Below are 251,633 nucleotides of genomic sequence, written 5' to 3' on the forward strand. Positions count from 1 at the left end.
GAAGGAAGCCAGGACTCTGAGGTCCTCCTACGAGGTTCTTCTGCCAGTTCTCTCACTGCGAGAAGTGAAGTTTCAGGGCAGGCAGAGGGAGTTCTAGGTAATGGCGCCCTCACTTCCAGCGTCAAAGAGATAAAGAAGTAGAGAACTTTTAGAAGACATATGGAGGCAGCCTTATATTGGGAAGTTTTTAACATTTGACATTTTATAGATGTTGTTAGCTGCCCAGAGAGGCTGGTGAAACCTAGCCAGATGGTCGGGATATAAATATCAAAATTATTATTGTTATTATTATTTTTATTGCAAACCTGGCCAGCAATGCCCACCCCTCTCCCCTTGCCCGCCTCCTTCCCTGCAACTCCCTTTCCACCAGATCCCTTTGCAGGAGGAAGCTTCTCCCCCCCCCCCCTCCAGGCCCCCTTTAAGAAAACAGCTCCCTTCCCTCCCTTCTCTTCTCCCCGCCCGGATCTTGTGCAGGGCCGCCTCTCCCCGTCTGGGGGCTTCTCATCCTGGACCCCCTCGCAAAGCCCCTTCCCTCCTTCCCCGCCATTGGCTTTGCACTCACCCAAAATCCTGGGCAGCGGGGGCAGGAATGGGAGCCCCCGCGTGGGAGGCAGGCAGTGAGGGCGCTTAATTAGGAGGCTTGATTAGGAAGCAGCCCCCTCCTCCGCCTCCGCACAATGCAGCCCCGCTTCCCGCCTCCTTCCCTCCCTCCTTTCCAAGCCCCAATTTATCTCTGCTGGTGAAGCCGGAAGTGGAGGCAACTCAGAGGAGGAAGGAGAAGTTTGTTTCCACGCTCAGCCTCTTGTCTGTTATTCGATAATTGGGGGAAGCATATCCTTGTAGCACCCAACCAATGGGGAGACGAGGGAGGGAACCTGTGCATAGGGCAGTGTTTCCCAACCGGTGTTCCGTGGCACACTAGTGTGCCGTGAGATGTTGCCTGGTCTGCCGTGGGAGGGAGGCGGGCGAGTCGGGCGGCGAGAGGCGGGGCGGCGGCGGCGAGCACACACGGGGGGGCGAGCGAGCTCCCTCCCACATCCCATCGCCGCTCGCTTCGGCCGGCCTACTGGGCTGTCACAGGCGGAAGGCCTGCGCATGCGCGATGTTTTCGCGCCTTCGGGATTCCCTTCACGCCTTCCTCCTCCCGGGTCCTTGAGAGCACGGGAAGCGGCAGCGCGAGACCGGCGTTGAAACAAAAACGCAAAGTTCCATTCAGGGCTCCCCTTTTGCCTCGTCGTCTCACAGTTTGGAAGATAGCAGCTCTCCAAATTAATGGTCCTCTTTGAATAGGCGGGGCCTGAGCGTTCCACCAATTTAGGCCTCCTGCCGGGATGTGATATGGCTCCACCCTCCTCAAGGTGGTTCTGCTTAAAGTGTTTCTGACAAATGAGAGGTCAGATTACGCAAAGCTGCTTGCAAGTGATGAGTGGTGTGCAAGGCTGGCATACCTGGCAGATATATTTCATCATCTGAATGAACTGAACACACGAATGCAAGGCCGAAATGAAAACCTGCTTACAAGTACAGATAAAATAAATGGATTCCGTTCAAAGGTGCAACTCTGGCATCAACACGTGGAAAGTGGCAATCTTGAAATGTTCACACTCACCAAGCAATGGCAAGGTGTTCACACTGCTGCACTGTGTGAGATAATAGGTAAACATTTAAAAACTCTTGAGGGGAAGTTGTCATTTTATTTCTCTTCAGTCTCCACTGAATGCCTTGACTGGGTTAGGGACCCTTATAGCTCAGCATCAGTTGGTGGAAAGGACATGACTTTACAGGAGCAGGAGGAACTAACTGAACTGAGACAAAATCGTGGTTTCAAGCTAAGATTTGCTGATCTACCTTTGGACAGTTTTTGGTTGGAAACTGCCAAGGAGTTCCCCCTTCTGGCAAACAAAGCTATTTTGACATTGCTCCCATTTTCCACTACATATCTCTGTGAGTTGAGCTTTTCAAGCATGATTGCTATAAAAACTAAATACAGAGAGAGACTGAGAGCTGTTGACGAAGAGCTACGTGTGTGTCTTTCTTCGATTCCAGCCAGAATTACTTTATATATAGTCAATATAGGCACAGAGTTAATTTTTTAAACATTTTCTAATGGTGGTGTGCCTCGAGATTTTTTTCATGAAACAAGTGTGCCTTTGCCCAAAAAAGGTTGGGAAACACTGGCATAGGGAATAAAAGCTCATTCTTTGCCCCAGCTGGACTGTGCCTGCTTTGGCTCCCAGCTCTTGCAGGAATGTATTGTCCTCAACAAACTCTTTACTGCTTCACCAATTTTGTTCAGATGGTCTTTTAAAGAATGGCACTGTGGAGAGATACTTAGGATGGATTGTGTTTTGGCTTGTGTTATTTTGTTTATATTTATTAATTGAATAAAATTTATTTTAAAAAACCTGCAGAGGGGTTTCCCAAAACAAACAAAAAGAACACCACAGCAGTAAAATCAAGAAAAAATTACAACCCTGCTTTAAAACATACAAAAGCTAAAATATTAAAACAGATTAAAATTACTTCCACTTCCTAAGTATCTGGCTAAGGGACCCCTGACCATTGTGGCCGAATCTGGGGTTGCGGCGCTCATCTCGCTTTATTTTCCCAGGGAGCTGGCGTACAGCTTCCGGGTCATGTGCCCAGCATGACCAAGGCGCTTCTGGTGAACCAGAGCAGCGCACGGAAACACCGTTTACCTTCCCGTCGGAGCAGTACCTATTTATCTACTTGCACTTTGACGTGCTTTTCAGCAAGCCCTAGGCTCTGTGGTTTAATCCACAGCGCCACCCGTGTCCCTGGGTATGCTTGCCTAAACAAGAATGCTTTTAGCAGGTGCTTGAAAAGCGTCTAGCAAAGGCATGTGCTTTATTGCAATAGGCGGGGAGTTCCAAAGTGCAGGTGCTGCCACAGTAAACAATGCAGTGCAGATATTATGTGGAACCTGTAGTAGTGCTTGAAACTACTGAAGGGTAAATTTTATTTACTGTGATTTCACCATGCTCTGTATTATCTGAAAAGGAACATTTATTTAAAAAGCAGGACTGCACAGCAGCAGTCTATTCGCCTGCGAGGCTCATCATGATCCGTAGGACTTATTCCAAAGCCGACGGTGCATAAGATGGACTGCAATCCTATGCACCCCTTGCATCCAACTTGTACCTAAAAATCTGCACAAACCTGCACCAGAGAACTGTAGAGTTGGAAGGTGAGAGCTGTTTCATAGTTCTGCTGGATCTTTTAGAGGCATTTGACACCATCAGCCATAACATCCTTCTGGACCGTCTAGAGCGGGGGTCGGCAACCTGCGGCTCCAGAGCCGCATGTGGCTCTTTAAAGCCTTTGCTGCGGCTCCGGGGAGGAGGCGATGGGAGGAGGCGAGGAGCGGAGGCGAGGGGAGGAGGCGAGGAGCGGAGGCGAGGGGAGGAGGCGAGGGGAGGAAGCGAGGGGCGGAGGCGAGGGGAGGAGGCGAGGGGAGGAGGCGAGGAGTGGAGGCGAGGGGAGGAGGCGAGGGGAGGAGGCGAGGAGTGGAGGCGAGGAGTGGAGGCGAGGGGAGGAGGCGAGGGGAGGAGGCGAGGGGAGGAGGCGAGGGGTGGAGGCGAGGGGAGAAGGCGAGGGGAGGAGGCGAGGAGTGGAGGCGAGGAGTGGAGGCGAGGGGAGGGGAGGAGGCGAGGAGTGGAGGCGAGGGGAGGGGAGGAGGCGAGGGGAGGAGGCGAGGGGAGGAGGCGAGGGGAGGAGGCGAGGGGAGGAGGCGAGGGGTGGAGGCGAGGGGAGGAGGTGAGGAGTGGAGGCGAGGGGAGGAGGCGAGGGGAGGAGGCGAGGAGTGGAGGCGAGGGGAGGGGAGGAGGCGAGGAGTGGACGCGAGGGGAGGGGAGGAGGCGAGGAGTGGAGGCGAGGGGAGGGGAGGAGGCGAGGGGAGGAGGCGAGGGGAGGAGGCGAGGGGCGGAGGCGAGGGGAGGAGGCGAGGGGAGGAGGCGAGGGGAGGAGGCGAGGGGAGGAGGCGAGGGGAGGAGGCGAGGAGAGGAGGCGAGGCGAGGGGAGGAGGCGAGGGGAGGAGGCGGAGGAGTTAGTTGCCTGAAGCCCCTTTTTAAACTTAAGCAGGGGGAAGTTTGGTGAATTGTTCTTTCCTTGGGGAAAGCAGGCTGCATTGAAAGGGGCCGTATACACTGGTCACTGTTTTGAAGGGGAGTGAAGAACACACACTCAAAAAAAGGTAACTTGTTAATTTTATTTCTATGAGGAGGAGTAATTCTGAGGGGTCAAACAAATGAATAATAAAAAGGTATTTTTATAATGACGAATGCCTCATTATTAATTATTATTTACATCAGCCACTGATTATGATTTATGATACACTGGGGCCCTGATTAATTTTCTATGGCATTTTGGGGCATTGATTATTGGGCATAGCAAGTTGCGGTCGCGTGGAATTTGTGCTTTGTGACTGTTTGAGGTGGGGGTTTTTTCTTGGGAGGCTGGGCGGCGCGAAGAGAGGGATTATTTTTATAATGACGAGGATGACATTGGGCCCTCATTATTAATTATTATTTGCATCAGGCACTGATTATGATTTATGGTTTACTGGGGCCCTGGTTAATTTTCTGTGGCATTTTGTGGCATTGATTATTGGGCATAGCAAGTCGCGGTCGCGTGGAATTCCACGTGGAGTTAGTTGCCTGAAGCCCCTTTTTAGTTGCTTGAAGCCCCTTTTTAAACTTAAGCAGGGGAAAGTTTGGTGAAAGTTTGGTGAATTGCTGCCAAGGAGTGTGGTGGAGTCTCCTTCTTTGGAGGTCTTTAAGCAGAGGCTTGACAACCATATCTCAGGAGTGCTCTGATGGTGTTTCCTGCTTGGCAGGGGGTTGGACTCGATGGCCCTTGTGGTCTCTTCCAACTCTATGATTCTATGATTCTATAAATAGCTAACGCTTTCCTTGGGGAACGTTATGCAACAGCTTATTGCTGGTCTTTCCCGCCTTTGTAAGCAGGCTGCATTGAAAGGGGCCATATACACTGGTCACTGTTTTGAAGGGGAGTGAAGAACACACACTCAAAAAAAGGTAACTTGTTAATTTAATGTTTATTTCTATGAGGAGGAGTAATTCTGAGGGGTCAAACAAAGAAATAATAAAAAGTGTCAAAAAAGGTATTTTTATAATGACGAATGCCTCATTATTAATTATTATTTACATCAGGCACTGATTATGATTTATGGTACACTTTGGGGCATGTGTAATGGGTCTGAGTTACTCGTGCGTAAACTGCCGCCTCTCTAGGCTTAATTGCCTTTTAAAACCGTTCTGACTGCACAGCCCATCTCCGCGTAGCTGTCTCAGTCGCTAGCAGAATCCGTCTGTGGGCATTTCTTAAACCTCTTCCAGCATAGAAGCTGTCTGACTCCCAGTCGCCTCCTCCTCTCACTGCGCGGGAGTCTTCTGCGCAGGGAGGGCGTGGCTAGTGGAGGGTTCTACTCACTGATGTACAGAGAAGAATCCCGGAGCTCTCTCTCCGCTGCCCCCATCTGCCCCCCTTTATCCCTGGTGTTGCGCTGATTTCCTCCCCCCTCTACCAAGCTGCTTCTCCCCCTGGTGCTGGGTCCTTTGCCTGCAGAATCTGGGAGCCTCCCCTTCGCCTCTCACTCTGATGTCAGTTCCCTGACATCGGGCATAGCAAATTTTGCTATGGAGCCCTCTGATTTCTAATTACGTCCCTGTTTTGGACCCCCGGTAGGCCAGCCATGGATAAAGGCAAGAAAAGAAAAATTTCTGAAGAAAACAGAATGTTTAATGATACATGGACAGAATCATTTGCATTCTCTACTGACAAGACTGGTTTACCAGTATGCTTAATATGTGGTGAGAAATTTGCAAACAACAAAAAGTCAAATATTGCAAGACATTTCCAGAATAAACATGCAGCCTTTGCAGAAAAATATCCAGATGGAGATGAGAGACGAAAAGCCGTTGCAGAACTTATGAGGAAGGTTGATAGGAGCAAAAATAATTTCAAGAATTGGGTGAAGTCTGCAAATTCCACAACATATGCTAGTTTTGTAGCCGCTCAGGAAATAGTCAAGCATGGGAAGCCGTTCACAGATGGAGAGTATATAAAAGAAGCATTCCTTAAGGTTTCGGAACATCTATACATGGACTTCAAAAACAAGAATGAAATTGTGCAGATAATCAAAGACATGCCTCTGTCTGCGAAGACTGTTAAAGACAGAACCCTAAAAATGGCAGAAAACATTAGCAAACAACAAATTCAAGACATTAATTCAGCTGTGGCGTACTCCATCGCCTGTGATGAGTCCAAAGATAAAGGTGATATTGAACAAATAGCGCTGTTCTGCCGATATGTGAACTCTTCTGGGCCACAGGAAGAACTGATTGAGCTGATACCACTAAAAGACCAAACAAGGGGTGAGGATATCTGTAAGGCTGTCCTGGACTTTTTAAGTGCTAAAAAAATAAACACCAACCACCTGGTCTCAGTGGCTACTGATGGGGCACCGAGCATGAGAGGAGCACAGAAGGGCTTTGTGGCTCTACTGCAGAAGGCACTGGGTAGAACGCTGCTGTCATTTCATTGCATCCTGCACCAAGAGGCATTGTGTGCTCAAACATTTCCCCCCGAATGCACAAAAGTGATGGATGTGGTCATTCAGATTGTTAATAAGATAATGGCAAAGGGTTTAAACCACCGCCAGTTTCGTTTGCTATTGGATGAGGTGGAAAGCACATATTCGGACCTCCTGCTCCACAACAAGGTCCGGTGGTTGTCCAGAGGCGAGGTGCTAAAACGCTTTGTCACATGTTTGGAAGAAGTAAAAACCTTCCTGGCCAGCAAAGAGCTTACCTTTGCTGAGCTGGAACAGCCAGAGTGGCTGGAAAAATTACATTTTATGGTAGACATGACAGCCCATCTAAACACGCTAAATACAACCCTTCAGGGGAAAGGAGGCACAGCCCTGCACATGCTGGAGGAGGTTTTGGCATTCGAGCGCAAGTTGACAGTGTTTGTCAAAGATTTCCAGAGAGGTACACTGTCTCACTTTCCCTCTTTGAGAGAGTTCAAACAAAGTCATGATACGATAAATTTGGAATATTTCAAGTCTGCAATCACCGCAATGCAAAGCTCGTTTGGGAAACGATTCTGTGGGTTCAGAGAGGAAAAAAACACATTATCCTTCCCTGTCACTCCCCTGGCGATCGATCCATCCCTATTGAATATGACTGCATTTCCAGGTGTAAGTCAACCTGATCTTGAGCTGGAACTGGCCGATATAGCCGACAAAGATATATGGGTGTCCAAGTTCAAATGCTTGACCGCTACTCTTGAGGATGTTGCCCGTCAGAAGGCCATTCTGGCTCAGAATCATAAATGGAGTGATATTGAAAACCTTCCCAAACAGGACAAACTTGTATTCGAAACATGGAATGCCATCCCCAACACTTATATAAACATGAAAAAGTATGCATTTGGAGTCCTGTCGATCTTCGGTTCCACATATGTATGTGAGCAGGTCTTCTCCAACATCAACATGAACTATATTAAAAACAAACACCGATCACGCCTCACAGATGACAGCTTGCAAGCCTGTGTGAAAATGAAGGTGACGTCTTACAGCCCTGATGTGCAGACACTGAGCACTGAGGTTCAGGAGCAAAAGTCCCATTAACCTGGTTACCTGGTTGTAAATTAAATATTTTAATTAGCTATTTGTCCTTTTTTCTTGAGATTGACAGCTGACTGCACGATCCTGTATATACAGCATTAAGGCAAGAAACAATATATACAGTGTTATATTTGTTTTAAATGTTGCAATGTTTTTGCGGCTCCCAGTTGTTTTTTTTTTTTTGGAAACGGGTCCAAGTGGCTCTTTTTGTCTTAAAGGTTGCAGACCCCTGGTCTAGAGGGACTGGGAGCTAGAGGCACTGTTATACAGTGGTTCCGCTCCTTCCTCTTGGTCCGTGTTCAGAAAATGTTGTTGGGGGTTGAGTAGTGTTGGGGGATGAGTGTTCAGATCCCTGAGCTCTCACTTGTGGGGTGCCTCAGGGTTCCGTCCTCTCCCCATGCTTTTGGGCTGGGTGTTCATCAGTATGCGGAAACCCAGCTCTACCTCTCTTTCAAATCAGAACCAGTGAAGATCGTGAAGGTCCTGTGTGAGTGTCTAGAGGCGGTTGGAGGATAGATGGCAGCTAACATATTAAAGTTGAATGCTGACAAGGCAGGTGTCCTGTTTTGAGGGGACAGGAGGCAGGCAGGTGTGGAGGACTCCCTGGTTCTGAATGGGGTAACTGTACCCCTAAAGGACCAGGTGTGCAGCCTGGGAGTCATTTTGGACTTGCAGCTGTCAATGGAAGCGCAGGTCAATTCCGTGTCCAGGGCAGCTGTTTACGAGCTCCATCTGGTACGCAGGCTGAGACCCTATCTGCCCGCAGACTGTCTTGCCAGACTAGTGCATGCACCAGTTATCTCCCGCTTGCACTACTGCAATGCACTCTACGTGGGGCTACCTTTGAGGGTGATCTGGAAACAACAATTAATCCAGGATGTGGCAGCTAGACTGGTGATGGGGTGCAGCCGCCAAGACCACATTACACTGGTATTGAAAGACCAAGATAGGCTCCCATTGCATTTCTGAGCACAAATCAAAGCGTTGGTGCTGACCTTTAAGGCGCTAAACGGCCTCGATCCAGTATACCTGAAGTAGAGACTCCACCCCCATCGTTCTGCCTGGACATGGAGGTCCAGCACCAAGAGCCTTCTGGCAGGTCCCTCACTGTGAGAAGCAAAGTTACAGGGAACCAGATAGAGGGCCTTCTCAGTAGTGGTGCCCTCCCTGTGGAATAACTTCCCACCAGATGTCGAAGGAAAAAACAGCCACCAGACTTTAAAAAGACATCTGAAGGCTGCCCTGTTTAGGGAAGCTTTTAATATCTGAAAGACTATTGTATTTCAATATTTTGTTGGAAGCCACCCAGAGTGGCTGGGGAAATCCAGCCAGATGGGCGTGGTACAAATAAAAAAATATTATTGTTATTGAAAACCAACACAAATTATTTTCTGTACATCCAGAGACTTGACAATCATCTTACTTCCCAGGAAATCTGGGAAACCTAAGCGGAAAACTCCATACATTGATATGGTTTCCCACCTGTGTGAATTATCTTATGAATATTAAGGTCTCCACTCCCTCTGAAGCTTTTTCCACATTTCATAAATCTGGTTTTTCCCATTTGAGTTAGCAGAAGTTTCCTAAGGTTGCATATTGACTTAAGCTACTCCCCTTTGGGAGTTTGCCAGTGTAATGTAAGTTTATCCTCCCCGTTGAAGCTCGTCCCACATTCAATACGTTCCAATGGTTTCTCCCCCGTATAAGTTAGTTGGTGTATTCTAACACATGTGATAAGGCTACACAGGAAGGTATTGAGTAATAAAAGACTGGGCCATGAATTTATTTCATCAGACAAAGTTAAAAAAATAGGAGTAGTAATTTATGCAAAGGAGAGCCTATCACCGAAATTTATATTTAAAGATGACCAAGGAAGATTTGTTGCAATTGAAATTCAATCACAAGGAGAGAAATTTTTGATAGTAGGCATCTATGCACCAAACGAGGGGAAATCGGAATTTTTTAAGAAGTTACATGAGACTCTGATGGACCATATGGATTACAATATGATTTTGATGGGGGACATGGAGTGGTGACTACAAATATGGACAAGGCACAGAGACAGGTAGTTACTAAGGATGGTAGACTACCAAAAACTTGTTTTGACATGACTGACAATATGGATTTAGTTGACATTTGGAGAATGAAGAACCCCTTGGGAAAAGAGGGAACTTTCTTCTCTGAGGCCAAAATGACATGGACAAGAATTGACCAAATTTGGGTAACTAGAGGGCTGGCTCCGAAGACTAGAAAAGTGGAAATCTGCCCTAAAACTTGCTCCAACCACAATGCTGTGAAGATGGAAATGAAACTAACACCAATTGGTTCCTTTAGATGGAGGATGAATGACACTTTGTTTAGGAACGAAGATGTGACTAAGAAGGCCCAAAAAACTTTGAGAGACTACTCTGAGATAAATATGAACACCACTGTTGAAAAAGAGTAATCTGGGACGCAAGTAAAGCAGCTATGAGAGGATTTTTGATACAACAGAATGCAATTAAGAGAGCGCAAAATGAAAAAAAAGGTAAGATTTTGGAGAAAATAAAGGAAGGAGAGAAGAAACTGAGAGTGAAACCAAAGTCACAGGAGATTCTGAAAGAGATAAAGTTATATCAAGTACAATATATGAAAATGATGAACCAGGAAATAGAATGGAAAATTAAACAGATGAGACAAAAGACATTTGAATCGGTAAATAAATGCGGGAAACTGCTGGCTTGGCAAATGAAAAAAAGACAAAAACTCAATACCATTACGAATTTGGAAGTGGAGGGAAATAATATACAGAATCCAGTGGAGATCAGGAAGTCCTTTCAGAGGTACTTTAAAAAACTATATACACAGGAGACGCAGAAAGAAATGGACATTGATCGATTTTTGAAAATAAATGGACTACAAAAAAATCTCTCAAGAAAATAAGCTAATGTTGAATTACAAAATAACGGAGCAGGAGGTAGAAGGGGCCATTCAGAACATGCAATTAGGCAAATCTCCAGGGCCGGATGGTTTGACTTAAAGATATTATAGATCCTTGAAAGAATGGTTAGTACAACCTTTAAAGAAAGTTTGCAATGAAATATTGGAAGGGAAAAAGGCACCAGAGTTGTGGAAGGAAGCTTATATTACACTTATACCGAAAACAGAGTCTGAGAAGACACAGCTTAAGATCTACCGCCCCATATCTTTGCTCAATGTGGATTATAAAAATTTTGCAGATATCATGGCTAAAAGACTAAAAAAGGTTTTAGTAGAAGAAATACATAAAGATCAAGCGGGCTTTCTCCCGGGCAGGCACTTGTCTGACAATACGAGGAATATAATTAACATTTTAGAAAAATTACAAGTGAATATTAACACCAAAAGCAGTTTTGATATTTGTGGACGCGGAGAAAGCCTTTGACAATATTTCCTGGAGTTTTATGAAGAAGAATTTACAGGGGATGGGGGTTGGCCAAGGTTTTGGAAATGGTATAGGTGCAATCTATTCAGAACAAAAGGCTAAATTAATTGTCAACAATGTGGTGACGGAAGAATTTAAGATAGAGAAAGGAACATGACAAGGTTGCCCAATTTCTCCTTTGCTTTTTATATCGGTCCTGGAGGTCCTTTTAAATATGATTAGAAGGGATCCATTGGTTAAAGGTATAGAAGTCGGAGCTAAACAGTACAAATTGAAAGCATTTGCCAAAGATCTGGTATTGACATTACAGGAGCCAGAATCTAAAGTTCGAAAAGAGTATTGGAACTGATTCAAGAATTTGGTCAGGTAGCGGGATTTAAGTTGAATAAGATGAAAACTAAGGTTTTAGAGAAAAATCTAAGAGTGATTGAGAGAGAGAGGTTTCAGAAGGAGACAGGATTAACACTGGTTAAGAAAGTGAAATACCTAGGGGTTAATATGACTGCCAAGAATGTAAATTTATTTAAAGACAATTATGAAAAATGCTGGATGGAAGTGAAAAAGGATTTAGAAATATGATCAAATTTGAAGTTATCATTGCTAGGCCGAATTGCTGTGATAAAAATGAATGTATTGCCAAGGATGCTGTTTTTGTTTCAAACATTGCAAATTGTGGATAAAATGGATTGTTTCAAGAAGTGGCAGAGAGATATTTCTAGATTTGTCTGGCAGGGCAAGAAGCCTCGAATAAAATTTAAGATATTAACTGATGCTAAAGAAACAGGTGGATTTGCACTTCCGGGTTAGCGCCATCGGCAAATGGTGGAGTTCCTCCGACCGGAGGAATGGGCTCCATGGAAACTGGGTCTTCCCACTGCGGCGAAGGTGGGGACCCGCTAGAAACCCCAGGTGGAGAAGCCTGGGGACGTGGGGTTCGGCAGAGCACCAAGAGCGCCTCCCCTACTCGCGAGGAAATCCCCTTTTGGGGCTCTGGAGTGAAGTGGGGTGAGCAGCGCGGTGCAGCGGACCGATTGCTATTTTCACCGAGGGAAGCCGCACAGCCATCGCCGGAGAGCGCTGACTTTTTCCTGATGACATTTGGACTCTAAACAAGTACCCGTGAGTAAAAATGGAAGATTTGACTAAGGAAAAATCTTTGAATTAGGTAACGAAGCGGGAAGGTCTAAACAAGAAGTCCGCCTTCTGCTTTTTGTAAACAGACTGAAGCAAAGATACAAGCTAAATAGCCTGGAATTTGATCTTAAGATTTAAATTTCCTGCACCCATGACCACCAAAACCCTCTTGACAGCAGGAGGAAAGGGGGGGGGGAAGAACTTTGACCGTCTAACCCTGCAGAAAGAGAGTAAAGGAATATAAATTTCCAACGTCCCAAACCTGGGGACAGGACGTCAGGACAGTAATCTTTGAAGAAAACGGAATATTCTTGGACAGATAGAAATAAAAGAGAAACAAATTAACTTTAATGTTGCTCTCTGCTTTTTTGTATTGTAAGGAAACAAAGTACTAGAAAATTGAAAGTAAATTTTCCTTTGTTGGATACATTTTAAAGATGGACGTTAAATAGAAACTGTGTCCCCTAGAGGGAGCTTGTCAGTTTTTTTTGCTGCAGTCCACAGGGAGACATAACAGCTGTGAGAATCAGCGTGGGTCCAGATACTTGACCTTGAACAGAAATGAGCAGGGAGGAAATTCCACCTTCTGCCCTTGGCAAAGTGAATGCTTTGCTGCAGCAGCTGCATGAGGATATGAACTTGATGAATGAAAAGCTGGATTTTATGGCTGCTGTAGCCAGAAAGTATGAACTGACAGGAAAAGAAGCGAAAGAAACTTCACTACAACCAATTCAGGAAACTGACTCAAGGCAAGTCCAAGGGCAGTGGAAGATGGAAGAGGTTGCGATTGCACCTCAAAAGTTACAAAGGGAGAGATCTAAAGTCATCGAACTTGAAGAGTGTCTGCAAGTTTTTGGAGTTATGGAAATTCTTAGCTCTAGTGGGACTGTGAAACAAAATGATAAGTATCTCTGGAACAACTATTGCTTGGATTACAAAATCAGCATAGGGGAGTGGGACTGTGGGGAATGGAACAACCTGATGAAAGAAAATGGAGACTACGACTGCATGGAATTCCCCAGAGACCCACTCCCCAAGGAGAAAGGGAAGAAACTACGAAAGAATTCAACAAGGGACAAGGAAGTGTCTTATCATAAACAGGAACAAGAAAACCAGCAGAGGGGACATGGAAGTGACCTGAGAGCCTCAGACATCAGAACAACGGATTGATGGTTAAGACTTAAAGGGAAGAAAGGACTGACACAACCTGAAACCAGGAAGAAGGGACGACGGACAAAATTAGAAGAGAACCTCTTTTTATATATCTTTTTATTTCTGTGTAATATTAATGAAATAGCAGATTGTGCTGGAAAGGAACCAATTGGCTTTAGCAGAAAGGCTTGAAGGAGTTAAGTATAAATATGGTTTAAATTCTAATTTTTGAAGTCTATGGTCGTGAAGGCAAGATAAAGTTAAAGACAATAATGGTAAATTGAGACAGATTGCTAAGATAAATTATTTAAATAAAAATTGAGAAGTATGGGAAGAATTTGCTGAAATAATGAACAAATTAGAATACAAAAAGGGAGGTGTGAGGAGGTCTAAGACACAAGCTAATGAGATGATGCAATTTGAATCTATACCTTTTTTGTTTTTTCTGTTATCTCTTTTTTCTTCTTTTATGTTATTTTGTTGATGTTTTTATTTTTTTGTATTTTTGAAAATTTGAATAAATATTACTTTTAATAAAATAAAATAAAGAAAGAGGTGGATTTGCCCTGCCAGACCTTAAGCTTTATTATGAATCAGCCGCATTTTGTTGGCTGAGAGAATGGCTGCTTCTTGAAAACACTGACATTCTGGACTTAGAAGGTTTTAATAATGTATTTGGGTGGCATGCATATTTGTGGTATGATAAGGTCAAAGCACATAAAGCGTTTAAAAACCATATTGTTAGGAAAGCACTGTTTAATGTCTGGATAAGATATAAGGACTTGCCTGAAAACAAAACTCCAAGGTGGCTGTCACCAATGGAAGCGAAGGCTCAGAAAAAGCTCAATATGGAGGCCAAATGGCCGAAATATTGGGAAATTCTGGAACAAGAGGGAGATAGATTAAAACTGCAGAGTTTTGAAAAACTAAAAAACAAAGTGCGAGATTGGCTTCATTATTACCAAATAATGGAGGCTTACAATTTGGACAAGAAAATTAGCTTCCAGGTGGAAAAATCAAAATTGGAAACAGAACTGTTAGATCCCAAAATTAAGAACTTGTCAAGAATGTATAACTTGCTGTTGAAATGGAACCCTCAGGATGAAACGGTGAAATCTGCTATGATTAAATGGGCACAAGATGTTGGACACAACATTATGATGGCTGACTGGGAACAGTTATGGACCACAGGTATGAAATTTATGGCATGTAATGCCTTAAGAGAGAATTTAATGAAAATGATTTACAGGTGGTACATGACACCAGTCAAGCTTGCAAAAAATTATCATTTGCCCGATAATAATAATAATAATAATAATAATAATAATAATAATAATAATTTATTATTTGTACCCCGCCCATCTGGCTGGGTTTCCCCAGCCACTCTGGGCAGCTTCCAACAGAGATGAAAAATACACTAAAATGTCACATATTAAAAACTTCCCTGAACAGGGCTGCCTTCAGATGTCTTCTGAATGTCAGGTAGTTGTTTATCGCTTTGACATCTGATGGGAGGGCATTCCACAGGGCGGGCGCCACTACCGAGAAGGCCCTCTGCCTGGTTCCCTGTAACTTGGCCTCTCGCAGTGAGGGAACCGCCAGAAGGCCCTCGGAGCTGGACCTCAGTGTCCGGGCAGAACGATGGGGGAGGAGACGCTCCTTCAGATATACTGGACCGAGGCCATTTAGGGCTTTAAAGGTCAGCACCAACACTTTGAATTGTGCTCGGAAACGTACTGGGAGCCAATGTAGGTCTTTCAAGACCGGTGTTATATGGTCTCGGCGGCCGCTCCCAGTCACCAGTCTAGCTGCCGCATTCTGGATTAGTTGTAGTTTCCGGGTCACCTTCAAAGGTAGCCCCACGTAGAGCGCATTGCAGTAGTCCAAGCGGGAGATAACCAGAGCATGTACCACTCTGGCGAGACAGTCTGCAGGCAGAAAGGGTCTCAGCCTACGTACCAGATGGAGCTGGTAAACAGCTGCCCTGGATACAGATTTGACCTGTGCCTCCATGGACAACTGTGAGTCCAAAATGACTCCCAGGCTGCGCACCTGGTCCTTCAGGGGCACAGTTACCCCATTCAGGACCAGGGAATCCTCCACACCTGCCCGCCTCCTGTCCCCCAAAAACAGTACTTCTGTCTTGTCAGGATTCAACCTCAATCTGTTAGCCTCCATCCATCCTCCAACCGCCTCCAGACACTCACACAGGACCTTCACTGCCTTCACTGGTTCTGATTTAAAAGAGAGGTAGAGCTGGGTATCATCTGCATACTGATGAACACCCAGCCCAAACCTCCTGATGATCTCTCCCAGTGGCTGCATGTAAATGTTGAAAAGCATGGGGGAGAGGACAGAACCCTGGGGCACCCCATAAGTGAGAGCCCAGGGGTCTGAACACTCATCCCCCACCACCACTTTCTGAACACGGCCCAGGAGGAAGGAGCGGAACCACTGTATGACAGTGCCCCCAGCTCCCAGCCCCTCAAGACGGTCCAGAAGGATGTCATGGTCGATGGTATCAAACGCCGATGAGAGATCCAGCAGAACTAGGAAACAGCTCTCACCTTTGTCCCTAGCCCGCCGGAGGTCATCAACCAGTGCGACCAAGGCAGTTTCAGTCCCATGATGAGGCCTGAATCCCGACTGGAAGGGATCCAAATGGTCCACTTCTTCCAGGCGTGCCTGGAGTTGTTCAGCAACCACTCCCTCAATCACCTTGCCCAAGAATGGAAGGTTTGAGACTGGGCGATAATTGGCCATCATGGCCGCATCTAAAGATGGTTTTTTAAGAAGCGGTTTAATAACCGCCTCTTTCAGCGGGTCTGGGAAGGCTCCCTCACGGAGGGAAGCATTCACCACCCCACGAAGCCCATCGCCCAGTCCTTCCCGGCTAGCTTTTATAAGCCAGGATGGGCAAGGATCCAGGAGACAGGTGGTTGGCTTCACTCATCCAAGCAGCCTGTCCACATCCTCGGAGGTAACAGATTGGAATTGATCCCACACAACTTGACCAGACAGGACTCTAGCACTCTCCCGCCCCGGCCCTGCTCCCACGGTGGAGTCTACTTCTTCCCGAATCTGAGCGATTTTATCTGCAAAAAACTTTGCAAAATCATTGCAGGAGAACATGTGGCCCGTACTGGGCCCCGATGTTACAGGTGGTTCCGCTAAATTGTGAACCACCTGAAAGAGTCTCCTGCTGCTGTTTTCTGCAGATGCAATAGTGGCGGTGAAGAAAGTCTTCTTCGCCGTCGCTATCGCCACTTGGTAGGCTCGACGTTGAGCTCTAACCTGTGTCCGGTCAGATTCGGAATGAGTTATCCGCCACCGGCGCTCTAGCCGTCTCAACGATTGTTTCATTGCCCTCAGATCCGTGGAAAACCACGGGGCTCTCCGGGCTCCATTGTGGGAGTCATACAGCTAAGGCAGAGGCTTGTAAAAACTGCAGGGGCCCCCTGACATTCCTCTGGGCAATGATTACCTTATACGGAGAGGGGAGTGTCAAGCCTTGACCGGATGAGGTAACAGGAGACTTTGAAAAAACGGCCATGCGGCTGGGAGAACAAAGGAGATAATAAAAAGCTGCCGGAGGAGAAAGGCTGAAAGGACCAGCTCTCCAGCATTATGAAAATACTCGCTGCCTCATTGTGTCTTTTTTCTATGCTATGCTAAGCACCAATTGACTGGCTGGTTCCAACAAGTGGTGCCCTCTCTGAGGCTCAATTAAAAGAAGAGGAAAACTTAAAAGAAAGGAGGCTGACTGAAGAAAGCAGTTGAGACGGACTTCAAAGGCTAAAGAAAGGAAGCAGTGGGACGCTGACTTCAAACTTCAAAGGAAACCATAAGAGGCTTCTCGATCATCGACTCACCCCGCCCGGAAAGGGCTAATCAGCGCTGAATTCATCTACGGATCCCTGGTGAGTCGATCCCTATTATATTAATTTTAGAAATATGGGCAATTCCCTGTCATCTCCGCAACAGAAATTTTTAAAAGACTTACAATTTCTCCTGTCCTCCAACCAACTGGAAGTTCCTGAGGGTGATTTGATACAGCTCATTCTAGCCATTGATGAGCATTGTCCTTGGTTTCCAGCAGAGGGCACATGGGAGCTAACACAATGGGATAAGATTGGAGCACATTTTCATGGACATCCCAGTTTTGGTGTTCGAATTTTAAATGCTTGGTGTAAAATTCGTTATGCTATGGGCTCTCTATCACCAAAAAATATCTCCATGGCTACATTGCCAAAACAACCTTCAGCTTCATTAATTCAGCATGCTGCTCTGCCATGTGTTCCAGCACTTGTTTTGCCAGCAGCCCCAGACCCCAAACCTCCAGATTACAGTGCCTCACCAGAGGACCCAATCCTGCAAAAATACAGTGGTCTGGCTGGAAATGACCCTGCTCTTTCAGCAGCAGAACAAGCTACCCCTTTTCAACGTGCAGTACTTGCCTGTTCCTTATCACAGGATACCATGGCATTCCCTGTTATTGTGCCCCCTACTGGTGCTCCAGCAGGAACTCAAGCCCAGCACCAACCTTTTGACTTTAAAATCTTGAAAGAGCTTCAATTGTCAGTTAGGACAAATGGACTGCAAGCTCCATTTACACAAGCTCTTTTGGAAGCCACATTAGCCCAGCTATTGGTTCCAGATGACATCAAGCTTTTGGCACGTACGGTTTTACCCCCATCAGCAGGTGTATTGTTTGCCCATGAATGGGAAATCGCCTGTCGTGCTTATGCTCCTGCTTTACTGCAACAAGCAAGAAGGAATAATCCTAATCTTACCCTCGCAGATGTAATGGACGCTATGATGGGGCGTGGGCCCTTCGCTCAGGCCTCAGTACAAGCCACACTGCTGCAGATCTTATTAAGGGATACTGCTCTTGCTGCTCAACAAACAATGAGAAAAATCCCGGAACCCACCAGTGTTCAGTCTAGGTCAGGGGTCTGCAACCTTTAAGACAAAAAGAGCCACTTGGACCCGTTTCCGAAGAAAAAACAACAACTGGGAGCCGCAAAACCATTGCGACATTTAAAACAAATATAACACTGCATACATTGTTTCTTAGCCCAATGTTATCCTCGTCATTATAAAAATAACTTTTTTGACACTTTTTAATTATTTTTTGTTTGACCCCTCAGAATTACTCCTCCTCATAGAAATAAACGTTATATTAACAAGTTACCTTTTTTTGAGTGTGTGTTCTTCACTCCCCTTCAAAACAGTAGCTGCAAATTGCAAAGCAATAGCAGCAAATCAGCCAGCAACAAAGACATGCTATATACTGTATTTTTCGCTCCATAGGACGCACTTTTCCCCTCCAAAAATGAAGGGGAAATCTGTGTGCGTCCTATGGTGCGAATGCAGGCTTTCGCTGAAGCCTGGAGAGCGAGAGGCATCGGTGCGCACCGACCCCTCTCGCTCTCCAGGCTTCAGGAAGCTATCCGCAAGCCTTGCAAGCGCGGCGGGAGTTCCCACAGGCTCACAAGGCTTGCGGGCAGCAGCCTGCAGCCCCAGCGAGTGTCCGCAAGCCTTGCGCGCCTGGCGGGAGCTCCCGCCAGGCGCGCGAGGCTTGGGGCGGCAGCCTGTTGCCCGAAGCACAGGGAGCCCTCCGGAGGGCTCCCCGTGATTCAGGCGAGTGTCTGCAAGCCTTGCGCGCCCGGCAGGAGCTCCCGTCGGGCGCGCAAGGCTTGGGGCGGCAGCCTGTTGCCCGAAGCACAGGGAGCCCTCCGGAGGGCTCCCCGTGCTTCGGGCGAGTGTCTGCAAACCTTGCGCGCCCGGCAGGAGCTCCCGTCGGGCGCGCGAGGCTTGGGGCGGCAGCCTGCCGCCCGAAGCACAGGGAGCCCTCCGGAGGGCTCCCCGTGCTTCGGGCGAGTGTCTGCAAGCCTTGCGCGCCCGGCAGGAGCTCCCGTCGGGCGCGCGAGGCTTGGGGCGGCAGCCTGTTGCCCGAAGCACAGGGAGCCCTCTGGAGGGCTCCCCGTGCTTCGGGCGAGTGTCTGCAAGCCTTGCGCGCCCGGCAGGAGCTCCCGTCGGGCGCGCGAGGCTTGGGGCGGCAGCCTGTTGCCCGAAGCACAGGGAGCCCTCCGGAGGGCTCCCCGTGCTTCGGGCGAGTGTCTGCAAGCCTTGCGCGCCCGGCAGGAGCTCCCGTCGGGCGCGCGAGGCTTGGGGCGGCAGCCTGTTGCCCGAAGCACAGGGAGCCCTCCGGAGGGCTCCCCGTGCTTCGGGCGAGTGTCTGCATGCCTTGCGCGCCCGGCAGGAGCTCCCGTCGGGCGCGCGAGGCTTGGGGCGGCAGCCTGTTGCCCGAAGCACAGGGAGCCCTCCGGAGGGCTCCCCGTGCTTCGGGCGAGTGTCTGCAAGCCTTGCGCACCCTGCAGGAGCTCCCGCCGGGAGCTGCTGCTGCTGGGAGCCCCCACAACCCCCGAAAGAGGACTCGCTCCAGAGATCCTGGCGGCTCCCAACCCGGGGTCGCTTCACCGCGCGGGGCAACAATGAGTGAAAGGAGGCGCACTAAAAACAATGGCTCACGGGGAAGGCGGGCGCGTGCCGCTCGGCCCTTGGGGAGCCTTCCTGCTGCCGCTGCCCTGCGCCCAACTCGCGAGGAGAGTGGCGCTGCCTTCTGCTCTCCGCCGCCGCCTCACAGATGACAGCGACTGCACGGGAACAAAGGAAAATGCGCCTCCTCCCCTCGCCTCCACCCCGGAGCCGCGGCAAAGGCGTTAAAGAGCCGCATGCGGCTCCGGAGCCGCAGGTTGCCGACCCCTGGTCTAGGTGAGGTTCAATCAGACAAGAACCTAGAGAATCATATTTTTCCTTTATGGACAGGCTGATTACAGCAGTGAGTAGACAAATTGAAAATCCTGAAGCCAAACAAATAATTATCAAACAATTGGCCTTTGAAAATGCAAATGAGGATTGTAAGGTTGCGTTGCGCCCGATAATACACAATCCTACCACAGACACAGCAGCTATGCTTCGCATTTGTCAGTCTGTAGGTACAGCCACCCACAAGGTTCATCTGCTGGCGGCAGCGTTAAATAAAAACCAGCCTGTAGCCACCGATAAAACATGCTTTCAGTGTGGCAGACCAGGACACTTTAAGGCGCAATGTAGATCCATGCAACAGCCTAGGCGTCCTTCTACCAAATGTCCAATCTGCAAAAAAGGCTTTCATTGGGCCAATCAATGCAGATCGCTTCCTCAAAACCAGCAGCAGGGTCAGTACACTGCCCAAAATCAGCAAGGACAACAGCAGGGAAACCGGCAGCCGGGCCCACCCCGGGCCCAGACAAACCAATAGGGGACCCCCCGGAATCCAGAGAAACAGCACCAAGGCCCAGGTACACCCAGGACGTGGAATTCCATTTGCCTTTCTGCCCTTTAAAGACACATGTCCTCGCTGAAACAGGGTTGGACAATCATGCCACTTGTCTGGTATTGCCTTTATTATCTGCGCAAACAGTAGGAATTCATGCGGTGCCGATGCTAACACACGGACCATATGTGAATTTCCCTGAGATCACGCTATACGCAGATCGGCCATGCAGAATACAGTCAAATACCTCAGTGGCGAAGATTATCATTTCCCCCCCATCCGAACAACCACCCTTAATTGCAGCAGCCATGGGCATTACAGCCTCACGCCCTTCCTTGTCTCTGACAGTGGGAGGTCGACGCATTGAGGGAGTTCTGGACACAGGGGCGGATGTAACAGTTGTGGCTAAATCTGCTTGGCCATCCAGTTGGCCCACCTGTCCAGCCTCACAAGTTATTGGTGTGGGAGGTGAATCACAGGCACGGCGCAGTCTCCACCCAATACTCATTCAAAGCGATAGCGGGGTTCAGATCACCCTCTATCCGTTAATAATGGACATTCCAATCTCCTTATGGGGGCGCGATATTTTGGCTATTGCAGACACCAAATTGGAGTCAAATTTATTCTAAGGGCCGCCCCTGCACTCCCTCGCACGGCACTGCCGTTACGATGGATCACTACTACCCCAATATGGATACAACAGTGGCCTTTATCAAGAGAAAAATTAGCAGCGGCGGCCCAGCTTATTTCAGAACAATTGACCCTTGGCCACATTGAATTGTCCACATCTCCCTGGAACAGTCCAATTTTCGTTATTAAGAAAAAATCAGGAAAGTGGCGTCTTTTACAGGATATGAGGAGAATTAATCAACAAATACAGCCAATGGGAACGTTACAACCTGGCATGCCAAATCCAAATATGCTCCCACGAGAATATCAGTTGGCTGTGATTGATTTAAAGGACTGTTTTTTTTCTATCCCATTGGATCCAGCAGACAGGGAACGGTTTGCTTTTACATTGCCAGTATATAACAATTCGCAGCCCACCCAGCGATATCAGTGGGTTGTTCTGCCACAAGGCATGCGGAACTCCCCTACACTTTGCCAACATTTTGTGGATGAAGCATTGAAACCTTTCCGCATGCGCCACCTAGAGGTCATATGTTATCATTACACAGATGACATTTTGATCGCTGCTAAGGAACTCCCGCCCGGCATTCTTCAAGAACTTTCTGCCACGTTAGCAGAAGCGGGACTCTACGTAGCACCTGAAAAAATTCAATTGACGTTGCCCGCCACCTACTTGGGACATAAAGTCTCTGCACAAGCAGCACTGCCTATTGTTCCCCAACTGACTATCCCTTCAAACATGAAGCTTGTGCAATTGCAACAACTTCTTGGGCATCTGAATTGGGCTCGCTCTTTCCTTGCATTACCTACCAGCACATTATCACCATTGTTTTCAGCGCTCGCAGGACACAAGGATCCAGCAGATGTAATTCAGGTCACTTCGGCAATGATCACTGCATTACAAACCGTTAATCAGCACCTGCGATCTGTTCTCGTGGACAGGATCACAGAAGCCGCTGCACATGAGCTTCACCTGGCAGTTTTTGCTACAGCCTTATTGCCAACAGGGATCTTATATGCGCAGACGGACAAGAAGACTATCTGCATTATAGAATGGTTACATCTACCACATACCCCCCCAAAGAACATTTATTCAGTAATTGACTCCACTTCAGACATTGTCATAAAAGGCTGTTCTCGTGCCTTGGCCTTGAGCGGTTTTGATGTTGCTTCAATCTATTTGCCTTTTTCACAGACTGAACAGCAGCATTTATTGATCACTAATGCTGCCTTGCAAATCGCTTTGGCCGATTTTATAGGTGTCATCATCTTTAACCCTCCAAAGGATGAGCGTTTGACATTTCTAACACAGGTCACCTATGTTCTGGCTACCCCCTTGTCTCTCACACCTCTCCCCTCTGCATTGACCCTTTTCACAGATGGAACAAGAAATAGGGGGGTAGTGACATGGGAGGAGGAAGGAAAATGGAAATGTTTATTTACCCCGCCACAGTCTTCTGCTCAGCGAGCTGAGCTAGCGGCTGTGATTCTTGCCTTTCAATCCTTTCCTACTCAACCTTTCAATCTTATTGTGGATACTCAGTATGTGTATCGCATTTTTGCTGTCTTACCAATATCTTATATAACTCTTTCCTTGGATTCTGACTTGCTTTCTTTGTTTCTTGCCCTGCAGGCCTTGCTTCAGCACAGAGAGTTCCCTTATTATGTTGCACATCTTCGCTCCCACACGTCACACCCAGGGTATTTAGCAGAAGGCAATGCAAGGGCAGATTCAGCGTTGAGGGACATTTCTGCCTTTTCTCTCTTTTCTGACCCTGTATTATGTCATAACACCTTTCACCTCCCTGCGAAAACATTGGCAAAGCAGTTTTCTATTCCTTTGGCCCAAGCTAGGGATATTGTGTCCCAATGTGTTTCCTGTTCTAAATCTCAGCTGGCCGTTCCTTTTGATGCTGTCAATCCTAGGGGCACGTCTGCATTGGCGTGTTGGCAGATGGATGTCACACACACACCTGTGTTGGCTCCACTCTCCAAGGTTCACCTCACGGTGGACACCCACTCTGGATTCATATGGGCTACGCCCATGAGGGGGGAAACAGCTCGTCATGTGATCCAGCACACCATTCGCTGTTTCTCAGTCATGGGTAAACCTGCGCGCATCAAAACTGATAATGGTCCAGCATATATTTCTAAAACATTTTCGGAATTTTGTATGTTGTGGAATGTGAAATTAACTCATGGTATACCCTTTAACTCCACAGGGCAAGCGATAGTGGAAAGAGCGCACCTGACGTTCAAAACACTATTGCTTAAACAGCTTGGCGGCCGAAGTATACCAACAGCAGACATCCCTTCGGCAGTCCACCAGGTTCTTTTTGTCCTTAACCATCTTTTATATCCACATAATAGGACCCATACGCCCGCGGAATTGCATTTTAGGAAGGAGGAGGCACTCCCTCGCCCCTTGGTGGTGTACCGACGCTTGCCTGATCCCGCATGGCATGGACCTGTCCCGCTGATTACGTGGGGACGAGGATACGCGGCAGTGGACCTCAAGGACAAGCCTTTGTGGGTTCCAGCTCGATGCGTGCGGCCATGGCGAGCATCTTCAACCGCAGAAGCGCCTTCCTAACCATCTGCCTTGCCATCCTTTGCTGCACCGTTATACAAGGAAGAGAAGCATACGACCCAGTCCAGTTGAAACCACCATATTTCACCTTATCAGCTGGCAAGCCGCAGTCGTCAGAATCCTACTCTGGCTGGCAGCATCCACGGCTCAGCCACTCTCGAACTCTAAGAACAGCTTTGTTGAATAAGACTTTTAGGGGAGAAAATTATCATAAGATATGGAGGAATAATATTTTTGTGCAAGATATGATTAAGTTTACTAGTTTATTGCATGCTTCTAAATGTTGGTTATGTATGCACATGCCCCCTTTTGCCAGCCATTCAGGCATAATGCTTCATGGTGTGCCTGTCAATGGATCTTTTCGATTTACAAATATTATATCCCCTAAGCAAACTTTTTGGCCTCCAGTACAATTGACCCTCCATGAGCCTGCCCCCATTTGTTTTCAAATTAGAGAGGGGAAAGAATCATGGGGCATATATCCAAACTGTCAATATACATTGAAATTCATGTTTAATAGCTCTTGTTCTCTTACAGGAACATACAGTGACCAATCTCAGTGCTGTAGGAGTGACACGAGTGCATGGCTAAAAACTAGGAAAGAAACCTACCATGCAAATTGGAGTCTGAATTCTTCTATCCCTGGCTTAGCAAATGCCGCAGATGAGCAATTTCATATCAGTTCCTTATTTACTGAAGCCTTTAATTGGTCCCAACAGAGTAGTAATATCAGCTATTTACTCCAAAGAGAGTTATGGTTGCTTTGTGGCGAAAAAGCATACAAAGCCATTCCTCGAAACCTCACAGGCACATGTACCTTAGGTATCGTGGTTCCGTTGTTGTATAAGGTTGATAAGTTACCATCTTCTCTTAGACTAAGAAATCGTCGGGAGGTTAATTCACCCATAAATCAATACATCGGTACCCAGATCTCTCGGGCCTTGCTGCGCTCAGTGGGTGCAGCAATGAACTATAGGGACCTCCATCAGCTAGCAAATTGGACTGAGGGATTATTCAATGATACCATAAAAGCTTTGAAGGAACTCAACCAGGAGGTGTCCGCAATGAGAGAAGTGGTTTTACAGAATCGTTATACTTTAGATGTGATTTTAGCCTCAAAAGGAGGAGTTTGTGCACTTGTTCATTCTCATTGTTGTATGTTTATTCCTGATAATGTCAGCATATCTGCGACGATCGACCATATGGAAACTATGGTAGCCCACAATCCGTTTGCCCCCCCTCCTTCCGTTGATCCATGGGCATGGTTATATTCTTGGCTTCCGGATGGAAGTTGGCTTCGACATTTATTAATTTTAGTGATCATTATAGTAGTTATTTGCATTATTTTGTGTTGCTGTATTCAATGTATTCCTTCTTTAATCTCTATATGTACTGCATGGTTCTCCAGTCCGCGGCCCGCTTCCGGTTTCACAAGAGTTGCTTATCGCGCTCGTTATAATCGTGTTGGAACGGACATTTATGACTCTGATTAATAAAATAAAGAAAGAGGGCATGTGGGAGTCATACAGCTAAGGCAGAGGCTTGTAAAAACTGCAGGGGCCCCCTGACATTCCTCTGGGCAATGATTACCTTATACGGAGAGGGGAGTGTCAAGCCTTGACCGGATGAGGTAACAGGAGACTTTGAAAAAACGGCCATGCGGCTGGGAGAACAAAGGAGATAATAAAAAGCTGCCGGAGGAGAAAGGCTGAAAGGACCAGCTCTCCAGCATTATGAAAATACTCGCTGCCTCATTGTGTCTTTTTTCTATGCTATGCTAAGCACCAATTGACTGGCTGGTTCCAACACTCCATGCAATCGGAGAGGGCGCTTCGGAGCCAAACAGTCAATAGCCCTGGTTAACTCCACATTCCAGCGGGCCACCAGGGAATCGGCTGAAAGGCCATCAACATGGGATAAAGCATCCCCTACCACTCTCTGGAAACCATTTGGATCCATTAAGTGGCGGGGGCGGACCATCCGAATCGGTCCCACCTCCCTGCAGAGGTTGGAATAAATGTTGGAAATGTAAAGAGACGGAAGGTACATTCTTTCACCTTTGGTGGACATGCCCAAGGATTAAGACTTTCTGGGAGATGATCTATAATGAAATGAAAAAGGTATTTAAATATACCTTCCTGAAGAAACCAGAGGCCTTTCTCCTGGGCATGGTCGGCTAATTGGTGCCTAAGAAGGATAGAACTTTATGTATGCTATAACAGCAGCAAAAATACTTATTGCAAAGAACTAGAAGACACAAGATCTACCCACCCGGGAAGAATGGCAGACAAAGGTGATGGATTACATGGAACTGGCGGAAATGACTGGCAGAATCCGAGACCAGGGAGAAGAGTCGGTGGAAGAAGATTGGAAGAAATTTAAAGTTTACTTACAGAAACACTGTAAAATTAAGGAATGTTAGAAGGATGCTGGAATGAAGTTATGTGGTTTTAGCAGAAATGTTATAAAGGACTAAGTAAAAATGGATTTTTAATTGGTGAAAGAAGAGAATGTAAAATTGTTGTTGTTGTTTAGTCGTGTCCGACTCTTCGTGACCCCATGGACCAGAGAACGCCAGGCATCTCTGTCCTCCACTGCCTCCCGCAGTTTGGTCAAACTCATGCTGGTAGCCTCGAAAACACTATCCAACCATCCCGTCCTCTGTCGCCCCCTTCTCCTTGTGCCCTCCATCTTTCCCAACATCAGGGTCTTCTCCAGGGAGTCTTCTCTTCTCATGAGGTGGCCAAAGTACTGGAGCCTCAGCTTCACAATCTGTCCTTCCAGTGAGCACTCAGGGTTGATTTCCTTCAGTATGGAGAGGTTTGATTTTCTTGCAGTCCATGGGACTCTCAAGAGTCTCCTCCAGCACCATAATTCAAAAGCATCAATTCTTCGGCGTTCAGCCTTCTTTATGGTCCAGCTCTCACTTCCATACATCGCTACTGGGAAAACAATAGCTTTAACTATACGAACCTTTGTTGGCAAGGTGATGTCTCTACTTCTCAAGATGCTGTCTAGGCCTGTCTTTGCCCTTCTCCCAAGAAGCAGGCGTCTTTTAATTTCGTGGCTGCTGTCACCATCTACAGTGATCATTGAGCCCAAGAAAGTAAAATCTCTCACTACCTCCATTTCTTCCCCTTCTATTTGCCAGGAGGTGATGGGACCAGTGGCCATGATCTTCGTTTTTTTTGATGTTGAGCTTCAGCCCATATTTTGCACTCTCCTCTTTCACCCTCATTAAAAGGTTCTTTAATTCCTCCTCACTTTCTGCCATCAAGGTTGTGTCATCTGCATATCTGAGGTTGTTGATATTTCTTCCGGCAATCTTAATTCCGGCTAGAGATTCATCCAGCCCAGCCTTTCGCATGATGAATTCTGCATATAAGTTAAATAAGCAGGGAGACAAAATACAGCCTTGTCGTACTCCTTTCCCAATTTTGAACCAATCAGTTGTTCCATATCCAGCTCTAACTGTAGCTTCTTGTCCCACATAGAGATTTCTCAGGAGACAGATGAGGTGATCTGGCACTCCCATTTCTTTAAGAACTTGCCATAGTTTGCCGTGGTCGACACAGTCACAGGCTTTTGCATAGTCAATGAAGCAGAAGTAGATGTCTTTCTGGAACTCTCCAGCTTTCTCCATAATCCAGCGCATGTTTACAATTTGGTCTCTGGTTCCTCTGCCTCTTCTAAATCCAGCTTGCACTTCTGGGAGTTCTCAGTCCACATACTGCTTGAGCCTTCCTTGTAGAATTTTAAGCATAACCTTGCTAGCGTGTGAAATGAGTGCAATTGTGCGGTAGTTGGAGCATTCTTTGGCACTGCCCTTCTTTGGGATTGGGATGTAGACTGATCTTCTCCAATCTTCTGGCCACTGCTGAGTTTTCCAAACTTGCTGGCATATTGAGTGTAGCACCTTAACAGCATCATCTTTTAAAATTTTAAATAGTTCAGCTGGAATACCATCACTTCCACTGGCCTTGTTATTTGCAGTGCTTTCTAAGGCCCATTTGACTTCACTCTCCAGGATGTCTGGCTGAAGGTCAGCAACCACACTACCTGGGGTATACGGGACATCCATTTCTTTCTGGTATAATTCCTCTGTGTATTCTTGCCATCTCTTCTTGATGTCTTCTGCTTCTGTTAGGTCCTTTCCACTTTTGTCCTTTATTATGGAAATCTTTGTACGAAATGTTCCTTTCATATCTCCAATTTTCTTGAACAGATCTCTGGTTCTTCCCATTCTATTGCTTTCCTCTATTTCTTTGCATTGCTCGTTTAAGAAGGTCTTCTTGTCTCTCCTTGCTATTCTTTGGAAATCTGCATTCAATTTCCTGTATCTTTCACCATCTCCCTCGCATTTTGCTTGCCTTCTCTCCCCCACTATTTGTAAGGCCTCATTGGACAGCCACTTTGCTTTCTTGCATTTCCTTTTCATTGGGATGGTTTCCGTTGCTGCCTCCTGTATAATGTTATGAGCCTCCATTCATAGTTCTTCAGGCACTCTGTCCACCAAATCTAAATCCTTAAACCTGTTCCTCACTTCCACTGTGTATTCATAAGGGATTTGACTTAGATTGTATATTACCGGCCCAGTGGTTTTTCCTACTTTCTTCAGTTTAAGCTTGAATTTTGCTATAAGATGATGATGATCTGAGCCACAGTCAGCTCCAGGTCTTGTTTTTGCTGACTGTATAGAGCTTCTCCATCTTTGGCTGCAGAGAATATAATCAATCTGATTTCGATGCTGCCCATCTGGTGATGTCCATGTGTAGAGTCGTCTCTTGTGTTGTTGGAAAAGCGTGTTTGTGATGACCAGCTTGTTCTCTTGACAGAACTCTATTAGCCTTTGCCCTGCTTCGTTTTGATCTCCAAGGCCAAACTTGCCAGTTGTTCCTTTTATCTCTTGACTCCCTACTTTAGCATTCCAATCCCCTATGATGAGAAGAACATCCTTCTTTGGTGTCACTTCTATAAGGTGTTGTAAGTCTTCATAGAATTGGTCAATTTCAGTTTCTTCAGCACCAGTAGTTGGTACATAAACTTGGATTACTGTGATGTTAAAAGCTCTGCCTTGGATTCGTATCGAGATCATTCTATCATTTTTGAGATTGCATCCCACTACAGCCTTCGCCACTCTTTTGTTGACTATGAGGGCCACTCCATTTCTTTTACGGGTTTCTTGCCCACAGTAGTAGATATGATGGTCATCTGAACTGAATTCACCCATTCCTGTCCATTTTAGTTCACTGATGCCCAGGATGTCAATATTTATTCTTGCCATCTCATTTTTGACCACCTCCAACTTACCCAGGTTCATGGTTCTTACATTCCAGGTTCCTATGCAATATTTTGGACTTTCCTTTCGCTTCCAGGTATATCCTGGAAGAATGTAAAATTACAGTATATTAAGATAAATTATTAGGATAAAAACAAACATGGAAAGGATTTGCTGAAATATCTAACTGAACTAGAATACAAAAAAGGGAGGTGTGAGGAGGTCAAGGAAACAAGCAAATGAAAGATAAGTTATGGGAAGGTTTGATTTGTTTTTTAATTGTATTTTTCTGTTTTTTTTCTTTTTTCTTCTGTTTGTTTTTACTTGTTGTGATGTATTGTCTTGTTTTTTTGCTTAATTTGGTGTTTTCTCTTTTTTCCTTTTGTAACCTTTAAAACTTTAATAAATAATATTTTTTTAAAAATAGTTGGTATATTCTAAGTGCTCTCCAGCAGCTGAAGTTGGTGTCTTATAAGGTGTCGATATGGACTGAAGCTTTCCACATTCTTTCCACATTCAGTACATTTAAATGGTGTCTCCTGTGTGAGTTTTTTGGTGTTTTCTAAGGCTTCGATATTGACTGAAGCTCTTTCCACATTCAACACATTTAAATGGTTTCTCCCCCGTGTGAGTTCGTTGGTGTATTCTAAGTGCTCCGTTTTGACTGAAGCTCTTTCCACATTCAATACATTTAAATGGTTTTTCCCCTGTGTGAGTTCGTTGATGTCTTCTAAGGTATCTATTTTGACTGAAGCTGTTTCCACATTCAATACATTTAAATGGTTTCTCCCCCATGTGAGTTAGTTGGTGTATTCTAAGTGTTCCATTTCGACTGAAGCTCTTTCCACATTCAATACATTTAAATGGTTTCTCCCCCGTGTGAGTTCGTTGGTGTACTCTAAGGTATTCACTTACACTGAAGCTCATTCCACATTCAATACATTTAAATGGTTTCTCCCCCGTGTGAGTTCGTTGATGTCTTCTAAGGCTTCCAGTTACACTGAAGCTCATTCCACATTCAATACATTCAAATGGTGTCTCCCCTGTGTGAGTTCGTTGGTGTCTTCTAAGGGTTTCGTTTTGATTGAAACACTTTGCACATTCAATACATTCAAATGGTGTCTCCCCCGTGTGAGTTCGTTGGTGTCTTCTAAGGTTTCCAGTTAGACCGAAGCACTTTCCACATTCAATACATTTAAATGGTTTCTCCCCCGTGTGAGTTCGTTGGTGTCTTCTAAGGTGTTCACTTCTACTGAAGCTCTTTCCACATTCAATACATTTAAATGGTTTCTCCCCAATGTGAGTTCGTTGGTGCATTCTAAGTGTTCCATATCGACTGAAGATCTTTCCACATTCAATACATTCAAATGGTTTCTCCTCCGTGTGAGTTAGTTGGTGTATTCTAAGTGTTCCGTTTAGACTGAAGCACTTTCCACATTCAATGCATTTAAATGGTTTCTCCCCCGTGTGAGTTAGTTGGTGTCTTCTAAGTGTTTGACTTTCACTAAAGCTCTTTCCACATTCAATACATTCAAATGGTTTCTCCCCCGTGTGAGTTCGTTGGTGTATTCTAAGTGCTCCGTTTTGACTGAAGCTCTTTCCACATTCAATACATTGAAATGGTTTCTCCCCCGTGTGAGTTTTTTGGTGTTTTCTAAGTGCTCCACTTTCACTGAAACTCTTTCCACATTCAATGCATTTAAATGGTTTATCCCCTGTGTGAGTTCGTTGGTGTCTTCTAAGGTCTCCACTTCCACTGAAGCTCTTTCCACATTCAGTACATTCAAATGGTTTTCCCCCTGTGTGAGTTCCTTGATGTTTTCTAAGAGTTCTATTTTCCCTGAAGGTCTTTCGATAGTCAGTACATCTAAATGGTTTCTCCCCCGTGTGAGTTCGTTGGTGTCTTCTCAGTCTTCTACTGTGACTAAAGCACAACCCACACTCCAGGCATTTAAACTGTTTCTTTGTTCTTCCCAATGATTTCACAGATGACTCCATAGAATTCTGGCCATCATCTTCCTCACCTGTTTGGGGGGGGTGAGGAGAATCCTGTTAAGACTTTCAAGAAAGACAAGAAAGGAACTAAAAAACACGTCAATCCCAATATGCACCATTTCTTATTTTAACAGTCTCCATTCTCCACTGTCCTCTCTTACGTTCCAAACTTCTAGGAATGTAGATGAGATAATGGCAAGAATGAGACATGATCACTCCATTCACTTAATAAAATGCATTTATGTTATAATTTATGGTGGAACTGGCTTCTTAGACACATCTCTGTACAGTGGTACCTCGGGTTAAGTACTTAATTCGTTCTGGAGGTCCGTACTTAACCTGAAACTGTTCTTAAGCTGAAGCAGCACTTTAGCTAATGGGGCCTTCACCGCCGGATCACGATTTCTGTTCTCACCCTGAAGCAAAGTTCTTAACCTGAAGCATATGTAACCTGAAGCGTATGTAACCCGAGGTACCACAGTATTTCTCTTTTTCCAGGGAGGAAATGATCACAGGCTTGAATAGCAGTCTCTCCTATGACTAAGAAGTAAAACTTTTGTGTTACTATGCCACATGTAACTGTAAAAATATTGCAATATATTAGAACAGGCATCCCCAAACTTGGCCCTCCAGATCTTTTGGGACTACAATTCCCATCATCCCTGACCACTGATCCTGTTAGCTAGGGACGTTGGGAGTTGCAGTCCAAAAACATCTGGAGGGCCAAGTTTGGGGATGCCTGTATTAGAACATAAGAAGAGCCTGTTCGATTGGGCAAAGGCCCCCCTAGTCCAGCATCCTGTTCTCACAGTGGTCAACTAAATGCCTGTGGAAAACCAGCAAGCAGGATTTGAGTACAAGAGCCCCCTTCCTTCCTGTGCTTTTAGTCTAATCCTCTTTTTCAAGCTATCCAAGTTGTTGGCCATCACTCCTGTAGGATGGAAGTCCATAGAAGTCCATTTAGACTATTGCTCATATTTTGGGCAATAGAATAAAAGGTGTTTTAGCAGAAAAAATTCATCACAAGCAGGCCTGCTTTCTACCAGGACGTCAGATGTAGGAGAATATAAGGAATATAATTGATATTATTGAATATTTGAAAGTAAGAAATGAGAAAAAAGCGGCCTTAATGTTTATAGATGCTGAAAAGGCTTTTGATAATGTTTCATGGGCTTTTATGAAAAAGATAAAAGAAAAAATGAATTATGGGGAAGCATTTGGGAGAGGAATTGATGCAATTTATTTTTACCAACAGTCTATGCTGATTGTTAATAAGGTTATAACAGAAAAGTGTAAAATAACGAAGGGGACAAGACAAGGATACCCTATCACCATTATTATTTATTTTGGTATTAGAGGCCCTGGCGAGAGAGAAAAAGTGGAGAAATTAATTACAGGAATAACAGTAGAAAATAAAGCATATAAATTAAAAGCTTTTACAGTAATTGTAATTATAGTGGATCCCATAAATACTCCACCAAAAGTGGTAGAAAAGATACAGGACTTCGGGCAGGCCGGAGGCTTTAAACTAAACAAGAATAAGACTAGGTTTTTGGTAAAAAACACAATGGAGGAAGATCAAAAGGAATTACAACAGAAAACAGAGTTAGTTATACATAACGAAGTCAAATACTGAGGTATTTGACAGCTAAGAATATTAATATTTTTAAAGACAATTACAAGAATGAGTGGAAAGAAATAAAAAGAGCTTTAGAGATATGGGGAAGAATGAATTTATCATTTTGGGGAAGAATATCAGTAATAAAAATGAATGTATTGCTAAAAATGTTATTTTTATTCCAATCAGTCCAGGCAATAGGCAACGCAGGATGCTTTGAAAAATGGCAAGGTCAGGGAACTGCCATCAAAGCCAGAGGGAGAGGGAGGGCTCCAGAGGGATTCCGGAGAGTGTCCCAGGAGGGAGAGAGGCAGACCATCTTCTGGGGAAGGAAATCAGTGTAGCACCAGTGGAGAAGGGGGGCAGATGGGGGAATCGGCGAGGTGGCTCCATGACTCCTCGCCAGAGACCAGCGGGGAGAGCACGGGTCCTCTGCTGCCCACACCCTCCCTGCGCAGAAGGATTCCGCGCAGGGAGAGTAGGCGGAGACTAGGCGTCAAAGAGCTTCTTTCCTGGAAAAAGTTCAAGAAACGTCCACTGACGGAATCTGCCAGCGATTGAGACAGCCACGGGTGAGTGGCTGTCCGGACAGAAAGGGTTCACCCAGGTAACCCAGCCAAGCGTGGCGCCGATTTACGCACAAGCAACCCCTAGAACCATTACAGGCAAGAAGATATATCTAGGTTTATCTGACAAGGGACGAAATCAAGTATAAAAAATAAATTATTAACAGATCTAAGAGAGAGGAGGTTTCGTCCTGCCGGATTTGAAACTTTATTATGAAGCATCCTGTATCTGCTAGAACCGGGAATGGAAAACATACTGTATTTTAGATCTGGAAGGACACAAATAATGGATAGCATGCATATTTATGGTAGGAAAAAGCCAAGGTGTTTAGAGCTTTTCGGAATCATATAGTAAGAAAACCAATTTGTAGGGTATGGGAGAAGTATAAAAATTTGCTTGAGTAAAAAACACCTGGTGGCTTTCCCCCTTGGAAGTATTATCTCTGAAAAAAATTGAATATGAGAAGTTATCAGCCGACTTATAGAGAGCTGTTAACTGAAGTTGAAAACCAACTGAAATAAAAAGATTTTGAAGAGATAAGGGAAGCTTTAACTGAGTGGTTACAGTACCATCAACTAAACGATATCTTTAAGATAGACAAAAAGAAAGGTTTTAGTTAAGAGACATCACATTTCAAAAAGAACTCTTAGGAAGTAACATAAAAAGTTCTGTCTAAAATGTATAACTTGCTCCTAGAATGGTATACAAAGGATGAACATGTCAAATCAGTTATGACGGAATGGGAAAGGGACTTAGGACATAACATGCAAATGGCAGATTGGGAGAGGCTTTGGAAAAGAGATCTGAAGTTCACAGTTCCGTACAGTAAAAGCTATGGTTTTCTCAGTAGTGATGTATGGAAGTGAAAGCTGGACCATAAAGAAAGCTGATCACCGAAGAATTGATGCCTTTAAATTATGGTGCTGGAGGAGACTCTTGAGAGCCCCATGGACTGAAAGAAGATCAAACCTCTCCATTCTTAAGGAAATCAGCCCTGAGTGCTCACTGGAAGGACAGATCGTGAAGCTGAGGCTCCAATACTTTGGCCACCTCCTGAGAAGAGAAAACTCCCCGTGGTACCCCGTGTTACGTAAGCCTCTGGTATTTTTACGGGTTTCGCCGCTCGCACGCGTAGAAACACTCTATTGCGCCGCGTGCGTGTACAGAAGCGGTCCTCTGGTTTGCAAAAAACTCGAGATCTGTCTGGGGCTCCTTAAGGGATCCCGTTTGCAAATGGAGGTACCACTGTATGTAGTTTTGGAAAAATTAATATAAGGACCCATGAAAGGGATGGAGCGAAGTCATGTGACTCAGAGAATCTCATGAAATGATTAGAAAAATGTCTCTGATATATAAACTTGTATTTGTAAAAACCAATACAAATATTTCAAAAAAAAGGGAAGTCCATAGATTGACTATGCTTCTGTTGATTCATCATTTGCAAACCCAGAAATAGGTGCTCCTGTTTTTGAAGTTTGCCTTGGAAACCGAACGTGCTCCTGAGCTTCCATTTGTACTGTTGCGCAGTAACTTTAGGTGCCCCCCATCCTATTTAAGGCTTTTTTCATTCCGTTTTACCCTTGAGCAGCTAATTTAAGTTGTTTCGATCGTGATCAAGGCTTATTTCATCCCATTTGTTCCCTTGCACAGCTAATTTATGCTCCTCCCCCCCCATCAATATTAAAGCTGTTTCTGGTTGCAGTGTTCTGAGGTGACATTTGCTGCTTTAGTTTTTTCCTATTTTTTGTGTTTTTGTGGCTTTTGCATTTTTGACTGAGGCTTGTTTATTTGTTTTATGATTGATTTATAGATTGACTGTGGAAAGGGATAAAAGCCCCCCATTTAATCAATGACTATCATCAGTGCAGGTACAAAAAAAATTAATTTTATTTTTTTTCATCTACAATGCTGTCTTATTTATTTTATGGTACAGAACATTGATTATTGCTTTATTTTTATGGATCAATGGTCTTGTTTGATAGTAAAATTCATGTTACATTGCTGTTTTAGGGGTTGTTTTTAAAAGTCTGGAACGGATTAATGCATTACTTTCTATGGGAAAACACACCTTGGTTTAGGAACGCTTTGGTTTTGGAAGACTTCTGGAACAATTAAGTTTGAGAACCGAGGTACCACTGTAACTCCTAAGATTTAAAATCCTGGAGGAAGAAAATCTGCCCCCACTACTTGATGAAAGGGATTCAAGAAACAAAGAGCTGCTTTGGAGAAGGCCTCACAGCCCTTCCTTCTTCCTGTCAGGAACTTCCTTCCATTTGTCTCCTCTCCATCTTTTCCTCTTTCTCCCTCCACCATCCATCTATCCCTGTCCCCATCTCCTCTCCCCTGGAACTCACCAGATTTCTCCAAGGGTCCTGGGAGGGAATGCTCAGGGGTTGTGGGGAGGGATGCGGGAGATAGCCTGACCAGGTCAACCGTCCATCTTCCTCCTTCCATCCTGGCCAGGGTTGCAGGTTCAGTCTCAAGTTGCAGCTTCCTGGGAGGGAGGGAAGAAGACGCAGCCAAGGGAGTCTGAGAGACCCTGCAGGGATTCTCCTGCCCAAGACATTCTGCTGCCCCTGAAGAAGCCCCAACTGGACACCCCCTTCCCAAGATCCTCCACCCATTTTCAAACACCCTTGCAAATTCCTTTCACCTGCCTGTCCCGCCTCGCTTCCTAAGGCTGACATGGTATGCACATTAGTGGCCTGAGAGTAGATCCCTTGGAACTTAAGAGTTAATCAGCAAAGGATTGCTCTGAATACATGGGTGGCCCTTGCATGGAGAAGGAGGAAGCCCCTTGCATCTGGACCCCCTGGGAGAGGTGGGGGATCCGCCCACTCGTCCCTCTTCCCTCACTGCCTCCTCCTCTGTCCTCCTGCCCTGCAAACACCCTTTGCTCTTGTAGATCAGGGGAGAGAGGTGGCTGGTGGAAGGAGCCTTCAAACCCATCCCTTTCCTCCTCTGCTCCCCCTCCTGTCCTTTTGGGAAACAGGAGCTTTGGTCAGGAGTAAACAACTTAGACGGCAAGTTCACAAGATAAGCACTTTGGAGCACTGCTCCTTAAAGAGCACAGATTCCTTAAAGAGGGCATTTCTTGAAAAACCAAAGGCCAAACTGGAAAACCTCCGATGGCAGCCCAGTACAGTGGTACGTCAGGTTACATACGCTTCAGGTTACAGACTCCGCTAACCCAGAAATAGAGCTTCAGGTTAAGAACTTTACTTCAGGATGAGAACAGAAATCATGCTCCAGTGGTGCGGCAGCAGCAGGAGGCCCTGTTAGCTAAAGTGGTGCTTCAGGTTAAGAACAGTTTCAGCTTAAGTACGGACTAAGTACTTAAGGAATTAAGTACTTAACCTGAGGTACCACTGTACAGGGAAGTTTTTGATGTTTTAATGTTTTTATTTTGTTGGAAGCCGCCCAGAGTGGCTGAGGCAACACAGTCAGATAGACAGGGTGCAAGTAATGAATTAATAATAAAATAATAATAACAATATTCCATCCTAAGCATGTCCTGCTATACATTGCTGGTCAGAGACTCTGTCTCAACCTCCCCCTTGAACACAACAGGGCTTCCTATTTTTACTGCTGCTCTTTACATTGCTATACTGCCCTTCCTCCAAAGATCACAGGGCAGCTTACAAGAAAAACAACAACACAGTGATGCATAGCATTGTAAGAAATAAAAGCGACAACCCTCCCCCCCCAATGCAGTTGTGAAGTCCATAGATTTTTTAATGAGCCAAACCCCTGGGAGAAGAGCAATGCTTTCACTTGGTGCCTAAGGAAGGAAGGAAGCCGGACACTGAGGCTGGGGTATAAATATTAAAATTAATACTATTATTAAGGCGATCCTGGCCAGCAATGCCCACCCCTCTCCCCTCTCCCGCCTCCTTCCCTGCAACTCCCTTTGCACCAGATCCCTGCAGGAGGAAGCTTCTCCCCCCCCCCTTCAAGGCCCCCTTTAAGAGAACAGCTCCCTTCCCTCCCTTCTCTCCTCCCCGTCCCTGGGCTTCTCATCCTGGACCCCCTCGCAAAGCCCCTTCCCTCCTTTCCCGCCACTGGCTTTGCACTCACCCGAAATCCCAGGCAGCGGGGGCGGGAATGGGAGCCCCCGCGTGGGAGACAGGGAGTGAGGGCGCTTAATTAGGAGGCTTAATTAGGAAGAAGCCCCTCCTCCGCCTCCGCAGGATGAAGCCCCGCTTCCCGCCTCCCTCCCTCCCCTCCTTTCCAAGCCCCAATTTTATCTCTGCTGGTGAAGCCGGAAGTGGAGGCAACTCTGAGGAGGAAGGAGAGGTTTCTCTCCACGCTCAGCCTCTTGCCTGTTATTTGATAATCGGGGGAAGGAAAACCTTGCAGCACCCAACCAATGGGGAGACGAGGGAGGGAACGTGTGCATTGGGAATAAAAGCTCATTCTTCGCCCCAGCTGAACTGTGCCTGCTTTGGAGCCCCGCTTTTGCAAGAACGTATTGTCCTCAACAAACTCTTTACTGCTTCACCAATTTTGTTCAGATGGTATTTTAAAGAATGGCACTGTGGAGAGATACTTAGGATGGATTGTGTTTTGGCTTGTGTTATTTTGTTTATATTTATTAATTGAATAAAATTTATTTTAAAAAACCTGCAGAGGGGTTTCCCAAAACAAACAAAAAGAACACCACAGCAGTAAAATCAAGAAAAAATTACAACCCTGCTTTAAAACATACAAAAGCTAAAATATTAAAACAGATTAAAATTACTTCCACTTCCTAAGTATCTGGCTAAGGGACCCCTGACCATTGTGGCCGACTCTGGGGTTGCGGCGCTCATCTCGCTTTATTTTCCGAGGGAGCTGGCGTACAGCTTCCGGGTCATGTGCCCAGCATGACCAAGCCGCTTCTGGTGAACCAGAGCAGCGCACGGAAACACCGTTTACCTTCCCGCCGGAGCAGTACCTATTTATCTACTTGCACTTTGACGTGCTTTTCGGCAAGCCCTAGGCTCTGTGGTTAAACCACAGCGCCACCCATGTCCCTGGGTATGCTTGCCTAAACTAGAATGCTTTTAGCAGGTGCTTGAAAAGAGTCTAGCAAAGGCATGTGCTTTATTGCAATAGCCGGGGAGTTCCAAAGTGCAGGTGCTGCCACAGTAAACAATGCAGTGCAGTTATTATGTGGAACCTGTAGTAGTGCTTGAAACTACTGAAGGGTATATTTTATTTATTGTGATTTCACCATGCTCTGTATTATCTGAAAAGGAACATTTATTTAAAAAGCAGGACTGCACAGCAGCAGTCTATTCGCCTGCGATGCTCATCATGATCCGTAGGACTTATTCCGAAGCTGGCGGTGCATAAGATGGACTGCAATCCTATGCACCCCTTGCATCCAACTTGTACCTAAAAATCTGCACAAACCTGCACCAGAGAACTGTAGAGTTGGAAGGGACCCCTGAGGGTCATCTAGCCAAACCCCTGGGGCAATGCAGGAATCTCAATGAGACTATCCCTGACTGATGGCCAGCTGTCTTCTGTTTTTTTCTCAGCGAGGACACACAACAACTGAGACTGGAGGTGGGGGAAAAGATAAATTTTGACCAGGGAAAGACAATGGGGCAGATTTGTCAGGCACGAGCAGGCGCAGTTCGAAGACTTTACAGAGAGGAACCCCCCACAGAGAGGAACCCCACGTGCAGGTTTCCCTGCACATAATGTAACAGGCAGGGAGCCAGCTCAGATAGAGAGAAAGACTTTTGGGGGCCGGGGAGGACAAAAGAGTACCAAAGTCTTGGAATTTATTTTACGGTGGTACCTGGGGTTACATACGCTTCAGGTTACATACGCTTCAGGTTATAGACTCCGCTCACCCAGAAATAGTGCCTTGCACCATTTAAAATAACATGAGAAAAATAGAAAGATTTTTAAAAGAAAAAAAGGTGCAGAAGACCCTGACAGAAAAGAAAGAAAGGCTGAACACCCCTACAGAAATGGAAGAGATTAAAGAAGCCATAAAAGAGTTGAAAAAAGGGAAAGCTCCAGGACCAGATGGATTTACAGCAAGTTATTATAAAGAAATGAGATACATCCCGTCTACACTGCTGAGAGAAGTCATGAATAATATTCTTCAGGATAGAAAAATGCCGGAGACGTGGAAAGAAGCTTTTATTACACTAATACCAAAACAAGACTCTGATTTGACTCAAGTTAAAAATTACAGGCCTATCTCATTGCTAAATACAGACTACAAAATTTTTGCAAGTATCTTAGCGAAGAGGTTGAAAAAGATACTACAAGAAATTATTCATAAAGACCAGGCGGGTTTCCTTCCTGGCAGACAGATGAAAGATAATATAAGGAATATAATTAATTTGTTAGAATATCTGACAGCCAGGAATGAGAAACAAGCTGTGTTAATATTTGTGGATGCAGAAAAGGCATCCACAAAGAAAAAGATAATACTTCTTGGGACTTTATGTTTAAAAAATTAGAATATATGGAAGTGGGGAAATAATTCTTTAATGGAATAAAAGCGATATATACTGAACCAAGAGCAAAGCTTATTGTAAACAACATGACTACGGAAGAATTAAAAATATCAAAAGGTATGAGACAAGGATGCCCTCTCTCACCATTGTTATTCATAATGGTTCTGGAAATTTTCTTAAATTCAATAAGGAGAAATGAAGCAATAAAAGGTGTGTCAGTAGGCCGGAATGAGTATAAAGTAAAAGCCTTTGCTGATGATCTGGTAATAACAGTAAAGAACCGCTGGAAAGTGCAAAAGTAGTTTTGGAAGAAGTTGAACAATTTGGTCAAGTGGCAGGGTTTATATTAAATAATAAAAAAAACCAAAATACTTACAAAAAACATGGAGCAAGATATGATAGAAACAATGTAACAACAAAAAGTGGTGAAAAAAGTTAAATATTTGGGAATCTGGTTAACCCCCAAGAATATTGATTTGTTTCAGAATAACTATGAGCCAGTGTGGAAGGGAATAAAGAAAGATCTAGAGGTGTGGGGTTGAATGAAGTTATCTTTTTGGGGGAGAATTTCAACGATTAAGATGAGCATGCTGCCAAAGATGTTGTTTTTGTTTCAGACAATTCCAATAATCAAGGGGACAGTGATCTTTAAAGAATGGCAAAGAGCAATTTCAAGATATATCTGGCAGGGTAAGAAGCCAAGAATTCAGTTTAAGTTATTAACGGATGCGAAAGAAAGAGGAGGCTTCGTCCTGCCAGACTTGAAATTATATTATGAAGCTTCATGCCTCTGTTGGTTGAAGGAATGGATAAAGTTAAAAAATACTGATTTGCTAGATTTAGAAGGTTTTGATAACAGATTTGGCTGGCACACATATTTATGGTGTGAGAAGAAAAAAATCCATAAAGGTTTCGAAAATCACATCTTTAGAAGATCTCTCATAGAAATATGGGAGAGGTATAAAAGTTTATTAGAATCAAGAATTCCCCACTGGCTATCTCCGTTTGAAGTTATGAGTCTTAAGAAAGTCAATATGAGGGGGAACTGGATTACATATAAAGAATTGATAGTAAAAGAAGGAGGAAAATGGAAAATGAAACCTTATGAAGAAGTGAAGGAGCACGTATATGATTGTTTGCATTATTATCATGTTAATGAAATGTTTAAAAAGGATTTTAAAGAAAGAGGTTTTGATGAAAAAGAATCAAAATATCAAATGGAAATAATAAATAATGAGTACAAAATTTTATCTAAAATGTATAAAATGTTGCTGGAATGGTATACAAAAGATGAGGAAGTTAAATCGGTTATGATACACTGGGCCAGAGATTTGGGTCATAATATACAGTTCAATGACTGGATAAAATTATGGAATGAAACTATAAAATTTACGGCATGCACTGCGTTAAAGGAAAATGTTATGAAAATGGTTTATAGATTGTATATTACACCCATAAAATTGGCAAAAATGTATAAAACATGTAATAAGTGTTGGAAATGTAAAGAAAAAGAGGGAACATTTTACCATATGTGGTGGGATTGCAAGAAGGTGAAGGGTTTCTGGGAATTGATATATGAGTTGAAAAAGATGTTGAAATATACATTTGTTAAGAAACCGGAGGCTTTTCTTTTAGGAATAGTAGGAAATGAGATAAATAGAAAGGACTGTAAACTTTTCCAATACGCAGTAACTGCAGCGAGAATACTACTGGCCCAAAAATGGAAACAGGAACAACTACCGATGTTAGAAGAATGGAGAATGAAACTGATGGACTATGCAGAACTAGATAAACTAATGGGGAAGATCAGATATCTACGAGACCAAAAGTTCATCGAAGATTGGGGAAAATCTTTAGATTATTTGAAATGTATATGTGATGAGCAAACAACGCTAGTGGGATTTCAAGAAGCTCTGTGAATGTTTGAGGAATATTGTGTTGAAGAAAAATAAGAGGGTGAAGGTATATAAAATGCAATATAAAAATTAGGAAATGTGTAATTAAAAAATTGAATAATGGATGATTGTTAGAGAGGCTTAAGGAAGTCCAAAAGAGAAAATATGTGATAAATTTAGATTGGATATTATAAATGTATGTTGGAAAATTAATAAAAATTATTTATATAAAAAAAAGAAAAAGTGCCTCGGGTTAAGAACTTTGCTTCAGGATGAGAACAGAAATCGTGCTCCGGCGGTGCAGCAGCAGCAGCAGCAGGAGGCCCCATTAGCTAAAGTGGTGCTTCAGGTTAAGAACAGTTTCAGGTTAAGAATGGACCTCCGGAACGAATTAAGTACTTAACCCGAGGTACCACTGTATCCTCTTTGGGATGGTGGCGCTAGGGCTCTAGGACCACCCTCCCCAAAATATTTACTTGCCTTCAATGTATTGTTACCACTGTTATTTTATAGTACAGATAATTTTTAAATTAAGCACTTTCTCTAAAATTAAAACGGCAGAAGTAATCAGTAGCATAGATATCAAAGGAGAGGCAAGAGAATGGTCCCTAATAGATACAAGGGAGACACAGGTACACAAGCACACAGAAGTAAATAACCCAAGAGTGGCTTCATTGAGTTGTTAAGTGTTATGTTGTTAAGTGAAGCTAAATCCCCACTGCAGCCTTGACAGAGTAAATGAGGCACATTCATTTTATGTTACACAGATGAGATCATTTTAATGTGGTAGTCCCATCCTGAGAATTTCTGCGAAGGTTGGTGAAAAATTTCATTCCCAAAATTACTGCAATATTTTCTTCAGAAGACATTTCCCCTATATCACTGAAAGTGCATGCAAGCGCATGTGCGCACACACACATACATATATATCCCCATTTTTTGTGCACAATTTGAATTACTTGAAGGCCATTCTGAGAATCTGTATAAATACTTGGTCATTAAAAATAACATAAAACAAATGCCAACACACCATGAAAACTGTGCACAAAAGCACGGTTTTATAAACTTTGTCACCAGCCTTGGGGAGGGGGGGGGGGAATGTACAGTTTGCTGTGCTTAGCCTTGTAATGGGAGACTGAAAGGGCTTATTATTATTTTTTTAAAGTCTTATGTCTAGGAATATTTTTCTGCAAAAGCAACAGACTGGTTGTCAAAAGTGTGAACTTCATTAATTGACCCTATTTAAAGGAATTGGTCAGTTAGCCACAGAATTGCTTTTCTTTTCTTCTTCTTTTAATTACACAACTGCTTTGGGGGGGGTGGAAGTGTGGTCAAGCACACAGCACCCTGGAACTATTAACCAGCAGGCTACTTTGAGTGTCTGTCAGCAAAAGCAATAAATGCAATAATATTAGCAAAGCTTTAAAACCCTATAGGTGAGAAGGCAGGTCTGAGAAAATCACGGAGGGTCACTTGTGTAGATTGGCATGAAGCAAGCCATGTGAGCTAAATATTAACTGTGCATATTGCATTGATCAGATGCATCAATCAAAATAACCTCCTGCCCCCTCCTCCCCGCCCCCTTGCAGGAATCAAGATAATTCAAGGTTACGGCTTCTGTTTTTCCCTGGTTCTGCTCTGCTTCGCAGCAATCATGCATATTCAATATTGAGAAGCTTATGGCACCCACCACCACTCCCAAGCATACCCCGAGCCTCGGGGGATGTGGGGAGAGCTGCGCTCGTCCTCTCCCCTGCCTGCCTCCTCCAGCTCAGTGCGGGCGGCGCGGCAAATGTCACCCCCGTCAGGATGGCACCCGGGGCAGGCCAAACCCACCACACACCTTGGTACGCCACTGACCCCTGGATGCGCACTCCATTGTCTCTTGAGACATGTGGATATCAAACAAGGGTAGTTTGTATACATGCTCACACACCCCTCTGTATCCAGGCAAGAAAGAGGCGTTATCGGAGTTCAAGGCCAAATCCCAGCCAGGCAAGAGCACCCAAGAAGAGCACAAAGCGTGGCCTGAGGAGAGTTCAGGGGGCCAGATTGAGAGACCTGGAGGGCCACATATGTTTCCCCATCCCTGCTCTACATCACCCAGGATGAATAGTGCCTTTGGGGAGAAGTCAATTTGGCTCCATCTCTCCCAAATCCCTTTTTGTGACTCAAGTTGTGTGGCCTGGCAGGATTACAAAGCCTAACAGTATAGCAAGATTTCAATATATCCTTGTAGGTACCCATTCTCTCTTCTCTCTCTCCCTTGCCTTCCCATGCCTTTTTTAAAAAATGTGGCATTTGGTTCAACTCTGCTTTTCTTTGAAAACAAACCCGGGGGGGGGGGTGCCATTTTCCTGGAAATGGTGCGAGACAGGGAGCTGAAAATCAGCTGAATTGTACCTCTCAGGTGTAAAGATTTACCAATCCATACATGAGAATAAAACATTTTGGGAACACGGAACTTGCACGGATTACGAAATCCTGGACAGTGTGGCGGTGGAGTTGACCCTTTCAAGCAAGGCTAGATAGATGGGGATAGAGGTCAGAGATCTGACCTCAGCCTTGGCAATTGTTGAAATATCTGCTGGACCTTGATTAAAGGGATTTGTTGCTGTTGGCAGAAGCCTCGGCTTTATTTGGAACAAGCCTAAAAAGTGGATTTTTTTGGGGGGGGGGGTTGAGAGTTAGGATCATACGGCTAGTGATGCATTTGTGCTTTCAGTGGGGTTGGCTTCCAAGTTTATGCACTCTTGGGCCTGCAGCCAGATAATCTTGATTGGAATGGGTCTGGGAGTAATCAGCAGCTGGTTTTGACTCATATCAGCTCCCGGTGGCTTTCTGAGGTCCTAGTCAAGGGGACTCTCTGCCCATCACCGTGACCAGCTACTGGGGAGCTCATGGTGGTGTAGTGGTTAGAGTAGTGTCTCTCAAACTTGGGTGTCTGGCTGTTAAAAGGTAAAGGGATCCCTGACCATTAGGTCCAGTTGTGACCGACTCTGGGGTTGCGGCACTCATCTCGCTTTATTGGCCGAGGGAGCCAGCGTACAGCTTCCGGGTCATGTGGCCAGCATGACTAAGCCGCTTCTGGCGAACCAGAGCAGCGCACGGAAACGCTGTTTACCTTCCTGCTAGAGCGGTACCTATTTATCTACTTGCACTTTGACAAACCTAGACAGCATCTTAAAAAGCAGAGACATCACCTTGCCAACAAAGGTTGGTATAGTTAAAGCTATGGTTTTCCCAGTAGTGATGTATGGAAGTGAAAGCTGGACCATAAAGAAGGCTGATCGCCGAAGAATTGATGCTTTTGAATTATGGTGCTGGAGGAGACTCTAGAGAGTCCCATGGACTGCAAGAAGATCAAACCTCTCCATTCTGAAGGAAATCAGCCCTGAGTGCTCATGGGAAGGACAGATCCTGAAGCTGAGGCTCCAGCACTTTGGCCACCTCATGAGAAGAGAAGACTCCCTGCAAAAGACCCTGATGTTGGGAAAGATGGAGGGCACAAGGAGAAGCGGACGACAGAGGACGAGATGGTTGGACAGTGTTCTCAAAGCTACCAGCATGGGTTTGACCAAACTGCGGGAGGCAGTGGAAGACAGGAGTGCCTGGCGTCATCTGGTCCATGGGGTCACAAAGAGTCGGACACGACTAAACGACTACACAACAACAAAGAATTCTGACTTTTCTCATAATGAATTGCTTTCTCAGTGGAAACACTTCTTGCCAGTTATTATGATGGACCACTTCAGTTTCATCTTTCCCCCTCCTTTTGCCACCTCTCAACTTTGGAGAAGTGAAATGTTATCATTTGTCCACATGGTGGTGCTGTTGACTTTATCGGCTTTGTAAAGAATTATAGCCTGTCCTTGAAAAGCCTCATGATAAAATAAAATAGAAATGTCTTATGATCTTTGGTTAGTTGCTGATGGTTTGAACTTTGGCCTGAATCTTTCTCTCGTCCTCTCGTCCTCTTTTGCTTCTGCGGCCGTGAATATTTCTAGAAAGTTTCATGTATTCCTAACTGTCCCTTTCTTCTCATCTTATTTTAAATGGAATGAATCTGATTTTTTTCAATTTCTGCCTTCTTTGCAGGATCTGTTGGGAAGAGCAGTGTCATCTGCTCCACAGAATGTCTTTGTAATTGGTATGTTAAAAAGCAGATCACTTAATCAATTTTTTTAAAAGACAAAACTTTTTTTAAAAAAGAAAAATGTTGTTCATTTAACCAATGAGTGTGAGATGCAGAAAGACTCTCAACAACCCTGTGAGGTAGGCTGAGACGCGGTGAGTTGGCCAACAGCAAACCACGTAGCTGAGTGAGGATTCGGCATAATTTCACCACCATCCTCTCCATGATTCCAGTTCTTCTTTTCCCACAAGTTTCCTTTTCCTTTGTTGCTCTGATAAGTGTGTTGTGGGTGTCCATGTAACTGTCCCACTTTCCTCTGTCAGGAAAATCCTGTCAGAAACCTGCAGAGCAAATACACACAGGTCCTTTTCCAAATCAAACAGTGAATGCCAGGACAGCAGAGCCCGGATGGAGAGACGAGGAATGAGTGAACCTCTTTTTCTGTTTAAACAATGCAAGATGTTTTCTGACAAAGTTTTAATAAAGCGTGTTTGAACATTTGTACACCTTTTCCGTCCTCCCTGGGTGTGTAGGGGGGTGAGGAGGGTGTAAGAACAGGAAGAGAGCCTTACTGGACCAGCCAAAGTCTGGGGAACCTGAGGGCCACATTGCCTTATAAGCAAACTTTCATTTTTTAAAAAAATGATATTTAATGAAGTTTCAAATAATACAAAAAAGAAAAAAGAAAACGAAAAAAAAGAAAACCAGTCAACCTTAACAATCCTTTTTTTTCAATAACCTCTTTTCTGCAACTTCCCCTCACCTCCCCTTCTTGTATTCCTTATCCAAATATTTATTCAACAAGTTCTTGTTCTTAAATTTTTAACTCTAATTTGTTATTATGTCTAATTCAATTTATATATCAAATTTTAACTTGTATACATTAATCATTATGCTTAAAGACTTTTTCTAAGGTCGACCCTGTTTCCCTTGCACGAATTCCCCGTTTTTACACTAATAGCAATAAAAAAAAAGAAAAAGAAACAATAGAAAGAATCAAAAACATACTTGTAAACCCTTCGGATTTCCAGATCCCACCCTCCATTTCCCAGTTTCAATCCCCAAACCATTGTCCATTTGTCCTTATGCTATCAGCCTGGATTCCTCACATCAAAAGCCCTTAAACCTCTCTCAGTTCCTTTCTGCCGGTTTTTTTGAAAGTCCTTTGTAATAGCCACCGAGTCTTGGAAGGGCTCTATCCCAAAAATGTCCATGTTCCATCCGGCCGGGCCTCCAGATTTAAAGGTGGAGCTCAAAACTTGTTTCTTAATCCTTATAGGTCCAAATGTCCAAAAATCTTCAGCTCTCCACAAAGGGAGAACTTTCCATTCTTCCTTCTTCAGTTCAAACCAAATTTTCATCATCCAGTCCTCTTTTTCTTTTATATCCAAACTTTCAAGGGCCATATGCCAACAGAGGCAAAAGTGGGAGGAGCAACAAATGCTTACCTTTGGACAGTAGACAAGTTTCTGAACACACACGTTTCTGACGTCCATCTAAGGGCAAGCAAGAGGCATTGCCAGAATTCAAAGTTATAGTCCAGTTGCAATCATTCCTAACAACATGTGACGATTGTCTGGGATACCCAGTCAGGTAGGTGGCATATAAATAACAAAATTATTATTAATAATATGTTCACAGTAGGAGTTTTTGCCTGCCGCTCTTCCACTCATTGAAATTCTCTGATATCCCTGGCCCTGCTCAGAGTAGACCTGCTGCAAATAACATGCGCAGCTAACAGGCTCATTTATTTCAATGTTTATACTCTGTGAAGAGGTAGCATTGAATAACACATTTTTATTATCTTCCTTCATGGATCACTGCCTTGCCATGGCGAAGGGGCTTGGATAATTCAGAGAAGCTATGAACTATGCCGTGCAGGGCCACCCAAGATGGACAGGTCATAGTGGAGAGTTTTGACCAAACGTGATCCACCTGGAGCAGGAACCGGCAAGCCACTCCAGTATCCCTGCCAAGAAAACTCCACGGACAAAGACAACAGGCATATAAAAGTTATGACGCTGGAAGATGATCCCCTCAAGTCGGAAGGCGTCCAACATGCTACTGAGGAAGAGCAGACGACAAGTATAAGTAGATTCAGAGCTGATGAAGCGGCTGGGCCAAAGCCGAAAGGTCGCTCAGTTGTGGATATGCCTGGAAGCGAAAGGAAAGTCCAATGCTGTAAAGAAAAATATTGCATAGGAACCTGGAATGTAGGAACCATGAACCTGGGTAAGTTGGATGTGGTCAAAAATGAGATGGCAAGAATAAATATTGACATCCTGGGCATCAGTGAACTAAAATGGACGGTGTTATGTACTGAAGTCTCACCCTGGGCCAGCAGGGGAATACTGTAGATAGTTATGCAAATGAAGGATCGAAAGTGACGTTCAGTGATTGGATAGTTTGTATGCAAATGAAGGATCGAAAGTGAAGTTCAGTGATTGGATAGTTTTAGAAAGTTGCAACAGTTACATTGTTCTGGAGCTCTATATAAGCAGGCTGACTGAGCTCCTCAGTTCAGTTCTGTTCCAGCTTACAAATAAAGAGCTGCTTTGGAAGAATCGCTGTGTCGTCTGATATGTTCGCCCACAACTTAACACTGGCGATGAGGATGGGATCGATGGACATCAGAGCACAGCCAGATGCGGCCAGCCTCTGAACTGAGCTGAATCACTGAGCTGAATCACTGAGCGAAATCACTGAACAGAACCAATTCAGAGCTGACTGTTCTGGCTAGAGCACTGTGTTCCATCCATCGCCCTTCACGCCGGCATCGGAATCATGGCTTCACTTGTGCCTCTACCGCCGTTTGCGGCAGCCTCTGAATCATGGGACTCCTACCTCACTCGGTTTTACTGCTACCTCCAAGCCAACAAGCTGACAGCAGTATAAAAGGAACGGAAGCGGGGCCTATTCCTCAGCCTCTGTGGGCCTGAGGTGTTTGAGATGGCCCAAGCATTGGTTGCGCCTGAAGCAGTCCAGGCAACACCATGGGACATGATCCAAGAGAAGCTCTGCAACCACTACGCACCAAAGCCATCCAAGGTTGCTGCCCACCATGCGTTCTACCACCGGAACCAGGCAGAGGGGGAGTCAATCAACAACTACACCACCGCCCTCCGACAGGCTGCAATGCACTGCGAGTTCCAAGACTTAGACGATGCCCTGATGGATCAAATCGTCTGCAGGGTCCGGGACATCCATCTGCAACGGCGTCTCCTCGCCAAGCCAGACCTCACGCTGCAGAAAGCCATTGAGGAGGCTGTGGCCTCAGAAGCTGCTGAACGCTCCGCCCAGGAGATCCGCAAGGCCAGCAGCCCGCATCTTGCTAGGAAGCCAGTTCCAGTGCATCAAGAAGAGGCCAGCAGTGATGAGGCATCCTCCAGTGAAGACGATGACATGCACCAGACAAAGCGGGAGCACAGGAAGTTCCAACAGAAGTCCAAGGGCCAGCCAGAATGTGCCAGCTGTGGAGGCAACCATTCCCGTGCTAAGTGTCGATTCAGAGACGCCATCTGTCGGACGTGTTCCAGAAGGAGCCACATCGCTAAGGTCTGCCAATCAGCTTCGTCTGACACCCCCTCTTCACCGACTCGCAAGTCCAAGTCTTCACTCCAGTCCGCCAAGGAAAGCTGTTCCGCTCTCACCAACTGCCGCTGCCCGTCTGGAACCACAATTGGCCAAAACGACTCACCTATGCGACACAAGCTGAACGTCACGGTGCTCATTGAAGGAGCTCCATGTGACATGGAGATCGACACCGGGTCTGCCCTGCCCATCGTGTCTTGGAGCACCATCAAAAGACTGGTACCCAGAGTGTCCAAAAGGCAACTCGACTCTCACCGCGTACACCTGAGAGACTACCAGGGAAACAACATTCCCGTGGTAGGAGTTGGCCGGTTCCGGATAGCCTTCAAGGATTTTTCGGGCCTGCTCTGACTGGTGGTGGTCGAAGGACAGCGGCCAAGCCTCCTAGGGCTAGACTGGTTTGATGCCCTCGGCCTGGAAGTCACCGGCATCAACTGCATCTCTAACGCAGAGACTGAGGGTCTGGTCAAAGACTTTGCAGAGGTTTTTGACAGCACTTTGGGGCAATATACAGGTACGCCCATCTCCTTTAGCCTTGATCCACAAGTTGCCCCCATCAAGCTAAAGCCATGCCAGGTTCCCTTTGTTCTCAAGGCTAAGGTGGACGAACAACTGGACAAGCTGATTGCTCAAGGAGTTTTGGAGCCGGTTGACCACGCCAAGTGGGAAACCCCCATTGTCATGCCTGTCAAGCCAGACGGGTCGGTGAGAATCTGCGCTGACTACAAGTGCACGATCAACAAGGCACTTCAGCAGCACACTTACCCGGTTCCTGTTCAACACCTGCTGCATTCCTTGGGTGAGGGTAAGGTCTTTGCTAAGTTGGACCTTGCCCAAGCCTATCAACAACTGCCCGTCGATGATGCCACTGCTGAAGCCCAGACGATCGTCACCCACCGAGGGGCATTCCGTTGCCGCCGGTTGCAGTTCGGGGTGAGTGTGGCTCCTGGCATCTTCCAAAGCCTTATGGAGCATCTCCTGCAAGGGCTTCCGGGCGTGGTACCATATTTTGATGACGTCTTGGTGTCTGCAGACTCACACCAGCAGCTGTTTGAGCGCCTCTGTGCCGTGCTGACCAGGTTCCAGGAGACTGGGCTCAAGGTAAAGAGGGAGAAGTGCCAGATCGCCGTTCCACAGGTGGAGTTCCTGGGCTATCTTATCGACGCCTCTAGCCTTCACCCGACCACATCCAAGATCTGCGCTATCCAGCAGGCCCCCATCCCAAAGAACAAGACGGAGTTGCAGGCGTTCCTGGGACTACTGGACTTTTATAACATGTTCCTGCCTCACAAGGCCACGGTGGCTGAGCCTCTTCACCGACTCCTCAGCACAAAGACACCTTGGTCCTGGGGTCATAGGGAGATGGCCGCCTTCAATGCGGTCAAGGCTCTCCTTTCATCGGAGAGTGTGCTGGTACAGTACAGTGAAGCCAGGCCGCTGGTCCTTGCCTGCGACGCCTCACCTTTTGGCATTGGCTCTGTCCTTAGTCACCGTTTTCCAGACGGAAGAGAAGCACCGCTTGCCTACTTTTCCAGGACGCTATCTCCAGCGGAACGGAATTACAGCGAGCTCGACAAGGAGGCACTGGCACTTGTGGCTGAAGTGAAGAGGTTCCATGAATACCTCTACGGCAGGACTTTCGACCTCACCACCGACCACAAGCCGCTCCTGGGCCTCCTCGCCGGTGATCGACCAACTCCACCGGTCCTCTCGCCGCGCATGCTGCGATGGACTGTTTTCCTGGCTGCCTACCACTACCGGCTCGTCCATCGCCCGGGGAAATCAATGGGCCATGCCGACGCCCTCAGCCATTGCCCTCTTCCAGCATTTGTGGAAGACCCGGCTACTGCTTCATCGCTCCTCCTGATTGAGGATCACCTGGCAGCACCTGTATCGGCTGCCACTGTGGCCTCTGCATCTGCCCAGGATCGCACCATCAGCCGTGGGCTCAACTGGGTGTGGAAGGGGTGGCCACAAGGGCCTTTTGCATCAGAGTTCCAGCCCTTCGCAACCAGACAACATGAACTCTCAGCTCATCGCGGCTGTCTGCTGTGGGGAGACCGCGTTGTGATTCCCCAAAGACTCCGTCAATGCGTCCTGGAGGCTCTGCACGTTGGCCACCCGGAAATCGTCAAAATGAAGGCGTTGGCTCGGTGTTACGTCTGGTGGCCTAACATGGACGATGCCATCACTGCCTGGGTTTCCGCCTGTCAAGCGTGCCAAGAATCGAGGCCTGTGCCACCGACAGCTAAGGGACACACCTGGGAGACGCCCCTGGTCAAGGATGCACATTGATCTGGCCGGCCCCTTTCATGGCCGGACCTTTATGGTAGTGGTGGATGCCTATTCCAAATGGCTGGAGGTGGCCCTGATGCCCTCCACCACTACCAAAACCATCATCCGGGTGCTGCGAGGCCTCTTTGCGGCGCATGGGTGTCCTCATGTCCTTGTCTCCGACAACGGACCACAGTTCACGACAGTTCTTTTGGGAGTGGGCATCCGCCATACCCTAACGGCACCATTTCATGCATCCAGCAAGGGGCAAGCAGAAAGAATGGTGCGCTCGGCAAAAGAGGCACTGGTGCGCCTGGACTGGGAAGACTGGCATGAGCGGGTCGCCGAATACCTGTTTGTACAACACATCACCCCTCATGCAGCCACAGGGCGGAGTCCTGCTGGACTGCTTATGGGCCGCCGCCTCAGGTCCCCGCTTGACCGGCTGCACCCAGACTTTGCCGTGGTCGAACCCCCAGGCCTTGCCAACGTGCCACGGTCATTTGTCCCCAGAAACCAGGTCTTTGCCCGGAACTTTGTGGGGGACATTCCTTGGGTGCCAGCCACAGTAGTGGGAGTCACTGAACCTCGCTCGTACCAGGTGGCACTCGAAGATTGATGCTTGTGGCGCCGGCACATAGACCAGCTTAGGCGCAGGGTTGGGGACTTGGGCACTACCGTGGTGCCCCCAACTGCGCTTGTGGCTCAGGAACAGACACTTACAGATGGTGAGGCTCCACCTACACCTCTCTCACAAACTGCCGGCGTGGAGCCGAACCAAGCCGCTTCAGAGGGTCTGCCACACTTACCACAGACTCAGACCTCTGCCGTGCCTGACATTCCGCCAACTCCACTTGCGGAGGTTCCACCCACAGCAGCGGATCCAGGGGACTTGGTTTCAACGCCACCTAGGGTCGCACCAAAGCCTCAGCAAGAATTGTGTGGCCCCCCGGACTTTGCTACCAGTCCCCAGCGGTCTGGCAGAGTTTCCAAGCGCCCAACTTATTTAAAGGACTATGTTGTTGGACATGTATCACTGTTGGTCTAAGCATGTGAAATGTAACCGATATGCTTTTGTGCCTAATTGAACCGTTACATGTAGTGCTGTATATAAGGAAACGATTACAGTGGTGTCCCGCAAGACGAACGCCTCGCAAGACGGAAAACCCGCTAGATGAAAGGGTTTTCCGTTTTGGAGGCGCTTTGCAAAACGAATTTCCCTATGGGCTTGCTTCGCAAGACGAAATGTCTTGCGAGTTCCTGCAGGTTTTTCCCCCTTCCCCCCCCTTTTCCTAAGCCGCTAAGCCACTTATCAGCTGATCCGCTGATAAGCCGCTTATCAGCTGATCCGCTAAAAGGCGCTAAACCGCTAATAGCGCTAATCCGCTAAGCTGTCAATGGGCTTGCTTTGCTAGGCGAAAAAACCGCTATACGAAGAGCCTCACGGAACGGATTAATTTTGTCTTGAGAGGCACCACAGTATGATTGTAACTAATGCCTTATCTCAGTGGGGAGGGGTGTTATGTACTGAAGTCTCACCCTGGGCCAGCAGGGGGATACTGTAGATAGTTACGCAAATGAAGGATTGAAAGTGACGTTCAGTGATTGGATAGTTTGTATGCAAATGAAGGATCAAAAGTGACGTTTAGTGATTGGATAGTTTTAGAAAGTTGCAACAGTTACATTGTCCTGGAGCTCTATATAAGCTGGCTGACTGAGCTCCTCAGTTCAGTTCTGCTCCAGCTTACAAATAAAGAGCTGCTTTGGAAGAATCGCTGTGTCGTCTGATATGTTCACCCACAACTTAACAGACGGGAATGCGCAAATTCAGTTCGGATGACCATCATATTTACTACTGTGGGCAAGAATCCCGTAAAAGAAATGGATTGGCCCTCATAGTCAACAAAAGAGTGGCGAGAGCTGTGCTGGGATGCAATCTCAAAAATGATAGAATGATCTCAATACGAATCCGACCAGACCTTTTAACATCACAGTAATCCAGGTTTATGCACCAACTACCGGTGCTGAAGAAAGTGAAATTGACCAATTTGACCAACTGTCAAAACTGTCATCTTGAAAGGGTGGTGGCTTTAGGCTTTCTCTGAATGACAGAGAATGTGACAACAAAAGGATGTGATAATGGCTCTTCAAGAGTTGCATAGCCTGAAGGAGCCTGGAGGCTGAAATGTAGGCTGTTGGGGGGGCTGGGTTGGACTTTTAGACTTATCTTTTATTTCTAAGATGCTGAGCCTGCGCTGGACAGCACCAGATATTGTATGGCTATTTTTGGATGTATCATTTGATGATTTTGTTTTGTTTTGAAGAGTTCTGCAAGTAAAAGTTTGAAGAAAAAAAAAAAAAGAAATTGACCAATTCTATGAAGACTTACAACACCTTCTAGAAATGACACTAAAGAAGGATATTCTTCTCATTATATTGGACTGGAATGCTAAACTAGGGAGTCAAGAGATAAAAGGAACAACTGGCAGGTTTGGCCTTGGAGTTCAAAACGAAGCAGGGAAAAGGCTAATAGAGTTCTGCCAAGAGAACAAGCTGGTCATCGCAAACACTCTTTTCCAACAACACAAGAGACGACTCTACACGTGGACATCACCAGATGGGCAGTACCGAAATCAGATTGATTATATTCTCTGCAGCCAAAGATGGAGAAGCTCTATACAGTCAGCAAAAACAAGACCTGGAGCTGACTGTGGCTCAGATCATCATCTTCTTATAGCAAAATTCAAGCTTAAACTGAAGAAAGTAGGAAAAACCACTGGGCCGGTAAGATACAATCTAAATCAAATCCCTTATGAATACACAGTGGAAGTGAGGAACAGGTTTAAGGATTTAGATTTGGTGGACAGAGTGCCTGAAGAACTATGGGTGGAGGCTCGTAACATTATACAGGAGGCAGCAACGAAAACCATCCCATTGAAAAGGAAATGCAAGAAAGCAAAGTGGCTGTCCAACAAGGCCTTACAAATAGTGGGGGAGAGAAGGCAAGCAAAATGCGAGGAAGATAGTGAAGGATACAGGAAACTGAATACAGATTTCAAAAAAATAGCAAGGAGAGACAAGAAGGCCTTCTTAAACGAGCAATGCAAAGAAATAGAGGAAAACAATAGAATGGGAAAAACCAGAGAGCTGTTCAAGAAAATTTGGAGATATGAAAAAAACATTTCGTACAAAGATTACCATAATAAAGGACAAAAGTGGTAAGGACCTAACAGAAGCAGAAGACATCAAGAAGAGGTGGCAAGAATACACAGAGGAATTATACCAGAAAGATATGGATGTCTCGTACACCCCAGGTAGTGTTGTTGCTGACCTTGAGCCAGACATCCTGGAGAGTGAAGTCAAATGGGCCTTAGAAAGCACTGCAAATAACAAAGCCAGTGGAAGTGATGATATTCCAGCTGAACTATTTAAGATTTAAAAGATGATGCTGTTAAGGTGCTACACTTAATATGCCAGCAAGTTTGGAAAACTCAGCAGCGGCCAGAGGATTGGAGAAGATCAGTCTATATCCCAATCTCAAAGAAGGGCAATACCAATTCATCTCGAGAGAGAACGGAGTGTACCTCCAGGGGTGAAGTCAAACCACTGTGTTATCAGCACCAAAGTGACCTCCCTAGGGCTCAAGACTGGGCAGCAGGCATGGAGGTCATGGGCTGCCCAGATGACAATACCCATCAGCTGCCCTCACCTGGTTAAGCTGGCCAATCGAAGCCATTTCCCGGAGTGTGGCCACTGTTGCATGCTAACAGCTTCTAGTAGCCACAGGTGAGAGAGCTGAGTGCAGGGTGGGGGTCAAAGGTGGGCAAACTACCCCAGAATGATGTGTCTCCCTTAACACCCCATATGCCCCACAAGTATTTTAACAGATAACAGATGTTTTGAGGTCAGTGTGCCGTCCCCCACTCCCACATTAAGCCCCCACACCAAGCGTCAGGGTGTGAAAAAGCCACACTCCTGCCTGGCATTTTCCATACTTAGAGCCATGAATCAGAGCGATAAGTGGTGTTTCTGAAGAGATAACCCTCTGTTCCCCTGGCCAAGGGCAATGGCTGGAGGCCCTTGCGAAACTGCCAGGTGCCCAAAATGCCAGAAAGGCATTTGTTTTCTTTGACGAATGGCTGTCTGTGCTGAAGATAATGAATCGCTTCATCATTTTTATCTGCTTTTTTTTTGGTTGTTCTGAAAGAGAAATTGCATCATTTATCTGATCACGATAACTCGAGAACAAATTGGTCAATCTGTACAGTACAAGTTTGGGAACGTACAGCACCGAGGAAGATCTGATTAGATTGAGCTGATATGGCAGGAAAGATAAGAAGGGAAGTCCAGGAGAGTGTGGGTAGTGGGCAGATCAGCTGGTAAAGCCCGAGACTCTCAATCTCAGGGTTGTCGGTTTGAGCCCCATGTTGGGCAAAAGATTCTTGCATGGCAGGAGGTTGGACTAGATGGTCCTTGTTATGTACTGAAGTTCTCACCCTGGGCCAGCAGGGGGATACTGTAGATAGTTATGCAAATGAAGGATCGAAAGTGACGTTCAGTGATTGGATAGTTTTAGAAAGTTGTTATAGGAACAAGGTACTGGAGCTCTATATAAGCAGGTTGACTGAGGCCTTCAGTTCAGTTCTGTTCCAGCTTACAAATAAAGAGCTGCTTTGGAGAAATCGCTGTGTCGTCTGCTATGTCAACCCACAACTTAACAGTCCTCGTGGTCCCTTCTACAATTCTGTGATGGTGCACAATCTGGAGTGGCACTTGTTAGGAGCAAGCATAGGAAGCAGCCTTATATGGAGTCAGACCCTGGGTCCACCTAGTTCACTGAGTGGCATCAGCTCTCCAGGATTTCTTTTTATATATAGAGAGAGATATTTATTAGATTTTCCAATTTAGTACAAAAAACAAAAATACAAAAATACACAATCAAAAAAAGGAAAAACAAATCAAAACAAAACAGATATAGTTTCCAGAACTTATTTCTGTTACCTTGTTTCTCAAACTTCCTCTCACCTCCCCCCTTTGTATTCCAGTTCAAATCTTAATTCAGCAAATCCTTATTATAACTTATTTATAACTTATTTTAGCTTATTACTCCACTTTTACTTTCCAGCTGGTAACCACTTAATTTCTGTCCAACAACATTCTCACATTCATTAAATTTGCAATATTTCTGCAAATAGTCTTTAAATTTCCTCCAATCTTCTTCCGCCGACTCTTTTCCCTGGTCTCGGATTCTGCCGGTCATTTCTGCCAGTCCCATATAGTCAATCATCTTCATCTGCCATTCTTCCAGAGTGGGTAGATCTTGTGTCTTCCAATGTTTCACAATCAGTATTCTTGCTGCTGTTGTTGCATACATAAAAAAGGTTCTGTCCTTCTTTGGCACCAATTGGCCGACCATGCCCAGGAGAAAGGCCTCTGGTTTCAGCTCTCCAGGATTTCAGACGGGGAGTCCAACCCTGCCTGGAGAAAATGGTAATGGTTTCAACCCTGATGGTTGAAAATGAGATCTTCTGCATGCAAAGCAGCTGCTCTGCTGCTGAGCGATGTCCTTTCTCCAGGATTTACAACCCCAGTGCAAAGCTTTGGGGTCGTTCTCCACCTCCAGTTGTTGTTGTTGTTGCTGCTGCTGTTTTATTTTATTTTGAATTTAAATACCAGATCTCAGGGCAGTTCACAGAATAAAATCAAGATATAAAACCACAAAATACATAATCAATATAAATGCAGCAACCCAATGTTGTTGTTGTTTAGTTGTTTAGTCGTGTCCGACTCTTCATGACCCCCTGGACCAGAGCACACCAGGCTCTCCTGTCTTCCACTGCCTCCGGCAGCCTGGTCAAACTCATGCTGGTAGCTTCGAGAACACTATCCAACCATCTCGTCCTCTGTCGTCCCCTTCTCCTTGTGCCCTCCATCTTTCCCAACATCAGGGTCTTTTCCAGGGAGTCTTCTCTTCTCATGAGGTGGCCAATACCCCAGCAACCCAATACCCCCGCCCCACAAAAAACCCACACAACACATTTTAAAAGGGCATAGGATAGAAATTGGATCAACCAAGGGCCTGGTTAAAAAGGAATGTTTTTGCCTGGCACCTAAAGGTGTATAATGGAGTCGCCAGGTGAACTCTCAAGGAGGAGGCACACGAAGGAGGGCCTCAGAAGATGATCTCAGGGTCTGGTAGGTTCATATGGAGAGAGGTGGTCCTTGAGGTACGGCGGTCCTGAGCCATTTAAGGCTTTATAGGTCAAAACCAGCACTTTGAATTCGGTTTTATTTTGTCAAGCTACAAAATGCTTTTAAACAACCCGCAACCAAAAAACAACAACCCCCGTCCCCATTTCTCTTATAAAAAGGCCACAAAAGAATATTCCTGCGGGGAAAACACAGTTACGATTCCCTGCACACAGGACCAAAATTATGTACATCACAACTCCCACTAAGTTACACAACCACTCTCCTTGACTGCGTTTTCTCCTTGGCCCAAAACAGAGGGAGGATACTACTTGTGCATCTGTGCCACCCATGGACAGCAGAAGTTTCTCCTTGGTGGGTTTGAAGCCTGGGGGTGGAGAGTGTTGTTCTGGGAGGTGCTTGGCTTTGCTCTTCCTGCCTGCCCCACCTCCAGCCATGAATGTTCCTGGCTATATATGCACCAGGATGGGGGCCCCTGCACCCATTTAAAAATGCTAACTGCTGCGCTCCTCGTTCTCCTCCTGCTGGTTCTAGCCTTGTTGACAAAGCAGCATGGGGGGTTCAGCTTTCCGAAGAACTCGGGGGGGCTGCCCGGGCCTCGGGCCTTGCCCTTCGTTGGCAATCTCCTCCACCTGTTCCATCCTGACCTTCCCATCCACTTCCATGACTTGGCTCGGCAATATGGCTCCATCTTCCGCCTTCGCCTTGGCAGCAAAGGTAAACCAGAGCAAAAACTTGTTCACCAAGGCATTGGGTAGCTTAGTCACAATTTTACATTGTCTTGCCGTTTTATTGTCTTCGGGCTCCGCCACGTTTGTTTGTTCCCTGAGTCTGAGAGGTTTTCCTTTCGTCCCAGGGGAAAAACACCCACACACACCGCTGTTTACTGCTGAATCAGAACAAACTTTGGTTGGGTTTTCTGCAAATTGGCATTTGTTCTGATTCAGCGGTAAACAGTGGGTTTGCTCAGGGAAAGTGGTGAGACAAACCTCTGCCTATCAATCACAAGACAAAAGGAAGTGTGAATGGTTCTTACTGTAGTTTGGGGTGTTTTTTTTGGGGGGGGGGGTATTTTTGCCTGCATTTTCATTTTTAGAAGAGGACTCCCCTCCCCGCTTCTATGGTTGCTAATTCTCTCTTTATAAAATTCACCAGCTAAAATGTTTATTTGTATATACAAATGAAGATTTTGCGCATAAAAGGACATTACAGTTGCTTAAAATAGCAGTTTTTAAAATATATGTTTGTACAATCGTTTGTTTGTTAGTATTTCAGTTATTGCCTTGCTTCTGCATTTTAACTTTTTAGAATATCACATTTGTTTGCCCACTTTTACGGTTGTCAATTCTCTCTTTATAAAATTTACTAGCCAAAGTGCTTATTTATATGCACAAATGAAGATCTTTTGCACAAAAGGATATTGCAATGATTCGAAATAGTAATTCTTTTTAAAAAAAAAAATGCAATATTTTTTCTGTTAGTATTTGGTTATTTTCTTGCTTCTGCATTTTAACTTTTTAGAAGAACATGTTTCTTTTTCTACTTGTCACTGTTGCCTTTGATATATATATTAAATAGCCAATACATTTATACATGGCCATAAATGACAAAATTACACACAAAATTACACAGTATTATTATTACAATAATACTAAAGTGTTAATTTTTTAAAAAGAAAAAGTAATAGTAATTAGAACAAACATAAAAACTTGATTGGCATTTGTTAAAATTCAGCAGTGAACAGTGAGTTTTCCTGGGAAAAATGGCAGGACAAAAGGCGGGGGGGGGGGACACCTCTTAGATGTCTGGAAATCACAGAATGAATGGAAGAAGCATAAGTGTTCTTTAGTGTAACAGGGTCTTTTGAAGTGCATTATTTTGGCTTCTTCATTCTTGTTTTGCATGCCACCTTTTGAATAATACAGAGAAGTGGCTTTTCAATTATTAAATTCTACAAAAATGAGGAACTATCCAATATTAGACTTTATTAATTTCCAAAGCTCTGCTTGAAGTGTGACCAGTGTTGCATACTACCCATAAATGTTTGCATCAGGGTCCTTTTTCTGAGCAGAAAAAGCTAATTCTTCCTCCCCCATTTCCCTGATATACACAGCAAGCCCCCATAAACCACTGCTCATCTGTCTGGGTTTCCCCAGCTACTCTGGGTGGCTCCCAACAGAATAATAATAATAATAATAATGATGATGATGATAATAATAAAGTGATAAAATATCAAACATTTCAAACTTCCCTTTAGTGGTTGGCAGTGCCTGTCCTGGGATTCCGGATAAGGAATCTTCTCAGCTCTGCCTAAAAATGCCAGGGATTGAACTTGGAATCTTCTGCACACAAAAGAGATACTCTAGATCCCTCCTCTGGTTCACAGCTTCCTAATTACCCTGAACAGTAATTAAATAAAAGAAGCTGCTTAGCCTTGTTGTTGTTGTTTAGTCATTTAGTCGTGTCCGACTATTCGTGACCCCATGGACCAGAGCACACCAGGCACTCTTGTCTTCCACTGCCTCCCGCAGTTTGGTCAGACTCATGTTTGTAGCTTCAAGAACACTGTCCAACCATCTTGTCCTCTGTCGTCCCCTTCTCCTTGTGCCCTCCATCTTTCCCAACATCAGGGTCTTTTCCAGGGAGTCTTCTCTTCTCATGAGGTGGCCAAAGTATTGGAGCCTCAGCTTCACGATCTGTCCTTCCAGTGAGCACTCAGGACTGATTTCCTTCAGAATCCATAGGTTAGATCTTCTTGCAGTCCATGGGACTCTCAAGAGTCTCCTCCAGCACCATAATTCAAAAGCATCCATTCTTCGGCGATCAGCCTTCTTTATGGTCCGGCTCTCACTTCCATACATCACTACTGGGAAAACCATGGCTTTAACTATACGGACCTTTGTTGGTAAGGTGATGTCTCTGCTTTTTAAGACGCTGTCTAGGTTTGCCATCGCCTTTCTCCCAAGGAGCAGGCGTCTTTTAATTTCGTGACTGCTGTCACCATCTGCAGTGATCATGGAGCCCAAGAATTAGCCTAGAATTTGTTATATACAAATATACAGTAATTATTTAAAATTCAGTGTCACATAAAAAAGTAAAAAAAAAATACATCCTTTAAAAAAAATGTTAAGAAAACTGAACCATCTAAGGGTATATAATCAATACCCATGTCTGAGATTCCTAGTTCTCCTTTAAGTCACCAGACCACAAAATAACAAAGAGCCTTGTGGCACCATAAAGGACTGATTTATTATAGCATAAACTTTCCTGGATGTCTGTCTGCTTCGGCTGGTGAATCTGATGACAGACAGCTGCATCTTACGTAGTGGGTCTGAGTCAACAAAAGGTTATGGTGTCATGGATGTGTAAAGTCCTTTAATGTGTCACAAAACCCTCTTCCTTGTTTTTTTAACCACATGCCCTTCAGAATCCAGCTGCCCCTCTGCAGTTATTTAAGGTGCCTGGGTACGCTTCTCCATTCCATAGCACGGCTGTTGATTTCAGTGATCCCAAATTGCTCCGATAATTCCCTATTTAGATCTCAGCCTTCCCATGTGCTGGCAAATAAAATCACGGCCACTGTTTAAGCAGGTATAATTCCTGCGCTTGCATGTTTGTTTGGAAATGGGTGCTGTTTTTTAAAACTAAAATAAAATATTAGCCTCATTAGCATAGCGTGAGAGATGCATCTTCTGACAGGCTAAATGATCTTGGTGGCAAATTAAGTAATAATTCCTTGTTCTGTTTCGCTTTGAACTTTGGTGGAACTGTCCATTCTGCCTTAACAGTGGCTTCCCGCGGTTTCAGGCGAGGTGGGATCCTTTTATGAGAAGAGAAGGCAGGGATTTGATTTTTTGATCTACCACTTGCCTAGCCTAGTTTTTCAGTGGCTCTGCCGGTTGGGAATGCGGATCAGGCGCTAGATCCGGGACGGGAAACTCCTTCCCTCCAAACGTTACAGGACTCCCACTCCCATCACCCCCTGTCCATTGGCTGTTCAGGTGGGGACTGATGGGAAATGGAGTCCAACAAGAACGTGTCTGCGCTAGAGAAAGCGGGAGGGGTCTCCCCGGAGTTAAATCTGATGACACAAGAAAAACATAAGGGCATCCCATGCCCTGAACTGGCCAATGCACCAACATTCATTGGATTCTAGTCGCGGTTAAGTTTTGATCATCATCAGCCCAGTGGAATAGGGAGTCAAGTTTACACAGGAGGGGAAAAAACAAGCAGACTTCTGATAGTTACTGAAAAGAATCGCTTGGTTTCTTCATATGTAAAGTTTAAAAGTATTACTAAATGATCTGAAATGGAATTAGGAATGATCTAAGATGCCTGGGGTCCCTTTAAAATGTATATAAAAAATGGAAATTTCTGATAGAGACTGTATACTGATGTATATTCATGGGCAAGTGGGGTCTTGAACCCTGGTCCCCGGGTCCTTGTCTGCAACTGCCACACCAAGACCAAAGCAGAAACCTTCCCCACACTCCCCTTTTCCCTTCTATGAAGAAACCCTTTCTGGGACCCCACATTTAAATTCTTCCCTGGTCTCCTTGCTGGCCCTAGTAGGACCAACTTGGCCAGTTAGCCCTGGGGATCATTTGATGTCTACTAACTGGGTCCCCCCCAAAAAATGACCCCTGAATTTTATTGATATTGATGCTGCATTTTATGTTGTATTTTATGCTGTTTTATTCTGTTTTTAAGTCACATTTTAATCAATGTTTTATATTTGCTGTTAGCCACCCTGAGCCCAGTTTTTAAACTGGGAAGGGTGGGGTATAAAATAATTTTTTAAAAAATTATTATTATATAAGCAGCTTTTGAATTTCTTTTTCTTAGACATGGTGGTTCTGAATAGTACAGATCTGATTCGGGAGGCGCTGCTGCGGAAATGGTCTGATTTTGCAGGACGGCCTCATGGATTTGTTGGTAATTGTAACCTGGTTGAATGGGAAGATATACACATAGCCCTGGTTGAAACGTAACAACCAGCCATGACTGCTTAAGCAAACACGAATCAATCCTTGGTTCATTAGCCTAGTTTGCTCACTAACCACAGTCAGAAAAGAACTTAGTCTCCTCAGCTGGAGATAATGAGAAACTACAGTTTATTCAAAATTGCAAGCTTGTCTTGTATGGATAAGGGCAGAGGGAGAGATTTGGGCTCATGCTTGCAACAGCAAGCCATAGTTTATTGTTACATCTGAACCTGACCATAGAGTCAAGGAAGGCCTGGACTAGAGCAACACAAAGCCCTCACTTCCTGTTCCCATGTGAAAGCAGAATCGTGACAAACATTGGCAAGGAAATCCCTCTACCGTACCCCCTCATGCACCTTCCTGGAGCCAGTTTTAGGTGCCTAGTAGTGATGGCAAATCAAAATGGCTGCCTTCACTTGGAAACAGGAAGTGCCAATCAAACTGTGTTTTGACTGGGAAGCTTTGTGTAAACTGTGGGCCTTCAGGTTGACCCTAATGGCCTTGTTCTACATAGTGGTTACATTATGTTGATTCTCCCACAATCAAACACTTTTCATAGCAAATACCACTGAGGTAATTTTCTTTCATGCCTACCATGGCAGTGACTCCATTTCTGAATATGTGTTCTTCCTTCTCCCTGAATTGTTTTTTCCCAACAGGCAGAGCAATTCCTCCCCTTTCTCTGGCACTATTTTGCCACCCTCCTTGCGTATTTTTGCCTGGGTGAATGAAAACATTTTAATATTACAGGTAGTTGTAAAATAGGGAGCTGGGAGAGAGGATCAGCAGCAGGAGAAGCAGCTCAGGGCCCGATTCCAAATAGGGGTGAAAACAGGATCTATATTCCATTCTGTCTTGTTCTTTGCTGCATGTAGACCTGTTTCCCTTCCGCTGCAGCTTGTCTTCTGCCAAAACCAAAATGTTAGTTTCTGTTTCTCACTGAGCAGCTGCTTGGAGTCACAGGACTCTGTTTACATTCCAGAGACCTTCCAGTCTCATGGGAAGGGAGATGGGGTGTGACGTTAGTGGTTTCCTGTTTCCTTTGTTCAGTTGCTCTCTGCTTTCGTAGACAGAGGATGTATATTTCTTTGCTGTCTGCGTAGTAAGAAATAAAGCATAGCATGTAGCCCAAACCTCTCGTCTCTTCCCTGTGCTGGGAACTCTGCTGAATAGAATGTGCCTTGGAGCCTCATCAAAGGCTTGAGGTCGTTATACGTCGGGAGGCAATTCGAAGGCTCGGCCGAAGGAAGATGAGACTTTATCAGCTTGGCCGAGCGGAGATTCCAAAAATGTATACAGTTCATCATTGACATTACATTGTTCCACCCCAATCATTTCAGTGCACAGGCAATGGAAATCGGGAGGGGAAACAAATAAATTCTGTATCATTTGCAGACTGTAAGCAACAACAGCAAATCCTGGCTTAATTGATTTCCCTTCTGGCAATGGGGCCAATGAATTGCGGTTTCCATCGCAATTTGCTGGTGTGTGATTGCATTCCGCCCCACCCCCCGGGAAAGAGCAGCAGTCTGGAAGCATTCCTTCTCTCCCTCCTACTTCTCGCCCTGCAGCAGACCTTGTTTCGTTGGGAGGCAAGGACATCTCCTTGGGCAACTATACGCCGACCTGGCGCCTGCAGAGAAAAATGGCCCACTTAGCTTTCCAGCGCTGCCTGCGAGGAAACATGGAGCAGATTGTCCAGAGCCAGGCTCGTCAGCTCTGCAAGGTGAGATGCTGCAAACGGCACCGACTGATCAGGATGGGCGGCTTGTCCATCTTGTGAAGCCGTCTCTCCGGGGCCAGGACTTCCGCTTGTGCAACATAACTTCGCCTCCCCTTTAAAAAAAACAAAAAAATGTGGAACCTCTAGCCTGGGCAATATAACCCAGAACCATGTTGTTTTACTTTATGTCAGGGGCATAGCTGTCAACCATCCCTTATTCGGCGGGAAACTCCCTTATCCCAGCGCCGTCTCCCGCTGCTGTCCCTTATGGATGATGTCCCTTAAATTTCCCGGGTTTCAAAGGAAGCAGCTCCTCTCCCTCCCTCCCTGCCGGCCAGTGAGGAGGGAGGCTCCAGCTGTGTTGCTTGGCTGTGTTGCTCATCCAATAAGGAGTCTAAGAACGACTGGGGCGTGGAGCTTGCATGCCTTGTGCCAATCAAATCCGCCGCGTTGCCTGGGGACTCGCCTTTGCTCAGCGCTTGCCAGCAGAGAAGTGACAGTGGTTTTCCTTGCTGCATCCCCTTTGCCGCGTTGCTGCGCTGTGGGAACCACCGCTTGAGGCTTCGTTTGGCTGCTGGCTGGGCTTTCTGCCTTTGGCTCGGAGGGGCTCATAAGTTAAACATACCTGTGCTCGGAATTGGATGGATGCGTCATCGATGGCCTACTCACCCTTGCTGAGGAAAAGGTCTGTCTGGAGCGGGGGCACATGGTGGGGGAAAAGGAAAGGAACTGGTTGAGTACAATGGCGGGCGGCGATCTCGTGGGGGGGGGCTTTTGGATTTGTTTTGGAGGCTCCTTCGATTGACTGTTATGGGGGAAAGGAAAGGAGCTGGTTGACTAAAATCCCTTATTTTGGCTGCTGATCCCTTATTTTCAAATCTGTAAGTTGACAGCTATGGTCAGGGGTAGGGAACCTTTTTCAGACTGAGGGTAGCACTGCGGGTCACATGCCATTGGTGGGCGGAGCCAGCGGCAAACATGGGCGGAGCAACAGAGACGAACTTTGTATGGTCGGCTGAGCTTCAGCCATCCAAAAGTCAGGGGTTTCTGGGTGCACCTCCAGGCAAGCGAAAAGCATCATCACTCTCTAAGGAGAGGGGAGAGTCCTGAGCAGGGGTCAGCAAACCTTTTCAGCAGGGGGCCGGTCCACTGTCCCTCCAGCCTTGTGGGGGACTGGACTATAAGCCACCCCCCACGACTCTCCCCTCCATTCTCCACAGCACCGGACGAGCCCCGGTGGCTGCTTACCTGTGTATTGCGAGCGGCAGGGGCTGGTGGCGGCGGAGGGACAATGAGCGGCGCATGAAAGGGCTCCGGAGAGGGGCTGCTTAAAATGGCGGCCTCTGAAGCGCTGCTGCTGCTGGCACCAACAAAGCCCAATCCCCTTCCTTCTCTAGGCAGGGCGGGGAGAAGCCAGGAGGAGGGAAGGAGGAGGTGCCTGCAGCAACTTCTGGTCTATTTTACCATTTCTGCATATTCCATTCTTCCTTTACTGGGACTTCTGCTTCTTTCCATTTTGGGGCAAGTAGCATTCTTGCTGCTGTATTAGCATACATAAATAAGTTTCTATACAGTTTAGGTAGTTCTGTCCCTATAACTCCCCAGAGAAAAGTTTCTTTTTAAAAAATAAAATAAAATAAAAGTTACTTTGAACATCCTTTTCAATTCATTATATATCATTTCCCAGAAAGCTTTAAACTTACTACAAGACCACCACATATGATAAAAAGAACCTTCTTTCTCTTTACATTTACAATGCTTGTTTGATGTAGAGATATCCATTTTTGCCAGTTTACTTTGTGTTAGATACCAACGATATGTCATTTTTGTATAATTTTCTCATAAACCATAACATGCTGTAAATTTTATAACCAAATTCCACAATCATTCTCATGTTTCCATGTCTATATAATGACCAATATCTATCGCCCAGACGATGCTACATGTTCTAAGGGAAGCCTTTTCCTCTTCTGGTTTTGTCAGGCTTTCCATGGTTATGGGGGCAAACCTGTGGACTTGGCTCAGGACTTCTCCCTGCAAGCCTGTGGGATCATCTGCAGAGTCTTGTTCGGCCCTTTGGTGAGTAGGAACGGAGAAATTTGTCCACTTCAGTCCCCCTCCCAGTTGTCAGTGTTTGTACTATAAAGCGATCTAAACCACAGAGCCTAGGGCTTGCCGATCACAAGGTTGGCAGTCCGAATCCCTGCGACAAGGTGAGTTCCCGTTGCTCAGTCCCTGCTCCTGCCCACCTAGCAGCTCACTAGGCCACAGTAACTCCCCCCTCTCTCCTTTCTTGGAGGTTTCTTTTTTATAATTATTATTATTATTAAACATTTCAACATAACAATTTATCAAAAACATATCAACCTCATTTCCGCCCCATAAATTTCCCACCCCCGTCCCTGAAAAGAACCCACCGCCCCACCCCCTCCCGGACTCCCCTCAGCTCCTCTCTCTGGTTTTTGATCACATGTTACTCTCTGCCTATTCTAAAATTGTAATGACCCTTAATTTATCTGTCTATACGTTACCAATAGGTACGCGGGTGGCGCTGTGGGTTAAACCACAGAGCCTAGGACTTGCCGATCAGAAGGTTGGCGGTTCAAATCCCTGTGACGGGGTGAGTTCCCGTTGCTTGGTCCCTGCTCCTGCCAACCTAGCAGTTCGAAAGCACAAAGTGCAAGTAGATAAATAGGTACTGCTCCGGCACGAAGGTAAATGGCGTTTCTGTGCGCTGCTCTGGTTCGCCAGAAGCGGCTTAGTCATGCTGGCCACATGACCCGGAAGCTGTATGCCGGCTCCCTCGGCCAACAAAGCTAGATGAGCGCCACAACCCCAGAGTCGTCCGTGACTGGACCTAATGGTCAGGGGTCCCTTTACCTTTTATACTACATTTTTTTAGATTTGCCTTTAAACCTATTTATCTTTTCATACACAGTTTTTACTAATGTATGTACACAGTTTTACACAAGCAGTTTCGTCTAGAAGAAGAAGAAGAAGAAGAGTTTGGATTTGATATCCCACCTTTCACTCCCTTTAAGGAGTCTCAAAGCGGCTCACATTCTCCTTTCCCTTCCTCCCCGACAACAAACACTCTGTGAGGTGAGTGGGGCTGAGAGACTTCACAGAAGTGTGACTGGCCCAAGGCCACCCAGCAGCTGCATGTGGAGGAGCGGAGACGCGAACCCGGTTCACCAGATTTCGAGACTGCCACTCTTAACCACTACACCACACTGGCTCTCATTTGATGCTAGCAACTTTTGCACACTCCCCCCATATTTGTATTTCTGCCAATCTTGTGTTGTCGAAGAACAGCCTCACAAAATTCGGGCAGGTGCATACTTTGAAAGAAGGCTGTGTTTTGGGTCACATATTGCTTCAGAAAGTGTGAGTTTGACAGATTTGCCGGAAATGAATTGACTCTCCCAGCAACCCTCCTGCCATTTGTCTTTGTCTCCAGCCTGACTCTGCACTTTCTTCCAATTAAGGACAATTTCACCATTGAGAAACTGCATGACTGCATCTACAAGATAATGGAAAAGTGGGGTGCAACCTCTGTCCAGGTGGTGGATGCCTTGCCCTTCCTCAAGGTACAGGGGCAGCAATGAGCTGGCTAACTGGGGGGGGGGGACACCACCGCCACCTAAACTTGCCTCAATTTCACTTTCTTAAAGAGCATCTCCACCCCATCATTCTGCCCGAATACTAAGGTCCAGCTCTGAGGGCTTTCTGGTGGTTCCTTCACTGCAAGAAGTGAGGTTACAGGGAACCAGGCAGAGGGCCTTCTCGGTAGTGGCGCCCGCCCTATGGAACGTTGATATGTACTGAGTTGAATAGGATTCAGAATGCAGCAGTCTGGTTGGTCCTAGAACAATAGGGTCCAGAATGCAGCTGTCTGACTAGTCCACAGGAGCCACCCAATCCAGCTCCAGTTGGAAGTGAATCCGCAACCTGATTGGCCTACAGGTAAATCCCGGAATTAGCCAATCATGTGGGGCCCGTTGTGCAAATAATGTATATAAAGCAGACATTCTGGGGGAACTTCCAATCCTCCTCACCACTATGAGCTGAATAAAGAGCATGAAATCCCTTCTCAACTCCGAGTATATTTCAAACGCCCTCTCATCAGGTGTCAAGGAAATAGACAACTATCCGACTTTTAGAAGACATCTGAAGGCAGCCCTGTTTAGGGGAGTGTTTGATGTTTTATTGTGTTTTTAATATTCTGTTGGGAGCTGTCCAGAGTGGCTGGGAAAACCAAGCCAGATGGGCAGGGTATAAACAAACATTATTATTATTATTATTATTATTATTATTATTATTATTATTAAAGCAAGTTTATTGACTGGTTCTAGTCAAAGCGCTTTGCTGCACATCTCGAGCAAGCAGGCTGCTTTGGACTTTACTATGCTGAGATAGTCTGGTTCTCTGCAAAAGTGGGAGAAATAATCGGGTGGGTCTCTGGGTGTTTTGTGCTGAAAATCAGCTACCTTCTGCTTCCCTGACACCCTAGGTCTTCCCCAATGCCAATTTGCGCCACCTGTTCTCCTGCATCAAAAGCCGGGATGCCTTGGTCCAGCACGTGATGAAGAAACACCAGGTGAGGATATGGATGGTGAGCAGGTTGGGATCTTCTTGTGGGGATCTGCAGCAGGAGACCGGGACACTCATTGGCCCTTGATGCAGCAATGTGGAGAAGCAGCACTTCAAGGTACTATGGAAGATGACATCATGCGTTTGTTGGGTAGAAATCCAACTGGTGCAGTGGTGCTCAAGGAAGGCCTTTTTAAAAAATAAAATAAAATTCAAAGATCTTTATTGAAACTTAACATATATACATAATAACCAAAATTCCCAATGATTCCCTCACATGAAATATAATATCTACATTACAACAGTTGCATAATTATACACTTAATTATAAATCCCATCACCCACCCCTCCACAGCAATTTGACTTCTGTATATTTCTTTCTACATTTTTCTTCTTGCATTCTATAATAAATTATTTTTGTTAAATTTTGATTCCCCCCCCTTTGTTTGTTTTGTTATTGCTTACATTTTTTATCCTAAGCCTATTAACATGTCATTTTTAGAACAATATTTTGACATATAATCTTCGAAATACTTCCACTCCATTCTTAACTTTTGATTTGATTGATATCTTATAAAGTAAAGGTAAAGGTACCCCTGCCCGTACGGGCCAGTCTTGACAGACTCTGGGGTTGTGTGCCCATCTCACTTAAGAGGCCAGGGGCCAGCGCTGTCCGGAGACACTTCCGGGTCACGTGGCCAGCGTGACATCGCTGCTCTGGCGAGCCAGAGCCACACACGGAAACGCCGTTTACCTTCCCGCTGGTAAGCGGTCCCTATTTATCTACTTGCACCCGGAGGTGCTTTCGAACTGCTAGGTTGGCAGGCGCTGGGACCGAGCAGCGGGAGCGCACCCCGCCGCAGGGATTCGAACAGCCGACCTTTCGATCGGCAAGTCCTAGGCGCTGAGGCTTTAACCCACAGCGCCACCTGCGTCAATTGAAGTTAATTTTGCCAATTCTATATACTCATTTAATTTACAAATCCACTCTTCCTTTGTTGGTATGTCCTGAGATTTCCATTTAGTAGCAATCACTACCCTGGCAGCTGTTGTTGCATATAAAAAGATTGTTTTTTTCGTATGTGGTATGTCTTTGCCCACCAACCCTAACAGATAAGCTTCAGGATTTTTTCATCAAGGTTTTTTTTTTAGCATTTTCTTAAGTTCCTCATGTATTATTCCCTAAAACTTCTTTATTTCTCAAGGAAGCCCTCTTGATTCAGTGGATGCTTCTGCTAATGGAAGGGGAGTGGCAAGTTAGGGGTTTGTTTTGCCAGTTTCCCTCTCCCACCTGCAGCCCCCCTGAAAATTAACTCCAGAGAGCCGAGGGACCCTCCAAAACAGGGTGGACAATGGTGCAGAGGACTATTTGTTCATTTATTTGTTTATTACTTTTATATACTACCTTTATCTTCCTCTTTTTTTTTTTTTTTGCTATTTCAACAACTGATTTATTTGAAGACTTTCTGTAAACATATAAATGCTAACGTGTTCTGTTGATTTAAGCATTTGCTTTTCTTTTAATAGATTTTTATTAAGATTTTAAATATTACAAAGAGAGAAATAGAAAAATAGAAAAATTTCAATTTAAACAAAAAAACAAAACAAAAAAGCAAAACTATACATAAAAACAAACATCACAGAAAACAAAAGAAAAAAACACACGAAAAAAACCCACAAATCAAACCTTTACATAACTTTCTTTCCTTTGCTTATTTCCTTGACCTCCTCACACCTCCCTTTTTTGTATTCTACTTCAGTTAGATATTTCAGCAAATCCTTTCCAGCTTTGTTTTTATCCTAATAATTTATCTTAATATACTGTAATTTTACATTCTCTTCTTTCACCAATTAACAATCCATTTTTACTTAATCCTATATCATTTCTGCTAAAACCACATTACTTCATTCCAACATCCTTCTAACATTCCTTAATTTTACAATGTTTCTGTAGATAAACTTTAAATTTCTTCCAATCTTCTTCCACCAACTCTTCACCTTGGTCTCGGATTCTGCCAGTCATTTCCGCCAGTTCCATATAGTCCATCACCTTCATCTGCCATTCTTCCCGGGTGGGTAGATCTTGTGTCTTCCAATACTTTGCAATAAGTATTCTTGCTGCTGTTGTGGCATACATAAAGAATGTTCTGTCCTTCTTTAACACCAATTGGCCGACCATGCCCAGGAGAAAGGCCTCTGGTTTCTTCAGGAAGGTATATTTAAATACCTTTTTCATTTCATTATAGATCATCTCCCAGAAAGTCTCTTTACATTTCCAACATTTATTATCGGGCAAATGATAAATTTTTGGAAGCTTGACTGGTGTCATGTACCACCTTATACTACCTTTATCTTCCAAGGAGTTCAAGGTGGGCCACATGGTTCCCCAGTTCCCACCACAACACTGTGAGGTAGGCTAGGCTAGGAGATCGAGACAGGCCCAAAGTCACCCAATGAGCTTCATGTCTGAGTGGGGAAGGGTGAATTGTCAAGATCCGTCCATTAGTAAAGGACTGGGGGGTGGGGACTTGTGGCCTTCCAGAGCTGCATTTGATTCCCATCACATCAACTGTTACCTGGCCTGACTGGGACCGACTGGAGTTGAAGTCCAACGTTACATGAAAAAGGCCGCAAGTTGTCCATTCCTGTGTCAGTGAATGCCTCTGTTGAATGAGAAGGTTTGAAATTCCTCCAGAATGTTCATAGCGAGGGAAACAAATACAAGTAGGCCATTCCACAGATGGGGAGCCACCACCGAGAAGGCCCTGTCCACATGAACAGACAAAACGGTAGGGCGATTTCAGTGATGGGGCGTGGGGTGGGCTTTTCATGACAGCTGGAGGTGAAGATTAGATTCAGTCAGGGCTCTTAGATTCCCTTGGGGAGGAGTGGGCGACGTCTTGGTTAAGCAGAAACTGAAGAGGTCATAGCATTGGGGTCTCTTTTTATTTTGGGAGAGCTGAAGAATATTAGAAGAGGCCTGGTGGAACAGGCCAGTGGCCCACCTAGTCCAGCACCCCTGTTCTCATGGTGGCCTGAGGAAAACTGGCAAGCAGGACTGAAGCACAAGAACACTCTCCCCTTGTGGTTTCCAGCAACTGATACTTGGAAGCATTGCTGCCTTGAAGTTCTTCCTTGCTTGGGCACTAAGCCACTTCTGCTCTCTCTCTCTCTCTCTCTCTCTCTCTCAGGAGCCCCACAGCACCTCAGGACAGGACATGGTGGACCACATGCTGCATTTCCAGCATGACCATGAGGCCAGTGAGTGCAAGGGGACGGGCCTTGTGCCGGAACACGTCCACATGGCCATTGTTGACATGCTATTCGGAGGCACTGAGACCACAGCAACCTTACTCAGCTGGGCTGTGGCCTTTCTGGTGCATCGCCCACAGGTAGGATGCAGCGGGTGTGTGTGTGGGGGGGGCATCCCAGGCTTGGTGGTTCGCTAGGCCGAAGTAGCTCCCCCCCCCCCTCCTTGCTTGGAGGTTTCTTTTTTTATAATTTTATAAACCACAGAGCCTAGGACTTGCCGATCAGAAAGTCGGCGGTTCGAATCCCCGTGACAGGGTGAGCTCCCGTTGCTCGGTCCCTGCTCCTGCCAACCTAGCAGTTTGAAAGCACATCAAAGTGCAAGTAGATAAATAGGTACCACTCCGGCAGGAAGGTAAACGGCGTTTCCATGCACTGCTCTGGTTCGCCAGAAGCGGCTTAGTCATGCTGGCCACATGTCTGTAGACAAATGCTGGCTCCCTCGGTCAATAAAGCAAGATGAGCTCCGCAACCCCAGAGTCGGTCGCAACTGGACCTAATGGTCGGGGTCCCTTTACCTTTACCTTTTATGTTACCAATAATAAATTTGTGTCTGTTTATTCAAAACTTGCCAAGGAGATCACTTCATTTTGTTGTTTCTTTAAGTACCCGTATTTTTTGCACCATAACACACACTTTTTTCCTCCTAGAAAGTAAGGGGAAATGTCTGTGTGTGTTATGGAGCGAATGCCTACGGGTGGCGGGGGGATCTGCTGCAGTCGTGAGCAGAGGATCCATGGTTCCCCTTCCTTCCCTCCTCCGTGGCTTGCTTTGAAACAGCAAAGCGGGAGAAGAGCCACTGAGTGGGGAGGAGAGAGAGACAGAGAGCCTGCTTGCTTTAAAGGAGCAAAGTGGGAGAGGAGAGGAGCCTTCTCCTCTTATACCCCTCTTCTGCATTATTAGCAGCATCCCTCTCCACACACCCCACGTGTGTTTCTTCTCCCCTTAAACCCCTCTTCTGCATTATTAGCAGCATCCTTCTCCACACACTCCATTAGTGCTCCTTGTCCCTTGAGTGCTTTTCCTTCCCTCCCCACTTAAAACGTGGTTACAAAGCACGGATCCACATGGATCCTCAGGATTTTTGCACTAGGTCACCCCAAATTCACCATCAGATCACATAGCATGCCCATGGCTACATCTTGCACCAAAAAAATCACGCACCCACTGTTGCCTGGGGCCGCAGTGGTGCAAAAACGTGGTTACAAAGCATGGATCCACATGGATCCTCAGGATTTTTGCATTGGGCTACTCCAAACTCACTGTCAGATCACATGTCTGTGGCCAAGGCATGAACCACAAAAATCATACATCCACTGTTTCGTTTAGAATATTTTTTTTCTTGTTTTCCTCCTCTAAAAACTACATGTGTGTTATGGTCGGGTGTTATAGAGCGAAAAATATGGTACTTTGTAAAAGGTTCCCATTCTTCTTTAAAATCACAGTCGTCCTTGTCATGTAATTTATGCGTCAGTTTTGCCAGTTCCACATAGTCCATCAATTTCCCTTGCCACTGCTCTTTTGTCGGGATTTCTTCTTTCTTGGGGGTTTCTGAGCAGAGGTTGGATGGCCATCTATCATGGGAGTTAGACTAGATGACGCTTAGGGTCTTTTCCAACTCTACAATGCTGTTATTCAGCCTGTGTTTGTGCAGGGTGGGGTAGGGAGGCTTTCTGTGCCTAAGGGTTGCGTCCCCTCGTGTCAGCATGGGTCTATAGCAAACTACAGTGGTGCCTCGCAAGACGAAAATAATCCATTCCGCGAGTCTCTTCGTCTTGCGGTTTTTTCGTCTTGCGAAGCAAGCCCATTAGCGGCTTAGCGGCTTAGCGCTATTAGCAGCTTAGGGGCTTAGCGGATCAGCTGATAAGCGGCTTAGCGGATCAGCTGATAAGCGGCTTAGCAGATCAGTTGTTAAATGGCTTAGCGGATCAGCTGATAAGCGGCTTAGAAAAAGGGGGGGAGGAAAAAACCCCCGCAGGAACTCGCAAGACATTTTCGTCTTGCGAAGCAAGCCCATAGGAAATTCGTTTTGCGAAGCACCTCCAAAACGGAAAACCCTTTCGTCTAGCGGGTTTTCCATCTTGCGAGGCATTCGTCTTGCGGGGCACCACTGTACAGCGATCCTAAATCTGCCAGAATGTTTTCTCCACACCCCGATTTGTTCTTATCTCTGCCACTCCAGATCCAGGAGCGAATCCATGAAGAGCTCATGGCCGCGGTGGGAACAAGCCGTGACCCCACCTATAGTGACCGGGAGCACCTGCCCTTCTTGAACGCCACCATCTTGGAGACCTTGCGCTTGCGCCCCTCGGCAGCCCTGGCTTTGCCCCACATGACCATCCGGGATACAAGGTACCCAGGTGTCTGCAAGGCCTATCCTAGCATTCTTCATGTGTAGAAGGGAACCACGGGGGCTGCGCTGCTGGATCACCTCCGACAGTGCGCTCCCCGGATAGCCACACGTTGGTGTTGATACCTGTAGGTTCTCATGTGCGAACATCCACGCGGCTGATAGATATCCATGCCAGTGCAGTGGACCTCTGAGCTAGTGCCATACAGAGGGTGTCAAGAAGGGGTTAACAGCACAGCTCTTGCTCCCACTTTTATGCTGCTGCTGCTGCTGCTGCTGTTGATTTGATTAGTGAATTGCTTCCTATGAGCATAAGATGTGGATGTTTAAAAACGTGTTCCCAAACAGATGTAGATACGTGGAGAACTGAGTTGGAGATATGGGAAGCCAAATGTTATGGCTTGGTCTCTCCCACAAACGCAAGCAACTCTGCCTGTTGATTATTTCAGATTTATTGCTAAAACAACAAACTAGGACAGAACTCCTCTACTCATCGTCCTCCCCAGAAGATGGAGTTGCCCGGACTGAGCTCCTCCCCCTTCCCCAGCCTCGAAAACCATGGCGAGGCTTCTGATTGGCTGCAGGAGCTTCCTGCACTCAATCAGAAGCTGTGTCAGATGCTCGGCTTCCAAAAAACGTTTGCAAACCGGAACACTCACTTCCGGGTTTGCAGCATTTGGGAGCCGATTTGTTCGGGAGCCAAGCCGTTCAACTACCAAGGTACCACTGTATATATATAAAACACCTGCAGTGCAGCATCAGCGCTCCATCTAATCCGACTTCCTACAACTGCCAAAAGGACACCCTCGAGGAGCTCAGAAGCATGGTATAAAGGAAAAGATCTTTCCCTGCTGTTCCTTAGCAGCAGTAAATTGGATTGGGAAGCATAGGGAACTCATAGATCCCATGCACCCCGACAGGAAATGATGCTTGGTCAGTGCCACACGGGATGTTGGGGAGAGCCAGCAGTGTAGTTTCCCCATGGCTCCCTTCTTAGGCCTGTTAAGGCCGATGCTTACAAGGCTTTTCCTGTTTCTAGTGAGGCCTTGCTACCATTGACACCAATGCGGGAGGGATTTTTTGAACCCAGACCTGATGTAAGAGAGAAGAGAAAGGAGAAGTGGGGTGGATTTCAGAGGCTCAGAGGAATTTGCGCTATGCACTGTACCAGAAATACTGTATTTTTCGCTCTATAAGACGCACCAGACCACAAGACGCACCTAGTTTTTGCAGGAGGAAAACAAGAAAAAAATATTCTCAATCTCAGAAGCCAGAACAGCAAGAGGGATCGCTGCGCAGTGAAAGCAGCAATCCCTCTTGCTGTTCTGGCTTCTGGTATAGCTGCGCAGCCTGCATTCACTCCATAAGACGCACACACATTTCCCCTTACTTTTTAGGAGGGGAAAAGTGAGTCTTATAGAGCAAAAAAAAAGGTATTGAATTCTTATGGGGGTCACATTCCCGTGTTTGTCACAGCCTGAGGCAAAACGGGGTTGAAGCTATTAATATATCTTTTTTTACCTATTTGTAGTACTTTCTAGGCACATTGTTACAGCCCCCTCCATCCTCCATCAGTGTTTGAGGACATATGCCAGGCATGCAAAAACATCCTTCAGAGCAGGGCAGGTGAACGGTTGAGGTGGGTGGCTGAAAGGGAACTGCAGCCCCAGGGAGACTTCCGGGGACCAGACAAGAGATACATTTGTCCCCCAGGCCTCAGGTTCACCACCCAACCATTCTCTGCTCTGTGTGCTCCCCGGCTGTGTGCTCAGGATGGGAGTCTTTGTGTTTGCAACAGATGCCAAGGCTGTCTCTGAGAAGATGGTCAGGGCAGAGAGGAGAGGAAGCTGAGACCTTGCTGCCTGTGAGATGGCAGATGTTAACTCATTTTTTTGTATTCTCTCCACTCCAAGCTTGTCTGGTTTTTCCATTCCCAAGGGGACAACAGTCATCACTAATCTCTATGGGGCCCATCATGATGAGAGCAAGTGGCACCGCCCCCTGGAGTTCAGACCAGGTATTGCACACTGTGTGTGTGTGTGTGTGTGTGTGTGTGTGTGTGTGTGTGTGTGAGAGAGAGAGAGAGAGAGAGAGAGAGAGATCTGTGTGTCACAATGAGAAAGCAAGGGCTCACCTGCACTTTCATCGGACACATATTTTGATTGAACTGCATACCGATTAATTGCTAGGAGTGAACATCGGTATAAGGCAGCTTCCTATGTTCCCAATAAATTTAATTAAAGGTAAAGGTAAAGGGACACCTGACCATTAGGTCCAGCCGTGGCTGACTCTGGGGTTGCGGCGCTCATCTCGCTTTATTGGCCGAGGGAGCCAGCGTTTGTCCACAGACAGCTTCCGGGTCATGTGGCCAGCATGACTAAGCCGCTTCTGGCGAACCAGAGCAGCGCACGGAAACGCCGTTTACCTTCCCGCTGGAGCGGTACCTATTTATCTACTTGCACTAGGTTGGCAGGAGCAAGGACCGAGCAATGGGAGCTCTCCCCAGAGTCCTAGGCTCTGTGGTTTAACCCACAGCACCACCCGCGTCCCTTTAATTACTTTTGCTTTAAATAGAGATAATTCAGGAGAACGTGAACCGGAATGAGTTGAGGGGAATTGAGCATAAATGAATGGGAAACCAATGGTGTTTGGGCAGGGTGCAGATCAATGGAAGAAGTTATCTGGGGTGATCTGGGCGAAAACATTCCATGTAAATTCCATGCAAATAGTGCCCTGGGTACCTGTGCCCTGAATCTTTTGCTTCGGTGGGTGGGCAACTCTCTTCCTGACACAAGCTTTCTCTTCTTGCCTAGAGAGGTTCCTGGAGGAGGACCCCTCGGGGGAGGCCCAGAGGCAACTCATCCCATTCGGTTGTGGGGCACGGGTCTGCCTGGGGGAGACTCTCGGGCGCATGGAGGCTTTCCACGTCCTTGCACACACCCTGCGGGATTTCCAGATATTGCCCCCATCGCCTGGACACCTCCCTGACCTCAGGGGGTCCTATCGGTTTATTGTGCATTGCAAGCCCTTCAGGGTGAGGCTGGTTCCCTGGGCAGCGGCGTCTGATCTTGCAAAATGAGGCCTCCGCTGGCAGTCAGGACGACACTCAGGGTCCCTTCCGACTCTGCAGTTCTACGATGCTGTTATCTTGGGACAGTCGCCGACTCTCAATTGAGTCGTTGTGAGGATAATATAGAAGGGGGGAACGGGAGAACTATTTTATGCCACTTTGAGCTCCTTGGGAGATATACTCTAGCTATTTGTAGATAGATGTAATAAACGTTAATCAATTTAACCTTAGTGTACATTAGACTGGCTTTTTGTGATTTTTATAAAAGATTTTCTTTTGCTACAAAACGAATGGGGAAAAGTACATATTTTGTCTTCACGAAGAGTCTTTTTCACAGTTTTTTTAGGGTCTTTTTCACGGTTCAGTTACATGTAGGGAGAGATACTTGAGTCATGGGCATCTTGCGATTGGGGGAAAAGAGAGGGGAGGGAGAGTGTGGTACTTTAGTTCTGTTTCAGTGTGTTAGTGTAGGGGTTTGTGTCAGCATCACATGATAGATCCTGTGTATCACACAATAAATATTGCTGCAAACATTTCTGAGATCATGGTCTTTCTAAGGAGTGGCTTTCTAATGAGGTTTGTTAATTGTTCTACTTTAAATGTTCTGAGGATCCTATGGCTTTTAAAATGTGTTTTTTGGGAGTGGGGGTTATTGCCCTCTTTTAATTTTGATTATATATCTTGTGGTTTTATATTTTGATTTTATTCTGTGAACCGCCCTGAGAGCTCTGGGTATAGGGCGGTATGTACTGTAAATTCAATAAATAATTATAATTACACACACACACACACACACACACACACACACACACTATCCTGAACTTTTAGATCACCCAGGTCATTGGGTCTTATGTTTTAAAACAGGGGTGAGGACACATTTAGCCCTCAATATATTGCTTGACCCCAACTCCCAACATCCCTGGTGACGGGGTCATGGTGACTAGGAGCCAGTGAGAGTTGTAGCCTAATGACATCTGGATGGCACCAGGTTGGCAAAAGCCTGGGAGGCCAGGGTTCGAATCCCGACTCAGCCATGAAGCTCACTAGGTGACTCTGGTCCAGTCCACTGCCTCTCAGCCTAGCCTACCTCACAGGGTTGTTGCAAGGCTAAAACGGGGAGGTGGCAAACCACCTTGAGCTCCTTGAAGAAAAAGGGTGGAGTGTAAATTAAATAAATAATGCTTCTCCTTATCATGGCCACCCACTCATTCACACCCACTTTCCCTCCAGCCCATAGAGGAAAGCAAGTACCGTATTTTTTGCTCCATAAGACACACTTTTTTCTTCCTAAAAAGTAAGGGGAAATGTCTGTGCGTCTTATGGAGTGAATGCATGGTACCTTGGAGTCGAATTGCCAAGGGGCAAAAAGCTCTTTTTTCTGAAAGAGGGAAGTGGGTGTTGAAACAAAGCCACTGATCGTTTGCCGATCGGGGAGAGAGATAAGGGACGCTAGAGATAAAGGAGGCTGCCTGGGAGGGGGGAGGTAAAGACAGCAAACTTGTACAGGGGGAAAGCAGAAAGACTAAAGCAATAAGGAGAGAAATTTGAAGAAAAGGAGGAGCAAAAAACTGCTCCAGCTAAGGAAAAGACCCTAAGGCAAACAAGAGGGAAGGGAGTGTTGAAAGGAAAAAGCTGATCGGTGGGACTGGAAGAGAGGTAAGGGACGCTAGCGGAGGCTGCCTGGAAGGGGGAGGTAAAAGCCCATGGATCCTCAGGATTTTTACATTGGTTCACCCCAAATTCACCATCAGATCACATAGCATGTCCATGGCTACAGCCTGCACCAAAAAAGTCACGCACCCACTGTTGTGTGGGGCCGCAATGGCGCAAAAAAGCACGGATCCACATGGATCCTCAGGATTTTTGCATTGGGTCACCCCAAATTCACCATCACATGTCTGTGGCCACAGCATGAACCACAAAAATCATACATCCACTGTTTTGTTCAGAATCTTTTTTCCCCCTTGTTTTCCTCCTCTAAAAACTAGGTGTGTCTTATGGTCAGGTGAGTCTTATGGAGCCAAAAATATGGTAGGCTGTAATGAAGGTCTGCCCTCTGTCCGATGCTGCTTGGCTCTGCCCCATCCTCCACTCCCTAAGATTCAAGAGACCCATATTCAGTTCTCAAAATCAGTTCTCAAAAAGCTGAGCCAAGAACAGCCCTGCAGGATCAGGCCAATGGCCTAACTTGACCATCAACACAGTGATCAACCAGATGCGTATGGGAAGGTGCCCGAAGCAGAAACTAAGCACAACAGCCCTATTCTCTCCCCACTTGCGATTCCTTGCAGTTTGTATTCACTGAGCCAAACACCCCTTTCGTGAATAAACCACCAGCAAAAGAAAGACGCGATTCCTTCTCTATCCTTTTTTCCAAAATTTATTTTTTATTTTAAACGTTTTTCTCACAAGGATCTAAAAAATAACATCCCCCCCACCAAGCGCTTTGTATAGAGAAACTTTACCCTGATGCACCCCCCCCAAAGTACCACTGTACAGCCTGCCCCTCCCACCCCGTGCAAAGATCCTGCCCCACCTCAGGTCAGCGACAGCTTCTGCCCAGGAGCAATGCGCTTGCACTGCCCTCACAGGGGAGAAAAGCAAACCCTGTTCCCCCCAAAGTGCTGAGGACACGTGCTGCGATCCAGGGGCCTTGAGAGAAGCACCAACTGCATGTGGGATTCTGTTTGCACCGTCTTTTATTCAGGGCTCTTGCTGGAGCCACCCAGGACAGCAATCGGAAGGTGCTGAGTGCACAAGGTGCGTGCCGGGCTCCTGACACTTGTGGAGAAACGACAGCAAGAAATCAAGATCCTGCCAGGGAGATTGGAAACACCTTGTTTCTTGCCACCCTACTTCTCTCTCTCTCTCTCCACCTGCCTTTCATTTTTCCAGGCTTTGGATAAGACTTGAGTTCCCATCTTGGCCCAGTGCTAGAGCATCTGATTGGTTGTGCAAAAGGTCCCAGCCCACTCCAATGGCCTCTCCCGGAAGAGTTGGGAGAGATCCTGCCTGAAACGCTGCCAGTAGCTTGATGGACCAATGTTCTGGCTCTGTATAAAACAGCTTCCTAGGTTCCTTATAACTAAGATGGGCTCTCTAGCTTCTGCCTTCTGGAGCAGGAGAGGCTGAGTTGTGATCTGAGGCCAGTGTTCAAATGGCAGGAGCCTTTTGTGAAGAACTCGCCTACCATTTTTAGAAGGCCACAGCGGAGGCACAATTTGGCTAAATGTGTTTATGTGTGCACCTGCATGTGAAATCAGGCAGCATGGCTTACAGATTTCAAATTCCCCACTACCTTTCCTTATGCAATCAAAGCGATGCTCTGGTTTGCTTAGAACTGTTGCGCATCTAGCTTTTTAAACAAGGGCTATTTGCTGTTTTGCTCTTCTTAGCTTCAACGCATTCATTGTTTAAAATAAGAAATCAGTTTGAGAACCGTTTTCCATCTGTCACTTCCTTCAGCACCTATCAACAGATTCTTTCATCCAGGGCCCTCCAGAAGTTTTGTTGGACTACAACTCCCATCATGCTGGCTGGGGCTCATGGGAGTTGGAGTCCGACAACATCTGAAGGGCCGAGGGTTCTCCAGCAGCCTTAAGTCAACCCATCAGGTCATTTTTCTGGTGCCATTCCACACCTGGAGTGCTGTTTACATTTTTTTTTAAAAAAAGAAACCATTTTCCCTGTATCCAGAGGAATAAGTTCAAGGAATGCACATGCATATTCTGCTTTTGAATGAGACCTGGTAACGTTCAATGGCACAGAGGAAGAGGCTGGAAGCAGAAATACAGAGCTCCCTCTCCCACTACCAAAAAAACTGTAGCCTGTTTGCCTTCAGGTAAGGCTGTTCCTTTTATTCCGTTTTGTGCAGTTTATGCTTCTCATCCATTAGAGGAGGCATGGCCAACTTGGATTGAATCTGGCCCTTAAAGAAATTACATTTCCCGCTCCCCACCACTGGCCTGAATACATTTCCCCTCAAGGTGTGGTGGAAAATCCGGTCACAATTTCACCTGTATGGTAAAAGAGCTTCAATTTGCAAGACACCAGATATTTCCCACTTCACAGCTGCAGCTCTGTCTCTCCTCTCTCTCTCTCACACACAAACAATTTGGTAGGTCAGGCTACGCCAACAGCTGTGAAGCCCATGGCGATAACAACACTTATTATTTGTAAAGCGCTCTGCTAGATGACTGCAACACTGGCCTCCTTCTCACTGAGCTTTCAAACCTGTGTCTGGGCTGTACCAATTCAGACAGCAGGTAGGGGTTCCCACGGCAGACCGTTTCAAATTTCTTCCTGCATGTAGAAAACTAACGTGGCAGGAGCCTTCTCTCTCACATGCTAGTTTTTTACTTGCAGGGTTGAAATAGATAAGAGAATCCAGCCATTTGCACCCTCACCTGCAGCCTGAAGTGGTACATTCCGGACCCCAGGTGGAAGTGGGCCAGTCTTCCCTTACAAAGACAGACAGTAAAACCACCATTGCTTGCCAGCTTAAATCAATCTTACTGTTATCAATTTGCATCTCTTCCAGTTTTCATCTCGGGGGTCTTTTCAGCCCACGTCATTCAGCTCTCTTTTCGTTCTGTGATCTCTTAAGCTGCCAGCTCATTCCAGTTCACCTCTTCTTCTCTTTCTGTCTCTTCTTTGCAACGGCAAGTTGTTTGGGGAGGGGGAACACGAGAGAGGCAATAGCTTTTGCGTGGATGGGGGGGGGGGCAGCTGGCTTCAGTTTATAAGATTCCCAGGAGGGGTAAGAGAAATTCCAAAAATAAAAAGTGCTTTTAATGTTAACCTGCTTTCAGCGACTGTGTTTATGAGTTTACCTCCTTTCTGGAAAGGATTTGGGGGAGAGGGAGGAGGAGAACTGGGGGGGGGGGAGCTGAAGAAGGGGAAGCCTGACTGGAGACAGATGTGTGGGAGCAGGAAGCCAGACAGGATAGGGCTAAGGGTCAGCAACTACTAGATCGTGGGCCAAAACCCATCCCTTAAGAGGAGAAAATGGCTTCTGTGGCAACAGTCCATGTTGGGGATTGGGACGCTGGCCAATCTGCCCTTGTTATCAGCGACTCTCCAGGAAAAATCTACTTGCTGACCAGGCAACAGCTATCCTGCAACATGCTCCAAAACTAAACCATTCCATCCCCTTAACTCTGCCCCTTCCACTATCATGTGCGTCGCATCCCTCTCATCTTGTGGCTGGTCAGCAGGAGATGGGGGAGGAAACGAATACTACAAGGTGCTTTTGAAAAATTTGTCCATTTCCTTTGTTTTGCTCCTTCCTTTTTCTCAGGGGAATTTGCGGCAGGGTGCGAGGTATCTCCCATTGCAGAGGGGTGGTTGCTGCTGCTGTTTCTCTTTCCTCCTCCTCTGTCCTCCCCCTGAGTCAGTCCTGCAGCCTCCTTCCCTTTGCTCACACCCGACGCAGAGGCCGGAAGCCGCGGGGTCTCAGTTTCATCTCTGTGAAAGGGATGGAAAACTCGAAGCCTTTCCAGTTAAACCAGTTGATGCCCTTGGATGAGACAGAGAGAAAGAAAGAAAGAAGGTAAGCGAGAAGCAAGGAGATGCCAGTGACCCACCTAGTCCAGCATCCTGTTCTCACAGTGGCCAACCAGAGGCCTGTGGGAAACCAGCAATCAGGATTCGAACACAAGAGCCCTCTCCTTTCCTGTGGTTTCCAGTGACTGCTACAGTCATACATCGGGTTAAAGTTCCTTCAGGGTGTGCGTTTTCGGGTTGCGCTCCATGGCAACCCGGAAGTAACGGAATGCGTTACTTCTGAGTTTCGTCGCTCACGCATGCGCAGATGCTCAAAATGATGTCACACACATGCGCAGAAGTGGCGAATCACGACCCGCGCATGCACAGACATGCAGGCGCGGGTTGCGTTCGCTTCAGGATGCAAACGTGGCTCCGGAACGGATCCCGTTCGCATCTAGAGGTACCACTGTATTCAGATGTATTACTGCTTCCAATTGTGGAGGTACAGCATTGCCATTGTGACCAGCAGCCATCGATAGCCCTCTCCTCCACAAATTCCTCTAATCCTCTTTTAAAGCCATCCAAGTTGGCGGCCATCCCTGCCCCCATGGAGAAGCGACTTCCATAGTTTAATTGTGTGCAGTCTGAAAAAGTGCTGTCTTGGAGAACTGGATCTCCATGGACATTGGACAGTTCAGGCAGAAAAGAGGAACAGGAACTGCCGATGTTTGTTTGTGTCCGAAACGGAAATCAAACCAGCTGATACACGACTGGTATTCGCTGTAATTGTAGCTTTCCAAATGATACCGAATTGATTGCGGGTTTTTCTCACCCACCTCATTGCTTTGCCCTGAAATAAATGGGGTGGAATAAATAAATAAATGGAGTGGAAAAGAAGAAGGATAAGGAACTTAACTCAGAAGTGAGGATCTTGTGGCTCTCCTGGCATTGCCAGACTCTCACTCTCATCCCCTCTGACCGTTAGCCATGCTAGTTAGGGCTGATGAGGGCTGGAGTCCAGTGACGCCTGGAGGGCCACAGGGTCCTCATCCTTGTTATGTGGATGAAATTGATTATTACAGGGCCAGATCAAAATGATCAGACAACAGCAAAGGTTGCTAGGTTTATCGAGGGTGCAATGAGATTAAGGGCCACTATCTGAACGATAATCTTGGTAATTTGATTGCCCTTTTTACCCATTTTATTTGTATATACTTATGTTGCCATGGCCATTGGCTAATGCGAATAAAGTTTATCTATCTAATTATTACAGGGATGGGGAGCCTGTGACCCCCAGATGATGTTGGACTACAACTTCCATCAGCCCCAGCCAGCATGGCCAATGGCCACCAGTTTTGGGAGTTTTAGTCCAACATCATCTGAAGAATCCTAATCGATGTCCTGGAGGGCTTGTTTGCCACTAAAAGAACAAGGATATATGACTGCATGGACCATTGTTCTCATCCAGCAAAGTGCTTTTAACTTTCTCATCATATATATTTATGTATTTAAAGGTCCTGGACCTTTGAACATCTGCACAGGGGGTAGAAACTGAACAGGCGAGCAAGTGATGCTCTCCCCATCACGGCAATAGGAAAGGGACACCGGCCTGTCACTCATAATTTGCAAGCACTTTGTGTTTGAAAGGTGCAGCTGCCCTTCACTCCCCCTCGCCCCATTGCAGTACCTGGTGGTCGCGGTTGTTCGCGTAGAGCCCATTGAGGTTGGCGTAGTGGCAGTTGCGGTACCACCATGCGCCGCGGTAAGAGACAGCGCAGGGGATGATTACTCGATTGGGGTCGCGGTCCTTGGTGGAGAAGACGCTGCCCGAGTGGTAGGTGAAAGCATCACCTGCGGAAATGGGAAGAAGAAGAAGAAGAAGAGTTTGGATCTGATATCCCACTTTATCACTACCCTAAGGAGTCTCAAGGTGGCTAACATGCTCCTTTCCCTTCCTCCCCCACAACAAACACTCTGTGAGGTGAGTGAGGTTGAGAGACTTCAGAGAAGTGTGACTAGCCAAGGTCACCCAGCAGCTGCATGTGGAGGAGCAGGGAAGCGAACCTGGTTCACCAGATTACAAGTCCACCGCTCTTAACCACACCACCACACTGGAAAGGAGGAGAGCGGGTTTGAAATGGAGCACAAATCTTCCTCGAGCCTGCGCTCAGCCTTGAATCCTTAGACCCCCCTTCTCAAACCTGCCTTGAGGTTCCCCCACTCAAAAGAATAATATAATATGAGTAAATGGGTATGTATTGCTATGTATTTGCGGGCGACAGTTGCAAAATCTAAGGAGAGGGAGAAGGCTTGTAAAAACAGACACCTTTATCTATGCAGGAAGATTCAGGGTAGGCAAAAGAAAGTCCTTCTCCACGCAGTGCATTGTTAAACTATGGAACTCACTCCCACATGAGGCAGTGATGGCTGGCTTTAAAAAGAGGATTATACACGTGTATGGAGGGAAAGGCTATCAATGGCTATTAGCCACCACAGTTAAGTTCTGCTTCCACTGTCAGAGACAGCATGCTTCTGAATAATAGCTTCTGGTTTGTTTTGTTTTGAACTTTCTCACGTTCACAGAATCATAAAACGATAGAATTGTAGAGTTGGAAGGGACCCCGAGGGTCATCTAGTCCAACCCCCTGTGATGCAGGAATCTCAGCTAAAGCATCCATGACAGATGGCCGTCCAACCTCTGCTTAAAAACCTTCAGTGAAGGAGAGTCCACAGTCTCCCAAGGGAGAACTGTCAGACAGCTCTTACTGTTCCTCTGAGTCAAGTTGCCCTGCAGACATCCTAAGCGCTCCCTCTGAAACCAAACTGCCTTTCAACATCCTCTTCTTGCGAGCTCTCTGATTGGATCCCACCCGACAATGGTGATGGTCTGGAAGCCCCAGCCCCAGCCCCCCTCACCAGCAGTGCCGCTGTAACTGCCCAGGTGCAGGCGATAATGATCAGCAGGGGGATCCACGCGGAAATTCTGGTAGGTTGCATAGACAGACTCGTTCCCGGCCCGCAGATCCACGCGCAGCTCGTAGTCCCCTGATGTCGTCAGCTGGTGCAGAGCATCGTTCCCTGGAGAGCAAGGCAGAGAGCAGGATGAGCCCTGTTTCCCTCGCGCGCCCTGGTTCCCATCCTCCTGCAACATGGCTGTCACTTTAGGCTGCGTGTTTTGTTTTCTTTGGAGAAGAGGCTTCTGGTGACTTTGGAGAAAAAGAGAGCCAGTGCGATCAGACTGCTGCAAGGGTGGGGGACCTTTTTAGCCTGAGGGCCGAATTTTCCCCCTGTGCAACCTTCCAAGGGCCAGTAGCAAAAGCAGGAGGAAGAACGGATGTAAAGTTTACCTTTGTGCATAAGGCTACTCGCTCTACACAAATTAACGCAACCCTCTCTATCCTGCATCCAGGCAAGCAACAGGTATCATGGGGGCGCTCTACGTGGGGCTACCTTTGAAGGTGACCCAGAAACGACAACTAATCCAGAATGTGGAAGCTGGACTGGTGACTGGGAGTGGCCGCCGAGACCTACACTGGCTCCCAGTACGTTTCCGGGCACAATTCAAAGTGTTGATGATGACCTTTAAAGCCCTAAACAGCCTTGGCCCAGTATACCTGAAGGAGCGTCTCCACTCCCATCATTCAGCCCTCTGGTGGTTCCCTCACTGCAAGAAGTGAAGTTACAGGGAACCAGGCAGAGGGCCTTCTCGGTAGTGGCGCCCGCCCTGTGGAACACCCTCATACCAATCAAGGAGATAAACAACTACCTGACTTTCAGAAGACATCTGAAGGCAACCCTGTAATGTTTGATTTTTTTCTTGTGTTTTTAATATTCTGTTGGGAGCCGCCCAGAGTGGTTGGGGAAACCCAGCCAGATGGGCGGGGTATAAATCATCATCACCACCATCAGAATCCAAGTACAAATTCCAGCCAGGCAAAGACACCCAAGGGGAGTGTTGAGCAATGCCATTGAGGAGTGTGGCCTGGGGAGCATCCCAAGAGCCAGGTAAACAGGCCTGGAGGGTCACCTTTGACCTCTGCCCCTGACATATGGCTTATGTTTGAGAGGCCTCGTTTTAATCCCAGCATGGCTGGGGAAAGCCTTTCTTGTGCCATGTGCTTTTTTGCCTCCGTTCCTAGTTTGTAAAAGGACAGTGGCAACAAACCTGCCACAGCATCCTTTTGTGCAGATGGAGGAATTAAAGGGCAGCTAAGCGATGTACACACCTAGCCAGAACTCCCGGGTGAGGTTGCCAAAGCCGGTGGCATATTCCTGCCAGTTGCGCCAGAAATTGGTCTCGCCGTTCATCCGACGTTGGAAGACCTAAAGAGAAGGAGGAAGAGCAAAATGGCACGGTGGGGTGTATGTGTGTGAGAGAGTTTTGTGCATGCAAATAAACTTCTGGTGTGTTTATGTCTGCTGTGCATAAACAAATAAAATTTGCATCAAAGCGGCCCCATGTCAGCGCCAGCTACAGCTGAATTTCTGGATAATGCAAATTAATGCCCCTCAATATGCTCCTGAACATCATAACTGCATAAATGAAGAAACCCCACAGGGATGGGGAAATCTGTTTTGAGCTGACACCACCTTTGAATGTTTCTACCCATAATTCCATTCCTCGGCTACCCTCCTTAATACTTACTATCCAGCCTCCTCCGTCAGTCTCCATGTCGCAGTACACCTGCAAGGGGCGGTCCTGGTTGCCCCCAAGATAAATTGTCCTCACTCTCGAGGGTCCCGGCCCATTCTGGCTCTCCTCTGCACAATCCCGAGGGAAGGGGTATCTCAGGGGTCCTGCCGAGGAAAGAAAAGATGACTCTGCCAATGTCTATCCTATATACTAATTGCAAGCTCATTCTCTGTTTGCTGATCCTTATGTAGCTATCCATATGGAAAGGCTATGGGGAACCCCAAAGATACAAAACTAAAACCGAAACAAGGGAAAATAAGGTGCTCCAAACCATCCCAATGAAGACAAGATTGACAGAATGCTGGTTTACTGTTGAAAGGAGGGTGAGCAGAAAACCTTGGGGCGGGGCATGCTGGAATGGAGTACCTGGAAGAGAGCATGGCCAGCTGGCTCAAATCCCAAAGAGTATTCCACACTGCAACATTTTGTCACAGTTCCCACTTCAGTATAAAGGAAGATAACCTCCATTTTCAGGAGCAGCTGTTGGGGACTGATTTCCATTATTGTGCCCTGTTTATGAGCTTCCCAAAGGCACCTGCTACCAGACTAATGTTTGGGGCAGTGGTGGGGGTGGGTGGAGGGAAAGAACTAGATCAGATGAATGACATAACTCAATATTAAGTGAGCCGAATTGTCTCAGAAACAGTGGAGGCTGGTCCATTGGTGAGAATGGGGCACTGTCCCACCAACCTCAGCCAACCCCCTCCTGCTGTCCTCCTTACTTACAATCATTGCAGAAGGAGGAACTGACCATCTCAATGTTGCCCTTGTAAAATTCAGCAGGGAGGAGGATGGGGACAAAACTGGAATGAGCTGGCTCACTCTGTCCTTGGCTCTCTGGCTCCACCTACTGTTGGCCTCCTCTGCCTTCTGCCCTGCCAGCCCCAATGGCTGTAAGTCACCATTGCTCAGAAGGGATTGTTCTGAGAAAAACTGTCAGACACCAATGCCTACAAATGGCATAGAGACTTTTGGGGGCCAATTTTCACTTAGCGTTTAAATCTTCCTGTTTCATAGCATAAAGTGTTGGGCGTGTGGTCCCAAGATGCAGAATCGCGAGAGGGCAGGCTCTTGTTCTAGAAAACAGAAGCAGTTCCCCCTCTTCCTCCTCGAGGTGCGTGTTCACACAAACAGAGATGAGTCTGGAGTTAATGACTTGTGAGTCTCATTCTTACATGTGAATGTCATCACTGCAGAATGAAAAACTGGGGTTGGGAGAGGCACGCGTAACGCAAACGGGTGTTCTCTCTCTCGTGCAGGTTTTGCGAAGCTGTCAAAGCCTTGTGTGCCTAAACACAAATGTGTTGACCCTCGGACGCCCCAGGCAGAGCAATTACCGGTGGTGAAGGACGTGGCGGTTGGGGCTGTAGGAGTGCCTCTTCTCAGTGCTTGGACTTGAACCTGGTACCGACCGGAAGGAATCAGGTCTTGGAGTTCATATGAGGTGACAGAAGCGTCCACGGTGATCTCCTGTGGAGCAGACAATGAGGGGCAGTGAAAAGCCAAACCAATAACATGCTGTGGAGCTTACATGGTTAACCCCAAAACAAAAAAATTCCTTCCAGTAGCACCTTAAAGACCAACTAAGTCAGTTCTTGGTATGAGCTTTCGTGTGCATGCACACTTCTTCAGATACCTGAAGTATCTGAAGAAGTGTGCATGCACACGAAAGCTCATACCAAGAACTGACTTAGTTGGTCTTTAAGGTGCTACTGGAAGGAATTTTTTTGTTTTGACTATGGCAGACCAACACGGCTACCTATCTGTAAATGGTTAACCCCAAAACTCTTCCCCTATAGTAGAGTGCTCTCAGCCCTACTATCAGAAAGGTGAATCAGCCAATGAGTCTGACACTTCATTTATTCTCAGGGAGGGATTGTTCAGGGCCTACATATAGGGACCCCTGACCACTAGGTCCAGTCGTGACCGACTTTGGGGTTGCAGCGCTCATCTCACTTTATTGGCCGAGGGAGCTGGTGTACAGCTTCCGGGTCATGTGGCCAGCATGACTAAACCGCTTCTGGCGAACCAGAGCAGCACACGGAAACGCCGTTTACCTTTCTGCCGGAACAGTACCTATTTATCTACTTGCCCTTTGACGTGCTTTCGAACTGCTAGGTTGGCAGGAGCAGGGACTGAGCAATGGGAGCTCACTCAGTCGCGGGGATTTGAACCGCCAACCTTCTGATCAGCAAGTCTTAGGCTCTGTGGTTTAGACTGTTTAATCCCAATGGACTCTGCTTTGTAGGTTTCGACTTGAAAACAAACCATGTGCTGTAGTGCCATCCCTGGATATTCTCACTTCTCAGGGAACTGGGGAGTGCATAACCAGGACAATACTAGACAGTTGGGTACCTTTGATTGTCCAGACGGGGTTTCATAGGTTAGCAGATATCCACCAGGAGGGGCACGGGGTGGCAGCCAAGTGAGACGAGCACTGCGGGAAGAGATTTCACTAGCCTGCAGATCCCGGGGTCCATCTGCCCCTGGAAAATGGAGAGGAATAAAGGTTTAAGAAAAACCAGAGCAGTCAAGTTATCTACCTGGCACAGGGAAGATTCCTGCCCCTCTCAATGCAACATGTACCCTCTCAGCAGCGTAAACCAGAGGGACCCAAGAAGGGAGTGAAGGGATGGATAGCTCAGCTGGCAGAGCACGAGGCTCTTAATCTCAGGGTCAAGTGTTTGAGCCCCATGTTGGACGAAAGATTTCTGCATTGCAGGGGGTTGGACTAGATGACCCTCAAGGTACCTCCCAACTTTGCAATTCTATGATTCTATGTAAACTTGACTAAGGAGGACAAAATGAGAGCCCTGCAAGATCCAGGTCAAAGGCCCATCTAGCTGTTCTCACAGCTGCCAGCCAGATCCTTATAGGAAGCCTGAAAACAGGACTTTCCTCCCTTGTGATTCTCAGCAACTAGTCTTCAGAGGCATATACTGCCTCTGACAGGGGAGGCAGAAGAGACTTAGGACATGGTTCCCTCCCAATCTATTTCAGGCCCTCCAGTCTCCGTTGGCTGGCTTTCCTGCCCTTTGTGAGTCTCGGAGTGTCTCTATCGCTTCCCCGGCCCCATCTGCATACCGGTGGTGAACGTGGCGCTGGCGGGAGAACTGCGGTTCCCTCCTTTCTCCCCATACACGCTGGCCCGATATTCCGTGTCCAAGTGCAGCCCCGACAACTGCAACTCAGCCCGGTTCCCTGGCACTGACTCGGAGGCCCTTGCACCTGGGAGAGAAAGAGAAGAGACGGGTTATTAAGAATGGGCCCTGCTGCAAGTAGAGATGGGTGGATCTGTCGGCTTCAGGTTTCTTCGGTTCAACCTTTTTTGCATTCACAGCTTCAGGTCTCCACGCTGCCACATCACCTGCAATCTTTATTTTTTTGAAAAGGTAACATGCTCATGGAAATTCACGAGCATTTTAGTGTGAATTACACACGTCTGTAAGCAATTTTGCTCCTTAATTTTGCTCTGGGCCACTTTCCACCTCTGTTCCCGAGCCACTAGTTTGTGTCTGACTCCACCTGTGGGACTTTGAAGTCCTACTAACAACAACAATGCAGATCGCAGAAGTCCAAGGCTTACACACCTTTTCCTCTTGTCTTGTGGCCATGTCTGCCTTTTGTGGCAACAAGTATAATGCAATGAATTACACTCTCAGTCTCCCTGCTGCCTCCAAAATGGAATAAGGGCCTTGACCACCTGCAAATCACCCCACCCCTGCCCAAATCCCCAACTCTCACCACCGGCAGGCCCGTAGGTGACAATGTAGTTGTTCATCTCAGCCACAGCAGGTTGCCAGGTAAGCACAGCTGACGAATCGGTGACGTCGATGGCACGCAAGTTGGAAGGGCCATCCGGAACTGTGAGGAGGAGAGAGGAGGATGCTGAAGGAGGTGTTATGTACTGAGTTGAATAGGATCCAAACTGCAGCAGTCTGATTGGTCCTAGAACAATAGGATCCAAAAGGCAGCAGTCTGATTGGTCCTAGAACAATAGGATTCAGAATGCAGCAGTCTGATTAGTCCTAGAACAATGCAGCAGTATGATTGGTTGGCAGAAACCACCCAATCATGCTCCAGATTGAAGTGAATCCACAACCTGATTGGCTTAGAGTAGAATTCCGGAATCAGCCAATCATGTGCAGCCCATTGTGTAAATAATGTATATAAAGCAGATACTTTGAGGGGACATTCACTCATTTCCTCCTCACCACTATGAGCTGAATAAAGAGCATGAAATCACTTTGCGACTCTGAGTATATTTCACTGGCGACGAAGGTGGGATCCCGCTGAGCTGACTGCCACACACAGCACCGCAGCACCGCCACCTGCCGCACCGCTGCCTCGCACCGTGTATCCAGGCTTCAGCTCCGGGACACAAGGAACTCAGAATGGCAACCAACAGCAGCTTCTCGCCGTTCAACCCAGCATCTGGAGACTGGGAAGCGTATGCCTCCCGTTTCACCTTCCTCCTAGAAGCCAAAGGGGTCACCGATGACGAAGACGCCAAGAAGAGGGCAATATTCTTCAGCGTCTGCGGAGAGGAGACATTTGAAATCGCCAGGGCTCTCCTTGCGCCTGAAGACGTTGCTACTGTTCCATACAAAACAATAATGGAACAGCTGAAGGGGCACTTTTCGCCACAGCCCTCAGTGGTGGCTCGTCGAAATGCCTTCTACACAAAGCGGCAAGCCCCTGGGGAAACCATAACTGGGTTTGTGACCTCTCTCCGCCAAGCCGCCCGGTTCTGCAACTTCTCAGAGCTGGAGAACATGCTTCGGGACCGCCTCGTCGGAGGCCTGAGGGATGAGAAGCTGCAACGACGCCTCTACGCTAAGAAGAACCTAACGTTCCAGGTCGCTCTGGAGGAGGCCCTGGCAACGGAAGCTGCTGAGAGGTCGACGCAAGAGGCACGGCCAAGCCAGCCGTCCCAACCAAGGGTCCACCACGAAGACCTCACCGACGACACAGGATCTGACAGGGAGGAGGTGCACCGAGTACAGCAGCACACTCAAGCAGCCCACATACCACAACTGCCTCGACGAGAAGGAGGGAACTGCGCAAGCTGTGGAGAAAGTCACGAGAGGAGGACCTGCCGTTTCCGCAACGCAGAGTGCAGGCAGTGCAGAAAATCGGGACACATCGCCCGGGTGTGTCGGGCTCGGCCCACCCGGCGCCAGGCATCAGATGACCAATCCAAGAACCCCAGGTCCCGGGGTCCAACGCACCAAGGCAACTCGACGGAGCTCACGGACTTCCAGGTATACCAGTTGCCCCACCCCAACGTAGAGAAAATTTATGTAGAGGTACAGATAGAGGGGGCCCCATGCCGCATGGAGCTTGACACGGGTTCAACTCTATCCATAATCTCGGCAAAGACTTTAAGGAAACTGTGTCCTACTGGGGGTCCCAAACTCAGGCCGGCCCCATTCACCCTCCGGGACTTCCAGAAACGTAAGGTCCTCACAATGGGGGTGGGGACCTTCAGGGTGCAATACCGAGGGCGGATGCGGCAACTGGACTTGCTTGTGGTCAAGGGCCCCTACATTAGCTTACTGGGATTGGCATGGTTTGGACCACTGGGGCTAGCTGTCACCGGGGTGAACCACACTAGCTTACAAGTGGACGTGGATGCCATATGCAAGGAATTTCTGGGGGTTTTCGATGGGAAATTGGGACAGTATACGGGCCCCCCCATTGCGCTACAGCTTGACCCCGCAGTACAACCAGTCAGGCTCAAGGTCCGCCGGGTCCCGTTCGCCCTGAAACCCCATATAGACGAGGAATTGGACCGGCTCATGGAGCAAGGAGTGCTGGAACAGGTGCCTAATGCCCCCTGGGAAACCCCAATTGTCACACCCGTCAAGCCTAATGGTTCAGTCCACATCTGCACAGACTACAAATGTACCATAAACAAGGCCCTCACGGCCCATGCATACCCAGTGCCAGTGGTCAGCCATGTCCTTGCCACCCTGGCTGGGTCGAAAATTTTTGGCAAGCTGGACTTGGCCCAAGCATATCAACAGCTGCCAGTAGATGAGGCCACAGCAGAGGCACAGACGATTGTGACGCACAGAGGAGCATTCAGGGTAAAGCGGCTGCAATTCGGTGTCAGCGTGGCACCAGGCATATTCCAGAATCTAATGGACTCTCTCCTTAAAGGGATTCCTGGCGTCACCCCCTTCTTCGATGATGTGTTGATTGCCAGGCCCACACCAGAGGAGTTTGAGGACCGCCTCCGCACCGTTCTGCACCGCTTCCAGACAGCGGGTCTCAAGGTGAAGCGGGAAAAATGTCTACTAGGAGTGCCCCAGGTGGACTTTCTGGGATTTATGGTGGACGCAGAAGGGGTCCACCCGACGGGGGACAAGGTACGGGCCATTTGTGATGCCCCAGCGCCCAAGAACAAGACTGAACTTCAGGCCTTCTTGGGACTATTGAACTTTTACCATTCCTTCCTTCCCCACAAGGCGGCGGTAGCGGAGCCCCTACACAGACTCCTGGACAAGCGGGCCCCTTGGGTTTGGGGCCAGCGCCAGGAGGCCGCATTCCAGGCAGTCAAGGACTTGCTTGTCTCAAACTCGGTCTTGGCACACTTCGACGAGAGGCTGCCGGTGGTGCTAGCATGTGACGCCTCACCCTATGGCATTGGCGCTGTCCTGGGACACCAACTCCCAGATGGAAGAGAGGTACCGGTGGCATACTTTTCCCAGACACTCAACGCAACCGAGCAGAACTACTCACAAATTGACAAGGAGGGTCTGGCAATCGTGAAGGGAGTAAAAAAAATTCCATGATTTCTTGTACGGGAGGCCCTTCACCGTGGTGACTGATCACAAGCCGTTGCTTGGCTTGTTTGCCCCCAAAAAGCAGACCCCCCAAGTGCTGTCTCCTCGCGTCCTCAGGTGGTCAATTTTCCTTGCCGGCTACCAGTATGCACTGATTCACCGCCCTGGGAAGGCGATGGGCCATGCGGACGCCCTCAGCAGGCTACCACTACCGGAAACAGGCCCTGACCCAGCACCTGCACAAGAGGTCATGAGCCTGGAGCTGCTTCCCGACCGCCCCATTCAGGCACAAGAAGTTGCACACCATTCCAAGAAAGATAGGGTCATCTCCCGGGTCCTGGACTGGGTGTGGAGGGGATGGCCCAGCAGCAGCCCCGGGCCAGAATTCGCCGGCTACACAACCCGCAAACATGAACTGTCGGCCCACAAGGGGTGCCTGTTATGGGGAAGCAGGGTTGTTGTTCCCCAGCCCCTCCGCAAAAGGGTCCTCACAGCCCTACACGAGACACACCCAGGGGTAGTAAGAATGAAAGCCCTTGCCAGGAGTTATGTGTGGTGGCCGGGGATCGACGGAGAGATAGAGGCCTGGGTCAAACACTGCCAGGCCTGCCAAGAATCCCGCCCAGATCCCCCAAGGGCTCCAGTCCAGTCCTGGGAGTCCGCCCGAGCACCATGGTCACGCCTGCATGTGGACTTCGCTGGCCCCTTTCAGGGGAAAACATTCTTCATAGTGGTGGACTCCTACACCAAATGGCTGGAAGTCGCACTGGTACCGTCCACTTCTACATCCGCAGCCATCCGGGTACTACGCAGGCTGTTTGCAACCCACGGGCTCCCTGACACTCTCGTCTCAGACAACGGGACTGCATTTACGTCAGGAGAATTCCAAACCTTCACAGCGCAGAACGCCATCCGCCACATCCGTTCGGCGCCATTCCACCCTGCCACCAATGGCCAAGCAGAACGCATGGTGCGGACCACCAAGGACACCCTTCGCCGCATGACGCAATGGGATTGGGAGTACCGCCTTGCCACATTCCTCCTAGCACAGCACAGCACCCCCAGCTCAACGACTGGCCGGAGCCCCGCTGAACTACTAATGGGTCGGGGCCTTGCAATCAGATTGGACCGCCTTCACCCCGATAGAGCTCAGGATGAGGTAGTGGTGGGGGAAGGCAGGAACCCCCGGACCTTCGAGGCCCAGAACCCAGTGTACGCAAAGGGTACCCACCACAGTCACCAGGGTCACTGGCCCCGTGTCATATGAGGTGCTAACAGATGGGGGGCAATGCTGGCGCCGCCACTGCGACCAGATACGGCGACGATTCCCGGGAGAAAACCAGGAGGAGGAGGACAGGTCAGAGGAGTCCCAAGGAAACAGTGGGGCAGTGAGGCCCATAGAGCAGCAGGGGCCAGCAGGAGAGGCAGAATCAGTAAATACAGAGAGGACCCGCGAGGCCGAAAGGACACCGGAACCAGAACCACGACTGAACGAGCCGGTTGCGTCAGACCAAACAGCCCCATCACAGCCAGCATCCTTGGAACACGAGCCAGAACCTGAAGCCCGGACCAGGGAACACCCCAGGCCGCAACGCACACGTAGGCCGCCAGCGTACCTTGAGGACTATGAATGCGACCTCCCGGGCAGGACTGGAACTTAGAGGGGAGGGGTGTTATGTACTGAGTTGAATAGGATCCAAACTGCAGCAGTCTGATTGGTCCTAGAACAATAGGATCCAAAAGGCAGCAGTCTGATTGGTCCTAGAACAATAGGATTCAGAATGCAGCAGTCTGATTGGTCCTAGAACAATGCAGCAGTATGATTGGTTGGCAGAAACCACCCAATCATGCTCCAGATTGAAGTGAATCCACAACCTGATTGGCTTAGAGTAGAATTCCGGAATTAGCCAATCATGTGCAGCCCATTGTGTAAATAATGTATATAAAGCAGATACTTTGAGGGGACATTCACTCATTTCCTCCTCACCACTATGAGCTGAATAAAGAGCATGAAATCACTTTGCGACTCTGAGTATATTTCAAGGTACAAGCTCCAGCAGAACCGGTTGAAAGTGTGGGCATGTAAGAATCAGGTGCAGTCAAACACAACACTGCTAGAGTAGGCATGAAGGTTGTCTCAGTCCTCCAGCCATAACTTCCTGCTTTGCAGGACTGAGACGAAACTTCCTATGTGTAACTTGAGATGGGTGTGGCCTCTCCTGAAGTAGAAAGAACCCGAAGCACAGGCTGGCGACCATCTTGTCTCTTCTTGCCTCTATCGATGCCATCTTAACAACAGCACTACTAAGATGCACCCTTGGCTCCAGGCCAAGAGAAGAAAAGGGGGCTATCTCCCATAAGGAGATAGTCACCACATTTAAACTATGTTCTAACCTTTTAAGTCTGCCTTCTGGGAACCTTTGTGTGAACAGATGATTACTTGTGAGTAACGCTTTATGCTTTATACTTTACAGAAGACTGCATAGCGTCTTATTTTAGGAGAGATTAAACGGGGAAAATACCAGGAAATATTTACAGAGACTCTAATGAGTCTGAGCAAGCTATCTGCTGTGCATGTGTTTAAAAAAGGGGAATGTTAACTCTGCTGATTTTGTTGAACTTGTAAGGACAAGTTGGGATAGGATATCTTAGACAATATATCCTCCCCCGCATCCCTAAACATTCCCACAGAAAGGACCCTAGGAAGAAGGTATGGGAGAGAACACCCTTCTCCCCCCCAGACACACTGCTGTGCCCCGGTTTGATGCGCAAATGGTCTGACTTGGTACAAGGTGGCTTCTTAAAAGTGGATTCCTGGCCTTGGAAGAGACCGGAAGTGGTTGAGAGTTGTTGCTGTTTCTATCATGCAATATTATATTTCAAATGGATCACTAAGTTATTCATTTTTGTAGTCATGCTTTTCACTATGACTTATTTGTGTTGGATCTGATTGGTTGTCAGGTGTGTAATGTGCTTAATGTGAGGCTTCCCCTGGAAACTGCAGCTGTTGCAGAATGCAGCAGCAAGGCTGCTGACTAGGACATCTCATTGATGCCATAGAACTCCTCTGCTGAAGGAGCAGCACTGGCTGCCAATATGCCACGGAATGCAGTTCAAGGTTTTGCTTTTAGCACCTAAAGCCCTGAATGACTTGGAACCACCTCGCCCCATATATCCCTGTCTGGCAACTGTGTGCCTGTGATGGGCCCTGCTGGGAGGAGCTTCATATGCCCCAGAAGTGCACTTAGTTTGTACTAGGAACTGGGCTTTTATTGTGGCCACTCCAGCACTCTGGAATCAGTTACAAGCTGAAATTAGACAGGCATATAGCATCTTGTCATTCAAGTGACTGCTGGAGATGTTTTTGTTTAAGAAGGCTTTCCTAGAAATGTAACTAGGTCTGCTTACGGAATATTGCCAATGGTATAACTACAGAAATGGTTTTATCGCTTTTAGGTTGCTTTTAGAGATTGCATCTCTTGCATTTTATCATTTTGTTCTTTGTACGTTGCTTTGACAGTTTCTGGGTGTGAAGTGGCTTATAAATTTGTAAAAGGAGGAAACGAATAAAATTATGGGGTGTTGCAGCTTTCGCCCACTGACGTACCTGTGGTGACATAACCCACCAACGGCTCGCTTTCTTCGAACCCACGAACAGACATCACAGTGACCTCATAGCTGGCCCCAGGGGTCAGGCCCTCAATGGTTGTTCGGAGCTTTGATCCATCCACAGAGATGCTCCTTGGCTCTCCTGCAACAGAATTAGCAGGTCTCAAATCTCCTCAGAACTGCAGGACACCAGGATGTCAAAGGCTTGTCTTAGGAGGCGGCACATTGTTCTTCAACTGGTCAGGACTGCGGTGTCACAGGCTGACTTAAGCTGTTGTCTGGGCTCCAAGAGTAGGATTGCTGCTAGGGATGCGCAGATCTGCCCGGTCAATCCTCTCAGTTTCTGACTTTTCCAAACCTTAATAGTTTAGTCTCCACATGTCAACATAGGTTTGTGGATGATTATTATTGAGTTCCCCATGAAAATCCATCAGTATTTTAGTAAAGTATATACACATTTTTGTGTGCAATGTTGCCTGAATTGCAACACAATTCCCCCTAATGTAATGCATTTTTGAGGATATCGAAGATATCTAGGAAGCCAGTAATGCCACCCTGTTTAAAGGTAAAGCTAAAAGTAAAGGACCCCTGGACGGTTAAGTCCACTCAAAGGTGACTATGGGGTTGTGGCGCTCATCTCACTTTCAGGCCGAGGGAGCCAGCATTTGTCCACAGACAGCTTTCCGGGTCATGTGACCAGCATGACTAAACAGCTTCTGGTGCAATGGGACACCGCGACGGAAACCAGAGAACACGAAAACGCCATTTACCTTCCAGGCACAGCAGTACCTAATTATCTACTTGCACTGGTGCGCTTTTGAACTGCTGGGTTGGCGGGAGCTGGGACAGAGCAACGGGAGCTCACTCCGTTGTGGGGATTCGAACCACCAACCTTCCAATCGGCAAGCCCAAGAGGCTCAGTGGTTTAGACCACAGCGCCCCTCGCTACCCCGTCTACCCCACGGGAGACAGGATACAAGTCCTCACCTCCATCTGAGGGCTGGAAGGAAACTTTATAACCATCAACACGAGATGACGGTGACCTCCAGTTCGCCACCACGGAGGTCTCGCGGATGTCATTGAAGAGCAGGTCCCGGGGGCTATCCAGCTCTGGAAAGAGAAAGAGAAAAGGGAACAGATTGTTTTGTTGCATGCATGAGAGCTCGGAGCTGCATTGTTGGAGCTCCTAATGTCATGTTCTTCCTTTAAAAAAAGTTTGGAGTGGGAGAGAGGAGATGGATTTGGATTTCTGCTGCTGCAGCAGCACCACAGGGGACGCAGGGCTGGATCCGCCACCACTGCTCTCCCCATGGAGTGGCCCTGAGCCCAATAGCCTGCGTTTTTGGAGACTAAAATTACGCAGGGGGTTCCAGTTGCATGACTCCAACATAACGCATCGTTTGGCCCTTGGCATCCAAAACAATACCCACGCTTTGGCACCTGCCTCTCTGTTGCTCGCTCTCCCCCCCACACTTGAAATCCTCCTCCCTTTCTCCTGGGATTAACTGTGGCCAGTTTGGCTGACCGCAAAGGAAACAGAGAAACGCCAAAGATTAATTCCTCGGGTCTCACAAAGGAAACCACAGCTGGACGCCAGCCGAACCCTGCGAGCGAAGCCAGGGCTGCAGCTGTTGGGGTTGTTTCTCACTGCCTCAAAAAAGATCAGCTCGGACCCTTCGAGATAACCGCTTCTGCACTGGTACAGTTTGGTGGTTGCAGCTGGCTGTGTTGTGTGTGTGATGGAAATCCTTACTTTTTTAAAATGCCTTATTGAACAAAAGAAGTAAAAATAATTCTACGTTTGTAGAGCAAATGAGGGACAAGTTGGTTTTCTAAAAATCCCTCTCATTTTTGCTGCTTCATACGTGGGTAGAAGAATGAGGGCATTTCAGCACTGCAAGAAAATGGGTTAAAATGAGGGGCGGAAGAGGGTTTAGCAGTGGTGATGCAAATGTTTCCTTGTAGCCACCATGCTCCCCCCCCCCCCCGTAGCCCCTTGGGACAAATGCTACATCATCATGTAGAGTTGCTAACAGATTATGGGGGGGGGGCAGTGAATGGTGGCTGCTGGAAACAGCTTGCATTGCCACTTTTACCAGGGCCAACATGTCTCGCTTGCGAAACTGGCAGCAGCGGTGAATACGGCTTTCTTTCCATCTCCTAACTTCATGCCAAAAGCTCTCAGCCTTTATCCTTTATTCTCCCGTGAAACCAATCTCATAGGCTCTCTGCCTCCTCAGTCTTCCCCATTTCTTCATTCCATTTCTGCCTAGCAACATCAGGCCTCTTGTGGGTCCAGCAGGACATGGTGTGGGTTTCCCTCCCCCCCCCCCACTTAACTGGCCTTCTGCTTTTCTCACATGAGCTGCATCAACAAATCTGTTCAGTAGCTAGAGACCGTTTCTTACAACAAACATTCCATGACACCATGGAATCTCAGCCAATAGCTGTGGGGCAAGGCTCACAAGTAAATGGCAGCCAGTTTTCCTAGCTGTAACATGGAATGTGGATTTGGATTTCCCTCGGATTGCCCATGCATGCATGCAAGCGTAATTCAGCCAACAGACTTCAGGAGATTTAAGATTTTTTCCTCCTGCTTTTCTGGGTAGCGAAGTGGCACGTGTGGCCTTCTTACCTGTCCCACTTGTCGTTGCTACTGTGTTGATGCTGGCCGCTTCTGACCCGTCCTGGATGCCATAGACGGTAAGGCTGTACTCGGTGTTGGGCGAAAGGCCCCGAAACACGACAGAGCGTTCATCCCCGGTCACGTTGATTTTCTTGGTCGGTGTGGGACTCATTTCACTATCCGGAACAGAGATCTTGCGCTGGACCGAAAAGAAATCAAACTCTCCCTCGGGAGCTTCCCATGTGAGCTGCAGCGTAGTGGGTGTCACCTCAGAGACAACCAGGTTTTCAAGGAAGGCCCGTTTGCTGGCCTCTGGGAAAGCTATGGGATAAAGAATAGAGATGAGTGAACAGGCAACAAAATGACAGATGAAGTTCAGATTAAGTATACAGTGATGAACATCACACCCCAAAATCATCACCATCACAGAATTGAACTGGGGGTGACTAATCAGAAAAGAGATATTGGGGTTTTAGTGGGCAGCTGAATGACTATATGATCTCAGGATGTGGCAAGACTGAAAATGGTGAATTCCATGGTGGGGCTTGTTAGGAAGGGGGCCAATTTGGTTTGGAAGACCCCTCACCCTCTGTGGCCCTTAAAACTAGAACCAGAGCTGGATTAACAATTAAGCAAAGTAAGCACATGCTTAGGGCATCAAGGGGAGGGGGAGGGCCCCAAAGTTATTTTCCATTGCTGGATTTTTAACATTAATGGTCACAAAATGTTCATTTTCTGGCAGTTCCCTCATTGCGAGAAGTGAGGTTACAGGGAACCAGACAGAGGGCCTTCTCAGTAGTGGCGCCCGACCTGTGAAACACCCTCCCTTCAGCTATCCTATCTTTAAAAGACATCTGAAGGCAGCCCTGTTTAGGGAAGTTTTTAATGCTGTATTTTTTTTAACACTCAATTGGGAGCTGCCCAGAGTGGCTGGGGAAACTCAGCCAGATGGGTGGGGTATAAATAAATTATTATTATTATTATTATTATTATTATTATTATTATTATTATTATTATTTTCTCAGCTGAAATATATTAAAAATCCCTGCAGAACAACTATGCAGCAAGGCATGCTGGGTGTCTTATCTCTGCTAAGTACAGAAGCAGATATGTAAGACTAGTTTTGAGGATCTGATCAAAGACCGCCATGAGAAAAAGTAGGAGAACTTTTTTCAAATATAAAGTGGAAGTATTCAAAAATAAATATCGTTTTCCATCTTACTGTAGGTTACATTTCATTTCGAAAACGGAAAAAAAATATTTTACGGTTTATTCTTGTCCGTATTTTGAATTAGATATATATAGGGCCACCAAAATCTTTTAAGTGCTTAGGGCCTCTAAAGGTCTTAATCCGGCCCCCAACTGGAACTCACTGGAACATCCAGCGAAGCTGACTGTTGAAATATTAAGGACAGAAAAGAAGGAAAGCACTTGCTGGAAGACACAGGAGGGGAGAGACATCTTGTTCTCAAGTCCTGTTTGCAGGCTTCCTACACGCACGTGGTGGCCACTGTGAGAACAGGGTGCTGGACTATCGGCCCGATCCTGCGGAGATTCTTATCTTATGTACTCTTCAGAATGCACACTTTTAACTAGATGGGATAAGGGCAGGGTTCAAACTGCTGGTGCCACGTGTCTAAGTTGTTCCTCGGCCTTGCCTGTGGCTGATCCTCCAGCTGTGCCTCTTGCCCCCGGCTCCATCCTTCTTCTCTGCAGCAGGACCGGCCTTGACAAAGAGACGTCAGCGCCACAAGGCCCTTGCCTCATTTTTCAGACATGCTCGCATGCTGCACACGCCAGCACATTCCCCCTACCCTTTGCGTAAACACCGAACGTAAGTGTCGGCCTCTGTCAGCTCATTAGTAAGTGGCCTGACTTGTACCATTAATCTCTCCACACATTTCTGCGTTCTGCCTGCGTCCTGCTCCTTTGATGAGCACGGGCTGTTGCTCCGAGCCAGTTCTCGTGTTTTTTTAAGCCAAGGAAACGGAGCTGGATCTAAACTCGGATCTCCTCACTCTGCTGACTGAGCACACTTACAGCGAGGCTGGCTGGCCTAGAGGGGCAGGGAGTGGAAGAGGTCCCAGCAGGAAAATCTCTTCCCTCTCTGGGCTTGGAGAATTTTTGGGAAAGGCTCATAAGGCAGCGGTAGAGCAGATGCTTGCATGTAGAAGGTGATTCTTTGGGGGACAATTGCCTCACCCCCTTTACGTCCAGGAGAGGCCCTCTAAGAGAACCTGCTGTTTTCAGTTTCACCCAGTTTCTCATTCTTCCAAAGTTCGGTTCTCCACAATTCCATATTGGGTTCAGATTTGTTTTTGTTTCTTTAAAATATTATCCATTATAATCCATGAGCATTTTGGTGTGAATTTATCCTTATACAGTAGGCACATTTTTGCATGCAGTTTCACCTAAGATGCACACTTTTACAAAGCAATTTCCACTAATACAACACATTTTTTGCATGTTATTTTAACCAATACAGTGGTACCTTGGGTTAAGTACTTAATTTGTTCCGGAGCTCTGTTCTTGACCTGAAACTGTTCTTAACCTGAAGACCACTTTAGCTAATGGGGCCTCCTGCTGCCACTGTGCCGCCGGAGCACAATTTCTGTTCTCATCCTGAAGCAAAGTTCTTAACCCGAGGTACTATTTCTGGGTTAGCGGAGTCTATAACCTGAAGCATATGTAACCTGAAGCATATGTAACCCGAGGTAGCACTGTATATGCATTTTGCATGCTATTTTCACCAATATATCAGTTTTTATGCACACTTCACCCTAGTATATGCATTTTTGAACACACTGCTTGGCTGGAGAAGCTTGGCTGAGGGATGAGACTTGGAGTCCAATGACATCTGGAAAGCCCCAAGTTCGCTATCTCTAGCTTAATGGATCCTCCATGTTCAGAGGCACTATGCCTCTGAATATCAGTCACTGGGGAGAAAGAGCAAGATTGCCTTCATGCCCTGCTTGTAGACATCCCTGAGGCATCTGGTTTGCCACTGTGGGAAACAGGATGGTACTTTAGTCTGATCCAACAGAGCACTTCTTTTGTTCTAAGAAGAAGTGGTGAGATGGGAAGGACAAAAGAAGAGAGGCTATGGAGTAGAGGAAAAGGATACAAATATGAGAGTGACAGGAAGAAAGACCTATAGGTGGTTCTGGAAAGGAAGATGCAATGACACAGCAGCAATTCAGACCATTGTCATGGACTGGTTAGACCCAAAGAAATAGTGGGAGAAACCAGCTGAGGAACCCTCAAGAGAAGAAAGCTCAGGGTGGTGGTGGGACCAATGAGTGGTCAGAGGGAGAAAAGGAAGCAGACTCGGAGGAGGCAGTGTCAGAAGCTGAAGAGGCAACAGGACTTAGTGAGCAGCGAGAGTCTGTGCCAGAGAGAAGTCCAGAATCAGAATCAGACCCAGAAGCAGGAGAGTAGGGAGGCCAAGAGGCAGAGATGAGTCAGGCTGGGGAAGAATCCAGGGGGTCTTCCCCTCCTGCTGCGGAAAGCTCCCTTCCCCGCTGGTCTCCCAGGACCAGGTGAGACATGAAGCAGGAGGAGCAAAGGCAGACACACCAGTGGAGTCTCAGATTGCTTGGGAAGGATCTGGGCAAGGAGAAGATTTAGGCAGCTGTGGGAAGGCAGGGACCTTCAGACTCTGCAAGTATATCACAGGGGCAAGACCTACTGAAGAAGTATTGAAGAGTGCTCATTAGGTACTCCTAAACAGAACCTGTTTCTTTTAATAAAGAGTTCACTTTCTCTGTGTGGTTTATTGCTGGCTCACTTCTAGCACCCATGTTACCTGTGACAGCATCTATAGAGATGGGCCCGTGCCGCTTCCTGCCAGAGATGCCATAGAGGTTGAACTTGTATCTGTGGGAAGTGGTCAGGTCCTTGATGACGACTGTGCGGGAATCTGCATCGACGGGTACTGCCTGGAGCTTTCCTTCAGTGTCCTTGTACTGGATGAGGAAAGAGTCAAATTTCCCAGCAGAGATGGTCCACGAGAGGCGGACAGTGTCCTGAGTAACCTCGGAAATGGAAATATCGCCCAGTGTGGGCTGGACCTCTGTTTTCACCATTGGAGCTAGAACAAATAAGAAGAGCAGCAAAAATGAATGTGAATCATCTTGTTCTATTTACGTAAGGCGGACGCTAGCCCCCAATTTATTTATTTCACAGCATCTATGTAATGTTTGATTTTTACTTTGGATCCCAAACTTGGACGTTTTGGCTCCTGAATGCTGCAAACCCGGAAGTGAGTGTTCCGTTTTGCGAACGTTCTTTGGAAACCGGATGTCCAACAGGGCTTCCGTGGCTTCCGATTGGCTGCAGGAGCTTCCTGCAGCCAATCAGAAGCTGTGCTTTGGTTTCCGAACATTTTGGAAGTTGAACGGACTTCCAGAACAGGTTCCGTTCGACTTTCAAGGTACGACTGTAATAAAACCACCACTAAGCAGTTTACAAAAAAATAAATAAACTAAAACATTAAGATTATCAATATAAGATAGTTTAAAATGCATTTAAAAACATTAAAAAGTGAATTCTAATAAACAGTAAGCAAAATGATAAAAACACATGCCAGCATTCCATATGCTGGATCGGTATGCCTAAGCAAAATGTTTACATGTTTCAGCCAAGTGCTGAAAAGGGTGCAGTGAAAGTGCCTGCCTGATGTCTAAAGACAGGAAGTTCCAAAGTTTAGGTGCTGCCAAAGTAAAAATCAATTTATTACAAGTATGGAATAAATATCATGTTCTGCAGCTATGGAGTAAGGCAACGGCACAAGTAGATTCAGCCCCAATATAGCCCTGTTTTTCAAACAAGATAGCAGAGTTGGAGTAAAGTATGGGAAATTATAAAAACTGCAGGTAAGATGTGCAATATAAGAACAACTTTGCAGATCTGCTCATCATCCATAACTGGTACAGAGGTGAGAACTGCAGGATACAAAATATACACAGTCAAGAGAAATCTATACTATATTTATATAGCTATACTGTAGATATGCATAGGCACTGGGAATGCAGGAGTGAAAGAGTCTCAAAGGAGGGTAAAATAAAATGAATAAAACCAGGGGGGATGAAAGAGGGGGTGTTATACCCTCCCCAGGAATTCTGGGTCCCTGACCTGTGACTGCTTCAGTGGAAATGGGTCCAAGACGCTTCCGTCCAGAGATGCCAAATAGGTTGAACTTATATTTACGGGAGGGCACCAAGCCGGAGACTATGACATCGCGGGAGTCTTTGCCCACAGGCAGTGCCTGAGCCTTGCCCTCTGCATCTCGGTACTGAATGATGAAAGAGTCAAAATCCCCGGACTGGACACTCCAAGACAGACGGACAGTGGTGCTGGTGATGTCAGAGGCTGAGAGCTCCCCCAGACTGGGCTTGGGAGGGGCTGGCTGTTCTGAAGCGGCTGGGGATAGGAAAGAGAGAGGCAGAAGATTGAACCAACGAGGCTTTGATAAAAGCCTTAATTTCACTTCCACGTTATCTTTTATCTAAAAAGGAACAGCCATGTTAATCTGCAGTGGCAAAAATTCCAGGCACTCATACCTGGTCCATTGGGAAAACTCCAGAAGAATCAGTAACATAAATACATTTCGCAGGTCACAATCCATACCATATATTTAAAATGCATCTAAGGTCTCCCCACGCCCACAAAATCCTGGGTTAAATGGTGTCATTAACCAGCAGAACCACTACTCAGTTTCCTTTAAAAGCAATGCAGGAACATTGCAGAGTTAATTTATACATCAGGCACCAGGGGGAGTAGTGTCCTTGTTATGCAGAAGTGTATATAAGGTAATCAAGCAGTGATCCTGGGGCTTAGAATACAACAGAATACAACAGCTATAGCGGGGCTGCTATACGTCCAGAATTTCTCGGACATAGCCGAACTTTTGTGTCTGGATTTTTCACTTTTTGAAATATGGCAACCCTAAGGTATAGTATAAAAGGGACACAGGTGGTGCTGTGGTCTAAACCACAGAGCCTAGGGCTTGCCAATAAGAAGGTCAGCAGTTTGAATCCCTGCAACGGGGTGAGCTCCCGTTGCTCGGTCCCAGCTCCTGCCAACCTAGCAGTTTGAAAGCTCATCAAAGTGCAAGTAGATAAATAGGTACTGCTCTGGCGGGAAGGTAAATGGCGTTTCCGTGCGCTGCTCTGGTCCACCAGAAGGGGGTTAGTCATGCTGGCCACATGACCCGGAAGCTGTACGCCGGCTCCCTTGGCCAATAAAGCAAGATGAGCGCTGCAACCCCAGTTGTCCACAACTGGACCGAACGGTCAGGAGTCCCTTTACCTTTTTAAGGTATAGTATATGTGAAATGCTGAATAAACGTTCTGCAAAGGACTGGAGCTCATTGCTAGAGAAGCTACCATGCATGCAGGTCAGGTTCAATCCGCCATATCTACCTATTTATCTACTTGCACTGGCATGCTTTCAAACTGCTAGGTTGGCAGGAGCTCACCCCGTCGCAGGGATTCAAACCACCGACCTTCTGATCAGCAAGCCCAAGAGGCTCAGTGGTCTCAGTGGTTTATAGCACAGCGCCATCCGCATCCCTTTGCAGGGAAGAGAGTTCAACTAGGATAAGTGGGGGTGGACAGCCTAGGGAAGAACCTCTCTCTGACCCAGAAGGCACATTGCATGACTTGTCTTAAAACCTTGTGCCTCAGTTTACCCTTTGTCTAAGCATCCTAACACATAAAGGTAAGGCAGTTTAGTTAGGTCATTTAAAAAAAATAAATCCTCCAACATTTCAAAGATAAAAATGATGCATTTGTAAACACATGCACACCCATTCTCATATGAGAATATGAGAAATGAGGGGGAAGGGGGAAGGAAAATCAAAGGTCATTTTTATATGTGAAATGTAAAAGGATTTTTTTTTAAATATAAAAAATGACTGTTTGGCCAGGAAGTGAGGAGTGGGCAGCTGAATTTCCAGAGGTCGGGAAACAGAGCTCTGGGAATGGCAGAAATAAAAATTTAAAACATGGACTGAGAAAATAACAGCAATGGTATAGGGTTAAATTAAGGGGGTCCTTTTCTGTCAGTGCATGCTGAGGAAAGGCATGATGTCTGTTGGGAAGTGCAACAGCAGGAGTTAATTTTGTTAGGGTTGAAGTCAACTAGCCAAGAGGGGAGGTCATGTGGGGGGGGGGTGTTGCTTAGCAACCAAGCACAGTGGCATGATCCTCACTGAGGTAGCGCATGCTCTTACTGATATGTATTTCTGAGGGAGTTTTCTTCTGTATGTTTGGTTGAATGTCTCTGTGTTGTGTGCAAGGCTAGAAAGACAAAGCTTTGCTGTACTTTTCTCATCAAATGACACACTCTTTTCATTCCTTTTTCCTCAGTAAAGCGTTATCAAGACTTTTCTCTCTGGGCTCCGACTGCGTTATTGAAGTAACTTTGCCAACAATGCCATAGTAGACGGGTCTACTGTTATTATGTCTTTCCCAGTGGCAAGCTGAAATCCAAAACAGAAAAGCACCAGCAAAGCCCACAGCTCTCAAGACGTGCTAATGGGGAGAGGGGAGAGCGATTTGTGTGTGAGAGAGACCTAGAATGAAAAGAGAAATGAGAGAAATGGTTGCTAGGTGGCCACTGAACCACCAGGGCTGACCTGTGGTGGCCTCTGTAGAGATGGGCCCGAGACGTTTGCGGCCCGAGACGCCGTAGAGGTTGAACCTGTATTTGTGGGAGGGGACCAGATCATGAAGCCGCAGCGAGCGCATGCCACCATCCACGGGCAAAGCGTGGGGATTGCCATCCGCATCCCGGTACTGGATGATAAAAGAGTCGAAATTCCCAGTCTCCACGGTCCAGGAGAGGAGGACTGATTCTGGGGTGATGTCATGGGCTGACAATTCTCCAAACTTCAGCTGAGTGAGGGCCCCAGGCTGGGTGCCTGGAACAGAGACATGAGATAGGAGATGCCGGATTAAAAATATTTTAACAGTGAAGATGCAGAGAGCAGCTACTGGTAAATTTTGTCATTTAACACAGATATAAAGAACAAAGAAGCAGCTAAAAGAAACTGAAAAGAGAGGTTACAGTTATTATATAGCACAGCAGCCTTCAATCTTTTCAGACCTGGAACTCACACATGCACTTGAGGACCAATTCTTAATATTCTTTTGCTACATGGCGGTAGTGCTGCTATTGCAACCTACTTTGGATTAGGCTTCAGCCTGAAAGTGGGCCCTGACCCGCGCGTTGAAGGCCAGTGACAAAGCACATCTGTTTGTCAATGTTTGTTTTCCCCCCAAAAAACAAAGCCACATGTTTCAACTGACTTCAGTTTGGTAACAGCGTAATGGTAATGAAGTCCATCCCAAACATTGCTGCTGGCATGACTCACCTTAGGGTGGACTGTGACCCAGCTGTGAGACCCGAATTGTTACTTTGCCATTATGAGCTTTTTTCTTTTTTAAAAAAGAAGGCTATTGGGTGCCTGTGCGTGATTTGGTTGAAACTTGAAGAAGGCCAGAGGTCTTTAAAGCCCTCTGCAATTCTCCTCGTAATTTGAGCAGCGGCAGTTATTGTTCAAACAAGGAGATATTCCCACATTGGTACTTGGCCTCCAATACTCACTGCCATGAATTGGGACATACTGGGAAGTGATGGAACAGGCCCAAATATGGTAACATGAACAGGGAAAGCAGTTCAGGGATCCGTATTTCTTCATAGAGAAGCCTTGGAGGGTTAACATCCCCTCAAGCGCCATCAGGGCCTCTCAGGAGGACAACACTCTGAGGAGTTAGGTCTTTCTCAGAGTGCCCCCCACCCAGCCCTAGGGGCTGAGGCACTTGACCAAGGAGGGAGGGAAAACAGGAGATTGGGGGATCAAGCTGTGGCCAGTCCCCAAAAGTCAAGCAAGACGGGCAGGAGAAAGGAGCAGGAACATTTTCTCTCAGTAATGCTAAGAAACCAGGGAAAATAACCTGCAGAGCTGGGAAGAGCCGGTAGCCAATCAAGGGCACCTGCAGGAATGTTTCTAGTGGCAGGAGGGTGGGGAAAGTTAGGAGGGGAGCAGGCTTGCTTCTCACACACAAAATGAGAAAACTAGGATTTTGCCTCATGTCTCAAATGCTAGTAGAACTCTCTCTCTCTTTAATGAAATGTGGGAATCTGGGGATTATGGTCTATTAGGGTCTAAGAGCACAGTGAGGACGCGAGGAGCCTGCATGAGGGAGATTCTTTATAGCACAGACTGAGGCCTAATAGCCTCTGAGGTAATGGGCGCTATACAGATGACCAGTGCTTTTTCCTGGGGGAGGGGGATGCAGGGGGATGCATACCCCTAAACATTTTGTGAATCTAAGTTTGGCCTCATTGAGGGGCAGTATTTCAATATGAGTAGGAAAATGAGAGTACCCCTAAACATTTTTTTTAAAGAAAGAAAGCACTGAAGATGACTCTCCATTTGCATGAGGGTTACGTTCTGGGGATAGCACATAAAGCCAAAATTGCATTTAGTCAAAGTGCATGGGCAGGTGAGATTGCCAAAGTCCCCCCCCCCCCCGACGCCTTAATTTTTTTTTTTTAAAAAAATTGCCAAGCGCATAAAGCTGAATGTGTACAAGTAAAATGTGTGCACATTGCGAGTTACTCAGGCCATGGGGGCAAGGCAGGGCTCACTGAAAAGAAATTATCTCCACACCGCAAACCGGCACGTGTCAGGGACAAGGGTTTGGGCCTAGCTGACGTATTAGTTTTCTACATGGAGGAATCGAATCTTGAGGGAGTTTTCCATCCTGCGAGTCTCCCACTCATATACCCCATTGCGGACTCAGGTGGGGCAGCTGGAGCAAAGCCAAGGCCTTTGGTCTAAACGGGCGTTTGTTGCTGTGCCCCCTGGGAGAGCGTGCCTAGCCGGTTCCTGACAGGCTGGTGCTTGGAGTGCACCTCGTGGCAAATGGCACCAACAAGAACAGGCAGTATTTCCTCTTCCCTCTTCACTTTAAACAGCTCTCTGAGTGAACGGGGTCTGAAAAAGAGACTGAGTGAGCGCACTTAGGACTGCCAGGCTGTGGAGCAAGGAGAACCCGGTTCAGGTCCCTGATCACCAGGCTGATCCCTTATCTTTCAGCCTAGCCCACCTTGGAAGGATAAAGCAAGGAAGGAGGAACTGTGCAGACCATCTAGAGCTGCTTGGAGGAAGGCTGGGATATAAATACAGTTAACAGTACAGTACAGGGATTTAGCAGGAAAGAATAGTTTGTTGAGCTGAAGTCACAATTCATGTGAGAGGCAGGTTTCTTTCTTTTTTGAATTATGTTTCTCATAATGCAGCTGCCACCAGTCCGCTAAGGAAAGAAAGTGTGTGTTGTGTGTGTGTGTCGAGAACCATAGCTTCCAAACCAAGAACCCCTGCCCCCCCCCCAGCAAAGGTGCCATCTGACCTGTGACAGCATCTGTGGAAATGGGACCGAGACGCTTGTGTCCGTAAATGCCATAAAGGTTGAACTTATATCGGTGAGAAGGAGCCAGGTTGGGGACGGTGACGTCACGGGAATCACCGTTTAGGGGCAGCACCTGGGGCTTGCCCTCTCTGTCTTTGTACTGGACAAGGAAAGAGTCGAAGTTGCCCGCAGGGACGCTCCAAGAGAGGCTGACGGAGTCGCTGGTGGTCTTGGACACAGAGAGATCTCCGAGCCTGGGCTGAGTTTCCTCGCTTGGTGCTGGTTCTGGGGCTAGAGGAGGAAAGAAGGGTGCGGAGCAGAAAACGAAGAGGTTCTTGTCACAAGCTGAAAACTTAAAGTGCTGTTAATTTTTTTAAAAAACAAGAATTGTCAAGATATCTCAACCGGGAGAAACACAATGGAGAATGTCAACCTGCTGGACTGAAATCAGGAGAGGAAGCTGGTGAGTGGAGATGGATTTGAACCATAATTTTTTTTGGGGGGGTAAGGTGATTGGTGCCCCCTTTAATAACTGTGCATTGGACCAAATACTGTATTTTTCCGTGTATAAGACTATATTTTCCCCTATTTTTTCAAGTTTAAAATTGGGGGTTGTGTTATACACAGGGGCATGTTATACACGGAAAAAATATGGTAATTCCAAAGGTATGCTTGGGTTCCATATAAACTTATCAGTGCTTCTTCGGTTTGGGCCCCATCCAGACACCCCTTTTTATTGCACATTCACGATTTGCTCTCTTGATGTGGATGTGAGCAATCAGAGCTTTCAACACTTCTTGTGCCTGCAAAAGTTTTTGGAGATACCACACTGACTCATTTCTGATCAGTGCATATCCTGCTAAATATCCTAGCTTTAAAATGTTCTGGTTTATTTTTCAAAATCTCCTTGAGAGTTTCAACAATAGAGCATGTCAACCTGCTGCAAAATGTTGCACCTAGACTGTTGATGGGCGCATAACTTTGGTACTCAAGAGCTTCCACTGGCTGCACATATGCCACCAAGCCAGGTTTAATGTTCTTGCATTAATTTACAATTTCCTTAACATCTTTGTTCCATGATACCACAGGGACTACTTAATCCCCTATATTCCTGCCCAATCACTGAAGCCTTTGGGTGAGTCACCGTTAGAGGTCCCCCGCAGCTCAGATCAAGGCTCATATCCACCAGGAGCTGTGCATTATGTATTATGGGCTCAAAATCAGTGGAACCCCCTTCCACTTGATGTCAAGCAAACCCTCTTGAACTTCCAGTGCCTGCTGAAGGGGTTTTTTTAATGGACTTCTCATTTTGTAGTTTTAACTCATTTTTATTGAGTGCCGAGGGCCTTCTGGCAGTTCCCTCACTGCGAGAAACCAAGTTACAGGGAACCAGGCAGAGGGCCTTCTTGGTAGAGGCACCCACCCTGTGGAACACCCTAACATTAAATGTCAAAGAGAAGACATCTGAAGGCAGCCCTGTTTAGGGAAACTTTTAATGTTTAACAGACCACTGTATTTTAATACTTTGTTGGAAGCTGCCCAGAGTGGCTGGGGAAACCCAGCCAGATGGGTGGGGTATAAATAATAAATTATTATTATTATTATTATTATTATTATTATTATTATTATTATTATTATTACACCAATTTTCTTGCATAGTTAATTATAATTAGCGGTATATAAATTGTCTGCATGAATGAATGAATGAAAATAGAAACCCTGGAGACCCTTCTCTGAAGACTGTTGTTTTGAAAACCACAGCCTTAGACCAAGGTGCCCTTCTGACCTCTTTGCTACACTTCAAACCTGGGAAAAAGTTTCCTTTCCTGCACCTGTTAGGGATGCAGGGGCCCTGTCATTTAAAACACCAACAACTCATAGAGGGGGAGCTTTTATGAATACAGTGTCGATGTGGCCAAAGTCAAAGGCATCCAGGGAGCTACGAACAAGCCTCTGCTGACCTGTGACAGCATCAGTCGAGACAGGCCCAAGGCGCTTAGAGCCAGAGACTCCGAAGATGTTGAATTTGTATCTCTGCGACGGCATGAGGTTGTAGAGGTGGAGGGAGCGCATGGTGCCGTCCACAGGTAACACCTGCAGCTTCCCTGCAGCATCCTTGTACTGGATGAGGAAAGAGTCAAAGCTACCTTCCTGGATGTTCCAGGAGAGCAGAAGAGAGTCTGGGGTGACCTCAGAGACTGTGGCGTCTCCAAGGCTGGGCTGAACTCTTTGGCCTGCGGCTTCTTCGGGCTTCTTTTCCTCCTCACCTAGCGGAGTTGTTTCTGGAGCTATAAGAAGACAGAGGAAGATGGTGGAGGAAGTTGGGATACAGCTTCTAGGAAGGAAAACGACCTTGAGGTTGGGATGGTTTTTTTGGTGGAGGCCTCTACCTTTAGCTCCCCTCATGCTTGAGACACAATGAGCAGAGAAGAGAAATTTCCACATGCACAATTCATGCAAATCGTGCCTACCATATGCATCTATTTTTATATGAGGTCACCCATGTTTTGTCCTGTACGATATCCCACTGGGAGTGACAGAACATCATCAAGTGCCATTGCTTCTGTGCCCATCCAAAACCACATTATGAAATTTTCATGCATTCTGTGGATCCGAACCCTATCAGGAGAGGGGAATGAGCAGATGATGAGGAAAGAAAGAAAGACGTGCAGTGATCCGTCCACAGATGGTTTCAGAAACTATCAGTTGACCTAGAACCTATTAAAGAGGAAAAGTTGAGTTAAGGAATAGGGAGGGTGAAATCATTAGTACTCCCCAGCACCCCAATTTCTCCAGGAGTTGCTGCTGACCTGCTGTCACAGCATTGGCAGAGTTGGGTCCAAAACGCTGGTTTCCATAGATGCCATAGAGATTGAACCTGTATTTGTGAGAGGGGGCCAGGTTGGAGACAATGACCTCGCGGGAACCCCCTCCTACAGGAAGTGCCTGGGGTCTTCCCTCTGCGTCCTTGTACTGGACAGAGAAAGAATCAAAGTTTCCTTCGGGGACGCTCCATGAAAGACGGGCAGCATTACTGGTGACCTCCGAGACCGATAGCTGTCCCAGGCGAGGTTCCACCTTTCCTTCCACCGCTTGCACGTCAGGATCTGTGGCTAGAGTTAAAATGAAGAAGGTGAGGGAGAGAATGCTGCTGGGGTATCTTCGCCAGGGATGTTTCTCGCCTTCTACAGGTCTCTCCAGCTTTAGGAAGAGGAGAGGCGGGAAAGCATGCTAGCACAATAGACAGGGAAATTTGGGAAACTGTGACATGCAGTTGGAAACTTCCCACATCTACATGCAAGCTGCCAGGAATTTCTAGGGCTAGATATGGCGTGTCTGTATGCTGCACAGTGAAGAAGAAGAAGACTTTGGGTTTGATATCCCGCTTTATGACTACCCGAAGGAGTCTCAAAGCGGCCAACATTCTCCTTTCCCTTCCTCCCCAACAACAAAAACTCTTTGAGGTGAGTGGGGGTGAGAGACTTCAAAGAAGTGTGACTAGCCCAAGGTCACCTAGCAGCTGCAAGTGGAGGAGCGGAGACGCGAATCTGGTTCACCAGATTACTAGTCTACCGCTCTTAACCACTACACCACACTGGCTCTTGATAGTGATCTATCAAGGCTTCATGCTAGTGTGTTCATTGCAAAATGAAGTTGTCAAGGCTTGACCAACGGCACCAGAGTGGGGTGAGAGAGGAGCCAGACATCAGAGGGGCAAGCCAGAAATGGTGGTGTCTGGTGTCTGTTGGGTTTGGTGGTGTGTAAGGCAAGAGGCCAACAGTAGGTGGAGCCAGAGGCAATGACAAGCCAAGCCAACGAATTCTAGATTTGTTCTGATCTGCCCTGTGAGACAAGAGCAATGCAACAGCTCAGGAGGAGGAGCAAGCTGACAGCTTGTGCCATCGTGTGGGGTGGTTGTAATAAGGCAGACAGGTGGGGGTAGCTGAGGACAGGCGGAGTCCAGTGGGGCAGTGGCTTTTTTGCCCTATAAGGGGAGGAACAAGCAGGAAGGAAAGAAAGACAGCAGGACAGGCACTGATCCTCCCTGAGGGTTTTAGGGACCTAATAAAATGTAATAATGTAGAAAAGATCAGTTAGAGTGAGGAGGTGAAATCATTAGTACACAGCCCCCTCAATTTCTCCCGGAGGTGCTGCTGACCTGTCATCTCAGCAGTGGCAGATATGGGTCCCAAACGCTGGTTTCCAGAGATACCATAGAGATTGAACTTGTATTTGTGAGAGGGGACCAGGTTGGAGACAATGACCTCACGGGAGCCCCCTCTTACAGGAAGCGCCTGTGGCTTTCCCTCTGCGTCTCTGTACTGGACAGAGAAAGAATCAAAGCTTCCTTCGGAGACACTCCATGAGAGACGGGCAGCATTGCTGGTGACCTCCGAGACCGAGAGCTGGCCCAAGCGGGGTTCCCTTCCGGTAGAGTCCTCTGCATCCACCTCGTCTCTCTTTAGCTGTGTTGCTGTGAGAATTAAAACAGAAATGGCAAGTGAGGGACCGATGCTGGGATAACATTGTAGTGGGCATTGGCCTTCAGATATTCTACCAGAGGAAGTGTATATTCGAACCGCCGACCTTCTGATTGGCAAGCCCTAGGCTCTGTGGTTTAACCCACAGCGCCACCCGCGTCCCTTTACCCTTTAAAAAGAAATAAATACATTTCAGAGGGACAGAGGCTGCCTCAGAACAAGCACTTTTAAATTTCTGTACTTTTCTGAGATTTTAAAAGATTTTTGCTTTAAAATCCATACAGGAATGGGGTGGGATGGACTCAATCCTGCTCCCATTCAGAACTGTGATGGACCAGACATTAATGGGCCCATCCATCCCCAATGAGACTGCTGGCCCTCTTGTGATTAGAATGGTATAATTATAGCTGCAATGTGCTGCATCTTGTATGCTTGGATATGGTATTGATTCAATTGTTTTGTTTTAAAGTGTGTTTTTAATTTGTTCATCGCCCACAGAAAGAATGCTGCGGCATGGGACCATAAATTAGGATTTCATGCCACAGTATACTTTCTGTGCTCAATGAACAAATTTAAAACACAATTTATACTTTAAAACACACAGTATACTTTCTTTGCCACCATCTTGCCAGACAGAATGCCTGATGCAAGGAAAGATGGACTTTCCTGCCGGTTCGTTTTCTGAAAAAGAGATCTGCAACCAAAGCAGTAAGAAAGGGAAAGCGGAGGGAGGAAACAGAGGACTGGAGAAAACAGCTGTCTTGAAATTACAGAGAGAATGGCATCCATTTTTAGATCCTCTGCTGACCTGTGACAACAATGACTGAGATTGGGCCAAAGCGCCTCCGTCCAGACAAGCCAAAGAGGTTGAACTTATATCTGTAGGAAGGCACCAAGTAGTAAATCACAACAGAGTTGGTCTCCTTATCTACAGGCAGTGCCTGTGGTTTATTGTCAGCATCCTTGTACTGGACCAGGAAGGAGTCAAAGATCCCAGAGGGGACATCCCAAGAGAGGCGGACAGAGTCGCTGGTGACGTCAGAAGCAGAGAGTTGCCCAAAGTCAGACCCTGGAGGTGGCGTTCCTCTTTCCCCCCTCTCTGTCACCGGTGTCAATGGAGCTGTAAAAAAAAAAGTCAACAGTAGATGTTGGTGGAGCACCCTTCCCTTGATCAACAAACTTCTGGCTGTGAGGTGTGCAAAATTGTACAGTAGATTGCACTTCTGGAAGAGGAAAATACTTAGACAGGCATAGTTTTAGTGATCCTGGTTGCAGGGTTTTTTAATTACTTGGAATACTATGTGAGGCTCTGGTCACCTCAAAAAGAGCATTGTAAAGCGAGGGATGGAGCAAATTCATTTCTTTTAAAAGTATATAACATCCTCATGAAAATTCATTGCATCTTACTGCAGAATTCTCTTCATATACACATTTTTGCAAGTGCAATTTCCCCTAACACAATGCAATTATTGTGTGACATTTTCACCACACAATATGTGAAATTTTATCCACACTTTACTCCTGTATATGCATTATTGTACACACTGCTTGGCTTTAAAATCCATAGGTAAAGGTAAAGGGACCCTGACCATTAGGTCCAGTCGTGACCGACTCTGGGGTTGTGGGCTCATCTCGCTTTATTGGCTGAGGGAGCTGGCGTACAGCTTCCGGGTCATGGGGCCAGCATGACGAAGCCGCTTCTGGTGAACCAGAGCAGTGCACGGAAACGCCGTTTACCTTCCCGCCGGAGCGGTACCTATTTATCTACTTGCACTTTGACATGCTTTAGAACTTCTAGGTTGGCAGGAGCAGGGACAGAGCAACAGGAGCTCACCCTGTCATCGGGATTCGAACCACCGACCTTCTGATCGGCAAGTACTAGGCTCTGTGGTTTAACCCACAGCGCCACCCGCGTCCCTCTTTAAAATCCATAGAAGTGTGAATTTTGAGGGTTGGCTATGTTTTGGCTTGCATGTTGTTTTGGGAAATGTGATTTTGGTAGTTTCACTTCAGAATGCAAACTGAATGGACTTTCTCCCCAATCCCATATCTAAAGGAAAACAGTGTAAATCCTCCAGCAGAGGAGTGAACAGCCAATTCACTTTGGTCACATCCACGGCATACATTTAAAACACTTGCTAGACCACTTTAGCAGTCATGGAGAATCCTGCGGACTTTGTTTGTTAAGAGTGCTGACCTCGCAGAGCTAGAGTCCCCAGCACCCTTAAACTACAGTTCCCAGGGTGATAGTGCTTGAAGTGTATGCTGTGGATGTGACTTTTCTCTCTAGGAGTTGGGCAAGGGCCTTGTGTGTGCACTGCTGACCTGTGGAGGCATCAGTGGATACGGGGCCAAGCCGCTCGCCACCAGAGAGTCCATAAAGGTCAAATCGGTATCGCTGGGAAGGAGACAGGTTAGAGACTGTGACCTCACGGGAACCACCGTCCACAGGCATGGTCTGCAGCTCGTCCTCTCCATCTTCGTACTGAACAAGGAAGGAGTCAAAATTCCCAGTTGGGACACTCCAGGAAAGACGGATTGAATTGCTGTTAGCTTCTGAGACTGAGAGCTGCCCCAAGCTAGGCTCACTCTCTCCATCATCTTCGTCTTCTTCTCCCTCCTTGTTGTCCTCCTCAGCTTCAGCTAGAACAAAAAATGGGGAGTGGGAACAGGGGTAAAGGTCCCGCCATTGTGAGAAATGAACCACCAGGATCATTTTGCTATCAAGTACAGGGAGGAAAGCATGAACAGACTAACACATCCTGATGGGAGAAAAATCCTGCAAGGTAACAGAAAGGCAAATATCGCAGCGAATGTGCATTTGTGGCAGAGTTCCTTCAACACAGCTGCTTATAATGCCGTTCATTATAGGAGGGAGGAAATGGGAAATTAGGGAATAAGAAAAAGGAGAGAACGAGTTTCAGGCTGCGTGCACACTCCAATTTACTCTGCCTCTAGAGCACTCCTCCTGCTGGTTTGGGTAGAGAGATACACATGAAGCGAGCCTTGATCCATATCTATCCTGTATCTTTCCTGTCATTGCTTAGGAAATACAGGTACTGCATTTCCCCCCAAGCCAGCTTTGATCCATACTGAGAAATAGAACAGCACAGCTTCATTGTAAATCAGTAATTGTGTGCACAACCATAGTCCAATAGTTTGCCTGTATACCCTTCCCCTTTGTATTTTAAAATAAACCCTTTTTTGGCAAAAATAAATAAATCAGAAAGCATTGCCTCCTCACAATGACAGCAGACTCTTTAAGAGACATCCATGAAACTTCTGTGGATCAGGAATTGGTTGAGTAGCAGGAGGTAAAGGTAAAGGGACCCCTGACCATTAGGTCCAGTCGTGACCGACTCTGGGGTTGCGGCGCTCATCTCGCTCTATAGGCCGAGGGAGCCAGCGTTTGTCCCCAGACAGCTTCCGGGTCATGTGACCACCATGACTAAGCCGCTTCTGGCGAACCAGAGCAGTGCACGGAAATGCCGTTTACCTTCCCACCGGAGTGGTACCTATTTATCTACTTGCACTTTGATGTGCTTTCGAACTGCTAGGTTGGCAGGAGCAGGGACCAAGCAATGGGAGCTCACCCTGTCGTGGGGATTCGAACAGCTGACCTTCTGATCAGCAGGTCCTAGGCTCTGTGGTTTAACCCACAGCGCCACCCGGGTCCCCTAGAATTGTTCAGAGAGCTTCAAACAAAAAGAGATTGGGAAGAGCTCCAAAAGGACCTCTCCAAACTGAATGAACGGGCAGTAAAGTGGCAAGAGCAATTTAGCGTAAGCCAGTATAAAGTACTGGATGTCAGGGCAAAAAAATAATAAAATCTTGATTTCACATATACACTCGTGGGGACTGAACTGGCATTGACAGGCCAGGAACGAGACCTTGGGAACGTAGTGGAAAGCTTGATGAAGATGTCGACCCCGTGTGTGGCAGCTGTGGGAAAAGGCAAATTGTGAATGGAAGCGGGATGATGCAGACACAGCTTAGAAGGCGAGAGGATGTCACTGAGAGAATTTGTGTCCTCCTTTCTGCCCCTAAAACAGGAAAAGAGAGAGAATACTTCTGCTGACCTGTGGTGGCTTCAGAGGAAATAGGGCCCAGGCGCCTGCGGCCAACGACCCCGTAGAGATTGAACTTGTATCTGTGGGAAGGAACCAGGTTGGGGACAGTGACCTCGCGAGCAACTCCCTCCACGGTCAGCGCCTGGGGTTTGCCCTCTGCATCCTTGTACTGGATCAGGAAGGAGTCGAAGTCCCCAGTGGGGACAGTCCAGGAGAGAAGAGCGGAATTGCTGGTGACCTCTGAGACAGAGAGCTCTTCTAGGCTGGGCTTCGCTGGGCCTTCGCCAGACACTGCAGCTGCTGAGGCCAAGAGATTAAAAACAAACAGGAATTAAATCTGTGTTCAGCTAGTACAGTGGTACCTCAGGTTAAGAGCTTAATTCTTTCTGGAGGTCCGTTCTTAACCTGAAACTGTTCTTAACCTGAAGCACCACTTTAGCTAATGGGGCCTCCCGCTGCCACCGCGCAATTTCTGTTCTCATCCTGAAGCAAAGTTCTTAACTTGAGGTCCTATTTCTGAGTTAGTGGAGTCTGTAACCTGAAGCGTCTGTAACCTGAAAGGTCTGTAACCCGAGGTACCACTGTACTCTGGGTTCAGAGGCAAATAAATTAGGCTCGAAGCTAAGAGTGCCGAGTTCAAATTCCATCACCGCCAGGGATTTTCATAATTGACATGTAAGCAACACAGCTGAGGCTGCAAGTCTGAGACAGGGCAGGTGCGATCTAGGGCCTTAAACTGCTTTAGGAGTCACTCCCTCCTCTTGAGGAACTTAGCTTCACAAATTCGCCTCCACAGGAGGAAAAACAGTTAACATCCCCTTGTTAACTTCCTGCTCAAAATCTCACACATAGAATGAAACTCCACCCAAACTGCTTTTTCAGGGCCAGCACCAGGAGTCAGGGCAAACTCCATCGGCTGACACCCCTACCTCCTGTCAGCAGCACTGGTCTGCTTTGCCCCCTCCTTTCCCCAGTGATGCCAAGCTCATCTAGCAGCAGGTAGGCCAGGGTTGCCCAGTAGTAGTGGGGCCAGCCAAAGTAGGGTGAGGCCTGGTTGACCGGACTCACCGGCAGAGGGACCACTGAAATTTTCCCATGATGCAATGATAATGCATTGCAGGCATTGCCTTGAGGGAAATTTAAATGACAGCTGTGCTGGTGAGTGTAGTTCAGCATCATGCAAAAATACAAATAAAATCAAAGGCCGCCCCCCAAGTGACCCAGTTTCTGCTACCTTGGCAGAACCCTCTAGGCTTCCGATATTTACCTCATTATTGCCTGTATTAGCACCAGGCCTGGTAAATTTTCATTTTGAAAAGAGATCATCAAGTCTTTTTTATATGGCTCTGCATATACATTTTTGTCTGAAATATGCGAAATAGCTTAATATAGCCAGACACATGCCAAGGGAGGGACAGACTTGATACTTTCAGTTTCTCTCTGTTTCCCATTTCCCCTAATTTTTGGTTTCCCAAACTTCTGCCTCAGTTTCTAATGATTTTTTAAAAGTCTGTGTGAGAATTTGCCTGCATTTTAGTGTGCCCACTTCCTAATGCACATACAGGCAACACCCAATTTTTGCAGGGGTTGCGTTCTAGGTCATTATGCATGATGGTGGTGCATGTATATGCCCACCCTAGTCCCCTCCCCCTTTCCCTGCCATTTCCAGGCTCTCAGCAATGCACATGTGCATGGTTGTGTGTGCTTTGAATGCGTGCAAAATGGTTGCTGCCGGTATTAAATTTGTATGAAATTTTGCCTAATATACACATTTTAATGTATATTTCAGCCAACATAACTACATTTCCGTACGTTATTATCTTGAGCATAGGCATTTTTATTCCCAATTCCCCCAAATCTGCACATGTTTGTGTGCACATTATTTGGTTGTCTTGGTTTCATACACACTGCAACATTTGCAAGAGTGCAAATTTTGAAGATTAGTTGTGTTTCGCTTTGCGTGTCATTTCGGGAAATGCAAATTAAGTAGCTTTTCATGTGAACTGAACCAAATTTACACCACCACTCCCAATGCCCTATTCATGCCAAAGAGCCATGTGCTGACCTGTGACTGTGTCGGCAGAGACAGGGCCAAGGCGTTTGCGCCCTACAATCCCGTAGAGGTTGAACTTGTATCGTCGGGCAGGAGACAGGCCAGAGATGGTAGTCTCATAGGTGCCTCCATCCAAGGGCAGCTGCTGGGGTTTGCCTTCAGCATCCTTGTACTGGACTAAGAAGGAGTCAAATCTCCCGGCTAGAACAGTCCAGGAGAGGCGGGCAGACTCACTGGTGACATTAGAGACAGAGAGTTCTCCTAAGGTTGGTGCAGCCAGCAATTCTGCAACTGGAGAAGAGAACAGAGAAAGAGAGAACAAAAATGAATAATTGGTAAGCACCAACTTGGCTCCTGCGATCAACTTATTTATCATTCAATAGGTGGTTCTTCAGGTAGTGGCATGTAAGATAGGCAGGAATCAAAAGAATAGAAGATCCCTGCTGGATCCGGCCAGTGGCCCATTCTAGCCCAGAATCCTGTTCCCACAGTGGCCAACCAGATGTCTATGGGAAACCAGCAAGCAAGAGTGCTCTTGCCACCAGCAATTTCCACCCAATGATATTCAGGGTCATATACTGCCTTCAACAGTGAACATCAGGGTTAGTGTATTGTCTAAAATAATACAGCAGTACCTTGGATTACATACGCTTCAGGTTACATATGCTTCAGGTTACAGACTCCGCTAACCCAGAAATAGTACATCGGGTTAAGCACTTTGCTTCAGGATGAGAACAGAAATTGTGTGGTGGCAGCGCGGCAGCAGCGGGAGACCCCATTAGCTAAAGTGGTGCTTCAGGTTAAGAAAAGTTTCAAGTTGAGAACGGACCTCCGGAACGAATTAAATACGTAACTAGAGGTACCACTGTACAGCGATAGTGCTGACTTAATGTCAATAATTCTATGGCATGGGAGCTGCCACACTGAAAGGCTGACTCCCTGCAAATGCAGAATGAACATTATTATTATTATTATTTATTAAATTTGTATACCGCCCCTCATCTGAAGATCACAACAGAAAAAGTACAAAACGGGAACATAAAATACATAATGAAACAAACCAATAATTGCCCCTCCCACAAACACATTTAAAAAGCCTTAGAAGTTAATCAGACAAATGCCTTGTTGAAGAGGAATGTTTTCACGTAGTGCCTAAAGATATGTAATGATGGCGCCAGGGGAGCCTCCCTGGGGAGGGCATTCCACAAACGGGGAGCCTCCAAAGTAATAATAATTTATTATTTATACCCCACCCATCTGTCTGGGTCTCCCCAGCCACCCTGGGCAGCTTCCAACAAAGTATTAAAATACAGTGGTCTGTTAAACATTAAAAGCTTCCCTAAACAGGGCTGCCTTCAGATGTCTTCTAAAAGTCTGGTAGTTGTTCTTCTCTTTGACATCTGGTGGGGATGTCAAAGAGAAGAACAACTACCAGTAAGGACCCGTAGTCGTGTTGCCACCCTCTGGACTCCTCATGTAGGAGGCACACAAAGAAGGGATGATGGTCACAGGGTCCAGGTTGGTTTGGACAGTCCCACATGGGCTCAGCCACTATCTTTGCGTGAATTGACACAGAAAATAGATCCTGGAAAAGGGCCCCAGCTCATCAAGTGAAGCTGACCTGTGGTGGCGTCTGTGGAGATGGGGCCGTGGCGCTTGCGGCCAGTGAGTCCGTAAAGGTTGAACTTGTATCTGCGGGAAGGAACCAGATTGGGGACGATGGTCTCGCGTAAGGCTCCTTCCACTGGGATTGCCTGAGGTTTGCCCTCAGCGTCCTTGTATTGGATCAGAAAAGAGTCAAAGTTCCCCATGGGGACAGTCCAGGAGAGACGGATGGAATCAGTGCTGATATCCAAGGCTGAGAGCTCTCCCAAGCTGGGCTGAGGAGCTGGCGTTGTTGGTAGTACAGCTGAAAAATGGAGAAACAGAGAAAGTTCATCTTAAGGGATGGGGGAAGCAAGAGGTAAGAGAAGCAGAAGGCTCTCAGGAGCAGGGAGATCCCCAGGCTGGGAGCAATTGAGGGCTCCTTTGTCATGTGACAAAGACACATGAGAGCAGAAGCAGCAAAGCAGGCCTGGAAGTGCACGGACTGCACAGTCATTTGGGTCTACTAAAGTTATTCAGGCCTAACTGCTAACTGTTGAGTCATTCTGACATGTGACTGAGTAGCCAGTTTCTCTTTTGTGTTCTCTGTAAGATGTCAGTGAGAGTCTGTCTGCTTTAGCTGTGAGCAGAGTCAGTATATAATCTCAGTCAAACTGTTTAGAACCATGTTGTTTATGAAGAAGTTTATTTTAAAATCAGTAAAGCTTTTATTCTTTAAAACTCTGCATTATTAGTTTACGCTGCGCATCATCCTTCGGAGGTGACATTGAGGATACAGACAGTAGCAGAGAAAATTATCAACTGTCCTGAGCTGGTTCTCAGGAATAGAGCAGTCTGCCTTATATACTGAGTCAGGTCACAGAGAAAAAATTCATTTGACCTACCAAGGTGGTTCTCAGGAAAATAAGAAGCTACCTTATGCTGAGTTGGACAATTGGTCCATCTAGCTCAGTAGTATCCAGACTGTCTGCTAGCAGCTCTCCAGGGTATCAGGCAAGAAATCTTTCCCAGCCCTACCTAGAGATGTTGGGACTGAATCTGGGACCTTCTGCATGCAGAGCTGTGGCCTAAGCTGTGGCCTCTTGACCATGTGTTATGGCTGGCAGAAGGTCTTTAGAACCTTGCTGACCTGTGACTGTGTCAGTAGAAACTGGACCCAGACGCTTGCGACCAGAGACTCCGTAAAGATTGAACTTGTATCTTCGGGAAGGCACAAGGCTGGAGATGGTGACCTCACGGGAGCCTCCGTCCACTGGGAGGGCCTGAGGCTTCCCCTCCGCATCCTTGTACTGGACCAGGAAGGAGTCGAAGCTCCCAGTGGGGACAGTCCAGGAGAGACGGACAGAGTCGGTGGTGACGTCCGAGACTGAGAGCTCTCCCAAGCTGGGCTGAGGAGCAGGCGTTGTTGGTAGTGGGGCTGCGAAACAGAGGAGGAAGAAATGAGAATGTACATCTTAACGGATGCGGGAAGGAAGAGATGAGACAGAGGCAGATGGTTCTTTTAATGAACTCTGTGATATCTGGCTGACCTTGAGATGGGTGCTTCACCTCCAGGCCTGGTGCTTTTACTTTAAGCAAGCAAGCAAATAAACAAACCTCCATGTGACACTTTCCAATTTGCGGCAAGTGTTTTCTCCTAAAGCTGATCCCAAAGGGCCCCCTACTTTTGGAACATGGGAAGGTAGCTGATACTGAGTCAGGCCATTGCTCCATCTAGTATTGTCTAATCCTGGGTTTCCCAAATTTGGGTCTCCAGCTGTTGTTGGACTACAGCTCCCATCATCCCTGTCTTGCAGGACCAGTGGTCAGGGATGATGGGAATTATACTCCGAAAAAGAGCTGGAAACCCTAATCTACAGTGACTTGGTAGCAGCTGCTCTTCCATTGAGCTAGGTCCCTTTCCATACTAGCCTCTTCTGAAAGGGACAGCAGTTCTGAAGGCTTTGGGCAAACTAAATCCTAAAATAAATTGAAATGAAGTGGGGACTTGCCAAAATAGGAATTTGCACATGGCTGCGTTATTAATTCTTTTCAAAATCGTTAAAAGCTTTGCCAACATTTTTAACCATGTGGTGTATCTTTTTGCTCCATTCTGCTCTGGTTCGCCAGAAGCGGCTTAGTCATGCTGGCCACATGACCCAGAAGCTGTACCCCGGCCAGTAAAGCGAGATGAGCGCCACAACCCCAGAGTCGTCTTTACCTTTACTTAGAGTAGACCCATTGATATTAACAGAACAAAGTTAGTTGTGTCCATTAATGCTCCTGGGTTTATTCTGAGTAGAAAGGAACTGGATACAACCACATGAAGATACAGAAGTGGTTTGGAAGTTTATCACATCTTAAAATCCAGTTCCTCGAGCCAAGATGGAAATGTGAGCCTGGAGAGAATGCTGCCACGTTTGTCTAGGACAAATACCTCCCCAAACCTGGTGGTCTCCAGACTGGGGGGAGGCTGTCTTAAAGAAGGATGGTTGCTGACCTGTCTCTGCTTCGGTGGAGATGGGGCCCAGACGCTTTCGGCCCAAGACACCATAGAGGTTGATCTGGTATCTGTGGGACGGGGCCAAGTCGTGGAGGTGGAGAGAGCGGAGGCGCCCGTCAACAGGGAGAACCTGGGGTTTGCCCTGAGCGTCTTGGTATTGGATGATGAAAGAGTCAAAGTCCCCGGCCTCCACAATCCAGGAGACATCAAGGGAATTTGGCATGGCATTACCAGCTGTTAGCTCTCCGAGCTTGAGTGCTGGAGTGGGCTTCACCATCAGTTGATCTGGAACAGAGAGTAGAATAAGGAGTCAGTGGCCACCATGAGAGAGAGAGAGAGAGAGAGAGAGAGAGAGAGAGAGAGATGCTTCTTCCAACTTATCACCTATGCCAGAGGGTGTTGTGTTCTGGCCAGCACTGGCATCACCACCTGGCATCATTGCCAGCGCGCTTACAGGCTCAGCTGCTGACTGCGTGTCCGGACACCCTTAATTTTCACCCCCTTTCCTCCCGGCACTCTCTTTTTTAAAAAAACATAATTTTTACTGAGTTTTCCAAAATTACATTTCGCATAAATTACTTAAACTTCCTAACTACCATGTTACTCAAACTGAGTATCGACCTCCTTCTCTCCTTCTTTCTGACTCCCCCCCCTTTTTTTTTGGTCAGATCATTCGCATTTCTGTAACCACTTCTTTACTAAATATTATCTTTATCATTCACCCTCTTATATGTAAATTAGCTCCTTAATTTCACATTACAAAACATTTCATGTTAAAGCTGCAAACATTTTCAAATATTTACAATTTTCTTTCAAATAAATTGTAAATTTGCTCCAGTCCTTAAGAAACAATTCATCGCGCTGGTTTCTTGTCTTTCCCGTCAACTTTGCCAATTCAATATATTTATCTGCCAATCTTTATCTGCCAATCTTCAAGGGAGGGGAGTTCTTGCTGCTTCCATCTTTGGGCCATCAACATTCTTGCAGCCGTTGTGGCATACATAAGCAAATTTACATCTTTTTTTTTTTTTAAATTTCCTCATTAATTAACCCCAAAAAGAAGGCCTCTGGTTTTTTACCAAAATTATAACCTCCCGGCACTCTCAACACTGCCTGGCAAATGGATCTAGCCACTATTTTAATCTCCCACAATGCGCTCAAGCAAGCATTGCTTTGGGGTTTCATGGAAAACGTCAGTGGTGGCTAAAGCTGCATATTCCTGCATTGCAGGAATAGACGATCCTCAGTGTCCCTTCCAGTGGGATGATTCCATGATTCTATATGACAATTGAAATGAATAATTCGCTCTGACATGGGGGGGAAACGCACTTCCGGGGCACAGTGGCAACTTCGTTTGTATATATATACATGCACCCTCGGTCTGCGTTGCAGATGGAGACGCAGCGATGCCCCTGCTCCTGAGACAGAATGGAAATAAACTGCTTCCCCTGTGAAAGAATTATGGTTGCTGTGACCTCAGCTGACCTGTGACCGCACTAGTGGAAATGGGGCCAATCCGCTTGCGACCAGAGATCCCATAAAGATTGAACTTGTATCTACGGGAAGGCAGGAGGCTAGAAACGGTGACCTCGCGAGAACCTCCGTCCACCGGAAGGGCCTGAGGCCTCCCCTCCGCATCCTTGTATTGGACCAGGAAGGAGTCAAAGATCCCAGTGGGGACAGTCCAGGAGAGGCGGAGAGAATCACTAGAAACATCAACGGCTGAGAGCTCCCCTAGGGTGGGTTGTGGTGGTGGTGTCACTGCCGAGGCTAAAACACAGAGGGAGAGAAAAAGGCGGTGAAGAGTGAAGTACTACTTAACAGTCGGAAACTCTTCTGCTCCTGTAAAAATTAAGTCATGATTAGAAGAATGCAAAAGGTCTCCCAGTGTGCTCCCTCTAAGCCTTAGGGCCTAAGGCATAGAACAGACAGAAGAGCTATATCAAAATGGAAGATGAGATTAACTCGCCCGTTGTTTTCCCCCAACAGCAAGGCTAAAAAGCAGGCACTCATGGGTGCTGGAGAATGCCAACTGGATCAGAAACAGGTGCAGAAATAACCTGTTTTCAGATTCACTAGTTGCCAGGACGAGATTAAGATAACGCAAATGCAAGTGGGCAGTTCTTGACAGCATAATTCAAAGCTGCAAATAACTATCACCACTGGTGACTGGCGCCCAAATGATGCATAAAAGCTATGGTCGTGGTGATCTGTATGCACTGGTAACCTCAAGTCGAAACAAAATTTAAAAATTCCTTCCAGTAGCACCTTAAAAAGGGACCCCTGACCATTAGGTCCAGTTGTGACCCACTCTGGGGTTCCGGTGCTCATCTCGCTTTATTGGCCAAGGGAGCCGGCGTACAGCTTCTAGGTCATGTGGCCAACATGACTAAGCCGCTTCTGGCGAACCAGAGCAGCGCACGGAAACACCGTTTACCTTCCCGTCGGAGCGGTACCTATTTATCCACTTTCACTTTGATGTGCTTTTGAACTGCTAGGTTGGCAGGAGCAGGGACCGAGCAACGGGAGCTCACCCCGTTGCAGGGATTTGAACGGCCGACCTTCGGATCGGCAAGCCCTAGGCTCTGTGGTTTAACCCACAGTGCCACCCACCTTAGAGACCAACTAAGTTTGTTATTGGGCTACCTACCTGTAACCTGTAACCTCAAGATTAGACTTTTGCAATGCGCTCTGTGTGGGGCTACCCTGGTGCCTGGTCCAGTGCAAAATGCTGTGGCTACACTGTTGGCAGGGACAGACTGTTGTCATTGCATAAATCTAGTGCTTAAAAGCTTGCATGGGCTGCCCATATGTTAGAGAGCCAAGTCCAGGGGTCATGTATTAGTTCACAAGGCCCTTAACAACTTGGGTCCAGGATTGTTGAAGGACCGACTGATCCCTTATATCCCTGTCTGATCACCGAGATCATATTTAATGAAGCAAGAAAAACTGACACCAATTTTCCATGCGAGTACCCTTGCTACCTCAAATCTTCTACATTCTATCTCCCCACCCATTAAAATTGCCATAAATGTAGTGCAAACAGGGCTGGGAAAGGGATTCACGAGGGAGAGGGAAAAGGAGCTTTCACCTCAGTGCTAAGATAAATGTAAAAAGTAAGCATCTGCTTGTGGCCAGGCTATCACTCGAGCAGAGAGGGTTTTCTCTCCTCCCACCACCCAAGAAGGGCCCTTCAGCTGCAGAGCTCAAAAGATATGCCTGAAAGACAACAGAAATTCATAGGCTGGGGTGCATCTTCTTCCGATGTGCCCTGAGGAAGAAAGGAGAAAAGTGTGTCTGGGGTGGGGGGAGGGGAAAGACCAAAGCCCAGTTGGCCAGTTCATCCACTGCTGACCTGTGACAGCCTCCACTGGCAGGGGGCCATAGCGCTTGCCACGGTAAAGTCCGTAGAGGTTAAACGTGTATCTGTGGGAGGGCTCCAGGTTGGGCACAGTGAGTGAGCGGGAAGCCCCATCCACGGGCAACGCCTGCGGCCTCCCATCTGCATCTTCGTACTCCACTAGAAAGGAGTCAAAATTCCCAGTTGGGACAGTCCAGGAGAGACGGGCCGAGTCACTGGTGATGTCAGAAACTGACAGCTGGTCTAGGCTGAGCTGAACGACGGTGACCTTTTCTGTGGTGGCCCCTGGTGGCGTTCCTACAGCAGCTAAAACAGAGAGAAAGTGTAACCCCATAGCGGTGGGACAAGACGTAGGGCAGCAGTGGGGGACGTTATCAGCCTGAGGGATGCATTCCCTTCTGGTCCACCTCCAAAAGTCCCCAGGCCAATGGTGGGTGTATAGGTAAAGGTAAAGAGACCCCTGACCATTAGGTCCAGTCGTGGCCGACTCTTGGTTTGTGGCGCTCATCTCATTTTATTGGCCGAGGGAGCTGGCGTACAGCTTCTGGGTCATGTGGCCAGCATGACTAAGCTGCTTCTGGCAAACCAGAGCAGTGCACAGAAACGCCATTTACCTTCCCGCCAGAGCGGTACCTATTTATCTACTTGCACTTTGACGTGCTTTTGAACTGCTAGGTGGGCAGGATCAGGGACCAAGCAACGGGAGCTCACCCCGTCATGGGGATTTGAACCTCCGACCTTCTGATTGGCAAGTGGTTTAACCCACAGCGCCACCCAGGTAAAAGGAGGTGGAGCCATGAATGTCAATATTGCCTTTGCAAATTGGTTTCTCCCAATTTCTGTTTTTTCTAGTTTTGGGTTCAGCTTCATGGGCTTAGCCACGATTTTTTTTGGAGGGGGGCAGCAGACTTTATTAGGGTGGCAGAACCAATGTGATTGATCATTTCTTCTATTGTTTTACATGATCGGAAGGGGCGGCAGCTGCCCCCTCTGGCTATGCCCATGTTCAGCTTGTTGCATTTCTGCAGCAATTTTAAATTTACTTTGGGGTTTTGGGGGGATTTTTAAAAATAAGGCACTATGAAAATTCAGCTGCAGATATCTTACACCATGGGAGACTAGGGCCTTTAAGAGTCATGCTTTTCCTGCTAAAAGAAACATGGGATTTCTGGTTTGTTAAAGGAGATGAGAATTGTTAGGAGACTTTTAGCAAACTATAGTATATGTAGGTCCCATTGCCATCTCAAATTTCCTGCAATCCTTTTACCTGGGCCCTTTTAAACTTGCCATAAATGGAGGGCATATGGGCTGAGTCATTGGTGATGTCAAGGAGAGGGAGAAGGACTTTCAGCTCAATTTTAAGATAAATGGAAAAAGTAAGTATCTGCTTGTGGGCCAGGCTATCATGTGAGCAGAGAGGTTTCTCTCTCCTCCCACCACCCAAAAAAGGCCCTTCAGGTGTAGAGCAGAAACGGTATGCCTGAAAGAGAAGAGAAATTCACAGGCTGGGGTGCATCTTCTTCCAATGCTTCCGATGTGCCCTGAGGAAGAAAGGAGAAAAGCGTGTCCGGGGCAGGGGGAGGGGAAAGACCAGAGCCCACTCGGCCAGTTCATTCACTGCTGACCTGTGACAGCCTCCACTGGCAGGGGGCCATAGCGTTTGCCGCGGTAAAGTCCGTAGAGGTTAAACGTGTATCTGTGGGAGGGCTCCAGGTTGGGTACAGTGAGTGTGCGGGAAGCTCCATCCACGGGCAATGCCTGTGGCCTCCCATCTGCATCTTCGTACTCCACTAGAAAGGAGTCAAAATTCCCAGTTGGGACGGTCCAGGAGAGACGGGCCGAGTCACTGGTGATGTCAGAAACAGACAGTTGGTCTAGGCTGAGCTGAACGACGGTGACCTTTTCTGTGGTGGCCCCTGGTGGCGTTCCTACAGCAGCTAAAACAGAGAAAAAGTGTAACCCCATAGCAGTGGGACAAGATATAGGGCAGCGGTGGGGGACTCTGTTACCAGCCTGAGGATGCATTCCCTTCAGGTCAACCTCCGAAAGTCCCCAGGCCAATGGTGGGTGTGGCTAGAGGCAAAAGGGTGTGGAGCAATGGATGTCAATGTTGCCTTTGTAAAGTAGGCTATTTTCTGCATACAGTCAGATATGTCTCTTTATCCCCCACCCGAGCAAGCAAGAGCAATATCAAGGACACATTCCAAGTCAGTAATAATAATAATAATAATAATAATAATAATAATAATAATAATAATATTTGTACCCCGCCCATCTGGCTGGGTTTCCCCAGCCACTCTGGGCGGCTTCCATAGAAACCAAAAAACACTAAAATATCACACATTAAAAACTTCCCTGAACAGGGCTGCCTTAAGATGACTTCTGAATGTCAGGTAGTTGTTTATCACTTTGAAGTCAGGCCAAAAGACTTGGGTGCAAAGCAAGGCTTGTGAGGGTTGTGTTCAGTGTTCAGTGGATCATTCCAAGGGCCAGACTGAGATGCCTAGAAGGCTACTTATGGCTCCCAGGCCAAATGAGGTCCCCTAACGCATAGTGAGCTAAGCTATATGTGAAAAGGGCACTGCATGCTGGTAGGCATGGACAAAGCAGTCAGCCTCGGTTTCTCACAATTTCTCAATTTTCTAGTTTTGGGTTCACATTCATGCTCATAGCCAGGATGTTTGTTGGGGGGGCCAAGACTTTTATTAGGGGGGCAGAAGCGATGTGATTGGTCAATATTTCTATTGTTTTACTTGATCTGGGGGGCAGCTGCCCCCCCTTCTCTACGCCTATGTTCAGATTGTTGCTTTGGGTTTTCCAGATTTTTAAAAAGAAGACGCTATGAAAATTTAGCTGCAGATATCTTACACCATGGGAGACAGAGGCCCTTTAAGAGCCATGGCTTCCCTGCTAAAAGAATCCTAGGATCTCTGGTTCGTTAAGGGAGATGAGAGTTGTAAGGAGACCCTTAGCAAACCAGACTTTGAAACCTAGAAAGTCTCATAGCAATCTCAAATTTTCTGCAATCCTTTAACCTGGGCCCCTTCAAACTTGCCATAAGCGGAGGGGAAATGGGCTGAGTCACTGGTGATGTCAAACAGAGTTGTGAAAGTGGTTCGCGATGGAGAGGGAGAAGGAATTTCAGCTCAATTTTAAGATAAATGTAAAAAGTAAGTATCTGCCTGTGGGCCAGGCTATCACGTGAGCAGAGAGGTTTCTCTCTCCTCCCACCACCCAAGAAAGGCCCTTCAGGTGTAGAGCTCAAAAAGTATGCCTGAAAGAGAAAAGAAATTCATAGGCTGGGGTGCATCTTCTTCCGATGCTGCAAATGCGCCCTGAGGAAGAAAGGAGAAAAGCGTGTCCGGGGCAGGGGGAGGGGAAAGACCAAAGCCCAGTTGGCCAGTTCATCCACTGCTAACCTGTGACAGCCTCCACTGGCAGGGGGCCATAGCGCTTGCCACGGTAAAGTCCATAGAGGTTAAACGTGTATCTGTGGGAGGGCTCCAGGTTGGGCACAGTGAGTGTGCGGGAAGCCCCATCCACGGGCAACGCCTGCGGCCTCCCATCTGCATCTTCGTACTCCACTAGGAAGGAGTCAAAATTCCCAGTTGGGACAGTCCAGGAGAGACGGGCCGAATCACTGGTGATGTCAGAAACTGACAGCTGGTCTAGGCTGAGCTGAACGACAGTGACCTTTTCTGTGGTGGCCCCTGGTGGCGTTCCTACAGCAGCTAAAACAGAGAAAAAGTGTAACCCCATAGCAGTGGGACGAGACATAGGGCATGGGTGGGGGACACTTTTACCAGCCTGAGGATGCATTCCCTTCAGGTCAACCTCCGAAAGTCCCCAGGCCAATGGTGGGTGTGGCTAGAGGTAAAAGGGGGTGGAGCCATGAATGTCAATGTTGTCTTTGTAAAGTAGGTTGTTTTCTGCATGCACTCAGACATGTCTATCACCCAAGCCAGCAAGCAAGCAAGCAAGCAAGTGCACTATCAAGAGTCCAAGGACACAATCCAAGTCAGGCCAAAAGACTAAAGCAAGACTTGTGAGGGGTGTGTCCAGCAGATTAAGATGCCTGGAGGGCCGCATATGGCTCCCAGCCAAATGAGGTTTCCTAACCCATAGAAAGCTAAATTATGTGTGAAAGGGGCAATGCATGCTGGTAGGCATGGACAAAGCAGTCATTTCTGGTTCTTCCCGGTTTCTCCTTTTTCTAGTTTCAGGTTTAGCTTGTGGCATTTCTGCCACAGTTTCAACTTTATCTTATTTCTAAAAAGAAAATAAGGCACAATGAAAATTCAGCTACAAATATGTTACACCGTTGGCGACTGAGGCCCAGTGTTAGAGTCATGGCTTCCCTGCTAAAGGAATCCTGGGATTTGTAGTTTGTTAACGGAGTTTAGAGTTGCTAGGAGAAATTTAACAAGCTAGATTTTCCTGGTCCACAGTTCTCCAGCAATTGTGGCCGGGATGAAGAACCCAATGCCTTCCAGATGTTGTTGGACTACAACTCCTATCATCCCAGGCCATCAACCATGCTAGCTGGGCCTGATGGGACCTGGGGTCCAAAAACATATGGAGGGTTATAGGATCTCCATCACTAGTCAGACAAAATCTCCGATCACCTGCTCCATCTTCCTTTTTTAAACGGAGTGGAGGTGTCCAATATTAAACCTGGGACCGTTTACATGCAAAATTGTGGAGCGACATGGTGCTTATATTTAAGGAAGCAAGACTATGCAAGTCCCCATGCCACCTCATATTTTCTACAATCCGTCTCCACAGGCCCCTTCAAACCTGCCATAAATGTAGTGCAAATGGGGCTAGGAAAGTGGTTCGCGACGGAAGGGGAGAAGGAACTTTCAGCTCAATGTTATGATGAATGTAAAAAGTAAGTATCTGCCTGTGGACTGGGATGGCACTTGAGCAGAGAGGTTTCTCTCTCCTCCCACCACCCAAGAAAGGCCCTTCAGGTGTAAAGCTCAAAAGGTATGCCTGAAAGAGAACAGAAATTCATAGGCTGGGGTGCATCTTCTTCCGATGCTGCAGATGCGCCCTGAGGAAGAATGGAGAAAAGTGTGTCCGGGGTGGGGGGAGGGGAAGGCCCACAGCCAGTTGGCCAGTTCATCCATTGCTGACCTGTAACAGCCTCCACTGGCAGGGGGCCATAGCGCTTGCCGCGGTAAAGTCCGTAGAGGTTAAACGTGTATCTGTGGGAGGGCTCCAGGTTGGGCACAGTGAGTGTGCGGGAAGCCCCATCCACGGGCAACGCCTGCGGCCTCCCATCTGCATCTTCGTACTCCACTAGAAAGGAGTCAAAATTCCCAGCTGGGACGGTCCAGGAGAGACGGGCCGAGTCACTGGTGATGTCAGAAACGGACAGCTGGTCCAGGCTGAGCTGAACGACGGTGTCCTTTTCTGTGGTGGCCTTTGGTGGCGTTCCTACAGCAGCTAAAACAGAGAGAAAGTGTAACCCCATAGCGGTGGGACAAGATAGAGGGGAGGGGTGGGGGACCCTGTTACCAGCCTGAGGGATGCATTCCCTTCTGGTCTACCTCCAAAAGTCCCCAGGCCAATGGTGGGTGTTGCTAGAGGCAAAAGGGGGTGGAGCAATGGATGTCAATGTTGCCTTTGTAAAGTAGGCTGTTTTCTGCATGCACTCAGACATGTCTCTCTATCCCCCACCCAAGCAAGCCAGAGCAATATCAGAGTCCAAGGACACATTCCAAGTCAGGCCAAAAGACTTGGGTGCAAAGCAAGGCTTGTGAGGGGTGTGTCCTAAGGGGAGGGTGTGTGTCCAGCAGACAGTTCCAAGGGTCAGACTGAGATGCCTGGAAGGCCGCATATGGCTCCCAGATCAAATGAGAATCCCCAACCCTGAGTGAGAGCTAAACTACTACTACTACTATTAAAATTTGTATACTGCACTTCACCCGTAGATCTCAGGGCAGTTCACAACATAAAAAATACAACGTTCCCCCAGCACACACATTTTTGGATGTATTGCTTGGCTGGAGAACTGCATTGTGAACCCTGGAGAAGTACAAATCTCGAAGAATGGTTGTGTTTGGGTCTGCTTGTTGCTTTGGAAAGTGTGAATTGGGGAGATTTACTGAGAAGTGCAAAATAATTCAATTTGGTCCCCCATCAATTTGGGTGCTTCTTCTCTCTGCTACACTGACTATGTAACTGTATCTTTGAGGGATGTGCAGAAAGGCACAGATGGATCAGCAGGGGTGGAAAAGAGAAGAGTAAAAGACAAATAGGAAAGAGAAGGAACAGATAGAAGAGGCTTGTGTCAACATAGCTACTGTAAAATCAGGGAGAAAGCAATAAGTTTGACTGTTAGGTGGCCACTTCTGACACCGCTGCTGCTTCCTGAGGAAAGAAGGAAATTAATAAGGAGGGTGGGAATTCTGAAACACCTCCAGGCAAGGAGGCACACGAAGAAGGGCCTCAGACGATGGTCACAGGGTCCAGGTTGGTTTGGACAGTCCCACATGGGCTCAGCCACTAGCTTTGCATGAAATGACACAGAAAATAGATCCCGGAAAAGGGCCCCAGCTCATCAAGTGAAGCTGACCTGTGGTGGCATCTGTGGAGATGGGGCCGTGGCGCTTGCGGCCAGTGAGTCCGTAAAGGTTGAACTTGTATCTGCGGGAAGGAACCAGATTAGGGACGATGGTCTCGCGGAAGGCTCCCTCCACTGGGATTGCCTGAGGTTTGCCCTTGGCATCCTTGTACTGGATCAGGAAAGAGTCAAAGTTCCCCGTGGGGACAGTCCAGGAGAGACGGATGGAATCGCTGGTGGCATCAGAAGCAGAGAGCTCCCCCAGGCTGGGAGGAGTTGACTGTTCCTGTGATGATGCTGGAGGAACAGAAAGAAGTAGATGGTGCTGAACAAATGCTCTCCTAGGTGGGCAGTTTAGAAGATAAACGAACTGAGGAGGGCGCATATTATGGAAGTTTATAAGAAGGTGGAGGAGAACTGCATTACAAGATTTAGGAGAAACACAGATTTCAAAAGACGAATGTGTTTCAGTTTGTGTATTGGTTTGGAAAAAGTGAATTGGGTGGATTTACCAATAAATGCAAAATGTTTCAGTCTTCTCCCCAATCCCTACTCAGAACATACAACGATTGCTCCTCTCACCCACCCACTGATTGAGTAACTGTATCCTGAGAGGAGTCCCTTGGAACCAAGGCCTATGAAATCAATGGGAAAGCAATAAATGTGAGTGTTCGGCAGCCACTTCTGACACTGCTGATGCCCTCTGAGAAAACAAGAAAACTAAAACACATCCAGCCCAAATGACTCTTGCTGCTGACCTGTGGTGGCATCTGTGGAGATGGGGCCGAGGCGTTTGCGGCCAGTGAGTCCGTAAAGGTTGAACTTGTATCTGCGGGAAGGAACCAGATTGGGGACAACGGTCTCACGGAAAGCTCCCTCCACTGGAATCGCCTGAGGTTTGCCCTCAGCGTCCTTGTACTGGATCAGAAAAGAGTCAAAGCTCCCCGTGGGGACAGTCCAGGAGAGACGGACGGAATTGCTGGTGGCATCAGAAGCAGAGAGCTCCCCCAGGCTGGGAGCAATTGAAGGTTCCTTTGGAAGTGATGCTGGGGAAACAGATGGTAGTAGAGAGAAAAATCATTTGACCTACCAGGGTGGTTCTCAGGAACATAAGAAGCTAGCTTATACTGAGTTGGACCATTGGTCCATCTAGTTCAGTAGTATCCAGACTGACTGCTAGCAGCTCTCCAGGGTTTGAGGCAAGAAACATCTCCTAGCCCTATCTGGAGATGTCAGGGACTGAATCTGGGACCTTCTGATACAGAGCAGCAGATATACCTCTAAGCTATACCCATGGCCATGTATTATGACTGGCAAAAGGTCTTTAGAACCTCCCCTTGCTGACCTGTGACTGTGTCAGTAGAAACTGGACCCAGACGCTTGCGACCAGAGACTCCGTAAAGATTGAACTTGTATCTTCGGGAAGGCACAAGGCTGGAGACGGTGACCTCACGGGAAGCTCCGTCCACTGGGAGGGCCTGAGGCTTCCCCTCCGCATCCTTGTACTGGACCAGGAAGGAGTCGAAGCTCCCAGTGGGGACAGTCCAGGAGAGACGGACAGAGTCGGTGGTGACGTCCGAGACTGAGAGCTCTCCCAAGCTGGGCTGAGGAGCAGGCGTTGTTGGTAGTGGGGCTGCGAAACAGGAGGAAGAGATGAGAATGTACATCTTAACGGATGCGGGAAGGAAGAGATGAGACAGAGGCAGAAGGCCCTCCTTATGAGCTCTGTGACAGCTGGCTGACCTAGAGATGGGTGTTTCATCTCCAGGTCATGCGTAAACCATGTGACATCCGTCAAATTTAATTAAAAGGCCCTTGGAGAGAAACATCAAAAACAATGACAATAGCTGAAAGAACAAAACTGAAAAAAGTTTTAGCTACTTTGACTTCCACATCTACCAAACCATGCAAATATCCTCCAAAGCATCCCAAGATCTATAACCTTCTGGAGATACTGTGTTTTCCATTCTAAAGATCCCCTACACCTTCGCAGAACCACAGTTCCCATGGCTCCTTAGTAGCACTGCAATTTGCATGGCTCATTAGCAGAACGACAGTTCCTGTGTTTCCTTAGTAATGGCTGTGAAATAAGCTCGCTGCTCGTTTTATTTTGCCATGGGCAGACATGCACTGTGAAAAAAATCGCAGAACGAATCCTCTGCTCTCGTAGCACCACAGAACGAGATGGCGTTCCAAAGTTTTAGGATTCAGATTGTGGCTCCATCATTTTCTGATCTTGCCAGCCCAAAAGGAGAAACAGGACGAAAGCTCTGCCAGTTAGAAAAGACATATACAGTGGTACCTCGGGTTAAGTACTTAATTCATTCCGGTGGTCCGTTCTTAACCTGAAACTGTTCTTAACCCGAAGCACCACTTTAGCTAATGGAGCCTCCCGCTGTTGCCAAGCCACCAGAGCACAATTTCTGTTCTCATCCTGAAGCAAAGTTCTTAACCTGAAGCACTATTTCTGGGTTAGTGGAGTCTGTAACCTGAAGTGCATGTAACCTGAAGCGTATGTAACCCGAGGTACCACTGTACGTGTACTGAATGCTTGTGCTAACCTGTGGTGGCATCAGCTGAGACAGGTCCAAGACGCTGGGGCCCAGAGATTCCATAGAGGAAGAATCTGTATCTTTGGGAAGGAACCAAATTAGGAACAACGGCCTCGCGGGAATGTTGGTCTACGGTCAGGGCTTGGTCATTGCCCTCGGGGTCCTTGTACTGGAGAAAGAAGGAGTCAAAGCTGCCAGTGGGGACACTCCATGTGAGACGGACAGAGTTGCTGGTGGCATCCGAGACTAAGAGGTCACCAAGGACAGGTTCTGGCTCAGGCTCAGCTACAGGCTGTTCATCCCGTGATGCTGTTATGGGGAAGCAAGACGAATTATAATAAAAGGCAGCAGCAGCAGCCCTCAATAGGCCTAAAGACCCACACATAATGTTTCTAAGCCTGCACTCTCATTCCTGCTTTCCTGGTCATGGTGGGAAAAGCAGCTGAATATGTAGGACTGAGCTATAAAATGCACCTTGAATGTCAGCCCTTGTTCTGGGTGTTTATTTTCGTTTTGCCTGTTGAAAAGACCACAGGAGTGCTTATGTGGATAGGTGGCACCCATCCTTTCATATAATCCAAGGTGACTGGTTTTTAAAAGAGCACTTTCAGCACACAAAACTTTTGCAGGGCTTCAGAGAAGGTGAAAGCATGTTACAGCACAATCCTAAATGAGTCTTACTCAGAATTCAAGGGGGCTTACACCCAGATGAGTGGGGTAACAGCCACACCTGTCCTCTCATTGTCTAGATGCAAAGACAGATTGAATTCTGTGTACAGTTGCATCCTGGGTGAAGCAAAAATGAAACACTACGCCCTGGAAAAGGAAATGGGTTAGAGTGGGGGAAAGACGCCACTTTCTGCAAACACAATACTATAGTTCATGGCAGGCCTTCTGCTGACCTGTGATGACATCTGTTGTGGCTGGGCCGAGACGTTTGCGACTGGAGATGCCGTAGAGATTGAACCTGTATTTGCGGGAAGGAGCCAGGCTAGGGATGGTGACTTCGCGGGAGTCCCCCTCCATGGGCAGCACTTGGGGTCTGCCCTCAGCATCCTTGTACTGGACCAGGAAGGAATCAAATCTCCCAGAGGGGACACTCCAGGAGAGGCGAACAGAACTGCTGGTGATATCTGAGGCGGAGAGTTCTCCCAGGCCGGGTGGAGCTGTCACTTCTCTCTCTGGCTTCTTTTCTGGGGCTGGGACTTTGCCTAGAGAGCAAAGAATATATTTTTTAGAGGGAGTGCTGGGACTGATGGATCTGTGAGTGTCGATTTTTCTGAGTTTCTCGTTTTTCCAGGTTTTAGTTCAGTTCTCCATATTTCCACATCAACTTGCAAAACCCCCCAGCATTTTTGTGCATTTCCCCCCTAATATTCACATTGTTGCATGCAATTTTGCACAAGACATACATCAGAGACATTTTGGTAGCAATAAACTAACAAGTCTAATAAATAACAACAACAACAATAACAACAACTTTTAAAGCAATCTCCTCAAAGTGATTTCCATATAAGAAAATTAAAAACAGTTAAATACACAAATACAGCAAATAAATTTAAAAGAAGGCAAAAATCCTAACAGGACGTGGTTTAGACCAGGCATGTCCAACAGGTAGATCATGATCTACTGGTAGATCACTGGTAGATCATTGGCTTCCCGCAAAGAAGCTGAACAACTGTGACTCCCGTAAAAGTAGCTCAACATTTTACCTCCTCCCTGAAAAAAACTCAACAATTTTGACCCGAACCCCCAAAAAGGGGGTAGATCACTGCCAGTTTTTAACTCTGTGAGTATATCGCAGTCTCTTGGGAGTTGGCCAACCCTGGTATAGACCATTTATCCACCTAGGAAAGGCTGTCGGAACAAAGATGTTGTTTAATGTCTTCAGTTGCTTAATGTCTTCAGTTGTTTATGGAAAATGTTGATGGGGCACCTGTCGTATCTCAGCAGTAATGCTATTCCACTGAAAAAGGGCAGCTGCACTAGAAGCCCTGCTCCGAGTTACTGAGTTCTTGTTGAGATAAATTGCAAGCAATATCCCCTTGAATCATAGAATTATAGAGTTGGAGGTGACCACTAGGATCACCTAGTCCAACCCCCTGCGCTGCAGAAATCTTTTGCCCAACATGGGGCTCAGATCCACGACCCTGAAATTAAGCATCTCGTGCTCTACCAACTGAGCTATCTCACAGGGCTAAATCAATGCATTTTATATGTTATTCCCATCTTTGTTCATACTTGGCCTAGTATACAATTTTTTTGGACACATGATTCAGAGAACAGTGTCACAAAATTCAGAGAAGTGCATATTTTGAAAGATAGTTGTGCTTCAGTTTGTATATATAAGTCAGAATTAGTTGCGTAAAATGTGACGTGAACCATATTTCTCTCTCCTCCCCGCCCCCATCCATGTTCTGAGCTGTGCTATTTTTTATAAAGCCACTCCTGAATTTAGGAGGGGGGGTGTTGCGGGTTCACGACCCTGCCCACACTCTCGCGGGGCTGGCGTCAGCCCCGCGGGATCAGGGGATTCCCATTACTATTCATCTCCTGCAGCGTGAGCCAATCGGCTGGCGGCAGGGGCGGGCCGACCTGGGGCACTTAAGGTCGGGGAAGCCCCTGGCTCGCCCCTTTCCCTCCTCTACAGCAGCTGCGGTAACCCCTCGGGGAGCGCCTAGGGATATGCATCTCGGGGGTTCCCCCTGCTGGTGTTTAACCCTTCCCGGTTAGACCGGATAGTCTGTTAGGGCCAATGCCTAAGCCAATACCGCTCTTACCTATAATCAATAAAGTTGTGGCCATTTTTCGCCCATTAACCTAAATTTCTGGTGTCCGGTGTCTTTATTTACTCCATCTGTGGGAGGGGGCGGGAATAGCCACGCAATGGTTTATACATTATGTATTTGTGGATATTTATTTTGTGTGTTAATAGAAGTGTAGTAAAGACCAAACAGAGGATGAGCAGAGCTATGCTGAAAGATAACCAGTGCAGTAAAGAGGCTGGTTTGTCAGGGCGGGACTAGGAAGAACTGGGCCAGAGCTGTAGAGAAATAGTGTTTAAAGCAAAATTTTGTGAAGTTTGCCGACTTATTCCAGAAGAAGCAACTCTGGGAAATTGTACATGATAGGAACATTATCTTATCTCCTCAGCAAATTTTCCTTATGCTTGGCAGAAAAATCCAATGATATAAGAAAGCAGAACCTCATACCCCAAACCCAATCCTTTCACATGAATCAGGCCCTCCAAGTGTCCCTATTTCCCAGAGACAGTCCTGGGGCTACAAAAGCTGTCCTGGTGACTGATTTGATCCAGGAATGTCCCGCTTTCCCTTAGGATGCCCCTATTTTCATCAGAATAATGTTGGAGGGTATGGTAGGATGACCGTGTTTCCCTTGGAAATGTTGGAGGGTATGGAGCTATCTGAAGGCAGCTCTCCATACAGAGGTTTGCTTAATGTTTAATTATGTTTTCATATATGTTGGAAGCTACCTGGTATGACTGGGCCAACCCAGTGAGATGGGCGGGGTATAAATAGTAAAATTGTTGTTATGGAATAGGACACCCCTATTTTCATTTGAAAAATGTTGGAGGGCATGATGAATTTTGTGAGGAGGAAACTGTCTTTAGAGTTTAGATATAAACAGAAAGTTGGAGAGCTGAGCTCAGATGATGATGATGATGATGAAGATGATGAAAATTTATTATTTATATGCCGCAGCCACTTTGGGGCGGCTTCCAACAAATTAAAAATATTAAGCACAGTAAAAAACCAAACATTAAAAACTTCCCTATACAAGGCTGCCTTCAGATGTCTTCTAAAAGTCAGATAGTATTTCCTTGACATCTGACACTCCCAGGGCCACAAGTGTTGGATTCAGACCAGAGGCCTGGCCTGAAAGGGGTTACTGTTGCCTCAGTGTAATAACTTTGAGTCATAAAAATTCCATTCCTGCCTTTTGGTCAGAGCTTCTTCACAGATACAGCTGTATTCTGCTGTCCACACCCTTGGGCCTAGAAGAGGTACTTTGTCCTCAGCTTACTTTTTCTTTGGCCAAACCATTTTGCCAACTCATCAGCGCCATGTTTACTTGGGAGTAAATCCCACGGAACTCAGTAGGGCTTACTATAGATTAGGCATACATGGGACATGGACAATTTCTCTCTGATTCCTCCCTCCTCCTGGATATTTTTTTTTTAAAGCAACACCATGATGGGATAGTTTTTCAACCTTTGGGCCTGCTTTCAAGTAAAACATCTCTGGGCTTTTACAAGACATTTCTATCTGGAAAAGGAAACAAAGAAATCTAAATGCAACTAAAGTCTCCCTGTGCATTCCAGGTTCAAAACCAGGACTGACTGGAACAGTTTGACTTTGTGTTTTTAACACGCCTGGCTTCTATCACTGTCCTTTTGCAGGAGGCGTACGATTAACACAGCACCTATTGACTAAAATAAGCTTCTTGAGGAAAATGATCCACCCACCCTGTAGAAATGTGTACTGGTTCTATAAGACTGAGTGGCAGCAGAGGAAGCCATTTTGATGGTGGCAGCCATTTTGAATTTCCTGGAATCCAGTAAGCACTCCAGAGCAGGGAATGAAATAGAAATGAAATGGCATTCTCTCTCTCTCTCTCAACGGTTGGATATTCCAGGAGGAAGTGTTTCCTTCCACAGGGCAGATTTGAACAGTCGCATTTGCTACCACAGGGTGTAGCAGTGGCAGCCAACCTGGACGGCTTTAAAGAGGGGATTAGACAGGTTCATGGAAAACAAAAATATCAGGACCTATTTGTAATACTGGCTATATGCTGTCTCTAAAATCAAAAGTGGTACATCTCTGAATGCATAGGTGTCAACCCCCTGGGTGCCTGATCACCCACAAAATTCCTTATGAATTTGGCTGGGCACCCACAAATTTCAGTGCCAGGGCCATGCATGCTGCATAGCACCCATGGCCTGATCCAGCAGACAGGCTCTTACATTCTTAATTCTGTGCTGAGTACCACATATTGAGTGTCTGTGTTTCTGCAGAATTACAGACCTGGATAAAGTTAGGAAGGCCTAGAAATTACATGAGCATTTCGGCCCACACTGGAAGAATGGCAGATGCAACTGATGGACTATATGGAACTGGCAGAGATGACTGGCAGAATCCGAGACCTCGGAGAGGAACTGGTGGAGGAGGATTGGAAGAAATTTAAGGACTATTTACAAAAACATTGTAAATTATATGAATGTTAAGAAAGATGTAAGATTCGTAATAATATGGCTCCAATAAATTAGTTATAAGGAATATAAGTATAAATGTAACGGAAGGATAAGACAAATTTTGGATAAATAATATCCTAGAATTAAGATTTAAAGATTAAGAGTGATTTAAATTCTAAAATTTGAGACTCAATATTGGACAATTACATAATATAAATTGAACTAAGTAAATAATTTGCTAGAAAAATTTATGTGTTCAGAGTGCAGGAACAAGAGTTGTGAGGAAGTCCAAAGATGAGAATGAAATGTGGTTATTGAAAAAGAATATGTTTTTATGTACGTTGTTTATTGTTTAAAAATTTAATAAAAATTATTATAAAAAAAAGAAATTACATGAGCATTTCAGAAGCAGCAGAGATTCCAGCAGATTAGGCTGCCTTGAATTAACGTTTGCACATTTTACAAATCTGAGACAGGGCGGAATTCAGGCTCCGAATATTACTTCTGAAAATTTAGAAATGTTCATGCTATCTTTTTTTGACTTCTGACTGTGAAGTTCAGTTTATAAAACTGAAGTATTGTCAATTACTTTGTAGATAATAATATGCCAATTCAAATGCACTTTTAAAAGAAAGAAAAACAGATGGATCCAACAGTCTGCATAACTGGGAGCGTTGGAATACATAATTTGTGGAAGAGAGAAATTTCAGCGCAACAATTTATAATGTAATCATCATTAATCTGATGAAACAAAATTGGCAAGGCATGGTTATAATTGTTGGAAAATCTGCCTCATTTGTTTTTGCGCAGAAATAACATTGCCTCTGGTGAGTATCTGGCTTTGACTTTTCTTTTTTAAAAGGTATATAAGCAAATGGGACCTGCCATGAAATGTGGTGTGGAGTGTCCCGGCATGGATTATTCTGCAAGGGGCATGGTTAGCTGGTCAGCCAGGCAGCCAGCCATCTGTCTACTCCCCTTCTGGAATAATCCATTCCCTTCCCCTTCCTACACAGTTTTCTATTTAACCCCTGCCCAATAGTTAGCATTCTATGGATTGTATCCAACTAAATTTTACTCAGAGTAGACTCACTGATATCAATAAACCTAGATTAGTTATGTTCCTTAACTTCAATGGTTCAACTCTTGAGTATAATTAGCATTAGCTACAACCAAAACTGTTCTCGTTGGGCTGTTTTGGAGTTCCTCCATATGTCCCCCCCCCCACACTACTAACTTTTTGTGGGGTTACTTCTGCAAACCTTGCCATGTCCCTCTTTTGCATGGACGGCACTGTTTTGGCTGCAAAAGCAACGGCACTGTTACCTGAAGGGGAGGGTATTGCTTATTTAATTTATAAATTTCACACCCTGGTGTTCCCCCTGAAGGAGTCCAGGATAGCGACGGCGACTTATTTTTGCAAGCCAATTTGATTTAGGATTTGCTCAGCATTCCCCCACCCCGACCCCAAACTCATTTCAACTCTAAAAATCAAGAAGTATGCCAACCAACATTCTGGAGAGACATCGCTCACCTGTAACCATCTCTGTAGAAACAGGGCCATGTCTCTTGCGGCCTACGAGTCCATAAAGGCTGAACTTGTACTTCCGGGAAGGCGCTAGGTCATAGATGGTGACTTCCTGGGATCCTCCATCCACGGGCAGACTCTTCGGCTTGCCCTCAGCATCTTTATACTGGATCAAAAAGGAGTCAAAGGTCCCCGTGGGGACGTCCCAGGACAGGCGGGCAGAGTTCTCTTTGACGTCTGAGACGGAGAGCTGCCCCAGAGTGGGCTTCTCCAGGGCTGGTGCCGGGGCTGAAAAACGAACAAGAGGAGGAGAGGATGGTGGCTGCCGAACACTTAAGAAGGAAAGAAGTAAGCAGGTGGGAGAAAATATAATTATCCTAATCCCCAAGTATTTTTATTTTATTTTACCAAGCCTACTCAGAAGAAGTCTATTTTATTTCTTCAGTTTTTAATTCTTGCTGGGTTTTAATACTATTTCATGATCTGTGTTCTTACACAACCAAGTCTAGTGCCACCTAATGACCAAACTGTATAATGACACTATCCATGAGCCCAGGGGACAGTGGACTGTGAGCAACTTGGCTACAGTCCAGTCCCTCCTCTGGACTGAATAAGTTTATTTCACGGTAGGTTATCAGTTGCATTCATTAATTCATTGATTTCCAGATTTCTACACCACTATATTTTCAGAAAACTACCCAAGTGGTGTCTATAGGAGCCAGTGATGGCCGCCAGCTTGAATGGTTTTAAAAGAGGATTAGACAAATTCATGGAGGCAAGGCAATAATACTAATGATAATAATAATGATAATTATTATTATTTATACCCTGCCCATCTGGCTGGGTTTCCCCAGCCACTCTGGGAGGCTATCAATGGCTATCAACAGCTGTTAGCCACGATGGCTGTGCTCTGCCTCTGAATGTGAGTTACTGGAAATCAAAGGTAGGCAGAGTGCTGTTGTGCTCATATCTCACTTGCAAGCTTCCCACAGGCATCCGGTTGGCCACTATGAGAAGAGGATGGATGCTGGACTTGATGGGCCTTTGGTCTGATTCAGCAGGTTCATCTTATGTTCTTCAGTATACAGATATAGAACAGAATATACAACTGAAGCACTAATAATGAGAACTGAAAACTATAGAAATAAAACAGATCAAGGCTGCATGGAAACAAGGAAGAAACATGCTGTCAGGGAACTGCCATCGGAGCCAGAGGCGGAGGGAAGGCTCCAGAGCGATGCCGGAGAGGGTCCCAGCAGGGAGAGAGGCAGCCCATCTGCTGGGGAAGGAAATCAGCGTAACACCAGGGGTGAAGGGGGGCAGATGGGGGAATCAGAGAAAAGGCTCCAGGACTCTTCACCGGAGACCAGTGGGGAGAGCACGGGTACTCCGCTGCCCACACCCTCCCTGCGCAGAAGACTTCCGCGCAGGGAGAGTAGGAGGAGACTTGGCGTCAAAGAACTTCTTTGCTGGAAGAAGTTTAAGAAACACCCATTGATGGATCCTGCCAGCGACTGAGACAGCCACGAGTGCAAGGCTGTCCAGAGAGAAAGGGTTCAACCAGGCAACCTAGCCAGGAGTGGCGGCAACTTACGCACGAGCAACCCCCTTAGAACCATTACACATGCTAAGAGGAAGGAACGCTTGGCAAATCCACACTGTGATCAACTCCCGCCCAGGAACCAATATCCCCACTGTGGAAGGATGTATGGATCCAGAATTGGCCTCCACAGTCACTTACGGACTCATTGTTAAAACTGTGTTTATGGAAGACAATCTTACTCGGCTACGAGTGATCGAAGAAGAAGAAGAAGAAGAAGAGTGACTAGTGGGGTGCCACAGGGTTCTGTCTTGGGCCCCGTCTTATTCAACATCTTTATCAACGACTTGGATGATGGACTCAAGGGCATCCTGATCAAATTTGCAGATGACACCAAACTGGGAGGGGTGGCTAACACCCCAGAGGACAGGATCACACTTCAAAACGACCTTGACAGATTAGAGAACTGGGCCAAAACAAACAAGATGACTTTTAATAGGGAGAAATGTAAAGTATTGCACTTGGGCAAAAAAAATGAGAGGCACAAATACAAGATGGGTGACACCTGGCTTGAGAGCAGTACATGTGAAAAGGATCTAGGAGTCTTGGTTGACCACAAACTTGACATGAGCCAACAGTGTGACGCGGCAGCTAAAAAAGACAATACAATTCTGGGCTGCATCAATAGGAGTATTGCATCTAGATCAAGGGAAGTAATAGTGCCACTGTATTCTGCTCTGGTCAGACCTCACCTGGAGTACTGTGTCCAGTTCTGGGCACCACAGTTCAAGAAGGACACTGACAAACTGGAACGTGTCCAGAGGAGGGCAACCAAAATGGTCAAAGGCCTGGAAACAATGCCTTATGAAGAACGGCTAAGGGAGCTGGGCATGTTTAGCCTGGAGAAGAGGAGGTTAAGGGGTGATATGATAGCCATGTTCAAATATATAAAAGGATGTCACATAGATGAGGGAGAAATGTTGTTTTCTGCTGCTCCAGAGAAGCGGACACGGAGCAATGGTTCCAAACTACAAGAAAAAAGATTCCACCTAAATATTAGGAAGAACTTCCTGACAGTAAGAGCTGTTCGACAGTGGAATTTGCTGCCAAGGAGTGTGGTGGAGTCTCCTTCTTTGGAGGTCTTTGAGGCTTGACAACCATATGTCAGGAGTGCTCTAATGGTGTTTCCTGCTTGGCAGGGGGTTGGACTTGATGGCCCTTGTGGTCTCTTCCAACTCTATGATTCTAAGAAGAAATATTGAAAGCACATCATGTCCCCCCAAGAAGCCTGGGAAATGTATAAGGCTGTTGGGAATTATAGCTCTGTGAGGGGTATACTATAGTTCCCAGAATACTGGGGGTGTGGAGATGTGCTTTAAAAGTAGGGTGTGTGTGCAGCCTAATTTGGGAAGGAGTTGGGAGGAAAGGGAGGTTAGCAATATAACACTGAAAGAACACAGGCACGTTGGGGCTTGATTCACTTTGATGGGAAGAGGATTCCAGGAAACTGGTGCCGCAATGCTAAAAGCAGGTGCTCAAGTCACAGCACACCACTGCAAGGGTGATCCCAGGGCAGTTTCCATCATATTAAAAAAATACAAAACCAAAATACAGTATGTAAAATGTAACTAATTACTGCAGCAATATAGAGGCTAATCAGCATGGCAACTCTTGCTAGGTAACCCTCTAAAATGGTTGTGGGAACCACCTTCCCTTATGCCTTAGGATTCAGTGTTGCCCGACCCCCATCCCACACCCAGCAAGCAGCTCATTATAAATAACCGCCAACATCTCAGAATCCTGCAAAGTGGAATGGAAAAAAATTGGTGTTTATCACACCAGAACGGAGAAGCGGGCTGCTGAACCCCAAAATATGTGTCTGGAAGAAATATGGGAGTTAGTGAGTTAGAAAACTTCTGGGTTTGTTTCAGAAATATTATAAGAGGTGTTATGCAGTCGTCTTTGTGCAGGTTCTGAAACAAAGTAAAGGAGGCCTAGAAAAAAGAAAGGTGATCAAATATAGCTGAGTAAATGAGGGTTGTGGCTCATGCCTAGAGCATCTCTTCTAAATGGAGAAGGTCCTTGGTTCGCTCCCTTGCATGGCTGGGATTGTCCACTGAAACCCTGGCCAGCTCTTGCAAGTCAGTGTAGGCAATACTGAGCTACCATGATCTGACTCTGCATATGGCAGCGTCCTCAATTCGGGGAGCCCAGAGTGATGTACCTGTGGATGTCTTTGTAGTTAGAGGAGGATTGTAGCTCCCATCAGGTTTCTCCCCACTTAACTCCAGTTCGTACTCCGTTCTGGGGGTCAAACCCATCACGGTGACGCTTCTCTCTGTCCCCGGTACTCTGATTTCCCCTGGTGGGGCACTGGATTTGGGGTCCCTGTACTGAAGGGAAAAGCTGCGGAAGGAACTGGGTGGGGCCGACCAAGTCACACGGAGACTGTCCGGAGAGACGTCTGTCACAGTCAGGTCCCGCAGTGGCACTTCAGGGCTTTTTGTGGTGAGTCTAGGGAAAGTTTGGGTCTTGGCAGCAGAAGGAGATCCTGGAGCTGAAGAAAGAGAGATGTCGGGTGAGAAAATTGCAACCTCCTCCCCAGCTTTACTCCAACTAGCATACCTCCCCGTTCCCTGGGCATGGAATAAGGAGTGAAAGGCATATTGACTACTGTAGTGTACTCAATGACAGTGGGCTGCCCTTGAAGGCTATGTGATGGCTTTAGCTAGCAAAGAATGTGGCAGTCCATATACTTAGGGCATGGGTCACTGATAGCACATCTAAAGAGGGCTCCAGGCCCTGTGCTATTTATTTATTTTATTTAACAAAATGTATATACCGCTTTAGGTTTTTTTGTAGGGCTGTGCGTTTTTTGTTTTCTTTTTTTGCAATGAGTGAGAGTATTTACACTAAACTCACCCTCCACTTTCACCCTAGACCTAATTTGCCAAGAAAATTTGAATGAGGATAAATTTTATTAAGAATTACATGCCCAAACATAACTTTGTTTTAATTCTAATCAAGAATGCTGATTTTAGGGGAGAGCAGGGGCCAGTTCAGTGGAGAAGTATGCTAGCCAAACCTGTATCAGAGCTGACCCTGTCAAGAAGAGGGGGTGAGAAAAGGGTTGTATCCCACAAAATCATCCCTTTAGCACAAGGACTTCCATCTGTGCAATGGGACTCCCTGTCCCTCCCCACTGGGGGCAAATGAGGCAAATAAGTCCCGTTACATGGGCAGAAGTCGTTGTGGTACTGGATAGAACCACAATCATTTCCTCTATGGCCTCTTCACCCAGTCAGAGAGAGCACCTGCTTGAAAAAAACCGCACGCGCACACCCCACTCAAATATCCCAGTTAATTTCAAGGTGAGCACATAGAGATGCTGAGCAGTGGATGGTGGGAACAGCAGCTACGTGAACTGGTTTTATGGGTGCGTGGTGGAAGCCAACATTGCTGCAAAAGAAAGTGTGTGATTGAGGGAGAAATCTTTCAGCCGCACAGAAGCAACATGAAGGCAACAGCTCGGGACCACTGCTTTGCCTGGAGGAAGAATAAAGCAGTTAAACACAAAGGTCTCCAGAGACACTTTTGACCAAGGTCAGCACGTGACTATGGCTGGGAAAAGGGTGCACAATGGAAGATAAATAAATCACGTGACAGAGAAGAAGTAGTGCCAAAACAACATTTCGCAGAAACATAAAGTTCAGCGGAATTTCAAAATTCAGAAGGTGAAAAATTGTGAAGTTTATTTTTTTGGGGGGTGGGGTGTCCCCTCTTTTATTTTAACTCTTTGGGTCTTCCTAATAAATGTTCAAGGCATAACCTTAAACTAAATACTTAAAACTAGATACAATAACCTGCCAGTGTGAGGTTGTGTTTAGAGCACTGGTGATCTAGAGATGGTTGCTATATTTCAGTCTAACCTACCTAGCAGGGTTTTAGAGAGGATAAAAGGGGAGGTTTGGACAAAGCTGGTGTTTTAGACAGAAAACCAGAATAAAAATGCAATGAAATACTTAAATTAAATCCTTCTCAGTTACCCTGTTTTCCTCATTTATATTTAGTATCATCCTTGACTGGGATCATCATAAACATTTTTATCAAGAAGTCTATAAATACTCCTTTGTTTGCAAGCAAATTCATAGGACAAGGGGTGCCCCTCAAGGCCTTGCTGGACTACACCTTGAATCATCCCGCTGACCAGTGGCCATGCTGGTTGGGGCTCATGGGAGTTGGAGTCCAACCACAACTGTTTTTTGTTTGTTTTGTTTTTGGGTTTAGATCCCCTACAAAGGCTATCGTAGTTTGGTTCACAGACATTCAGACGATCTTGTGGCAACACAGACAAGGAGCAAAGGCAAACACAGTGACTGCGAGAAGCAGTGTGTAGCACAAAAAAACAGACTGGACAAAATTCCGGGAGCTGCAAGTGATTGCGTTATTTGGCTTCAGGAAGAAGGAGATAATTAGCTGGTGGACACTGTGACATTGGCGTGAAGAACGATACGAGTGAGGAAGTCAAGAAAGCTTTTGATTAGGAAAAAGAGAAAACAATTAGCCGGCCGCTGTCTGAATGACTTTCTGGAGCAGGGGTGGGGAACCTCAGGCCTGTGAGCAGAATGCGGCCCTCTACCCTCCTCAATCCGGCCCTCAGAACTTTCCCCAGGCCACAACCTTTGTCAGTCACGCTCCACCCTCTCTTCAAGTCTTTTCAACTAGCTGGAAGAGGTCCTTGAAATGTAATACAATGCCTCTCGCTCGTTTGGTCTGAGAATGGAGACTTAAAAAAAAAAAAAAAGGTTCCCCACTCCTGTTCTGGAGAATACGAAAGCAACACATGTCTGGACGGCACACAGATTCAGTTTGGTGGCAACACGGACGAGGCATGTGATTGTATGATTACAGGCAAGAAGGATAAAGTGAACCACCCTGGGAGACGGACGTCCTACCCATCCTGGTACCTGTGGCGGTTATAAAGGAGTATGACTTAGAGGAACGTCCTTTCAGCACCCCATGGATTTCCACATGGTAGGTTGTGCCAGGATCCAATCCGGTGATAACTGCTCTGGAGGAATCTCCAGGCACCACCAGCTCCCCTACTTCTCCAGTCCCCGTATTGCGGTAGAGGATGACCACGTTGTCAGAGACCCCTCTCACGCTGTCCAGAGACACCTCAATGCTGCCCGAGGAGCTGCCTACTACCGCTGGCTTGGGATGGTCTGAGTGGGAGTAACTGCCTCTCGCAGTTGGGGATTCTGTCTTCTGAAGCAGATCGTCAGTCTCTCTATCAAGCCGGTCCTTGAAACTCTCTATGACCTCCTCTGGCTTCCGGAGAATTAGATAGATGTATATGTCCCTGGCCACACTCTGTATGGTCCGGTTGCCATGGAGAGGGAAGTTTATGGCGCGGAGGTAGCTCTCCAAACGCTCGAGGAGGGTCCCGTTGTACGGGGAGAGCTTGGTCGAGATGTTCTCTGTCATTTTCTTCATGAAAAGCTCCTTAGCTTTGGCGACGTTGGAAGGGCTGCGGCCTGGCTGCGGCCTGTTGCCCGGCTGACCGGCTCCAGGCCCAGAGGAGGAAGAGTCAGGCCTTCGGTGGGAAGAAGAGGGGAGTGGTGTGGAGTACTGGCGGATTGGCTGGCTCGGAGCTGGTGCTGGTGGGATCAAAAATTGAGGCAGTTACAGCAAAGGAGGGGATGAAAGTGAGCTGTGGAGATGGGATGCATGGGAAGTGGTAAATCAATTGCAGAGGTAGATCCCCAATTGTTTAGAAAATCCCTGGTTTCCCACCCATCCACCCCTTCTGAAGCAGCCTGCAGTGGAGTTGGCACCCCACAGAAGAGACATGCGCACTGCTGACCCCTTCTTGGGAACCTTCCTTCAAGGTCTCACATCAGCTGCAATAAAAGCGAGGTAGTTAGTTTGAGCTCTCCCCAGAAATCACCCTTGTAGCCCTTTCTGTTCGTTGGATCTTCAGAGACCTGTGAGCTGTAAAGAGAAGGGAAGAACAAAGGGCTGTGGGAGAGAAAGGGACGCCATCTTCTGACCACTGCAGCTGTCGAAAGGAAATAATGAGATGGTAATGACAGATGGTAATAATACTTGGATAGAAAAGACGTGGGGAAAAGATTATGGTGAAAGATGAGAGGCGCCGAATGTGGGCAGTTTCATATTCATCTTGCAGTTACCCTTCAGCACGCCGTTTCCTACTGGGATGCTGTCTCCAGGACACCCTCCACACCCCGATTACCCTTAAAGAGTCCACCTTCTCACTGCCATCATTGCTCGCTGTGGCTGTCCTCCTTGCTCACTGTTCTTGCCACCTGCCTGCCTGTGAGGTTGAGACCCAATGAGCAAGCAGGCAGTGGCAGCCTTTGCCCCCCAGGGATGGCTGTTGGGACTGGTGCCCTTTGGGTCTAGTGGGTGGAAGGCAGGGAAGCCCAACAGTAGGCGGAGCCATAGCCAATGACAGGCAAGAGCCAGAGCCAATGGCAGGTGGAGCCAACTAGTCCTAGTTTTGCCTTCCTGTTGAGCTGAGTTTTTCAAGGGGCATTGCTGGGCTTAAAGGAGAAGGAAGGTGACAGCCAGGGCTTACCCCCTGGACTGGTTTTAAGAAAGAAGGTGGGCAGTTGGGGACTGGCTGAGGGCAGAATGAGGTTAGTGGGGTGGTGCCTCAGTTGTCTTCCACTGCTGAGCCTCCTTTTCACCACCATTGTTGTCTAGGCTGGAGACAGATGAACATGCAGGCCTTCTCCATGTGGTGTTCTCCTCCAATTGCTGCTGTCCTGCACTTTCTCCCCCCTAAAGTCAGAAAATCCAAATAGGAGAGCTGCATTGATCGCTTTGAAAATCCAAATAGGAGAGCTGCATTGATCGCATAGGGAATCTCCAAATTTAGGGAGGAGAAAATGGGGGACAGCAGAAGTTGGAGGAGAACGATGTGGGGGATTCAAAGGAGACACAAGAGGTTCACAATCCACATTAAGCTAAGGTATGAGCAGGTCCCTAGTCCTAGCAAGGAGTTAGGAAGTAACAATGGAGAATCGCTGGGCCTAGCCATACATTTGTTGAGTTTTGTTATGACCATTTCTTCCATTTCACCATGAGGTTTTAGTCCTTTATCAAAATTGGGAGAACTGTAGATTTCGAAAGATAGCTGAGTTTCAGTTCATGCACTTATTTCAGAAAGCTGAGAACGTCAGCTTCACATTTTAATGCAAGCCTGCCTCCTTTGCTCATCCTGAGCCATCCTTCTCCCTTAATCTCTTGCCACGTGGCATAACCTGTGGCCCCATAAGCTCACCTGCTGGCCTCACAAGTGGATTGATTTGCATGTTAGGGAAGCAGATGGCATGGACTATGAAACTCAGTCCTGTTTCCCTACCAGTTTTGTACTAGAGGTATCTGTGGCAGAGATCAGGCACTTAGTGTTGGCATCCCGTTAGGTTGAAGAACTGAAAGCAGGAATGGGAGTTGGTCAATCGGAAGAGCGCTGTGGCGTTTGCCTCCTAGGTGGGTCATAAGGAAAGGGTTAAAATGAGTGTGATGTGATTGGCCAGTGGAAACTGATAGGAAGAGTTAGAGTGGATGTTTTTGGAAGTCAGTTGAGAGTTGGGAGTTGGAGAAGGAAGAGGGAGGATAAGTCTGTGGGTTGGTTGAGTTGTGTGGTGAGAGAGTGAGAGGAACTGTTAGGTGGAGTCAGATAGATAGATTGTTGGGATAATCAGTTTGAAGTTGTTAGGAAACCTTAAACGTGTTCATGCTTATAAAAATAAACCTGATTATTAGTTAATGTTAACAACTGTCTGGACTCCGTGTGTACCTGAGGGAAACGGGTTGGTGGCAGCAAAGAGGCAATCAAAGTGGTGGCACAGGTATCAATAGACCGTCAAACGTCCGGGGACCCTGTGTGATCACCACAAGCACTCTGCTTCCCTTTGCCTTTGCTGTGTTCTGGATCACAAACTGTTTCGGAAAGTGTGGATTAGGTAGGTCCCCAGCTGAGACAAGGGGCAACCCTAGCTCCCAGCTGTAACCCCCGGGGCCCTACCAGTTGTGCTGACGATGATACTGGTGGCTCGGCTGTTCTCGCCGCTCTGGCGGGCGAACATGGTGATGCGGTATCGGGTGCTGCTCTCCAGCTCGTCCAGGGTGACGCTTTCAGGCGCTGCAGGCAGTTCCACACGCTTCACGGCCTGGGCGGGCCGAGAGGCAACCAGAGGCACGTAGCTCAGGATGTAGCCGTCAGGGCGAGAGGCTGGCGGTTCCCACTCCAAGGTCATGGAGTTTTCTGTCACCTGCGACGACTGCAGGCCACGCGGAGGAGCTACTCCTGGGAGGGGGAGAGATGTACATAGCACACAAGGCACTGAAATGAGACAGGAGGGCACTTAGAGGCAGCAGGAGCTTGTGCGGAATGAAAGTAGCAGGGAGGGAGCGGAGGCAGAGCGCTTTAAAACTGAGGACTAGAACCTTGATTTGTTGGCACAGGGTGTAACAGGAAGTGCAGGTGTTTAGTCTTATTCCAGTCTTAAAACTGGACAGCGTAATGCTGGTGGTCAACAGAAGAGGTTTAAAGACTGTCTCAAGGCAAATCTAAAAAAGCAGTATAAACACCAACAATTGAGAAACACCGGCCTGTGAGTGCTCCAATTGGAGAACAGCCTTTACCAAAAGTGTCATGGATTTGAAGACACTCAAACTCAGGACGAAAGGGGGAAACATGCTAAGAGGAAGACATATTTGGCAAACCCTCACCGTGATCGACTCCCACCCGGAAACCACTGTCCTCATTGTGGAAGGAAGTGTGGATCCAGAATTGGCCTCCACAGTCACTAACGGTCTCACTAGTAAATCCGTGTTCATGGAAGACAATCTTACTCGGCTACGAGTGATCGCCAGAGAAGAAGAAGTGCAGTTAAGGATATGATATGCAGGGGAAGGTGGTATAAGAATGTAAGAGAAGCTCTGCAGCTGGCATCATGCTCTGGCATCATGTTCTCGCAGTGCCAAAAGGAATCCTGAAACAGAACCAGCGCTTCTCTTGACACTGGAGATTCCCAGCAGCTGCTATTCGGGAGGCATGTTGGCTGTGACAGTGGAAGCAGGACATAGCCATTGCTGTTAGCATCCACAGAGGCCATTTTAGGATAGCGTGACCAGTTTGGCTGCACTGGGCACCACGCTGCAGGGGGCGCCACGGCAATGCTGCAAAATGGAGCATGAGAGGCAGCAGGGGAGAATTTGGACGCCACACAGGGCACCGCTGAAATGTGACAGCCCAAAGACCGCCACCGGTAGCCACTTGGAGCCTTTACCCTCCATGAATTAGACTGCATTCGCACACCAGTGCATCCTGTTTCCAAACATTCCACTATGTGCTAATTTCTGCAGCTTAGCTTTGTTGTAGCTTAGCTTTCACACAATGAAAAGGCCACTTCCAGAAGTGTAGAAGAATGTTGTGGGTGATTTTGGGTGTCCCTGCCTCTCTGCCTATGGATAAAAGGGGAAGAGGGAGAACTGGAGGATAGGTGGGTTATAAGGTGGTGCGGTGCATTTGGTCAGTGCCTCTGGCTGTTAACCGGAAGGTTGCTGGTTTGAGCCCACCCTGGGAAGGCTGCGGGCAAAAAGAGTTGGGCTAGGTGACCCTCAAGATCCCTTCCAACTACAGTTCTATGATTCTATGATCATTGTTATCACTGCCCCACAGAGAGTAATTTAGACTGGAGATGCGCACTCCTAAAGCTGAACTGGGAACAGGCTGCAAGGGTGGAGATGGACAAAAGAGAGAATAATAATAATAATAATAATAATAATAATAATAATAATAATTTATTATTTATATCCCACCCATTTGGCTGAGTTTCCCCAGCCACTCTGGGCAGCTCCCAATCAAGTGTTAAAAAGAGAAACACGTTGCTCCAGGCTACATACGTGTACGCACGGTCTGGGTGACGGGGGGTCCGTAGCGCTGCCCCTTTTCTGCCCGGACAGTGACAGTGTATTCCTCTCCCGGCGTCAGCCCTCTGCGTTCGAAGCCTGTCTCCGTGCCAGACAGACGTACTGATTCACCTGCCTGCTGATCCCGCTGTACATCAGAGGAGAAAGGCGCTGAGTAACTTTTTGGCACCAGAAGGAAACACCCAAAAATGCACCGCTGGGCAGTGCCCAGTTGTGTTGATACACACATGCAGCCCGGTCTGATTAAAGCTTTCTGAGTTGGCTGCCACTGCCACATCGAGCGGTAGCGAATGTCATATTTCAACCACACACAGTGTGAAGAAGTCCTTTCTGTCGCTCTTGAATCTCTCACAACCTGGGTTCACTGGATGACGTTCTAGTGTTAAGAGAGACCTCAACACCAGCCCAAGATATTATGCTGCTTGAGACAAAATGGTGCGCCCCTAGCCCACTAACAGAAACCAGCCGGAGGGGCAACTGGATCTTACTTTAGCACGAATCATAGGGCAACACCCTCCACCACAACTGAGGGCAGCAAGCTAGCTGAGTTGCCACAGTGCGAGCTGCATAGCGCAACCAGCTCTGCCCTCCAACATCTCACTGGCGCCCCCCTCAGCATCTGCCTCATGAAGTGGCTGTCTCACTCTAGCTAATGTTAGGGCCGGTCCTGATATACCTCTATTCCCTCTCCCCCCCATACACCATTCACAATTTTTCTAGCCAAATGAATGAAGCCCCCTGCTCAAAGACCCACCCTTACAATCTCCCCCTGTAGCCTCATTGGAGTTCACCGATTGTGTCTGCGTTGCTCCGGGACAGGAAGAAGGAAGTCAAATGACACCGAGGTTGGTTCAAAGAAAGAGTTTATTCTGCTCTCCTGATAGCAGAAGGCACTTGCGTGGTGAGTCCACAGCAAGTCCAAAGAAATGAGAAGTTTCATGCAGTATATATATCCTCCAGGCACCCTCTCCCTCCTTCCTCCAACCACGTCAGCCTATGTACGCAGGTTGACATCACATATGTTCTTGCTCTGGTATTCTTAACCATAAAAGGGTATTCCTTCCTGTACTTCTGACCATAAAAGGATCTTCCTCTTCCTACTCTTATCTTGGAGGAAGAGGTCATCATCTCCGAGAATATGCTCTGGCATTGTTCCCGGACTTAGGACCGTGCGTCTTTTGTGGTCAGGACATAAGATAAGGCACAGAGTGTCATCCCTGTTCCACTAGAACAGCCAAGGTCATCCTTGCCGTCACAAACTGATAAAGGAGAGGGCTCTGAGCACTTGTTTATACATTGACTCAGAGCGCAAGTTAATGGATTTTAGCTAAGGAAAAATAGGGATTTTGGTGCAGTTTCAAACTGCCTGCACAGTCAGTTTTGGGTTTGGTAAACCCATTCCTTCACCCCCTTCCCTGCTTTCTGTGGAAGCACATTGTCCCAAAGAGTGGTTACTTACTGTGGGCTTCACGTGAATTTCATACGCATCCACAGATACTTCCGGGCGGTTCCACTCCAAGCGGAAGGACGTCTCATCTCGATTTTTCACATGGATGCCAATGGATGGAATCTCTGTTCAGGTCAAGAGCAAGAGGAGGGTGGTGGAGAGGCAGAAAGAGTTGAAAACCAAATTTATTTCCAGCCTTCTTTTAACACTCACCCTCCCCAGTGTGTCCCCCAAAAGCGCATTGATCTGAACCTCAGCAAGATAAAAGCCCTGATGCCTAGGGTGGCTAGAACTTGCATACCATTTGCATATGCAATTATACAGTATATTTATATATGCAAATTTAGGAGGGGGAAATAATAAAAATGGAAATACAATACATCACACCACAGCAGGAAAGACTGTGATCAGGTGACCAGAGTGCCTGACTATGATAATTAAGATGATTTTATTCATGAATTACATTCCCCTCAAGGTGATTTATGTACACGCGATTAAAAAACATTGTTTTAAAAACAAAACAACAAAAACCTCAAGACAGATTTAAAAACCAATATAAAATTTATAACAACAACAACAATAATAATAATTGCTTGTGCTTCACCCTAATATCCCAGGGCGGGTCACAGCAATTTAAAATGAAACATTAAAAGCAGATTTTTTTTTAAAAAAATGAATGTAAATGTAATGATTTTTTTTTAAATGTATAATTATTAAAAAATTGCAATCACCAAAAATAGAGTGGATGAACACCTAAACAAAATAAAAAGAGCACTAAATCAGAGACCTTTTCATACCGGATGTAAAAGCTTGTTCGGTATGCTGCCTACTATTGATGAACAAGATAACTATTCCGTTATGAAAAACAAAGGCTTCCTCTCACTTACATGGTTGGCAAGCATCAGGGTTTGACCTGAAGTGCCTGAGGAACTTGCAAAATAGCCTGAGGGCAAGAGAAGCTAACCCAACACCCTGAGCTACTTGGCCACAGCGATTTCGTCTTGAGGTGTTTCCTACCTACCTATGGAACAGTCTTCTCCTGAATAACCATCATGGCAGAGGCACACTCCGTTCTGGCACTCCCCACGGCCGCTGCAGTCCTCCGGACATGCCAGTTGCCCGCAGTCCGGCCCGGTATACCCCTTGTGGCAGGCGCACACGGCTCCTTTCAGGCAGCGGCCTCTCTGGTTGCAGTCGTTGGGACAGGCCTTGGTTCCACAGGCTGGGCCCGTGAAGCCGGGCTCACAGACGCACCGCCCATTGTGGCACTCTCCTCGCCGGTTGCAGTTGCTGGGGCAGGCCCGGCTCCCACAGTCGGGCCCGGAGTAGCCAGGGTCGCACACGCACTGCCCATCCACACATCGGCCACGACCTTGGCAGTCCTGCGGGCAGGCCGGGTCGGCACAGGAAGGTCCAGAGTAGCCAGTGAAGCAGGCACAGCGCCCATCCACACAGCGCCCTTGGTCATTGCAGTCGTCTGGGCAGGAAGGTGGCTCCTCGCAGCGGGCACCGGAGTAGCCGGGGCGGCACTGGCAGCGCCCATTCGTGCACTTGCCACGCTGGGGGCCACCACAGCCACCTGGGCAGGTTGGCTCGGCACAGGTGGGGCCACTCCAGCCTGCCTCGCATTCGCACAGGCAGCGGGAGAGGTCAAAGGAACCATGGTTCGAGCATAAGGTGCGGGTGTCTGTCTGGCCTAGGTGAGGGGCGAGAGAAAGTAGGGAAGGGAAGAAGGGGGTCAGGGATTGAAAGCCAGGCCACACCTAACCATCTTGTGGGTTTATTTATTTGCACGTACAGTCATACCTTGGTTCACAAATGGAATCTGTTCCAGAAGTCTGTTTGACTTCCGTAAATGTTCGAAACCAAGGCGTGACTTCCGATTGGCTGCAGGAGATTTCTGCACTCAATCAGAAGCGACGTAAGCTGCATCGGACGTTCGGGTTCCAAAGAACGTTTGCAGACCGGAACACTTATTTCCGGGTTTGCAGCATTCGGGAGCCAAAATGTTCGAGTCATAAGGCGTTCGAGAACCAAGGTACGACTGTATTGCCTATATATCACGCCTGTCAGGGCGAGCCATCAGTGAATCACACTGTGCAAGTTGCAGTTAACTCTTTATTAGCAAGAACACGATAGAAACAGGAGGGTCAGTCCTAATGAGCACAGCAGCTCATCTCCAGTAGGCCTTGCCCCTACGAAGCAGTTGCTAAGACTGAAGGTTCCCGCCTCCTCACAGCTGCCCAAGTCCCATCATCTCCAGGGTTTTTCCCCAAGCAATCAGAGACTGCGCTTCTGTGAAGCCAACCTCTCCTCTGCCCTTTTCATGCCTCTTCTGGTTCTGGAAGACCAGAGGGGAGGAGAGCTTGTCGCAGCAGGAGTGGGAGACACCTGTGACTCTTTACCAGCCTGACTCATCTATGCTTCTTGACCTCCCTCCTGCTTCAACTTCTGCCTCTCATTCTAGACATTGCCACAGAGTCTCCCAGCTCACCAAACCCTGCTACATCCTCAGCTTCTGACACCTCCTCCTCCCAGTCTTCTCCCTCTGACCGCTCATCAGTATCCCACCACTACTCCCCAGGCTCTGAGTCTTCTTTCCTTGGAAGAAACTGTAGTGGCATACAGGGTTCTCTCCCACCCGCATTTCATCCTCACAAGAACCCTGTGAGGTAGGTTTCCTTGTGCCCCAGGGAGGTCACTTCAGTGCTGCATACCCTCTCCAAGGCCTTACCTGTACTAGCCTGGGAACTGCTGGTCGCAGGGCAGCAGCCTCCCCCAGCCTGGCAGGTGTCCCGCAGTGAACGCACTTCGTTCTCTAGTGCCTGCAGCCGTCTCAGGAGGTCCTGGGTGTCCTCGGTGCCAGGTGGGCACCCACAGGACTGCTGGGGCAGGTTGATGCGGTGTGTGAAGACCACATGCTCCTGGTCTGGCCCTTCCAGCGTGTGCTCGTACAGGCCCCCTCCTCTGGAGGAGCCAGGAGGGCCCAGCGCCTCTTGGGGTGCAGAGGAGGCTCCCTCATCCTCGGTGCCATCTCCCTTCAGCTTTATTGTGTAGATATGAGAGAAAACGGTAGCGTTGGAGGGGATGACCCGGTGGGGCACATGCGCCTCCCAAGAGCTCCCCAGCCAGAAGAGGAACAGAAGGAAGGGCATGGGTCTTGGTTGTCTCCCCATGCTCTAGACCTGTGAGGGAAATGGCAACAAAAACAGATGGATGGATGAGGGCCGACAAAATGGACCTGAAGGTGCATTCGGTTGTGTGGAATATTGCATCTGTTTTCCTATTACTATGGAAGTATACTTCTGTCCTATTTTCTAATATTCCTTTCACACTCAGAGAGCTAGCCAGCAATAAATCACAGAGAGTATGTGATGCTAACTCTTTGTTAGGAGAAACAAGGCCTGCTCACGGTTGCCTGGCCTAATGAGCACAGCAATTCTTCTCAGCAGTTTTTGTCCCTATGAGGCAGCCGTGGAGGCTGAAGATCTCCTCCTTCCCACAGTTCCATAAGTCTGTTCCTCCCAGGTCTATACCAAGCAATCTGAGACTATGCCAGCACACTTGTCTCTGCTCCTCCCTCTTCATATATCTTTTGGTCTTGGGAGACCAGGGGAGAGGGGAGCTGGTCACAGCAGGAGGGGGAGACGCCCTGGCTTCTTCACTAGCCTGACTCATCTCTGCCTCTTGGCCTCCCTCCTCTCTTGCTTCTGCCTCTGCTTCCAGACTTCTCTCTGCCACAGACTCTTCCTGCTCGCTAAGTCCTGTTGTCTCTTCAGTTTCCAATACCTCCTTCCAGTCTTCTCCCTTTGACCATTCATCGTTGTCCCACCACCACTCCCCAGGCTCTGAGCCTTCTTCCCTTGGGGGTTCCCCAGCTGGTTCCTCCCACCATTCCCCTGTGTCCAGCCATTCCATGACACACGCCAGGACCTGTCATGTTATGCAACTGTGGCTCTTCAACCAGTATGCCAGCACAGAATCACAGAACTGTAGAGTTGGATGGGACCCCAAGGGTCAGCTAGGCCAGCCCACTGGAATACAGGAATCACAGCTCAAGAATTTCAGACAGGTGCCACCAACCTCTGTTGAGAAACCTCTGGTGGAAGAGAGTCTACCACCACATTTAGCATGTTGTGCAGAATTTCATTCACACCAGTGGGTGTCACGTGACACAGCCACTAACATCACTGGACAGTGTTGCTACTCCTCCACTCTTTCTGCACATGTCTGATTTTGCTCCTCCATGACTCCTCAATAAAAACAGCAGGAAAGCTCCATCTGGTACGCAGGCTGAGACCCTACCTGCCCGCAGACTGTCTTGCCAGAGTAGTGCATGCTCTAGTTATCTCCCGCTTGGACTACTGCAATGCGCTCTACGTGGGCCTACCTTTGAAGGTGACCCGGAAACTACAACTAATCCAGAATGCAGCAGCTAGACTGGTGACTGGGCATCTGATGAGTTCAACTGTTCCCTACAAAGGTTGATGCCATAATTTTTTTTCTACCGCCACTGTTTCTGGGAATAGCAGGTAGGCAGAGAGCTGTTGGCTCATGTCCATCTTGTGTCTGGTTGGCTATGGTGAGAACAGGACGCTGTACTTGATTTAGGGGTGCCAACTTTAATAAAGCATTTTGGGGCCCAGGTAAGGTCTCCCCTAATATGGGCACACCCATACCATTTGAATGGCAATGCCCATCAACATTGGGGGGGGGGCTCCTAATTTTATTGGAGGGCACAAGGGGACCTCGGCCCCTAGAGGTTGGCTCCTATGACTAGATGGGCTGAGAGAGAGTGGCTTGCTTAAGACCACCTGATCCGTTTATAAGTGAGGTGAAATTTGAACCATGGACCTCCTCATTCACTGCTCAACCTCTTGGCTGCCCGCTACACCCATCAGCTTTCATGTAATAGCCAAGAGGGGATGGTGCTTTTGGCCAAAGCTACGTTAGAAAAACATAATTGTCCGACAATGGGTTACCCACAGTTCAAAATATGTGTTTGTTTAAGGTTCATTCTTTATTGGCTAGTCTTCAGCCAAAGCTCTCAGGGTGGCTTAGGAAGATTAAAAACAAAATTAAGTCAGCAAACAGCAGAGTTGATAGAAGCTCCAACCTTGAAACATTCGGCATAAAATGTTCCTTGGTAGCCACAGTGTGTGAAAGGGAAATGGGTGCGCAATGAATGATGCATGACTGCTTAGTAGGGGAAAGGATGGAGCTCAGGGGTAGGCCATCTGATCTGCATGCAGAAGGTCCCATCTCTAGGCAGGGCTGGGTTTACCGCCTGAAACCCTGGAGACCCATTGCCAGTCAATGTAGACAATTCTGAGCTAGATGGACCAGTGGCTCTGACTCCGTACAAGGCAGTTTCCTGTGTTCCTGTGCCATAACTCTTCCTCTCTGAGCACTTATTCAGACTTCCGCTTATCTCAGTGCTTTCCCCAGAGGAAAATCACTCTTTAGTGGTCCGTCGGAATAAATGGTGATGCAGGTTTTCTCCCTAGAGGCATTTGCTCCAGTTTAGCACTAAAGAGCAGGTTTTCCCTGGGAAGGGAGAGGGGAAAGGGGAAAGCTGATGGGATCCAAGTCTAGTAAGTGCGAAAACCTCCCATGCTTTCTAAAGGAACAGGACAAGTGGAAGTGAGGACAAGCCCTCAATTTCAATCACAGGGCAGCTACATCCAAGCCAGGTTCGAACCCACAGAGCGTTGAACGCACCATGTATTTAAGCTCTCGTCCACCTGCTGATTCTTGTAACCTGTCGCTCGCCTTATGCCAATCTGATTTACACATCAAAGCCTTGGGCAGAACTGGAGTTGTGAATTTGATGAATTTTCATGGATGAATTGCTGGGGAAATGTGGAAAAAAGATTGGAAAAAATGAGGGATTGGGGGAAACGGCATTTGACTGATTTATCCACCCCTAAATATAAAGGTAAAGGTAAAGGGGCTCCTGACCATTAGGTCCAGTTGCGGACAACTCTGGGGTTGCGGCGCTCATCTCGCTTTACTGGCTGTACAGCTTCTGGGTCATGTGGCCAACACGACTAAGCTGCTTCTGGCAAACTAGAGCAGCACACGGAAACGCCATTTACCTTCCCGCTGGAGTGGTACCTATTTATCTACTTGCACTTTGATGTGCTCTCAAACTGCTAGGTTGGTAGGAGCAGGGAACAAGCAATGGAAGCTCATTCCATCGTGGGAATTCGAACCTCCGACCTTTTGATCAGCAAGTCCTAGGCTCTGTGGTTTAACCCATAGCGCCACCCGCATCCCTTACCCCTAAATATAACCCCACTTAATTAAAAGGAGGGAGGATATCCAGAAGACAAAATTAAAGTTTGTTTTTTTTAAGGGGAAAGTGATTAACCAGGAACAACCAGCCAGCCAACAGCAGCTGTTCCTAGTAAATAAAAACAACTGTGAAGTTCAGGAAAATTCATGTCTGTTGACGCGTGTTAAAACCTCTCTCTCTCTTACACACACACACACACACACACACACACACACACATAGACACAGAAGCTGTTCCTTGATGCAACCTCGGTTGGAGAAACCCACTGAAAGGGGTGGTTTTCTCGCCTGTTCCTGCAGCAGCACAACCACTGGATTAAAAAACCAGCTAAGGAATTGTCAGGCACAATGCGGATATCTCCAATTGCATTGATGTGGACAGCAGGAATGCAAAACAGAGGCATGACAGGGATCCCATAGCGCTGGCCAAAGCCAAGCAGTTGGGAAGCAGGAACAGCAGTGCACAGCAGGGGGCGGGGGGGGAGGGGACGGAAGGACAAGCCATGGAGTGCTGTGAAATGCAAGCAGAGACGTGGCCAGGAGTCAGATATGGTGGAGGAAGCTGGCAGGGTAGAAGGGGAGAAACGGATTAGATAAGAGTGGGCCAGGACAGACAGAGGGAGCTCAATCTTATCCTTAAAGCTTCCTTGTGACAACAGTCTGCAGCACAGCCGTGGATTGACCTGCCTCCAGAGGTTGTGGGATTTCCTTACTTGTAGCCGCCTGGGCCTCAAACTCCTGGATCCAACACTGTTCCCCCCCCCAAAAAAATACTTTTTATTTCTTTTTCATAGCAACAACAAATAAAACAAATACTTTTACATTCAAAAATTTGTATGTCTTCTTATTTACCCTGCGCCTTATTGCGCCCAGACTTCCTTCCATCCCTTCAATGGTTTTCATCTTTTCTTACAGTTTCTTATTTACACTCCATCCACATTACAAGATTTACATTAATCCTGCTACAGTTTTTAAATTCTTACAATTACTCCGTATATATTCAAGAAATTTACTCCAATCCTTTTCAAATTTTGCTTCTTTTTGGTTCTGGATCTTATAAGTCAATTTCACCAATTCTATGTATTCAAACATTTGAATACATTCTTGTGGGGGAGGAAGGGAAAGGAGAATGTGAGCCGCTTTGAGACTCCTGAAGGGGAGTGAAAGGCGGGATATCAAATCCAAACTCTTCAATAAGCTATAAGAGATTACATGTCTCATTGTGCATGTCTGGATAGGCTTGCCTGAACAGAAATGTTTAACCAGGCGCTAAAAAGAGTTCAGCAAAGGAAACTGCCTGGTGTCAATAAGCAGAGAGTTCCAAAGTGTAGGTTTATAGAGGAAAAGATGTATTTCTTACCAATGCGGAACAAGTGTTATGTGGCACCACAGACTGAAGTGGTCAAGGGGGCTTATAAGGGGTAAGACCATCTCGCACATAAACTGGTCCCAAGCTATTAAGGAATTTTAACACTAACACCTTGCACTTGGCCCAGCATCAAATTGGCAGCCAGCGCAGATGTCTAAGCAGAGGTGCAACATGCTGACAGGGTCTCGCTCCGGTCAGCAATCACGATGCAGTAGCTGCAGCTTCCAGATCAAGCTCAAGCAAAGCCCCACATAGAGTGCAAAGCAGTCACTTAATCTTGAAGTCACCAAGGGCAATGAAGTCCTGCGCCGAAGAAGTTCTTTCTTAGCCTGGCCTTTGACACCTGCGATACCTATTTTTAGGACCCACCTGCTTCCCCCCTCAAAAGTACCCTTTTAACATCCACAAGGCAGCAAACAAAAAACAAAACAAAACAAAACAAAGCTTCCTGTCAGGGAAGAAGAAGATGAAGAAAGTTTAACCAATAGAGTTTCTGCCTGCCATGCAGCTGGTCTAGGAAATGGAGGGGGGAATGGTGGCGAGAGACCCTATCCTGAATTGACCTTATTCTATAATGGGGAATTAACATTTCCCCTCTCCCTTTGGGTCAGCGCACTGCTGGAATCCATGGGAGTTAACAAACATCTGAGCTCCTGCACCAGCTTTATTATTATTCCAGCTGTTGGCCTGAAGTGCTGCAATTTTCCAATAAACTTTCCTGGACTTCCCTTCGTTCCCTCCAGGGGCTGCTCCGTTACTTATTGGGAGTAAATAAAACGCCTGTTCTCCTCTCATGCTACAATATGAATAGCCTCTTACAGAAGGACTCAGCAGGAGAGAAGCACCAGGCGCCTCGCCTTCCAAATTTCCCTTCCCTCCATTTGCAAACTCTCTAGAACGCCACCGTCGCCAAATCTGAGAGGATTCGGTAGTCCCGGCCTGCCCCTCTCCCCTCAGCCCCCAGCCGCCTCTTTGACGGAGAGAGGTTTCAAACGATTGGTATTGATGCTCCTTCCGATAAATCAGACCCACACATTCCCCCCCGCACATAACCGCCACGTGCTGGGTGGGGGCAGGAGTGTCGTGCTGATTCATCGGCCCGGTATTTCCCGCCACAAGCCAATTCTGTCGCCTAACCATACGTCCAGCCTGAAGGGGGATTAAGTAGGATTCTGAATTGGGACAGAACAGACCTCGATGCCAAGGGACCTCTTTACAGGATACAGTTCCTCAAGCAGAGAAGTGAGCCAGGGTGGGGCGGGGAAGCACTCTGTGCGCGCTCTGAGAAAGGAAGGGGTAGAAACTTCCGTTCGGTGCACAACTTATCTGCAAACCTGCCTACTTCACACTTTTCAAAAGAACAGGAGCACCAAAGCGAAGGCATCCCTTGAAACTAGCACTTCTCGCTATTTTGCACCGCCGTTCTCTAATCAAATGGGACGTGGGTGGCACTGTGGGTTAAACCACAAAGCCTAGGGCTTGCCCATCAGAAGGTTGGCGGTTCAAATCCCCGCGACAGGGTGAGCTTCCATTGCTCGGTCCCTGCTCCTGCCAACCTAGCAGTTCGAAAGCACGTCAAAATGGAAGTAGATAAATAGGTACTGCTCCAGCGGCAAGGTAAATGGCGTTTCTGTGCGCTGCTCTGGTCCGCCAGAAGGGGGTTAGTCATGCTGGCCACATGACCCGGAAGCTGTACGCCGGCTCCCTCGGCCAATAAAGCGAGATGAGCGCCGCAACCCCAGAGTAGGGCACGACTGGACCTAATGGTCAGGGGTCCCTTTACCTTTACCTTTCTCTAACGAAGCAATATCCAATAATGCATTATATTAAAGGATATTGCTTTGCAATAGAAAATGTGTGTATGGAACAAAATGAATTTTTACTAAGACTTTAAAAACACACACACAAACGGATGTGGAGAACTGAACCGAAAAGATTGGGGAAAATACGAAGCTGAAAGAAACCGAAATTGTCAGGTTTCTCCATCGCTAGCAGGGGTGGGACACTCTTTTATGCTCGTTGACGCCTTTTATTTTTAGTTTGCACCCTGCTTGTCTAATCGCCAGCACTAAGAGCATTTTAATGGTCTTTTGCAGCAGCCTCATAAACGGAAATTTAGGGAGGGAGGTTTTTCTTGGCGTGGAAATCAGGGCTGGGGGCTGGGAGAGTTGTGACCTGCTACATATCTATACGTCAGTCCAGCTATTCAAGGCACTGGAGCAGGGTGTGTGTGTGTGTGTGTGTGTGTGTGCGTGTGTGTGTGCGTGTGCGTGTGGAGAGGTCTCATCCCTCCATCAATGATCCCAAATCACTGGAAGATATGTATAACTTCAAAAGAGTTAGAAACCTCTCTTGCTTTAAAATGAAGCAAAACAGCCTCTGTGACGGGAGCTTGGATGGTCACCACACAAGGTGCAGGGACTCGCAGAGAAACAGCCAGAACATACCTATGGGTAGCTTAATATGTTCAAAGAGTTTTAATTATGGTTACCAGATTTTTTTCAATGAATCCAGGAACACTTTTTTTAAATCTAAGTAGCAACAGGGAGTCAGTAGTGGGGATGGTGAGGCAAAAGACCCTGGGCCCAAGCAAACATGCATAGTGTATAAAGGTGCAAAGCCCTTCTTTCACACCCTGTGAAACACAAATGTGCAGTTTTTTAAAAACCGGGCAATGGCTGCCTGCACGTGGCTCCTGAACCTCCCCTGATTTGTCAAAACAAAGGGGTAAGGGGACAGGAGATCGAAGGAGGCTCGGGAGTCATGGGTGGGCAGCGCGACGTTGCCCAGTTTTTAAAAAACTCTGCACATTTATGTTTCACAGGGTGCAAAAGAAGGGCTTTGCACTTTGCCTGGCAGAGAAACCACTCGCCTTGTGCTCCTCCTGGGCAACGCCCACCTGCCCGCAACTCCCAAGCCTCCCCCATCAGTCAAAACAAAGGGGAAGGGGGAAGGAGATCTGTACCGATGGATGTCCCCGGTTCCCCTTTGGCAGTGGCAGCGGCAGTCAGCAGCCTGGAGCCAGCCAGAGCCAACTGCGCTACCAGGCTGGCTCCAGGCTGCTGAGGCTGTTGCTGCTACATTTCCCGGGGACAGATTTGCAAATCTGGGGACAGAATTTGTCTGGGGACAGATTTGCAAATCCGGGGTCTGTCCCCAGGAACCGGGGACGCCTGGTAACCCTAGTTTTAATTACATTGCAGTTACTAGGAATTATGGGTATTTTCTGTCTCCACCGCCAGAGGCATCATATGCCTCTGAATAGCAGTTGTTGGGATCCACAAACACAGAGATAGTACTGCTGTGCTGTGGTCCTGCTTGTGAGCTTCCCAAAGGCATCTGAGTTGGCCAGTGGGAAGTAGATGAGCCATTTTACCCACCAAGAAGGGCTCTTGTTATGTCTTTGTGGCTATCATCCCATCAGGGTCTTCATAAATTCCTAAGTTATCTGTGCAGGGCGTGTGAAGCAGAGTGTTTCTTTTGACTGTCCAGAATCTCCTGCTGATCCATTTCACTGGATGACCCCGGATTCTGATAATATCGGAGTGGGGCGGAAAGAATCTCCAGAGCCACTTTCACAAAATTTTATAACCCTCTGACTTATCTATTTTTTAAAAAAAAAAACTGGGAGGGGGGAGCCTACCAATGAAAAGGCTGATTTAAAGCTCTTTTAAAATAATTCTGGCAATTGTGGCTGTTAACGGTGCAGGGAACTGCAGCTCTGGGAGGGGTGGCCTGGAAGTGGTGTGCGCCCAAGGGCCACGTAGAGAAACCACAAGGGCCGAATCAATGGTTGCCTGCTACCGATCTACTGTAAAGTTGTCTGTCCTGGCTCACAGCTGCTCTTCAGCTTCTCACCCAACAACCCTTTATCTCAGTCACTTTCAGTTGAAGATAATGTCGGAATAATAATAATAATAATAATAATAATAATAATAATAATAATAATAATAATTTATTATTTATACCCTGCCCACCTGGCTGGATTCCACAGCCACTCTGGGCGGCTTCCAACCAAATATTAAAATATTAAAATACCATAATACATCAAACATTAAAAGCTTCCCTAAACAGGGCTGCCTTCAGATGTTTGGTAGTTGTTGTTCTCTTTGGCATCTGGTGGGAGGGCGTTCCACAGGGCGGGTGCCACCACCGAGAAGGCCCTCTGCCTGGTTCCCTGTAACTTTCAGATATTTCAGAGATGAAGCCAGGCCAAAACTTTGCTGTGGAAGAGCAGTCTAGAACAGCATTCACTTGCCTTAGTTGGGCGCAGCGCCACCTATAATAAGAATAGTGGTATTACAGTTAAGTCTATACCTCACAGGGACCTTCCGCCTGCATGGGAGAGTCGTGAGTGGAGGTGTCAAGGGTTGGCTTGGTCGGGACCCTTCGGGAACCCAGGGCACCCACTGGCAAGAGTCGCTGGGACCTTCTCCTCTTCCTCACCACTGCAACAGTGTGCCTCCTGCCTCTCCCTCTGGCCCAGAGGGGATGGCCAAGCAAGCGACTACAGTGGTGCATTGAGCGAGGAATCGTCACAGTCTCTTTGCTCAATGGCTGCCTCACAAATAAGCAGGGAATGATGGCGTAGGAGCAGCAACAGTTGGCAACAATGACAGTGGAGGGTGGGTCAGGGAGAAAGGACTTTAGGCTGAGGCGCGGGGGGGGTGCCCCCCAGACCTTTCTATGTGGCCCTTGGGAACCTCTCCAGCCACAACCCTCTCTGCCCCTGCTCTGCTCCTTCCTTGGGTGTACAGTGTTACCTCAGGTTAAGTACTTAATTCGTTCCGGAGGTCCGTACTTAACCTGAAACTGTTCTTAACCTGAAGCACCACTTTAGCTAATGGGGCCTCCTGCTGCCGCCGCACTGCCAGAACACGATTTCTGTTCTCATCCTGAAGCAAAGTTCTTAACCTGAAGCACTATTTCTGGGTTAGCGGAGTCTGTAACCTGAAGCATATGTAACCTGAAGCGTAAGTAACCTGAGGTACCACTGTATATGCCTTGCTGGAACCTGTTGATCTCTGATCACGCTTTGTGCTTGACTGAATGGAGGGTGCCTTTTCCTCCCCCAAAAGCTAGAGGAGTTGGGCGACTAGAACTGGGGAGGAGCCCTGGGTTCGAATCCTCAGGGGGAAAGCAGGATGAAGGAAAGAAAACATAGGCTTCGTCAGAGAGCTGTGGCCCCTTTGTTAAACGCATGAGGAGGAGAAGGTAAATTACAGACCTTTCCTCGTTTGAGCTGTGCGGTAGCAGTTGGCTGGATTAGCCACAGGGGGAGACGTACCTTGACGTTTTAAGTGGTCTGCACACACAATGCGCTGGAATGCAACCTGTCTGTATTCCAAACCGCTCTGACCGCACTTAAAAAGCCAGGCATGTCTTCATCCTGAGGGAGCGAGCGTGCAAACCATAAAACTCTGGTTCAAATCTTATCTCCGTCAAGGGCACCCTGTGTGGCCTGAAGGAAACCGCAATTATATAGTTCAGTATTTCTGAAGTAAACTGCCAACCGCTCCACACACACACACACACCCCGTCCTCAGATTCTTTCAACTTACCTCATAGAGCATTTGCTGCAACTCCTGGGTTCCTGAGTTACTACAGCATTACAACATGCACATCTGGGGTTGTGAATGGGTGGCGGTGGGGATGAGGCTTCTCCATCCAGGAGGAGCTGAGCCCATGTGGTGGCCATGTGGCGTGGGTCTCTTGGGGAGCGCTTCTGGGTTTAATTAACCTGTTTATTGCCTGTAACCTGCTGCGGCACGCAAACAGAGACCATAACCACAGCCGCTCTGAGACACTAATTCGTGTGGTAATGTTTTGACACCTCCTGCTTTAAAAAGGGGGAATCAAAAAGCCCAGAAGGAGTGTGAGACCCTTTTAAATGTGTTGGGGAAGGGAGGGCATTACAGTGGTACATCTTTTTACGAACTTAATTCGTTCTTAACCTGAAACCATTCTTAACCTGAGGCACCACTTTAGCTAATGGGGCCTCCCGCTGCCGCCGCACGATTTCTATTCTCATCCTGAAGCAAAGTTCCTAACCCGAGGTACTATTTCTGGGTTAGCGGAGTCTGTAACCTGAAGCGTATGTAACCTGAAGCGTATGTAACCTGAGGTACCACAGTATTGGGTTGTCTTTGTTCTTATTTTTATTGTGTGTTTTGTGTTTTTTATATATTGCAATCTTATGTTGTGAACAGTCCTGAGGTCTACAGGTATAGGGTGCTATACAAATTTAACAAATAATGAAATAATGAATAATAATTCCCAACCCGGTTCAGGAAACTGAGCTGTTGCTGTAACATGGTGCCTATTTATATTATTATTAATTAAATTACTATAGCGCCCTTCATATGATACGAAAACACAAAAGTGCATAACATAGTGATGAGCAAAAACAATGGAACTTACGTTTTTTTAATCTGAGGGTCCAGCTTTTATCTTAACAACACTCCAGCTTTCTGTCAGATATAAGGGAAGGGTCGCAGCTCAGAGGTGCTAGAACATCTGCTTTGAAAGCAGAATTATTATTATTATTATTATTATTATTATTATTATTATTATTATTATTATGCAGAAGGCCTCAGGTTAATATCTGGCATCTTCTCTGACAGCTCAGTTGGTAGCGCATGAGACTCTTAACATCAGGGACATGGATTCGAGTCCTACATTGGGCAAAAGATTAGTGCACTGCAAGGGGTTGGGCCAGATGACCCTTGGGGTCCCTTCTAACTCTATAATTCTCTGATTCCAGGTAAGACTGCCTGAAACTCTGGAGAGTTGCAGCCAGTCAGTGTTGACAATGCTCTAGGTTCAATATAAGGCAGAGTCCTATGTTCCTATATTGACTTATCACAGGTACACCGTGTAGCGGTTGGGAGTGACAATACATGCAAAGCACATCCATAAGTTCATGCTGCTTCCCAAACCATAAAATAAAGTAAAATGAAATCTGGTGCCTGAAGGCCCCCTTGGCCAGCTGTGGCTGTGTAGGTTGCTCCAACCTCTGAGTTAGCACCCTGAGAGAGGGCCTCACCTGTGTGCTCCATTTCAGCTGGACGGCATGTGCGGAATCCATTCCTCTGCAGTTCACTATCCTCACCATACACCCCCCCCCAAAAAACCCCCCACACACCCCTGTCTCATATTTGCACAAACAAAACTTGACCTTTGAGCAAGAGGGAGAAAATCCCAGGTCCAAATTAAATAACCGCCGTCTTAATCCTCCTATAAGCAGTCCTTTGGCCCGGGAAACAGAGATCTCTTAATGAAAAGAGGACTGTAAACAGCCAACCCTAATGACATCCTTCAGATCAGTGCAAACACAGTTCTGGGTCCCTTAATCCCAGCTGAAATTTAGGACCACCACCCCTCCTCCTCCTCTACCTCGCCGCCAGAAAAACTCAGCCCGAGGCCTGAGAACCCCTCTGTCCGTCCAAGAGACGTTAAGTGTCTGTCAGAGGGGCCAGCTTGGCTTCCACATGTTTGCAAACCGACTCGTATCCTACAGCAAGAACCCAGCTTGATGTATTACAAAGGGGGCTTTCAAACCATTCCCAGGGAACGGGGGAGACTGGTGCATGAGGTCAAATGGGGCACTGCCCCACCAACCTCGATCTGCGTCCAGGCAGCCCACATCTGCCTGCCTGCCTGCTTACAACCAGCGGGGGGGGGGGGGGCAATGGCTGTCAGCCTCCTCTCCCTTAGTCTCAGTCTTGCCCTTGCAGAACTCAGAAGGGAAGACAAAACCAGAATGAGTTGTGGTGCAGTGGTTAGAAGAAGAAGAAGAAAAAGAGTTTGGATTTGATATCTTGCTTTATCACTACCCTCAGGAGTCTCAAAGCGGCTAACAATCTCCTTTTCCCTTCCTCCCCCACAACAAACACTCTGTGAGGTGAGTGAGGCTGAGAGACTTCAGAGAAGTGTGACTAGCCCAAGGTCACCCAGCAGCTGCATGTGGAGGAGCGGGGAAGCGAACCCGGTTCACTAGATTATGAGTCCACCACTCTTAACCACTACACCACACTGGCTCTCTAACCACACTGGTTAGAGTGTCAGACTACGCCCTGGGAGACCAGGGTTCAAATCCTCACTCAGACACAGGACCTTGGGCCACTCATTGCCTCTCGGCCTAGCCTACCCCACCAGGTTGTTGTGGGGATTAAATGAGGAAGAGGGGAGCCATGTATGGCCCCTTGAGCTCCTGGAAGGATAAAAGTGGGGTAAAAACGCAATAAACTCATACATGTGGGCAACCCCCCATTTGCGTGAGGGCTACATTCCGAGGCACCCCATGTTTAAGCGGAATTGTCTATACAGTGGTACCTTGGGTTACATACGCTTCAGGTTGTGCTTTTTCGGGTTACGGACACACCAAAACCCGGAAGTACCAGAATGAGTTACTTCTGGGTTTCGGAGGTTGCACATGCGCACAAGCGCTAAATCGCACTTTGCGCATGCGCAGAAGCACTAAATTGCAACCCGCACGTGCGCAGACGCAGCACTGCGGGTTGCGAACGTGCCTCCCGCACGGATCACGTTCGCAACCCGAGCGTCCACTGTATTGGGAACACCATTGAGAAAGCCTGCAAACACCTTCTGAACCTATGAAAACCCTTAAAAAAACCCAGCAGCATTTACCAGACTCCCTCCAAATTGCCTTGCTCAAACTGCAACTCTCCGCAGACTGCAAAGGTCGGTGAAAAGTCTCCTGGGATTGCACATGAAAAAGCCTTGTGGCATTGCTAGGTTCTGCTTTGTGCCATTTTCACGTTATTTTGGGGGCATTTTTGCCCCTCTAAGTGCCACTTACGGGTTCTGGTGTTGCATGTAAATGGGGAGTTGCCTGTTATTGACTCTGCCTGTCATGGGCTCTGGCTCCGCCTAGCCCTGTTTCTGGCTCCGCCTCCCTGCCTTGTTCCCTTCCAGACACAGGGGGCATAACAGATCACAGATAAGAGCAGGCAAGATTCTGCAAGACAGCCAGTCCTGGAATTGTTTCTCTTCCCTTGCTATGGGCAGCCACAAGGGTGTGTGTGTGTGTGATGGAGGGATCCTCTCTCAGTTCATCCAATGGGATAACGAGGCCCAAGCAGACTCAGTGTCCACCACAAGCTGATTCTGCATGCACCCCCCAGAAGACTGCATGAAACTGCCCTACGCTGAACGGTTTTATCTCTCTCAGCATTGTCTGTGCTGATTTGCAGTGGCTTCTGAGCAGGTTGACCCACGTCACCCCAAAAGCAGAACTGCATCACCAAAGAAATACAGTGGTACCTCGGGTTACAGACCCTTCAGGTTACAGATGCTTCAGGTTACAGACTCTGCTAACCCAGAAATAATACCTCGGGTTAAGAACTTTGCTTCAGGATGAGAACAGAAATTGTGTGGCGGCGGCACAGTGGCAGCGGGAGGCCCCATTAGCTAAAGTGGTACCTCAGGTTAAGAACAGTTTCAGGTTAAGAACGGACCTCTGGGACAAATTAAGTTCTTAACCCGAGGTACTACTGCAGTCCCCGCAACCTCTCAGCCCACAAGCAGAGCGGCAAACTTTGACAAGCCATTTGATTTGAGACCGACAGCCACATTCCCTTCGAGGAAACTCTTGAGGGCCACATGCCAGGGGTAAGAGGGGGCCTGAAGCAAAAGTGGGCAGAGGAACAAACACAGATTTGACCTCTGTACATCCAGGCTAGTTTCTACAGACACACTCTATCCTCCCTCCAGGCAGGGAAGAGGCATGCTCAGAGATCAAGGGCATTTTCCAGTCAGGCAAAAAACTTTCCAGGAGGGTGTAAGTCATATAATCATAAGAGTTGGACGGGACCACAAGGGTCGTCTAGTCCAACCCCCTGCAATGCAGGAATCTTTTGCCCCAAGTAGGGCTTGAACCCACGACCCTGAGATTAAGAGTCTCATGTCCTACCAAGTGAGCTATCCCAGGAAGCAAGGCAATTGAGGGGCGTGGCCAAGGGTGTTAAGTTTTGGGTGAACATATCAGACTACACAGCGATTCTTCAAACAGCTCTTGTTTATTCACAGGCAAGAACAGAACTGAACTGAAGGATTCAGCCAGCCTGCTTATATAGAGCTCCCGTACAACGCAACTGTAACCACTTTCTGTAACTATCCAATCACTGAACGTCACTTTCAATCCCCTGTTTGCATATGTGGACCTGAGTGAAAACTACAGTATCTCCCTGCTGGCCCAGGGTGAGAACTTCAGTACATAACAAAAGGGAGGGGTGTGTGGTCCGTGGGTAGTTCCAAGGGAGAGGCTTGGAAGGCAGTGTTTGCCCCCTGGGTGTAGGGATCCTCACCCCTCTGATATACTCCTAAAGATGCTTAATGCTCTGAGTGCCATTCCTTATGAAGCCAAATCAGCACCCTCCAGCACATGCAGGGGAATTCACAAAGACTGTTCCAAAATTATTTCGTTGAAACCCCTACAGTGGCATCTCGCCACCACACAAATAGAGCAGCCCAGCGAGGACTGAGAACGCTCAGTGGGCACAGAATGCTAACTCGCTGTTGGTGTGCCAGAAACATAAATACAGTGGTACCTCGGGTTAAGTACTTAATTCGTTCTGGAGGTCCGTTCTTAACCTGAAACTGTTCTTAACCTGAGGTACCAGTTTAGCTAATGGGGCCTCCTGCTGCCGCCACGCCGCTGGAGCACAATTTCTGTTCTCATCCTCAAGCAAAGTTCTTAACCTGAAGCACTATTTCTGGGTTAGCGGAGTCTAACCTGAAGCGTATATAACCTGAAGCGTATGTAGCCTGAAGCGTATGTAACCCGAGGTATACCACTGTAGGGGGAAGTGAATGGAGTGTCTGGAAAGCAGACATGGCTGGCTTGATGGCAGGAGTGCCCCCACGCTGCAACGTTTTGTTGCAGAGCCCACCTGTCCATTCTAGTGACCATCTGTGAGATCCTGCTGTGTGCAGGGCTTCCTTCGACTTATTCCTTATTTGTTGTTTTGCTTTGCTTTAATCAACCCCCCACAGACCAGCTGCCGGCCCAGGCAGTGGAAAAGCAGCCGGGAAAATGTGAGTCAGCCAGGCCAGCTGCCATCTCTTGCCCTGCCCGACAGGCCCCTTTCACGTGTTTTCCTGGCAGGGGGGGGGCTTGTTGCCAGGAAGAGAGAAGCATGTGTGTACGAGGTCCGGAGCTTTTGTGCGAAGGCGTTGCGGGCGGAGCTATCGGGGTGGGTCCCCATTGCTGAGGCCACACGAACCTGCTACAGAGACTTTTTCCAGGGTGGTCAAAGGTTCCAAATGCACATATTCTGGTTCATTAAAATATAGTGAACAGTATGAGGAAAACAAAAAAAATTCCTTCCAGTAGCACCTTAAAGACCAACTAAGTTGGTTCTTGGTATGAGCTTTCGTGTGCATGCACACTTCTTCAGTATCTGGAAGGAATTTTTTTTGTTTTGACTATGGCAGACCAACACGGCTACCTATCTGTAACTGGAAGTATGAGGAAAGGAGGTGAGAGATAGAGAGAAGCTATCCTACCCCTCTCTTATAAAACCAGGACCCTGGCAGTAGGTCAAGCCAAGTGAAATTAACTAGCACTTTTTCACAGGACGCATTGCAAAACTCAGGCAAGCTGCTGCCACGAGATGCAGTGACACAACCTCTCAAGAAGAGCCTGGCTTGCTGGATCAGGCCAGAGGCTGATGGAGTCCAGCACCCTGTTCTCACAGTGGCCAACCAGATGCCTCTTCTGGGAAAGAGCCCACAAGCAAGAAATGAGCACAAGAGCACAGCTCTCCCCCTTTGCGATTTCAAGAAACCAGGAAGCGCCGTTTCTGATCCTGGAGGTAATACATGCAGCCATCCTGATTGGCAGCCCATTGACATGGCCTCAATATCCACCATCAGCTGTAAAGTTCCTTAAAGCTAGTTAAAGGCTGCCAGCTCACAGAGAGCTTTTTAAAGCATCACTATCAATATGGCTGATCGCCGAATAATTGATGCTTTTGAATTCTGGTGCTGGAGGAGACTCTTGAGAGTCCCATGGACTGCAAGAAGATCAAACCTATCCATTCTTAAGGAAATCAGCCCTGAGTGCTGACTGGAAGGACAGGTCGTGAAGCTGAGGCTCCAATACTTTGGCCACCTCATGAGAAGAGAAGACTCCCTGGAAAAGACCCTGATGTTGGGAAAGATGGAGGGCACAAGGAGAAGGGGACGACAGAGGATGAGATGGTTGGACAGTGTTCTCAAAGCTACAAACATGAGTTTGTCCAAACTGCGGGAGGCAGTGGAAGACAGAAGTGCCTGCCATGCTCTGGTCCAGGGGGTCACGAAGAGTCGGACACAACTAAACATCAACAACAAATCAATATGGCCAATAAGATGCACAACAAACACCAAAATCGCAAACACAAATAAGCAACACCCACCAACACAATGAATTGATGAATTCCACGGTGATCACTCTCTGCTTTTGTAAGATGTTTATGTCACTGCATTTATTTCTGTTCACTTGCTATAATATGCTTTAAAAACAAATTTCTGTGTTAACATGGCAAGCCTGCCTTAATACTTGCCTTGCATGATTTTTTGAGAACATAAGAAGATCCCACAAGATCAGACCAATGGCCCACCTGGTCCAGCCTCCTTTTCTCCCAGTGGCGAACCAGATGCCTGTGAAAAACCTGCAAGCAGGATTCAAGCGCAAGAACCCTCTCCCCTCCTGTGGTTTCCAGCAGAGTCGGAAGGGACCCTGAGGATCATCTAGTCCAACCCCCTGCAATGCAGGAATCTTAACTGAAGCATCCATGGCAGATGGCCATCCAACCTCTGCTTTAAAACCCCCAAGGAAGGAGAGTTCACTACCTCCCGAGGGAGACCACCTGCCTCGCCCCACCCTATGGCCCTAGGAGTCCTCATAAGGGAGCTGTTCCTGGAGGAAGAACTGTGAGGGGAGAGACTTCATCAGGCAAGGCCTCCTTCCACCTGCCTTGCTCTGCCCTCTGCTTCTCAATGTGTATTGTATTGTTTTATGTACTGTGGCTTACCGTTTTATTGATTATAGTTTAGATATTATTGTAACTGTTGAGTGGATTTCTGTTTAACTTTAAATGTTGATATTATTATTTTATACTATTCTAATTGATTGTTGAATGTTACTTTTTAGATGTAGGCGGCCTATTTTAAAGTTATGTTTTATTATCACATTTTTGTATTGCATTTGTTATAAAATGTACATTTTTTGTTTCTTCAGCTTGTAAACCGCCTTGAGTATTGTAAGATAGAAAGGCGGTAATCAAATTAAAAATGATGATGATGACGACCGTTCCACTGTCAAACTGCTCTCTAACCATCAAAAAGTTATTCCTGATGTTTAGCCGGAATCTCCTTTATTGCAACTTGAATCTGTTGGTTCAGGTCCTACCCTCCAGAGCAGGAGAAAACAAGTTTCCTCCACCTTCCATGTGACAGCCTTTGAGATATTCAAAGGTGGCTATCAAATCTCCTCTCAATCTCCTCTTTTCCAGGCTAAACAGACCCAACTCCTTCAACCATTCCTCATCAGGCTTGGTTTCCTGATCTAATCATAGAACCATAGACTCATACACTTGGAAGGGACCCTGAGGATCATCCACTCCAACCCCCTGCGATGCGGGAATTACGCAGCTGTCCCATATGGGGATCGAACCTGCAACCTTGGCATTATCAGCACTATGTGCCTATCACATGCATGGCCCAGAGGTGCTCTGTTAATCTTGTGTGGAATGGGGGTAAGGACTGGATTTATTTATTTATTTTAGGACAAAGGCAACAACCCCTAGGCTTGAAACCTCCCTCCCTCCCTTGTTAAAGAAATATAACTACAACTGGACAATAAAGGGCCTCACATCGGTGTAATTCTGCAATGCATTGGGGTACATTACAGTCTGCCTGCTTCAGCAAGTGCTGGATGGGCTCCCAGCTCTGCCTCTATCAGCATCCAGCTCCATCCTCTCTGAGCTGTTTACTGTGTGTTAAATTCTTTTGCGAACAGACAAGGTCCCCACCCAAAGCCAGCGCTCACGGAGGGGAAAGCGTCAAGAACGGAGGAGAAGATCCAGACCCTTTACATGCCATGGGGATGTTGTTATTATTATTGTTGTTGTTGTTGTTAAATCATTTCTCACCAACCCTTCACCAACAAGTCACAGAGCAGGTTGCAACAATTCGAAATTTAGGATTAACAAGAAATCAAGACAGAGTACAATCACAGGAAGAGGGTGGACCTCGAAAACACATATCTCAGGTGTCAAAAGGACATGGTTAAAGTGGTGCAGTCGCTGGCTTTGGGAAAGCTCAGTCGGGAGTCGGGACACCTGAAACTGAGATAAGGCGGGTGAGATGCACGGCTGGGCAAATCTGGTTCCTCACCATTTTAGTGCAAATTTCTCTCAATAGACACAGCTTTGCCCAGTATGCAATTTCTCTTTTTGCAAAGCAATTCTCTATTGCATTTCTGTGCGTCATTTTCAACAATACGTGCATTTCGAGGCATAATTTAAGGCACCCAGCACCTGCCATTTTGAACACTTTGCTTGCCTTGCAAAATTCAGAGAAGTGGGAATTTCAAAGGGTGGCTGTGTTTCGTTTCTCTTATTGTGTCAGAAAGTGCACAATTGGTCTGTTTGCGATTATTGATTCTTGCATTGGATTAGATGACCCTCAGAGTCCCTTCCACCTCTACATTTCTATGATTCTATTACTAATCTCCCCCCATCCATAGTGAGAAAGTCATCACCAGAGTTCAGGATTTGGATTCTAGGCAGCAAGTCCATTTCAGTCCATTTCATATATATATATGGGATGCGGGTGGCACTGTGGGTTAAACCACAGAGCCTAGGACTTGCCGATCAGAAGGTTGGTGGTTGGAATCCCGGCCATGGGGTGAGCTCCCGTTGCTTGGTCCCTGCTCCTGCCAACCTAGCAGTTCGAAACCACATCAGAGTGCAAGTAGATAAATAGGTACCGCTCCGACGGGAAGGTAAATGGTGTTTCCGTGCGCTGCTCTGGTTTACCAGAAGCGGCTTAGTCATGCTGGCCTTATGACCCGGAAGCTGTATGCCGGCTCCCGCAGCCAGTAAAGTGAGATGAGCGCTGCAACCCCAGAGTCAGCCATGACTGGACCTAATGGTCAGGGGTCCCTTTACACACAAACACACACAAACATATCTCCATACCAAGCCTTATTACAAAAGTAATATAAACCTCCTCCCCAGCAGCAGTATTTCAGGATTAAGATTACATTTCTTTAAAATTCAATGCATTCTACGAATAACGTTAAGCATCTTCTATGTAACAGAATATGCTAATTTATCCTTTACAGCACTTTCAAACAACAAATGACTCCCCTAATCAGAGCCACATTTCATTTTCCTTAATCCGTCTAACCCATTGATCCTGTTTTCCCTTAAAAAGACCAAACCATTTTTTATTGTAGTTGGAACCATTCTAACGAATTCCTGGCTATTTATACTGGCTGAGTTCATGATCACCGCCTCCCCAGGTTTAGACAACATCTTCTTGACATCAAATAAAAACCCACTTCGCTTTCTAGATTCAAACCAACAGAGGTTGCAAGGAATCAGGCACCAACTTGCAAGGGAGCCGAACACAGCGGCAGAGCAGAGCCGAACACAGCGGCAGAGCAGCTTCAGTAGTCGGCAGCCCCTCCTTAACCTGCCGCTGCCACCGGGGGGGGGGGGTCTTCTTCCCCATTCCTTCCCTTCTGTGGCAGGACAAAGAGGAGCCCAGCTCTGTGCTTGGCCTCCTTTGAATATTGCGGGGGCCCAACCTTCTCCCCAAAATTAGTGGGGGGCCCAAAAGGAACCGGTCCCTACAAGATGACACCCCTGCAAGGAATAAAGCTGAGGGTTATAGCAATGGCGAACATTGGACAATTCCAGTTGCACCCTATGCAACACCAAAATTAAGCCCCCCAGCTCCCCACATCTTGCCTTCCATTGTCCGTCACAGTTGTGATGCCCTGTGGTCGTGCTCCCCTAAATCTGCCTCTAGTTGTAGCCAATGCTAGTCTACATGTTGCAATTAATGAGTTAAACAGATTAAAGGTAAAGGGAACCCTGACCATTAGGTCCAGTTGTGCCCGACTCTGGGGATGCGGTGCTCATCTCGCTTTATTGGCCGAGGGAGCCGGCGAACCAGAGCAGCACATGGAAACGCCGTTTACCTTCCCGCCGGAGCGGTACCTATTTATCTACTTGCACTTTGACGTGCTTTCAAACTGCTAGGTGGGCAGGAGCAGGAATCGAGCAACGGGAGCTCACCCCGTCGCGGGGATTCGAACCACAGACCTTCTGAGCGGCAAGTCCTAGGCTCTGTGCTTTAACCCACAGCGCCACCCGCATCCCACTGTTAAACAGATTAGGTATGAATTAAACAGGCTCACTGCAATTAACAAACCCCAGTTAGCCATATATCCATTAATTTCAATGGGTCTACTTTGAGAGCAGCTAGCTAGGGCCCAGCTTCTAGTCTGAGGGATCATTCACACTTCCATTTGCCCCACCGCTTCCCTCCGGGGAAACCACAGTTTAGCGCCTAATCAGAACAAACAGCAATTGGGTTTTCTGCAAACAGACAGAAATTGGGTTTTCTGCAAACAGATGGGTTGCTGGGGGTGGGGGGAAGGCAGCAGGGCAAAGGCAAACCTGCTTGGGCCCATACCTAGAGAGCACAGGACAAGCAGAAAACCACTTGGACCCATGCTTTCTGTGCAAGCAGAAAAGGAACCAACCAAGATGGGCCTGTGTGCCTTTAAAACATTGGATCAAAGTGTGGATTTTAATGTGTGGCTTTTCCCAGCATGGACCTGCAGGCGATGAGGCTTCCCTCTGTTTATGTCACAAGAGGAAGGCATCACTGAAGCTTTGGCAGAAAAGGGGGGTAATAAATTCAATAACTGGTGATATAGTGGGAGTCTGGATCCCTCCCTGCTATGGGAGCAGTAACTCCATCTTGGTACCGGCCGAACTAATACTCACACACAGACTTACACAACGCCCCCCCGGATCTCCTGACTCTTCTCTCCCCCCACAACCATCCATCAGTGAAAAGCCCGTTCCAGATCCGATTCACATCAACAAGACCTGCAAAGAACAAAGGCGAGGGAGCCTCTGCGCTTTAAGAGCCTCATCAAAGAGAACGTTCCCACATGTGGCCTCTTCCTGCAGGCGATGGGAGAAGCTGGATCTGGCAGACTTCTCTCTGTTTACGTCGCCCTGGACACGCGCCGCTTCCTGGAGGTCAGAGCAGCCTGACAACGCAGCCCATTTGCCCGGGGGGGGGGGCTGTCCCTCTCTGAAGGCCTTCCAACAAGGGCCAGTGACCTCTTGCGGGTGCCCAGAGGTGCCTGGCGAGATAAAAGGACGCTGGACTCGGATGGGCCTGATCCGTCAGGCTCTTTGGACGTTCAGTGCTGAGGAAAGGGCACTCTGTAGATGCCCAGGGGGACTCTTTACATCATTTCGCCACTAGCACATGTGGCTGAAACCTAGCTCTGAAAAGAAACATGTTTCACCCTGATTCAAAATGAACCCCAAATGCTGAGGGTGAAAGGACCTCTCCATCTCTGCTTCCACCTTCCCTCCTTCAAGGCTCTCTCTCTCTCTCTCTCTCTCTCTCTCTCTCTCTCTCTCTCTCTCTGACTGCCAGCTGGGCTCCATGCACAGCAGTCCGTGGAGAGAAAGGCTCTTTCAGGGCCCATTTCCTTGGGAAGTGAAGAGGTCGGAACTGTGCCCTGAACCAATGGCCAACACACAAGAGCCTTCTGTCCTCTCCTCCTCCAAACAGATGCTGTGCTTCTTTCCCTCCTTCCTGGCTCACAGGCAAGACTCTTCCACACGGACCCCGTATGTGTCTCAGGAGGTTCCAGGTACACATGATCCTCAATTTTATTCTTTTTTTCTAATCTCAAATTCAGTTCTTCATATTCTACTTCAGTTGCCATTTTTTTAAAGTCCTCATGAAAATTCATCAGCAGATCAGTGCCGATTTCCCTTCACATATGCTTCTGTGCAATTTTGCTTACTACACACTTTGCTTACTACACACTTGACTTTCTGCAGAGCCATTTCCCCTACCACAACACAAATCTGTATGTTATTTTCACAAACATGCGTTTTGATGCACACCTAACCCCAGTATATGCATTATATTTTTTAGGTGCACTTGACTGGACTGCATTGCCAATTTTGTAGCAGTGCAAATTTCGCTGTGCCGCCGAAGCACGATTTCTGTTCTCATCCTGAAGCAAAGTTCTTAACCCGAGGTACTATTTCTGGGTTAGCGGAGTCTGAAACCTGAAGTGTATGTGTGGCGATCACACAGGGCCCCCGGACGTTTCACAGTCTATTGACCCTGTGCCACCACTGCGGTTGCTTTCTTCGCTACCACCACCCCGCTTCTCACGGGGACACATGGAGGCCAGACAGTTGTTAACAAATAATCAAGTTTATTTTTAAATAAAATCAAGTTTTTATTTTTAAATGCAAGTTTTATTTTGCATATGGTTGCAGTTTATTTTTCTCTTGTCAGTTTCCTAAACTTAGTTCCTAACAACTCCAAACTGATTATTCCAACTAACTATCTGCCTCAACCTAACAATTCCTCTCACTCTCTCACAATACAGCTCAACCAACCCACTGCCTATCCCACCCTCTCCCTTCTCCAACACCCAAGCCTCAACTCCCAACTGACAAACCTCAACCCCCAACTCCCAAACCTCAACTGACTTTCAAAACCTCCCACTCTATCTTTTACTCCCCCCTTGCATTCTCACTGGCCAATCACATCACACCCATTTTAACCCTTTCCTTGACGCATCCTAGGAGGCAAACGCCACAGTATGTAACCTGAAGCATATGTAACCCAAGGTACCACTGTACAGGGCTCTTTTGCTACCCCTTCTCCAGGCACTAGCACCCTCTTTTTCTATTTTTAATGCTTTCTGGAATGTTCCAGGTTGTGAATTAAAAGGACAATGTATTTGGTTGAAAAACAAGACAGTCTAGGCTAGGGGACAGAGGCACCATCTTTTTGAGAGGATTAGGGGGCCCGTGCGCAACGCCGCACAGTGTCATTACATCTTGTGCACAACACTGCGAGTCATCATGATGTCATGTGTGTGACATAATACAATGCCCTGACATCGCATGTGCGATGCCACAAGGAGCCAGGGGGCGGTGCTGATCACCCCCTGAATACTGAGGGGGCTTGACCCCCTCAAAAATACTTGGGAGTGGGCCAAAACTGCCCTGGCTCCTAGGGAGTTGGCACACCTGCTAGGGGAAGAACCTGAAAGATTTTTCCATCTATGACACTATAAAAACAGGGGGTTTTGCTTTGCAGTTGTAATTTAAATCTAAAACTTATTTTCTCTGTAGAGTCATACCTCGGGTTACAGCTGCTACAGGTTACTTCCGGGTTTTGGCAGTAGGGCATGCGCAGAAGCGCTAAATCGTGCTTTGCGCATGTGCAGAAGCACCGAATCGCAATCTGCGCGTGCGCAGAAGCGCCACTGCGGGTTGCGAATGTAGCGGGTTGCGAACGTGATTCCCACACTGATCACGTGCGCAACCTGAGCATCCACTGTATCCCGAACCTTCCTCGATGTCATGAAATGGCTGGATGCAGAGGAGGGGTGGAAGGCACCAAGTAGGGAACCCCAAGGAAAGAAGGGTCAGAGCCTAGGGAGTGGTGGTGCGACAACAGAGAGTGGTCAGAGGGAGAAGACTGGGAAGAAGAGGGTCGGAAGCTGAAGAGGCAACAGGGTTTAGTGAGCAGGAAGAGGCTATGGCAGAGGGCAGTCCAGAATCAAAAGCAGGAGAGGAGGCTGGAGAGAAGGGAGACCAAGAGGCAGAGATGAGGCAGGCTGCTGAAGAAGCCCAGGGACCTCCCCTCTGGTCTCCCAGAACCAGAAAAGGAATGAAGAGGGAGGAGCAGCAACACATCTACAGAGTCTCAGATTGCTTGGGAAAGATCTGGGGAGGAGGAGAATTAAGGAGCTGTGGGAAGGTGGGGATCTTCAGCTTCCGCAACTGCCGCATTGGGACAAGACCTACTGGGAAGAGTTGCTGCGCTCTCTCGGCCAGGCCTCCTGTGCTGTTTGTTCCTTTAAATAAGGAGTTAAATTCACTGACCCTGTGTGAGGTATTACTGACTTGCTCCAGTCTCCCACCCCTGACACTTACAGAGGAATTATCCAATACAGTCAAACCTCGGTTTCTGTTTTGGAACGTTTCGGCTCCCAAACACCGGAAACCCGGAAGTAAGTGTTCCTGTTTTTGAACATTTTTTGGAAGCCGAACGTCCGACGCGGCTTCCACTTGAGTGCAGGAAGTTCCTGCAGCCAATCAGAAGCCGCGCCTCGGTTGTCGAACATTTCGGAAGCTGAACGAGTTTCTGGAACTGTTATGTACTGAGTTGAATAGGATCCAAAGTGCAGCAGTCTGATTGGTCCTAGAACAATAGGATTCAGAATGCAGCATTCTGATTGGTCCTAGAACAATAGGATTCAGAATGCAGCATTCTGATTGGTCCTAGAACAATAGGATTCAGAATGCAGCAGTCTGATTGGTCCTAGAACAATAGGATTCAGAATGCAGCAGTCTGATTGGTCCACAGGAGCCACCCAATCCAGACAACCAAAGTTTGACTGTATTCCTGTTTTATTCTCATAACAGCCCGCTCAGTAGTGAGATTCCAAGAATCGCTCAGTAAAGCTCTCTTTTCCTAGAAGGTACACAGGAAGCTGCCTTATTCCAAGTCAGAACTATTGTTCCATCTACCTCAGTATTGTACACACTGACCGGCAGCAGCTCTCCAGGGTTTCAAACAGGGAGCCTTTCACCAGCGGTTCCTAGAGATGCTATTGGAGGCAGGCAGAACCTGGTACTTTCTGCATGAAATGGAGATGCTCTAACCATTTTGCTGCGGCCTGCCCTCTCAGCGTAGCAGCAGCCTTTAGCAGGGTAATGTAAGACAGCTGCCGCAGAAGCGACACGTCATTAAAGCCTCCCAGAAGGCACTTAAAGCGATTTTTCAGATCAGCTGTGAAAATGTCCCGAAGCCTCAGTTCAAAGCAATGGATGCTTAGGGTGGCTTTTCAGTCGCTCCATTCATTTCTTTGTAAAACCAGCAGTACTAAAGGCATGCTGATGCAAGCGGGAAAGAAATCTGGGGATACAATCAACGTACAGAGGAGGGTCAGTACTATATCTGACAACTACCTGACATTTAGAAGACATCTGAAGGCAGCCCTGTTCAGGGAAGTGACATTTTAATGTATTTTTAATCTTTGTTGGAAGCCGCCCAGAGTGGCTGGGGAAACCCAGCCAGATGGGTGGAGTGCAAATAAATAAATAAATAAATAAATAAATAAATAAATAAAAATAAAAATAAAAATAATAATAATAATAATAATAGAACAGAACTCTAGCCCAATGGTTGCCATTAATTTGATTTTGAACTGATTTTAAAATGAATTAATTTTATAATGTTGTGTTACTTTTATTATTGTTAGCCACTCTGAGCCCGGCTGGGGAGGGCGGGTTATAAATAAAAAAATGATGTTGATGATGATGATGCTGATGATGACGGGAGCCACCCAGAGTGGCTGGGGAAACCCAGCCAGATGGGCAGGGTATAAATTATTATTATTATTATTATTATTATTATTATTATTATTATTATTATTATTATTATCTTAATAAGTGAACCAGGATGCACCTTTCCTTTGAAACCGGCTCATCTCCAAATTTTGCAGTGCCGGTTTCCAGCCAGTAATTAGTAATGTGTACAAAAATGCATGAATACCAAGGTAATGCATGGGCGAGGATGTGTATATGAGTGAAAACAACATACCAAGATGCATTGTATTTGGTGAAATTAGTTTGTGCAAATGTTATATAGAATTAGACCAAATTGCAGAGGGGGGGAAAGGAGAAAATTGCACTATCATGAAGCCTTTTTAAACTAACGAATAAATCACAAACTGATGTGGAAATGTGGAGAGATGAACTTAACACTGGAAAAATTAGAAACTGAAACAAACTAAAACTGACAAACATCCTGGTCAGACACTCCCCGGCACTGCCATTTCCAGCAATCCCATGAAGGTGGGGGCCTAGAGATCATTGCCAAGGGCACCCCCAGAACCCACTTCTCTTGCCTACATTTGGAGCTATGGAGTGTAAGAATGTAGAGAATTGTAGAAAGAGGGCACCTGAGCATGCACAAAAGTCATTTTCTTCACTACAGAGTGGAAACAATAGGCAGCAAGATGCATGCTGGGACCAAAAGGGAAAAGGCCTTCAGAGGAGAGGGAGCGGTTGTAGGGTGGGCCTGAGCAAAGGAAACGCTTGTGTTTAGAATAGGAAACAAGAACCACCCATGATCCTTGTCTGGTAGCATGTTCTCCTCCATATCAAAAGCAAAGGCTTCTGGACTTCACATAGGAATTTGCAGTCATGCTGTCACACACACACACACACACACACACACACACACACGTCTTGTCATCTACTTTAAAACATAAACCCCAAAGTCTCATTGAGCTAAATGAGCCTTAGTTCTGAGCAGACATGCCTAGGATGGAGCTATTTCACACTCTGCATGTGCTCAGAGGCGCTCTCCTTTCCCCAGCATTCTGCTCCTTTGACTTCAGCTGAATGAGGATGGAATTATTCAGCAGGAAAGAAACATACTCTGCCCATGCTTATTCACAACCTCCTGGCCCCGAAACAACAATCCAGGAGGATAACGCAAACACCACCACAACTGCAACTCCTGGCTCCACTTAAGCTCTGTTTGAACCCTTCTCATCTTAGCTGACTGTGTTCCTTGGAGTTTCCCGTTTGGAGATAAACTGGCGGGCACACACCCCTCTTTAATCATGGCACTTCCTTTTGCATATCTTCTATTTATGTTAGAACCTTTCTTGGCCGCTTTTCTGGGCAAGGCTTGGCAGCATCTGCGTCTCATTCTGTGCAAGGTTATCAGCTACCCATGACAAATCATGCACACACACACACACGGCTCCTCTGCCGAGCGCCACTCCAGCTCAGCCTTGCTTTTGCAACGGTCTCTGTTTGCGCCCCGGGCAAGCTGATGGAGACCAGGAGAGGTCTCCCAGTCCATGAGCTGCCGAGCTGCCTCCATGTTCCTCCTCCAAAAATATAGCCACAGGCTGGATCTTTCTCCTGAGACTTCACAGAGCAGGGCTGAAACCAGATATTTTGGTACCTGGCGCGAACCGCAAAACGGCACCCTTCACTTCCTCACTAAGGAAGAAGGGGTGAGTGAAGATCTACACCAGTAACTAGCAGGGAAGAAAAATTTACCTCAGGATTTGCTGCCGCCTGAGGCAGTCGCTTCACCTTGTCTCATGGGTGGGCCGGCCATGTTAGGGAAGTACGTGAGGAAGTTGGCACCTCTCTGGCAGTTCCGCAGCTTGCCTCTATTTGAGGTAGTTTGGCCTGGGAGGCAGAGTCTGGTCGGGTGAGGTGCGTGGCAGAGCAGGGATTCGAACCCTGGTCTTCCAGTTCATAGTCCAACACTACAGCGTGGTGTAGTGGTTAAGAGCAGTGGACTCGTAATCTGGGGAACCGGGTTCGCTTCCCTGCTCCTCCACATGCAGCTGCTTGTCTCTCAGCCCCACTTGTTGTGGGGGAGGAAGGGAAAGGAGAATATTAGCCGCTTTGAGACTCCTTAAAAAAGGTAAAGGGACCCCTGACCATTAGGTCCAGTCGTGACCGACTCTGGGGTTGCGGCGCTCATCTCGCTTTATTGGCCGAGGGAGCCAGCGTCTAGCTTCTGGGTCATGTGGCCAGCATGACTAAGCCGCTTCTGGTGAACCAGAGCAGCGCATGGAAACGCTGTTTACCTTCCCGCCAGAGCGGTACCTATTTATCTACTTGCACTTTGGCATGCTTTCGAACTGCTAGGTTGGCAGGAGCAGGTTGGCAGGAGCAACGGGAGCTCATCCCGTCACAGGGATTCGAACTGCCGACCTTCTGATCAGCAAGTCATAGGCTCTGTGGTTTAACCCACACCGCCACCCGCATCCCCTTGAGACTCCTTAGGGTAGTGATAAAACGGGATATCAAATCCAAACTCTTCTTCTTCTCTAGCCACTACACCACAAGCCACACCCCACTCTAGTCCTGGAATGTGCCCTTGAACTTCTTGCCTGGTGGGAGAGGTGCAATGTGGTTTGTCTGTGTGGAAACCCCTGACCTTTGCACGGCTAGGACGTCTTCTGCACAGCAGCAAAACAGTTGCATCCGTTGCCCTGCCCACTTCTGAATCTGGCTCCGCCCACCCACAGCATGGGCCCACTCCACGCCTGAAGGTTTTCTGCGATGGGCCAAGGAAGCTTCCCTGCCCTTGCTTTGCACGGGATCATCGGGTCGGAATGCGTCTCCTGGGCTTCTCCTGCAGGTCCTGGAACAACAGGAATCCTGCCTCAAAGAGCTTCGTAATCTTCTTTAAAAGAAACAAGGAAAGGGCAAAGGAGAAGCCTGGCTCAGCCCTCCCTCCCCACCGATGGCTCACGGTAATGGGAAAGAACCTCATTACTGCAATAACTTGGACACGGCTTAACTGGGAATAAGCATAGTTGAATCCGCTGGAGCTTACTTCTGTGTAAACATTGGGTCCAGGCCATCACTCTGCCTCAGGGAGCAAGTCCGTCAAAGCCAAGCCAACTTCTATCTCTCCAAACAGCTTTTAAAGCGTGTAAGGATGAGCTCTGCCGGGGCAATGGCCCCTCCAGTCCAGCGTCCTGTTCTCACAGTGGCCACCTAGATCACAGAATCATAGAATGGCAGAGGTGGAAGGGACCCTGGGGGTCATCTAGTCCAACCCCCTGCAATGCAGGAATCTCAGCTAAAGCATCCAGGACAGATGGCCGTCCAACCTCTGCTTATAAACCTCTATGGTAGGAGAGTCCACCACCTCCCGAGGGAGACCGTTCCACTGTCAAACAGATGCCTATGGGGAACCTGAGGGCAGCTGAACTCTCCTCTCCTGTGGCTTCCAGAAGCTGGTCTTCAGAAGCCTCTGACCATCCGAGCAAAGCCACCCTGGCTAGTAGCCATCAAGAGTCTTCTCCTCCTCCATTATGTTAACCCAATTCTCTTTTAGAGTCCTCCACATTGGTGGCCTCCTGCAAGGGACAAATATGGAGGGCTGCACAGGTTCCCCCATCACAAGTCCCTATCCTAGTGCCTGACTGAACCAGTCAGGCCACACTGAAGATGACGCAACTTTCAAACCCTGGCAGCACAGGAAAGACAAAATCTGAAAAGTATCTTCCAGCGAAGAGTCAAACAGCAACGATTCATTCGTTCACCTGCGCTGTAATTTGGCCATAATTACAGCTTGCCCTTCAACATGATTCAGGAGCAAGTGGAATGATTCAAACCTAGGACAGAGTCTAAGAGACTAAAGCTGGATGAAGTTCTGCCCATTGATGACTCCCGTTAAAGGGTTCCACCCCCTGCCCCCCCCAAATGCACACTTTATGTACCAGACAATAAACACATCACATATTGTGTAGATCCCAATAGTGATGTATGGAAGTGAGAGTTGGACCATAAAGAAGGCTGATCGCCAAAGAATTGATGCTTTTGAATTATGGTGCTGGAGGAGACTCTTGAGAGTCCCATGGACTGCAAGAAGATCAAACCTCTCCATTCTGAAGGAAATCAGCCCTGAGTGCTCACTGGAAGGACAGATCCTGAAGCTGAGGCTCCAATACTTTGGCCACCTCATGAGAAGAGAAGACTCCCTGGAAAAGACCCTGATGTTGGGAAAGATGGAGGGCACAAGGAGAAGGGGACGACAGAGGACAAGATGGTTGGACAGTGTTCTCAAAGCTACCAGCATGAGTTTGACCAAACTGCGGGAGGCAGTGGAAGACAGGAGTGCCTGGCGTGCTCTGGTCCATGGGGTCACAAAGAGTCGGACACGACTAAACGACTAAACAACAACAACAACATTGTGTGGATCTCGCATAAGCAACATGGATTCAGGTGAATCAGTGACACAGTAGAAAGCAGGGGTGGCAAATCTGTACCGCTGTCCCCCCAAGATGTTGCTGGGACAAAGCCTCCTGCCACCCCTGATCCTTGGTCATGCTGGCTGTTGGTTCTGATGGGAGATGCAGTCCAGCAACATCTGGGGTGGACTTACATCCTTTGCATGCTTCTGAATACCAGTTGCTGGAAACCGCAGGAAGGGAGACTAGAGTAACGTTGTGCTCAATTCCTGCCATTGGGCATCCCATGAATATCTGTGAGAACAGCCACTGTGAGAACAGGGGGCTAGACTGAAGGTGCTGCTGGCCTGATCCAGCAGGACTATTCTTATGCTCTCAAGCACATGAAGGCCTTCAGTGAGTAACAGAATTCCTAACACAATACCCTAAACAGGGTTCCTTCAATTCTAGATTCAGGTAGGTAGCCGTGTTGGTCTGACGCAGTTGAAATAATAATAATAATAATAATAATAATAATAATAATAATAATAATAATACATTGTCTAGTAGCACCTTACAGACCAGCTAAGTTTGTTCTGGTATAAGCTTTCATGTGCATGCACACTTCTCCAGTGTTCCTTCAAGTACATCTTCACTTAGTTAGAAAATACTGCTTTTCCTGGGAGCTTTTCACAAATTATTTAAAAAGACAACAAAATGAGCTGGACTCCTTGGCAGGTTTTGAATAAACATACACAAATTTATTGAGGGTTAACTTAGTAGACAGATAATATAAAGATGTGTACAATTTTACAATATGCAGAAGTTAATATAGGTTGAGAAATCAGAGCGAGGAGCTGAGGGAAGTCTTAGGGCGGAGGGCGGGGGGAAATAATGAAGATGATTTGCTTTGATAATTTGCTATGTTGGAATTGTTAATAAAAAATTTATAAAGAAAAAACTGCTTTTCTGCAAACAAAACCAGGTTAATGGTAAGAGCTGTTTGACAGTGGAACGGAGCGGACTCTCTTGGAGGTTTTTAAACAGAGGTCGAAGGTCAGGGGTTATTTAGCTGTGGTTCCGACAATGTGGCAGGTTGGATTAAATGACTCTTTGGGTCCCTTCAGACTCTACAGTTCTATGATTCTAATGTCTTCTCTTGAGAACCTCTCCTCTCAGATGTTAATTCCCTTTGCCAGTTTTGGGACATCTGTGCTATCATCTACTGCTGCTGTGACTTTTTGCTATGACAGTTTTACATAGGAACGCAGGAAGCGGCCTTATGGAGAGTCAGACCTCTCTGATCTATCTAAGGAAAGGCCCTGCTGGCTGAAACTCAATAAATAATCTGCCTGTCTGTTCAGAAACTGAGTTAGATGAACGACTTGACTTGGAATAAGGCTGCTCCCTATGTTTCTGTCCTCCAAAGGTTAGGTTGAGCGATTTGCTCAGAGCCATCCAGTGAGCATCAAATGCCCCACCCCTTCGTCTCAGTTTCTCCCTCAGAAGCGATTAGGGTGGAGACAGAACTAGAATGAGCTGGCTCTGCCTCTCATTGGCTCTGGCACCACCTGCTGTCGGCCTCCCTGCCTTCCACCCTATCAGTCCCAATTGCTACCAGCCGCCACCATGTGGAAAAGAACTGAATTGCTGGATCGGACCAAAGGTATGACAACACAGAGGGAAGAAGGGCCCCAAGGGCACATCAAAATCTCCCAGAGCCTGCATTTCAGCAGTGGGAAGGGACGGAGGGAAAAGCAGATGGAGCAGAGGATGTCACTCTTTGGCTATATATCAACAACACAAAAGCCAGAGGGTTCTACAAACACAGGCAACACCTCTCCATCCTGCGGGGGGAAATCTGCAGCCAAAATGACAATTTATGTTTACTGTACAAGTGTATAAAGGGGTTAAGGCTCACAGAGAGCTGAATTGCCAGAGAGGATATCTCTGTGGTATCATATCCCTTAGGCAAATGATTTTTATCCTTACTATTTCCTCCTCGCCTCTATCGTCCTCTTTCTTCATTTACCTGCTGATGGAAATCAATGTGTCATTGTGCAAACACCATCTTAGTACTTTTAGTATGTAGAAAGCAACCTGTAAGTATCACTGCTGGCCTCGTATTCTTCACAGTGCTGAATCCTGGCAAGACTTACATATGAGTAAACATATTTTCTTGTGCTAACTGCGCAGTCTGTCATCTGATTATTTTTGTAGCAGGGAAAGAGGGTGAATCCCAAACGGCAGGGGCATATTTAAGTATATTTAAGGCTAAGCAGCCTACTTTCAAGTCTGTTTTTATTCCTTTAATATTTTAACTCAGAGCAGCTAAAGCTCTAAACCTCACTCACGTGAGACTGAAGGGATAAATTAAGTTTACTATATCCTCTCCTACTTGCCAAAATCCATCCATTTTCCCCCTCTCCAGGCAAGCAAGAGGCATGATTGCGAGTCAAGGGCATGTCTTGTCTAAGCAAAAGCACTCAAGGAGAAGAGTCCGTGAAGGCTCTGGCCTGGGGAGAGCCATAGCCTTCCCCTGGGCCTTGAGGTCCCCTTCTCCTGGTATAGCAGCACATCCTGCTCTACACCATCACCTTATCAGAGTGTCCCTGGACTCCTGGCTGGAGTGATGTGAACAAGGCTCCACTGCAGTGGCGTAGCGTGGGGGGTGCAGGGGGGGCCGGCCGCACTGGGCGCAACATCTGGGGGTTAGGGTTAGGGGCGCAAATCCACGGGTTAGGGGGCGCAAAGCCACGGGTTAGTGGGCACAAATTACTTGCCTTGCCCCGGGTGCTGACAACCCACGCTACGCCACTGCTCCACTGGAAGGCTGCAGCAGTATCAAAATGGTAGGAGGCATGTGGAACAGTGGAGGATAGTCCATTAAGGCGAAGGGGGCATTGGCCCACCAGCCTCATTCTGCCTTCTTTCTTACAACCAGCCTCCCCCTTAGTCTTCCCCAGAGCGGGTGGGGCAACCCACCCAGATGAGAGGACTATAAATAATAAGATTGTTGTTGTTAGCATTTGTATCAGTGTTGCCCTTGAAGAACTCAGCAGGGAGGAGCAAGGGGGCAAGACTACCATTGGTTGCCTCTGCTTGCTGTTGGTTCCGGCTCCCTCTACTGTTGAGCTCCCTTCTTTTCACCCTACCAGCCCAAATGAACGCCAACCATTGCAGATGTCAAAGCACAGTAGGAGTTTGCTATAGTTAGGGAGCCCATGCTGAAGGCAGGCCAGGCCACTGCCTTGCTGAAGCTAAGGAGGTCTGGTCAGTGCATGGATGGGCAACCTCTTGAGAACCATGCAAAAGCCCCCTTGGGCAGGCAGGCTAGAGATATAAGGAGATAAATGGAATCAGTAAAGGATCGTCCAGTCCTCTTCCAGTTTTCTGGCTAGGACTGCTTCATGTGTGCATTTCTCAGCCTGCATTTCTCCCATGAGCTGGTAGACAGTCCACCACTTGATGGAATTGACTTTAAAGGTAAGGGGACCACTGACCATTAGGTCCAGTCGTGGCCGACTCTGGGGTTGCGGCGCTCATCTCGCTTTACTTGCTGAGTGAGCCAGCATACAGCTTCTGGGTCATGTGGCCCACATGACTAAGCCGCTTCTGGTGAACCAGAGCAGTGCACGGAAATGCCGTTTACCTTCCTGCTGGAGCAGTACCTATTTATCTACTTGCATTTTGACATGCTTTCGAACTGCTAGGTTGGCAGGAGCAGAGAACAAGCAAGGGGAGCTCACCCCGTTGCAGGGATTCAAACCACCGACCTTCTGATCGGCAAGTCCTAGGCTCTGTGGTTTAACCCACAGCGCCACCTGCGTCCCTGGAATTGACTTTTAAAAACCCTAAAAAGCCTGCAACCACATCGTTTTGTGCCATAAATCTAGCATCAAGTTCTCTGATGAGGTAGATCTGTTTCCAGTCTCCCCACACAACTGGTTCAAACAACAATAAACAGGTTTTTGACTGAACTTTGGAAAGAATGTCCTGACAACGTAAGGCATTCAACTCTGGAACAGAGATGGACTTGGAAGGAGACAAAGACTCTCCTTCTTTCAGATAACCTTGGTGCCAAACTACCAGTAGATTTATTGCATCAGCAGGAGAGTTGGACTAGATGATATTTGGGTGGTGTCCAACTGAATCCTACTCAAAGTAGACCCAATGAAATAATGAATTAGTTGTGCCCATTAAAATAAATGAGTTTACTAGCATTGGATAGAGACCTATGATTCCATCTAACTAGGCATCATTTAACTTTTTCGTCAATATCTTCCTTTCCCCGACATCTTCTTCCTTCTCTTCCTCTCTTAACTTTTATGTCCTCTTAGGTGATTGTATAAATATACCCCCCCCCCACTCTCAGTCTACCCAGTTCTGTGCCCCAAACAATAGTTTGCTCTTAGGGACACCAGATGCAAAAGAGGACAGGATTCCTGCATCTTTAATAGTGGCATACCTGCTGAGTTTCCCTCTTAAAGGAGCAGGAGCCCCATCCTCTTCTGAATCTTTTATCTCAGCCTTTATCCGTCACCCAACTTGCTATCTATGCTTCAGTACATCCAGTTACCTCTGCCCCTTCCCATTGCTTTCGCCCTCCTCTTAAATGCCTGCAACACAGGGTCACATTCCATGAGATGGGTGAGCTGGAGCTTGGACCACAAAGGCCACATCTGTGAGTCTTTAAGGTGCCACAAGACTTGCTGCAACGGACTAAGATGTCTACTGCTCTGGAAAATTACCCTTCCTTGAAACTGATAGGAATGTAGAATAATGGCCTTCTACATTGGTCCATCTAAGCCACACTGATAGGAAGTGGATCACCAGGGTTTCAAACAGGGAGACTTTCCTAGACCTCCCTGAAGATGGCGGGAGTTGAGCCTGGGATCTTCTGCATGTTAGGCAGATGCTCTAACCACTGAGCTAAGGTCCTTTCCCCAAAGACTAGGAACACGAGAAGCTGCCTTATGTTGTTGGACCACTGGCCCATCTAACTCAGTATTGCGTACATTGACTGGCAGCAGCTGTCCAGGGTTTCAGATAGGAGACAGCCCCAATGTCTACAAACACACACACAAGCATCTGATATCTAGGGCAGACTTCAGACTTGTCAGAGCTGGCTTCTCTCACTAGTAGGAATGGGAGAGAAATCTGATTGACTTCATGTCAAAAGGTAGAGGTACCTAATCCACGCTTTCCAAGACAAAACCTAACCATCCTTCAGAATTCACACTTCTCCGAACTTTGCAGTGCAGTCTTGCCAGCCAATAAATGTGTACATAAATACACGTGCTGGGGTAAAGCGTGCATAAAACTGCATATAACTGTGAAAATAACATACCAAAATGAAGAACGTTTGGGGGAAATTGCTTGCAAAGAACATTCTGCTTAAAAAAGGTGTATCACTGGGAGAAATGCTGCTGAATTTTCCTGAGGACTTGCTATAAAAATATTAATAGTAGCAAACTGTGGTGGAAATATGGAGAACTGAACTTCTAATTGGAAAAATATAAAATTACAGAAATTAAATGGACAGATTCACACACACACCCTACTCACTTGAAGCCCAAGATTCAGCCTTTGCCCTCCAGGTGCCCCAGCCAGCATATGCTTTGGATTATAGTGCTTTTGGACTACAACTCCCATCACTGGCTGGGGCTGATGGGAGTTGTAGTCCAAAACATCTGGAGGGCACCAGGCGGGCGAAGGCTGCCCAAGATCTATCCAGAAGAGCCAGCTGTAAAGGACATAGTGTGAAAGAACTGTGCGCCTCTGAGCACATGGTTAACCTGTGAATTAATGCTCGGTGCCGGAACTGAACTGAGTGCACACAAAAGTACACTTTGGGTTACCATTCTTCTCCATTCATCACCCCAACAAAGGCAGGAAAATTGGCTTTCTTGTTGCTGCCATTGTTGAACAGCTGGCAGTCAACCCCACTTGCCAATCTACTGCGAAATCCACACAGAGACCTACAGGCTACCCCAGTAGGTTTTGAATTCCACGTGGCTCTCTCTTCGCTGAAAGAGCTGTCCTTTGACAGTTTTCTGAAAACGGTCTCATAAGCTGCCTGACTAGAGCGGAGGAATTATAGCTTTAGAGATAAGACAGATTCCTGGAAACGTTCTCACAAGCTTCCCGGTGACACCAGAGGAATTATAGCTTCATAGATAAGACGCAACCATTCATTATCCTTTCATCCCTCTAGAGCATCATTCCGTTCATTCACACTTTGTGATACTTCTTCAATGGCTATGCTCAGCCGATGTACTTTTTATTTTCGTCAATGAATTCACATTTTCTTCAAAATGCCATCATGACTTTAGTAAGCACAATACTTTATTATTTAAAAAGCCACCTGTCTGTGCTCTATAGATTGCCACTAGATCTTGAGAGATTGAAACTCATGCGTGAAACAGCACTACTTTCTCTTCATCTCTCCCTGCCTTCATCCACCCTTAATCTCTCTTCCGTTCCATCTATCCATCCATCTCTCCCTCTCTCTCTCCCATCTCACTCCCATTAATCTGCTCCGAATTACTGTTTGGAAACATTTATGTAGGCTAGCGAACATCTGTCTATCAGCATCAAACTTTCTTACCTGCTCCCTTCTCTCTCCAGCCTGTCAGTCTCTTGTTACCATGACATGTCCTTAAAAACTCAACTTTCCCATCAGCAAAACAACGCTTTCCTTTATCACTGGAGCTGCTCGGGGATCCTATCAGGAAAGCCCAAATATTTTTTCAAAACTCAGATGCTCTGCAGGGCATCTTTAGCACACACCACCACTTCCCCCAGGACTTTCCCTGCTTCAGCTGCCCCACAGGGAATCCCCTCCTTACTTGCAAAAAGTTTGATGCTCGGGCTGCAAAGAGCTCCACTCGTCTGCTGCCTCTCTCTGCTTCGCTCCCTCTCTCTGCGCGACTCTTTCTCCTGCCCTGGAGAGAGAGAGAGAGAGGAGGCGAATGTGTTGGCCTTTGGATTTCCTGGCTCAGTACAGCACTGGGGTGTGAGCGAGCATATGTGCATCACTCACTCACACACACACACTCACACACAAACACACACATAGACTCATTCACTCCTTTGCTTCTCCTTGGTTTGGAATCGGAGGCAGTCAGACACAAAACGCCATGAGATCATAATGGGACTCTCTGATAACCATCTTGGCACAGAGATTCGGATCACTCCATAGTCCTCCTGTTCCAACACACTTGTTCATATCTATGTTAAAATTTCTCCCTCCCGCACAAACATCTCTTTTCACTGTGCCGCCCTCTTTCTCCCTGTGTGATATGTGGCCTCCATCCATTGAACCTTTCCCCTGGAACCATCTCTGTCTGTCTGTCTGTCTGTCTGTTTCTCTCTCTCAATGTCTCTCTCCTTGTTGTGGCTCCACACACCATAAACTAAAAGCTGCTTCACACGCAAGAACTCTCTCCTACAGAGCTGTTGCTTCCATGTAAAAGGAGATCCCCTGTGCAGACTGTCACGCAACTGGCATGATCTACGAATGTAAGGACCAGGCCAGCAACTCACCTAGTCAGGCAACCTGTTCTCACACTGGCCAAGTGGATGCTTCGATGGGAAACCGTGCAAGTAGGACTTGTGCTGCTTTTCCAACTTGTGACCTCCAACAGCGACTGGTATCCAGCAGTGGAGACAGGGCATAGCCATCTTGGCTGGAAGCCACTGATAGTCTTATCCTCTGTGAATTTGTCTAGCAGACACTTACACCCCTTACAGCCTTCTAAAGTTGGTGACTTGGCAGTGAATTCTTGTGGCAGTGAATTCCGCAGATTCACTGCTCCACAAAACACAGCTTCCCATTCCATGCATACACAATTAAATAGATGTAGGCGCATGCTCCTTGAATTTATTAATAATCAGATCTTTGTGGTTTCTTCAGCTGAAAAAAAGACTCCCAGGGTGTTCTCAGACGGTCATTATTTGGGGTTGGGTTTCAGTCACATACTGGCATTCAGGTTGCTTAATTATAGTTGATTTAAAGATCTTGCTCAACAACCCTGCTGCCCTGGCAGACTTTTATAATAGGGAAAGTGATGGGGGGGGGGTGAACTACAAAGTGTGGTTTAACACTTGCGTAGTGGGTGGTGGGTTTTTATCCTCCTAGCTTTGAAGTACAGCATTAGCATTAGCATTAGCATTAGCATTAGCATTAGCATTAGCATTAGCATTAGCATTAGCATTAATACAGCGGGTGGTGCTGCGGTCTAAACTACAGAGCCTAGGGCTTGCCGATCAGAAGGTCGGCGGTTCAAATCCCCGCAACGGAGTGAGCTCCCATTGCTCAGTCCCAGCTCCTGCCAACCTAGCAGTTCGAAAGCATGTCAAAGTGCAAGTAGATAAATAGGTACCGCTCCGGCGGGAAGGTAAACGGCATTTCCATGTGCTGCTCTGGTTCGCCAGAAGTGGCTTAGTCATGCTGGCCACATGACCCAGAAGCTATACACTGGCTCCCTTGGCCAGTAAAGCGAGATGAGCGCAGCAACCCCAGAGTCGTCTGCGACTGGACCTAACGGTCAGGGGTCCCGTTACCTTTATTAGTCTCTATGCGATCAAAAATGTTTGCAGGATCCACTTTCAGAAAGAGGCACCATCCGTGTTATGTTGCCAGCATCTATCTGTTCTAGACAATTCCTTCCTACGTAGGTGCTGTGAACCCCAAAGACCTGGAAAATCATTTTTTGTTTGTTCAATCTCCATTTTAAAGCCATTGAAACAACTACATGTAAAGGCTAAAGCACTTTCCCGTTTTTATCATATGCGTTGGTCCTGTAGTAAGGTTAAAGCTTACTGGGAAATGATATATAATGAATTGAAAAAGATGTTTAAAAGAAAATAAATATGTTTAAAAATAAATATGTTGTAAAAAGGAAGAAGCCAGAAGCTTTCCTTTTGGGAATTCTAGGGACAGAACTACTCAAACTGTATAAAAATTTATTCTTGTATGCAACTACAGTGGCAAGAATGTTACTTGCCCCAAAATGGAAAGAAGAAGTCCAGGCAAAAGAAGAGTGGATACAAAAACTAAAAAGAAATGTCGAAACTTACCAGAAGAATAAGAAATCAAGATAACAAACTTTTTATAAAAGAATGGAAATCGTTTATTGAATCTCTACAAACAAACTGTAAACAGATAAGAACATTGGCAGGATTATTGTAATAACCTGCAGTTTTATAAAAGTATATATTTAAAGTAGGTGAATAAATAAGCAAATTAAGTTAATTTGGATATGCAAAAAATATTAAAAATAAATTTAAGGAACCGCAGAAAGAGGGGGAAGGAAGTCAGGTTTTGAAATGTCAAAATGATTGTCAAATTACTGAAATGTATAAAACTAAAAATCATAAATAAAATATATTTTTAAAGATGGCCTCCCATTCAACTACCTCCTTACTTCCAAACAGTCCAGAGGGTGGCACTACCTGTTAGATTCCTCCTCCTTAGGTTCAGTGTTACCCTTGTAGAAGTAATCAGGAGAAAAATGGGGACAAAACTAGGATCACTTGGCTCTCTATTGCCACCTACTGTTTAGCTCCATCCCTTCTGCCCTACCAGTCCTAAGGACCACCAGCCTCCACTGAGAGAGAATAATCCATTCATTAAACTTATGTTAAAAATAATGGAGACAGATTACCATGTTGCTATCACTGATAGATTGGGTCAGTCAGAGTCTAATCCTGGACGTAAGATTTGTGGAGTGGGTCATCTGCGATTATGGGTGCGTCATGGACGCAGAAATGCTTCTGAATATTAGTTGAGGCAAATGGCAGGAGGGGAGAATCCTCTTTTGCTCAGGTATTGTTTGAGGGTTTTCCAGAGGCACTTGGTTGGCTGCTGTGAGAACAGCAGGAGAGTTTTCAACCCAGGGTCATGGGTTCGAGTACCACGCTGGGCAAAAGATTCTGCATTGCAGGGGGTTGGAATAGATGACCCTTGGGTCTCTTCCAACTCTACAATCCTATGATTCTGTGATGGGGTGGGCCATTGGTCTGATGCAGCGAGCTCTTCATATGTTCTTGGACAAAGCGCAACAGCGTTCTTTAGCAGCTGAAAAATACTGGGGAGGCTGGGGAACAGAGATAGAGAATTGTTATCATTGGAACAAGCTTCACATAGGTCGGCACAAGGCCATGAAACTCAACACTTTCAAAAACATTTCTTGAAAAATTGGCCTTCTAAACTTGCCACAGAAATTTTGTTCTCTAGCCTTAACAGATGAAAGATGGGGAAACCCCAAGGCTTGAAGATATACGAAAGATATGTTGTTTGTTGTTTGTTGTTGTGGACCAGAGCACGCCAGGCACTCCTGTCTTCCACTGCCTCCCGCAGTTTGGCCAAATTCATGTTAGTAGCTTCAATAACACTGTCCAACCTCTGTCGTCCCCTTCTCCTTGTGCCCTCCATCTTTCCCAGCATCAGGGTTTTTTTTATCCGGGAGACTTCTCTTCTCATGAGGTGGCCAAAGTATTGGCGCCTCAGCTTCAGGATCTGTCTTTCCAGTGAGCACTCAGGGCTGATTTCCTTAAGAATGGGGAGGTTTGATCTTCTTGCAGTCCATGGGACTCTCAAGAGTCTCCTCCAGCACCATAATTCAAAAGCATCAATTCTTCGGCGATCAGCCTTCTTTATGGTCCAGCTCTCACTTCCATACATCACTACTGGGAAAACCATAGCTTTAACTATACGGAACTTTGTTGGCAAGGTGATACAAAAATAATAACCTTTTTTGTAGGGGGACCTAAGTTTTGGGGGTAGGAAAATCCCCCCAAACAGCCCAAGGAGAACTGAGCATGCTCGGTGACCATAGAATGCTGACTGCCTGTTCAGAATGGGGAAACAAAACGCCAGCAGGGAAAGGGGAAGGGAGTGGTTGAATGACAGTCCCATCCTAACACCATCCTAACTGAGTTCACCGCTACTTAAGCCTGCCTAAGTGGGTATAGGATGGCAGCCTGCAACCCCCCCCCCCCCAAAAAAACAGTAGCACTCTGTACTGCAACAATCTCTTGCAGCTCCCCTCTTTGATGCAACTCCAGACTGATTTTTTAAATATTTTTTTGCAGGTGTATTTTGCAAGATGTCATTGGCATGCTGGTGCTACAATAGCATATTACATTTATGCTGGGCTGACCACACACCGTTCTGCTTTATCGATTGTTCTACGCTGTTTCTCCTGCATTTAGTGCCAGATTGCCCTCTGGAGGGACACACTTGCCCTATAGCAAAACAGAACCTGGACAAATAACACATTTGTGGTAGGAGAAGTTACATGATTTTGGCAGGGAGTTACAGTATGCACCAACTAGAAATGAAGCAGAAATGTCTTCCCTTGAGCTTTCATGAATGCACAATAAAATAATATTAGTTAGGGCCGCCACACGGGTGGAATTTCCCGGACAGAGCCAGAATTTGCCCATCGAAAATGGCATCTGGGTGGAATTACCTATAACCCAGGTGTATGGTGATTTTCAAAAAATGAAAAGGTGAAAAATTTGCTCTCTTTTTTTGGAGAGTTTGCAAAACAACAATAACAACTCAACAACTTTGCCCAAAAAACCTGAACAACTTTTGTGTCCAGATTTTCACTTTTTGAAATATGGAAACCTCATTATTAATATTTATATTTATACCCTGCCTTTTTCTCCAACAGGGACTCAATGCAGCTTACAGATAAAAATATGAATGGCATAAAAAACCCAATAATTATAACCCACCCAGGAAGAATGGCAGATGAAGCTGATGGACTATATGGAATTGGCGGAAATGACTGGCAGAATCCGAGACCAGGGAGAAGAGTCGGTGGAAGAAGATTGGAAAAAATTTAAACATTATTTACAGAAATATTGTAAAATTAATGAGCTTTTGAAAAATGGTGGAATGAAGTTATATGGCTTTGGCAGAAATGTTATAAGGAACTAGGTACAGATAGATTGTTAATGTATTAAAGGGAAAAAAACAAGGTTAGAATATGTTAAGATTAATTACAGGACAGAAAACAGAGGAAGATGGAAAGGAATTGCTGAAACAGTTAATTGAATTGGAATACAAAAAGGGAGGCGTGAGGAAGTCAATGAAACAAGTGAATGAAAGCTAAGATTGAAAATATTGGAAGTGTTTTTAATTGTTTTTGTTTTGTTTTGTTAATTCAATGTTTTACGTAGTGTTTTTGTTTTTGTATTGTATTATATTGATTTGTTTTAAAAAATTTTCTTTCTTTTTGTAATCTTTAAACCCTTAATAAATATTATTTTTTAAAAAAAAAACAAAACCCAATAATTACAACAGATAAATGGATAGAGATATATAGATATAGGAACTGACTCTGTTGCAGGTTCCACATAATACTTGTTATGTATTTGTAGGAAATCAAATTTTAGTGTGGTAGAACCCACACTTCGGAACTCCCTGCCTAGTGAGACCAGGCAGGTGCTTTTTCTGTACTCTTTTCAGCAACTGCTAAGAATGTTTTTTGTTTAGACAAGCCTATCCAGAAATGTAGAATGCTGACATTTTTTTTTAAATCTGGTGTTTAGCTTACTGTTGATTTCAAACTATTTTTGTATGCTTTATATAGTTGTTTCTCACTTTTTTTCATGATAGCTATATTGTAAACCGCTTGGAGGTTTTATTTCAATCAAGTGGTATATATGTCCTGCAAAATAAATAAATGAACTCTAGTACACACACGGAGACACAAGACGCAACACAAAGTTTTTGCATCAAGCAAAGGGAAATTCTGCCAAGAAAAATGTGCTTGTTTGGCATTTTTTTGCAAGTCATGGGAAGGGGCAGAGTAATGCATTATCTGTTACTGTAAGCAGACAATAATATCTGTGACGTGTTTATATTGTTTTCAAGGCCATTTAGAAATTAAAAAAAGAAGAATACATTAAGCCCTGGAAAGCTGCAAACAAAATAAAACTGCAAAAGCAATTTTGAAAACTGCCAGATATCTCAAAGCATGACGAGTAAGCGGCAGGACAATAAGACACGAAAAGCAGACTGGAAATAAAAGCACAACAACATGTCTTTTTAATTTAAAGGTTTGGGCGCATAAAAGATGTAAACCTGGCACTGAAAAAAACTCCCAGTTCAGCTCTTGGAGGAGGTGCTTGATAGCCAGGGCAATATGATGGGGGACTGCAGAGCATAGCTGTCAACTTACAGATTTGAAAATAAGGGACCAGCAGCCAAAATAAGGGACCTGCAGCCTCACCTGTTCCAGGCACTCCAGTCTGAACCAGAGGTTCAACTGAATAGAATCTGAATCACATGCAACACAAGGCCTATGCAGTCTCAACTTAAGATGGCTCCCCGGCCTGGCTTTGCACTGCGAAGTTTGCAGCAGCACGTGCAACAAAATGGCGTCCAGCATTCAAAAACCTCCTCAGCTTGCATTAACTAGCCACACACAAGGCATGCAAGCTCCACCCCCCAGTCGTTCTTAGATTTCTTATTAGGTGAGCAACACAACGAAGCAACACAGTTGGAGCCTCCCTCCTCCCTGACCGGCAAGGAGGGAGGGAGAGAAGCTGCTTCCTTTGAAATTTAAGGGACATCATTTAAGGGACATTTAAGGGACATCCATCAATAAGGGACAGCAGCGGGACATGGTGCTGGAATAAGGGACTGTTCCTTCAAATAAGGGACACTTGACAGCTATGCTGCAGAGTCCAGTGCCTCTTAAAGTACCAAACTAAGCCACAGATAGGGATGGATGGATCTGTCAATTTCAGGTTCCTGGTTTGGCCAGTCTTAAATTCAGTTCTCCACATTTCTGCAACAGTTTACAATCACTATTTTTAAATCCTCATGAAAACTCACCAGCATTTTAGTGTACATGTTTCCACATAGAGATAGATATAAAGATTGACATTTTACAATCTTACTATATGCTTGTGAAACATGGAGCACTTAAAAATGCCATCTCCAACTCCATGAAAGATTCCATCAATGGTGTCTCCGAAAAATTTTACACATCACTTGGGAAGACAGGCAAACTAATATCAGTATACTGGAAGAAGCAAAGATCACCAGTGTTGAAGCAATGATTCTTCAACATCAACTTCATTGGACTGGTCATGTTGTGCAGATGCCTGATGATTGTCTTCCAAAACAACTACTCTATTCCGAACTTAAAAATGGAAAGCTCAATGCTGGTGGTCAACAAAAGAGGTTTAAAGACTGTCTCAAGGCAAATCTTAAAAAATGTAGTATAAACCCCGACAACTGGGAAACACTGGCCTGCGAGCGCTCTAGTTGGAGAACAGCCTTTACCAAAGGTGCCACGGGCTTTGAAGACACTCGAACTCAGGATGCAAGGGAGAAATGTGCTAAGAGGAAGGCACACTTGGCAAATCCACACCGTGATCAACTCCCGCCCGGAAACCTATGTCCCAGTGTGGAAGGACATGTGGATCCAGAATTGGCCTTCACAGTCACTTACGGACTCACTGTTAAAACCATGCTTATGAAAGACAATCTTACTCGGCTACAAGTGATCACCAAAGAAGAAGAGATATAAAGAAGTTTCCCCTAATATTTTGCATGTTATTTTCATCAACATTTGCATGAGCATGTGATAGCTCAGTTGGTTGGAGCTTGGTGCTGATAATGCCAAGGTTGCAGGTTCGATCACCATATTGGACTGCTGCATATTCCTGCATTGCAGGGGATCAGACTAGATGTTCCTAGAGGTCCCTTACAACTCTCCAATTCTATGATTTCTACAATCCCTCCCCCTATATATATATACACATTGGTGGACAAACAGCATGGCGAAATTCGGAGAAGTGTGAATTTCAAAGGACGGCTGAGTTTCTCTTCCTGTATTGTCTTCAGAAATTCAGATTGGGTAATTTCACTTTAAAATGCACAATGAACCAAATTCCCCTAACCATAGTTTGTTTGTTTGTTTGTTTGTTTGTTTGTTTGTTTGTTTGTTTGTTTACTTATTGAATCTATATTCCACCATTTTCTCCAGGCTCACCCAACAAACTTCATGGCTAAATGGGGATTTGAAGTCTGGTCTCCAGAGGTCCTAATCCGGCACTCTCACCACTACACCCCCTGGCTCCTGGTGAGTTTGGACACCCTACCTGCCCTCTCTGTGACTCTCTCCACCCCCTCCACCCACCCTTTGCTGCTGGCCTCCTTCCCCACAGACTGCCCCACCCTCCGCCCCCCAACGGCGCTTGTCATGATCTTTCCTGGAGAAAGAGATGAGGTCACGTATTGGAAAGAGGGAGAGAAAGAGCGAGAATCGTGAGGGGGAAGGCAGGTTTGGACAGCAATAAGAGGAGCGGATGCTGAACAACACGGTGGAGGGAAGCCAAGCTCTTCCAACAACCCCTCTCAGCTCATTCCATTGCTTATTACGACGAGACCCAATACATTCTTTACAAGACAAGAACAAATTTTCATTGTGGGACCGAGATCAGAGCCAAGGGCTCCTTGAGGAGAAAAGGCTGTGGATGTGTTTCTTGGATACGGATCGGAGCCAGTCAGCTGGATAACGCAGGCTAGAAGCAGGCGATCTGGAAGAGCTTGTCATGCAGAAGATATTTCTGGAGGAGAGGGCTGCCGGTGGCCACTTGCCACGAGGTCTATGTCCTATGTCCAGAGGCAGCAATCCCAGCTGGGTGCCAGTGGCTAGGGGTCACAAGCAGGGCTGCTAGGCTCAAGCCCTGCTGGTGAGCATCCCAAAGACATCTGGTTGGCCACAGTGAAGACGAGATGCTGCGATGATAACACTTCAAACCGCCACAGCTTCCCCCAAAGGGAAGGGTGCTGAGATTTGTCAGAAGGCCCCCTTTCCCCCTCATGGAGCTACAGATTTTCCAGAGCGGTCCCTCTTCCCAACGTGCCCTAGAGTGCAGATGTGGCCTATGTGTGTTTGTGGACTTCCTGGGAGCATCTGGGTGAGCCACTGACTGAAGCAAGATGCTGGACTAGGTTCCTAGACTGGAGGTTACCCTTGCAGAAACTCCAAAAGAAAAGGATTCAAGCTCCGAGGGGAAAGATAGGCCTGTGTTTAAATAAAGGGGAGGCTGAAAATAAGGGGGAGGCTGCAAAGAACCATATCCAAAGCAATGTTTGTATAAACTTCCAAATTACACATGTCATTTCTATTCAGCAATCAAAGGATCACAGCAATCTTAATCGTTGAAACCCAATACCATCATCCTGAACCAATTAAAATTATTTGGCTCTTCAAATCAGCCCTCATCATAGTATCATTTGATTACATAACCATTTTTCAGTGTCTGACTTTATTAAGGCTTTTGATTATTTTTCCTGTTCATTTAAAGTGTCCTTTTTCATCTGTCCAGAAAGCAATTCAAGATTAATCACAATTGCCATGCCCAGTTGATTCATGTATACAATGGCCATCATAGATTCTAACAGTTTATTCTTTTCAGGGTACTGGAACGGACATTCGCTATGTACAGTACCAAAAAGCAGCTGGTTCTGTACTGTAAAAGGCAGTACAGTTTAGCTAGGCCATAGGCTCAAAAGAAAACAGAATGATCAAAATACAGTTTTATGAAATTATTGTTTTCTCCAACATTGAAAACAGTACCATACCACTTAGAACAGTCATGGCTTCTGTCGCAAAGGATCCTGGGAACTGCAGTTTCTTATGGGGGCTGGGAGTTTAGGAGACTCCTCCTACTGATGGTCTGAATAGACGTTATGCTCCATATATTCATTATGCCCATATAGTTTTTGAAAGTTTGGGGATTCAAAAAAAAAAAAGCTTCTTAGGAGACACAAACTGGCTGACAAATTATTTTAAAAGGAACATTTACAGTATCAACAATATGTGATGTGTCCTGGGTTGGCTGGTAATTAAAGAGTGTATTTCAGAAAAAAGAGAATTCTTTAATAAGACATGAAGGGACACATTAGAGACTCACCAAAATTATTAAGGGGCAGAACTTAATTATGAATGGGCAGAACATAATCCTGGTTTAGCCTCCTAGGCTTGAAGGCTTCCACTCGCCCCTGATGCATGCTGAAGGACAAGCTGTTATTATGGTCAAACCGTGGCGTCGGTGCCGATGAATGAATGAAGCCGATGGTTCCCAGCTGGTTCATTGCTGTCTGACCCTTTGCCAGAAGAGCCTCGTCAGATTTGGTATCTCGTGTGCTGCCAAAACATTTGGGATTTGCATAATCCTTAATACAGCCTGACTGGTTGAGAGAAAGGCTATAGCAGGAGTCAGCAAACTACGGTCCGGGCCACGGGTGGAAAAGTTTGCCGACCCCTGGGCTATAGGATAAGCAGGGCCGGTTCAATACATTTTGCTACCTGAGGCAAAGGGCAAGATGGCACCCTTTCCCATGGCACATTAAGAAGTCAGTTTGAGTGGTGGTTGAATCTTACAGCAATACAGGCCTTGAGGGCAGTCCACATAGCACCCCCAGCTCTGTCTTTTCCCTGCACCTCAGTATGTGCCACCTGAGGCAGCTGCCTCACGCTACCTCATCATAGGGCCGGCCCTGAGGATAAGGCAGTGATGAGGGACCTGTGTAGCCCTCCATGCTGGCTCCAACAGGAGGCAGTGGTGGCCACCAATTGGGATGGCTTTAAAAGAGGATTGGACAAATTCATGAAGGAGGAGATCCGTAGCTACTAACAAATCATCCAATTGTTCATGATGTGCCAGTGCTGTCCAGGTAGCCTTTAAAAACCATCTAAACCTAGGCTACTCTAAACCCATTCTGGCCATGGCATCTTGTGGCAGTGAGTTCCCTAGATTCAGAAAAGGGCAACCGAAATGACCAAGGGGATGGAACATCTCCCTTAAGGGGGAAGGATGCCGCATTCGGGACTTTTTTGTTAGAGAAAAGGTGAGTTAAGAGGCAACATGATGGAAGTGTATACAATTGTGCATGGAATAATAGAGTGGATAAAGAAAGTTCTCTCTCTCTCTCATAACACACTAGAACTCATAGATGCCCAATGAAGCAGCATGTTGGAAGATTCATCATCGTTATTTTATCTGCGTGCTGCCTTTCCATAGTTCAGACCACGCTCAAGGCAGCTTACACCATGAAAATATTTGCATAATTACAAAAGTAGTCACAAGCAATGAATAAAACACCTTAAGAAGTGCACAACCCACTTGAACAATTTCCACGTAAATTGCAATAGGACAGATAAAAGACAGAACTTTTTCACATGGTCAGTGCTTTTTCTCTGGGGGGGACCCCTAAACATTTTGTAAATCTTTGTACTTTTGTCCATTTACTGTATTTATTTTCTCCAATTTGAACGATTTGAAAATAGTGATTTTCTCGAGTCAAAATGAGAGTACCTCTGAACATTTTTTTAGAAAGAAGAAAAAAAGCAATGCATGCGGTGCATAAACTATGGAACTCACCCCCCTCCCCCAGGAGGGATGGTCACTAACCTGAAGGGTTTTAAAAGAGGACTGGGCAAATTCATGGAGGAGGATAGGGCTATCGAAGGCTACTGGCCATACTGGCGATCCTCTGCCTCCATGGGCAGAGGCAGAGAGGCTTCTGAATACAAGTAGCTGTAAAGCAGCGATGTCCAACAGGTCGATCCCCGAATGATTGCTGTCGATTGCAGGCTCCCTTTTGATCGTTGGCTGTAAAAAGAATTGTGTAGGGTGCCTTTGCCCCCGCTGTCCTTCTGTCCATGAACTGGGAAGTCGTTTCAGAGACTAAGCTTGTCTGTATCGCTTTGTCTGTTCTTTTGCCATGATGTTGTTTTTGAGCTTAACAACTTTCATCTTTCATTTCCCCAACTTTGCCCTCCCCTTAAAAAAGGTCAGCAACTTTAACTCCGTCCCCCTAATGACAATGGGTAGATCACTGCCACTTGTTTCATACTGGGAGTAGATTACATTCTCTTGGGAGCTGGATGTGGGTGGCACTGTGGTCTAAACCTCAGAGCCAAGGGCTTGCCAATCAGAAGGTCGGCGGTTCAAATCCCCACAATGGGGTCAGATCCCGTTGCTTGGTCCCTACTCCTGCCAACCTAGCAGTTCAAAAGCATGTCAAAGTGCAAGTAGATAAATAGGTACTGCTCTGGCGGGAAGGTAAAAGGTGTTTCCATGCGCCGCTCTGGTTGGCCACATGGTGGCCACATGACCCAGAAGCTGTCTGTGGACAAACGCCAGCTCCCTCGGCCTATAGAGCGAGATGAGCGTGTAACCCCAGAGTCGTCCGCGACTGGACCTAATGGTCAGGGGTACCTACCTTTACCTTTAGATTGCAGTCTCTTGGGGGTTGGACGTGACTGCTGAAAAACACAAGAAGGGACAGAGCTCTTGTGCTTGAGTTTTCCACAGGCATCTGTGTGGTTACTTAAGAACAAGATGCTGGACTCAATGCGCCGTTGGCCCGATTCACCAGGCTCTTATGTTCTTACTGTGCCGTATCTGTGCATCCTTTTCCCTGTGCTAAATTTCCCTATCTAAATTTTACGACCCATTGTATAGGCTTTGGAGAGAAGAGGAAGAGCTTATCTACTGTACATCCTCAACACCAGACATCGCTTTATAAACTTCTTCAACAGTGTTCCACCCCCCTCCCCCGGCCGCCTTCATTTTAAATGTTTTAAGGTCTCATTCTGGGGAAAGTGTTTTAACTCTTTGATCATTCTAATTGCCATTTTCTACACATGCACATCCGTTTCCCCCCATGTGTTCTGGTAACCCCTTTATATTATTCACACACACACACACACACACCATAATAATGGGACTTAGATGTAGACAGGTTCGTGACAACAGAGCTATTTCAAACCTTCCTGACTCATAATCAAGGAATGTTCAGAGGGTCTTCCAAGTTATTCCAAGTTAAATTGGGGGAGAGGGGGGAGCAATCTGATTATAAGAGTATTTGATATGGTTTTCAGACATCCAAATAACTATCATAGAATCAGAGAATCTTGGAGTTGGAAGGGACCCAAGGGTCATCTAATCCAACCCGTTTCAATGCAGGAATCTCAGCTAAAGCATCCATGACAGATGGCCATCCAGCCTCTGCTTAAAAACCTCCAGTGAAGGAGAGCCCACCACCTCTTGTGGGAATCTGTTCCACTGTCCAACAGCTCTTACTGTCAGAATTTTCTTCCAAATGCTTAGTCGGAATCTCCTTTCTTGCAACTTGAAGCGATTGGTTCGAGTCCTGCCCTCCAGAGAAGGAAAAAATAAGCATGCTCCCTTCTACATGTGGCAGCCCTTAAGATATATGAAGATCTTATCTCCTCTCAGTCTCTTCTTTTCCTGGCTAAACATACCCAACATATTCCAAGTGCGGTCTGGCCAAGGCAGAATAGAGTGGGACTATTACTTCCCTTGATCTGGACACTATGCTTCTATCGATGCAGCCTGGAATAGCATAAGCCTTTTTTGCTGCGGCATCACACTGTTGACTCATGTTAAGCATGTTATAGCAATGTCAGTCATGCAACCCAAACACTCAGCCTTCCCTCCTCCCTTAATTGTACCTTCAGTCATACTTAAGAAACACCCATTTAATAGCTCATTCCTGTCACCACTTATGGCCAAATGAGACACAATGTTTAGTCACCCATGGTACATTTAATAATAATAATAATAATAATAATAATAATAATAATAATAATAATTTATTTATACCCTGCCCTTCCAGGTTTAAAAACCAGGCTCAAGGCGGCTAACAGCAAATATAAAACCTTGATTAAAATGCGACTTAAAAACAGCATAAAATACAACATAAAATGCAGCATCAGTATCAATAACATTCTAAAATTCAGGGTCATTTTTTGGGGGTGGGGGGTGGGGACCCAGTAAGTAGACATCAACTGATCACCAGGGCTAACTGGTCAAGTTGGTCCTACTAGGGCCAGCAAGGAGACCAGCGAAGAATTAAATGTGGGGTCCCAGAAAGGGTTTCTTCATAGAAGAGGAAAGGGGGAAAGGGAATAGAGGATCAGGCTAATTCAAACTGAAGGCCAGGCGGAATAGCTCTGTCTTGCAGGACCTGCAGGAGATCAATAGGTATTAGCTATTACATTCATGTCCCAGATTTCATCCAAGGAGCTCAAGAAGTCATACATGGCTCTCCCTGCACCCCCTCCATGTTATCCTCATGACAACCCTGCGAGGTAGGTTAGGTTGTGAGACAGTGACTGACCCAATGACACCCAGTGAGCTCCATTGCTGAGTGGGGATTTGAACCCTGGGCGCTCAGGTCCTAGTCCAGCACTCTCACCCCTTCCTCCATCATTTCAGCCCAACCCAGCAGAAAATTTAAGTTACTGAAAGTTGTCCACTACCACCACCACCACTTTCTGGCGGCTTCCAGCAAAACATTAAAACACAAAAAACCTAAAACATTAAAAACCTTGTTGCACAGGGCTGCCTTCAGATGTCTTCTAAAGGGCCAGGTATCTCCTGATTATTACTATTGTTATTACCATTGATTGATTATGAACCTTCTAAATCACTGTCTCAGGAAAATCCAAACAATTCCTAGGTTCAGGTTTGTAACCTTCCATCGGCCAAAAGATGGTTCTTTTGAGCATGTGCTAAGTGCCCCCATCCCTGGCCGACATAAAATGTCGATTTGCAAAAGGCAGTAATTTGGTTACATATGCAGCTTGGGAGACAGGACAGGATCACACTCCCGGCATTTTTAACCTCCCTGCACATTCCTACAGGCCAGTCCCGAGCGCTGAGGTTGCCTGGCTGGGCTCTTCGCTCCTGCTCTCTGTGGGGCCAGTGTGTGAGGGGATGAAAAGCCCGAGTGATAGCAGAGAAAAGGGTCTCTCTGTCCCCAGCGGTTTGGAAACCCCATCGCCACAGCCAGTCCTTCCAGGAACGGCCCTTCAAAGAGGAGTGGCGTTTGTTTTGGCCTGCGAAGGGGGTCAACACAGACTTCTGGGGGCCTGCGATCATCCCATACAGGGGCCTATAGAGGAACCTGGGAAAGGGAGGGGCACCATAAGTGGGCCAAAGATAATTATTGGGGTTGGGGGAGCGAAAGAACAAGGAAACAAATTTGAACAAGGAGGCTGAATAAAGTCCTTTGATTCCGTATTCCTATTCCCCCCACCTCCCTCCACCGCTTGCCAATTCTCAACCTCCCTTAGGCTGCCTTGTAATAGGTTTGGGTTCAATGCATTAAGACAAGACTTCATACAGTGTTTTTATTAATTAGCAGTTACAACAACGACCCGCTTTCTGCTGGGGCTGCTTCAGCCAACTGCACCACTCTCCAGCAATCATCTCCACAAACTCCCATTCAAAATGACCTTAACAGGTTGGAGAACTGGACCCAAACTAACAAAATGAATTTCAACGGGGACAAATGTAAGGTTCTGCACTTAGGAAGGAAGAACCAGGAAGGACCAGGAAGGGGCAAATATAAGATTGGGGAGTGTCACCTGGCTTACTAACAGTGCATGTGAAAGGATCTAGGCGACTTGGTGGACCACAAGCTGAACACGAGTCAATGGTGTGATGCAGCAGCAAAAAAGGCTAATGCTATTCTAAGCTGCATCAACATAACTATAGTGTCCAGATCAAGGGAAGTAATCATCCCACTCTATTCCAGGCCACACCTAAAATACTGTGTCCAGTTCTGGGCACCTCAATTTAAGAAGGGTGTTGACAAAGCTGAAAGGTGTGCAGAGGAGGGCAACCAAGATGGTCAAGGGTCTGGAAACCAAATCTTTTTATACCCTACCCATCTAACTGGGTTGCCTCAGCCATTCTGAGCAGCTTCCAATGTATATAACACAACAAAACATTAAACATTAGAAAACTTCCACATACAGGGCTGCCTTCAGATGTCTTCTAAAGTCTGTATAGTTACCTTCTCTTCTTGGATCAGGGCTCTCATAACTCCATATCCAAAGTCGCACGAGGAACAGTTGAGGGAGTGGGCATGTTTAGCCTGGAGAAGAGGAGGCTGAGAGGAGATATGATAAGCATCTTCAAATATCTCAAGGGCTGTCACATGGAAGAAGGAGCAAGCTCATTTTCTCCTGCTCTGGAGGGTAGGACTTGAACCAATGGCTTCACGTTACAAGAAAGGAGATTCCGACCAAAAACCAGGAGGACCTTTCTCATGGAAAGAGCTGTTTGACAGAGGAACAGACTTCCTCAGAAGTTGGTGGACTCTCCTTCCTTGGAGGTTTTTAAATGGCAGCTGGATGGCCATCTGTCACGTTTAGCTCTGATTCCTGCATTGTAGGGAGTTGGACTAGATGACCCTTGGGATACCTCCAACTATGACTTTATGATTCTATGAAATGCTTCTTGTAAGGAAATAATTCTCAGTTTCTGTGGTCCCTGCAATCTGCTGCAATGGAACCCATGAGTTCTGGTGTCCAGTTCCCCATTGCTCCCCTCTAACCCATACAGACCCCGGATGTCCTTCCAGAGAAGCTCGTTGCTGCTATAATGTTTCATTCTCCCCTTCCAAGATCATCCCCCTTTCTTTCTCTCTCTCTCTCTCCCACTTCCCCTTCTTCGTTTTCATCCTCTCCCTTTCGTCGTGGACGAGGATCCAGCTGGACCCCAGACAACTGGGCCCGAGTCGCTTTCTCCTGCTCCAGATCCCAGGAATATACAACGGGAGCTGAGCTCATGGATAAAAATACGTCCAGGAGTCTCTGGAGAGAAGAGAGAGCAAGAAAACAAGAGTGTGAGAAAGGGAAAGTTCAAGCTCAGGCTGGGACTCAAAGGAGGGTCAGGGATTAAGAGGGGTTGAAGGGGGTTTTGATCAGATGTGGGGGGTGGCTGGACAACACGAGGGGGGGAGAAACTGTGCTTAGTTTCCACGTGCCAGTTTGAGAATATATGGTAGTAGTATCCCTTGTCCCTGTGAACTCTTGTCTACTAACCTCAGGTGTGTGGAGTCTCGCTGTTCTACAGGAAAAGCACTTTGAACATGCCCAGAGGCACACTTTTCTCTGCTTTTGCCTCACACATTCATCCCCCCCTTTTTTTATGAACGAAGAATCTTAGACAGCAGATGGAAAACCAGCAAGGTGACATTTTCCTCACTGACACCATCCAAAGTTTTCTGTTTGTTCAAGGAACTGTTCCTTAATAGCCAGGGGATGTTGTTGTGGTTCAAATGTTGTACCGGGAGAACCCAGGTTCAAAACCCTCTCTTCAGCTGTATACACATGGCTTTCAGCCAAAGAATTATGGGAGCTGCAGTTTAGCCTTCACAGAGCTACAATTCCCTGCCCTCTCAACAAACTACAGTTCCCAGGATTCTCTGGGGGGAGTTCTGGGTTTTAAATAAGCAGTGTGCACTTGGTCACGGAGATCATCAGGTGATATTAGGGGCTAGTCACCATCTCTCAGCCTAACCTACCTCACAGGGCTGCTGTGAGGATGAAATGGTGGAAAAGTGGACTACCAATCTAATAAATAAACAGTTTAAAGGGATGGCCGTCCTAACTCCAGCCAGGATGCCAAGAAGCAGAGGACAGCAGACCTGCTCTGTCTATAAAGAAATGACGGAGGACCGTCGTCAGAACAAGCTACTTCTGCATGTGTGTGGGGGACCCCCGATCGAAATGTCACCAGACAAGGCCTGCACGTTTCCAAGCCCATTTCCATGGCAACCCAAAGGCCACGAGCCAGTGTGGAAGGAAGGCCGTCTTCTGTTTGTCCAGACGGCTGTTGCTGGGTGACCTTTTCTCCCTCCCTCCCTCCCTCCCTCCCTCCCTCCCTCTTTCTCTCTCTCTCATCGTCAGCTTGTTGGAAGCCCAGAAATGTCCCTGTGGGAGTCTTGTCTTTGGATTCCTTGACCCAGAAAGCAGTGGAGAGGCTCATGTTTTACTGGTTTCGGCCTGGCCCGGGTACGCAATCTGGGGTTTCTCTCTTGCGCATCCATTCTCTCCCCTTTGAGGGGGACACCCGCACAGCAAGAGAACGGCGCTGGAGCCAGCCTTCCTGGCTTGTTGTCCTGGGAGCTGTCAAAGGATGAGCCTAACCAGGGGTAGTCAATAATCGGAGGAGCCAGGAACATCATAAACCCATGACTGCAGACCAGGGGAGTCGCCATCCTTGCTCTGGCCTCGTCCCAAGGGACCAGAGGGCGGGGAGGGGGAGATACGTGTATCTGCATCCATGCACCGTGAACGGAGAGCCATTCAAATGTGGGAGAGGCTCCCTCTGTAGGTCAGACTTGCAAGCCAACAGCCCAAAGTTGCTCTTTCACAAGGCGAAGTTTTAAGGCAGTGGGTTGCAAAACGTTTTTGTGGCGGTCGTGGTTTTGTAGATTGATTAGTCCCTCTTATATCTCACACACCCGAGCAAAGAATCCTGGTAGTTCAGGGTGCTGAGAGCTGTTAGGGAGACCACCCTCACAGAGCTACATTTCCCTTGGTTATTAAAATACTCTGGGAATTGTAGCTCTGTGGGGGGCATGGCAGGGTCTCCTAACAACTCTCGGTACCCTTGATGAACTACAGTTCCCAGGATTCTTTGGGAGCTATAATAGTGTTTTAAATGTATTGCATAAGACACCTGACTCCCTTCCATGGGAATGTAGCATTTGTTCTACAGGCATATGGGCTTCCTCAGAAGTTTCTCAGGGGGTCCTTTAGTGAGAAGCTTGGTAGGAACATAGGATGCAGCCTTCGATACACACTTATATCCATGAAGTGGTTCCTGCTCATTTCCACAAATGAGCAAGGCAGTGTTTGTAGTTCTACATTAATTGGGTTTGCATTCAGTGTTAGCCACAGGCTGCACCAGCACTATGCATTTAAAGCAGTATCTCCCCCCACCCCAATAATTTTTATTAAATTTTTCCAAATATCTTAAACATAATACAGGCATTTAAAGCAGTTTCATGCCACTTGGAATGCTCATGGCTCCCCCAAATATTGGGGGCCACAGGAGACCCCTGTTCCCTTCACAGAGCTGGTTGTACATCCATCCCTCTTCCCAGGGACCTCTGGGAATTTTTGCTCTGTGGCGGGTGTAGGGGCCTCCTAGCAACCCTGGACAACCCTTAATCAACTACAGTTCCCAGAATTCTTTGGGACAGTTGTGACTGTTTACAGTGGTACGATACTGTTTTAAATGCATTGTGCAGACGGACCCATCAGCATTAAAGGGCCTGGTTTACTTACATCCATTCATTTCAATGGATGACCCTCATTGTTGCCATTGCAATAATGTCCGTGCTACAGAATTGTCTCCAGAAAGGATCCCCCACGTAATGCTTGGTGAGCATACACAGGAAATATGGGTTCATTGGTGCAGGTGTACAGATATGTGAGGAGATCTGGTTGACGCCCGCCCCGCCCAAGGAAGATGCAGTGTTCTGGCCAATGTTTGGACTGTACCACCCTAAGCCTCCCTTAGTTGGTGGGCCCATTGAGGAACAAAATATAACCCACAAACCTGAAGTCTGACCACCTCTGAGCCAGAGGGAGTGCAATGGTGGGATCCAATCATCTTTTTATCATAGAAAACTCAGTGGTGAAAGGGAAAGCTGTCAGCTTCCCTGCCCTGTCTGATATGTGGGCCTTCTGGCAACAGGACTACTGTTGGCATTCCTAATTTTACTTTTTGAAAGGATTTTTACCCTGTTCCTCAGCCAAAAAAGCTCCCAGAGCAGCTTACACAAGATTGATGTGTTATAGAAGGCATAACACACAAAGAAAGAGGGGTGAGGAGGGAAGAGGAAAACAAGCAAACCAAGGCACAGATTGCATTGGTAATTCCAGGATAGGTTAGAATGGAAATGGGTGAGAGAGAGATAAAAGTACCAGCAGCTGATCTCTCAGCAGAGTGGATGGAGTGGCCCGGCTTCTCCCAATTCACCCTCACTACATCCTAGTGGAACGGCTTCTGCCAGAGGAGCCCAGCGGACATGGTCTCTCGGAAGAGCCAATTTTGCCTTGGAAAAGAAGGAAAAGACAGCACCGCCCTTGAGAACGTGCTAAGTGTTCCCCCTTTGGCAATGAATAATAACCACAGCCCACTTCAAAACTTCCTGGATGATTTGTTTGCATGGTTTTTAATTGCTGCTACTGTTCAGGCTTATTCAAGATTTAAACTATTTTAGTGTGGGATTCCCTCCCACCCCAGGGTTCATGTGCTTCTTATGTTGTAAGTCACCTTCTGTTGTAAGTACAAGTTTTCTTCAGAAAGGTGACTAATATGCTTAACAATCTACTTTATTAGGTGCCAGGTGATGACAATTTTATCCTTCGGGCTTTCAGTGGAGAATATTTGTTCTTTTATTGCTGCTGATTGTTTTATGGCTGGTCTTATCTCTATTTCATTGATCTTTCATTTGCTTGCTTAAAAACAAACAAACTTGTTGTCTAGCTCTTACCTGTTTGTTCTTTAACTGTTGTTGGTGCTTTGGAAATTTCTCTGTGTGTTTTTGAAGAAGACATAGAATACACACACACAGAGAGAGAGGGAGAGAGAGAGAGAGAGAGAGAGTCGTACCTCAGAGGTCAAACGGAATCCGTTTTGGAAGTCCATTCGACTTCCGAAATGTTTGGAAACCAAAGTGCACCTTCCAGTTGGCTGCAGGAAACTCCTGCAACCAATTAGAAGCCACAGAAGCACTGTCAGATGTCCGGCTTCCTAAAGAACATTTGAAAGCTGGAAAAATCACTTCCGATTTTCAATCGTTCAGGAGCCGGAATGTTAGATTCCCAAGGCGTTTGGGAGCCGAGGTACAACTGTATGTAAAACACCTCTCATTCCGTTTTTTATCAAGAACAGAAGCAAAGTTGCTACCATCCAGAAAAATAAAACAATAAAAATGCAAAGCAATTCAACAGCACTCAAACAAAATCCATTTGAGCAACTCCAGCAACTAAAACAAATATCCTAGCCAACAGCTTCCAGGAAAATAAAATACAGTTAGCCTGCAATCCTATACAGTGGTACCTCAGGTTAAGTACTTAATTCGTTCCGGAGTTCCGTTCTTAACCTGAAACTGTTCTTAACTTGAAGCACCACTTTAGCTAATGGGGCCTCCTGCTGCTGCCGCGCCGCCGGAGCACGATTTCTGTTCTCATCCTGAAGCAAAGTTCTTAACCTGAAGCACTATTTCTGGGTTAGCGGAGTCTGTAACCTGAAGCGTATGTAACCCGAGGTACCACTGTACTCACTTACCTGGGAGCAAGTTCCACTGAACCCAATGGCTCTTACTGCTGAGTTGTCACATGTGTAAGGGTGCCTTCAGACAGTCACTATTTTACAAGTCACTATTTTATAGGAAGGAACCCCCCAAATAAGTCAGCACAATCAAAGTGGGTTAAAGGGATCTCTTGCCCTCGTTAGGAAAGTAGTGGGGAAATGCACTGAAAAGCGTCGGATGGACAGTCAATTAACAGGGAAACATATGAGCACCTCACAAGCAAATCAGGATGAACACAGCACCCTCATGCAAATGGGGTAGTTTCACCTCCAAGCACAAAATGCATCCGATCTCTCCCCTGACCCTTGGATTGGCTGAACGTTCTAACAGACACTTGAAAAGTCCGCAGTTCTGGGTTTTCGAGAGAACAAAGTGTTTGGAAACATGGCAGCCGAAAACAATGCAGAAGGGGCTCATTGAAAAAACAGCTCGGCCTCCCGTTTGCTAGAAGCTGCCTGCTTTTTTCATCAGGGCTCAAATTGGGGAGAAATCCATGACTTTCATTACTGAAATCGAGGCCACTGTGGAAGAAGCCAGGATTGAAAACTGTAGAACTGTGCAGCTTGGGGGGGGGGGGAACCCAAACACATTAATAGCAATAGTAGTAATGCGTCTGCAAGAAGATCAAACATTCTGAAGGAAATCAGCCCTGAGTGCTCACTGGAAGGACAGATCGTGAAGCTGAGGCTCCAATACTTTGGCTACCTCATGCGAAGAGAAGACTCCCTGGAAAAGACCCTGATGTTGGGAAAGATGGAGGGCACAAGGAGAAGGGGACGACAGAGGACGAGATGGTTGGACAGTGTTCTCGAAGCCACCAGCATAAGTTTGACCAAACTGCGGGAGGCAGTGGAAGACAGGAGTGCCTGGCGTGCTCTGGTCCAGGGGGTCACAAAGAGTCGGACACGACTAAACAACAACAACAATAATGCGTCCTTCTAGGGGTGCAGGAATAAAACCGCTAGCACATTTGCAAAATTAAGCAGGAGCTGGAATAGGGTTCGAATTAGATGGGGGACCACGTGTTGAGATTCCTGCATTGCCGGGGGGGTGGACTAGATGGCACTCAGAGTCCCTTCCAACTCTACAATTCTATGATTTTATGATCCCACATTATTATACCAAAGAAGGATCCTTCTCTTTCTCCTCCAGGCCTGGCTTCATTCCCTTCCACAAGTAATCATACATATTGTTTCCTTCCTTCCTTCCTTCCTTCCTTCCTTCCTTCCTTCCTTCCTTCCTTCCTTCCTTTCTTTCTTTCTTTCTTTCTTTCTTTCTTTCTTTCTTTCTTTCTTTCTTTCTTTCTTATTAAAGATTTTCTTGATTTACAAAGGTGTGTGCAATCTCTCTCTCTCTCTCTCTCTCTCTCTCTCTCTCTCTTTCTTATATTCTTCCCCCATGTAACATTTTTACAAGTCAGTTTCATTTGTTGAGACATTAGGAAGAAAAGGGGGGAAGAGGTGGGGGGGAGATGAGTGGGGGTCGGGTGGCAATGTTTTTATTTTACTTACTATATGTGGGGTTTGGTGTCAGCGTCGCTTGTGCAAGTTCTCTGCTGTTCACTTGTGTTCCTTTGCTGGTGAGAGAGGTTGGGGTTGGCCTAGGGCATAGCTGTCAACTCTTCCCTTTTCTTGTGAGGAATCCTATTCGGAATAAGGGAATTTCCCTTAAAAAGGGGAAACGTTAACAGCTATGGCCTAGGGTGTGGTTGTTCATTTGTGGTTGGCTGTGGTGGTCTTTGTTTTCATGTGTGAGTGGGGTGGGTGGGTGTTTTGGATCAGGTTAGCCATATTGATTTGTATGCTGTTGGTAGATTTTTGGTACTGTGGTACCTCGGGTTACATACGCTTCAGGTTACATACGCTTCAGGTTACATACGCTTCAGGTTACAGACTCCGCTAACCCAGAAATATTACCTCGGGTTAAGAACTTTGCTTCAGGATGAGAGCAGAAATCGTACTCCGGAGGCGCGGCGACAGCAGGAGGCCCCATTAGCTAAAGTGGTCTTCAGGTTAAGAACAGTTTCAGGTTAAGAACGGACCTCCGGAACGAATTAAGTTCTTAACCCGAGGTACCACCAAATCATACATATTGATCACAGGGCACACACAGATAATACTTGTTTCCTTGGAGGTGTTTTCTGGGATAATTTACGCTATGGAAGACCAACATAAAATTGTAAAATTGAAGAGTTGGAAGGGATTCTGAGGATCATCTAGTTCAGCTCCTTGCAATGCAGGAATCTCAACTGAAACATCTATGGCAGGTGGCCCTGCAACGTCTTCTTAAAAACCTCCAAGGAAGAAGAGTCCACCAACTTCAGGGACTCCATTCCACTGTCAAGCAGCTCTCACTGTCAGAAAGTTCTTCCTGATGTTTAGTCGGAATCTCCTTTCTTGTAACTTGAATCCACTGGTTCAGATCCTTCCCTCCAGAGCAGGAGAAAACAAGCTCGCTCCCTCTTCCACGTGACAGCCCTTGAGATATTTGAAGATGGCTATCCTATCTCCCCTTAGTCTCCTCTTTTCCAGGCTAAACATACCCAGCTCCTTCAGCCATTCCTCATCAGGCTTGGTTTCCAAACCCTCTGCACCACCATCCTCTGCACACCTTTCCACAACCAGCTCTTCTTCCAGACCTCGAAACAGCAATGGTGGGGGAAGGGGATGTATTTTAACCACCACACTCATTAAGGCCAGATTATTTTATTGCTGGAACGTACTGGCTTTTCTCTGAAAGGTTTCCCCTGTTTCATTTCATTTTCTAACATGTCTGATCCCTGTACCAAGGAATCCCAAAGATTGACCTCAGCACATAGAAGGGATGGAGGCATGTTTTGTTTTTGTTTTTTTAAGAAAAAGTCTTGAGCTGAAGAATTCAGTCTCACAACAATGTTTGGCCTTTTGCAAACTTCACAAATATTTGGCCACACCCACAAGTTTGCCACCATAAATTGCATGAGGCATGTGAAACTAACCCCCCCCCCCCCATGTTGATCTCCATAATATATTCTGACTGCAACATTTACTGCAAGTATCGCCAAAAAGTAGGGAAAGGGCAGTGACAGAGGAGAGGAATTGATTCTGGAGGGAAGAGAAGGGGTTTGATTTGTAGATCGGAGAGGCTATTTGTGCTTAGTGCTCTGTTCCTGTTTGCGCTGCTCCAGCCTTGCCTACATAGTGCCTATCCTCTTAAACATACCCATATATCTTAAGATACAGTGGTACCACGGGTTAAGAACTTAATTCGTTCTGGAAGTCTGTTCTTAACCTGAAACTGTTCTTAACCCGAAGCACCACTTTAGCTAATGGGGCCTCCTGCTGCCACCGCACAATTTCTGTTCTCATCCGAGATGATATTTCTGGATTAGGGGAGTCTGTAACCTGAAGCGTATGTAACCTGAGGTACCACTGTACCAAGATTGGATAGCCAGCCTGCCTTCTATTCTGAAGAGAGGATAGGCATAGAGTTTTTTTCTGTGTATGATTGTGGCAATGGCTGGTGTGGGTGCCTTTCCGCCCATTGCTGGAGGAGACGATGGGTGGGGTGGGGTTGAACCTGCATCATTCTGCAATCCTGTCCCTAGGCATCTGCAGGAAGAAGGGTAATTTCTCTCACCCAAAAACTGAGAATACTGTCTGTAGATTTCCGCTTTCACATTTCAGGTCCTACCAAGGTTATACAGTTGTACCTCAGAAGTCGAACAGAATCTGTTCCAGAAGTCTGTTCGACTTCCAAAATGTTCAGAAACCAAGGTGAGGCTTCTGATTGTCTGCAGAAAGCTCCTGCAGACAATTGGAAGCTGCAAAAACCATATCAGACATTCGGGTTCAAAAGAACTTTCACAAACTGGAACACTCACTTCCGGGTTTGAGGCGTTTGGGAGCCAAAACGTTTGACTCGCAAGGCATTCGACTTCTGAGGTACGACTGTAAACTAAATTCAATCTTTTTAAAAAATATATACCTGGGAATCTGGGGGTTGCTGTTTATCCAGCTGCCCCCCCCCCCCCCGCGATGAATGCTAGCATCATCCAATTTTGCAATGTCATGCCCCCTGATGACAGCCATTTTGTGACTGGCACCCACGACTCATCCTCAAAATACAAAATGTGCCCCATGGCCTGAAAATATCAATCCCTACTTTCCAGCATCTGCCATTTCAAAGGTGGTTTCTGCATTAGAGGGAACTTGCGTGCGCTTCTGAGGTAAATATTTCGAATCTCCTCGGGATCTGAGGTGGGGGCGGCTTTCTGCTGCTGTTAAACTGCTTTGGAACCCACTTGCCTGAGCTGTTCATTCGCTTAAGAGGACATGTAATCTTGCTATGATCCGTCACTCAGACACCGTCAGGAGTTCCCACTCACCATCCCACTCGCAATCAAACTTTTTTTCTAAACTTTGCTGTTCTGGTTTCCCCCCCCTTGAAAGCTTTACGTAATAAAAGTTACATAACAACAAACGTGTAAGGTGATGGCCAACTTAGTTTTGCTTGGTTTCCCCACCGAAATCATCAGACCTAAGAATCAGAGAATCATGGAATTATAGAGCTGGAAGAGACCCTGAGGGAGGAATACAGTGGTACCTCGGGTTAAGAACTTAATTCGTTCTGGAGGTCTGTTCTTAACCTGAAACTGTTCTTAACCTGAAGCACCACTTTAGCTCATGGGCCTCCTGCTGCCCCGTGCCACCGGAGCACGATTTCTGTTCTCATCCTGAAGCAAAGTTCTTAACCTGAAGCACTATTTCTGGGTTAGCGGAGTCTGTAACCTGAAGTGTATGTAACCTGAGGTATCACTGTATCAACTAAAGCACCCAAGACAGAGGCAACCTTTGCTCCTGAGGAAGGAGTGTCCGCCACCTCCCGAGGGAGCCCTTTTCTTCACGATGTTTAGTTGGAGTCTCCTTCCTTGTAACTTGAAGCCCTTGGTTCAAGTCCTACCCTCCAGAGCAGGAGAAAACAAGCTTGCTCCCTCCTCCATGTGGCAGCCCTTGAGATATTTGAAGACAGCTATCCTATCTCCTCTCAGTCTTCTCTTTTCCAGGCTAAACACACCCAGCTCCTTCAAACACTCCTCATAAGGCTTGGTTCCCAGGCCCTTCCTCACCTTGGTTGCCCTCCTGCACACATTTCTGCTTGACAATGCCAAAGTTAGTTCACAACTATGAATTTCGGTGGGTTTACTTTGAGTATGGCTGATACAGTATGCAAACCACAACATATAATACAGCCATCATATTTAAAATCAAAACGATAATAATAATAATAATAATAATAATAATAATAATAATAATACCTCATCCATCTGGCTGGATCCATCTGGCCCAGCCACTCTGGGCAGCTTCCAGCACATATATCAAATCTATAATAAATCATTTTAAGCGGGTCAGTATTACAAATAATCAAATATATTCATAAATTCTGTATCAACAGGTCATAGGAATAATTTATTCTCTCAGAGACTAAAAGACCTTTAGTCTTCCAAATTAAACTTCAGCTTCATACAACTCTGTCTTTCCCATTTGCTCTTTTTTCCGGTCTCTCATCTCTTAATTTCACTAATTTCGTAAGTTTTGCCGTTGTACCACACCCTTGCTGAACCATGGGGATTTGAGCAGGCCGCCATTTCACGGTGAGCAACGTTTTGGCTGCTCTTAATACATTTGCCAACTAAAGGGAGACAATTTTGTGGAACCTCATTTCTCAGACATCGATCAATACTTGTCTGGGATTTCATGGCTCTTCAACTTTCAGGAGGATACACTTGTCAACACATAAAGCTGCATACTGAATCAGACCCATGGCCCATTTCATCCAGTGCTGTAGTATAGAAATAGTAAGCCAATAGAGACTATTGGGGCCGGCTCTATCATTAGGTAGAATCAGGCAGCTTCCTTAGGCAGTGGATGCTGAAGATAAGGCAGGGGATACAATATATTGGGGGATTGAGCTATATGTGCCACACTAGCCTGCTGACTACATTTTGGGGAGGGGGGAGGCATGCGCACTGGATGTTGTCACATCACCACTGTTGAAATAATGTTCCATTTTTATTCATTTATTCACTACTACCACCCATGCAACCAAGTTTACATAATAAAACACAAACCATAATTCATAATACCAAAAAATAAATGAAAACCAAGAGAAAGCAAATAACATCTGTTAGTCTGGTTTGCTTCTGTATGTGGAAAGGAAGGAACACTATCTTGCCTTTTGCCTCAGGCAGCAAAATGTGTTGGACCAGACAACCACAGCACGTCGTAAGCAGAAAGCAGACTTGGGGCCCAACTCAACATGTTAGTTGCGCAGACACAATTAACCCACACTCCTTTGGTTGCAGAAATAGCAGCCAATGGGAAGCTTGAGCAGCCTTGGGACTCTAAGGTGTGTTTGTGTGCGTGAGGGAAGGTAGGTTGGTGCAGTGCAAATGCACCAGCAGGGGCACCGGAATGGCTCTGCCAGTGCATCTGCACCATGCCAACTGTGGGAAAATCTGCAATCAAAATGACAATTATGTTTACTAAATATAAAGGGGTGACTCCTATATTCTTAGAGAAGACAGATCCCTGCAACATAATATTCCCTATTTCCTGTAGCAGGAAATAGGACAAAGGATCTTAATCTTTTCTCCTTACTCCTTCCCTCAGTCTCTCACTTCTTTCAACCCAGCGATGTGAGTAGACATACATGCTCAGAGCCCAGACTCCATTTTCGAAACTAATTTTGTATTTTGTAACCAAGAAGCATTTTTACCTGAATACTACATAGAAGAATTTTCTGCCTGCATTGAAATGTAAGTAAACCTTTTAATTTTTGCTAAAACATGTAGTCTATGCTAAAACCCAGCCTGAGGGACCAAGTGTTGTTGTTGTTGTCACAGACAAAAGGTGTAATTGCCTAATTCCAAGTTTCCAGCAAGCTGCCAACGCGCATGTGTTTTTACTCTGCTAAAAGGGCTTCACAGTCTGTTTACTCTCATATTTCTCCCAACACACATGGCATAGGATTAAATTTTAATTTACAGATTTAATCTTCAATCCAGCCTCCCTGCCATCGCATCCCTCCCTCCTGGTAAGCAGTAGAAAATCACCTGCTGAGAGGTCAGATCCGTGCTTCTGCTCCGCCATATCATCTGCTCCAACAGCTGGTCAAGCAAGGGGCATTATCACAATCCAAGGACAGAGTCCAGCCAGGCAAAAGCTGTTAGGAAGGGCACAGAGGGGTGTGGCCTGAGAATAAGGGTTGTGACCTGGGGAGGAGGAGTTTCCTGGGAAGGGATCTGAGAGCCAGAGAGAGAGGCCTGCAGGGCCACATTCACCACTCCATCTCATGGAAGCAGACTAGGCACGTGGATTGAGCACATGCAGCTGCCTGAGCCCATTTGACCAAGCAGCTGAAGGCCACGCAGGAGACAGAAGCTTCAGCTCTCAGAGTTTCCTGGCCATGGGCTGGCGAACGACTAAGCCTCTTCTGGAAGAGAAGGCTCGCTTGCCACCTCCGCCCTGGGGATCGCTGATGAAAACAACACAGAATTAGATCACAGGGGAAATATCCCTGCCTGGCCGGTGGCAAAAACTTCGCAGCCTGGCAGAGGAAGGTGCTGATGGCAAGGTAAAGAAAGTCCTGCACCCTGCGCATGGAAAGAACAGAGCCCAGAAGTTGGCATTTTCCTCACGGGTTGGGAACATCCAGACCATCTGAAGGGACAAAAGCACAAGCCACGCCACTGATCTGTCAAGTCCAGAATTTATGGGACGGCCATAGCTCAGTGGCCAGGGCCTCCAGTTTGCATGCAAAGGGTCCCTCCACACTGATGGAGGGCCACTGCCAATCAGTGTGGACAGTACTGAACTAGATGGACCAATGGCAGCACTCGGCATAAGGCAGCCTGCTACCTTTCATTCAGTCACAACAGGGAGTATCTTTTGCAAGCTGAAGGTGTACATAAACCACAAAGGAGAATGCCTGTTGCTTCTTTTTTTCATCCCAGTGTGGTGTATTTATTTATTTATTACATAAATATACCACCTTTGCCTTCCAAGGAGGTCAAAGTGGTATGTGTAGTTCTCCTCCTCCTCAGTTCATCCTCACAACTCTGTGAGGTAGGATAGGCTAAGAGATTATGACTGGCCCAAAGTCACCTACTGAGCTTCATGGCCAAGTGGGGATTCGAACACAGGTCACAGTCCAACACTCTAAGTATTATGGCACACTGGCTTTCTGCTTAGAGTGTTGGACTAAGATCTGGGAAACCAAGGTTCGAATGCCCACTCAGCCATGAGGCTCACTGAGTTACCTTAGGCAAATCACTTCCTCTCAGCCCAACTGCCTTTGAAATGTGCACTTCTCTCAGTTTTGTGACTCAGTTCTCCAGCCAAGTTTTGTGTAGAAAAATGCACATGTTAGAGTTATAAGTTTGCATAAATATAAATATGTTAGTGAAAATAATGTACCAAAACACATATTTGGGAAAACTGCTTTGTGCACTAAAATTCTGATTAATTTTCCTGAGGGCTTTTTTCCCCTCCCAAAAATATTTGCGCGTTGATTTGGAAATGCAGAGGACCGAATTTATGACTGGAAAAATGAAAACATGGGAGAAACTGAAATTGGCAGGTTCACGCATCTCTCGCTACCTATGAAGAACAATGGAAGAAGCTGGCTATGTTTAGCCTTTAGGAGAGACAGTTGGGCAGAGGCATGATGGTGTTTCCAAGTATCTGAAGGAACATCATGGAGAAGCCCTCTTCTCTGTTGCTCCAGAGGGCAGGACGAGAATCAACAAGTGGGAGCAGGAGGGAAGTCGATTTCAGTTAAAGCAGGAATCGGGAGAGGACCGAATCCAGGCAACAGGCCAAATCCTTATCTCTACACAGTTCCACAGGCCATGTTTTGCAGGTGAGCAGCTGCGCCCATCTGTCAATCACCTGGTGCTATACAATAGTATCAGGTGACCTGCTTTAGCCTGGGAGGAAAATCTGAATTCAGCTTCACTCTCCTTGCAGCCACTCAGAACATACATAAACAGAATGTCCTGTATCTGTCTGTTTGTGTGTTTGTGCATGAAGGGTGTGTTTGCTTGTGAAGTATGTGCTGGCGTTCTAGGACGGGCATTCTTGGAAAAGTCATCCCTCTACCCCAGAAAGACGGAAGCAAGAAGGCAGTTTCACACACACAAACACACCTCGTTTTTATCCCATCATGAATTTGGACTGAAACTTCTTGTGTCTTGACCCAGCACTACTCCCAAATGCTTCAGAAATATGGCACATTTGCAATTATTTGCGCTCAGTATGATATTAGGGCAGTGACACATGATTCCGCTTTCACTGCAAAAGTTTTGGGGCAGACATACTGCTTCGTCTCCAGTCAGTGAGTATCCAAAAACTTCCCATGGAAATCCTGCAACTTTTCATATCGAGGGAACAGTCTTCCTCTGGAGGTTGTGCCTTCTCCTTCCTTGCAGAGATTGGGTGGCCCTTTGTCATGAATGCTTTAGCTGAGATCCCTGCATTGGTGAACTATTTTTAGCACCTGCTTAAACATTCTTATTGAGGCAAGCCTATGCAGACAAGAAAAATGTTTGGCACGTAATTTTATTGATCTTTTGAATGTTTTTGCATACCTGTTTTTAACTGTCATTCATATATATATATAGAGAGAGAGAGAGAGAGAGTAAGTTGCTAAGAGGCTTTATTACAGTCAAGTGGGTATATGGGTTGTATTCAACTAGCCGTTACTCAGAGTAGACCCATTGAAATCAATGGCTCCAAATTATGTTTATCTATCTTGATGGGTTTACTAGGAGTAGGATTTTCACTGCATACAACCCTATACATTTTGTTAAATAGCCTCGGCCCAGTATACCTGAAGGAGCATCTCCAACCCCATTGTTCAGTCCGGACACTGAGATCCAGCGCCGAGGGGTTTCTGGCAGTTCCCTCCCAGCGAGAAGTGAGGTTACAGGCAACCAGGCAAAGGGCCTTCTCGGTGGTGGTGCCCCCCGCCTTGTGGAACGCCCCCCCCATCAGATGTCAAGGAAATAAGCAACTATTTGACTTTTAGAAGACCCTGAACATCTGAGGGCAGTGGAACTACCAAGAGTGCTTCCTCAATTTTAACACCTGAGAAGTTGTGCAGGGAAAGAAGTGGTCTTTCAGGTAGAATCATGGGATAAAAAAGGGGTTATATGAATTCTAAAGGGAATTCTGGTGATCTGGCTGCTATATTTTGGACCAACTGAAGTTTCTGAGTCGTCTTCAAGAGCAGCTCCAGGTAGAAGCATGTTGCTTCTAACTTCCAGTCTGGAAGTTATCAGAGCATGGTGCACAGCGGCCAAGTCACTTCTTTCCACAAAGGGCTGTAGGTGGTGAGCATGAGGGAGTTAGGACAGGACACCCCGTGGCCACCTGAACCTCCAGAGTCTGTGTTAGATCCAGGAGCATCCCTCAGACAAGAGGCCTGTTCCTTCAAGAGGAGGCCTGAGAACTCGAGTCGGGACATAGAACACCTCTGTCTTTTAGGATTCAGCTTTGACGCTGACAAGGAAAAGAGACGGAAAAGACCCACCAGTCTATGTTGTTGTTGTTTAGTCATTTAGTCGTGTCCAACTCTTCATGACCCCATGGACCAGAGCACGCCAGGCACTCCTGTCTTCCACTGCCTCCCGCAGTTTGGTCAAACTCATGCTGGTAGCTTCGAGAACACTGTCCAACCATCTCGTCCTCTGTTGTCCCCTTCTCCTTTCCCAACATCAGGGTCTTTTCCAGGAAGTCTTCTCTTCTCACGAGGTGGCCAAAGTATTGGAGCCTCAGCTTCAGGATCTGTCCTTTCAGTGAGCACTCAGGGCTGATTTCCTTCAGAATGGATAGGTTTGATCTTCTTGCAGTCCATGGGACTCTCAAGAGTCTCCTCCAGCACCGTAATTCAAAAGCATCAATTATTCGGCAATCAGCCTTCTTTATGGTCCAGCTCTCACTTCCATACATCACTACTGGGAAAACCATGGCTTTAACTATACGGACCTATGGGGGGACCCAAAAGTGAGGAGGACAAAACATTCCTGCATTGCAGGGGATTGGAGGAGGTGACCATTTGGTTCTCTTCCAACTCTACAGTTCTATGAAAACTTGCAGAAATGAAGCATAGCCTGGTAGCTGGTTGTACACACTGTGACAAAGGGTGTGGAGAACTCAGAAGCCATGCATTACAAATTCTCCTTTTTTTAAACACGCACACCCCACCCTCTCAATTTGATTCCCGTTCCATAAAGCCAGGAGTCTTGGCTTCCTCCTATCTGACACCCGTCCCCGCCAGCCCCGCTACTTCTGCAACTCTGGATGCCTTTGCCATTCCTTTCGAAGCCAAGAGCTTTGCTGGGAAACGAGGACTTTGAGTTTGTTTTGCTGCAAAAGGGAAGGAAAGATGATAGGAAGGAAGGAAAAGCTCTCCCCCCGCCGCCACACCGCTTGCATTTGTTTACCAACCAGCCCGTCGGTTGCCGGGGCAACCAAACATCTGCATCGAGACTCCAGATGCTGCCGCATCCAGATGCCATAGCGATGGGATGAGGCAATGCGCAGAAAGGCTCTCTAAGTTAATGGTGATTTAATGAGCAGCGCATGAAAAGGAAAGGGAGGAGAGGAGAAGGGGGAAGAAGATGAAGGGGAAGCAGAGGCACTGAACATCCACAGATCATGCCTCCATCACCCTTTCTCACCCAGGTGTCAGGTTTTCTCCCTTCCTCCAGACTCCTTTGGTGTGTGTGACGTTCCTGACATCCATGAGTTTTTCTTCTAGGTTTAGGATGTAAGCACAAGTGATGCTAACTGAACATCTTGTTACAAAATGCATTATCAAACTCGGCATGTCGTACACTGAAGGAACATTATATGGAAATGATGTACCTGTGGCATTTGAGTCCCAGTAAGTCAGCAAAAATGTATGACAAGTACAAATATCTGCTGAAAATGTAAAGAAAAAGAAGGCAACTTCTACCATATGTGGTGGACATGCAAGGTAATACAGTCATACCTCTTGTTATGTTCGGTTCAGGTTACGTCTTTTCAGGTTGCATCCCACGGCGACCCGGAAATACCGAAAAGGGTTACTTGCATTGTGTGTCGGGGGGGGGGGTTGTGGCCATCACCTACCCCTCCCCTTGAAGGGTATTCCGTTAAAGGAATCCGGTAGTCATGGTTCCTGTCCGATGCCCTGGTGATGGCTAGGGCCATGGCTTGACTCCCAGTGACTCTAGGGGAAAGCTTCCAGTTGATTTTCATCAACAACACCCCCTACAGGTTGTTAACCCCTGTGTGTCTCCCAGCAGAGCGGGCAGGAGTCAAGTATAGTCTGTTCGATCCATTTCCTAAGCCAGGGGTCAGGAAACTTTTTCAGCTGTGGCCCGTCCACTGTCCCTCAGACCTCGGTTCTTCAAAAAGTTCCTAAATCTTCCAGCACCCGTCAATGGGCTTGTTGGGGAGGGGGGCAATTAAAATAGCATGAATTCATTGGTGGTGGTGGTGATTGCCAACAACTCAGAGCTATTTATTTTATTTTTCATTCATTTATTTTAATCCATTTGTATCTTCTCTTTTCGAAGGGACGCAGGTGGCGCTGTGGGTTAAAGCCTCAGCGCCTAGGACTTGCCGATCGAAAGGTCGGCGGTTCGAATCCCTGCGGCGGGGTGCGCTCCCGCTGCTCGGTCCCAGCGCCTGCCAACCTAGCAGTTCGAAAGCACCTCCGGGTGCAAGTAGATAAATAGGGACCGCTTACCAGCGGGAAGGTAAACGGCGTTTCCGTGTGCGGCTCTGGCTCGCCAGAGCAGCGATGTCACGCTGGCCACGTGACCCGGAAGTGTCTCCGGACAGCGCTGGCCCCTGGCCTCTTAAGTGAGATGGGCGCACAACCCCAGAGTCTGTCAAGACTGGCCCGTACGGGCAGGGGTACCTTTACCTTTACCTATCTTCTCTTTTCATCATTCAGTAACGGAGATAAGCATTCCCTCCCTCTCTGAGGATTTAGATTCAGGGGTCAGCAAACTTTTTCAGCAGAGGGCTGGTCCACTGTCCCTCAGACCTTGTGGGGGGCCGGACTATATTTTGAAAAAATGAATGAATTCCTATGCCCCACAAATAACCCAGAGATACATTTTAAATAAAAGCACACATTCTACTCATTAAAAAACACGCTGATTCCCGGACTGTCCATGGGCCGGATTGAGAAGGCAATTGGGCCGGATCCGGCCCCCAGGCCTTAGTTTGCCTACCCATGTCCTAAGCCAATCCTACTCACATTCTGTAACCAATAAAGTTGTGGCCTTTTTTAGCCCATTAACCTAAATACTTGTGTCCATGTGTCTTATTTTATCTCCTAGCCGGGGTGGGGCCTCGACTCACAACTGGCATTCAGAGGCATATAGTGCCTCTGAGATTGGAGGAGCGTAGAATTTGTGGTTAATTCCACCACCTACAGAAATACAGGGAATGGCAGCGTGGAAGAGAGCTTTTTTTCTGCTCTAACCCCTAAATTGCGAGACTCCCTCCTCACAGAGGTTGTGTCTGTTGTCATCATTATTCAGCATCTGCCGTATGCTGGATCCACACCTCTTAACCCCGGCCTTTGACATGTTAAGGAATTTTTGTGGGTCCCACCTCTTCTCTTTTGTTTAACCTAATACCGTGCTGCTGTAAACTGTTTTGACTTTTTAACTTGTTTTTAATTGCATGATTATATTATTGTAACTTGCCCAGGGACCTTCCAGTAAACAGACAAAGTGATTAATTAGAAAGTCACGAAGTAGAGGGCAGGCTTTTGAATTCCCCAGATCTTCTTCAAAACAGTATGAATAAGAAAGGGGAAGGGGGAATAAAGTGGGGAGGCAGAACACAATGGAGAAGCCTTTGTCTGCAGAGCTGGGCAGCGTTCAGGAAAAATGGATCTGCTTTTGATTTTATTTATTTTTACTAGAATCATGGAGTTGGAAGGGACCCACGGGGCATCTAGTCCAACCCCCTGCAAAGACTCTGTGATTCTATTCTATGAATCTTTGAGGTCCACCAACCAGAGCCAGATGCAACATGATCCCACCATTAGGCTTCTCTGCACTTAGGCTTCACACACATAAACACTCCTTTTATTTACTTTTTGTTTTAAAGAATTTAAATACTGCTTAACTACAATAACCTTTAGGCTATTTACAAAGATGCAATGCAAAAAACTAATTATCAGTTAAAAGTGTATGATGCCTGCTGGAATAATAATAATAATAATAATAATAATAATAATAATAATAATAATAATAATATTTAGTGTTGGCTCAGGGGGGAAATATAGAAAGGAGAATTCCTGGATGCCAAGATCCAAGTTTGGTGCAATTACTCTTTCATGAGAGAACCCCAGCAGAGATTTAAAATCACAAAATGTGCTACAAAGTAAAGCATGGAAATATAGGCTCTTAGACCTTTAAAATATGACCTTCCAAGTTCCTTTTCAAGTTTCCCTCTTCTACTAGCACAGAAAAAGACCACACATTTGTGGAGTTGTTGTTGTTTTTACTTACAAACTCTCCAATGGTCAGATTCATGTGCTTTTCCACACATCTGTCAGAAAAGTTGCACAGGCAGTAAAACTTAGTTTAGTTACAAAGTGGTGAAAGTTCCTAAGTTATTGGTATAGGAACATGGGCGAAGCCAAGGAGGGGCAGGGGGGCAGCTGGACCCCAAATCAAGTAAATCAATAAAGTGGTACCTCGGGTTAAGAATTTAATTCGTTCTGGAGGTGCGTTCTTAACCTGAAACTGTTCTTAACCTGAGGTAGCACTTTAGACAACTTACTCTTTGGTATTAACCCATTCATGCATTAATTAGACTTAAGCGTGTTGGTTATATGAAGCTGGTTATATCGCATTTACTAGATGCATCTGTCTGGCCTGAACAGGAAGGGAGTTCCATAAAATTGGCCCCACAGTACTAAATTCACAGCTCCTGGTGGGTACAACCATGCACCCAATTCATTGGGGACCATTGACTTCCCCTAGGGGTAGAGCTCCTTTCAACAATCCCCCCCCCCATAAAAAATTGAGTTGATGGGCATTTCCATTCAAATGGTACACATGCATCGTGTTTTGTGATTATGCGGGGTGGGGCTTACCTACCTCCCCCCATATTTTATTCAAGTTGGTACCCCTGCCTGAAGACCCCAGTGACCAGGCATGGCTATAAGGGATTCAACAGTCATTTTGCCAAGGCAATATCCCTTAATAAAATGCATCATTCTGTATGTTATTTTCAGTAACATATGCATTTTAGGCACACTGCCCTTGTATATGCATTTTTGTACATTTTAATTCACTGGAGGGCTGCACTGAAAATTTGGAGAAGTGTAACTTTAAAAGGATGGCTTTGGTTTGCATCTCACCCCCAAATGTGCTGTATTTTTGTTTGAGGTAATGAATTATACTAGGAAATGATCCCAGATATTCTGTTTCCATTATCATGAACACACACTTAAAAACATGACCATTTGGAGAAACAGTTGGAATGTGTGCCAATCTCATTGCCTTTCTGGGATATCTCAGTTGGTAGAGCATGAAATTCTTAATGAATCTCAAGGTTGTGGATTCAAGCACCACATTGGGCAAAAAGATTCCTGTATTGCAAGGGGTTGGACTAGATGACCCCCTATAATTAAATAATTCTATGATCATTTCAGAGGGATGTGGGTGGTGGTGCTGTGGGTTAAACCACAGAGCCTAAGACTTGCCAATCAGAAGGTTGGCAGTTCGAATCCCCACAATGGGGTGAGCTCCTGTTGCTCGGTCCCTGCTCCTGCCAGTTCGAAAGCATGTAAAATGCAAGTAGATAAATAGGTACTGCTCCAGCGGAAAGGTAAACGGCGTTTCCGTGCGCTGCTCTGGTTCGCCAGAAGTGGCTTAGTCATGCTGGCCACTGTTAGGATATTTCCGTTCCACCTTAAAAGGGAGCAGGATGTTTGTGTCACAGCCTGCGTATTTCCTGTTCACAGGATGTTTCTGTTGTGTCTATGCTTTTGTTTCTCTCTCTGTGCCTGAGCAGACCGAAGCAGGCAGTCATGTTTTTTCTTTGTTCTGAACAACGCTGAATAAACTTCTAAATAATGCTCTCCTGCATGCATCTTTCGCTGTGCATTATCTGCTGATAGAGCGTGCATCAGCTCTGGAATGTGACAAGCTATTTCTGGAGCTCATGTCGCTAATTGATTGATACTGCGTTTCTACTGGAGGTCGATGGACGTCCGGAGACGGCTTGGGGGCCATGATGGACTTTGTCTCCCTGGCAGTATCCCAACAGCCACATGACCCAGAAGCTGTACGCCAGCTCCCTCAGCCAATAAAGCGAGATGAACACCACAACCCCATAGTCAGCCATGACTGGACCTAATGGTCAGGGGTCCCTTTACCTTTACCTTTACCTTTACGATCATTTCAGAAAGTGCAAATTAGGCAAGCTCACTTTTAAATGCAAACTGAACCCCCCTTCCTATAATCAGTCCAGCCATTTGTTTTTAGATCCAGAACTGACCTCACAGACTTTCCACACAGAAATCCACTCCTGGTTTCCCCCCAAGCTTTCTTTGTTTCAGCAACCAAATTTAGAAAGGGCAAGGGCAACAGAGGCCTTTTCCTTCTTGCTACTGTTAATCTTTTTGTCCTACAAGTACTTCAACTCACCCTGTGCTCTGCAAGCAGATCCTGATCTGCCTTCTGCCCACTCCTTGTCCTCATCAGATCCTAATGTCTGATGATGGAGTGCAAGAAGCATCATGCGGACAGACTTAATTTGAGCAGACAACAGCTTGGTGCAAATCAGGTGTCAGGACACACTGTGGGACTGGACTACTGGGATGGAAGAAACAGCAATGGCTGTTCCTCAACTTTTTTTGTATGTTGAAAATATAAACACTTGCACTGGCTCGGATGTGCCTCCAGCACTTAGCTGCGGAACACAACGGTCCCTTGGGAGACAGAGAGCACAGATGAATAGAACCATCTCACTTTAAAACAGACGGCTTCCCCCAAAGAATCCTGGGAACTATACAGTCATACCTTGGTTCTCAAATGGAAACTGTTCCAGAAGTCCGTTCGACTTCCAAAAATGTTCAAAAACCAAGGCGCGGCTTCCGATTGGCTGCAGAAGCTTTCTGCACTACAGTGGTACCTCAGGTTGAGAACTTAATTCGTTCTGGAGGTCCGTTCTTAACCTGAAACTGTTCTTAACCTGAGATACCACTTTAGCTAATGGGGCCTCCTGCTGCCGCTGCGCCACCGTCACACAATTTCTGTTCTTATCCAGGAAGCAAAGTTCTTAACCCGCGGTACTATTTTTGGGTTAGCAGAGTCTGAAACCTGAAGCGTCTGTAACCTGAAGCATCTGTAACCTGAGGTACCACTGTAATTGGAAGTTGCAGAAGCCACACCAGACGTTTGGCTTCCAAAAAACGTTCACAAACTGGAACACTCACTTCCGGGTTTGCGGTGTTTGGGAGCCAAAACATTTGAGTCCCAAGGCATTTGAGAACCAAGGTATGACTGTATAGTTCCCAGGATTCTTTGGGGGAGCCATCTGTTTTAAAGTGGGATGGGTTTGTTATGGGTGCTGAGAGTTGTTAGGAGACCCACCTATTCCCCCTCACAGGGCTACAGTTCTCATTGTTTAACAGTCGGTCCCTATCCCAGGGAACTCTGGGAATTGCAGCACTGTGAGGGAAGCAGGGATCTCCTAACAAATTCTTGGCACAGTTAACAAACAATAGGTCCCAGAATTATAGGTCACAACTATTTAAAGTGGTATAATACTGCCTTAAATGGATAGTTCATGCGGGACCTAAGTTAGACTGCATCCTAGGTAAAGAGCCTACAGAAATCAACTTGTGTAGCGTTCTGCTGAAATCTCTGCTCCAATTTCCACCCATGGAAGAAGCTGCTGTTTTTCGGCCTCATTTGCACGGCACTTTCAAATCCCTTTATGATTCCAGCGGGTGCACATTAAGGGTAGGCGAGAAAGCTGCTTGGTTCTGTTCACTTTTGAAAGCAAATCCATCTCATTTCCTATTTCGGAAACAATACGCAAACCAAAACATAGCCATCCCACAAAAATTCAGACTCCTCTGAATTTCACAGCTCTCCAGCAATAGGCTTTCCTCAACATGAAGCAACACAGGTTTTCAGCAAAACCATTAAACAAGCGATTAGCTCCAAATCCTTGTTGGCGACAGAACCCTTTATTTAAAACCCAAGTGAAAAAAAAGGAAAAAAGTAACATCTCAAGTCAGTTCACTGATCACATCAAGACCTTGTTTCCTCCCAAGTTCAGGTCAAGATCAGGTCACAGTGGCCAACCAGATGCCTGTGGGAAGGAAGACTGGAAGCAGGATCTGAGCACACAAGCCCTCTCCCCTCCTGCGGTTTCTAGCAACTGGTATTCTGAAATATTACTGCCTCTGGCCATGGAGTCAACAAGGTGATGCAGCAGCAAAAAAAGCTAATGCGATTCTAGGCTGCATCAACAGAACTGTAGTATCCTGATCAAGGATAGTAATGCTACCACTCTATTCCACCTTGGTCAGGCCATATTTGGAATACTGTGTCCAATTCTGGGCACCACAATTTAAGGATGTTGACAAAGCTGAAAGGTGTGCAGAGGAGGGCGACCAAGATGGTCAAGGGTCTGGAAACCAAATCTTTTTATACCCTACCCATCTAACTGGGTTGCCTCAGCCATTCTGAGCAGCTTCCAATGTATATAACACAACAAAACATTAAACATTAGAAAACGTCCGCATACAGGGCTGCCTTCAGATGTCTTCTAAAGTCTGTATAGTTACTTCTCTCTTTGGATCAGCACTCTCATAACTCCATATCCTCCAACATTTCTCTGATGAAAATAGGGGCATCCTAGGGACACGGGTGGTGTTGTGGTCTAAACCACTGAGCCTAGGGCTTGCCGATCGAAGGTTGGCGGTTCGAATCCCCACAATGGGGTGAGCTTCCGTTGCTCGGTCCCAGCTCCTGCCAATCCAGCAGTTCGAAAGCACATCAAAGTTCAAGTAGATAAATAGGTACCATTCCAGCGGGAAGGTAAATGGCGTTTCTGTGTGCTGCTTTGGTTTCGCCAGAAGTGGCTTAGTCATGCTGGCCACATGACCCGGAAAAACTGTCTGCGGACAAACGTCAGCTCCCTCGGCCAATAAAGCGAGATGAGCGCCGTAACCCCAGAGTCGTTCGTGACTGGACTTAACTGTCAGGGGTCCTTTACCTTTTTTTAAAAAAAGAAAAAAATAGGACATTCCAGAATCAAATCACAACCCAAGGTGGCTTCTCTAAATCTGGGACTGTCCCTGGAAAATAGGGGCACTTGTAGGGTCTGGGAAGGTGGGCATGGTGGTGGTGGGGTCATGGAACCAAAGTTTATGTAGATCCAAAACGACATAAGAAGAGCCTGCTGGATTGGGCAAAGGCCCACCTAGTCCCGCCTCTTGTTCTCACAGTAGCCAACCAGATGCCTGTGGGAAACCAACAACAGGATCTGAGCACAAGAGCCCTCTGCCCTCCTGTGGCTTCAGGAATTCAGATGCATTACTGCCTCCGACCATAGAGGCAGAGCACAGCCATCATGGCTAGTATCCCTCTCCTCCACGAATTTGTCCAATACTCTTTTAAAGTCATCACTGCCTCCTGAGAGAGTGAATTCCACAGTGTAGCTATGCTTTGTCTAGTCTTTGCTTTCACTTGTCCTGAACTGAGCTTCCTTGGGTGTCCACTACTTCTAGTGTCATGAGAGAGGGAGAACAACTTTTTTTCTCTGCCCCCCTTTCTCGGTAGGTAAAGGTAAAGGGACCCCTCACCATTAGGTCCAGTCGTGACCGACTCTGGGGTTGCGGTGCTCATCTTGCTTTATTGGCCGAGGGAGCCGGCATACAGCTTCCGGGTCATGTGGCCAGCATGACTAAGCCGCTTCTGGTGAACCAGAGCAGTGCATGGAAACGCCGTTTACCTTCCCGACAGAGCGGTACCTATTTATCTACTTGCACTTGGACATGCTTTCAAACTGCTAGGTTGGCAGGAGCTGGGACCGAGCAACGGGAGCTCACTGCATCGCGGGGATTCGAACTGCCGACTTTCTGATCAGCAAGTCCTAGGTTCTGTGGTTTAACCCACAGCGCCACCCACGTCCCTTTCTGGGTACCATGTCTAATTTTGTGAAGCAAGGACTCAGGTAGTTCATGGTTCAGCTTCTTCTCAGCCAGTGTGGTGTAGTGGTTAAGAGTGGTAGTCTTGTAATCTGGGGAACCGAGTTCGCTTCCCCGCTCCTCCACATGCAGCTGCTGGGTGACCTTGGGCTAGTCACACTTCTCTGAAGTCTCTCAGCCCCACTCACCTCACAGAGTGTTTGTTGTGGGAGAGGAAGGAAAAGGAGAACGTTAGCCGCTTTGAGACCCCTTAGGGTAGTGATAAAGTGGGATATCAAATCCAAACCCCTCTTCTTCTTCTTCTTCTTCTTCTTCTTCTTCTTCTTCTTCTTCTTCTTCTTCTTCTTCATCTTCACTAACCCCTGTGGGACAGCAGCTCTCTCTGAGGACACGTTTCTCCGCACCCCCACCCCTGGATGTCAATGCCTTTCTCTCCATTCCCGATCCAGGTGAATCTGGGTCAGAGCTTGTGACTCAGAACAGAGAACAGGGAATGGGAAACAAAAACATTGCAATAAAAACCCGGGCCTCGCCCAGAGTTGCAGTGTGTGGCCGTGAGGGTTGGACGACTCTCTGGCAAAAGGTGCCTACCCCCATGGCAAACTCAAAGAGAGAGGGAGAGGGAGAGAGGGGTGTCTAGGGGATGGAGGGATGAGGCTGAGCATTCATTTCGGGTTTTTTTCCATTGTCTTGTCCAGGGTGTTTGTATTTGCGGGGAAAGAAGGATGTCTGGAGGAGGAGGTGAGGAGAAGACCGTGTCAGGCGAAAGGTCCCTGGGGTGTGTTACTCACTCACTGCAGGAAAAGGAGGCAAGGCCAGCACAAGGAATGTGGGGTGGCGGCACTTGGGGGGAGTCCGGCAGAATGGACGGACTCCCCCACCTTCCTGCCAGTGAGGAAGGCGACTTTTCAGAAGTCAAGAGATCAAAATAAACATCTCGGTTGCCTCGCTGGCTGAAACCGGAGCAAGGAGGCCGTGCTCCAGCTGTTCGCCTTGCCAGCGTCCGCTCGCCAGATGCCTCCGGGAAGGAATCTCACAAGTGTGGCACGCAAAGGGGGCCTCTCCTCTCTTTGTTTATTCCCTCAACGCATATCAGTTAGGGAGGTATGTTTCTGAGAGGCAAGGTTGTAGGGGGAGAGGCATCAAAGAGAAAGGGGAGAAGAGAGGAGATAGGAAGGTGAGCAGTGTTCAAACTTAGTCCTGCTCGCCACAGACGAGTCACGTTTATTCCAACGGGGGTGCTTTAAGTGCGACTGATTTTGGATCTGACCCAGCTTAAAAGCTTTTAGAGCTAGCCATTACTAGCCTCAGAAAATGAGAGAGAGAGATTTATGTGTGTGGTGATGCATTCAGGAGCTAAAAATATACGATGTTAAGTCTGCTTTATGCATAGGTACCCTCCCTCAGTACAGCTCATTGGGTCTCAATGAGTAAAAAAAAGTGTGGATGTAGGAACAGGCAGGGGAAGGAATCCCCTCACGAAGCCACTCTCTCACACACCGCCCTGATTTCATCCTGCACGTGGCTTTTCCTCAGAACTAGTGAGTTCTTTTCCTCTGCACATTTTCTCCCTTCATGCTTTTATGATATAACAAGCACTGAGGGATCTGAACACTTTGTGGTTTGGGGTTTTTGTTTGAAGACTATGCTGTGGGAAAGTGAGTTTTTCTTTTAAAAAATTATTTTGATGCATATTGCTTTCAAATAACAACTGCCACCTGTACTTCTGGAGACCCTGGAGCTGTATCAGGGCAAAGGCCTATCTGCTCTCACAGTGGCCAACCGGGTACATTGAAGCGAAGCCCCCAAGCATTGCACAAAAGCCATAGATTTCTCCTACTCATGTTCCCCACTGAGGGGTCACTCAGAGAGGCACCTTGCCAAAATGGAAGACACGAGAGATATATATCAATAGATATCGGGGGAAATATAAAAATCATTGTATGGGGGGGCAAATTGGGGAAAGCCCCCCTGAACAGCCCCGTGAGGATGGAGCATGCTCAGTGGCCATGGAATGCTGACTGACTACTGCAGGGAGGGAAAGAAATGGAACCCTCTTTGGGAGGGGTAATGGAATGGTGTTTTGCGGAGGTGGGCATGGCTGGCTGACAGCAGCACTCCAGGCTGCAATGTTTTGTCACGTTGATTCCTTCTGAAAGGAAAGGTGTGTCGCTCTCAGCTGCAGAATTTGAGGGATTCTTCTATCTCTGCCAAGGTTTGGGAGGTTGTGTTGTTGTTGTTGCTATTGCAGCTGATGCAACAGTCAAGAGTTCCTAACACATCATACCTTCAACACCTTGAAGGCAAAAACCGGGACACCATCTTCCTGGGCACCATCTTCCCTTTCTTTTCTAGTGAGAGAGCGGTGGACATTTTGGGAGCTGTGATCTTACGCGATTTCACACCGCAACCCCCCCAAACCCCCCCCCCGCTTTTCCAGGCTTTTTTGAGGGAGCAGAAAATCGCGACACAAAATTGCATGCCCCAAATGGCTGCTGTTCTCTTGCGAGAAAAAGCAGGATGTCCCTTTTTTTCCCCAGGGCACTTGTAGGTATAATAATAATAATTTATTATTTATACCCTGCTCATCTAGCTGGGCTTCCCCAGCCACTCTGGGCGGCTTCCAACAAAATATTAAAATACCATAATGCATCAAACATTAAAAGCTTCCCTAAACAGGACTGCCTTCAGATGTCTTCTAAAAGTCTGGTAGTTGTTGTTCTCTTTGGTGGGAGGGCGTTCCACAGGGCGGGTGCCACTACCGAGAAGGCCCTCTGCCTGGTTCCCTGTAACTTGACTTCTCGCAGGGAGGGAACCACCAAAAGGCCCTCAGCGCTGGACCTGTGTCCAGGTAGAACAATGGGGGTGGAGATGCTCCTTCAGGTATACTGGACCGAGGCCGTTTAGGGCTTTAAAGGTCAGCACCAACACTTTGAATTGTGCTCGGAAACGTACTGGGAGCCAATGTAGGTCTTTCAAGACCGGTGTTATGTGGTCTCGGCGGCCGCTCCCAAGTAATGACATGTAGGTTATAGAATCAAGGCCAAACAATTTGGGATGCCAGAATTTGGGGGGAACCTGGGGAAGGGATGTAACTCAATGGTGGAGCATCTATTTTTCATGTAGGAAGTTCCAGGTTCCATCTCCAGCATCTTGGCCTAGAGGAGAGGCCTGTGCTTGAGAGCTGCTGGTCGTACATGCAGACAGTAATGGGCTAGGTGCACCAATTGTCTGACCCAATATAAGGCTGCTTCCTATATTCCTCAATCGTGGGAGTCATATTTCAGATGCATCTCGACTCATAATTTGGCTCCCAATGATGTTTTCACAGAGATGGGTCCAGCCACCAGCTACTGGCCAGGCAATTATTAACCAAGCTGGTCCGTGCTGAATCCCTGAGCGCTTCCAGACCTAATTGTTTTGCTATTTGGCAGGGATCAAGCCAGCTGGAGGAAGGGGGTTCCTACGGACAGACTGTGACTTTGCACTGTGAGTATTCTGAACTGTGCGGTGGAGTGCGCCAGGTCCTGTAAACATCAGACTCTTCCAACTTTGACGCTCAGATGAGCACTTCATTCCACTTGTTGTCTGGTGTCGGGGTTTCGGGGGGCCCCCTCCCACCTTTTGGGGTGTTGCTGCTACGGAGAACACCAGGCTTCCTCAGTCACGTTGACTCATTGGATTTCGTCCGGAGCAAAAACGTGACCAGTTCCAAACATAGGAAGCTGCCTTGTGATGAATCAGGCCATTGGCTCATCTAGCTCCAATTGGCAGCTGCTCTTGGGGGTTTCAGACAGGAGTTTCCCCAAGCCCCACCTTGGGGGCGGGGTGGACTCTCCTTCCTTGGAGGTTCTCAAGCAGGGGTTGGGTGGCCACCTGTCATGGATGCTTTGAGATTCTCACATTGCAGGGGGTTGGACTAGATGACCCTCAGAGTCCCTTCAAACTTTGATTCTATATGGCCCACCCACCCTATGGAGCTCCTCATAGGTTCATTGCTGGTGAATTAGGGGTGGCTCCAGCCTTGACGCTGCCCATCCACAGCAGCTGGTCAACAGACTTAGCAAGCACACAGTTCACCTGGTGTCCTCCTCACTATGTTTTGTATTTTTATTCACATTACAGTAATTATTTGTGTGTTGTACATAAATTATACCTATAGATCTGTATGATAGCTCAGTCGGTAGAGCATAAGACTTCATCTCGGGGTCACGGGTTCATATATAAAAACATAATAAAACATTAAATATAAAAGAGAAACTTCTCCATACAGGGCTGCCTTCAGGTGTCTTCTAAATTTGTATAGTTACTTATCTCCTTGGGTGTTTTTTTTTTGGGGGGGGTGTCACACAACTCCACACCCTCCAACATTTGTCTGATGAAAAGAGCGATATCCTAAGGAAAAACGGAACATTTTGGGATCAAATCAGAAACCAGGACTGTCCCTGGAAAATAGGTAGACTTGGAGGGTCTGCCACATTTAGGGCCTGGTCTTGAGGCTCCTGATTCCTGGTCGGCCAGGCCCTCAGCCATCCAAAGTCCTAAGTACGCATCTCAGGCTGGTCCTCTAATGCTCTTCCTTCAGCTTCTGTTTGGGCCCCATCTTCCCCCAGGGGAGATGTTAGCGTTGCCTCCCTGTAGTGGGGGAGAGATGGCCTTGGAAGAACGGGCTGTACTGTCTGAGTCTTTCTACTGTGACTCTCAGCAGAGATCATCCGTCAGGCGAGAGAGGCCTGGTGGTGAGAAGGAGTGATGGGGCCTTTGTTGTGAGTCAATCTTTGGCTCAGTGCCTCGTGCTCATTCCTCCCTTGTTTGTTGTTTCTCTAACAACGCAGACAAATTCCGTGTGCTCCAAAATTGCGTCGCAACAAAAATTAAGGAAGAATTCAAAAGAGGATTCCCGAGTTCTTTGGTAATTGGAAAACGGACAGGGTGGGGCAGGAGATGAGGAACAAGAGCTCACCGGAAAGCAATCTGGATTGGGGGCATGTGTTGCTGTTGCAACCTTTTTATAAAATAAAAAATTAAAATTAAACTTTTTTTTCTGACAAGGAACTCTTGACTTCTGCAGATGCAAGCCACGGGCAGAAATTCAGCAGGTATAGTGTTGCCCACCCGCCTTGTTCTGATGAAAGCGTTCCCTGTTGACTTTCTGCCGACAGAATACATGCAATTGCCCAGCCACTGGGGCTGGAGCAGCAAGGTTACAGCAGGAACAGCCGACCCTCTGACCCTCGAAGCGAGATTTATGGTTGCAACACAGCTTTGCGAAAACAAAGCGACACGAACCGTCAGTTAATAAATTTTATTTGCAGATCAGAGAATGTTCTCCAGCCATCCGAGGAATCAGAATTTGGCACAGATGTGCTCCAGTACAGCTGCACCAGCAGCAGCGGACCTAATTATCTCTCTATATAAAAGTTGATTGCTAACATCCAGTCCCACGCTCCCGACATTCCGTCACACTTCGGTGTGACCAATAAACAGCACCCAGAATGGGCCTCTGCGCAGATTGCAGCAGGTTTGAGTCTTATTGACCAGGGGCACCAACAAGAGCGGGAAAGGTTTCGCCGCTACACCCCAGTGATATCCCTGAATGCACTGAATTATTTTCTACTGTATAAGGACTACCATTCATTCCTTTGGGGAAAATAGGGTCCCTGTTGTGAGTTGCCCCATGGACCATATAGTAGCTCAAGCAGATGGAGAGGGGGGTTCAATTCAGATTGGAAATATACCATGAGGAGAAAGAAACATAGTGTGGAAGATTATGCCAAGACCACAATCCGAATGGGAGGCTCCACAGCTGCATTTGCCCTTAAAAAACCCCCACGGGTGATCTGACAATCACGTCTGAATTGGCTCTTGGTCACCCTAAAGTGTGACGGAATGCTGGGAGACGGAACGGAATGTTAGCAGCTAACCCTTGCCTGGAGAGATGATGAGGCCCATTGCCGCCACAGCTGTACCGAAGCATCCCTATGCCAAAGTCTTGGTTCCTTGGATAACAAGAGAATGTTGTCCAATCAGTGTATGCTCACACTGAAAATTTAGCCTATGAAACAGCCCACGGACCTTACTCACACCTGATTAGCTGGTGACTCAGAAGCCTTTTTTAAAAATCGCCTTTGCTTGTGTGAACATGCCTCATGCTGGCCCATTGGCTTAGAGAGCACCTGGATGCAGGGTTTTTTTAATGAAACATCATGGATGAATTTCTGGCCTTGCCGCACAGTTCATCCCCAGGTCAAGCTTCCCAGGGAGGCTACTAAATCTCCTTCCTGGGGCCCCTGCTGTCAAGGCAAGATTGAAAAGTCCCTGTCAGTGGGATGCTTTAGGCACAGAATATCCTGACTCTGAACAGAACCCGTCAATACTTCCGCTATTCATGTCAATGCCCTCTTGGAATCGTAGGGTTGTCTTCAACTAAGTTCTGCTCAGGCGAGATGCGTTGAAGTTAATGAACCTAAGTCGTTTCCACTCACATCAGTGGGTCTGGTTTAAGTAGGACTAGCGTTAGATACAACACATAAAAGTCGGAGGGGCCTTGAAGGTCATTCATTTTATTTATTAAGGGCCTATCAACAGGAGCCCTAGGCAAGAACTTTCCAACAAGAACATATGAAGACCCTGTTAGATCAGGCCAAAGGTCCATCTCCTCCAGCATCCTTTTCTCATAGCAGCCAGCCAGATGCCCTCCTGAAGTTTCTATCCACTGGTATTCAAATTATTGCTGCCTCCAACTGAGAAGTCAGTCTAGCGACTTCAGAGACCAGGACTCTGGTCCCCACTTAAGCCATGAAGCTCTCTGGGAGACTTTAGGCTGGTCACTCACTCTCAGCCTAACCTACCTCACTGCGTTGTTGAGAGGATAGAAGGAGGAGGAGGAGGAGCAGTATGTACACCACTTTGAGCTCTTGGGAGGAAATGCGGGATATAAATCCAATAAAAATGAATGTGTCATATATACATTTATATGTATGCTTTGCCACAGTATGCAGTTTTAAGTGCATTACTCGGCTGGCGAACTGCATTGCAAAATTCAAAGGAGCACCAATTTTGCAAGATGGCTGTGTTTTGCTTCGCGTACTCTTTCAGAAAGTGTGGATTTGGAAAGTTCACTTTTAAATGCAAACAGGAGCAAATCCCCACCCCTCCTTCTCTGGAGATGCCACTGGGGGCTGCTCTCCCATAGTTTCCATTAGAAATTATTCTGAGAATCAGCATTCAGTGCTCGGTAATAAAGAACGAGGGCGAAAAAGAATGCTCTAATGGCTCAGTTGAACACCATCCATGTTTCAAAAGCTCTTCAAGTAACGACTTTCCCATCTTGCGTTGGCCTCTCTATCTTGCGTCCTTTCCCAAATTCCTCTCCAGATTCCTTTAATATCATAACCAGCCAGTGGCTGCTATCCTAAGCACACTTACTAAGGAGTAAGCTTCGTGGAATTCACAGCGACTTCCTTCGAAGGATTGCGCTTCTCTCCGTTTGCCTCCAGCTGCACCCATTTCCGTTTGCGGAAGGCTCCTCCAACCAGAGGCAGCTTCTGCGGGTGGAATGGGGAAGAAGGGACTTTGTGCTAGTTCCCTGGGACCACAAATCCACCATCTGCTTCAGGCAATCGGTATAGCCCTTCAGAGCAGTGTAGGTGGTGGCGAGGGAAGCGGCAGAAGTGGGAAATTCAATCCAGTTCTGATCCAAAGGCAAACTCACCTCATTTGCACATGAACTGAATCGCCGCCAACTTTTGAAAGCCGTGCTTCTCCGAATTGTGCAGCGCAGCTCTCCGGCCAAGCAATGTACGCAAACATTGATACCTCAGGTGAAGGACTTAATTCGTTCTGGAGGTCCGTTCTTAACCTGAAACTGTTCTTAACCTGAGGTACCACTTTAGCTAATGGGGCCTCCCGCTGCCGCCGTGCGGTTTCTGTCCTCATCCTGAAGCAAAGTTCTTAACCTGAGGTACTATTTCTGGGTTAGCGGAGTCTGTAACCTGAAGCGTCTGTAACCTGAAGCGTCTGTAACCTGAGGTACCACTGTACGAGCGTGAAGTGTGCAGAAATTGGTACATATGGCTGAGAGCAACGTTAAAGAGACTCTTAAAGAGCGTCCTATATGGGGAAATTGCTTTGCAAAAATGCATACGTTACGGGGAAAGGGCGTACAAAAATGTGTAGGGGAAATTCACACCAAAATGCTCATGAATGAGGGAATTTTTTTTAATTAAAAAAAATGCAAACTGATGTGGAAATGTGGCTAACTGAAGACTGAAAAAAATGAGAAATAGGGAGAATCAAGACTCACATATTGACCCTTCCCTGGTAGTGACGGGGGAGCTGTATGAGGAGGAAACAATTTGCAATTACCACTTCCGATAGGAAAATAAGAAAGGCCCAATTGGATGAGGCCAAAGGCCCACCTAGTCCAGCATCTTGTTCTCACAGTGACCAACCAAATAGTTGTGGGGAACCTGAAAGCGAGACCCGAGCACACGAGCCCTCTCCCCTCTTGTGCTTTCCAGCAAATGGCATTCAGAAGCATCACTGCCTCTGACCGTGGAGGCAGAACATCGCCGTTATGGCTAGTAGCCATTGATAGCCCTCTCCTCTATGAAATTGTCCAATCCTCTTTTAAAGCCCTCCAAGTTGGTGGCTTCCTGTGGGAGGGAGTTCCACAGTCTAACTCTGCTCTGTGTGAAGAAGGACTGTCCTGAATCTTCCAACATTCAGCTTCTGAATGTCAAAGAGCTTTAGTGTTATTAAGAGAGGGAGGGAAACATAGAATCAAAGAATTGTAGAGGTGGAAGGGACCACAAAGGTCATTTAGACCAACCCCCCGCAATGGAGGAATCTTTTGCCCAACATGGGGCTCAAATCCACAACCCTGAGATTAAGAGTCTCATGCTCTACAGACTGAGCTATCCCAGCTGCCATATCTCTGTCCACTCTCTCCATGACATACCGTATTTTTTTGCTCTATAAGACTCACTTTTTCCCTCTTAAAAAGTAAGGGGAAATGTCTGTGCATCTTATGGAGCGAATGCAGGCTGCGCAGCTATCACAGAAGCCGGAACAGAAGAGGGATTGCTGCTTTCGCTGCACAGCGATCCCTCTTGTTGTTCTGGCTTCTGAGATTCAGAATATTTCTTTCCTTGTTTTCCTCCTCCAAAAACTAGGTGCGTCTTGTGGTCTGGTGCGTCTTATAGAGCGAAAAATACGGTACATTATTTTATAAACTTCTATCATGTTACGTCTTCCTCACCTTTTCCCGAAACTAAAAGTCCCAAGCAACTTCTAGCTCAATATCCAGTAATCAGCAGGCGAAGCTTTTCACAGCATTGTGACAGACATGAACTGCGTATCTAGCTGTTGCTAAAGCTAGCGTGACGGATTTGGAGACCTTTTACCGCCGCAAGGAGGGCAAGGGCAGGGTGTGTGTGTCTGTGTTCCGGAATCTTCTGTTTCGCGGACCTATTGGCAGCTGCAAAGATAGTCTGCACCAGACACTGGAAGCTAAATGCGACCCCAGATTGGAGAGAATGTCTGGGGTGAAGTATGGAACATCGCAGAAAGGGAAGCCCTGACATTTATTAGATAGACTAGGGTTATAGAATTTATTGGGTTTACTGAAAATTGGTCCAAGTTTGTTGATTGCTGGAATAGTTCTTACGATCTGATTCGCAACATGTGGTAAATCTGAGGTGGGGGGGAATTTGGCAGTTCTCTTTATAGGGGATAGGATACATGTGCCCCCCTGTTTCAGATCCATTTTTGTCCTGAGATTCTGGAACTGGGGGAGATTGTGAAGGAAATGATCCAAATTATCTGTTGCTGTTGACCCACCCTTCAAACTAGCATCCCAGGACGGGTTACAATACAGTGGTACCTCGGGTTAAGAACTTAATTCGTTTTGGAGGTCCATTCTTAACCTGAAACTGTTCTTAACCTGAGGTACCACTTTAGCTAATGGGGCCTCCTACTGCCGCCGCACGATTTCTGTTCTCATCCTGAAGCAAAGTTCTTAACCTGAGGTACTATTTCTGGGTTAGAGGAGTCTGTAACCTGAAGCGTCTGTAACCTGAAGTGTTTGTAACCCAAGGTACCACTGTATTAAACCGCAATATTAAAAAAACTGTTTAAAGCAACTTACAATCGCAAAAATAAGGTGCATCTCAAAAATATACCCCTCAGATGTCAAAAGCAAAGGTAAAAAGGTGTGTCTTCAGCATCACCCAGAAATTGTATTATGAAGGTGCCAGATTCACCTCTGTGGGGAAGGAGTTCCACAACTTAGGGGCTGCCACAGAGAAGGCCCTGCCCAGGGTTGCCACCCCCTGAGTATCTGAGGGAAGACAAATGTCCGATTTTGGCACCCGAAAGGGTCTGCAATGAAGGAGCTGGTCTTTCCGCTATGTATGTGTATATGCTTAATTTTAATTCAACTGTATTGGTCCCCCCCCTTTATTTCTTTATGCTCCCCTCCAACTCTGCAATTCTATGATTCTATGATTGAATTATATATTGTGGATTAAGTAAGAAGAATTATAATTTAAAGGGGAGGTTCCCCTTTAGATGCAAATGGAACCACATTTCTCCTCCTTTCCCAGGACAATGTCCATCTTCCTTCCTTCACCCCTTTAGACAAAATCCACTGGTTCCTCTTCACTTCAGCCAACATCCATAAAGTGTTGTTTGCAGGGCACACCCAGGTTTCAGCACTGAAAGATTCCCCAAAGCGTGTCTGGGTTGCATGTGAGAACTGTTGACTTGCAAACTGCACACTTCAGGGCAAGCATTAAATCTGCATTTCTAGTAGCATGGCTTGATAACATAAGGAGAAACTTCCAGAATATATATATTTGGATTGGTTTTTGTTATGTACTGAAGTTCTCACCCTGGGCCAGCAGGGGGATACTGTAGATAGTTTTCACTCCGGTCCACATATGCAAATAATGGATTGAAAGTGACATTCAGTGATTGGATAGTTACAGAAAGTTGTTACAGTTGCGTTGTAATGGAGCTCTATATAAGCAGGCTGGCTGAACCCTTCAGTTCAG

General features: G+C 46.9%; 3 protein-coding genes and 3 long non-coding RNA genes across 25 annotated transcripts; 3 read left to right on the top strand and 3 right to left on the bottom strand.

Moving 5' to 3' along the window:
• Positions 1-4,976: 4,976 nt before the first annotated feature.
• LOC310838203 lies at positions 4,977-5,852 on the top strand. The gene is made up of 2 exons (XR_014560795.1): positions 4,977-5,057; positions 5,728-5,852. It is a non-coding gene; the product is annotated as an uncharacterized lncRNA (long non-coding RNA).
• Positions 5,853-8,897: 3,045 nt separating this feature from the next.
• LOC310838171 lies at positions 8,898-55,499 on the bottom strand. The gene is made up of 2 exons (XR_014560760.1): positions 54,909-55,499; positions 8,898-11,472 (listed from the first exon to the last, which is right to left on the bottom strand). It is a non-coding gene; the product is annotated as an uncharacterized lncRNA (long non-coding RNA).
• On the bottom strand, positions 29,465-38,794 carry LOC310837602 (uncharacterized protein). 2 transcript variants are annotated; one of them, XM_083724458.1, is made up of 3 exons: positions 37,438-38,794; positions 35,715-35,854; positions 29,465-31,204 (listed from the first exon to the last, which is right to left on the bottom strand). In XM_083724458.1, the coding sequence occupies exons 2-3, from the start codon at positions 35,812-35,814 to the stop codon at positions 29,706-29,708; spliced, it is 1,599 nt and encodes a 532-aa protein (XP_083580584.1). In that variant the 5' UTR covers positions 35,815-35,854; positions 37,438-38,794; the 3' UTR covers positions 29,465-29,705. The 2 variants fall into 2 exon arrangements, with proteins under 2 accessions (XP_083580584.1, XP_083580583.1); XM_083724457.1 differs by having other exon boundaries at positions 35,715-35,889; positions 37,434-38,794.
• Positions 55,500-58,267: 2,768 nt separating the features above from the next.
• CYP21A2 (cytochrome P450 family 21 subfamily A member 2) lies at positions 58,268-78,492 on the top strand. Its single transcript, XM_083724543.1, has 10 exons — positions 58,268-58,646; positions 62,775-62,864; positions 64,486-64,640; positions 66,621-66,716; positions 68,126-68,227; positions 69,151-69,237; positions 72,422-72,622; positions 74,722-74,891; positions 76,803-76,906; positions 77,703-78,492. The coding sequence occupies exons 1-10, from the start codon at positions 58,385-58,387 to the stop codon at positions 77,966-77,968; spliced, it is 1,533 nt and encodes a 510-aa protein (XP_083580669.1). The 5' UTR covers positions 58,268-58,384; the 3' UTR covers positions 77,969-78,492.
• Positions 78,493-80,326: 1,834 nt separating this feature from the next.
• Positions 80,327-199,995, bottom strand: TNXB (tenascin XB). 19 transcript variants are annotated; one of them, XM_083721931.1, is made up of 45 exons: positions 199,001-199,995; positions 161,189-161,639; positions 159,476-160,150; positions 158,467-158,579; positions 156,981-157,134; positions 155,098-155,379; positions 152,009-152,701; positions 149,266-149,598; positions 145,508-145,789; positions 139,664-139,972; positions 138,771-139,070; positions 137,555-137,842; positions 136,968-137,255; positions 136,222-136,506; positions 134,778-135,089; positions 133,058-133,369; positions 131,264-131,566; positions 129,633-129,944; positions 127,763-128,047; positions 126,275-126,562; positions 124,925-125,212; positions 123,812-124,099; positions 122,203-122,481; positions 120,147-120,437; positions 118,393-118,710; positions 116,876-117,187; positions 115,746-116,060; positions 114,397-114,699; positions 113,548-113,874; positions 111,587-111,877; positions 108,805-109,089; positions 106,299-106,586; positions 104,971-105,255; positions 101,175-101,486; positions 99,527-99,649; positions 98,538-98,681; positions 91,884-92,003; positions 91,224-91,367; positions 90,495-90,625; positions 89,477-89,609; positions 88,092-88,243; positions 87,673-87,769; positions 86,363-86,524; positions 85,134-85,297; positions 80,327-83,477 (listed from the first exon to the last, which is right to left on the bottom strand). In XM_083721931.1, exons 2-45 carry the CDS (start codon positions 161,628-161,630, stop codon positions 83,379-83,381), a joined length of 11,907 nt encoding a protein of 3,968 aa, XP_083578057.1. In that variant the 5' UTR covers positions 161,631-161,639; positions 199,001-199,995; the 3' UTR covers positions 80,327-83,378. The 19 variants fall into 19 exon arrangements, with proteins under 19 accessions (XP_083578057.1, XP_083578059.1, XP_083578058.1 ...); XM_083721933.1 differs by having other exon boundaries at positions 120,147-120,434; positions 129,633-129,935; positions 131,264-131,575; XM_083721932.1 differs by having other exon boundaries at positions 129,633-129,935; positions 131,264-131,575.
• Positions 142,633-145,736, top strand: LOC310838235. The gene is made up of 3 exons (XR_014560835.1): positions 142,633-142,785; positions 144,570-144,804; positions 145,638-145,736. It is a non-coding gene; the product is annotated as an uncharacterized lncRNA (long non-coding RNA).
• Positions 199,996-251,633: the final 51,638 nt, after the last annotated feature.

Source organism: Podarcis gaigeae (assembly GCF_964106915.1).
Source record: "Podarcis gaigeae genome assembly, chromosome: 2".
Classification (NCBI taxonomy): domain Eukaryota; kingdom Metazoa; phylum Chordata; class Lepidosauria; order Squamata; family Lacertidae; genus Podarcis; species Podarcis gaigeae.

Excerpts from the sequence above, each read along its gene's own strand:
- LOC310837602 (XM_083724458.1), bottom strand. The coding sequence starts at position 35,814 with ATGGAAGGAGGAAGATGGACGGTTGACCTGGTCAGGCTATCTCCCGCA. Across the intron at positions 31,205-35,714 it reads AGGACCCTTGGAGAAATCTG|GTGAGGAAGATGATGGCCAG; the intron begins GTGAGTTCCAGG and ends CCCCCCAAACAG.
- CYP21A2 (XM_083724543.1), top strand. The coding sequence starts at position 58,385 with ATGCACCAGGATGGGGGCCCCTGCACCCATTTAAAAATGCTAACTGCT. Across the intron at positions 66,717-68,125 it reads GAGTCTTGTTCGGCCCTTTG|GACAATTTCACCATTGAGAA; the intron begins GTGAGTAGGAAC and ends CTTCCAATTAAG. Across the intron at positions 68,228-69,150 it reads ATGCCTTGCCCTTCCTCAAG|GTCTTCCCCAATGCCAATTT; the intron begins GTACAGGGGCAG and ends CTGACACCCTAG.
- TNXB (XM_083721919.1), bottom strand. The coding sequence starts at position 161,630 with ATGGGGAGACAACCAAGACCCATGCCCTTCCTTCTGTTCCTCTTCTGG. Across the intron at positions 125,213-126,274 it reads CTCCACCGAAGCAGAGACAG|CCCCACTACCAACAACGCCT; the intron begins GTCAGCAACCAT and ends TCTGTTTCGCAG. Across the intron at positions 92,004-98,537 it reads GGTGGGTTATGTCACCACAG|TTCCGGATGGCCCTTCCAAC; the intron begins GTACGTCAGTGG and ends TCCTCCTCACAG.